Source organism: Mytilus edulis, chromosome 10 (genome assembly GCF_963676685.1).
Source record: "Mytilus edulis chromosome 10, xbMytEdul2.2, whole genome shotgun sequence".
Classification (NCBI taxonomy): Eukaryota; Metazoa; Mollusca; class Bivalvia; order Mytilida; family Mytilidae; genus Mytilus; species Mytilus edulis.
In genome coordinates, this window is record NC_092353.1 from 19,336,963 (window position 1) to 19,602,988 (window position 266,026).

Below are 266,026 nucleotides of genomic sequence, written 5' to 3' on the forward strand. Positions count from 1 at the left end.
TTCAACAAGGGTTGTTGAAAAAGAGGAGCAAAGAATGCAAATGTCCAGATGACAGAAAGACGAAGTGACGACTGGCTAAACAGAACAGAAAAAGTGAGGGTACTAAAATGTAAATAATAGGACATATTCATTATTACGTACTATAATATTTTGGAACAACCAAATATAAAAAAAAGTACCTTCGTTATTCTGAGTTTTAAAATATGGCTGAAATTTTTTCCAATAAAGACAAAGCCCTTGGGTCTGTATCTCGTAACACTAATTTGCGTCTTTATAGATTGACTTGAGTCGCACAGAACAAATATATATATATTTTTTTCATTTCTAAGCTTACAAATGTACCGTTTTCAGATAGAAATATTACAAAAGTTTACTTAGACTTTGTCGTGGTAAAGAATGAAAAACAAAACAAAATTTATAAATTTAATGGAACTGCTTGGCCAATCTATAAATAAAACTGGAAAGTTGGTCAAGCGAGAAAAATATGTCTTCCTATTTGAAGATTAAGAGATATTGTAACTGAATAATGGATCTTGTCTTTTCTTGTCACTAAATATAAATGTTTAACAAAAACCTAGTAATCAAATTACGTTCTTTTTTTAAATTCAATAAAAAAAAATGCATTGCGGGGGATTTAAATTGAAACGGATTGAGTGCCCTTGTTTAAAACGATTGTCACGGAGCAAATTAAAAATAATAACAATAATAACAACAACAGTTATTCAGTCGTAATTAATATGCCTCAAATTTACCAATATTTTGATATATTATTGGACTACTACTAAATAGGTTGAGTAACTTTTGACAAAAGAATTGCTCTAAATTTGGAACTTGTGTCATTTTTTTTAAGTACAAGTGCAAAGTCATGTTTCCTTTTCATATTGAAAGTACCAAATTCAATCGTGTTTGTTTATCAAGGTAAATAACTGTTGCCTGGCAACATTTTACAAATCCAGTAGGATTTGTCTCCCTTATGCTGTGCATAGACATACCGATGGAAGTTCACTTAACAAATAATGAAAATTCATTGTAAATGGACTCTTTTGCGTACATCTAACATATTAATGTATGTTATATCTCTAAATTCTATTCAAAAACGTAACAAAAATGTAAATTTCTAATGATGTTTGAGTATGTAAAGGTAATAAGGATGAAATCACAAGTAGAGAATATATGAAATAGGAAAACTTATTTTCAGTTGTGATAAATGACAACAAAAAGAGACTGATGAATATATTTAGGAGTATTAAAAGTTGGTTATACAAAATAAAGAAGCTTCATATTTAAATCAATTGAGTAGAATTTAAACTATGTTTTGTTTACCCTTGACATTCTAAAGAAGATGCTGCTATTCTACATGGTAGGTTAACCGTCGGTCTATTCTTGGTATTTTTTCCAATCAAGAATTCAAAAATTGAAATGATTAAACTATCTATCATCTCTATGCGGGTATTTTCGTAACTGTCTAATGGTTCAACACAACTTTGATTAATAAAGGTATTCGGTAATTTATAATTTTTTTCTTTTGATTTTTTTTTAGTGTTCATCGTAGTTTTTTCTTTTTTTTCTCTTGCACTTCAATTATCACTTATCACATTTCTATTATTAATTATTGAAACGCATTTTATCATTTCTATTATGCTGTTTATACGGGATTCAATTATATTTGCATACGACCAATTAATTAATTTCTTAACAGTTGATCTATCCTAAGGCTTATGTAAAAGGAAAAACAGATAATATCATTATACTGTCAATTTCTTCTAATCTTGCATAATCGTAAGTAGTAAAAAAATAATACCGGCACGCGAATGCGGGAGGGCGTGACAAGTTGATCTGGACACCCAATAAAATATCGTCAAGAATTCAGGTAGCTTTCTTCGTTTTCTGTATGGAATTTATAGGTGTATTGATTTTTTTTCGACCTAATCTAGTTTCTAATAATAGAAATTTAGCTAGGTAACCTTATATTTTTTAATTTTCATTTAATTTTATTTCTTCAATATTAAATGTTTTCTGTCCTATCCTTCAATTAATTTATTAATTGTAATTTTTTTCTAAATATTAATATTTATTTTCAATAAATAAATGTATAAATTTATACTTTCTTATCAGTCTTAACTTCATCTATGCCTCTACCATGTTTTTTTCATTTTTTTTCCTGCTATATTTGTCAACAAATAATAAACTTTTGGAAGGCTTTTAGGTTTATTTATCTCTTTTTTGTTCAAAAGAATCGAGTCTGTCATATCCACGATGCCTATAATCTCAAACTGACTTACATTTTCTTTGTTCCAAAGGTATCTGTCAATCACGAGATTGGCCTACCCACTTCTGAATATGCATGTCAAGTAAGAAAGTTTAATTTTGCTTTATTTACGTCTAATAATTGTATTGTATTAATTCTTAATTGTCAAAAGCTTAATTAAAATTTTGATGCAATATGAATTGTCTCATAATTTTACAAAACTGATGCAAAGTCAGACTAATTGTAATTCTTTGTGTTAAAATCTCCCAAGGTATCAATTTCACGCATGCGTATATGAGTGACAAGTGCTACATAGTTGAGTAAATGAATAGGATTTCACAGTGTGACCGGGGGTGGTATATAATCACAGCTCCCTAGACTATCAGATTGTTGGCCGTTGAGCACCTTGGAGCATATAAGAGAGAAGGACACACCAACTCATTCATTCATTGTTGGAAGTTCAAAGATAACAGTCAGTGCAGCATTCGGCCAAACGAAAGTCATATAAATACATTGTGTCACTTGTTCATTTCATCCGGAGGATATTATTTATTTACTTATTTATTTATCTGTGCGTTTGTGTTCGATATCATTATTAATTGTAACTTACAAAATTTATTTGCAATAATAATGGATTTGATGTGTTGTGAGGCTGAATCTTTAAAAAGAGCGTACGAAGATCCAGTACTGTTAAAAGATGACAGAGTTTTGCACAATTTACTTGCTACAGAAGATAAATATCAGCCATCAGCAAGTTATTTTAAATGTGTTCAATCAGACATTAAACCATACATGAGGAAAATGGTTGCAGAATGGATGTTAGAGGTAATTATCTACTTGTTTACAATATTTTTAAAATCATTTATAATAAAGTTCATTCATTGTTCATTATGCAACACGAGGTGTGCAGCTGACACGTCGTCAAAAAAATGGTCAAAAATGCATGCAAAGCAATAATTGAAATTTACATTATTGTTTAATTAACGTTCATATCACACTAAATGTTCCTTAAAGTAAATAAATTCTAATATAATGTCTTTATTTAACGCTGGGAAAGCCGGTTTTCAGGAATGTCGGTAACAAAATGGCGGTTTTCAATATTTTTTATACACCCCTTCCATTCTTCACCCAATAACTCTGCATCTACTGGTCTTTGGTAAACAAAAATCCTTCCATAACCTGGCGTTAAGATTCCTGAACAGATTGGTACAAAATTCGAGTGAATTGGATGTAACAATAACTTTACATATAAATTTTCTGTGTCAACTTTTATAGGTTACTTTATGAGCCTTGTATATGCAATATTGTCGTTTGAAGTCGGATTTCTTTTGATTTTAATTCATTCAAAATTGCAATTTTATACCTATCACTTGCACCGGTCACTTTTCAATACGTTTCCGCTGAAAAAGTTATGTTTTTCTATTTTATTTGATTTTTTTCAATATTTTCTGCATGCATGTAAGTTGTTCTAAATCGGTGACAAAGGTTTAGATATTTGATTCTGCGCAGTGTATAAGTTACGCATATGGGTCGACTTCATCCAATCTGAATTTTTCTTGAATTATTTTATCATTTTTATTTTATTTCACTCATTGAATCATACATATCCAGGAAGAAGCGTATTCAATCGTCGGCAACCTTGATCAACTCTGGGTCTGTTCCAAAAATGAAACTGTAATCAGCCGCCCTTTACTTATTACTAATAATATAAATAACATTGTGAAAACTAAAATAGTAAAAGAGCATCTTATTTTATATATTATTCATTACTAATATCATAACATTTGATATAAGTTAATATTTTTCGATCTTGATGTTAAATCAGATATTGAGAACCTTAAACAGTGTAATGTTGTTCACTGGACATGCTTGTTAACCACTTTTGAAACTAAAGCTACACAATTGAACGATATCTTTTTAGTTTTGAAAAAAAAATGGAAAGCTTATTGATTTTTTTTTTAAATTTTGCTTCAGGTATGTGAAGAACAACAGTGTGAAGAAGAAGTATTTCCTTTAGCAATGAACTATATAGATCGTTTTATGTCAGTGGTAGATATTCCAAGAACAAGACTTCAACTTTTAGGAGCAGTTTCAATGTTTCTGGCATCAAAATTAAAAGAGACAAATCCATTAACGGCTGAGAAATTGGTTGTGTATACAGATAATTCTGTCACACTAGAAGATTTAATGGTATGTATAGGTTCTATAATTCATTTATCTTATTACCAACATTTATCAGAGATCGATACGACTTTTGAGATCTGGTTTACGAGTATATTTCACCTGATTGGTACCCCAGTAAGAAAATTAAAGGTTTTCACAAAAATGTCAATACAGCAATTTCGATCATTTAAAAATATTCAAGTGGAATTTTTATGATTCAAATTCGTTACCCCCCCCCCCCCCCCCCCTTTTCACAACAAAAAAATCAACTTTAGATAGTAGTTGTACGATTTTTAGAATAAAGTTAAAATAATTGACGTCATAAAAATTCATTGTCGAAGATAGATAAGCGAAGTTAAATAGTTTTGTGTAGTTTATTAAAATGAAATTCTGACGAATGAAAGAATTACGTGATTTTCACCTTAGATTAACTATCATTTGGCCTCAAGGTAATATGTATATTACAGACAACTAAACAACATTCCACAGACATAACACGCATACCGAATTATTTTTATTGTTTAGTGATGAAGTTTCCTTATTATATTTCTCTTTTTTTCAGACAATGGAATTATTAGTATTGAACAAATTGAAATGGGACTTGTCAGCCATCACACCTCACGACTTCTTGGAACAAATTTTAAGTCGGATACCAATGGAAACGGACCTCCGAAATTCAATAAAAAGACATGCACAGATATTTATTGCCTTATGTTCAAAAGGTAACTATCATTATATATCAGCATTGAGTTTATCTCAGTTTTAGGAATTCAATGACACGTTTTAAACGCTTATATAATTTTAGTACTAGAGCAGTAATTGCAATCGAATCATGTAAAATAATGAAGTTTGTTCATCAGTAAAAGTTTAAATCTCGGCAACTGTTTTCTAAATAAAACAAAACTGTTTGCAGAGTAGATTTAGAATCCGATTTCATTTCCTATACTATATACCAGCTGCCTTCCAAATATTTATGATTTTTATTCTCTTTCAGACTGTAAGTTTATGATGTATCCTCCATCAATGATAGCCGCCGGAAGTCTTGGAGCAGCAGCACATGGACTGTTAAAATCTTCAAGTCATAAATTATTGGGAAACCTGCATCAAATTTTAGGAATAGATATTGTAAGCATTTTACCTATTTTAGGTTTATAATTTATTAAGTAAATTTAGGATTATCGGATATCTGGGGATTAGCCGTAACGTGTTTTATGATCGGCTTGGGTCAGTGGACACGGCTTGGAATTTATTTGTAGCAAATATTAGTCTTTACAATATACTATTTAACACCTGTACAATATAAAGCCTCTTTCTAAATTACTTGATTAATTAAATTGTATTGGACAATAGGTGTGATAAAGGTATTTTGTTTTACGGAGTGTGCCCCCTATTGCTTCTTATCTAGAGCGGATTTAATCAAATTTGGATTCCCATGACATTGTCTGAGTGACACTGGGATGATAAAATCGGGTGGTAGTTCTAAAACAACATGAAGTCGCCTCTAATTAAAACTTTGAATAATTATTTATACTTTTATTAGTGTCAGCGTAATTCAATTTGTTGAATTTTTGTTCTCTTATTTTTTCAGGACTGTTTACGATCGTGTCAAGAGCAGATAGAACAAACATTAGCATCAAATTTATCGAACGTTGACAACAACATGCAAGAAACAAATTCATCAAAAACAGACTATCATTCAAATAGAGACCATATAGAAGGCCAACCAACAACACCCACAGATGTTCAGGATATTGTTTTCTGAGAGTTCGGACTCTAAAATTTATTAATCCAAACGCTGCCAAGTCTGCTGCATTTAAACTTTTTATGAGAGATTTTTATGTATAGTGTTTCGGTCCCCCTTTGCCATATCCGACAGAGTGTTGCTGTTCAAAGAATTCAGGTGTTAGTTAGCAAAGGACGATATACCCGCTGAAATTAGAGTCATATGTGTTCAAAACTTTAATATATTTCGGTTTCAGTCGGTGAATTGTCAACTTTCTCTGATATGTAGGAAAGGGTGTAATTGTTGATGTTTTTATTGTTAATGCTGTTTATTATTTGTTAAACCCATTTATTATGTTGAAGATATGTACAAGTGTTTGTCACAATCCACTTAAATGTTCAAAATGCATCCTCATCAGACATAAACACTCCATGTTCATTTAAACGAAATGGTGCTGAGTTTTCAAAATATGCACAAAATGAAAAGAAAATTTTTATATATATTTTTTCACATGAATTGTAGTGATTGATGTTTAAGTTTTATTCCAAATTGTAATAGTGCTATCAAATTATTGGTTTGAATTTGGAATAAATAACTGATGCATGTCATTGCTGGATTGTGGTAAAAGACCAAGGGGTTATCTGCCCCTAGTAAGCAAAACAAAGAAAGAGGGTTAAAATAATACCTTAAATAACGAATGTAGAGTAGAAAGTATCATTATTTATTATAAAATCATCTTTTAGTGTGCTTTAGTCACAAATTACTAATGTGTTCAAAAATCATATATTAAGTTAAAAATATTTCAACCAAGTTGAAATGATATTTTTTATTTATTTATTCTTTCTAAAATGAATATGTCTCTGGAATAAATTCTCAAATTGCATTCAGTGCCATTGTTATAAAAATGTAACAGTCATTTATGAAGGGTATTCATATTTCTTTATGTTTTAAGGAGATATAATGTCTTTTTTGTCACTTTTATTCATGTTATTTTAAAAGAAAACAGGGACCATATTTTTTCTAGTTTGAACAGTTTGTGGTAGATTAATAGAATATCTACCTCTGAATAGAGTACTTCTCTGAAAATAAATAAGTTGTGTTAAAATAATGCTTTTTCTACCTCTGTCAGAGATAAACTTTCAAGGATACTTAATTTATTTTGCATGTGATAACAATTTGTACAAAATGTATGATTTTAATTTGTCTGAATATCTTATTTTTTTTTATTTTTGCAAACTTCTGATTCAAGAGATTGTCAGATAAAATGTCATATTTTGTGATTTTAAATAGGGCAGTGTGGGTACTTTTTTGTACCTATAGGCATCTCATAAATTGGACAAGATCTGATAATCTTAAAGGTTAGGGCAGTATTAGAACCTAAACAAAGGCAATAGGAGATAGTCTTTCATTAAGTAAAATAAAATAACTGTGATAAATGTACCAAACTACTTTATGAATCATGTGTAAAACTGATGAATGAAATTTGTTATTTAATAAAATGAGAAAATGAGTTATAATCCAGCGTGGCTTATTTATAGACTATAACTAGTGACTTGTGAGAGAAAATTAGAGTGCCCTTATACACTATAATTTGGTCCAAGATTACACATAAAATTTTGAGAAAACAAAATAAAATGTTGAAATCATGTAAAAGGACCAAATTTTTGTAAAGTGCAAAAAGTTTAAATTTCAAACTTTAAATTTTTCGGGACCATTGTTTCTTCATAACATGGTCTATTTTCGTTTGTTTAAGTCACTGTTTGTGTAATAATGTACTATACTGGAGTGTAAAAATAGAATGTTGAGTACTTATGTACTTATTAGGTTGTTAGTACCAGTGATGGAGGGGTGATAGGTAACACAGAATGAATGAATGGAATGGTCACGGGATTGAGATGAATGTTGTTTCTTTCTGCCGTGAATTTTTACAATTCTGATTTAGTACAGAGATGTAATAAAATCAGATTGAACATTGATTACTTGTTTTTGTTTATTTATAAACATGAATATTACAAAAAGAGAATGTGGTATTGATTTCTAATGAGACGACCCTCCACTCAAGAACTAGAAATTAATAACTCCTTCACAACAGTTATTTTGTCTTGCACCATACCAGATTACAACTTTGACTCCAAGTTCAATCCAATCATGCCAATGATAATGCTTCTTTCGTCAAACCACATAAACATGATCAGAACGTCTTGTCTGTCACATGATTTTGTTAGTAGTAATTTGAAATACTTCACAGGATAGTTCTAATGTAGAACAATGGCTCCTCTTGAAGAATTGAAGAAGTATGAAATACTGACCACTGGACATTACAACAATTAATCTGTCAACCAGTCACACGAACTCGTTCTTCCGTCACTGTGATAGTTTTTGAATGAATCACATTATCCCAACGCAATTTGTCTGAATCACATTATCCCAACGCAATTTGTCTGAATCACATTATCCCAACGCAATATGTCTGAAGTTGGTTGACTTGCTATAGTGATATTTGTTTGGTGGCTTCTTTTGATTATCATATATTTTGAAGTTGAACAACAGGAGAACTGACTATTCTTGATATTCGTACACTATTCAACTTTTCAACATAAATAAAAATACCCTGTAGAGAATACACCCACATGTCTCTTGAGTGTGGTAAACAAATGATAGGAAAATAAGAAACTGTAGATATTTATCCGCCCAACTTCAAATGGCGTGGATATAGGCAACTATATTATGTCACTATACAGACTTCATCTATAAGCTAGTTCTTACAATTATATATCGCAAAGTCTGTTACAAACTTGAGGGTTCTACTTGACCTCTTGTTGCACATGTATCTGTGTCAAATAAAATCTTAAAACAAAAGAAAAACCGGAACAGAAAGAAAGCTGAAAACTTTACAATGACATAAAGAATGGAGCTTCATCTTGGCACCAAGACTAAACGTACAAAAATCTAAATGTATGCTGTAAATCGGAGATATATCGCCAATACACCAACCAATGTCTGAATAAAACCTTATAGATTATTGTTCAGATTGAATTGAATGTCAAATATACTGCACTTGTGGTGCATGTTTTTAGTATATTGAGACGTCTACAGGTTAAGGGTAGATTATTTTATAACTGACTCGTAGTAAAGTGTTTTGTTATCTAAAATATACATACTAGTGTCAATCTTATAAATTAAGATCGGTGATTTTACTATACTCATAACTTTAACGACTGCATCGCGAGTATTTGCGAACTGAATAACAGCTATTTTAAGTACTAAAATTTGTGCAACACACTCTTTTGCCTATTATCATTATCGAAATGCTGCAGACATGTATTAAAACACATTCAAACAGAAATGACTAAATGATTGATTGATTTTACTTTACGTTACCTAGATGACAAATCCAACTTAAGTCAAATGGAAGGATAAGAATAAAGGTAATGATGTTTTCGTGTGGTTAAAAATGGATTCATATTTATAGATGTTCTATGAAAATAATCAGTACATTTGCAAGGATGTTGAATTCTTGCTTCTATAGTATTTTTTAAAAACGATAACTTACATATCTTAAACTTTAATTTGCAGTGCATACAATGCAGTAAGCAAATAATATATATATTTCACTGTAAAAAGAATTTCGTAGTTTATTATGCATCATATCAAATTTTCCAAGTGCACGTGCCTGTCATATCGAAATTCAAAATATTCAAATAATGCATGTACAAATTTGTGTTTCAAAATGTTATTCCTTTCGGTCTTATGTTTGACCATGGTAGTATTATATTGTCAATATAATACTTCCATGGTTTTACATACTGATCCCTCAGTCCTCATTTTCGATCGCAAATGGTTACGATCCGGCATCCGATCTGCATGAAAGCGAAGATGGGTTTGATGCTACCTCCCGTTTCCAACCGGACTAAAACAATTGAGCGATTGAAAACCTAAGACCTTGTCTATCAAGTCAAAGGCTTATCAACCGGCGAAGAAATGTTCAAGCATGCATATACCCTTAAGAGTCCATGGTCCTTTGGAACAATTTGGATTCCGATAACAATCGTTTATGATGGATTGTTAGAAAATTTGTCAAGATATTTAGTCCATCTTTATCATGTTTTATCAAATGACTTATTTTTCTTCGATATACTTAGAGTTGTACTTGAATCGTAATGACCGTTTCCGGTCATCTTCCTCATCAGCCATCTGGTTGGTCATTAGTACAATTTTGTTATAAATTAAAATTTCAAGCCCGAAACGGACCGAATATATTTTCTTTTAATTTTGTCTTGATTGATGTATACAAATTTTATGGTTTCGGAAAAAAAGGTTGTCGAAGTTCTTGTATAACCATTTTGCTTTTCGTCCATACGTTGGCATTTTGATTTACAATTTCCTCAATTAACTTTCCTCTTAAAGATTACTTCAAAGGCTGAAATTCAGAGCGACCGGATTCGGTGTCCATTGATACCTCTTTCTGAACAGCAGTACGAAGTCGTGAAAACAATGCTACTAAAAGAACTAGAGGAAAGAATTATATTGCAAGATTGGGACAAAAATGCAAGTGTCACCATTATTAACCCCTCTTTTTCGCCATCAGTGCATACATGAAGTTACGATTTTTTCAAAGACTAAAGCAGCTGAAGAAATGTTCAACAGACTCTCATTACCATACGTGTATGTGTTTTATATAAATATTCGTTCTAGTGCTTGTTAACTACGTGGTATACTAGTAGTTAGTTTTCTATACGATAATGGGGGAGGTGGTAGTTTCTTTACCATTAGGTGAATAGTTTTAGAGAGGATAAGTTTGTAGTAGATAAGTATACTCCTGTCCAAAAGTCAGGACAACCTGTAGAGATACTTACTTGTATTGTTCATCGTGACAAATAAAGCAATTCTTATATTTTAAATACAATATTTAAACCTAAATTTTTCATATCACTGAACATTAACATTCTACAAACCCGAACGTCATATTTTTATTTTTTTATGCTGAAGGACAAATGGCTTTGGAAATATTTGTTAACTATTTGCCTTTTGACTCATAGAAAAGTTCAGATATTTCGGGATTAGTGTTTAGGCTTGGCAAGGTGGTAAAAGGTCCTTGATCGTCTACGTTTTGCTGACCGTTGTAAAAACATTACATACAAAATCGTACACACCTATATGTACTTAATGTAGGCTGCTTATTGTAGTCTGTACACCATTTCAAGGCGGTTGTAAAACATTTCACTTAACATCTTAATCCGGGAAATCTGTAAGCCTCTAATGTTAAGCCGATTTTAAGTTAATTACTGTAATAACTAATGATTTTGATGAATGACTGGTTCATTACAATCTCTGGGAACGATTATGTAAAATTCACATTTCTATCAAGTTTCGCAATAATCTGATTTACCACTTAAAGATTATACTTAAGTCGCAAAGAGTAACGAATTGGAGAGGTTTTTAAGGAATCGAGTACAATTGTCAAAGCTATAGAAAAAGTAGAATTATATTAGAATTAGTTTGTCTTTATTAAGTGGTGACATTTTTGAGGGAAAGATTGCATAATTTTTAAAACTACAGAAAAATGTGGTTAATTAACTGTCTTAAGCAATCTTGTGAATGTTTAAAAAATGCTTACGTTATAGAAAATAAGATGATATTAGAACGTTTAATAATTTCACTATTTGGCCTTTTCAAGTTTTATTTATTAGAGATCACTGATGATTTTTTTAATCGAAACGCGCGTCTGGCGTACAAAATTTCAATCCGGCTATCTATATGATGATGTGTTTTTTTTCAGAGACTGAAATTTGACCAAGTAATGTAATGTCCAAGACCAATTACCTCTTAATTCATCGTTTCAATCCACTAAAACTCACAATGTTACAGGTAATTGATGTAACAACTCGAATGCGTATTTTTGAACGCGTGGCCAAATGATAAATGCATTAAGACGAATTAAAGTTGCATGCACGACAGGTTTGCCTCATTTTTTGTATCTGTTCAAAATATGAAGATGGACATTCTTACACTTACCACAATAATATTGAAAATAATGTTAAGTGAAGTATTGAGGTAAAACAAATAATACTCTTTGCTTTAGTTAACATGTCTTTCGATGCAATATTTCATAAACTTTTCTGTATAACTTTACAAATAAAAGGGGGGTCCGGGGTTTGAACCCCCTTTTTTTTGCGATCAATGCATTTGAATGGGAACAATAAGAGGAACCCCTTTTTATCCTGGGTTGGGACCCCCTCCTTTTGATAGATCCTCCCCTGAACTGCGTAGTTTTTGGATCTACGTTATAATCGTTTGACAGTAAACTTATACAGGACAAAGAAGCAATGTATCCAAATACCAACACAGCATGGCTTTTGAGAATATGAAAGAATTTAAGTAAATATCAGTAAAAATAACAAATGAAGTTAATGACCACTCTCAGATTGTAAATATAACGGTACATTTGGTCATTGTCCGGACTATACAGATGTCCTCTATTTACTATTGTGTCATTGGACTATTGAAACCCTAGCAGGCCAAACTATCAACAGATCAAAAGCTTAATTATATTCTCTATAAATATTAACAATGAACGCATATTAAAATTCTTTTTAACAAGATTTTAAATGTGCACACGACCGTCGTGCGAGGGGCAGCTGCGACGCGTAAACAAAAGCTTCAGCTGTCCTGTACAACTCCATAGCGATACATTTTGGGATATAGAATGGCGATACATCAACCGTGTTTCAGAATGTTTGTTGATTAAAATAACAACTGGCACGCGAACGTCCATATCTTATTTGAGAACAATAGGGAACCAGGGCGGGGCTAACGGTATTCTTTTTATTTTCATCATAATTTTCTACGGATGAGGTCAACCGGGTGAGAGTGCGCGTGGTCGGTATCTTTGTAGCTATGTAAGGGCATGCGAGAGCAAATATCTATTTATGGTTTTAATGCCACAGTAGTCAAAGGACAGACGTATTTTTTTGTAATGGTATTACTCCCCTAGGCAGGTGTCGGCACGCGTCTCTTTATTGTTTCTGATGAATTAGTAGCAGAATTAATTTCAATATGATTTTAATACAGCTGTATTTAAAAGAAGTTGTATAGGTTTTCAGACAGGTGGTTTTTCGTTAAATTTACATACTTTCCTTGTATGATCATTATGTTTACTCAAGTGAGAATTACATTACATTACACGCGTCCATATATGAACTTTTGAAAAGAGATACCATCAGTTGTTTAAAATTCCGGAACAAAGCCTTCCATTCCGACAGAGCTCTTTCATTTTTTTAGTAAAGAGAAAGTTAATGAATAGATATTTTTTCTGTTTGATCTTCTTAACTAGTAAAACGGATTAATTAAAATTCAGTTTATACCGCTTGTCCACGTGTCTTGATTTTTAATCGTTTTAGCGATAAGGGCTCTGCGATCAGGCAGTATAATGCTAATCTAAAATGGAATAAAGAATCATGGTATTCTTTTTAGAAAATGCAGAAAATGACCCGAAAAGATTTGAACATTTTATAAAATACTACAAATGCAGAAAATTAGAAAAATAAATCGACCTGTTTTGTATCTTTATTGAGTCTCTGAAGAATGGAGCTACTACAACGATTGCAACTCTACTTAGTTCTTGCTTCCAAAGATTGACACTGAACCAGCAATTAAAAATGTTTGTATATAAATTTCTGTCGTATATACTTTACAAAAAGGTGTTTGTTGGGAATCAACCCATACCCAAATTGTTCTTCCATTAGATATTTATAGATAGATATTTTATTTTAAAGTATAACTTGGTACATATACATCAAATACAATATATTACAATTTTAAACATTAAGCAGTCAATAGATTTGCAGTCCATTTGCTCTCCTATTTTTACAAAAATGGAAGATGGCATCATCTAGGCATTTAAAGCTGTTATTTGTTAATCCTAAGATAAGAACAAGAAGTCGTTACTAATAAGTTACTAACCATTAATACAAGCATACATGTTTATGTACTTGTTATTATGTCTCTTTGACACATTCACCATTTCCATTCTCAATTTTATTGTTATTATTATGTATTGCCATGGAAGTAATCATGGTAATATTGAAATATTACTTCCATGTTATAGCCTAGCTGTCCGTGTGTTTTTAGTGCGCTTGACGCAGCGCAGGCGGTGTTGCCACAGAGTAATCACACAGAGGAGAGAGCAAAGAAAATGCTAATGCATATTTGCATGTTTAACTTTCTTGAGCAATATTTCAGACTAAATTAAAAATATATCTATATAAAAATGCATAAACATGAGTGTTATACTTGCCCAAAGAGTCTGTGGATTAGCTTTGGACTGAGTTACTCAACTATAGGATGACATTAATGTAGACGAAATATAGTTAAAACAAAGATATGCAAGTGAATGTACATCTGAGGGTGTTGCATGCATGAATATAACACATCTCGGTTTTTATATGATAATGAAAGTAATTATGTATAGTTTGTCTTGTAAATATAAATATAATTTCAATTGCTTTTAGTTCTTATCCTAAAAGTGGTGTTCGTTTTGATACAGATAAGCGGCAGTCCATCAGGATTTCAAGGGCCATACAACTTGCTCCTTTTAGACCACCAGATATCACCCCCGGATTTTTATGTTGGGTTCTGGTTGCTCGGTCATAAATTTAGTTTTGTCTTGTGAAATGTATACGTTTGTCTGTTTTTTAGTTTTTTTTTCTGATTTAGCCTTTGCGATGTCATCAACTTGAATGTGAGTTTCGGAACATTCCTTTTATCTTTTTCGTCTATCTTTAAGGACCATTTTTCTTATGGTTCTTTTTATTTAAGCAAGTTTATGGTTCTTTCTATTTACGGAAGTTTATGGTTCTTTCCATTTACGGAAGTTTGAATATCCCTTTGGTATCTCTCGCCTATCTTTATGGACAAATGTGACGTCTTTGGTGTCGCAATTGCGGCTGTGTATATAAAAAAGATGTGGTATGATTGCCAATGAGACAGCTGTCCACAAAAGACCAAAATGACACAGACATTAACAATAGGTCGCCGTACGGCCTTCAACAATGAGCAAAGCCCATACCGCATAGTAAGCTATAAGAGGCCCCGATATGACAATGTAAAACAATTCAAACGAGAAAACTAACGGCCTTATTTACATTAAAAAAAATAACGAAAAACAAATATTTAACACATAAACAAACGACAACTACTGAATTACAGGCTCCTGACTTGGGACAGGCACATACATAAATAATGTGGCGGGGTTAAACATGTTAGCGGGATCCCAACCCTCCCCTAACCTGGGAAAGTGGTATTACAGTACAACATAAGAACTCTTTAACGTCTTTGACTGAAAGCAACATCAATATAAATTTACAATTTTTTGTGGCTATTTTTTAGTCTTGGCAATTATGTCCTAAATGAAGGTGGAGGTTACTTTTGTTTAATCGACATGAAATGTTATACTTTGATATATTCGATGGAAATGATATGTGGTCCTATAAATAACTCTTTGGTTGCAGACAGTTGAGTGAATTTGGGATTGTGAGTAAGAAAATCATATGAAAAATTTCTACTTAAACATTTAAAATGAGTTATTAATTGAAGTTTGAAGGATTTTCAAGAATATCTACTTCCATAAATAGAAAGAACCATAAAAGAAATCAATTTAATGCATAGAAATTCGAACATGTGGATGCCAGAACATTCACTGTCACGTGACCACATGTGGTTCTCCGGTAAATACGGAATACTAAAAGGCATATGTCATCTGCGGAACAGGGCACCTGTCGAATTAATTATTTCTGATCATCAGTAGGCAGCTGCTTTTAAACCAATACACCATGAAAGCGACAATAAATTTGATAATAATACATTATCGTAAAATCGACAAAATACATTTTAGTAAAGAAATGTATTAAATATTTAATGGACAACTAACGTATGACTGTGCGGTTAACTTATAGAATATGAACAAATCACAGAAATTAAAATGTGAATAAATTGCACAAGACCATTTAGGGCTAATTTGTTTGGAAAATCTTTGAAGCAAAGAACTTCATTTTCTCTTTTGATAAAACATTTATATTAATCATAGAAAATTATTAATGAAACCGCAATAGTTTTTTTTACAAATCAAGATTTTCCTAACTAATTCCTCGATAGTTTTCCTGATTTGAAACAAAGGCAGCTCTTTGCGTTAACTGTGTTGAACGGTAATACCATTTTTTAAACACAAATTTATATGCGAATAGCGTCAATTAAATGTGTATTTGAAATCTACACAGACAATGCTTCACTTCAGCAATTATCCAGTTTTAATTATGTTTGTCCTTAAGGGTTTATTCACATTGGCGTTTCTATTCCAATTAAGCTCCTGACAACTTGCGAAATTTGACAATTTTTGTGATGACAGACCCTTAGTTAAGTTGGAACATCCTGTCCTGTGGCATTTAATTCACGGTTTGTCCATAGCCGACTATTTATACATATTGAATGTATTCGAACTTATTATCGTATGAGACTAAAGGGAGGGAATATATTAACGGATTTCATGATTTATGCTATAACTATTTAATTGGGGAAAATGCTTCGTTTCGAAGCTTAAATTCGAATTTTATGAAAAATTGATCTTGAATCTTTGAAAACATAAGCATAAATAGACATTAATTAGCGACTATATCTATTACATTTATCTACCGAAACAAGCTTAAAGCAAGAACAAAAGTATAACCAACGTTGAAACAAACAAAAAATGACCAAGTAAACGGGAGTAATGTCATATTCCATAGAACAAATCTTTAAAAAAAATCATTGAATTGATTTTGATACATGTAATATAAACTGATTACAGAGAAACGTATTTTTTTCCACTCCCTTTATATATATTTTTTAGTTATAAAATCATGTAATTTTTTAATTAACTTGATTATTGAAATATGTTTATCTTATTACTTGGAGTAATTTACGTGTTTGTGTCAACCTATTTTCTCAAGAAAAAAAGAACCCCGAAGGTCGATACCCGTGGTGTGACCAGAGAGACTATAAGAACACTGGGGCGAGTATGATCGGATAATATAGCCTTATTCAACGGGTGGCCTCAATTGCTGGTGTTATTTATTAGGTTAGCTATGTACTTTTTTCCATTTTTTAAAAGAACATTTCATTATGAACTGGAAACAAAACTAAAATATGAATATGATTCCATAAAAAATGTGAACATTTTACATTATGATTTAATGCAAACAGGGAAGTTATAGAGGCCCTGATTTACAATGCATTGTGGGAAACACTTGCTAACTTCCCAAACTTAATCATATGATTAAAAATTAATCGCATGATTACAATGATTAAAATAAGTTGAACAACGAAATTTAATCATTGCATGTACTAATCATCCGATTAACTTTTAACGACTGATATTGAAATTAATCATATGATTAGTTTAATCACAAGTTGAACAACAGACCCCAGCTGTTTAACTTATTTAATTATAGCTTTTCATTTAATATTTCGTATGCAATATTAAGTCCATTTTAATTTGTAACAAGGGCCCTCTTAGTGAAACACTTTGTAAACTTTGAGAAGAGGATGAACATCATTTATTTCACACGAGTTCACAGAGATGAGGGAGAAATTTCAGATATTGTTCCCGTCTTTCACTTTATAAAGGGGAAAGGCACGAAATTACTGATATGAGAATTAGTGTTAAACATAAAGACTGAATGATACATGATTATTCTTTTTATTTTTCTACTTTTTTTCCACATAAATATGTGTGCTTTAGTATACTACAGTATAGCTATAAATTTTACTAGTAACAATCATTTTCAAAATCATGTTTTGGAAAAGCCAATGTGTACTTGTATGTACAACTAGTATAATATATATCAAGGAATTGTATATTTATATTCCTTGTATATATCAACTTTGTTTAATTATTTTAAACATTTATGAATGTCCATCATGCTAATAACAGCCATCCTTAAAATGGATTTTTAAGAAATTTAAATGGAGAATTTCAATTACATTTTTCTTTTCCTGTCCTTTTTTCTATTGATAGAGTTACATACGTCGGTAAAAGAATAATTGTATGTATATAATGGAAAGTAAAGGACAGAAAACGGCTACTTAAAACTTTTATATCATTTTAATTAAGATTATATCATTATCCCTTATGTATATACGAATCAAAAGAGTGATTATTAAGGTATCTTCATTAAGAAAACGGGTGATGTTTGAATAGTTAGTTCAATACTAGATTTCCTAGGGCAGTTTATTTTTTATCATAAAGGCATTATCTATCCATGTTACAAATAACCTGCGTAATAAACGCCATAAAACTGGTAGATCCTGCACGATAGCAGTGATAAGACAATACAACACTCCTTCCCTGAAGATAAGTTGTAAATTTTGTTTTTGACCATTTAATCTATTAATTGAATTATTTTCAAGATCATGCTAATGATAATGTTCCAATGATTAATCAGACCCGGAAGATTAAAACGATTAACAAACCAGTTTGATTTTCACGGCAGTACTCCTCCGTTCTTTCCTTTGTATCTTTTACCCAATATATTAAAAGGATTTCCTGTTTCGGTTCTTGGTCAAGCATTTCTTTGCGGGACATGTTTTTGATCTCTGTATACAGCACTTAAATTTTCGTTACTTGTTTTCTTTCGTTCATAATGATAGCATAAAGCAAACAATGCTACATAGATATATGAAGAAGTGGTATGAGTGCCAATGAAATAACTCTCCATCCAAGTCACAATTTACATAAGAAAACCATTAAAGGTCAAGGTACGGTCTTTAACTCGGCCTTGGCTCACACCGAGCAGCAAGCTATAAAGGACCCCAAAAAAATACTAGTGTACAACCATTCAAACATACAGTTCATTTTTCTAGATTGAATTTTGCATTAGGGAAACGATTATATTTCATAACTAGTGATAATTTTGCAAAAATTTCACATTACGAAAACCAATCTTACACCTGATTATAAATTAAGGATATACTGCTGGTCTTCTAATCATTTTCATGGATGATTCCTTTGAAGTTTGGGTAAGAACACCTGACCCCACAGGTAATCTATGACCTTCTATTGATAAGGGAAAGATAACTCAGTGGGGTGTAAGTTTCAGCCTAGAATCTTGATCCTCGTTATGTTTTACCTTCCATACAGATAGGTTTTTGAAATACCGATATAGTTTAAAATGTTGAATAACGAAATACACTTGATAATAGATGTACTATTCAACAATGAAAGGACAGGTGGTGTGTCGCGTGGTTAAAAGTTTACCACTTTTTATCGCTGCTTTTGATCAGTGCTTGGGGATATATGTTTCTATATATCATGTTCTTGTATCTTTTAATGAATCCAAGAATTTGGACACGCGTAGTTGTAACCGTACGATAAAAAAGGGAATAAAGAGAAGATTAATAATCGAAAGTGAGGAAAAGGTTTTATATCAAGGTTATTAGACTTTCTGGTTTTTTTTTATTTTACACATTCATCCTTACCCGGACTAGTTACAGCCTTTTTTAAAACTAATATATTTATTTTCATTGTCTTTTTTTTTTAATTCTATTATCAACTAAACACTATATTATTCAATATATAATACATTCTTTCTAAATTGATATTTCTTTTGACTTGCATCACGGTAGCACGTTCAAAGAAAATTTGATTCTGACGAAAAAATCTTAGAATATCGTTGTATTTCATGTTCAACCCACCATTTTTTTTCTTAAAATGTCCTGTACCAAGTCGGCAAAATTACTATTGTTATATTATAGTTGGTTTCTGTGTGTGTTACATTTTAATGTTGTGTTTCTGTGTGTGTTACATTTTAATGTTGTGTTTCTGTGTGTGTTACATTTTAAATGTTTCTGTGTGTGTTACATTTTAATATTGTGTTTCTGTGTGTGTTACATTTTAATGTTGTGTTTCTGTGTGTGTTACATTTTAATGTTGTGTTTCTGTGTGTGTTACATTTTAATGTTGTGTTTCTGTGTGTGTTACATTTTAATGTTGTGTTTCTGTGTGTGTTACAATTTAATATTGTGTTTCTGTGTGTGTTACATTTTAATATTGTGTTTCTGTGTGTGTTACATTTTAATGTTGTGTTTCTGTTGTGTCGTTGTTTTCCTCTTATATTTGATGCCGGTTTTCCTTAGTTTTAGTTTGTAACCCGGATTTTTTTTCTCAATCGATTTATGAGTTTCGAACAGCAGTAAACTATACTGTTGCCTTTATTTACTCATAGAGCATGTGTGTTTTTATTTCATTCTTGAAACGACATGGGCTCTGTTAGATGGGTTAATCTATTCAGCCCCTAATTTTAAAGCCGCAGAAAAGTTAATTGTTTCAAAACAAGAGATGCATTTGGGGGAAATTGAAATTCATTTTGTTAAAAATTAGCGTACGTTGATACAAAAATTGATACGTTGGCACAACAAGCCAAGAGAAATACGGATTACATAAACAAAACATGCATTTATGATATGGTTATAAATTCTTGTGGGAAACATCTAATCCTGGGTTCACATACGTTGGTATCCCGGCATGACCTGTTAGGAAAGGGAGAGTGTCGATCCTACACGAGATAGGTGTTTATTTTGTATATCAGCATAGACAGTGAAATTGACACATTATCAGAGGATATAACCAGGTTTTACAATGGCTAGGTAAACAGGAAGCTTTATGATAAGTCAAGATTTACTTAAGGGTGATATAACCTTTATATGACGGTTGGGAGGGGGTAAACAAAAGGATAGAACTGAATATTAACAATAACAAAAAGGGGGTTTAGTGTCACACGTTTCCCTTATCGGAAAGGTAAGACGGGAAATGTGTATTCATTGCATTGAGAACCTGAAGTCTTATAAATTAGTCGTATCCAGATTAAAAGTTTAAGCAAACTCCCAAGATATTCTGTAAATAAAAAAGGCTTAATATTTTGTTTAAATACACAAAATCCAAATAATAAATAAACGAAATATATATAATTTTGTTAAAAGAAAGATTGAAACATTATTTATTCTATTCTACGATAACGTTATTAGTTTTATAGTGAGAAAATCATTTTAGCATTTTTTTTTAGTTTTTTTTGCAATACGAATGAAAATGTTTCTCATCTTCAACTGTATTGAAATGTTTAGGTGTCATCTTTTTTCATTCAATAAATTATCAAAAAGTAATTTAACTTTGATGATTTATAAATGAATTAAGGATACAAACAATAAATGTATTGTCATAATTATATAAATCTCTGGAAACTATAATGTAATCTGATATATTATCAATATATATGTCAATACATGATTTTCGCTGAGGGGTGTAGAAATGCTGTTGAAAATCTGGAGACTGACAAGTTTTACGTAAGGTATGGCAGCACACACACACATAAGAAATCACATTTCATATACAATTACACACTGACATGACGGTCAGAATAATGGGGGACAGAAACCAGACCACAGGACCATCACCAATCGAAACCCCATTAGTTGTAATCGATAATTGATAGATGATGGCAGAGCTGGTCAATACAACTGTATGACATCAGATATTGTTATGACATTGAATCTGTTCCACGTTGTAAGAAATATTGGTACGTTGCTGTAATTAGCTCATTGACAGATCATGTCAAAATTAATTAGACTGGTGGCCTTAAGGACAAAATAAAACTAGTTATGAAATATAGATGTAATAAAAACATCAGTTTGAAATTAACTAGAAATTTAGAAAAACAGCGTGAAATTTGGTAAAGTTGATAACCTTCGAACCAAGTAACTATGAAATTGAACGTAATAAATATTTTGTCTGCTTTCGGTGACATGTTGTTGTCTCTTCAATGACCAGAAAGTATATAAAGTCAATAAATTATATAATATAATTCAAAGTTAGACGTCATCATAAACATAATATATTCACTGAACAATAAGTATATAAGTAAATAAAATAAAGGACAAACAACCTTAAAACTGATTTGCCACATAGGATATAGAACTCTAGCGGAATTTTTACTGCTCGTGTGGCAAATACTATTTTCATAAAACCGGACACGTATGCTTTTGAGGATGGATCTTTGATACCGTGTTTTTTTTTCAAAATAAATAAATAAATAAATAAATAAATCAGTTATGAAGCCAACTGCAAATAGCCACCAGAATTACGAATTGACTTATTTCTTAATGTGGAGTTTATTCTCCTAAAACTTGAATGTATTTGGGTTTGTATCAAACTCTGGGCTATTGTTAACTGAAATAGATGATGATGATAAAACGATAGCTTTAAATCTTAACTCTGCATAAGATTTTTGACGGTGACCTCTTCTTTGTGAAACATGGCTGAACGGACAATGTACTGGTCAACTGGTTAAAATATTCAAGTAATGTGACTTAGTTCATTTTTACGGTATCCGACCCTATTGATACGACAAAATACACATTTTGGAATGACTTTTAAATTCCCGTAATACTTGACACAGCGACTTTAAACTGAACTTTCATTCTTTTCATTTATATCCATGGATACTTGAAATTGAAAAGAAGAAATTCTCAAATCAGTTTAAAAATAACAATAATTACTCCGGACAAATGATGTCCAACCCCCTACAACCATGTTACTTCACTGAAGAATGGACCGTGGTCAGTTCAGACAAGTTAACTCGAGGTTATCAACATTGACCCTGAATAGCATCCCAGGCAGTCTGACCGGATGCACCTACAATAGAAGAATGTCCAGTAGTAGGTTAACTCAATACACTATAGACACATTAGTGCCAGTAAAAGGAGATTTTCATCACTTTGTTGCTTTGCACCAGAAATTGGTCAATGTTACCTGGGAACACTATGTCAGTAGTATTTTAACTGACAAATTACACCCATATGGGTAGCCTAGAGTCTCGGTATCAATCTACCTTCGCATCGCTGACAAGTCCAGCATGGTATATCCACCAAGGCTACGATATTGGTCAAGGAAAACACGCAAAATATTAAACAATATAACGTAAAATATAACACAAAATATTACTCTATATTAAATCATAAGTCAATCGTTCTGAACATGCATGAAATATTTGCCACTGTACGTTAAACAACCAACAATCAATCAATCAATCACAGCATCAAGCATTACAAGTTCTAACTAATAATGTTAATGCAACTTTTGGTTGACATGGTCACCAGGAATTATATTTTTTCTTACAACTTTCTAAGATATATATTGAAGCGGTTTCTTGAATTGCACTAACATCAGATGCTTCAAACTTTTACTTTTTTGCCTTAGAAAGACATCTTTTTACACCATTAAATAAAGTAGGAACCTAAATCAAATACAAGAGTTCACAGAAAGACCAGGTCAGCAGGTATCTTGTCTTGTCTCAAGGCAACACATTTTGGAATGTCAGAAATTATCATAATTATTATGATAACATTATAATAAATCATAATGACTGACAGACCTGTCGCTGGCTTCGGGGTGTCCTCAGTATAAACAAACACAAAATACCTGATCGGGCACTTTTACAGGTAACAACAACCTTTTTTTGTTTTAAATACATTTGTGAATTTGTTGTGTTCCTTTTGTTTGTGTTTTTTTTGCAATAAAAATGTTAAAAGATTTAAAATATTCAACAAGCTATTAAATATTGTTGACGGATGAACCTGGGAACAGTATATTTTATAATATATATGTTCCTGGAAGAACGAAAGACAATATTATTACAACAGAACCTTATCCACGATACACTTTATTTTAGTTTTATTGAAAAAGGATGGCATCAATTTGTACGTCTTATCACTAGTTAAGTTGGTAATTCGGTGGGGTGAGATCTCACACAAGTTGACCCCCCCCCTTTCCGCAAAAAGGTTGCACGTGCTTTGTGCTTAACTTAACACAAAAGTTGACATTTTCACGCGAGTTTGATGCGTTTATACTGATTAGACTGGTTTATAAGTTGACGATCGACAACAACTTGTCTTTAATGGTTTAAAAAGTTTATGATCTGGTACAGTTGACGATAGGTCGAATCAACACTGTAATAAATATTGAATTATATCGATTATAAATTAATTAAGATGATCTGAGTGTCAAATTTTCTGACCGTTTATGAAGAAAGGAAACCTGGAATATATACATAAAATTGTTGGCACTTCAATTATGTTCAGTAGACAGAACTGTACTATAACCAGTTATCATAATTGAAGAAATCTAGGAACTGTTATGAATATCGAGCAATTTAAAAGTTTTAACAGCTAAAACAGTGTTTTTTTTTTATTTATTTTTTTATTATCAATGATTTTGATGGTAAAACTTTTGAGCAATGCAAGTTAGTGAATTGACTCAACTTCAACTAGGTTAGTTTAAATAAGTTAAGTAAGACCAAATGTTGAAATAAGGACAATTAACAGGTCAAGAATTTATAAACTAATTTTACTCTTCGTTCCGTCTTTAGACACTTGTTTTTTTCTTCAATATTTGGACAATTAGCTTTAAATAGCTGACAAAACAGATAAATGAATTAACTGCATAATTTTGCTTCTAACTTATTAATTATTATAATGTTATCAGCAGGATTTCGATAGTTATGTAAAATACGCTAAGTGAGTGCTGCATGTCATTATCCAATTAAATCGTTACACATTTTTATTGACACTTAAATAAGTTATAATTGTAATTTCATGCCTAATGTAACCAAAGCACCTGGGATTTAGCGGGGAGTAAACCTGCAGTTACTATCAACCTGACATGACACACTGGTGTGTAACAAATTAATTTGTCCCCCAATTTGCCATAATTGAATACTTAAGTGAAAGAAGGGTAATAATTGTGATTTTTTATTATCCACATTACATCAACAGATCAGATTTATTGCCTAATCAATTTCGATTCTTTACGTCACAGTACTTACGATTTATTTGATAAAATATTGACACAACAATTTGTTTACCTTCATAATTGATCAAATTGTAATCTAAGGGAGTTAACTCTAACAAGTTTATGTAATAGCGTGGTTAATATCACGATTGCCATTTAAAAAAAAAGTTTTACATCTTTTCTTAATTCCAGAGAATTGCAACTTAAATAGTGTATCATTGATTGTTTTACAATATAACTGAACGATGTTATTTTAGACATTTAACCAAATATACGTCCAATGATGGCTCAAAACGGCAATTTTGAATTTTTTTACTGACCTAAAATTAATAAAAATTAACATCATTAACCAAATCTAGAATTAATTGTCTTTCAAGTACACATACTTTCATATTTACAGTAACCTTTAAAACAGAATTTAAGAAGAAGACGTAAGATATGCAATATCGGTTCAAAATTTCTGTCCATTTTATGAATGTACATGTCATTTTCAGAAATCGTTGTGGTTTATTGTTTCTGCCCTGAAATACTTCAATTCCCGAACGTTTCCAACACTATGTGGGGAAACTTAACAGGAAATAATTGACCTTTCATTCCTTTCTTTCTTCCGTACAAATCTAGGTAGTAATTGGCAAATTCAAATGAAAACTCTTCTCTCTTCTCTTTCTCCTCTAACAAGCTGATAATTTTAGACAACCTCGATCTTAAACGTTTTAAATAATCTGATGCTAATCTGAGCGGATGAAAATCATCCCGGATCCAACCGTTTATACTACGTTGCAAATATCATTAACCTAATGCAGGAACATATATGACTGTTCCCACCTTAATGTTATACATTGTATTACGATATTGTAATGATAATTTTAGTTTATTGGAATAATTTTAACTGTTATACACAAATGGGGTTGATGGAAAATACACATTACAGAAATAATAAAATACAAGACACAAATTTGTGTATGAACATATCGTGCAGTTGTTGAATCCACTCTCCTCAGTAACCCTGACATGATGATTTGCGGATTGGTGTTTCATATCCACATTTTAAGTACATTAATTATACAAAGTCTTATAAGATAGAAAAATCTTTAATATTAAGAATTGGTCATTTCCAATTACAAAAAATAATACCACAAAATCGATTAAATTGAGAAAAAAAATTAGTAAAAATGTTTCATTATTTATCCAAAATAATGGTAAGTGCAATCCAAAAAGGAAACATCTTTAATGAATCGTGGAAAGTATTTGAGTAAGTCCCCGATTTATTATACAATTTGTCGAATCTCCGAGAGCATCATTGAAATAATATGTAAAAATTGATTGCAGATTGAGATCGCTGTGACCTAATGAAATCGCATTAAAAAGTAACTTTTAAAATTGAATTCCTAAAATAAAAAAAACAGCTTATTTTTCTTATTTCCGCCTATGATGAACGACCATTCTTGTAATTACAATTATAGATATTACACCGCTCAAGTGTAATAAGTATATTGTTTTCTTTTTGGCTATTGATATCTATAGAAAATAAATCCCAACAAAAGATAGCTAACAACTTTCCCACACTTTGTAGATAAAGAATGAAAGATTTATATAGCGGATTTGACAGTCATTTTCTAAATATTTAAACTGTGACCTTAAAAAAATAATAACTAATCTAAAAGTGATAGTCAGCACAATTCCTAATGTACTCGTCTCTTACTGATACATATTATGATAAAGCATGAAAGGTAACGGTCACAAATACAGGTATTCAAAATGAGAATTTTAAATTCCTTACGTGAAGAATTTTGATGTATATTTGTATTTATATTTTCCCGAACAGGTAAAGTGTTATAAATGAGACGATAAGCTTGAAGAACATATAGAAAAACAAGATAAGCAGAATTATATATACGAAAGTACAGACTTTTGGTAGACTATAGGATTTATAGGTCACAGTGACCAAGGGCAAGTAATGGTCATTATGTTTCTCGACCCCTTGTACATAGTGACGTATACTTATAAAGATTGTCTGTTCTGTATATGTATCAATGTTCAAGTAGCACTTGACCGGAACCTTGATATTAATCTGCTAGCTAATAAAAAAAAAAATCCCCCATCAATCAAAAAATCATTTAAGGCTATAAATACGTATCAATATTTAAGACATACAAATTAAGCATGCATAATGCCAGTCAAAATCTAGCTGTTCAGTAAAACAGCATTATATTTCTTCCGATAAGTTATCAATTCGTGTATGCTTCTTGTAACCGTCATTGGTCTACATAAAATTAGGAAAATCGTATAAATTATACCACATTTTATAAATATATATTATATTCTTCATATACGTCATCAACGATCAAAAGGGGAAAAAGTCAATTACAAAAACTTATATTTACATATCAACACATAAACTCACGAAGTCCGGTAGGAAATATATATAAGGTGACGGCAATCCTTCCGGCTTGACGTTCAAATAGAAAAGATGGATATAAAAAGGAAGATGTGGTATGATTGCCAATGAAACAACTGTCCACAAGAGACCAAAATGACAAAGACATTAACAACTATAGGTCACCGTACGGCCTTCAACAATGAGGCAATCATACCACATCTTCTTGTTCATATAGACAAGAACGTCAAATAGTCATAAATGGTTTTAAAGACATAAAGACATTTCAATAAAAAAAAATAGTGGGACGGAAAACAGAGACATCACAACATTATAATAGTATATGTGTTCTCTAAGCTATCTTAGGATTAGGACTTGTCCTAAGACCATCTATTATAAGTCGTGTTCATGAAGCTCTCTTAACTTAGGATATATCACATGTTTCGTCCTAACTTAAGGACACCTAATTAGGTGTCTTAAGATCATCATATCTTCATCCTAACTTTTTGCATACGTTTTTCTCAATTTTTTACGTGAAGATGAACATGAAATGAAACGCACCATCGGTTATTATTATTAACTCGTATACAGAAATTGTGCATAGTTTTAAACTTTGAACTTCGTGTTTCACGATACGATGACACTACGAATTCATTATTCTCATTTCAAAACAAATTGTTTTCCAGTTTAAATCACGATCCTTTTTGATATTATTTTATAATTACATTTGAAATCATGCATTTTATTAAATACATGTTAATACAAAATTTCGTAAACAATTTTATCATATGGTTTCGTTTTATCAAACAATTACTTTAACTATTTAGAATTTCGCACATAAGATATGTTTAGGACGTCTTAACATAAGATGTGTCTGAGATAGCTTCGAGACACAACTTAAGAGTGTCCTAAGTCGATCCTAAGTCCATCCTAAAATTGGTCTTATCTATGATTTAGGACGAATCTTAAAATTGAGAATGGAAATGGGGAATGTGCCAAAGAGACAACAACCCGACCATAGAAAAAAACAACAGTAGAAGGTCACCAACAGGTCTTCAATGTAGCGAGAAATTCCTTAGAATACTTTCGAGAACACCACCCCAGCAAACTAGTGATGAGTACGCATAACATAGGCTCAGTTTTACCAAAGTATCTACTTTTGTCATCTAAAGCAATTGCACTATCTGATATCTTCAGCACTCCCGGAAAATAATGCTTTAAATGTATACCATGGGCCACAATGATAAGTGAAAATATGCGCGTTAATTAACATAAGTATATCTTAAATTTAGTTGATATGAAGTAACCCGTCTTTGAATCTGAATGTATATCAGTAAATCTATTGTTTATAATGAAGTGTTGTACTTAGTGTGAAGAGGTGATATACGTCACAACTGATATTAATATGGTATTTTTACGGAAATGAATGAAATCGCATTTTGGCAGTTGACCAGTATACATTTTAATTTTTGTCTGAATTAAATTTTACGGAAAACCACTATAACTGTGTTAACATTTTTGTGCGCAACAAATAGCTACAAGAGTACATTTAGTAGTTTGTTTTTTCGTCTTATGTACTAACTTCATTTTGTATTTCCAGAATGGTGCCGCTCTGACAGCCCTTTTCATCTAAATTACTCAGATCATGACCATTGCACGAACTCTTTGTGCTTGCACTATTCGTCGTTTACAAATGCTTTTACATTCCAATCTCGGCTACATTTTCTTCTTCAAATTTAACTTTTTTTTTTAAATAAGCGTAATAGTATATATTTATATATGGAGGAGACAAGAATATCAATATATAGACTATAAAGCTATCAGTAGCTCTACGATAAATTGTACTATGTTGTAAAAATCAAATGCTTTAAGGTAGATCATAGGTATATGTTTTCTTATATTTTGCCATTATGAAGTCTTTACTATGCTCTTTTAAAAAATAAAATAAAAAGAATGTGTCACAGTGCTATAGTTATCAAATGTACCAGGATTATAATTTAGTAAGCCAGACGCGCGTTGCTATTTTTCAAGCTATGAGTCTTTGGAAATTGCCTAAATTTGCTCAGAATGAACAAATTTTTGTGCATAAAAAGAAATCTATGAGATAGAATTTTGAAATAAATTGTGAGAACATATGTTTTATGATATGTTTTATGATATGTTTTAAGATAATAAAAAGAAAAAAATGATATCACCGAACTTGTTTTCTTGATACAAGTAAAAATTAAAAAAAAATTCCTGTCATTCCAGTATTTTTTTTACTAAAAGAGTTATCTACCCTTAAATGGCTTAGTCGGAAAAAAATTATTCTAAAACACAAATGTTTTGTATTTGTTTAAATATTTTGATTTATGCAATAAATCAGCAAGTTTTCTTCATATATATAAAAGACTAACCAATAAAACTGCAGATTTGTCTAAGTTTTGCAGATTTGGGCCAATAACTAGACTTGTTGTGTACTGCGATAGTATAATCCAAGCCGTCGGTTTACCACGAATCAACCTTAACTAATTTCATACAAATCCAGAGCTCTAATACAAATCCGTTGCAGGCCGTAACCTTGCAGACCATTGTAGCCTTTAAAACCAATATGCAAATCATAGATACAAAGATATCGCAAAATTGATCTTAAATTCTTTTCGGAGCTTAGTCATTTTGTTCTGGTTTTTTTTTGTTACTGTTTCGTCATAAAAAAAACATGAATGAGAGTATAGCATATGGTGTGCAACCCCTCCCTTCGCCGAGATGTTTGACATAATAGATTTATTCTTTTTCACAGTTTCGTCCTAAACAAATTGAACGAGAGTTTAGCCTATGGTGCATGTGTATCCCGTACCCCCTCCCTCTTTAATTGTTTGACATAAAATATTTATTAAATAAGTTTAAATATAGAGTACAATACTTTTTCTGCTTCAAACATTAATAGAATTCATTTTGATATAGTTTATGTACGGTTCTTGCGTCCAAATTGAAATATAAGCAACGGTATTTTTCACCCTAAGCAACCTCGACATTTTTCAATGAAATTATAAGACGTTTTAAGAAAGTTTGATTTCCTGTGTATTGTATTATTTTATAAGTCATCTATTTATTTTCATAAGCTACCTGGAACGGCGACAGATGGAACGAAATAATGTTGACTTGACAAAAATTTGCTGAAAACTGATTTTTAAATGACCGCTTTTATTTGATTATGCAAATCTGAATACACTTTAAAAATCAAAATAATAACAAGCAAATATTTCAACAGTAAAGATTATTAAAATTTCAATACCCGACCCTGTTGACAGTGAAACAGCTGTGGCTCGCTGTTCTAGTTCTTATGTCTATTTGTTACGTCTGCATGTCTATCACGTCTGGTAGATATAATTTCAACTGCAGAAAAAGTACTTTTCATTAAATAGATGCACAAAATGGCAATTAAATCAAAATGATAACGAGCATATATTTCGACAATAAAGATTATCAATATCCTGGTGAAAGTGAAACAACTGTGACTCGCCAGTTCTAGTTCCTTCGATTATTCTTTATGTCTTGCTATCACGTCTAGTAATTTAATTTCAACAGAAGAATAAGTACTATTCATTAGATAGATGCACAAATGGCAAATAATATCAAAATGATAACAGCAAAGATTATTAGCATTTTAATATACACGGTGAAATGTGAACCAGCTGATGAATCGCATTTTCTATTGCCTAGGATTGATCTGTATGTCTGGCCATCACATATAAATAAATGCACAAAATTGCAAATAAAAATAGTAACAAGCAAATATTTTTACAGTAAGGATTATTAAAAATTTAGTACACGACCCTGTTGAAAGCGAAACATCTGTTGACTCGCCCATTCTAGTTCTTAAAGGATTATTCTTTATGTCTGGCTAACACGTCTGGTACAGATTTAATTTCAACTGCATGTGGAATAAGTTCTTCTCATTATGTAGATGCACCACACTGAGTAAAACTGTAAATTTAATGTTTCAACAGTATGCAATGCATTGGACGTTATAATCTGAAGCATACATGCATGTTAATTCACTACAATATTTTAAGAAGATTAGACTGACATGAATTTAGTGTCGGACAATGTCTCGTGTAAACATATATATATACATTTATTATAGTCAAATATATGTATGACACGCATATGTCGTAGGGTTGCTGTCTAGTTGATGGATACCCATAATCTCCTCGCATGCAGTCACGCATTGCACGTCTCTCTTAGAAATTCTATTATGAACAGTATGTCAAATTTTCAAAGATTGTCTGTTTTTATGCCGAATTGTCTCCCGGTTGTAGTAGTGCTGAAACTGGCAATAAAAATCAAACAAACAATCAATCCATTAATCAATCAATCAATTAATCAATCAATCAATCAATCAATCAATAAGTCAACTAACCAACAAACCAATCAATCAATACACGACCCTGGTGAAATTTGCCTTTTTTCAAAATCTATCCTAGCCCCTCCCCCTACAAATCAAATGGTCGCTCCCTTCTAAGAAAAGCTCGTCAAAAGTAACGTCAAGACAGATACTGCAAAAAATAAAAAAATAATTATTTTTTTGTATAACATCACTTTGTTTGCAACACATCCTGAAATTTTAAAAAAACTAACTTTGCAACTAAAAAATCTCGCCTTTCAATCCACTTTACAGAACATATTTCCCCTAATATGCATGGGATATTTGCCACTGTACGTTAAGCAAGCAACAATCAATCAACCAAGGTTTTTTTAATAGCTTGAACCTTGTGAATTTTTATACAAGGATTACATTTCACTGATAAACTTTATTTAACTTAAGGTCGATACAATTCTTTTAAATGGTTGACCTCGTGACTTTTGTATGTAAAGCGACGAATAAAGACATGACCTTCTTTTTTCAATGACGTTATTCTCTCTCTCTTATTTGTGGGTAGGCGGTGTGGTCCAATAAACTGTAACGCTAGTCTTTATTGGTGATTTTCAATAAACCACACAAATATTTACCTAGTAGTCGCGGCAATGTTTTCAGCAATAACTTTTGATAAATATGATTTCCATTCTAGCATTTTTGAATATAATCGTTTAAAACAATCACCTTCAAATATATAACCATTGCTGTCCGTATTTTGGGGGGAAAGTTATAAATGTTTATATTTGTCATTCTACGAAATTTCATGTGCTTGCATGATCTTGCGACGTGCATTTTTGATATTTTTTGACACATGTACATTTGTGTACGTAAATTCTTGTATGTCTCTGTTGCAACTGAATAAATCACTAAAGTTCGTTGGCGACCTTAAACTTTAAAACACAATATCTTGCAAATTAATGGACAAAATGTAAAATTGAGGACTGGAGTCTAAACTAGAGTCAGGATTCACAAATCAACAAAAGCATGAAAAAAACTTCTTTGTGAGGGGAACCGTATATTTTGTCCTCGTTAATTGTGATTTACTTTGCTGCGTGCTTAGCGAAGAAGCAGCATATAACAATGTTAAGTCTTTGGTTTGACCCGACCAGGCTTCGAACACACGACATCCCTCACTCCTGACGAACAAATGACGTAGAACCCACGACATCCCTCACTCCTGACGAACAAATGACGTAGAACCCACGACATCCCTCACTCCTGACGAACAAATGACGTAGAACCCACGACATCCCTCACTCCTGACGAACAAATGACGTAGAACCCACGACATCCCTCACTCCTGACGAACAAATGACGTAGAACCCACGACATCCCTCACTCCTGACGAACAAATGACGTAGAACCCACGACATCCCTCACTCCTGACGAACAAATGACGTAGAACCCACGACATCCCTCACTCCTGACGAACAAATGACGTAGAACCCACGACATCCCTCACTCCTGACGAACAAATGACGTAGAACCCACGACATCCCTCACTCCTGACGAACAAATGACGTAGAACCCACGACATCCCTCACTCCTGACGAACAAATGACGTAGAACCCACGACATCCCTCACTCCTGACGAACAAATGACGTAGAAATCTATAGGTTTCGGTACGGCCTTCGATAATGAGCCAAATTCATACCATATAGTTATAGATATAAAAGACCCCGAAATAACAAATGTAATACGCTTCAAACAAGAAAAATAACGCCCTGGTGTGTGTACAAAACAAAGAAAAAGCAAATATGATACTAGTATACCACAACAAACGACTACCATGCACTGAAAAGAGGTCGAGTTGCGATGTCCTATCCTGCATCTGGACTTGCGAGGTCCTATCCAGCAACTGGACTTGCGAGGTCCTATCCTGCAACTGGACTTTCATTATTACAGCCTTCAAATTCTTAAGGCAGCAACCATTTGATTTTCTGGGGGGGGGGCTATGGTTTTTTTTGGAAAAAAAAGTTTGTTTCCAGTTTTTGGAGAAAAAAATAATTTGTTTTTGATTCTGAGAAAAAAAAATTGTTTGTTTCACCCTCAGCTGCCACTATATGTAATGCTAAAATTGAAAGAAAAAAATTGTTTTTGACTTGTCGCGAAAAAAATAGATTGTTTTTCGCCGCAGGCGAAAAAAAAAGTTTGCACAGAAAAAAAAACCATAGCCCCCCCCAGAAAATCAAATGGTTGCTGCCTAAGTAGCAAATTGATATTCGATCGCATTGAAGGTAATGTACGTAGTAAGAAAAGGGAGAACAATAAAAGTAAAACAGATACATTGTAGATGTTTTAAATACTTATATAACGTTTAACTCAAGCTAAGTGCAAACATAAATGAAAAAGGTGAAAACGATGTATTAAATTAGAATTGCAAATCTCTTGAGGGACGGAAATACCGGATTGACCTTTAAAACAGCAATAGGTGATATCGAAACAATTTTGAAATTCATTATTCAACAAAAACTATTGTTGTAGTATTTAAAATTTACTCCGAAAGTAAAGATCGTCACCATCTGCCGTCTAATTGATGATCTAAAGGTAAATAATCATAGGTATAACCATCTGCTCCGTAAAGGAAGTCGAGAATTAATCAACTTCATTTCCATACAGGTGCTTCTCTCACCTGTATCTGTAGCCAATACACACGAGACATCAGGTAATTACATGATATTTGACAATGTCCACGTGCCAGGAGGCAACCAAGTAATTTATGTTATTTTGATGAATAACCCTTTAAATAAGTTTTTATTATATCGAGTGTGGAGGCATGCTGCTATGTGGTTAACACCTTTGTAAGGAAATAGTTACTTTAATTGGTAAAGGAACAATGATAAAAATATTTGCTGAATTAAGTGATTGTAAGATTAGTGAACACTATTACTTACGACTATGGATTAAAATCAGACAATGCAGTTAGGCACCGATCATTCGTCTTTTGGGAGGGGGTGCTACGGTTCTTTGGGGACACATTTTAATAATAAAAAAAAAAAACAAACAGGAACATTAATTATTTTTTTTGCCTTTTATAAAATTAATAAATGATAAACTGGTTTTGCCACTATAAAAATAAGGAGATGTATTATTGCCAATATGTTTTTAACCTTACACGTGGTTCGCTTAATTCGTTTTAAGCATTTGCTATTCCAACATTCCGAACATCGTCATTCTAGATATCCGCATTTGACATCAGACTAAAGTTATGGATATATGGCCGCATTGACATTATGCTAGTTATGGATATCCACATTAGACATAAGGCCAATATTGCGGATATCTGCTTTTGACATCAGACATCAGTTATTGATATCCGCATTGACATTATCATCCACATTTATTGATATCCATATTTGACATTATGCCAATACTATGGATATCAGCTTTTGGCATCATGCTAATGTTATGGAAATCTACATTTGACATACATGTATAGGCCACATCTGTGTTTTCCCTGTATGCTTTTGATGTTCGGAGGTACACGCCAACACAAATTAAAAATATATAGAAAATAAAAAAAATATTTTGATTGAAAAAAGAAAGATTTTTGAAGTTATATTTGAACTTCTGTTCAGTGTCAACAATTGTTCTTGTTTATTATGAAGTTAAAAATAGAATATTGAAAACATGCATTGTATACTGATATTTAGTTTTCCGGATAAATTTTGGAATACCTTGTAGAAAAATATCGGCATCAAACTGACGGTTTGCATGTTTTGTTTATTATTGGATTTTTTTTCTTCCAGTTTGGCTGAAAAAAAAACCGCAACCAGACACGGCTTTTCGAATGTTACAAAGAACAATCGACTCGTCTTTACATTTTCGCGCCGCTGTTGAGCACGTGATGGTAATGCAACTGTTTTGTATTTGACGTGCGAACACATAACATTTTAGGCCAGCTTCTTGAGGTAAGAATTTACTTTTACTATAAACCAACTGTACCTGCATATGGGATAATTATTTCCTAACTTATTCTGTTTCCAAGAGCTTGCAGGTGATACCCATGCATTGTAGAACGTCACCAGTGTCTACGCAGAACGTTCATGAACCAGGTGTTTGTCAAAAAACGTCTCATCCTTGGTCTAAAACAGTTCATAGACAGGCGCCTAGACCTTGTTAATAATTTCACAATTAATACACGATGGTCTTGAGTTGATGTGTATATGATGGGTACTGACGTTGTGTTTTTGACCAATGGTAAAAATATTGCATTCTTGTCTTTCGCTTTTGCTAGTGTACTTTGTCGATATACTTTTTTGTGTTTCTTTGATACATATGATGTGGCTCTGTACTTGTGTTATTATGATATGGTCAATTTTTGTATTCTTGTCTTTCATTTTTGGTAATGTGCTTTATCTATATGCCGTTCTGTGCTTCTTTGTTAAATATTTGCTTGTTTTCATAGTGATTAAGATTATTCCACAATGTTTACTGCAGTGCCCCTGTTTTTAACATTTTGACCTATTATGTCCTTTTCTTTAGTTCATAGATCGTTGTCAATATAAAGTAATTTTATGCGACTGTTATTCAAGTAAGAGGTTTAGCTAGCTATAAAACCAGGTTTTATCCACCATTTTCTACTTAAGAAAATGCCTGTACCAAGTCAGTAATATGACAGTTATTATCCATTCGTTTGATTTGTTTGAGCTTTTGATTTTGCAATTTGAATTTAAAGGACTTTACGTTTTGAATTTTCCTCGGAGTTCAGTATTTTTGTGATATTACTGTTATATCTATTTTCTACTTTAAGCAGTAATTACAGGTTATTGAACAATTATTGACTTGATATTTATAAGAGGGATAAATATATATTGTACTTTTTCACTATTTTGACATATTGACTCTACTTCACTTCTAGAAATGACATTGCCGCCATGTGACTAAACATAGTTACGTAGCGTCATTATCATTTCCAAATATAGTAATCATAGCGTCAATATCATTTCAGAATATAGTATTCGTAGCGTCAATATCATTTCCAAAAAGTAGTAACATTGGTCAATAATACACATTGAAAATTTGACAAATAATGAACAGATTTTTGTTTTTTCCACTTATAGGTATATGTCTTACGTTCAGAGAACATATAAGTAGGTAACTATTACATTTGATCTGCATTTAACCTTATAACTAGTTATAGTTCTCAACTTCCTCATATTACGCTGATATTTACCATACAAGTGTGTAAGAGTAGTGCAGTACAGATGAATGACAATTTTGACTGAAAACTATACATGATAGATATACGCTGTGGTGACAAAATTTATCAGCATGCCAAGACCTACATATTAGTTTCTGTTGTTTGTCAACAATTATCTATTGTCCTCAAATGACGGTTTTTATGCAATGGTGTTGTGTTTTGGCCATAATCATTAAAACTTTGATAGTAGGAAACAAACTTAACACAGCAAAATGTATCAGTAAGGAATGATCTAGAAAAGTAAAATACATAAAATACCTAACTCTAGGGAAAATTCTAAACGGAAAGTCTCCAAACAAACAAATGGATAACAACCGTCATATTCCTGACGTGGGACAGATATTTTCTTGTGTGGATAATGGCAGAGTAAACTTTGTTTTAAAGTTATCCCAGTGGCTAGAATTAATAGGTGGTCCCTTATAAGAGATAAATGTGTACATGGAATGATAATTTTTATATGATTTGAAGATTTGATGCAAAAAGTAAAAGCACAAAAATACCGAACTCCGAGGAAAATTCTAAATGAAAAAGGTCCCTAATCAAATGGAAAAATCAATAGCTTAAACACACCAAACGAATGGACTAGGTACAGGCATTTTCTTATGTAGAAAATGGTGGAAAAAAACTGTTTAAAGCTAGCTAAACCTCTCACTTGTATGACAGTCGCATCAAATTTAAACCACTACTAAATAAGATTTAGCTAAAATTAAAATGATATTACAAATCGTATTCACGTATTCAAAGTCATGACAAATCATATGTTCGTTTTTTCTTCTTCATCAAAACCATGTTTTATCTATATATTATATCATATAAATAAAAACAGTCGCATCAAATTTAAACCACTACTAAATAAGATTTAGCTAAAATTAAAATGATATAACAAATCGTATTCACGTATTTAAAGGCATGACAAATCATATGTTAAATTTTTCTTCTTCATCAAAACCATGTTTTATCTATATATTATATCGTATAAATAAAAACTGAACGTTTTTGTATGTTTTTTATCTTTAAATGTAACACCTATTGACAGGTGTGTTTGTGAATATTCTTTGACACCGATTTCCAAAATACTATGGATATACCTCATACATAGATTAGTTTAGCTGCATGTGTTGGTACTCATTGCTCTTCATCTTCTCACCTTATTTGGTCTTTTAAACTGTAAAGATTCGAGCGGCACCGATGAGTATTTTGTAAACGAAATGCGCACAATTATAAGACTGGTGTTTTGATGAGTTTATTCCTTTCATGTAGAGTTATGTCTTACTTGATAAAGACATTTTGAAGTGCAGTTTTTCAGTCTAAAAAGATGTACTTCATTTCCTTGATCGCAACACGATTTCGGAAATAATTTTCATCAAGTACGACCAAAATCAAGAATGAGGAATGCCAAAACAAGACGTTTGAAAGCTCGAATATCAAAAGTGCATAACAGAAAAACAGAAATTAAATATCGCAAAAAGTCCGCCTGTTCGCTCGAGACAAATTTCTAGTATTTCAAATCATAATCGTTTCTCCTGAATATCAATAAAATGTTTGCCAATGAACATTAAGCAAGCAATCAACAACCAATAATTTTATGGTCGATTGCAGTGTTTGGAAGAACTGTGTCTGCTCTTACTGATGCAACCACCCACTGTTTACATGTTTGGTTATTATGTAACTGCAGAATTGTACACGTTTGTCAGATCATACAACTTCACAAGTGTACTCAATACCTTACAATGTATTCGTGTTTATTTCATACCTTCAATAAACATTGTTTTACATGACGAAGAAATATGTAAATAACAACAACGAACATTGTCATTCACAGGATGAAATAAAGAATATAATAAGGTGACAGCCCTTTCCGCATTGCTTGGTACATGTCTTTTTCTGATCCATATCAGTGATTTATAATCCAAGGACCTTGCGCTAAGTTCATGTAAGAATCATATCATTTTGATTACAGTATGGAAAGTTTTTCCAGGCATAAACATGGTGGTCCATTTAGTATATTTTCAAATATTTCGATTTAGAATAAACGAAACGTTCCTTTTCCTATTTTTTTTGTGCTAGGATTTTCTGATTTTTTTAAAACTTATTTTCTATTTTTTGTGTTCTTGCTAAATTCTATCTACTCCATCTTACCATGACAACTTTAGTGTATATTGATGGCTGCACCTCTGATGACGATGAATTAGTGTGTAGAGTATATTGGCAGTTAATTTATGTACCCCAGAATGAAAACATTTCGGTGACTGCACATTTCACTAAACCAGTTCACACTTTACAAATTTAAATGCAACCAAACGAGTATTCAAAAGTCTGCTTTACAGATTTGATATACAAAGTTGGTTATGATCTAAACTCTTAAGAGAAACGATTCTAGAGTAGTCCGTCGAGGGTATATTTTAAGTGAAGTATACATATAACAAATAAATAGTGACATTAAAAGTTCCTTAGAGACATTTTGTCACCAAAACATCCGACCAAAAATGCGGGCGGTCATCAGCCTACCGCATTGTCCATAGTTGTGGTCAACCAAAGCTGTCAAATACTTTCATATTTAATATATTAGATTGACCTGTAATATAAAGTTATTTTGAATATCTTAGAAACTGCAAACTCCAAAGACGATAGGTAAAAAGAACTATATGTAATCTCTTTAATAAAAATTAGAACGGAGTAAAAATATTATAATTACAGATAAAATAAGAAATTGTACAGTAACTTTTCAGGTATGGACTAGGTTTGAAATTCAAGGTAATATGCCACGACGAATGAAACGACGAGACAGCTGCAATCTGAAAAAAGACCTTATTTCTGTTAGAACAGTTCTTCAAATAAAGAGACATTTAAAAAATTGGTTGGAGCATCCTTGTAAAAATTCGCATTATTCTGTTTACTGTTCCACATATATTTTCACGTATGTAATTTTCATTTCTAAGGGTAAGACTGATCTTATTTTTAATATTATAAGACATTACTTTCAAAGCAGCATATATTTCAAATAATATTTACAAAGTGATTTTGACAGATGACCTAGTAAAGCTGAATTGTTTTCATATATAGTTCACTCGATTGGTCTTACATGACCATTTTGTTGTCGCCTTTGGTTAAAAACTACATCAAAGCAGGAATTTTGTTTTTGGTTTACATTACACATGTATTGTCTGACTAAATAAATATTTCATGACAACAGCCCTAAACATACAAGAGAAGTCCATCTCATAAACTATTATCAAAGACGTAGAGTAAACCTACACCAATCTATTAGAATTTTATGTTATTTTTAACAACAACGTCCAAAAAGTAATTTTTTATCAATGCGAATAGAGCGTTATCCATATCAAATGGTCAATAGTCATAGAATATTTAATGATATTTTTGTTGTGGGAACTGAACATTTTTAAGAAATAAAATGAAATATTTTATATAGTCAAATGTATTATTAAATTAAAATGAATACAAATACAGTAGTGACTTATATTATAGGACAGAACGTTGTAAGAAATCAAGAACAGTATAACAAGCTACCATATGTAACTGCTGTAGAGGGTTGGCTCCACCTATATCACTGTCTTTTATTGGACACCTACAGGAAAGAAAAATATAGAAAGAACAAAGAAAACTTGTGAGTCGAATGGTTGATAAAAATGACTTTGGTCGAAGTAAATGGGACAAAGTAGCGATTGCAGCATAGAGATCCAGGTGGAAGGCTTGTGTTCGGGACCTATGCGAAACATGGCGCCAACAAAAGATTTAATTTTTGAAAGTCAATTAACTCATCATAGATATCAGGCTTAAACGTTTGTACAAAAGATAAGTATCTTACCTACACAATACTTATAAGTGACGCGAGTTTAAAAAAGTTGAATATACCAAATAAAGTACAGAGCAAAAATTCCAAAATACTTTGCTAAATGCAGCTTGGCTAATCTATTCCTACGATGATGAATCCTTAGTATTTTGAAAAAATGAAAGCCTGAAAATATACTGTAAATCATTACAGCTTCATGTTAGTACTTGAAAGTTCGAATACTTATATAACCTAATGCCGAAAGATTTTCCAATACTGCATTTTAAAAAGATTTTCGAAAATTTCAATTAGTAAAATTCATATCAGTTGAATATTTCTTGTAGTGAAAATGTTAGCCTTTTATTTGATAACTGTAACAGTAACATCACAAAAAAAAACTCAACTCCGAGGAAAATTCAAAAAGGAAAGTCCGTAATCAAAAGGCAAATTCAAAAGCTGAAACACATCAAACGAATGGGTAACAACTTTTCTGCATCAGCTATACATTTTGACAATATATGTCCCTACAGTGTGGATCGAGGCCAACATATTTGAAAATCAAAAACTTCCAAAAGCGGCTAAGGGATAAAAAACACTTAATGTTTTAAATAATCCAACATTAATAAACAGTATTGATTTACTGGTATGGAAATATGCAAATGGTGTTTTTAAATAAAGGCAACAGTAGTATACCGCTGTTCAAAACTCACAAATTCATGGACAAAAAACAAAATCGGGGTAACAAACTAAAACTGAGGGAAACGCAGTAAATATAAGAGGAGAACAACGACACAACACTGAAATGTAACACACACAGAAACGGACCAAGCATCAGACAAAATCCAACGAGAATAACAAATAAAACATTAATACAAAAAAACTGGTACCTTTGATACTATCAAAACCAAATACATGAATTTGGGATAGACAAGTACCGTGACACGTCTGATCGTAATGTGAAATAACACTCAAAAATAAGAGAAAACAAATGACGCAACGTTAAAATGTAACACACACAGAAACGAACAATAATATAACAATGGCCATATTCCTGAATTAGTACAGGACATTTTTAAAGGAATAAATGGTGGGTTGAACCTGGTTTTGTGGCATGCAAAACTTCGCACTTTAATGGCAATGTTAAATATAACATTGAAATGACAACATAATATTACAGGACTACAATATAAATAAATAGGAGAACGTATTAGACAAAGAAACACACGATTAACATTTGCTTTAACAATATTAAGGAAATTTAATTAAATGAAGGAATATGTTTCTTCTAAAGTTCTGATTCCTTGTCTGGCTTTGATTATATTTTTTGTCCATTTTGGTTTATTTGCTCTTCCTAAGAAGAGTTTTGTGGCTTTTTATTTGAGCGCTACCAACAAGTCTTGTCCAAACAAAACGCGTTTTTACGAAACTTATTATAAGCTTGTGTTTTCCCTTGAAATATGTGAAATTCGCTTATTTTTTCAAATTGATTACTTCAACCCACCATTTTGTTTCTTCAAAAATGTCCTGTACGAAGTCACGAAAATTGTTATCGTATAGTTTGTTTCTGTGAATTGCATTGTCGTTGGGCGTTTTCTTTTTATTCATTTCAGTGTTTCTGTTTTGTTTCGTTTTCGAAATGTACTATATTGTATTGTTCATATGCGTAATTCTCTGTCCTGAATGTTCTTGTATTTGTAATGTATTCATGTCATCTTATGACGTCTTTTAGTGTTATATTTAACATTGCCATGAAAGTGCGAGGTTTGGCTAACCACAAAATCAGGTCCAACCAACCATTTTATTCTTACAATGTCCTGTACCAAGTCAGGAAAATGGCCATTGTTATATTATAGTTCGTTTTTGTGTGTGTTACATTTTAGTGTTGTGTTTCAGTTGTGTTGTCTTATATTTGATGTGTTTTCTTCAGTTTTAGTTTGTAACCCCGGATTTGTATACTACTGTTGCCTTTTCTTACATCAGTGTAACGTTTTGATTTCATCAACAGACGGGGAATTGTTTAAAAATATCTTTAAAGTATATCGTTCAATTAGACAATATTAAAATTTCAGAAGGTTTATCTAGCAACTTTCTCAGTTAAGACCCTTGAGAGAAAAATAAACACATGTACAATGTTTTCCTTTCCATTCAGAAATGCTGCATCCCGTGCTATTATTACAAATTTGTATATCCAGCTGTATTGAGTGCGTATGACGCAATGTCCATTAGGGCAACCGATTTCAATTTCCTTTCATGTATAATGATCCTGACTTCAATTTTGAAGGCAGTTCTGCATTTGACCAAAGTAGAATTATGCGACACATTTTATTCTGAATCTTTTTATCAATTAGAAATAAGTTGACCAAATGATTCGTTTTAAAGACGTAGCTGTATATTTTAATAAACTGCAATATATGTGGATTCAAGCAAATGTTTCTCATATTCGATTCTATAATAGGGAGATATAAGTTGTTGAACTATCGTTAATGGAAAGGTTTTAATTTTGAAATTTAGTAACTGTGGTTAGTCTGATGTATCTTAAGATTTATAATGCCTTGAAATATTTTACAACCCCATACACTAAAGAAGGCACAACAGGATTGTTCCTATTCATAACTGCTTCATCGGCTATCTTCATATAGTACCAATATATGACAAAGGATGGTTATTTATCGGGGTCATATTGTAAGTTTTTGAAATAAAATGTATCTTCAGAGATGTTTAATTAGAAGTAATCGTAGTTAACCGATGTTCAAATCTTGTTTAAGAATATAAACAGAACACAGATATGTGGATGCAAAGTATAACACTGGTACAATGCCTATTGCCATCGCATTGCTTTTCTGTTATTTTTTATTATCATATAGAAAATGAGGCTTCACTCCATCTATATTTTCACGGGTATGATTTTATTTTCCATCACGCCAGTTTTGTTAAAGTATCATTTCCAGGATTTTCAGGGTATAACAAAATCATAAAAAACATGACTGCTGCAAGCAGTGGGTAACCTACTTTTTTCTTTGTGTTACCTGTTTAAGTTTTTACACCTATATATCCAACTGTTTTCTTTTGAGTCATTGACGGAATTAGGACATGTTACCTAGTCTACTACACATCAGTAATGTTTAACGGAATGTTTTTTTCATACAATAGAGATGTTACTTAGTACAAGTGATCTATATAATCCACCTCTCTTTGTTGTTAAAAACCACGGTCGATTTAAGATTTCTACCCTTGACATCACCCCAAACACGAAATATCTTTACAAAAGGACGATAAAATAAATGATAAGTCGATAAAATCAGATGATTCGTCAGATCTGTGAATGAATTACAAAGATACAAGATGATGTGTCAACTGATTGCTTTTTACTGTTTGACATTCGTCAATTCTTTTAATTCAGAACAAATTACAGAAAATTCAAATTGAAGCAAAACTTCAATGCTCAAAATGTCGTGTGAAAATGTGATTTTTAACATTTTTTGTCAAATTTAGATTTGTAAACAGTTTTATCAGATACCCGATTTTCATATCTTTTTCCACCTGATCATATACAAAGAGATCGCGGAAGTTAAGGATTACAACAGAATAAGGCTAAAAAAAGTGTTAATGGCTGTATGTTGTATATGTGTCTGTTAACATGTTGCATATAAAAAATAAGACTGAATTTATATTTAAATACTCATAGCGTACACAGACTATTTATGATTTGAGAGATACCATTAGTAAAAATTGAACTTTTCTTAAAAATCAGGCTTAAAATGTGTACGCCAGACTAGCCTACGTCAATAAATCAATGAAATTCGAATAAAAAAGTTCAGGTACTATTCGGGCCCGAATCACATTGTTTGGGACCTGAAAAAAAGGCTAAATGAAGTTGTTCATTATTTAATGTTGACAATAGTTGTTAATTTCTGTGTCATTTGGTCTCTTGGAAAGTGTTTTCTTATTGGCAATCATACAACATTTTCTGTTTTATATTAAAGATCATTGAGGACCAAACATTCCAAAAGAATTTTGCCAAATACAGCTACGGTCTATTACTTGGTAGAAAAGTGTGTGGAGCTAAACCGGAAGAAAGATCGTAGTTTAAACGAGCTATTTCAACTTCATTATCTGCGACATCTTTATTTTACTACAAGCTTCCCTCCCTAATAATGTTCTGATTATCTCACCCATCTGGTGTTTTAATGAATGGAAACCTGTATATTCAAAATAAAAATTCTATCCTTGTGACCCGAATCATATTGGGGAAAGGGTAACACGTTTGAATACCTGAAAAAGTTGGGATTTTACGAATATTCGAACTCGCCTAAGAGGGTTGATGAATATAACCGTTATGAAAGTTTTAAAAGAATTTAAAAAATAAAATGAAATAGCTATCCTGGCGACGACAAAGTGATGACTATTGGAACGACTAAAGGACGAGTAAAAACTAGATAACCTTCCACAACTCAGTAAATATGTCAAATATACCAGTATTTAAACTTAAGAAAGCGCTGAATTCCTTTTTATTTGGAATACATGTATAGAGAAAGTAACAATCATTTTAGACGTATCATAGTATTTGTGATGAATTAACATTTCCCCCTACAATTGAATGCCCGAATCGTACAATTGTCTACGATTGAATTTATTACTTTAATACATTAGGCATGTAACAATATTTATAATACGATACTTCTTCATATATAAAACCAAGCAATGCATTTTTTATTATCAGTGTAAAATCAAATTGATTTGGTTTTATCAATAAATCATAAGTTCGAAGTCAAAATATCTTTTAATTGTAAATCGGAAATATCCGGCGTCTTTTTCAAAATGAGCGTGCATTTTGTTCGAAATTAAAATAATTTAGAGCATTTCAAAAACTCATTTTCGAACCTATCCGTCCGTTTAATGAAATAAATATATGGGAAAATAATCTAGCCAAAGAAGCAATATATATACATGACATTTCCTGTGTCCACAACAATTAGTCCCAAGTACTTAGATGCTTCATTAAGTGGTCCCTACATCAGTGTATTTAGAGAAACATTAGATCAATTTTATCAGTATACGGACTAGTACGATTCAATTTTACCATGCATTGACACACCATAAATATATAAAATAGTAGCAAAATATATATCGGATTTGATCATGATCAAATGTTGATCTTCCTCACCAAAAAAAAGTTGGTTCTCTTCATCTTTCATGTTTTGCTCATAGTTTCCCTACCTTTGTCCTATCCAGTAGCTTTGTTAGCCAACTTAACAATCGTATTGCTCAGTTTATCTGTTGTTATAACTATTTATATCACTCTCTCTACATATATAACAGCCAGTTGTACATTTCATCATCTTGATGCATAGTTCAATTGTTCACAACAGAGAGTGAATCTGTAATTATATCTGGTTAAACTGCTTTGGACTTATCTTGAACTTTTTGGATATCAGTCTGCATACCTGTCCCAGGTAACTGACACACTAAATAGTTATTTTCTTCCAACACATTTTACTCGTTTCTGCTTAACATGCAGATAAAGCAAAATTATGGGAATTGGCATTGTCTTAATTATAGTTCCCGCGATGTTTATAGGAACCAAAAATCGACGTATCTTTACATTTACAGGTTATCTTGATCATTTATTGTCCACTGGATTTTCGGCATTTATATATTTTTTTTATCCTTCTCATCTATTTAAACTCAGGAATAATAGTCATTTTGTTCGATCTTCAAAGAAAGTAAGAATGTGCAAGGCCTTATTAGGCTGAGATTGGTCTTATATGTGTGTTTTAGTTTATGTAGCTCATTTGATTTGATTTAGTTCGTCTGAAATAAAGTCTCAAATGAAAAGAAACCATATAAAAATCAACATGTCAAGTACTGAATGCATATGTTTCTCCTGCCAAACTAGAATAGAAATGTTAAACTTTTCTGCGAACAACGCTTTAACAGCAGTATGTAGATTTCTGAAATTTCCTATGTATTTACTTTATTTCTTTTTTATTATGTCAGAAAATATTTATCATATTTTTTTATTATATGGTTATGCTTAGACTTTAGAAAGCTGAACACTTTTCAATACACTGATGTGACCCTCCTGCCTAAATCATTTGATGTGTTATTCAAACTAAGACCTGAAGTGTTGCATATACTGAACTAGCTATATTATATGTTTTTAGAACCTAACAGTGCAATACTGCAAGTACCAAAAAAATAGGCGTATTCTTTCATGGCGGATTTCGACCTTGCTCCACATAATCATGTATTTGGATTCCACAAATAAGGTGCAAGACCCTTGCTATACATATTTTGTATTTTTTATCTTTAAAAGGCGTGAAATCTTGCATTGCTCATTCATTCATCCTATGGAAACCGATCGGTGGTTAAATATGTCATGGGCAACATAGGATGAAGAAAAACAAAGACGAGGAAAAGATTAAACAAAAAAGTAAAAGCCACGACAATGCTTTACGGAACCACTGACACTCGATAGATGCTTCGAGAAAATACTGAAACACGATAACTAGATATACCTTTCTTCTTTGTGTCCTTTGTTATTTAAATTGCTTGAAAAACTTGAATGCAAAGGAAATGAAGATCGATGTCTTTTTTTATATTTAATCAATGAATAGAAATGTAGGTCAGCAATACTGAAAGCATGAAGAGAAAGTAATGTAAAAGGGAATTTGACAACTCGCATGATAAGATGAATAGAGAAATACCAGAACTAGGAACAGTGAAAAACAGTAGTTGTCAATATCGGGTAACGTATAGTGCAAACAATAGATGATAGTGCTGACAACGTGGTTATATGACACATCAAACGGTATTTGATCGGACCGTCCAATGAACATATACATTCAGATGAAGCAGATCAGTGTCGATTGAAATCTCGTATCAAAAAGAAAACCAAATCCTGACAACTACTTCCCATCACTTTAAAAACAATTACTTTTGTAAGATCTTTTGTTGTTCAATTGTTGTTGATTACGTATCTGAAATTATCAGCTGTTTGTGACACAAGTCAAAACGGTAAGATAACATTGTAAGGTAACTATCCTTTTAAAGACGAGGATCGACTCAAAACATCTGAATGGAGGAGATCATTATTAGTTCTATTCCAGGTTAGATCCATCTTTACGTAAATTCGTTTTATTTACCAGCAAACGTTGCAGATTTTTGAAAAATTTTGAAAAATCAATAAAGAAGCAGAATTTGTTTTCATTTAGTAAAACTTTGATATCAGTTACAAAATTTGTAAAGCTTATAATTCAATATGTCACACTCGTGTTTCGTCTAGATGAGATTTGTTAGTGGCGCTTGAATAAAATAACTAGGAATATACAGATTATGACCATCAACACATTAGCGAATTAAAAAAAGGGCAGACGATACTTAAACATAAATGACAAAGATACCGAACTCAATAATCCAAAACAGAATGTCCGTCATTAAATGTCAAAATCAAAAGATAAAACACTTCACCGGCAAGAATGGATATGAACAGTGAACTGTCATATTTCTGACTTGGTACAGGCATTTTCTTTTGTATAAAATGATGGAAAAAACATGGTTTTATAGCTACACCTCTCACTTGTATGACAGCATAAAATTACATTACGAAAACATTCAAAATCGTCATTCTATGAAAATTACCACAAACAACAAAAGACAAAACAACATCCCACAGAACACTACAAAGAACTGAAATCAGTGCAACATGGACACAACAATTACACATTGGATTAGGAATCAAACTATGACAAATGTATTCAACTTGGTTCGCCTTATTGATTGTTAACTTTATATTTGAACATTCATCGGAAGAAAAACATTTCAAAGGAGAATGTTTTACATGTCTGCTTGTATTAAGCGTAATCCTGACACTAAAAAAACCTTTTACTATGATCATATTTTAATATCATTCATATCATATTTCACAAGTCTCCATTCAATAAATTAAAGTTTTCATACAAATCTTTATAAATTAATAAAACAGTTTATAAAAAATATAGATCCATTTGCTCTCTCATAATTAAGGAAACTCCTCTATGTATTTGGATTTACGACCCCGATGAAAATAATATAAGATGTAAATGATCAGTCTCTCATGCATCTTGCTTATTCAATGTACGGGTACAGATGGACATGGTTTTCCTTTCCGCTTGAAATTACATACACAGAACAAGTAGATGAGTATCACTATTGTACCATGAGCATCACTTTTGTAAAATTTAATAATATGTAACTGTTTTCAAGTCAAAGACATCGATAAACCATCATCCATATCTTCTTCCATGTGTATAACCGATTGTTCTTCATCGTCTCCCATCTCAACCTGACAAGCTTCAATCACCTGTGCCTCTGATATTGTTCCATTCTGTAAACTTTCTCTTAATTCGTCCTCTGTTAGAGAAATATCTTCTTCTGAAAAATAATAAAATAAAATAAATTCTAAAGCCTTTTCCAAAGAACCAGCACAAATGATATTTTTTTCCTAAACATAGTCATTCTATGCACTCATCCCATGAGCATATCATTGGTTAGGAAAAATTTAGCTCATATTTGATATTGCAAATTGAATACGTACACGATATGCCAAACAGACAGATCAATTTCAATGATTCCAGGCTCACAGTATGATATCCATATTGATAAAATTGTATTTCATAGAAGATACAATATTTTCAAAACTGAGCTCAGACAATTTCGCTTTATGTGTTGTGTTCCTTTCAGATATCCGGTTCCTAATGTGGCTTAACATCTATGTTTTCGGTTATGATTTGGCCTTCCGTTTGGTTTGATTTGAGAGCCACTGATTACTCTTATTTGGACTAAACGCGTGTCTGTAGTACCAAAAATAACAAAAGTCTAGTACCTTTGATGAGTTTGTATTTACCTCTTGGCTTGAATAAATTAGTGAAGGTAGAAACGAATTTTAAAAACAACAACATCACGTACATCTTTGCTTATCAATCACCCTTTGAGGTATATCAACAAGACATTATTACGCTCTACAATATGACAGTAAACAAGAGTTATATTTTATCATCATAATAACATAAATCAAAAGCAGTAGATTGTTATAAGAATTGAAAATTATAGATTGATAAAGACAACTATCTTAATCAGATTGTATCAATTGAAATATTGTATATATTTTGAATACCTCATATATATTTAGGTGAAGACTACAAAGGATAAAGAAAATCTTAAGCTCAGTATGCCACCAAGGATTATACAAATTGCATGACTTGATTTGATGACCATTTAGAACGGATTATCTCCCTTGGCCTTAAAGGCATAATGTCATATAATGTAAAGCACTTAAATTTCTTTAACGGAGATCGGTCACAAGCGATATCATTCCAGGTATTTATACCGAAAGATGAACTTTCTTTGTGTTTAATATCCTGTGTGGATGATTGTCAGTAATTTTTACAGTATCACAAACAAATCATATTCATATATATGACCTTGTTTTTTACCGGACAATAATAATCAGTTATATATATATATATATAAAAAAAATAACCGACAGGGACGTATAGTATAACAAACAATAGCCCTCAATGAAGATCTTTTAGGGTTAGACTTGTATTGGAAGATTATTGAGGAAATTTATTATAAAATAAGCAATATATCTTCATAATGCAAAACTACTCCTTGTCCGGCGTCAGCTATAATTTTTTCTTCAATTTTAAAATAAGTTTAAGTGCAATCACTGAAGATATATTTATTGTCGAAATACGCTTCTGGTGCCAAAAAATATGGTATCGTTCAAATACGTTTTTTGATTTTTAGCGTGCAAACATGATGGTTCATATAATGCGCATTTCATAATCTAAAAAAAAAATATTTAAAAATTTAAAAAATAATTAAAATGAAAAATGTTGTCCTTTGAATTTTTTTGATTAAAAGAAAAAATGTAAGATTCTTTGGGTTCTAGTTTTTTCAAAGGATAATCACATTTTTAAATGCAGAACTTTAGAAATACTAGGTGCTACGCGATCGTGGTGTGCTCCCTTCTCTGCTCATTTGCGATTTAAAATTCGTCAAATAAGCATAAAGCACAAACGGTCTCTTTGCAATTATACCGGTCCATAAGTGGTTTTATATGTAAATTACAATTTAAAGTGGTATGTACTAGAGACGGGCTGGATTTATTTGCTGATCATTTTGTACTATTTACTCAGAATGTTTAAACTCCTCTCAAGAAACTGTCCTCGTTTAAAGACTCATTGAATCGTCAAGGTTATAAGAATTAAAACTTCTGTTACATATTAATCAAAAAGAACATATAAAATCGCATATCTAATCGTAGGCATCCAAAGACTATATAAAGCATACCATTACTTTGAGGTAGGTTTGGAGCGGGGGTTGTATATTCCATTTTTTTAAAGGAAGGAAACGTTTATATATATATCTATCTTGATAAAGTACTTGAATTAAAAATGAAAAGCTGATGTCTACTAGAAAATGACAATAAACAACTATTTTTTCTAGTGTATATATGACAAAAACATGAGAAAAATTGTTAAAAAAAATCCTCCACATCATATTCATGAATCACTGTAACCTGATGAGACAAACAAGTGCACCTCTTGTGTCGGGTGAAGGATTATCTTTTGTCACATTGTTTCACATCAATATATACCCGTTTCTGAACCGATAATCACAACAAAACCTAACTACATGATTAACGAGCCGGGTAAAGTCAGTTAGGATTGCATTACAGGGACAACTTTACCACCCAGCCTAAGTTAGAAAGCTAGAAGACAATGAAATGGAACCTAATGACTTATTGTATATAATGTCAAGGAGAGCTTTTGGTTTCCCTATCAACAGTTTCACTCAAAATTAGTGGTTTGGATAACTATTGTCCTTGTTAAAGGGGTGTTCTATTGTTCCCAAGTCAATTGTTGATGTTAATATACATGCAATTGAACGTTTAATAACAATATAAAGAAAGGAATTTCATGGATTTGTATAACAACTTAGTAGTCCGTGTAAGGGACAATAAATATCATATCTGAAGGATGAGTCGAAAAATAGAGAAACGCAAAAAAAATAAATACTTCAAATTATTTTCAAATTCGTTAGGTTCACATAATGCCAACTCCATGATCCATTGTGTTTAAATCAGCTTTATCTATGTTCATTGGAATACAAGGATATACAGTTCAATGCATCTTTCAGATGCTTTTAATTAACAAAAAACGAAATTACACTAGCAGACTACAATACATATAAACATAAAAATGTATATTTTCATCTTTTTTTGTGTCTTAATTAGGCCACGTTGTAAAGTCTTGAGTCATCATTTCGTAAGTTGGTCAAATTAAAAGCACGAGTTTTAGGTTCACACCTTGTTCCCATCGTTTTAAAGAATCATTAATACTACGTGGTTTTACCTACATGGTCTTTACCTGGGGACAAATGACTTTAACTAGTCAATGTTTGCATTTCTCCGGATACTTTGTCAAATGATGGAGCTGTTTAGTTACAAAATATTTGTCGTTAAGAAATCACATATGTAGCTATATAAAGAGGTATAATTGGATGTCATTGTGCAGTATGAATGAAATAATAAACATCAGACATTCTTGCTGAAAGAACGTTAGGTAATTGGCCGGTGCAAATGCTTGAGTTTGGTGAGAACATTAGTAGATGATATACATACATTTCAATAAGATTATAACAGTTCCCTCAAATATTTTTGCTATCAAATTACTCATTCAATCTATGGATTTACATATTTTCATATACAATTTGAAACCAAAGGAAAAACTATAAACCTAAAAGACAACTTAAATATTCACTGCATAGACAGAATTTACACTGGAAAGGAACATTTCTTTTGAAATAAAGAATGTAAATTATAAGACAAAAATAAAACTCAAAAGATACAAAATAATAAAGGAAATTGGCAAAATAATTAATATAAAACAAACAATATAAATTTTGAGAAACTGACTTTTTTTAATATATCTCCTTAAAAAGTAATTTATATATAGATTTTGGGTGATATATTAAAAGAATTCTAAAATTGGCCTAGTGATGACATTAAATCTCTCTATTTTCAGATAGGTTTCGGGTTTAACTATGGATCTGCCGATTCAGCAAAGTAACCACAGGTATGTCAATCGGTGGGAGGGTCTAATGTCACTGTTGACAATCTACTAACCAATTTATAATCTTCCTTTGATGTGTTAGCAGTTTTACCTGGGGTTATCGCATCTAAATCCGTTTCTTAATTTCACCTTAAAATGCAACCGAAAGAAAGTTGCACATTTTACTTAAAAGTGCATTTTTGTAAGCTTGGTAAAATGTGCACATTACAGGTAGACTAATGCTAGTTGAATTATACATCAAAGTAAAGATTGCACAGATAACCTAACCTTGTTGTGCCTCGCATCAATTTACCTGTTATCAGTCAAGTAAAGGTATTTCATTCATAAAATATCAGCTGTTTTCCCAGGTACTAGTATTTACACTTTAAATTCATTCATACCCTGAAAATTAAGTCTCCGTCTGACTGACTTTTATATATAGATAACCTTGCAAGTTTGTAGTGTTTACTTAATATAACTTATATTTAAACAAATTGGTATACGTCAAAAGAGCTGAACATTGGCTTTACGGGGCTCTGCAGAAAAATTAGCTTTATATGCAATAACATATCATTAATTTCAGCACTAGTATATTTACATAAAAGACTGCTATCATAATTCAGAGGTACCATGATACCAAACATATGAACCAACAACTGTTGCATAATATGTTCTAAACATTACTTGTTACAAAAAATAAAAATAATTTCAAAGCATCGTTAAAATTCAGTTTCAAAATCCTTACATCAACGAATATAAATTTTAAGGTAAATGATATATGATAAGTTGTGCTTAACGGGTGACTGAACATAAATGATACAAAATCAGCTTTCTATACATGACACGTAGATGGCAAAAGTTACTAGTTAAAAAAGGAGTCGATTGACTCTTGATTTCTAAACGTAAAGTGGCAATTATTTCATGCATATTCAAAAATATATAAATAAGATTTACTTATTTCACGAAGTCTACAATTCACATTTAGAGACTCTTGGTTATAGAGCTCTAGATCTAAACAAATTTCAATTCATTATTTAAGAAGGAACTTACTGATGCCAGGGGCTCGATATTTTATCTAACGATCTTTGATCATCAGCGGAAGTTTTGAAATATAAAGGTTATCGTAGGATATAAAGCAGAATCTTCAACGAAAGAAACATTATACGACAGTATTAAAATGCCCAAGAATTCATGAATTTCGATATATGGAGATATTCAAATCAAACTGAGAATATCCACAAATACTGTGCGTTGTTAAGTGAAGGAATGTTCCATGCCTTAAAATCAATACACTTTGCTAGAAAAAAACCCAAGTAAAAATAGCAGCAAAGAAATCTTTCATTTGAAGCCAATTCTAAACAACTTTACATACATTTCAAAACGCTTAAATTGTGTGTAGCGAAATTTGTCCTGGTTATATAGAATGTATCTAAAGACAAACAAAATATATATTTTTTTCAATTTTTGATCTTTTTGGAAAATGTTGTTTGTGTTATATTAACTCCGCTACCAAGAATTGTTTTTTGCATGCAAACGTATAAAAATTGAGGTTTTTCGATTTTTATCCAACGCAATCATAGGTTTGAACGTTGTTTTCAATTTATACTTGTTAAAAGGCTTGTACATTGAATAAAGTTGCAAATATATATTTCTCACACATTTTCTAACTTGTCTTTTTTAACATTCCACAAGAAAATTTTAATGTTAACCTGTTATTTTTGTAAATGCATTAAATGAAGGGCGGAATTATGCACAATGATACTGCAAATTGATAAATATACATGTATATATAATGGGATGTGTTGTGCTTGTCAATGATAACGACAAGGATGCAGACAAGTACAGCTAGGTCAAAGTATGCGTACATTAGCAATCTCGTTTTGCCCACATTTTCGCTCAATGATGTAAGAGCCCGAATTCCAGTCGACAACAGTTACGTAATACAAGTTTAATATTATCGTCCCCTAGTATAATGCTTTATAAACGCCTACTCGAGAGCAATACCTACAAGGATAAAGGAACAGTAAATTACACCGTGGTAACATAGTAATTTGTGGTTTTAGTTGCTCATAGCGAGGAGGTGTTCTATTCTGTTTTGAAGTTTGTTGAGTATTGTACAATATGCCACCAAGTGGATGAACGTTATGGAATAGATGATTAACATTTTTTTCCAATATAAAGAATGACATAACCTCGTTTTTAACAGTGGTGATTTCTTTTCACTTCAAGTGTCATCTATAGAACTCACATAGTCGATACATACAGTATTATAATTTAAAGAAATATTTATATACAATGTATAGATTTATTCATCCATTCGTAAGGTTCTTTTACTTTCCGCTTTCTATGATTGCAACACATTCACTATGCTATCATTGCAACAAAGAAGTCTGCTATGATTAAAAAACACCTCAGCTCAAGAGGAGTAAAAAAGATAGTGTTTCATTCATTTTTTCTGCGATATCTGTAATTTCGTTAACTGACAGACATTCATTAAAATTGCAAAAGGTCAAAAAGTTCCGGTTTGTATAAAACACCAATTCTTATGATTAGCATCACAAAAATACTGAACTCTGAGGAAAAAAGGAAAGTCCCTAATCAAAAGGCAAAATCAAAAGCTCAAACACATCAAACAAATTGATAACAACTGTCAAATTCCTGACTTGGTAGTCATGAATGGTGAATTAAACCTGGTTTTACAGCTAGCTAAACCTCTCACTTGTATAACAGTCGCATAAAACTCCATTATATTGAAAACGATGTGTAGTATATAGCTACTTCGTTGTACGGTATTGCATTACTTGTTTATAAGTGCAAGCATTGTACAAAAGTCGTCTTGCACAAACTAGAACTATATGGCTTGCACAGAATAAAGCACCTGCACAGAAAAATGTGCTTTATATTTTGACTTATTAAATACAATTAAAATGTTGCGAAATTCAGAGAATTCGTACACACTGACTGAATTCATTTGAAAGTAATTTTTCGGACCACACTGAAGTTTTAGTATTTTCTTTCGATGCAGGTATTTATCTGCTATCCATTGTTAAATTAATAATGTTAAAAATAATGTTAATCTAAGTAATTAAGCAGTTACATATCAACTAATAATAATCAATATAACAGATTATGAATCACAGCTACATATACTTGTTTTATAAATTTGTGTTTGATTGTAATTCAACTTATGTTTTATTTCAGCGTTACCCTCTTGGCCCCTTTACCTGTACTATTCTAGCCTGAATCAATTATACAAAAATAAACACGAATAAAGTCATAAATCTTAAAAACAACAGATGGTCAAGAGCAAAATAAGGACATTTTGGTGACCCAGATGTCTCTCCTGGGTAGTTTACACCCTATACTGACACATAAACCCTTCATTTGTAACAAAATTACACTTCCGGTCTTTTGAAATACGTGCATTAACATTCTTCGGGGCTTCTAAGTTGACAACAGTTATTAGTACCGTATAAAGTACTGGCAAGACGTTCAGTCGTAGGGAGAATGAGCTCAATACAAAATTTTGAGACTAATTAATTTAACAGAACGGCTCAGCAATTATTCACTTTCGCTTTATTTTTCAAAAAGGAAATAAAATTATAAAAACCAAACTGCATGTTTTATTCTCTAGGAAGTCAAATTTGAACTCAGTTAATATCAAGTATAAAACACAACATTATAAGTTTTTGCTTAGAAAAGAATGTTTGAAAGTTGAGACATCACATCAATTTCAAACACGTATATCACTAATTATTGCAAATTTCATCAATACCAACGTGTTATATATGCATGGGTCACAATGAAAAAAGAGAGCACCTGAAAATTGAGGCTAAAGTCAATTTTACTTACTTTAACAATATAGTGTTTGCATTACAATTTTAATAGAAATGCAGTCACTATACATGTATATGAATATATGTATTACATTTGTTCCAATGAAAAACCGTGATTTCCGAGTAAAATAAAACCCGATAATGTTACTCCGATTGCCGTCATTACTCATATTTAATGCTTCCTCAACAAATGTACTTATATGTAATGTAATGTAAACTAATGTGTTTTTCTGTATACCTTTGTCCAACTTAGGTGATACCAGAATAAATGATATATAATTACCTTATAAATTTGTGAAGTAAGTATCAAATTTGTATTAAAAATTTAGATATGACACAAACGCAAATAAATGAAGTATTAAAATATATTTGGAGTGAAATATAAAGGTAAATATTGTTGTGCTATTTTGAAATACCAAACAAATAAAGAAGTAACAATAAACTTCATACAGACGATACAATAGTCCGTCTATAATTCGTCAATTGGTCCCCTGGTCATCAGCGGTCAGCAATGTATTTCTGACAAGTAAAAATAACGTGTAATAAACAATAACAAGTATGCTGAAGTTTAATATGACTCCACTTATAAGGGATTGAACTGACTTTGCCTTGCATGTCATCTTGCTCCGCAGCTTCACGTGGTTGGTCAACTGCGGTCAAGTAGAAGTCAGTAGGTTCATACATTGTGCAATACCGATCAAAACGTGACAATACCTTTATTAGGACATTTTCTCACAGACTTCTCGAAAGGCCTGACACTTTCATAAATACCTAGGAAAGGTTATAAGCGGGACAGTGAAAGGTATTACAGATTTGACTAATAGACAATTACAAAGCTAAATACGGCTTGTTCAACCCCCTAATGAGTGGCACAAAGAGTCCGAAAGATGTGTATTTGGTAGATTTGTTTCGGAATGACACGTTAAGGTGACAAGATAATGTAGGAGTAGAGAAGAAATGACCAACACCTGTCTCAAGGAATGTCAGTACATACAACTGTCACTATGACATTCTCTCTAATAATAATTGTCCAAGCATGTAATTATCACAAAGACTTTTATTATGTCCAAGGGTTCATTGGTCTTGTCTCATTGTTTTGATTGAGAAAATCGAGAAAGTAATCGACACGGAATTTTCTAAAGAGAGCATCCCTTTGATCAAATAGAGGAAATTTACTTTTTGCAATTCGGACCTTTTTGAAAACGATATGCGATTCTTCATACTTCTGGAAAGTCTTTATCGAATAAAACACACAAAAAAAAGCCGTTCTGCATGTAAACTTTATAAAAACAAGACTGTTGGACCTACTGAAGTTGATATGTTTCAACCAATATGTTTATACGCTACGCTTGGCTATATTTTGGAACCGATCAAAATTTGAACCCTATTAGACATATAGTGATATACTAATTTTAAATAGTTATTAAAGATAAATAGTTTTCTACAATATTGAATAAATTTAATTATTAAAACATTTACCAATATCTATATTATCCTTCTCCAACGAAGCTGACCAATATATTTGTAAGAGCAACATAAACAATTTTAATTCTGTTTTCTAATTACTATCATTTTATCTTTTCAACTTTGTACAAAAACCTTTTTTTGCTGTCGTAAGCATATATTCGTTGTTTACTATTGTCCAAAATTTAATGGATGGAAGGACAACAAACTTGTATTGTTAACTAAAGATTATACGGACACGTCGCAATATTAATGTTTTCCAGTAAATCAATTAGAATTTTTTATTTATTGTAACGTTCGCATTAAATAATATGATTTTCGTTATTGTTTTTTTTTAATTATTTACTACAGGAAATGAACATCATTGTTACTTACGTATGTCAATAAGAAACTTTTGTTAATGAAATTAAGAGTAGTTTCGTTTGATCTCGTGAGTTGACCCTGAACAGAAAAAAATTATATGCATTTTGACAAGAAAAATAATTCATTTATTACAAGACAAAAATTAAATAATCATGCTTTAATGCAATTGGATACTACAGTATCAGCAGCTATAACATGAAATTCACAGTATTAAAAATAAAATAAAGACGTCACAGATTTCGAAATTCGAAAATTCAATAACCTTACAGTTATTTCAAAATTATTTCAAGAATTGCGTATAAATCGGTTACTGTGTGATCACCCAACTCGTCTTGGAAAATAAAAAGAACAATGCTTTATTTTCTAACAAGGCCTAGTGCACATATGACACAAGATATAAAGAAGCCTGATATCATACTGATTGACGATACTTCTTCATTTGAAGACTTAACTTAATGGACGACAAATTCTTTGTGTATTCTTCTTCACTTAAGGACAAATGAATTGTTAACCTCGTGTGACAATGGATTGTTGTGAAGGGTATAATTTGAGTAAGGAGAGATAAGTAATTACATCATTAGGTTTCAAAAGAAGTGATATAGGAGATGAAGTTGATTGGTTTTTATTGTCCAAATAAATAGAAACATTTGTCACCGAATACCCAACTTCAAACGAAATATAGCCACCTATATGGAGATTTGCGTCTTCAACATTTTTCTGATTAACCCTCAAATTGTGTTACATATATTAAATAAACCACTTATTTAATAAAATGTTTTTCAGACGGGTATCCAAAGGGCATTTTCCCAATTTGTATTTCCGGTGATAATTAAATCGTTTAGTCTTATATGAATTTGTCAGGTTTTATTACAGTCTTCTTGTGTTTTATTCAAATTGTCATCAGAGCTTCATTACTAGCATTGAGTTTCACCTGGAAGTCAGCACTAGAATACTGGCTTGAATTCCAATAAATCCTAAGAATATATATTTATTCCATAACTAAAGTATAGTTACACAGCTAAGATGGTGTGTATTATACACCGTTACAGTATCATATCAGTTTTGATACCATTTCGTGTATAATTGCACTAACTAATATCGAAGGAATTGAATCGGATTTCCATACCTTCAGACAACGCCCGGATCTGACATTTTACCGTGGATATTGCACATTATTTGTTTTCACCACATGACTTTACCGCGGGTTTAGCGTGCGTAGAAGTATATGCGTAGAAGTATATGTCTGCAATTCCAAACCCCTATACACAGATTCGTAAAACCGAAGTTTGTACAACAATACCTTAGTACATCACTCTGATGTATCATGGTTTTTTGTTGTTGTACTAGCTTTGCATTTTCTTATCATACTTTTGTGACAACTAGTAAAAGTGTATGCTAGTTTTTATTTTAATTTGAGATGTTTCGTACACAAATGGTGTATGAAACATCGTGAATTCAAGCTCAGTCGTTTCGATAACTCTTTTAAAAAAAATTAAATGCATCTTTCTTCATCTCATAGAGAACCTAAGAAATTTCAAAATTTGGATGGCATTTGTTTATCCATTTGAGTTTATATAGACACCGTTTGATGAAGCAACGTTATGAAGTGGTTTTACAGGAGTGACACACAGATCGCACTCCAGATTATGCTGCTGCTACCTTTAAACGGCACTACAAACGATGCACACGTTTAGTGTTCAATTCAATTCTATAACCTGTAAGACAGAACAGGACAGGAACAGTGACACGTTTCAAACTGCCAAAAAGTCACGGTACCTGTTTTACATCTGACTTTTTGGTGTTGTTTAGGGTATTCACTCGGCTTGGTTGAGTAAGAGGTTGGATGAAGACTAATAAATGAATGAATGAATACCAGTACTTTATGCAAAAAGCATGTATATGCTATATCAACGGGAAAATATGTTTAAAGCAACATGAGAAATGATATAAAACAGCAGAGACCAATACTAAGGTAAACGCAGATACCAAGTTACTTTGTACTTTATTTGATCACTACAAAAAGACTAAGTTGGGTAACTATAGTCTTCGATTAGGGTTAATGCAAGACAGATATTTAAAATAAACCAAAAAAGCTTGATTGCTTAGTATTACAATATCTAAAAAAAAAGACAATAAAAAAAGTATCAAGGAATACATCTTATAATATATGGTTGTTAGTGCCCTGTAGAATTAAACCTGGTTTAAATGTGCTTTTATAGATAAACAGTGTCAAAAAGTCACAAATAAATGTCCACAGTAATATAATACTGTTGAACTTGGTGTAGAAAGAGATCTAACCTGGTCTTATCAGGGTCATAGATCAGGGTATAAATATGGTCCTGTGTTAAATTTATTATTAACAATATTGATATCTGCAATAAAATGAAATACTCACTGTACTTTCTTGATTTATCGAAAGATGACCAAAGGGCATTTGACAAAACATTTTAATTCAAGGAGATCGAAATATCTCGCATATTTTATGATCACACTAGCTGAACTCTATAAAGTTTAAGACCTCTATTTTTTATATGTATAATTATCTTGACACTAAACGTGATAATTTCAAAAAACTTTCCGAAACAATTTTTGAGACCTTGTCGAATTTGTTTGGACCATTGAAGGTATTGTCAAAATAAGCGGACATTGGCCTCAGGTTCACGGAAACTTCAGATGATATCATTCGTATTCAACACTGCAGACGCAACTCATAGACAGAGCAATGTGAGAAAACGTATTCAGTTGAGCCGACAAACAAATACTTCCGTTGTTAAAGATGAAAGCTTTGAGTGTATATTCTGTTCGAGCAAGAACACATGTTGGTTGATCGTCAATGACACATAAACCCCGCAATGTGCAAACATATACCCCTAGAATCGCACATTTATCAATAAATGCAAAACAGGGGGATCATGTGTGGCCTATCTTACTTTTTTCCGAGTAAGATGTTTTTAGCAGAAATAAACAAAAGGTTTATCGGTAAATTCACACGTGTAACAAATATTTTTTTCTAAAATCCAAAATGGCATATATGGAAGCAATGTTTCCATGAGGGATGACTATATGATTCGGATTTTTCTCTCTGGGAATTTGAAAAGTTCAGATATCTCAAAATTACTATTACTTTCCCCAGAACCATAAAATACAAACACAAAACCGTCTTGGAAAATCCTTTTACAAGATTTCGTCCATGATTACATAATCGTAGATTTGATCAAGTAAGGAAAACTCAACACGTCAACCGATTATTTTTTAGATGGGATCCACGGACGTATAGACACAGCAACGATTTTTTTTTTGGAGAACATAAAAAAACATCTTTTAGATAAACAAATAAAAATGTTTGCTTTATCTCTTGGATATATATGTAAAGTCTTTAAAATATTAAAACTGCTGAGTCCAGTAAGTACGTCAGCACATACAGCAAACAAGCCATTGCGTCAATAAAACGATGGACGGACGAAATGACGTAACAAAATCTGTTCAAACAATTTGAATCGAATTAGAAACGTTTTGCATTTTAAAGATGTTTCACTTTAAATTTAGAATGATATTTTTTTAATCATAGACATATCAAAATGAAAATACAATAGGTATCATGTGAAACTAATTTTATATCAAATAATATGGACAACAGAGTTCATGGGAACGTCACGGTCTCATAAGACTTCTAAAGTATCTGTGTGAAAAAAATAACACTTTTCTGATAACTTAAAAAATAATCATAATTCGGACACGGTCTCATCATAGATGACCAGGTAATACCCTGACCACACACAACTTCCTTGTCATGAAGAGGTTCAATAAGGAAAACCGAAAGTAGCTGAGGTGTATTAATGCTTATTTTTGCTGACGTGATAAAATATAACGTTACACCGATTATGTACAAATTACTAATACCACTTTTCATATTTTAAGTATTCGGATAAGATCAAAAGTTGACAAAAGATAGAAGCAGACGGCATTTTCCCAGTCCCCTCACGTGACTTTAAATAAATCGCTTGTCACACCGTTATCATGAATGAAAAAATAGTTTTTCAGCACAAAAGAGAAAGAATTTCATTCATAAAGATCAGTTATCTAGAAGGTCACTGAACATCCTTGTTCTCAACACTGAGAGAGTCAATACTTTTATTTAAATATTACCAATAAAAAGAATACGTTAGGGAGATTGGTAAATAATAAACACAAGTAAAAATTGAGTTAAGGACAAAGTAAATAAAATGCAACAACTTGAGATTGTGAAAACTTAAAAGTGTATGTTTTATATCTCTGGTCAGAAATTTTTTCTTTCGAAATTATATGGAAATACTTTTGACATTTCTATATATAGATAAATTCCAACTAATATTATAATGATTAGTCAAACCAATAGCTAGAACAGCTTAAACTCAATTTCCGCATCAATATTCTTGTGTGCATATTTTTCTCTTTTTCTCTCTCTCGAAAAAGTGGAACCATAATGATAGTGATTTTTTTGCACATGTACCTTGTCCGTCGGAGATTTTAAAGATAAAGCAATGCAAATCGTGAAGTTCTAGTAACCTTCTTTAAATTAAATTGTTCGCATTCCATCAAATATAAAATTGTATTATATGTCTCTCATTCCATATATTTATTAACTTCAAGTTATGTTAAATATTGTCCGAAAATTGAGAATTATGGTCGATACTCGTGTTCAGTAATAATGTTGTCTCAGTGATGCATCAGTGCATATAATGCAATAAGATCTATGTGTAATAACTTGGTGCAAATAAACTCTGCTGTCATGTACTTCAATTAAAAATTAAATTTGCTTTCTTCATATAAGGTTTTCACCAGCAATGAACAGTCGATGAAAAAGTACATATATAGCTAACACGGTTTTAGGTGTCTTGGATTTTTTTCTTTGTTACTTGAAACAGTCAGAGATTGATAAACCTCGGCTTTAATACATTACATGGAAGATTCCAAGGGGCAACCAAAAACCATCTGTTCAAGAAAAAATTAGAGAACACCACGGTCAAATTGAAAGCCACACAGATATGTGAACAATAGTCTACAAAAACTCACTACACCTAATACTAAAACTTGAGTTACATGACCCTAACAACAAAGAGAGATAACAAAACAAAAAAGAATTCTGCATGCTTATTAGTGTCTCTTACGCCTTTTGTAATGAATATGATAGTTTTTAGTATTGGGTAATTTGTAACATGTTTCAGTTATATGTATCAAAATACACAACACAATCCCTGCATTGTGTGACATCTGACATAGTACCGATTTGTAAGGAAGTGGGTGCTAAATTCAACAACAGCCAAATAAAGTGACTATCTTCTCATCATGATAAGTATACCCTACATCTAACATAGAATTAACAACCATACAAGGAGTGGCTTCTTTATTTTCAAAATGAACCGTTAGAGCAGTAGTGGTGAAAGTTCAAAGAACACATTTGCAAAGACAATACATTTTTATTGTATATTTTCATATTTGATATCGTGCGAAGATTTTTTTAAGTCTGTTTGAAAAAAAATATTTGCGATTCCCATATCTGCATAACTAGCAGATTCTTAAACTGGCCCCCTTTGTTGTGTTCACCTGTCGCTACACTTTCGGTGTGGAGATGAAGTTGGATTGGCGGACCAGTTTAGCAGATTTTGTGCACCAACATCGATCTCGGACTACTCGAATAGCATCTGCCTCGGTCATATTGGTTGTAATTTGTGATGACGATCTAGGAGTCTTCCTGGTTTACCTTCAAAAGTCAGTACGCAAGATGTATATTTAAAAGGGCAAAGCGGTAAGACAGAGACAAGTATAACTATATATATGATCCTAAGAAAAGAGTCCATAATTATTTTGAAGAGAAAAAAAAGTTACTACTGTATTAATTGTTCTTACGACCGTGTAAGCTGATTGGCATGTAGATCAGTACTAAATGGTGTGAATGTATTGAGCACAAAGATATAATCTAACCATGGAAGTATTGCATAACATCCATATTGCAAATAACGAAGAAAAAAAACTTGATAAAAATAACCGAATCCAAAGAATTGTATGGACACCAAAGACTTTATTAACATATAAATAAGATATAGAAGATACGGGAATTGTTCTTTTATATTATCACATTCCACACATGCAACACATTGTGCAGATCTGTTGCATGTCCAATTGTGAACTAAGCTTCATCTGCAGGTTTTATAACTGTAAAACCAACAAAGCTATTGTTGAACATTACACATGGAATGTGCGGTATTTGAATTAACTGTTGCAAATTCAATAAAAACTTTATTAGACAGATTGGGTGACAAAAACGGGATATTTGGTGACACTATATCGAGACGGAGGCTGTGTAAGTGTTAATGAATAATTGATGAATAGCTGTCTGACATAGGGCCACAAAAATGTAACACTTTATAGGATGCTGTTAATTATCACTTGTCATTAGGTCCATCAATTCATACCTTAAACTGTAATACCTAACAGGACCGCTCATTCCAGATCAGTACTATGTGAGCATAATTGGATAGTTATTAAACTCACTTCCGAATATACGAAACTGAGACCGGATTCTCTAAGTTGTATAAAGTTATATACAGTTGTACTTCCATTAAACCTTTGAGGCCTACAACTTTTTCTTAGACATTGTCTTTGGTTTTACGTATGTAACTACTAGCTGCAACCACTAAAATTGATAAATAAAGGCAAAATATCTTTTAACTGTCACATTTTTATCATTTGTTCTAGGTTTCCGGCAAAAGAAAAACATATGGGTCAATAAAAAAAAGTTTTTGAAAATGACATTGGATTGCAATTTGTTATTCATAAAATATTATAAACTTTAAAATAGAACATAAAGAAAGATAAAACAGTTTAACTGTTAAAATCTTACACATAACAAACTGAATGTCTGTTTGAATTGTTGGCCTACCTGATGATACTTCAAAGCAGGGGAGGGGTTAGTAAGAACAATTATGTCGGGTCACGGCAGTCAAACCAAAATAATGCAGCCTTGTTTTCCATAGCAAAACAAGTTCCTTAAACACCTCTTTATAATTGTTCAAAATCGTACAAATATCTGATAAATCGGAGGTCAATTCCCTTCTATTGTATCTGCTCCTTTGTGTTTTCATGGTAACTGATTTGCAAATAACAAAACCAACAAGTTTTAGTCAAAAAAATGCGAAGAAATATAATTATTGTTTGCAATACTTCCTTCCAAATACCAACCAATAATTTTTTCACAACAATGGTATGAATTAAAAAACTTTATTGACTTTTTGACAAAGGTAATAATTTTAGCCATAACTATACCCCATATTTAGCATTTTTATTGCCTGAGGAATAAAACCTGTTTTCCACTAATTTAATGGTTATTTCTGAAAATAAAACATTTGTCTAAAATAATGACTATTTATGAGTGGGAAATACTTTTTTCTCTATTATAAGGGTTATTTATCAACATCTCACTTGAGCATTAGGAAAAGTTCACCAGGTTATAACAGTAAAATGATAACCTCTGAGACCAAGAGATCATGGATTAAACAGAGGTGGCAACCTTTCTCACACATATTCAATGCATGTTTAATGCATTAGTTTATATGGAATGATACAGAGGCAGTCTTGCAACTAAGCCCGAGAAATCACATCAAAATGATGTTGGGCTTATCATCTGCACCACTTAAAAAAACACCATAATTTCAAATTAAACTGTCACTCCAATTAAAATTTGTTAGATGACAGGAAGCACATGTTATTTTATCCTGATCCACAAGTGGTAATTGTTGCATAAATGGATTAATAGTAAATACACAGCACTGCCTCCCCCTTTTTGAGAGGTTTTATATAAAAATGACCCTCCTTTTTATAACATACTGTATAAAAATGCATTTATGTTTGATAACTATATATTGATTTGGGGTATGTATGATCTTCATTTCATATATGAATATGCTATTCAGAATCTTAAATTATAAATAGTCAATGTTATTATACTAAATTATTAAAACTAATATATGAATTAATATGAAAGTTCACCTTCAAAATAAGTTCCAAATGCCTCCCCCCTTTTCTCAGGGGAAAAATTTGGTTGATTATTTAGGGAATCACTGATGACTAGAGCGGCCCCCTATTAGGTCAGTCAGCCCCTCCCTTTACAAAAAGTTCTGGATCTGCTCCTGACTATAGGTGCTGAATGTTATGTTACATGTATATTAAAATTGGTACATTTTTTAGGCCAGAATGGCACACAGCTACCATAAAAATATTGAGGTATCATTTAGTATCAATGGGATCTATCCCCTAGATGAGAAAAGACCTAATTGTTCTTCTTATATTCTTTTCTTTTTTTCTTCTTCTTAACATCTTTTGACAATCTATCAATACATGCAATAAGAGGGTGTGGTTGAGCTCTCATAGTATTTTAGTAACAACAAATTAATGTATATGTAATGAACTTAATTAAGCTGTTGAAGTTTACCATATTAAAGATTCAAAGCTTAAATATAACATATAAAACTATGAAAAATAATACATTATTCAAAACTCGTGCTTCTTCTTTTTAATATCTGATGAGGTAATGTGTAGATGTAAAACTAAATCAGAATATTTACTTTCTACTTTTGTAATTTCTTAACTTGAGGGTTTATCAAAAATTTACACACTCAGTTTTTGTTTTAAACATCTGTTTTATGTAATATCATCTGTCCCCTAATCAGTAGTGGATGACATATTTATATCTCTACTTAACCATTTTATAATTGAGAGAAGATATGAAATTTTCACTCTGAAGGGCTTAGTTGGAAGACTGAGAGGTATAATTCAAGACAATCATGTATTCCTAATGGATTGTGTCTTACACAGGTCCTTCAAACTGTTGACCCCAAGTTACCTCTTTTCCAGAATGTTTTTATACTCTTACAGAACAAATTTGTTTTATACAATGCTTTACTACAGAATCTTCAAAGTTTTATAATTCTCTGTGTTTTATTTTGTTAACTAATAATTTGTTTTTGGAAATGCAATACAATTTTTACACTAATTTAGTAGTAAGCCATATCACAGACATATTGGAACATGTTGATCAACAAATGTTTGCTGTTGGTCTTTGAAGAATCATGAGTCAAAATCTGTTCTACTAAAACTTTAAAATTTCATAAATATCATTGTTCAAAATTTTGGAAATATGTGTATTGATAGCTATTTATTAAATTGAGTGAGAGTAAAAAGCTGGTTTTACCTCAGTACATTTTGGACCTCTGAGTGAATCTGCTGAACAGTTTCTAGTCTACATCAACTTTTTTTTTAGAAGTTGGGTGTTAGTGGTTTGCGTGGTAGGTTGTATGGTCCAATATTTTTGGTAATATTTGTTATCCATTTTATATCTTTTCGTAGAAGTAGTGTGTAGGAGTAATGTGGTTTGCATGGTTGTACGGTCCAATATTTTTGGTAGTACTGGTACTAATGTTATCAAATTTATACCATTTCTTAGAAGAAAGAGTTCATGGTTTGCGACGCAAAAATATTAGAAACTACCACCTACCACGCAAACTTTGTGTGGTAGGTGGTAGTTTCTAATATTTTTGGTAATACTTGATATCCATTTTATATCCTTTCGTAGAAGTGGAATGTTGGTGGTTTGCGTGGTAGGTTTGAATGTCCTATACTTTTGTTAATTCCTGTGATCTTTTAGACTTTTTAATGAATTATGCAAATATAAGCAAACAAAATAACATTCAACAGAAGGATATATTTTCCTATAGACATTTTCCACAAATTTAATTTGATTCATATGTTACTGATGAAATCACAGATCTGCTGATACTGCAGAAAGGTTTTCAATTTTATTGACTCAACAATAAAAGCTAACAATCTGTAACACTTCAAGGGGTTATTCAAATATATATATTTATGATAATTCATTCATCAGGCTCTAAACTTTCCTTTGAAGTTGAAATTTTTATACAATTTTCATCTTAAAATTTATGTAAATGTTTTTAAAAAGTGTGACTACTGGGTGAAATATTCCTATGACAACTCATCTGTTTAATAAATAATTTCATTTTTTTCACTTTAATTTAACTTTAATTTATATTTAGCTAAACTTTATCATGGCCAATTTACGGGAGAATCTGCTTAATTAGGCATAAAGCCTAAAACCCAAGGGGCAGAAAACTTGTTGACATTATTATGACTGAATTTGGGTAAGTAATCTGTTGATACAACAGAAGCCAATTTAACACTTGTCAAGCTGTACCCTTGGGTGGGTTTCTCCTTTTCTGTTGAAACAAATATTGACTTATTTTGTTTAATGAAACCACAAACTGTTACACAATTCATACCGTAACTGAATTAACTTAAAATTATCACAAGGTCAAAAATTTAATCTGTCAAAATCAAAAGTATATAATTTTGATAAGCAATAAGTCATATTAGTTTTGACATTTTCCATATAATTTTTGTTTTCTAATCAGGAGTCAGCCTTGAATTATATTTTTGTACTTTTCTATAAACAAATATTTTAATAAATTGTGAAACAAAAGCATTGCTGAATTTATTATACATTCCAATGTAAAATTGATGTGCGCCTTTAATTTCTTGTGTTATTAGGTCACTGAGGAATTTAACAGGATTTTAATTGCCTAGAAATCAACCTAACAATAGTAGAGTAGATCGGCTCTTTGCTTTCTCACCAATCGAGGCTGGAACCTGTACTTTTACTTTTAGCTTGTAAGGACAACACAGCCTTGTATAAATATATATTGGTAAATGATAAATGAGTACTGTTTTGTGGTAGTACATATGCCCTTTCAACAGAAATATATATAATGCTCTGATATTTGAATAATTCAAAAAATCAAATGCAGAATAAATGGATTAATAAATTCTAAATAAATACTAAGTCTAATATCTTAAATTGCTTTGTCAGCAAAACAATATAGACACAAAATGCTATGTACTTTTAAAGTGCTAGAGGTATTTGATCAAACCATGAGAGAGAATGATAAATTAAATTAAAATTTTTAATACAAAAAGCCAATGATTTTAAATTTCACCTATATATAGCTATGTAATAGAAAAATTCTATTTGCTTAATTTTAACAAAATAAAACATTATGAACAAATTATTTAAACTACCAATATCAAGATCTGAACTTCAAATATCCTTATTTTTTTAATGTAATAAGTAATTAATTTGAAAATTCTATTTGCTTAATTTTAACAAAATAAAACATTATGAACAAATTATTTAAACTACCAATATCAAGATCTGAACTTCAAATATCCTTATTTTTTTAATGTAATAAGTAATTAATTTGAAAATTCTATTTGCTTAATTTTAACAAAATAAAACATTATGAACAAATTATTTAAACTACCAATATCAAGATCTGAACTTCAAATATCCTTATTTTTTTAATGTAATAAGTAATTAATTTGAAAATTCTATTGAAACTTTATAATCATCAACTACATTATCAATAAACATAATTTCATTTTAGAAATAATTACATTTTCCTATTCTAACTAACCAGAATATTTGACCCACAGGCGAAGATGACAATAATAGATCAGAATGACAACCTTCAATTTGTAATTTTTATGAAAACTAAATCATTAGTAGCCCCTGACAGCCTTACAACCCCCTGTGGTACAATTACAATGTAGCATGGATAATACAACCACCCTATTTTGTCACCAGACTGTATTGACTTACAGTGTCCGGGTATTATTTCCTAGTATTTATTAGAATATACCCAATGGTTATCTAAATAGTAATTGAGGAAATGTAAAATAACACAACATGAGGTGATAGGCTACTGATGGCATCAGACAAGGTGCTACTTTGTCCCCTCCCCTATAGAATTCTCTCACACCAACCTGTTACGGATGTTTTGATGCCTTTGAGGGTATACATAAAACCAGCAAATAGACATAGACAGTGAGAAAATCCTACACCCAGAGAGTCGTGCTTCAGCTGGCTCCTAAACAAAAATGTGTGCTAGTTCAGTGAAAATGGATGTCATACTAAACTCCAAATGTCTTAATAAACCTATTTTTAGCTGCAATATGTAGATATCAATATCTCGATCTATAGCCATTTGATTAGGGACCATCCGTTTTTCATCAGAGTTCAGTATTTTTGTTATTTTACTTTTTGTAGTACTGAAAGAAGAATCGACTGAATCACATTTAAGTATGAAAGAAGTTCTGCTGTTGATTTTCTATAATCAAGTACTAACAATTTTGGTATGATCATGCAAAATTTCGTCACCTTATTTCACCTGTGCATTAAATTCTTTTAATAACTTTTACCACATATCATACAATATATATCTCGTAAATTATTATTTTATTTGATGAGTAAATAAATAAATATAATTGGATGGTTATTTAATTGCACAGGGGTTATGACATAATGTTTGCCATCAACTGTTTTATGACTTTTTCTACCTATTGTTATATAATTACACATAAAACGACAATTTGATTTGTTTAATTTGTATTTGAGTGTTGAATTATTTGTAATTATATGTCAGAGTAAATAGTTGATGTTCAATTAAAAGGTATCATAAATAAGATCAGTTGATGGCTATAATTTGTACCTGTTCAGGTATGGAGGGACAACATCTGTTGTGGGTAGATAGGTATCAATAATCACATGGGTTTTTTGTTTGGGGGTGTTCAGGGGGTTGTAAGGTACTTTTCTATTTTTAGAATTCATAAGAATTAAATAAAGAATATTGACTTGCATAGTTTTATTGGGTTTAAATCAAGCGTTGGCTGTATTACTGTTTTATACATGTTAATATTGCACATTTTCTATCGTTAGTCATAATATGCTGGCAGCCATTTTTGTATGCTGTTGGTGACAGTACAATATTAAAATCATTATGTCTTTTTATCAAACGAAAGTTTCAAAAGTTTGGCAGCAACTGGCTCAAATGATAAATATTTTAGAATTTCCATCTGGAACTATTTTGGCAATTTTTTTAGAGTGTGAAAAAGATTGGGGATATATCCGACATAATTCTTGGAAAAGAGGATAAATTCATAATTGATCATAATTATATATACATTTATTTTACAAAAAGTTGATAGCATAACTCTGCACAGTACACGATAATTTTAAAATTAATATTGCGACCTGGATAAAACTGAAGAAATACAAATTTTGGTTCAGATATGCTTCACATTATAAATAATCTGCCCTAGCCCCAAAAAAATAAAAATGCCGGAAAAAAACCCTCCTCAGCCCACTGAGGAAATCATATTGTCTCTCTGTTCAATCTTAAGTAATACCGGTTATAACAATAATGTTTTTGGTGCTACTCAATAGGACTGAAAATTGTGATAATAGATACAAAAATGTTACCCCTCTTGACTGAAGGACAAAGCCTAAGATATTGTTTGTTCAGCAACTTTAAATCGCAGATCGAATCAGATAAAGTTACTAGATAAATGCATTTGTAACATAACAATGCTTCCTCATTAGGATTTAAAGTATTCCTAGAAATGAAGATATATCTGATGTGGTGAACTGGTTTCCTGAAAAATGATATCCAGTCTAGTGACCCATCTACAACTTGTTAAACACCAAAAGTATAAAAGTCGTTAGTTGTTGTAACCTAAAGTATTTGTTTGTGTTACATATAGACTAACTTTTAGCCCTATCTTTATTCATTGACTAGACATCAAAGACCATAAAAGTTTAATCTGTTTAACTAATTAATTCCAATACACAACTAGCCACTATAGTACCAGCTGTTTTTGTTTTCAGTCAATATTCAATTTGACTGGTATGGGCCAATAAACTGTAGGGGTGATGATATAATGGCAGGGGATCATGTGAGTGTCAGAGGGCACGAGGGGACAGTATATAAATGTTATAATGAGATTTAATGCCTAACTGGACATAGGTGCTGTAAGAGGACACAGGGGGACACTAAAATATACTACTATTGGTGATGACAGTTAACAGTTCTGGCTAAGCTGTCAAAGGGCACTGGGGAAAGGAAAGTTATATTATAATGAGGGATTGTAATTGGAGAAATGCCAGTGTAGTATAACAGTTTGTGAACTGAGACCAGACAATTAGCTAGACTATGGAACAGGAAGTAACTATACCTTCAGAATTAGTAAAACTATCCACAAGATTTTATCAATTTAGAAAATTATGTTGTTTTTACCTCTATGTTCTATTTTCATTACCAACAGCCAAACTTATTGATTGAATAAAATTACGGAATTATATGTATAAATTAAAATAAATACATATGATTTCTACTTTAGTCTTTTTTCAATTTGCCCAATGATAGTTTCAAATAAAACGATTTATAAAAAAATGAATAATTTATACTTGATATAGTGTCGATTGGCAAATGATTCGTGCATTATTCAGGTTGAGAACAAATAAAAGATTAAAGAGGGATGAAAGATACCAGAAGGGTCTTGTGGAAGCATTCTTGCCTAGAGTGTTGGATGTTATTCTATGAACTCTATTGACATGCTGAGCCAGATTTATAAAATGGTCATTCATAACGTAATAGTCTTCAGTGAGACTAATGTCATCAATCCATACTCATAGATTGAAAATAAAGTGACAACGCCATGGTTAAAAATAAGAATACACACAGACAAATAATAGTACAGAAGACACAACCTAGAAAACTAAAAACTAAGCAACACGAACAACACCACAAGACCACAGAGATTGTTGCCATAAAAGATTAACCTAACTTTCTCTTATTGTAATCCAAATCTATTATAATTTGTATGATAATTAAAGGTAGACAACTCCTTCCAAGGGAAGATAACTTTTGATGTAATACTGTGTCACAGGGGGCAATAGCTGTCAATACAATTTTCCCATTAAAGTACTGTTACAAAGGTCATCTTAGGTAAAAAGAAGTACCTAAGTTAATTATGCCAAAGCCTTAACCCAGTTAATACACCATTGCCGAATAACCAAGTTGACTAATGAATAAAACATTTGTAAACATTAGGTTTCAGCTGGTATATCTGACAATGAGACAATCGAAGATACATTAAGAATGAGAACATTGTGTAAAATACAAAGATGTCATAGTTAACAGCTGATCATTACAATATCAATGGAAATGAATTCAAATTACAAATTAAGGAAAAAACATTTGGATTTAGCTTTTGTAATCGAGTGGCAACTGACTTGAACACTTAAACTTTATTTGACCTTCAATATTTAGGTGGCAGTCATCCTTTTTTAAGTATTTAAATTTACATAAATTTCTACTAAATTTTTCCACTTTTTGACCCAGTTTTACGCCATTGACAAACAAATATAATACCGTAAGTGCTACTGTTATTTTTTTTTTCAATTGAAGACAACAAATGTCTTTGACATTCAGATAGAAATTAATATGACTCTGTTATTTTGTAATTTGCTATTCCTTTCATCAAAAGAACCAAGATGCTAATCAGACATATTATTTTGAGCAGATTGATAAATCTGCAATAAAACTAGATTATTTTGGAATTATTTCTCCATTAATGAGCTGCAGCATTATTCTGAAGATTCCAAAGCTGTGACAGAGCTCATTACAAATGAAGAAACGTTCTGTCTTTGATCATACAGGTATAATCAGAAATGGTCAGTACTGGTCACTTCAATTCATCAATACCGAGATATTAAGTCTTAATTCTAAAGAAGTGAATGAGCATGGCACTTCTATATTGGTCAAACAATTTGCCATGCTAACTACTATGAGGTTCCAATTGCACCTGTGTTATAATCTTGCCTTTAATTATCTGCAAAATCTTACTGTTGTAAAATTTATCTATTTTCAGGTTTTAATTTATAATTAGAGAGATGACTTATGAACCCTTATGAAATGGACAGTCTGTTGTAACTGTTTATGATAAACTGGCACACTGGACTCTGTCAAAATTCAACATTATGATAATGGCATTGAATGGTACATTCACCAAATGACAATAAGTTCTATAAAGTGTTCAAGAAATTAGCTATGCTCCAAATGCACTGTCATAATTAACTAAAATTAAATAGACTGGTCAAGTGTACCCTATCATTGGTCAGTCAAATGTAGTTTGACCAGAGAAGCATTTAATTATACCCCACTGATAAGGTAATAAGATTGACCATGCAATACACAGGTCAGGCAGACAGCAGGGAATTACAGTAATTGTTGTCTATGGCCACATCAATCAGCACTGGTCACTAGTGGTCAGCTCCAATGAACCTGAAACATCTTAAGCCTCTAAAATTGAAAACAATTTAATAAGGTTCTCAGGAAGTTAACAGTAAACAAAATAACATTTTTGATACAACAATGGTTTGACATTTAGAGGATGAAAACTGATGGATTTTCAATATAAATTGGCAAAACATACCAACTTAAAAAGTCAATAGTTTGTTCTGCAGTTCAAATAACATGTTAAATTTCAGCAATAATGTTAAAGAATTTAATAGTTGTAACATGTCAGGTTGCAGGGTGCAATAATACAATAGTTAGGTATTGAGCACTGCAATGGTCTATCCAAAAGTCCTTGTGTACTATAACATCATAAAGAGATTAACAGAACAAATAAGGAAAACACTGTCTCACCAAGCTTAAAACACAAAAATCTTTACACCTTTTTATTTATTTGATCAGATTTGTTTTTTCCCTGAACAACTAATGTTGAGAGGACATGATAATTTACCCATCAGCTATCTAATAAAAAATCATCGAATTAAACAGGTTGGATTCTATAAGCCTAAAAATGTGGATTGATCAAGTTTTGACTGCCAAAATGTTTGCGGAAATACATCTATCCAAATATTTCCAGAAAAATAAAAAATAGAAATCGTATTACATCTCCTTTATTAATGATAGAGAAGATACAAAAAGTATCAAAAGATGTTGAAGCTTTTGTTTAATAAAAATTTTGTGAATTCAAACTTCTCAAAGAGGACATTGTAAAAAGGGAGATAACTCTAATTTAGAGAAAATAGCAGCTTAAGTCATAACTGATAAAATGTACACTGCTTTTATCTTAAATATTTTTTTTAATAGTACAGCATCATTAAAATATCAGATACAAACAGTAAAAGGAAAATAGAATTCAATTTTCATCTTATTTAAGACATGCAACCAATTTATATTGACTTTTACTGCACAATAAACATATACTTCAAACGAAAAGTTCTAAATTATTTTTATATTATCAATAAAAGACAAACAAAAGATCAAAGGGAAGAAATCAGTTTTATTCCTTTTTTTTTATCAATATTTTGTTCCTCTTTACAATGCTCATAAATAACTGACCATTCAATGACACATGTAATTATTTAACAAATCTAAAAACAGGTTTAAAACTATTATTTTTTAGATGTTTCATTGAAATGTTATTGTTGGTTATTACATCTTTTACAATATATGATAATTTATTATGTTTCTTATTTCAATTACCTCTTTTCATCAGAGTTATTATCTTGTCATAAAAACAAATTCAATATATCAAAATCATGTAAAAATTGACACAAAAAATCAATACCCATAAATAATATTGATTGTTGATTATACAAGGTAAGAAAATGACCTCCCAGATTTATTAACTTAGGCAACACCAAACTGTTTCCTGGTTCACTGGTTTGCGTAAACACATTTTTGTGGTTCTTTATTTACATCAAATAAAGTAACAGGTACCACTTAGGCACTTACATCTTATTTGTAACAGATTTTTTCCCTTAAATAATATCAATTCTATCTTATTTTCCTCTTGGATAACTTTGGATTTATCTTGATACCTAAAAGAATAGTTTTTTTAAAAGGTTCTTGAATATTAATTCTACTACCAAAATTTATATGATTTTCCCATATTTTCTGAGCCATGATCAAACAACTAAACAGACTTGAATGTGGCAAAGTTTATACATGAAATACTTGCCACTGATCATAAAGTTAATATTCATTGAGTTCTTATTTGCAATAAAAACTCCCCAAAAATATGTTTTCTCATTCCTCTGAAAAATATTAAAGTAAACTCAAGTCATTTGATTCTTTTAATTGAAAATAAGTAGCTTTCACTTTCATATGCAAAATATTTATATGTGATAATAGAATGGACTATTTCAAACTAAATAAGAAGTGAAAACTTTAAGGCCAGTCAACAAAAAAAACATTAGCATGGTCTACAAAACAAAATTAATGAGATGATGACTGATTACTTGTTAAAACTGGAGGAAAAAGTGGACATATGTGCCCCCTTAAGATTACATGTTGTCAACAAGTGTCCAAGGGGGATCAAATAAATCCTATTGTACTTTGACATGTCTATTGTGGCCTCCAGTACCTTGTGTAACGATGAGAGAGCAACTCTATACACCTTCCTGTGCAGAACTAATGAAGCAAAGTCAAACAATTTGGTTAAAGTGAGACAGTCAACACGACCTTGCACAATGAGATTATCATGCTGAATTTTTTATTAGCTTTTGTTATTTGAGTTTTAAACATGTTCAGAAACACCCATGACTGACCAAATACATTATCATCTGAATAAGCAGCAAAAAAAAAACCATGTCAACAAGTGGAAACAACAAGTGGCCATTTGCACATTTTTTTCTAAGGTTCAATTTATCCTGCATGTCAAAGATTATGTTCTAAGAAATACTATTTTTATTAAAATGTTTTATTTTTGGTAGATTTAATCAAACTCCAAAGTAGATTATATAAAGATTTGTGATTAATTGATATACAAGTCACATTATAGAGTGGGGAGTTCTACTAGTGTAGTGGGAAATTATTTGATATCTGTAAAGGAAGACTGTTAAACAATAGAACAGCTTGTACTAACATAAGATATCGCAGCAGGAGTTTGGTCATAGTCAAGGAACCATATCATGCTTAATATGCGTTGTAAGATAATTTGAAGGTAAAGGTAAAATGGAAATATTTTTTTACTTCCTTACTTGGAAATAATTATAACTTTTAGTGCATTAATTTGTGGAAAAATGAATGTTTACATCAGACTAAATGTTCTACATTCACTCTGTATCAATGATACTGATTTCAGTTTTTTAGAGATGGCAGTAATTTTTTGGCAGAACTTCTAAGATCTTTCATCATTTCATCAAATCTGAGAGATCAACTGGAATCATGGTAAACTTTTCAGGCACCAGTTGTCCTTAGAGGCTGACAAGGTGTCCTTGGTCTAGACTTAATTAGGTGACCTTTGTGTGGGCACATGCCAGGTCAACCTGCCTCTGTTTTTACTACAAATTCTCATTAGAACTATAAATAATTAGATGACCACTATCTAATTTCATGCTTTTATCAGCTTATAAATTCCAGATTTTTCTATACTTTGTGCCAACTCAAATTCTAAATGGATCAAATTTATGTGACATTTATTTGTCTATGCAGTCATGAGAATAAGAGCAACATCTAAAACTGAAGTCTGGCAAGAAGACTAAAGAATGTCATATGACCTTAGCACTATAACTGTTAACTGTTTAAAGTCAAGAAATCCTCTATTAAATGCTTCTTTGAAATGGAAAAAATGTTGTACTTGCTCTAGTAATCTTTTGCAAAAATTTAATGCTACAAAACATCAGCAACTTTTTGAGTCACTTCCAAATGATGAAGAACATTATAATTCTTCAGAAGAGGAAGTGTAAAATGGCAACACCAAATGACTGGAAACTTTATATTTTCTTTAAAATTAAAAATGTAGAAAAAACTAAACTCCTTCTTGTAATAATTTCACACTGTTTGAGTTTTCAATTTAGACTATAGTGATTTCAAGGGCAGTCCCTGTCATATAGCCTTGCAGGCTCTAGAAAATACGGCCTGTAAGTCTAATGATATGGTAATTGGTTTGGTATGCCAAACACTTCCTCAATTCTGACTAATTAATATGAGATTGTTTGTTTACTCTACAAGGATTTATTTACTTTCCTTTAGGAATACATGCCTTAAAGAAAACAAAGTGCCAATGAATACACTAATTTATAGAAAACAAACAAGAAAATAAATCAAATGAGAAAAGGGATTACAGAGAGATTTTACAGGAAACTTATAATACATTTAGATGAATGAGGAATTTTTAGTCTTTAAAATATGTCAGCTTTGGGCGTAAAAATAATAATACTAAAACACCAAAACTTGAAATGATTACTAATTTCCACAGATTTTTTTTTATACAAATTGTGGCATAAGCTTGCTTTTATCTTGTAGCATTAGGAAACTGATCTGATGCAATTGTCGAGTAGAATAAATTATCTCAGCTCAGCAACAGAAAATCATGGTTTTCTTTACATAAAATTGAGAATGGAAATGGGGAATGTGTCAGAGAGACAACAACCCGACCATAGAGCAGACAACAGCCGAAGGCCATCAATGGGTCTTCAATGCAGCGAGAAACTCCCGCACCTGAAAGCGTCCTTTAGCTGGCTTCTAAACAAATATGTATACTAGTTCAGTGATAATGGATATCATACTAAACTCCAAATTATACACAAGAAGCTAAAATTAAAAATCATACAAGACTAACAAAGACCAGAGGGTCCTGACTTGGGACAGGCGCAAAATTGCGGCGGGGTTAAACATGATTTTTGAGATCTCCAACCTCATCTTTGTTTTAATATTAAACCATCTGCCACTCTTTTCACAAAATCTTACACTAAAATACACTACAGTTTTTTTTTTCGGTGAAAAGAGCCACTGTAAAGTTTCTGCTGAAGAAAAAATTACAAGTATGCCAAGATAAAAAGCAGCAATATATTACTGTAGTATTATTTCCATTCATTTAATTGAAGATTGAAGAGTCAGATGAGTAATATAACTTTTACATTGATGCAACCAACACGGTGCATTCCCTCTTGAGGATAAATTTCCTTCCCTATTCCTTCAATCATCAAGTGAGACTCTTGTCATGTTTTAATTCACACTTGAAATCAATTACAAAAATATACCTCAAAGGTCATAGGTCCCTTATGTCAAGGTCAAGTATCCAGTAATGTGTATCTGATACTGGTCCTCAAAAAATTAATAGTATATCAATAATCACATACCTTTATGATACCAAAAGAGGGTTTTATAAAGGGAAGTAATTTGGTCCAATAGAAAACTTCAAGCATGCACAGAAATTTGATAATCAGGAATAAATTACTCAATAAAGAAAGATGGAAGAATCTTAGGTTTCTCTTTTACTGCTACTTTTCTATAATTAAAATCAGATAAAAGATTAATATTATAAAATTTACCTGTTGGAACCTTAGCTATGCCACCCAAGAAAGATTATCACAGGAAAAACATATCATAGGAAAAACATAACAAATTTCTATCTGATAAAAATAAATTTGATAGCCTTAATGAGTACTGTTAAAACATAACAATGGACAATACTATCCAGATGATTTTAAATGTTGTGAAAACATGCAAGGATGTCATCCAATACACATTCACTATAAACAATGACAATAGACATACAAAAGTGTAAATATGTCTAGTGTAAGGGGAATAACTCTAACTAATTTCAAGGGAAATTACTCTTCACCCTGAGAAGAAAAATTGGTACCAAAGAGATGTGAATAGATAAATTAAAACCCAATAAAACATATAAACTGAAGATAATTGTTTAAAGGGGTGACTTAGATTTGTCAATGTAATTACTGAAGATTGAAACTACAAAGAATATTTCATGAATTATTGTCCCTTCCAATTTTCTAAAATATATTTTATATGTTCAAAGGAAATTAAATGTACTATACTATTAACATCAAATCTATATGTTAATCAGATCCAATACTTCACCTTTCAATAAAAAGAACATCCAAATGAAAAGAAAACACTCATAAAACATAATTTTGTAAAAGAAACATATTAAAGGTGACAAAGAGAGTAAAAGATCAAAGAAGTTGTAATTAACAGGTGCATGTTAAAGCATGTATTGATATGAGCGAATACACACAGTGGTCACTGATGGGACAGATACTAGAGGTAAAGTTTTGGTTCAGGTGTGATAAACAAGTCTGCTTTATCTGTAAATTGATTTCCTGTTAATTTACATACAATATAACCATGACCATGATAGACAGACTTTCCCATGAGATCTATTCTATAAATCAAAATCTAGAAAGGTTTCAAAAACAAACTATTAAAACTTTGGCCCATTATATGAATTATTTTTTTTATCATATATATTTGCAAAATCATTATATGCATTGTTTGACATATTGAATAATTGAAGTTTTTTTAACACATCTAACCATGTTCTTGACTGTTTGACATTATGAATAATGTTTTATAAACTTATAAAACATGAACTTCAAAAGATATTACCTCAAATTTCAACTTCAAAAGACATTTCCTCAAACTATCAGGGTATCAGTAATTATTTTTTGCCTTTGAATGATATGTCTATAAAGTATAATTCTAATTGCTTAGGCTTATAAAGTAAGTAATATAATAGATGAGAAAATAGTAAAGGACATTAAGCTTGACAATGCTGGAGTAATAATGTTATGTCTTATGAAATTCCATTGTAATACTGAGTCACACAATTTTCTGTATCATAGCGACAGGGTACTCTAAATTATTCCGAAAAATGTGACAGAGTTAATATTGAAATAATTTAAACTCGCATTTTGAAATTTTTCATACAAATTATATAAGATTTTTCAAAAGATACCATTGCATTTTCATCTAAAATGACAAAATCACAATAACAAATGCATGCAATAACAATTAGGAATTTACAGTCCTCATTAATAAATCTTACATTGGAGTTCAATACTCCCAAAAGAGAGCAGTGGTTCATCAAAAGTTCATAGATCTTTCATCAAGACCAATTAAAGGGCAAGAAGTTTATAACTTTTACATCTTTACAAATTAGTTAAAATTTATCATTTCAAAAGAGATCTTATCATTTATCAGCATTTCACTGATCCAAAACTGATGTAGCCTGACTTCCCTTGTGTATTGCCTGTCTGAACAATGCAGGACAACAATGACCAATGGTCAAACTGTGCAGCTAGTCACTCTGTAAAACATGGACTGCACTAAACTTGTAAACATGAAGCAGGGTAAAAGAGATGGAAGAAACTGTAACGAAACTGCATTCAGTGATCAGATATTCTTTAATCAGTTCATATTATGAAAAGAAAAAAAAAAAGACTTGAGGTTTATTGAAAAAGGGTTAAAATACTACAAAATTAACTGATCTAAGTATAAGAAATAATTTTCAAAAATGCCTGTGTACTAGCTTTCAAAGTTAACTATACAGCAACTCAAGAGTTTGAATTTTTGTTTAGAATACACTAAAAGAGCATTGTGAAAAAAGTTCCCAATTTGTAACCAGGTCAACATGGTCTGTAGAATTTTAGTTGTGCTTTTGTTGAAATAGTTTCTTCAAAATGACGAGAGAGTCTTGGAAATCTTCTTGGATCCATGTAATAACAATCATTTACTCCTTTTTTACCATTTTACATCAGCAATGTCAAAAGAACACTGTTGGCAAAAACAAAATGGCCAGACCACTACTAGCAGATATATCAGTCTACATTTTGACAATAACCCCTGGAGACTACCGGACAAGTGCATTCCATTTTTGATTGATGATAAAATGCTAGGGAATTCTTTAATCAACTACAGAAATTAATACACATTTCTGTTGCCTTTGATAAATGTGAATGTTTATTTGTCAGATGTCTAATACCCCTCCATGGTGCTCATTAAACCAATTAATTGGCAGTAAAACCATTTATAAGCATGATGTCACAGGTGATTTCAATGCTAGATCATTATTTTCACATTTTAGTTAATATTTCCTGTTGCAAAATTGATCACCTCTTGGTAAATAAAAATTTTATTTGTTTAAAGAGACAGTAACTAAAGATCTATCAAAGACTATGGATCACAAGATCAAAATAAACAGTTTAAACTCATTAGTACTAAAGCAAAACAAATAGTTTAACATTCTTACATAATGGTAGGGTCATAAACATTGAATCAAATCAGCCAGCTGACACATCAACATTATATTAATATTATAGCAAAAAGTTGGTATAAAATAGGAAAAACCAAAAATGAAGGTGGCAATAAAATCTGAACTTGATACAGATGTTTTAAATGTACTAAATGTACCTAACACAGTCTTTGTTAAATATTTTGTATTTATTCCAAAACAAAACAAAAATGTCTTTGAAATTGCTGCCCGTGCAACTGAAGATTTACTATGAAAAATTGAAATAAATAAGTGGTAAGCTAAGCAGGGTCTTTGCAAATTATTTCCTAGACTATACAACAACTGTAAACTTTTGGAGATCATACTTTAATTTTTTCTGAACCTTATTTAGCAATCAAAGACGCAAAAACCTGCAGAAAAGGCAACAATTCATTAAATCTGAATGGCAAAAGTGTCAAAATTGGTTGGCTAATAATGCTCTCACCCTTAAAAACAGAGAAGCTGATCGAATAAGTCTAAATATTTAAAAAAAAAAAAATCAAACCCTGAATCCGCCTATGATATCTACCACTCTCAATCTATCTGCTATACTTTTTAAAATTTAATCTTTTACAATTACAAACTACCAATCAAAATCTATTTACTTTAAAGTGTCCAAACATCTGCAATTACAAATCAGTATTTGACCTTTTCTACATGAGGTCTATAATTTTCCAAGTTCTTGAAGAATCTGTGATACTGTTAACTTTAAATGAATAATTCTCCAGGACATTTGAAAATTGCCAAAATTTATTGAACTGACGTAATTAATACTTCACAAACACTTCATTTACACATAAATTTTAATTTCAAATGTATTGTTGAATCAGAGAGTGTTAAGAACTGAATAATTTATAGAAGTCTGATTCATACCCATTTCCCCTACTGGCTAAGAACCTGGCAATACAGAGGGGCACCTGCAAAGTTAAAACAAATCTGTCTTGTTTTGAGAGTGCACTGTTCAGTTAGAAGTACTTGTCACAGACAAATGATGACATCTGTCATCAAAACAATTAAATATTTTATTTTTATGCATTTCATATGGAGCATCTTTTTATCTGCCATAAAAATTATTTCAAATTGAAAGTTTATTTTAGATTTCACATGGTGAGGTTTAGATTCCATAGTACTAAAATCTAGCTTTATAGTTTCTTGCACTTGAGGAGTTATTTCCTATTCAAGGCCATTTGTCATGTCTATCCAAAACCTGTCCTAAAATCCTCCAGCCAAGTTTCATGAAAATCACTAAAGCTTTTATTTTTGTCTAATAATGTGTAAGAAAACTACTCAAATACTACAAAATTCTCATGATTGATGTGCAGTTTAGTGAAAGAAATCAGAAGTAAAAATATGTAAAATACATTTCATTTCACACCCTAGAAATTTTTGAAAAAGGTTCTTTTGTCCTTAAAGGAGTAAACAGTACAAGTGAAATCTCAGAGAACTATAAAAGAACAAAAGAACTGTATTATGATAATAGAGATGAGCTTGATTTATTTACCATTGGTTGACATTAAATTGTGTATTGAAGAGGCTTATGTATCTATATAACTGTCAATAACTGCAGGTGCCCCTTTTGATCAGAGACAATTATGTCTTGAACTGTGATAAAGTTATTTATATTATATCAATACTAGAGAGGTCTCCTCCTGATACCCTCTGCTGGGACGAGGTATACTCTAGCAGTTATTGCCTACAATAAAGTCTTAATGACTGTAAACAATCAGGCCAATTCAATCACAAGTTAGGTTGGTGAGAATTAAATAGTATCATGTCGCCCTCCATCAAGTCAAGTATACTCTGTAACAGTACCTAAAAACTTTAAAATGTTAATTACCTTTAAAATGGAGGCCAAGGTAAAAGTAGGAACAAAGCTTTGGACTGTAAATATCAAGGCCACATTAAACAATATGATGAAGTGAATTTTTATGGAAATATTGAATAATCTGTTAATGAAATGGCTTTATAGGGCCACAACATAATATGTCCTTTTATAAGAAAAGTCAAAAAGACATAAATAATGAGTGGTGCAAGAGTCAGCTTGAACACATATGAGGAGTACATACAAACAACAGCATCCCCTAGTCATGTATCTACATGTTTGTGATTACGACTGCAAAACTTCTCTCTTTATATAGAGGGGGGATAGGACCTTTATCGGGACTCCGGGATCGGGTGTTTTTAAGCTCGGGATTTCGGGATTGACCCTTTCGGGATTCCTTTTTTTCAGATTTCGGGATGTCGGGATTTGCTTTATTTAAATTCGGGACCTCAGGATTTCGTTTTTTAAGTCCGGGATTTCGGGATCAAGACCCCTCCTATCCCCCCTCTTTATACCTTATACGAGAATTAAATGAAGGTTGAACAAAGTTTTTGATATCATTAAACAAAAGAACAGAGTTCCAATGTACCCCCATGTTGGGAATATTTCATGTTTCCAAGGGCAATAATTTTTATGCACTTGATGCTTTTCAAATGGCAATACATCTCGACACTGCTAGACAATATCTTCAATTCATAAATCATATAACTTTAAAACTTCACTAAAATGTGTTTATTTTTTAAATATGATATTTAAATTATTTTTACACAATATTTGAAACATTTCATGAACATCGATAGGACTTTTAAACCCACCTTAAACTGAGTGAGTCAGTTAGTCTACATACAACTGGCTTGATCATTCTTTTACATAGTGACTATTTCATGTGCATTTTAACATACTTCTGATGAATAATTTACTCAAAAATATATTGTGACTTTTTTTCCTGTGACTTTTTTTCTTGTGACTTTTTTTCCTAGGTATTTTGTGACTTTTTTCCGTTTACCGAAATAATGTCTTAAAAAAACCCAAATTGATTGGGAAGACAACAAGTCTTAGTTCCGGTTTAATGCTATGGAACAGATATTTTATTTTCCTTTTAAGAAAAAAAATGTGTATCACTATGTAGATTAAGTCAACTTGAAAAACTGAAAGGATTTTACCTGGGTCTACTTAAGGGTGTGGTGGGTTTCTTCACTTTCTTGTATAATGCTCAATCAGTACTGTTTAATTTTCTTAGTTTTGTTCAACATAATGAGCAAACAATAATTATGTGTTCCTCCCATAAAAATAACCCCTCTCCTGACATAACATGTTACAATGTAAGTAGGGGATTTAAACTCAGAATAAAGCTGTCATGGCCTATATCTAAATCATCTACAGATTTAACCAAGTAATAAATATTTATGTGAATTAATATTATTATACATTTCCTCCCATTTTATTGTCCCTTTTTGTTTGTGATTATACTTCACAAATATTTTACATAATATTTTTATTCATTGCCAGAGTTCCATGAGGTGAAAATATCTCAAGAGTTTAGATGTTGAGTAACTTACAAGTCCTTAAACACCAATATAACTGTAAAATTTCTATTTGAAGGAGTTCCAAAATACTTTTCATGCAATTCTGGAAAATCTAGTATTTCAACTATTTCTTATAATACAAAAAGGAGAATTTTGGTATCTATTATTTATTTCTAAAGAAAAAGATCAAAAGCTTTTTAAAAATGTAGTACTTGGTATTCAATAAAATGCACAAAAAATGCATGAAGTACTATCTATGTTGTGAATTATCATAGTGCTCTTATAATGTTAACAATTTTACGTGCTCTCCTTTGCATTCAAGGAATTCTATCTATGTTGTTTTCTTATTTACTGTAATTAGCATAACAAAATTTCATCTGAAATGTGTATAAATGGTAATGTTAAAGGGGTAGTGATGCTTGCTAAACTCTATAAATTCTAATCTTTATTAAATTTTGAAATGAAATAAAATAACTATAGCATCAGGGGCGGATCCAGAGGGGGGGTTCCGGGGGTTGGAACCCCCCTTTTTTTTGGCAGATCAATGCATTTGAATGGGAGCATATAGCTGGAACCCCCCCTTTACTCTGGGTTGGGAACCACCCTTTTTAAAATGGCTGGATCCGCCCCTGAGCATATATTATGTACATATTATCTAAAATATAAAAATATTGTGACAGTTTCCCCCTCAAATCATTATAAATAGACATAATAAGATATGGTATGATTGCCAATGAGGCAATTTTTATACCAAAAACCAAAGGACAGGGCGGTGTAATGTAAATTTATAAACCAGCAAATCTTTCATATATTTTTAAACATACAACATCATTTATCAGGACAAATTATGTTTTTGAGCAACAAGTAAACTTCTGTGTTTATAACACTTCCTTAACAATAGAGAATTTTATTTTATTTCCAATATGAAATGTAATTAAAATCCTTTATTCTTTAAGCAATGCCCTAAGGAATGTTACAGCACCATCAGTCTATCAGTGACCTACACTTATCTAACTACCAGTGATTAAGAATGAGATTTGCCACTGTCTCCCTATTATTTTATCACATCTGTATCCAGTGTCCTGACCAGCTTATCTCTCCATCATTATTGACCCCTAAACTTTGTAATTAGCGGAAATTAAAATGTTGTTATGACTGATGTAACTTCTAATTGCCTCATTACCTGACATCAGGGTCCATTAACTGGTACCCCAAGGTGAAATAGTAGAGGACATACCAGGTTACCTTGCCAAACCCCCAGATGGTCTTGTAATTAAATCTCATAATCCTTCTAATGGCCTTTCAAAATTTATCAGTTTGATTGGAAATTTTACAAATCTTTATCAAATTAGCTTCATCCTAGGTGATAAAATGACTGGAAAGTTTACATAACCTGTATTAATATATTATTAGTGGCAATAATTAATTTGCAATTTTTCAACACTTTTCATAAAGAATTGTGATAAATTGTTTATTTAATGGATATTAGGCATGTTATTATCTACTTGTGAGATAAATATTTGTCAGTGTTTTTGTGGAAGGTATATACATAAACTAGGAAATGAAAATTGTTATGTAATACCATATAATTAATGGTAGGAAATGTGTAGGTGTGTAACTTCACATCTAAGATATACAATAATAGAATTAAATCCTTGTTTACTTACTAAAGAAATGATAGAAACAGTGTGAAGTAATAAATCAAGCAGATTGCTTTTAATCAAACATTACATAAGAACAAAAATTCTTATGACCTTTCTTTTTTGAAATATTAACCCCAAAACATAAGCATTTGTATCTTTTAAGAAAGTTAATAATGTTGACATGATATTCCTTTGCCGGGAGCATCACAAGCAGTTAAGCTTCAACCTGTATGATGCTGAAGCATGTACCTATTAGTGATGGCGTTTATAAATTGGAAACAAGTAAATAAATTGGAAACTGAATACTGTTATTTATTTATTAATTTCAACACATAAGCAAACAATTCTGTTTTACAGGTGTAATCACAAATTATTTTAAAATTTTTCTAGTTGTTAATGGAATATTAGTCTTAAACTCAATATTTATACTTTTTGGTGACACTTGGTAGGTCTATCCAATTACCAGACATTAGGACACAGAAAATTACATGCCTGTGATCCTCAACCAATTTTTCTGGAATGACAACTAAAATATTTTGAACCAAAGGAACAAAAAAAAAACCCAATCTTAAAGCAAAGCAAGATGGCAAGTTAGATCCATTTGACTAATTTAAGAAGGATGATTTTATGTTTCGTCTTTGAATTTATGGTTTGAAGTCATTCTTCTGTCCCATAGAAAGTGAATGATGTGGATCAACATGTCAGAAAATCAATCTTAATTGAGATAAAATAGCATCACTTTTAATTGCAAAACCTTATTATTTAAGAAATAATGATCTCAGCCACCATAACATGATGATCACTGTAATTTGTTCATCTTTAAAAAAAAAGAAAAATAATAATAATGATATAAAAATAATGGCCATCAGCACATATCACATATAAAAATAAGAGGATGTGGTATGATAGTCAATGAGACAATTCCCCACCAGAGACCAGATGACGTAGATAACAACTATAGGTCACCATATATACACATGCATGTTCAGGATAGTAACATGTTTATCACCTATTACTTTGTATGTAATGAATAAATGGACCACCTTTATACTAGAACCCCCAACAAGCCTAATTATTAACACCCTAGCTCACAAGAAACATGTGCAATTCTACCTTCAAATGTTACATCTATATGGGTAGAATCTTTTTCCGTTTATGATAAAGAATAGCCTCATGAACTTTGGGCAATCAGACATTCAAATGACATCAGATTGTTCTTACAAGAGAAATTTATAATTTGTTTTTTGATAGTTTTAACTTTCAATTTTTGTCCTAAAAAGTTCAAACACTTCTGAGGCACAAATATGTTATGAAAATGATAATAGCCATCTAATCATTGAAATATATCAAATAATATCAAGTTATTTAAATGAGAAATATATGAGTGACCATTACTTTCAAATTCACACAAAAAGTTACAAATCAATTGTACTTGAAAATAATTCCAAACATCTTTTTATCTTTATATCTTTACTTTTCATCGGTGGATTTAACAATAAAATTGTACTGAGAAAGTATGAGAGGTATAATCCCTTGAGAATGTTCACTACCTTTCATTATCTCTCACTGACCTCCATATTTTAATATCGTGGAATACACAAGTATGCTATTACAATAACTTGATATCATTTCTTTAGATCAGATAGGGTCAACAAATTTTAATGTCTTGTGGTTTTTTTAAAGAAATCAGTGAAGTAGTTTAACCATTAAAATATGATTTGTTCAATTGCTGGTCAACAAAAGGCAGGAAATTTGTGATTGCTGACACTCCTTAAACACCTAAATAATCGAAATGTAGTTGACAAGTTGTCTCCTAAAACAATTGAACAATTGAATAAGGTACTTTTTTTATCTATTAAAAATATTTTAAAATGTGGCATTTCATTATGTCTCTGTCTATATCTGCTTCTTTTTTTTTTAATCTAAATAAGTTTCGAAAACCTAATTACATATTTCATTCACTGGTCAAAGCAGAATAAAACACACTTAATTTCTGATCATGAAAGAATTTATGTTTCAATTCTTTAAGATAAAGACTTTGCTATATTACACTTAACATTTGTCATTAATCCATGTTAATAAGGTGATCATAGTCAAATGGCTCAGCTGCCTGAGGATAGGAGCCTATATGCAGTTGCTGAACCATGAAAATGAGGTCAAGGACAATGCACATATGACAGACACAAACTTGGTAACAGTTAAGGCCATTGCCTTTCCTAGAAATAAGAAGTAAGGAATAATTGCTAGCGAGACATTTTTTAATTCACCAAAGAACAAACATGAACAGTCACCTGCATACAACTCTTCAATAAAGAATTAAAACCCATACTCTATAGTTCAAGCTTTGAAAAAAACCAGTTTGAAAAATGTGAACCAATTCAAAGACAATGCCCCAGTTAACAGAAAAAGAACAATATCGGTGTTCTAATATAACATGCATGAATATGAATGCAGGAAATACACTCTGGCAATCTTAGCTGCTGAACAGAGTAGGGGTAGTTTAAAATCACCATTGCTACTGAGGGCTTGATTTTAATAATAATCAAATCATGTTGTGCACTTATAATTCATTAATATTTTCAAACTGCTAAAAGAAAATGAAAAACTAATTCCAATTTTCACAGGGCTACTCATACAATATTAAAAGGTCAAGGAATTCCTTGGTTCGAGAACCTGATGATGGCCTACACATAAACTGGTATTAATCTAAACTTTATAATTAGTAATTTACCACATTCCTTCTATCATATCCAAATAATTGTAGTAATAAAAACACCTTTTTCTTCTCTATGAAAAAAATAATATCAAAGCAGTACAATCTTAACAACAAAGGAATGAATGAACATGACAATATTGGAAAAGTGGTGAACTGGTACAAGGTCTCAATGGCAACAGTTAGTCTTTATAGTTTAAATACTTCTGACAATAAAAACCTGTGAAAAGTAGCATAAAAATGTTGTTAAAAGGGTATATGTCATGGTATCATACAGCAATTCAGATATAGGATAAAAGAAATAGTTAAGATGTAATCATAGATTGTGTATATTGGTATATGATATAGGTATATTAAGTATTTTTTATGACTATTACTTTTTTAAACAATGAAATATGATTGACATCTTCAAACAAAGAAGAATAAACTGCAATTGTTGTAAAATTTTAAAAAAAGAAAAGAAGAGAGAGCATTATCATCATGATACCAAACTTTCTTTTCTGATGCAAATAATCTTTAAAAGAGAACACAAAAGTCATTGTGTCTTGTTGTAATCTGATAGTTTTGCTGTTTTTAAGGGGTTCTATTGTAGAGAAGAGAGAGCTGCCATACAATTTATAGAATTTTATGTGACTGTCATATAAGTGAGAGGTTAAGCTAGCTATAAAACCAGGTTTAATCCACCATTTTCTAGTTGTGGTTCCATATTTTTGAGATTTTACTTTTTATACTTTTTTTATGAAGATATCAATACAATTGTGATACATGTAGTACGTTTGAATAAGTCGAGTTGCATCATTGTCCACCAATATTTCCAACTTCCAGTCTTAAGTCCTTAATCTATCTTGACAAAACTTGGGTATACCAATTTTCTTCAGACTCGGTTTTTAATGTTTCACAAAAATTGTTTTTTTTTATGTTTGTTGATCAAGATTTGGTTTCTGACTTATGATGTTGACGATGGTTTTGTTAGATTGCTGTCTCATTGATACATACCACTCCTTTATTCATTATTGAATCATGGTCATCATTTTCAAGCAAATACTACCACTGAATCTTAATAGGATGTAGCATTTCAAAACTCTACCTTATTTAATTTACAAATTACTTTAACCACAAATTACAATGTCCATCTAGGAATTGATCATAGAGACATGATTATAGCTTACTTTCTCATTTCTTGTCAAAACAAAAATACTGATGACTTCACAATATATATAAGTATATTTTTACTGATCAAGGACAACTAAGAAACCACAATAATTTTGTCCCAGAAGGCAAATTGTAGGTATCTAAAGAATGTCTTCCATTTCAAGGCAATCAGAAAAAGGGATAATTAAAGAATCAATTACACAATAGTTTATCAATCTTAAAAGCCCACCTTTGGTGATATCGCTGTACAAATTTTTACTAGTGTATAAGGGAGTCATATGACATTGTTACAAGGTTAATTCATACAGTACATCAAGATTGTTGTGGATTTTCTGTAAAAAAAGACTAATCTTTATAATTGACAAACAATATCCAGGTTACCATGAGACATAAAATACAAGTTTCTTGAAGCAAGTAATTGCTCACTATCAAAAGCACACTATTGAAGAATTAAATCCCAAATCTGGTTATAAAACTTATCTGATATATAAAATCTGCAAACTAACAATAAAGGCTGTTAACTCATTTAATATAAAAAATAAGGAGTTGTTGCAAGACTGCCAAAGGGACATAATCCACTCAAAATCTGTATGACATGAATGTAAGCATCTACACGTCACTATGCAGCCTTCAACAATGACTAAAACCCATACCATTTAGTCAACTATGAACTAACTTCTGATGTGATGTTCATAAATCATAAGATATTACATGTATATTATGCAAAAATTTAAAAGCTTTATCAACTTCAAGATTTGTGTATTATTGGAAGCTTCTCATTATGAAAGGCATATATATATATATATATATCAAATTTAAAGGGAAATAACTCTATGCGAAATAATGACAAGATTCAAAGGACTATCATAACAAAACATAATATCGTAATATTTCAAAGACATCTTTTGGGCTTCAATGTACTTTGAGGCTTATATGAAATTAGGAAAATCCTACAAATATCACAGCCAGTGGATGTGTTAAAACATTTAGCAGGTGGACTATGGACACTAGATATACTGTTGAACCAGTATCATTGCTTTGGCTCTTAATGAGTTATACATTTTAAATAAATACAGGTATCCGTTCCCATACCTTATGGAATGAAACTCTCAACTTTCTTTTCTTTACTTCAGTGATTTTCAAAATGTTGGCTACAAGAACTGTGAATGAGATAAATCCGAAAAAAAATAAAACAAAAACAAAGACTGATTATAGTAAATGGAGGACCTTTGAAAAATGAAAACAGACATCAGATTCAAAAGATATAAAAGTGCATAATGAAAAAGGCTGGTTTCAAAGAACAATACGAGAATAAAACAAATGAAAATAATTTCTTGAAGCAGTATGACAAATTGTCAATGAGTACACAGTACAGACATTCCATTCTGTTGTTAGTCAAGTCAACAGTCTCCCGAGTGGGTGACATTTATGAACCTAGTTTCTGGACACAAAAGAATGTTACCATATATATATCCGTCATTACTTACATAATGCCCATGTAAGCAAATAAAACAAACGGATCAGCATTAATTAAAATTGATACCTGAGAAATGTACAGGTGAATTTATAATAAGTAGTTTTTTGTCATTCCATCTCCTAAGTGTCGTATGTCAGGAGTCATTAAGATCACATGGTAACCATGTGACTATCGTACTGATGTAACTATTATGTTTAAATTGCATTTTCATGATTATACAGAACACAAAGGGTAATCGTTAATTGTATTACACTAAAAGTGACCCGTCCCTTGGTACATACGTGCACATGAAAGATCAAAGATTTCAGGAAATGTTGGTTTCTTGCTGAGGATTCTTCTATACAAGACCAAAACAAAAATGATGAATTTAACTTATCATTCTTGAAACTTGAGAAAAATATTCAGGGGTTGTAAAGTTGTTGGAGATAGTTTTAAAGATACACATACATTTTGCAAAAAGCAAATATAGTCACATCGATAGGACCATTAACAGAGGAAATAAATGGGGAATGTGTCTATGGGACACAAATGATGCCCTGCTTGCATATCATATGAAGTTATAAAGGGACGTAACTGAAGAAAATTAATCAAAGTGCTTGTAAGCACCGAAGGGTAAAGATTGTTTGAATTTTTTCAGAACATTACATTGTATAAAGCATTGGTTGAAGTTGATTCAACTACAATTAAGGACAAAGGAAGATAACTCCATCTTAAAAAAGTATTTTTACAATTACATCATTGGTACTTTTAGAACAGATGTTAGATTCCTATTTTTCTATTTGCAAAGGGCATAACTCTAGAAAGGTTGTAGTGACACCACCAAAATTCAAATTTTATCTGTATTTTGAGGTAGTAAGCATTGTGTATAAGTTTAATAACATGTGGTTGAGGCAAACTAAAGTTAGAAAACGGAAACAAAAAATTCAACAATTTTTTCTTTTATAAAGATGCATAACTCTAGAACGGTAAAAGTGTTGCCACCAAAATTCAAACTTGATCTGTGTTTTGTTATAATAAGCAATTTTTAAAAGATTCATAACATTTGGTTGAAGCAAACTAAAGTAACAGAACGGAAACCAACTTTGGGATGTACATACATACATACATACAGACGGATAAGGGTAAAACTTAATGCCCTCTCCTCTACGGCAGGGGCATAAAAATAATAATGACAATACAATAAAGCTATCCTACAAATTGAAAAATGGAAATTATAGCGCAACAATTTCATCAATGTAGCTATTCTATCTACAAGAGAATTTTCTAGAAACTTGTCACAAAGCCTGAATTAAATTTTAAATTAGCAATTAAATATGAATTATTTCCCTTTATAAAAGTACCGGTATACTGGTATAAATACTGGTTCATTGCAGTGAAGAGCAACAGTGATACATGAAATAGAAAATACTTTCCAGCTTTGTTTATTATTGAGTTTGATTACAAGTATGTTGGTTTTTGATTTTGCCATTTGATTTTGGACTTTCCATTTTTTATTTTCCTCGCAGTTCTGTATTTTTTGGAAGACTGTTATCTATATAGGTAAAATATTTTCTTTAAATCAGCAGAGTTAAAAACTGTCAATCGCTAACTCTTTATTGAGTTTCATGCCATGAAGCACTCACCCTCGCTAAGTTATAATTCCAGAAAAGGAGATAATCATGCCATGAAACCGTTCTAATTTCAGAAAAGGGGAGATAATCAACTTCAAATTATAATATTCATGATAACTGAAATGAGTTTCTGGAAAGGGCTAAAGAAATGTCACATAAAACTTGTCTTGGTATCAAATGTTACTAAGGTAAATGTTTGCTAGTTAAAATCAAATTTGACATATATATATATATCAGGTTTTGATTTTTTTGTGTGTTTGAGGTTTTTTTGTTAGCTTTTTTTTTTAGAGGGTTTACACTTTTGACAGCCTTAGCTTGTACATTTGAATTTTGTGTTAAATTTTTTAAATCTTTTTATTTTTTATCCCAATATTTCACATATACGTCTACACATTTAATTTCAACAAGAAAGAAGACAAGAAATTTCTTCTGGTTACATGACAGTTAATATTAAACCTGACAAACAATTATTCTAAGTATCATGACCTTTGAACTATTGAATGGGTTCCAAATCATTCTACTGATATTACTAATTTTCTACGATGCTATGCAATACTTTCCAATAAGTCAATGTAAACAATATTTAAATTCATAGATTAATCTATATTTGGTTCATCTATTGTTTGCCAATGACCTTTATAGAATAGTAGGGCAGAAAGGTGTATTAGTTTTTCAGGTAAAAATCATTAAGTCAGCACATTTTTTTTTGTTACCTTAAACCTTCACAGAACTGTATTGACAATATAAAACTTCCATGCTAAAATACTTATCACTTCTTTTCTTGAATGAAATTATATAATAAAATCTAGAAGCAGTTCAGAATAATTCTGACATACTATTATAATTACAATAGGTTACCGTTAGGCCAATTAAAATTAATTGATAGATTTTCATCCCCGCCCGCCCCTCTGAAATCGTCCTGCCCCGATTTTTTTTATTTTATAAAATTTACGATTTACGGATTTTGTTCGTTTCCGTTACCGATAAACGTTAAAATTTCGTTTCATTTATGACTTCCTGTTTCAAATTTCGGTTTTGTACCTCGAGTAAATTTAACCAAAATGATTGTCAACATATTCTGCTGCTCTATGATGACAACATCATCTTCGACACAGAAATTTGTGAAATACCGTGATTTGTGGTTTAGGACACACCGTTTTTCTTGTACATTGTAACACGAATATTTCACGTCATTCTCGTTATCAATCTTTACTCTCGGAAAATGGTTTCATATGAATAAAATTTTAAAAATAAAATCCTCCCACCCGCCCCATTTTTTTCAAAAACTTGGATGAAAATCTACTAATTAATTTTAGTTGGCCTTATTTGGATGTTATGACTGTCACATCAATAATTAATAATAACTCAATTGTAATAGACTTTTCCTGTAACAGAAAACATTCTTTAAACTTCTTGAAACATAGTACCTAGACAAAGAATTTCTTAACCTGCACATTTTTTTGGTGGTAAACAAATTCATACTCTGATTTAATAATAGTATCATGTGATTTTTTCTATTTTATGAATGAAAATTAAATATGAGAATATCCTGTTTTTTTGTGTTTTTTTGTTTGTTTTTATCTTTACCAAGGTTGAAAGGTAAAAAAAAGAACGAATTATAGGCTTTAAAAAAATATGGATTTTCCACTTGAAAAGAGCCACCTCCTACGTAACTCTAACCAATCAGTATTATATTTTATCAGTGTAACATACTTGTAAATACTGTGACCGACAATTTACTTCTCAGAATGATATTAAAACTTTCTGAAAATGTTTGAATTTCCTTTTATTGTTTACAAACTACCTCATCAAGTCTGGAGGAAAGGGTCACAAGTTAAAAATACCAAAATCAGCAAAAATTTAGAGCACACAGGAAATGTGATGAAATCTTATCACTGTTTATATTGTTGTTACACTTGAACTAGCACCTCACATGAATAAATATACAGGCTCATAAAAATCATAAAATAGATAGTGTACCAAAGAAAATGAACAATGAAAATAAACCTAAAAAAAAATTGCAGGACCATGGGAACACTGGTTTACCTTTCACAAATAAACGTAAAGATTTCCAAACTACAGATTTTGCCCAAGAACAATGAACATTTGCGTTTTGCATAAATTATTAATAATATGGGGACGAAGTCCCCCATTATGGTAGAAAAATCAATAAAAAAAAAAAAAAAAAAAAAATCGGGAAAATTTTCCCGAATTTTTGATTCTACTAATGAACTCAAAATCGTTAACTTTTTTTTTCAGATCTACTTCCTGTTCCGGTTGTGTTGCTTCCTGTTCCCGTCTTGTTTGCATGAGACTTTGAATAAAATGTATATTTATCAACATATCAACAAATATAGGAAGGAGTTCAACACCAAATCATTTTCAATAATTGTTTGATATGAAAAAAATGTTACCTGATAACAGCGTTTCTTTGTTTACATTGAATATGACGTCATAACTTAAATAACGTCACAACTAAATCCCTAACAACAGAACCAATATCGGAAACGTTACGGTATTTCCGTTTCTTTTATCAACATGTTTGAATAGAAAAAAAATTAATACAGACTTCGTCCCCATTCACAGGTAATCCCTGCCTCATATTAAATGAAAATTCATAAGGTTTTTTTGGAAACCCTGTGTCTTGCCTGAAATTGCTGCTGTCATTCAAAAGTGCAATGATGACTCATTTAAACTATGCTCAGTAAAATATGTTTGACTGTGATATTTTTCCATAATGGTGTATATACCTCCTTGATAGGTGTACACTCCCATGAAATGTAATTGTATACCACCATGACTAGCGTATTCTCCATGGCTAGTGTTTACCATCCCAACTAGTGTATGACCCCATGACTTAGTGTATATCCTATGACTGTTGTATACCACCATGACTTAGTGTATATCCTATGACTGTTTTATACCACATTGACTCAGTGTATACCCCATGACTAGTGTTTACCATCATGACTAGTGTATACCCTATGACTAATGTTTATCCCATGAATAGTGTATACCCTATGACTGTTGTATACCACATTGACTCAGTGTATACCAACATGATTAGTGTATACCATAACTTTTATACACCACCATGACTAGTGTATAACATCATGACTAGTGTTAACCCTGAGACTGTTAAACACCACCTTGTCTAAGTGTTTACTCCCATGACTAGTGTATACCATAACTGTTATACACCACCATGACTAAGTGTTTATCATCATGACTAGTATTTACCATGAGACTGTTAAACACCGCCTTGTCTAAGTGTTTAACCCTATGACTAGTGTATACAATCATGACTAGTGTATACCATAACTGTTATACACCACCATGACTAAGTGTTTATCATCATGACTAGTGTTTACCCGAAGACTGTAAAACACCACCTTGTCTAAGTGTTTACCCCCATGACTAGTGTATACAATCATGACTAGTGTATACCATAACTGTTATACACCACCATGACTAAGTGTTTATCATCATGACTAGTGTTTACCCTAAGACTGTTAAACACCGCCTTGTCTAAGTGTTTACCCCCATGACTAGTGTATACAATCATGACTAGTGTATACCATAACTGTTATACACCACCATGACTAAGTGTTTACCACAAGGACTAATGTATACCCTGAGACTGTTATACACTGCCTTGATTAAGTGTTTACCCCCATTACTAGTGTATACAATCATGACTAGTGTATACGATCATGACCTGTGCATACAATCATGACTAGTGTATACATTCATGACTAGTGTATACCATAAGACTTATACACCACCATGACTAGTGTATATCCCATGACTAAGTGTATATCATCATGACTAATTGTATACCATCATGAATAGTGTATACCACCATGTAAAGTGTATATTTTTGCATATTTGAGAACATTTCCAAGGTCCAATAATTCTTTTAAACAGCATAATTCATTTACAAAACTCAAATTTGGACACAAGAAAAATAAATTCAGATGAAAAGATGGCAAAAATGAAATAAAATGAAAACGAATTTGTACACTTGCAGATTTGAATCAATCAATAACTTTAAAATCTCTCAATTGATAAACATTGCCATGACTTTCTAAAATCATTTAGTCACATCTATTATATAATAATATTTCTACTAATTTGCATATTCAGTACAGCTAATTATTAATGCAAGGAATGTTGACATGCTTTGAAGTTTTCCCTAAACAAAGACGTAAGTCCATCAATCAATGTTAAAATATATATAACAATAAAAATATGAAGAGTAAGCACAAAACTGCATTTTTTAATAGATTATAAGTTCATAAATGTGTCCATTTTGGGAAATTATTCACAAAATTACAAACCATATTCTGAAAAAGGTCATATTTTGAGGCAATACACATAATTTGTATATACAGTTCAATTTCCTATCTTATTTTTGTTTTATTAATTAATATATAATATTAAGACACATGATATGTCAAAACCTTGTTTATTTGTCTACATTTTGAACAGAAAGTGACTAAGTACATAACAACATTTTGAATTCTAGAAACACCTACATTGACCTATCGTTTTACCAAATCAAAAGTTATAGTTCTACGATTTATGAAATAAATAATTGTGTGTGTGTGTTCTTGAATTGATCACTACTTCTAAAATGTGTTCAAAGTAACCATTACTCTATCTAGACAGGATTGACAGGAATCACACATTCAAACTAGTATATAAGGGGTACAGTGACCTATATTGGTTTACTGTTACATCCTCATCATTTGGTCTCTCCATACTTTTATATAGACAAGACTAATCACAAAATAAAACTTGACAAGAGAAAATATTCAAATAATCATTCTAAAAATGAGACACAGATATAGTTCAAATTAAACTAGACTTTTGAAAAAGTAAAAATAATAACTTTATTGATCTAGATTTGAGGACAAAATAATCACATTATTGAACTAAGCATATGGAGAAGTAATCAAATAATCACACTCAACATTCCACACAAAGGAATCAGATAATCACACTCAACATTCCACACAAAGGAATCAGATAGTCAAACTAAACATGTGGACATAGAAATTACACTATAAAACCAAAATCTTTAACCTGAAGAGGGACAGACAGACAGACGCACAGACTGAAAAACATAATGCCCATAAATGGGGCATAAAAATAAAATTCATTTTAAGGCATAACATTTGAACCAGATTGGGTAGGTTACTTAAGGCACTTGGGTAGGTTCCTAACATGCTTAACTAGCTTTCAATTTTTTGGGATTTGAGCTTTCAACTGAAGTTGAGTGAGGACAATGTAAGTTTTAGACTCTAATGCTGACGTCAACTGCTTTCTGATATACTTCTAAGTAATTGATTGTTATCTGAAGCACTTAATTTTCAAGGTGGGATGTCAGGGCCTCTGAGGTCAGGGCAAAGACCGACTAAATTATCATAAATTTGATTTAAAAAAAAAAGACTGAACAAGCTAGGTAAGACTTTTGTTGAAACAGTTTTTTCCCCTATTTGTAAGAGAAAGTCACCTAGTAAACAAAACTCCAATAAATGTCCTTGATAAGTTATTAAACGTATTCAAATCAATGTTTTTTCTCCAAGAGTATGATATTTTAGGTTAATTAAATTAATGTAATTAACAAGAAGAAAACTTTGAGGAAAATTAGTACGGACATTTATTATTAAATGGTTAAAGTTAATTTTACATCTATTCATGTAATAATGACAATATGACAAGAGTTTAATGATTTAGGATGTACGTTTTGGGAATGGTATTTTTCACTTGTGAAGGAAATTGCTTCAATTGATATGAACGTGCTTCCTCTGACAGCCTAAAGCAACATGTTTGGGTGAATCACAGCTTGAACTGAACCTGCAAAGTGTTTATATGCCTTTATATTAATGTTTTAAAAAATGAAGAAAAATAACTTTTTCCTAAAAATTCTGAGTTAACAGAAAGTGAGAAATTCATAGAAAACCAATGGAAACATTCTAATTGTTATCAATTTCTTAATACTGACAGACTAAAATAATACTGTCATGACTATATTTCTGGACCAGCTAACATTCAGAGTAATATAGAAAGCTGGTTTTATTAAATCCCTGAACAGCATTTTTATTATATCCCACCCAACAAAGAATTGTTATTATATCCATTGACAAAGAGCATTTATATCATATCCCTTGACAAAAAGCATTTTTATTATATCCCTTGACAAAAAGCATTTTAAATGCTCTTTGTCAAGGGATATAATAAAAATGCTCTTTATCCCTTGACAAAGAGCATTTTTATTTAACCCTTGACAAAGAGCATTTATATCATATCCCTTGACAAAGAGCATTTATATTATATCCCTTGACAAAGAGCATTTTTATCAAATCTCTTGACAAAGAGCATTTATATTATATCCCTTGACAAAGAGCATTTTTATTATATCCCTTGACAAAGAGCATTTATATCATATCCCTTGACGAAGAACATTTATATCATATCCCTTGACAAAGAGCATTTTTATTATATCCCTTGACAAAGAGCATTTTTATTATATCCCTTGACAAAGAGCATTTATATCATATCCCTTGACAAAGAGCATTTATATCATATCCCTTGACAAAGAACATTTATATCATATCCCTTGACAAAGAGCATTTTTATTATATCCCTTGACAAAAAGCATTTATATCATATCCCTTGACAAAGAGCATATCTATTATATCCCTTGACAAAAAGCATTTTTATCATATCCCTTGACAAAGAGCATTTTTTATTATATCCCTTGACAAAGAGCATTTATATCATATCCCTTGACAAAGAGCATTTATATTATATCCCTTGACAAAGAGCATTTTTATTATATCCCTTGACAAAGAGCATTTATATTATATCCCTTGACACAGAGCATTTATATTATATCCCTTGACAAAGAGCATTTTTATTATATCCCTTGACAAAGAGCATTTTTATTATATCCCTCGACAAAGAGCATTTTTATCAAATCCCTTGACAAAGAGCATTTTTAATATATCCCCCCCCTCCCCCCAACAAAGAGAATTTTTATTATATCCCTAATGACAAAGAGAATTTTTATTATATCCTTTGACAAAGAGCATTTTGGTAAATATTATTGCAATACAAATATGCCTATTATCAGTGATTGCTTAGTGTGTCTATGCTTGGGTTATTTTATTTCTGACTTTCAGTTTTGATATCCATTGCCTTAGTGTTTCATTCTCTGTCCATCTACACAAAAACAAGTAGAAAGCATAGATTCCTTTATAAAGCAGTCATAAGAAATAAGGGTAGGGGACATATAATTCAATTGTTAAATATTCTACTTTATAATTTAATAATTATATGTATTAATTAGTTTGTTTATTACAATTAAACATGCTTTCCTCCTGTCATTTATATAATATTATGTTTTTGCTTATTGTAGTCACAAATCATTTATGTTGATTTAAATGACAATAAAGTTAGAATTGAATTGAATTGAATTATTTTTTAATTCATTTCTTTTTATAGCTAAGCATCATGTGTTTCTATATCTTGCTCTGTACAATGAGATAAATCTTCAGTTTAACCCATTAAACTGACATTTCATCTGCAGCTGACAGAGCTTTCTCACCCACATGTAAAACCCACTAACTAGTACATAATATTCAAAAGTAAAACCACAGATCTTCGTGATTAATTGGAAATACATTCCAAGTACATGTAAACTGTTTTGGCAATAAAAAGTATAACTCAATTAATGTAAATATGACATTCACATCATGATCAAAACTATTCGAAAATTCCATACGAGCCGACATGATTTTTAATTCATAATGCAGTTCAATATTGTCTTCAGAAACAATCCAAGGAAAGATAACTCTAATTTATGATTAAGTCATTTTTCACAACTTCAACCACACTAATTTAATCACAATTTTCTTGAACAAGATTCAAATATTTCCATCTGTTTCAATCAAATTGACTGAATAGATTGAATAGAATGATTTTACTTTTTTCTATGACCAACAAAGTTTTAGACTTTGAACGTTATACAGCAAAATCAGAATTCATTGAATGCATTATTTATCCTTGACCTCTGACAAAAATGTGAAATCATATAAATATGATTTGAAAATTTTACGAAGGAAAATCACAACTGAAAATTATGAATGAGAGTTTTTCTTATACATGCATCAACTGATGCTGTCATATTTTTAACAATAGTTTCTAAATTTACAGTATTTATAACATAAATGTGTCCTTCAAAATCATTATCTAACATTTTATGCAATATTTGATTTTTGGTGTTTTAACGCCACTATTAAGCATGGCATATAAGCTATTTTGTGGCAACCAGTTTTTATTGGTGGAGAAAGCAGGAGGGCATTGGGAAAACCATGACCTTTGATAGGAAAACTGACAATCCTAGTCAATTAAGATTGGAGTCGAGTGCACCCACATGAGCGGGATTCGAACTCACAACCTCAGTGGGTTTTTTATGCAATAGGATATATTTTGTTAAAATCAATTCATCTCAAGGAAACTGATTTGCCAGACTGATGGATGGATGGATGGACAGACAGACAGACGGACAAAGTGCAAACCTAAAGTCTGCTTCAAAGTTGGTAGGGGACTAAAAATTAATCCAGCTGAACAACAGCCTTCGTAAAGCTAGCTTAATCATTAATTGTTCTATAAAGAACTTGTAGACTAACAAATGGTCTATCAGCTAAAACTTGCACAACAAAAAATTATGTACTGTAACTTTATAATTTACGCAAGGTTTTTATAAATGTGAATAATGCGTCTTGGCGAGTGTTTCAAAATTAAAAACTTGCATGCTGATATCTGATACACATAAATGTATGCACATAAGTGTATGCAGCCTTTCATCAAATCACAATAGCTAATGTCCCATTTTTGCTAATACTTCAAAAATTGCAATAATAAATGAACACAATAATTTCTGAATTCACAATACATGTATTTATACAATTTAATACTAATTTTGAATTTTAATCATTGCAAAAATTGCATGCTACTAATATTTGCTGGAAATTAAACTGCAAACATGGCCTGTCAAATACTTGTCATGAATATTTAAATTCTGTTTTGTTTTTTACAATATTTGAGTTACACCTACATGTAACCACAAAACTTGTTTCAAGGCTGAGAAATTTAATGTCAACCAAATTTTTGTTTCCTAGTAATGCATACATTAAATTTGGAGGTTTAAATATCTAATTACTATGGAAACTATAAATTTAAGTCACAAACAGGGAAAGGATTAAGATATATATCTGTATATATATATATAATAAAAGTACATTTCAATTCACACATCAAATTACGCAGCAAATTTTAGAACAAAAAAATTGACGGGATAAGCAATGATTTTTGGAAGGAAAAGACATGAATGTTATAGTGTATATCCAATTACAAGGTAACATAGATAGAAATCTCAAGTCATGTTACACTTTGCAATTGTTGCTGCACAAAGAAGTGCAGGTCCTAGATGTGAGAAAGATGCACGTTATTTCATATTTTAAGCATCTCTATATCATATAATTTAGAAACATATGTAGACATTAGAAATACTAGTGTACAATGAAGTGTATCATTGATCTTTTTCTAATACAATGCTCATTTTCTTAAAAAGAACTAAATTAGTCTGTTTAGGACTATACAAGCAAAAACAAATAATTATATAATACTATCTTAAAGAAGCGACAAAATGCATTAATAACTTGATGCTAAACAAGATAATTTTTCTCTTGACAGAAAGGAATAAAACACAGTTCTTCACTTCAGACCACAACCCCTCCCACTTGAACAAATAAAAAGAAGATTCACACACTTTTAAATATGACAAATTCAGCAATTTTTACAATTTATAAAATTACATAACTCAAGAAGGTAAAAGTGATGCTATCAAAACTCAAATTTGATCTGTGTTTGGTTATATTAATACCGTATTTATTCTATTTAAAGCCCCCCTACCGAAAATATTGCGTTCAGAACTTAGACTTCTAATAAACGCCCCCATTTTGTAGTTAAAAAAATAAAATTGAAACTAACCCATTACAATATTGCAGACATCAACCCGGTCACTCAGAAACATGAAACGAAAAATCAATAACGCCCATGTTTTAATCCACTCCGATAATCCAACACAGCGTGTACAAGTTCCAAAAATAGATCTGTCAGTTACACAGTACGCTGTTGAAATTATGTTCCATTGATGTGCATGCTTGTTCAATCGAAAATTTTAACAAATTATTTGATGAGGTCACATTACCGATAAACGCTATTTATAGATTATGGAAACACGTGTATGTTACTATAGTCTGTTTCAACAAAATTCAGGTAAAGGTCAATGAAGTAAGGTACGAAATTCGTTTCTCTAATTGACGCCCCCCTTTCGGAAATTGTCTTCGCCTCCGGGGCGTTTATTAGGATAAATACGGTAAGCATTGTTTATAGGTTTCATAAAATTTGATTGTAACAATCTAAATTTAGAGAACAGAAATAGTTTTGAGCTGTAATGAAGCACAAAGGTGAACCTTAATCTGGCAGCCACTACCTAGCATAAGCGAAAAATTTTAAATGTTTTGAATCAGATACACAAAATTGAACCTGGTTTAATTTTCCTGTCTCTTCTGCCAGTTTATGTAGAAATTTCTTGACTTTGATTAAACTATTGCTATTTTCAACTCTTTGGATCAGACATCATGTTTCTCTGTATGAATACCCAAAACTGGTTCAGACTGACAGATTTTACTATAAATTATCTACAACAAACCTGGTATGACTTGTTCTACTGTAATCTGTTGGCCATCAATTGTGATCTGTTGTCCCTCTGAGGACAGGGAGGATGGAATCTGTATAGTAGCTTGACTGGTCCCACCATTAGAGGTAGCAATTGAGAATCCCTGCTCTATCATGAATACTTCACACTGTTGTTTTTGGTGTTCCTGGGAAAGAAATCAGATATAAAAAATGTAATAAAATGTCCTATGATACAATAGTATCAAGAGGTTTCTGAACCTTTGGGTATATACCAATTACAAACATTCATAAAATAAACTTGAGAATGGAAATGGGGAATCATATATGTGTCAAAGAGCATGGACCTTCCTTAGATAATATAGTGTTATAAAGGGACACAACTCAAGAACAGTAAATGTGACAGTACCCGATTTGTACTTCATCTAAGTTTTGTGGTAAAAAGCTTAATCAGCAGCAATTTTTCCATTTGAAAAGGGACATAACTCTAGAACAGTAAAAGTGAGGCCAGCAATATTCAAACTTGATCTGTGTCTTGTGATAACTAGCATTGTGTATAAGTTTCATAACATTTGGTTGAGGCAACCTAAAAACAAATGGACAGAAACCATTTTTTGGATGTATGGATGTATAAAATTACATGTACAGAAGTACAATGGTAAACCTTGATGCCCCTCCACTATGGCGTGCGCATACGAATATTTATAAGGTAAAATAATGTAGTTTTTTTGTTGAAGCAGCCACCTTACATCACTTACAAAAGATAAGTCTTAAATGACTAGAATACATTTAACAAGTTTCTGCTGTTGGCAGGAAAGTTACACCACTTGGTTTATTTAAGAACATGGTATTTGCCTTAACATTAATTGTGTTGACTATACCTACCCTGAGAAGTGCCTTAACATTAAGTGTGTTGACTATACCTACCCTGAGAAGTGCCTTAACATTAAGTGTGTTGACTATACCTACCCTGAGAAGTGCCTTAACATTAAGTGTGTTGACTATACCTACCCTGAGAAGTGCCTTAACATTAAGCGTGTTGACTATACCTACCTTGAGAAGTGCCTTAACATTAAGTGTGTTGACTATACCTACCCTGAGAAGTGCCTTAACATTAAGTGTGTTGACTATACCTACCCTGAGAAGTGCCTTAACATTAAGCGTGTTGACTATACCTACCTTGAGAAGTGCCTTAACATTAAGTGTGTTGACTATACCTACCTTGAGAAGTGCCTTAACATTAATTGTGTTGACTATACCTACCCTGAGAAGTGCCTTAACATTAAGCGTGTTGACTATACCTACCCTGAGAAGTGCCTTAACATTAAGCGTGTTGACTATACCTACCCTGAGAAGTGCCTTAATATTAAGTGTGTTGACTGTACCTACCCTGAGAAGTGCCTTAATATTAAGTGTGTTGACTATACCTACCCTGAGAAGTGCCTTAACATTAAGCGTGTTGACTATACCTACCCTGAGAAGTGCCTTAACATTAAGTGTGTTGACTATACCTACCCTGAGAAGTGCCTTAACATTAAGTGTGCTGACTATACCTACCCTGAGAAGTGCCTTAACATTAAGTGTGTTGACTATACCTACCCTGAGAAGTGCCTTAACATTAAGTGTGTTGACTATACCTACCCTGAGAAGTGCCTTAACATTAAGTGTGTTGACTATACCTACCCTGAGAAGTGCCTTAACATTAAGTGTGTTGACTATACCTACCCTGAGAAGTGCCTCTGTTTTGAATGCAGAGCCACATTTATCACAGACTAAAGTTTTAATATCAGCATGTCTTCTTTCTATATGTTTCCTTATATCAGTAAAAGTGTAACCATAGAAATCACATACACCACATTTATAATCCTTTTGTCCATTGTGTCTAAAATAGAAAGAAAGTAGTAATCCATCATAAAACAATTCTAAATCTCAAGCATAAATTTATTAACAATAATTAAATGACTTGGGTTTTTAGTAATGTATTTTCTTTAAGCTTGTAAATGTTCAACAGTTTATTTGTTCTTCACTGGTATGGTAGAATCCACGTTTAAATTAAAATTCATGATTTGATTAAGCAGAATTAAAAACTTTTGGACAGATATCCCTTTTGTACAATGCAGCATAAAAAGTTCTGCCTAAGCATTTACAAAGAAAATATTAAACCAACTACTAAGTAAAGAGCCTGTGCAGTTCATGCATTTCTATGTAAGATTTTTTTGTTCCTTGTTACTTTGTTGCTATGCAATTGCAGTTTTCATATACTGTGGATTCATTTATTTTCGTGGGTATCAATTTTCGTGGATTGACGAAAAATTGCATTTTCGTGGATATTTGATTTCGTGGTTATGCCAATATCTGCATACAAAGCATATATAAAATGTACGTTTCGTTGAACATTTAAATTCGTGGTTATCATGTACCCACGAAATCCACGAAAATTGGTATCCAACGAATATTAACGAATCCACAGTAGACATTTTCATTTTTTTTCAAACATCACAATTTCTCAGTATTTGATACACCCATGAGAGCCCTAGCCCTGTGTATTTAATTGACTCCATGAAATTATGATTATAATGCAAAATGATAGATTTTAACAATTTTAGAAGGAGGAGAAATAAACATGGCATTTCCACCTGTTTCTCAGTCCTTTTTACCTATTTTCAGCTTGCTTTTTGCAAACATTGATGTTTTACAATGCAAAACTTAATGAAATTTACATTATGGTGAAAATATCCTTTTAAAGTCTGTTGCTATGAAAAACTTACCTTTTTAAATGCAGTTCCTTATTTTTGATATGCCTGAAAGCTTTACCACAAACTTTACAAACATGCTTTGGCTCTTCATGGATAAGTAAATGTTTTGATATATCTGATCTCTCACAACCTCTACAAAATAAAACAAATAAAACATTGAAAATAAATTCAGGCAAATATTGGGCTTATCAGGAACATTTTGGCTAACGAAAAATGTTAGCACATGCATTGGCCCAGAACCCCTCCTAATAAATGAACACAAGTACAGATTCTCTGTGAATATCTTTCAGGGGATAATTGTGCTTTATATCATTTCTCAACACTAGTGAGTCAAAATAATATTTGTGACAGAAGAGCAATAAAGGGGTAGGACTATAACGGGGTATGAAGGAAAAAAAAAAACCTGTTGGTGAAATGAAGTACATTTGTACTTCATTGAAAACTGAAGCTAGACAGGAATCAAATCTGAATCACTGCTGAGTAATACCAATAATTGGTCCACAATTAAACTGTAACTTTTTTTTTAAAATGTCGATAAATACATGTACATGTATTATTATGGAATGCAAATGACATAAAGTAGAGAAATAAGCAGGAGATCTGCATCAGCAAATTTATGACCGATTTAACCGTATTTATTGACGTTGTTATTTCAAAATATAGACTACATCAGCAGTGTCAAGTTTTAATAAAATGATTTACTCTGTTCTTATATGTAATATTACTACAACAAGTATTTCACTCCTAACTAACCGCAAATGTAAAATACCAAGATAAAAACCTTGTTCAGCAATTCATGTTACTGATGCATGAAACCACAAAATAGCTTACAGTAAAATATATCATTGAGACTGACTTATTTTCTTATTCAAATTTTGTTCTTTCATTCATGCAGTTATGAATAAAAATAGATTCTGTGGTTGGATTTTATTATACAGATATCGCGGATAAAAGAAAGGGAACTGCGCAGAATTTCAAGTGCATATTTAAGCTATTGAAAAGAAAATGAGACTTTCAAAACTACATAATTATGCAGGTTATTTTAGCATTGTTTTTTTCAAGGACATCTGTTGAACTTGAGTGTAAAGCAAATCAACCTCTCTACACATAAAATAGTTACGAACAATAGGCAGTAATCCCTTACATCAATGAAGTATGAAATGTAGGTCATAGTGATCAAACACTTCATTATGTCCCTTTAATCTCTAAGCTGTCTCAAAAGGAAAGATTGTATCTGATTAACTTACACAATGTCCAAATCAAAATCTGATTAACTATAAATGAGGGCCAACTGATCTAATTTTACTTCATCCTTTATAAAAATAAATGGATAGATATTGAAAGTCTTGTAGCAAATATTACATGCATATTATTCATTTCATGTGGTATGAAAATGAATCCTACGTTGTACCTGGTTGACATGCTGAGCCAGATTTTCAGCATTTTAGTACCAAAGATGTTCACTATCTGCAGGAAGACTTATAACACTACCTAGACACATGCTATTAACATCAACCCAACCAGTCTGTGTTCTTATTCCTCAATGCTGCAATGCTTAACAGAAAAGCTGCAACTGATATTTTTTAAGTTCTTCAGGTTTGATCTATTTAGTAAAAGAACCCATGGCTTAAGTGTCAACGTATATTTGCTCCACCTTACAGAAGTTCCAGTGGAAACTTTGTTATAAACAATGTCATAATACCTGTACCTGATGGAACAAATATTCTATACTATTCATTCTGTTATGAACATCTACTGTAATATTTATTCCTGTGGAAATAATATTCCAGAATATTTTTTTTTCCATTTGGAACTTATATTATGAAGGAACTTCTATTCTGTGACAGCTTGACCCCCACTTCCCCAAGACATTTTTTTTTTAAATACTGCAAGTTACAGTGTTAAATTAGATTTTTACATCGAACAACAACAGATATGATCATTGTGCACTTTCGTATATAGGCATCAAAGTTGCAAGCATAAATTCATCATAAACTTAAGGTTTTCTGTAACTTTCCTATTTGAAAGGCTTTAGATACAAACTTTACAACAGAGCTACAAGAGGAGAATGGCATTAGTCTTGAGCACAGCTTAAAAAAACATTTAACAATTTTTTACAAAGCCTGCAAAGAGAATGCAGACTTTTGAAGACAAAGTGGCAATTTCAACTCTTGTGTTTTTGCGTTTATTTCACAATAAAATTGAGAATGGAAATGGGGAATGTGTCAAAGAGACAACAACCCGCCCAAATAAAAAACAACAGCAGAGGGTCACCAACAGGTCTTTAATGTAGCGAGAAATTCCCGCACCCGGAGGCGTCCTTCAGTTGGCCCCTAAATGCCTTTTTATCCATATTCTTAGTAGTGGACACTCTATTTCTGTGGTTAGAGAGTTCAACACCCTATAGCCTTTAGTCCAGATGTAATAAACAGGATATGGAATGGTATTATTTATCAAAATTTATTAGATCAATAACCCTAAAAAATTGAGAGTTCCTTGGGAAGTAGTTACGAAAAAATTTCAAAATTCATGAAGAAAAAAAGGTAAATAACCTCTCAAGTGTTTGTTTACATTTGTAAAATATAAAAACAGAGGAAGTATGCTGACAGGACAACAACCTTTATGGAATAGTATAATCTTTAATTTTAATTTCTATAAATTTTCACCAGCACTCAAGACATAATGGCCACACAAACAGAAGTACAACCTGTTCCTAATCTTTTCATAGCCACTTGTTTTAATGGGGATTCAATAAAATATTTATTGTATATATCCTGTATTACTTAGGTGGTCATCATTAACATCTATTCTGTTTCATCATTCAATATAATGTAAACATTAAACATATCTTACTTTCATCTGTCAGTAAGATATATGTAAAACATAGCTCATTTTATGTTCTGTGGTGAAATACATACTAAATGAGAACTGTTTTGAAGATACAGGATTTCCAAACAGGAGGTTTTGTCCAATTTATTAACCTGCTATTTATACAAGTCATGTGCGATGGAGAGACCCATACACTAACCCATACCCATCTTTTGAGAGGGAATATACAGGATTTCCTAACAGAAGGTTTTGCACCATTTTTGATCCAGTTATGTAGGTATACATTTGCAAGTCACAAGCTTATTAATGCATGGAGAGAGTGACCTGAGAGACCCATAATACCTGTACAGGCTTTCCATACAGGAGGTTTTGACCCATTTTTTAACCAGTTATTTATACATTTGGAAGTGACAAACTATGGAGAAATCCTTACCATAGATGTATACATCTATTCTTGTATGATTTTAAATTGTAGTTCATTTAATGTTTCAGAGTTTAGTATGTTGTCCATTATTACTGAACTAGTACACATTTTTGTTTAGGGGCCAGTTGATTAGAACACCTCCTGGCGCAGGATTTTCTTGCTGTGTTGAAGACCCATTGGTGTTTTTCTTGTCAGGTTGTTGTCTCTTTGACACATTCCACATTTTCATTCTCAATTTTATCTATACCCATATCCACCTTTTGAGAGGTAATAGAACAAAAGCATACCATCCTAGATACTAAATTTATTTTGAAATTAACCAAATGATTGGAGTCATTAAATCAGTTAGGTCACAGAGACCGAGATAATGAAATATAAACAGGTAAATCCTAATGAAATACCAGGCAAAGAGGGAAGGGTTATAATGTTGTGGTTTAGTTCAATCTACAACACATGTTTGCTGAATACTAAAATTCACTATTTTCACTAAGATTATTTTAGAATGAATTCTATTTGTAGAATACTAGCCAGAACAACCCTTTGATTGTATGGTGACAAAATATTTCATATTGAAATTAACCAAAAGTTTGTGTGCAATGATAGAGTATATTGCACTAGTGCAAATAATTAAAGCATCAAATTATTGACAGAATTTTTTTTTAAACGAAGTGAAAGGATTGCCAATGAGATGACTATCTACAAAAATTCAAATTAAGTTGATGTAAGCAACAATACAGCCTTCAACAATGTAAAACAAAGAAAAATATGAACTAATTCAATGGAGAAAACTACACATCTAATTCATAACATAACGACTTAAGAATTATAAATATGACTGACATGAACCCCACAATTTTAAATCACTAAACTACAGGATCCTGACTAGGGACAGAGGCACATATTAAAAGAAAAAAAATGGTTGAAACAGCATTTCAAACTTTGCAATACAACAAAAGGGTTACTTTGCATGAATATCACCACACATGGAATATATGTTGCACTAGCAAGCTCTTGCAATATATAAATAAGGCACTTTTTTTTTTTTAATTGCTGTTAATTAAAACCTAGATTATTTAGAGAAGCAGGTTTAATATTACATGTACTTATATTGTTATACTGGACCCATAAGATTCTCAATGAAAGCTACCCAATGCCCTACCAAAATAAGTTTAAGAATGAAACAATAATGGATAATTCCCATCTAACAATATATTTTCCATCTCATTAAAGAAATCTGATACTTAATATCATAAAAAGGAAGTGTAAAAATGAGAGAAATTTGACAGAAATGAGAAGATTGGCCTGATTACTGGTACATGAAAGGTCAGTACTGGTCAGTGAAGAACAGTGGTCACTAACAGGAAGTTTATAAATGCTAACTTACATTTATTGATATCACATATGTAAGGAATAAAGTATTAATCAAATAGTTCCTGTTGAAAACTGGACATTGATTTCAATATCTTATTCTCATAGAACAAAAGAATAATAAAACAAGGTGTTCATGTTTATAATCTAGTATGAATTTGTTTTAATTATTAATATTTTTTCATTAATTTTGTAAATGTTCATAGGTCAAATCAATCTCGATCCAAAAACAATAAATATCTACCATAGAAGTTCTGATTATGCAAAAGATATTCTGACTTAGTCATTATTTTCTACAATTCTTACATTATAATCATTACTATTCTTTGGAGACCAAAACATTTCAGATTTGTGGGTAACGGTGTTCAATGAATAACAAATTTTATAAATACTGCTAGGCAGACATATAACATGTTTAACCCCGCCGCATTTTTGCGCCTGTCCCAAGTCAGGAGCCTCTGGCCTTTGTTGGTCTTGTATTATTTTAATTTTAGTTTCTTGTGTACAATTTGGAAATTAGTATGGCGTTCATTATCATTGGACTAGTATATATTTGTTTAGGGGCCAGCTGAAGGACGCCACCGGGTGCGGGAATTTCTCGCTACATTGAAGACCTGTTGGTGACCCTCTGCTGTTGTTTTTTATTTGGTCGGGTTGTTGTCTCTTTGACACATTCCCCATTTCCATTCTCAATTTTATTGACAAAGCCATGACATTACACATCCACGAAGTTCAAGTTCCTGAATCCACTAAAATTGGGACCCCCGAAAATGAATGAATCAACAGTACTTGAAGGATATAAATATAATCTATTGTCACAAGAAGGGAATCAATACTAAATTGAGGGTTTACAAATTTTATTATGGGACCTTTTGGAGCTAATATGAAGGGCTTAACAAAATGCAGACTCGATCTAATATATGATATATATATATTAGACCAGGTTCTCCGCAGGGTGCAGCTTTATACGACCGCAGTGGGTGAACCCTGAACAGTTGGGGCAAATATGGTCACAATATTCAAGCTTGATACTGTCTGAATTTGGATTGTGATCAAATTTTTGACATAATATAGGATTTTGTCACAAAATAAATGTGGTCAAGATCTAACAAATCTATTGCACAATACTGTGCGATTGAAGAGATTTTCTTGAAACTTTTCAAATTCAAATTTTGAAAAAAAAAAGAAATCCCTTAAAAAAATTGTAAACCAAAAATCCCCCCCTCCACAAAAAAAATAAAACACTTATTACACCCCCCCCCCCCTTGGAGCAATAACCCTTAAACTCAATCCCATCCTTTCCTTCATAGTATGGAACCTTGCAGTACAATTTCAGAGAAATTCATACACTTTAACATAAGTTTTTGTCTGGAAACTAGAAACATGCTTCTTGTTGGCCCCTAATTCCTAAATATTTTGGGCAATTAACACAAAACTTAATCCTAGCCTCCCCTTTGTTATATGGAACATTGTGGTACAATTTCAGAGAGATCCATACAATTACACACAAGTTATTGTCTTGAAACTAGAACCAGATGCTCCGCAGGGCGTAGCTTTATACGACCGCAGAGGTTGAACCCTGAACGGTTGGGGCAAGTATGGACACAACATTCAAGCTGGATTCAGCTCTAAATTTGGATTGTGATTAAATAGTTGACACAGCATAGGTTTCTGACACAGAATGAATGTGTTCTAATGAACTTAAAATTTTTGTTTTCTCTTAGAGCAATTCACTATGCTGTTGAATATTAATCCTCTCAAAAAAATGTTGGAAGAAATTTTCTTTTTTATTTATGAAATTTCAAATGAGAAAAATTGAACCCAATTTTTTTAATCACATCCCCCTTTCCCTTATTCCAAAACTAATCTCAATTAAAATTTCTAATGGAGTTTGCAACAATAACTACTCATTTAAATACATCATAAAATATTAAGATGTAAAAAAAACTGCTTGTTATCACTGAATGGTAAAGATTATTTTAATTTATCAGTTGGTAGTAAAAAGTGAATATACATTGTATATTGTATATAACAAAGATTTAAGTTGATTCTGGACAAAGAAAGATAACTCCAATTAAAAAAAAATCTTGCTATTGCACAATATTTTGCAATTAGATATTTCTTGCTTACTATTCTGGACAAAGAAAGATAACTCTAATTAAAAAAAAATTGCTATTTCACAATATTGTGCAATTAGATATTTCTTGCCATTGCGCAATACTGTGCAATTGAAAAGACTTGCTATTGCACAATACTTAATATAATAATTTTAGATCCTGATTTGGACCAACTTGAAAACTGGGCCCATAATAAAAAATCTAAGTACATTTTTGGATTCAGCATATCAAAGAACCCCAAGATTTCAATTTTTGTTAAAATCAGACAAAGTTTAATTTTGGACCCTTTGGACTTTAGTGTAGACCAATTTGAAAACAGGACCAAAAATGAAGAATCTACATACACAGTTAGATTTGGTATATCAAAGAACCCCATTTATTCAATTTTTGATGAAATCAAACAAGGTTTAATTTTGGACCCCGATTTGGACCAACTTGAAAACTGGGCCAATAATCAAGAATCTAAGTACATTTTTAGATTCAGCATATCAAAGAACCTAACTGATTCATTTTTTGTCAAAATCAAACTAAGTTTAATTTTGGACCCTTTGGACCTTAATGTAGACCAATTTGAAAACGGGACCAAAAGTTAAGAATCTACATACACAGTCATGACAGTTAGATTCAGCATATCAAAGAACCCCAATTATTCAATTTGGATGAAATCAAACAAAGTTTAATTTTGGACCCTTTGGGCCCCTTATTCTGTTGGGACCAAAACTCCCAAAATCAATACCAACCTTCCTTTTATGGTCATAAACCTTGTGTTTAAATTTCATAGATTTCTATTTACTTATACTAACGTTATGGTGCGAAAACCAAGAAAAATGCTTATTTGGGTCCCTTTTTGGCCCCTAATTCCTAAACTGTTGGGACCTAAACTCCCAAAATCAATACCAACCTTCCTTTTGTGGTCATAAACCTTGTGTTAAAATTTCATAGATTTCCATTCACTTTTACTAAAGTTAGAGTGCGAAAACTAAAAGTATTCGGCCGACGCCGCCGACGACGCAGAAGACGACAACGCTAACGTGATAGCAATATACGACGAAATTTTTTTCAAATTTTGCGGTCGTATAAAAATGCTTGTTTTTGGCCCCTTTTTGGCCCTTAATTCCTAAACTTTGGCCCAATAACCCCTTAAATGAATCCAAACCTTCTACTTGTGGTTTTAAACATTGTGGTACAATTTCAGAGTAATTGAAATACGTTATACACAAGTTATTATCCTAAAACTAGAAAAATGCTTGTTTTGGGCCCCTTTTTCCTAAATGGTTTGAACCATCATCCCCAAAATTGATCCCAACCTTCCTTTTGTGGTATTGAAAAAATTTCATAAAGATCTATTTACTTAAACTTAAGTTATTGTCTGGCATCATACCATTATACGATAGCAAAATTTTTTTTGAAGTCATATAAAAATTAAAAAAAGTATGACAAAAAAAAAAAGACAAGAAAGATATGGTGTACAAATTCTAGTCTGATTAAAATCAAACCATTTCTCTATATGCCACACACATGACTGTACACATATTCATGACAAAAAGTCACTAAACATTTTAATCAGACCAAAAGCAAAGGAGCAGTGCTTAAATTGTTGTTCTTCATCTTAAAATCAAAACATTACATAGTACAATATCAAAATTAAAATTCTACAAATCATGAAAATATTCCGTGTGGTCAGTGTTTACTTGTTATATATCTGTCTCTAACATAACCAAATCCCAACAGAAAATATTATCATAGCTTAATATTATTTCTGACCTATTAAGTGGTGATTTTTGTTTGAAGAATCCCTTTGTTTGCAGACAGTTTAAGTTTGTTTACATCTTCTTAACCTGAGAATAACCTTTAATATATTTGTACCGTTCTTGACTAAAAGGAAACCTGTTTTAATTTCACTGGAATTATAATTAATAAAGTATTTTCATGTGAAGTTGTAATTTTCCCATCATTGTGGAGAGGTTTTGTGCCTGTTGATGATAATGTCCAAACTAACGAGTTTACATGGAAGGTGGTAATTAGATTGTGGTCAGTGTGGTAACTTGAGACCTATTTTCCTGTATTTAGGGAAGGGCAAGTGTGACCTGAAATACCCCTTGCATTCTTTCAAAACCAAAGGTAATGATTTCTTTGTCAAAAATCACATCTAAATTGATAATAAGTTCATTCACCTTTACAATACACCAACTATTCAATGAAAACTTGTCCATTCTGTTGTAGTGGTTTGCAAGGTGTCCAACCCTTGATAATATCCTTTGTAGGAAATCATGTCTTAAATAGATAATGAGTACATTAAACCATACAATTTTAGGGGAAGATACAAGTACAGTTCTCAACCTTGTATATAACCATCTTATATTGACAAAAACCCATTGACACCCTGTTGAAGAAAATGTAAATATATAATCTCAAAAAAGCATAAAAAAGATTAAAAAATTTATTATTAAATTTAAATAAAATCAAACTTCATTATTTTGTGTGGTTAAGGTGCATGGCATTTATTAACTTTACATAAGCAGAAAAGATATCCATCAATCAGACATTTATATACCTATTTACAGCAATGAAAAACGAATACACAAAACTGCTTTTAACTTCTTTTTTTCCCAAACCAAATATACATTTTCTATTCAAAATTTAATTTTGACGACATGAAAAGAAATATGGAATTTAAAATTTTGAAATGGACAAATTAAATTTCAATTGAAGCAATTTTTCATCCAATTTCAACTGAACTGAAGATTTCTTTTTGATCTATACTGCATACATTTCTTAGTACAATGGAGGTGAAAGGACTGAAAAGGTATCTCACCGTCACTTTCTCTCAGCAAATTCTATGGCATTTCCAAAGTCTTTACAAAATAAAATGATATACATCTTATACCTTTACAAATTAAATGAACTTTTACATTTTTTTGAAAATAACATGGACTATAAAAACTGCAAGACAGCAGTTTTAGGACTAATTAGAACACTTTTTCTCACATCAAAAGCAAATGTTTTATCAATTTCATGTATGTATAACAGCCAAAGATGAAGACAAATTACTTTACATGCATATAGTTTATCCAAATATGCTAATTTATTAAAAATAAAATAAAAAATACTTGAAATAAAAAATACTGTTTTCATAAGAATTGCACTAGTGCAAGTTGCAATAACCTGCAGGTCACCAACCCTATATTTAGAATCTTTTTCAGTAACTTCTCTTAAATCTACATTTAGACAATTTTCATTTCAATCATACTGCATTAAACAAACATTTACATCAGGTAAATTTCATCAGACTTTCTGCTAATTCAAAAACAAAAGCTCATTCATTTTCTATTGCATATTTTTTATTAACAAATAAAGGTAGCTATAATGTACCGTATGTCAAATTTCACTTTTCTCTCCACCAGTGAAATATCTGACAGACCTGGTATAAGGGAGGTAATTCATATTGACTAAACAGATTAATCCCACTTGAGGACAGTGTCGCCACAACTACTTGACATGTCAAATGTTCAAACATTAGAAATTGCTGAATGGACTGAATATATTTCCTGGATCAGATGGACTTACGTGTGGCCCAGATATGAACTGCTTGGGTCATGCCACTAATCTACTACACTATTTCTACGTAATACACTTGTTTTAGATTTAGCATTCAGAGTAAAGGTTTAACATCAGTTTTATAAAAAGAACTCATATCTAGGGGGAATTGATATATTATCTACAGAGGAAAAACTTAATATTGTATCAAGATTTTCTATAACCATGTAAAAACAATTGGGGTCTGATTGTGGGGCTAAAAATTAGAAAAAAGAATAGAAAGCAACAGAAACAAATTCCCATCATATAAAACATCATATTATTATTAAAGAAATTTTCTGGCAAAATATGAAATGTATTGCCACTTCAATTACTATAATTCCAAAAATACTAGTAAAAATATTAAGGTATTGCAAGATTTTTCTTTTACATCACTTAGTTACGAACTACAAACATTCCTTCATTTTTGTATGGAAAAGAAATAAAGAATGTCCAAGTTTGGGGAGGGTTGAGAGCTCACATACATGTTTAGCTCTGCCATGATTTTTTATGTTTGTCCCAAGTCAGGAGCCTGTAGTTCAATGGTTGTTATTGGTTTATGTCTGTCATATTTGTTTTTTTTTATATTGTTTTGGTTTTTAATTAGGTCTTTAGTCTACTCAATATTTCATGTCAGGGCCTTTTATAGGTGACTATACGGTATGGGTTTTTCTCATTGTTAAAGATCTTATGGTGGCGTATACTTTATAAGTTACTACCACTTCATTTATACTTAGGTGGATACTTGCCTCATTTGCAATCATACCACATCTGCTTAAATATATATCAGAAACCATTAGCTGATGTTAAACAGACAACACTACCATGGCTAAAGAGAAAAACTAGGAATAGACCAAATGCAGTCCACAAAACGCCAAAAAAAATTTGAAACATCAGAAAATGTTAGAAGCAAATTCATCCTCAACTATGATAACAAAACAGATGAACTTTAATACACTCACCATAAAAAAGCTGGTCACAAGGTCAATAATTTGTGTCAAGGAAACATAAAGTTTTTGTTTACTTTTATATTATTAACATTTTTCATCAATTAATCTATTTGCTATTTGCGTTTATACTTGTACTTTTAATCATGAATGTCGGTTAGACATTTTAATATTTTCTTCTATTCTCAACCTTATATAAAACAGATTTTTTTATTAGGCTTCTTTACCTATAGTAGGCCTTATTCTGCAATTTTTTTCATTAAAATTGATATCTATTTATGTCTATTTAAAAGATGAGAAAACAGGTAGCTAAAAATCCATTACATCATAATCAATTCTGTTAAACATCATGTATAAGGTCCTTCAACATGAACAATGTAGGTTGAAATTATCATAAGTCAAAGTAAAAATAAGTTGCCAAGACAATGTTGTATGAGCAAAAGAAGAAATAGATGGTATTGTGAGCAAAAGTCAACTAAACACCTCAGGTATTTTGAGTAAAACAGAATTTGAGATGTACAATGTGATGAAAGATAATGAGAATGCTTCAGTAAGTTCTGATTTTGGATAAGAAAGAGTTGTGGATACAAAATAGGTACCTCCCCAAAATAACTTTGGTTTAAAAACACCAACAGGAGGTGAACAATGATGTCACATGATCAAAAAGAAATGAGTTGATTCTTGAGATCATTCTGATGAGGGGTTTAGAAGGAGAAGTGGACACAAATATGTACTGTAGTGTTCAGATATGTTAAATGCCTAGGTTAGCCAAAGTAAATCTGCAAAAAAAAACATGATGATGAAGAAATGAAATAAGAGCTAGAAAAGTTCACCATGCAACTTAAAGATTTTGTAAAAGATTCACAAAATCCTGCCAAGTAGTTCCGGATATGAATATGGGAAGGAAAAATGAATAGAAAGATGGACAAGGAATGGACTCTGTCACTATATTTACCGTCTGCTACAGTATATTAGGGGTATAAAAGCAGGCTATTTACATGAATATCTTGTGATACCTACATCGTATAATATATATACTAATATGTGAAAACTGTTGTCTCTTTAATATTTGTGTTTGTGACTATGTATACTGTATTGTTTATTATATTTGTAAAAGAATAATATTACAATGATATTATTTTATGCTCCTTGTGATTCCATTTTATGGAAATAAAGCATCTTCTTCTTCTTCTTCTTCTATAATAATCACTTCATATGGATCAACAAAACCTTATAAGTAATACATCACAGTTACGTCATTACTTACATCATAATGACATCAAGTAGATTTATATCAAGTGTACTATCCTGTTCAAAGTTTCTACTGTAATAAACTCTGTATCAACAAATTTCGATTCTGTTTATTTTTTAAATGAAAATATTTTTTTATTTTTTATTTTCTACATCTAAATTCTAATACAAAGCTAGTTTTGAAGGCATCAAATATGTATACATATCTAGATTTTGTTACTTTCTGCAGTACTTTGCACACAACTACACATCAACAGCATACAAGTCTTAAGTACTTCTGCACAATCTTTGTTTTCACTTTTATTTTTGAGAACACTGATCTTTCTCAGTTATCTATGGATGACCTGACCAGAGGCTTCGAAATTTCATCATTTATATACATTGCAGCAACAATTTAATATCTCTATATAAAGACAATGAACTACTCCAAAACTATGATCAGTTTTATAAGCCTACTTTTCAATCATGTTTTAGGCCACCAATTTATCTTACAATACTGTAAACCTACTCATTTTTAGAGAGCAGAAAAAAGGCAATAATTAATGCACATTTATAAAAGTTTGGCCTACCATTTTCTGAACTACAATATTTTTTCAAAAAGAGAAAATAAATTGCCTTAAACTCTTCAAAAAACAGTGAAAAACGAAATTAAGTGTTGGTAAAATAAGTTGGTTAACATAAATAAAGACCCATTGGTGGCCTTCGGCTGTTGTCTGCTCCTTGGTCGGGTTGTTGTTTCTTTCAATTCTCAATTTTACTGTTCATTTACTCTGAATGCTCTTATAACTGGAATGGTTAAAAGAAGACTTAACATACCTATATTCACAGTGAGGACATTTGTAGGGTTTTTCAGTAGACTTATAACATACCTATATTCACAGTGAGGACATTTGTAGGGTTTTTCAGTAGACTTATAACATACCTATATTCACAGTGAGGACATTTGTAAGGTTTTTCAGTAGACTTATACCATACCTATATTCACAGTGAGGACATTTGTAAGGTTTTTCAGTAGACTTATAACATACCTATATTCACAGTGAGGACATTTGTAAGGTTTTTCAGTAGACTTATAACATACCTATATTCACAGTGAGGACATTTGTAAGGTTTTTTAGTAGACTTATAACATACCTATATTCACAGTGAGGACATTTGTAAGGTTTTTCAGCTTCATGTATTCTGAGATGACGTTTTAGATGTGCCTTCCTTGTGAACTTTTTATAACATATTGTACACTCAAACAACACATCAGCTGGCATGTGAACCATCTTTATATGCATCTTTAAAATGTATTGATCCTGAAATCACAAAAGACAATACATCAAATAATAAATTGATTAAACGTACATTTCAGTATGTACTATCATGAAAAGTGTGACTGTATGAAAAACATACTCCGTTTGTAGTTTTAAGTAAGAATGGTGTGTAAAAGGACTAAACACAAATATAAAGTGTCAATTTAAATTCCAGTAAATTAGTTTACAACAAGAATGTGTCCATAGTACATGGATGCCCCCCTTGCACTATCATTTTTCTTTGTTCAATAGACCATGAAATTGGGGTAAAAACTCTAATTTGGCATTTAAATTAAAAAGATCATTACATAGGGAACATGTGTACTAACATTCAAGTTAATTAGACTTCAAATTCATCAAAAACTACCTTGATCAAAAACTTTAACCTGAAGTGGGACAGACAGACAGATAAACAGATAGACGAGCGAAAGGATGGACAAACAAACGAACAGACGCACAGACCGAAAAAACATAATGCCCATAAATGGGGTATAAAAAAACTCAATTGAAGATCAACCTGACATACTTATATGCTTGGAGCTAGTACAAATAGAGAATGTTTTATTCTCGTGAGTTCTACTCTTGTTTCTCACTTTTGTAAATGAATCTTGTAGTGTATCCCAAGCACAACATAAATAATCCATGACCTCATCACATTAACTATTCAAAACAAGATGATCATGCTTTATAAGAAGCCAAGTTAATACTACAAATACTTTACAAAACAAATTTCACTATTGAGTAATGATACCTTTGTTACGATTCATTGCTAAAGGTTGCAACAGAGCACACCTTTATGGCCAGGTAAGAGATTGTATAATTAGTTACATAGAGGTGGTATAATTCACCAGAAACCTTTGGAATTCTCCTAATTACAGCACTGTATTACCTTGAAATCTCTGTACTAGTCACCTAAATGCACTGTACACATTTTAAACCAAAACTTATATTATACACATATGCAAAGGCAGGAAACCTTCTTTTACAAAAATTCCTAAAGGTTGACTGGTTATCTATAAAGGGTTACCCCCAGGACAATACTATCCAGTACTAAGACCCATCATGAGGAGATTTCCATTTAGCAGTATAGGTTTACACTTCAGGTTGGGATGTTAAAGTTGGTGTGAAAAGAGTGCAATACTCTCTGCAAATTATAATAGAAACCTTGTTACAACTACTGAACAGGTCCTGTTAATTTTAGGCAAAACTTAGGGGCCCTTTCCAACTACACTTTTTCTAGTGGCAGTTATAATTTCCCTGCCCTTTATCCTCATCAAAGGTCAACCCTCTTGCAGAGCCTACCTATTTCTTTTAATTTGTTTAACTTGTTCTTGTCCAGGATACACATGAAATAATTACAACTAAGCTATAGAAAAATCAATCAATCCTAATTAAAAGAAAGGTTTCACCAACAGTAAATTGACAAAAAGCATTTTATGAATTGCATATCATTCCTATAATGATTTTTTGAATTCTTGTATATAATAAAAAAAAAAATCATTATATTTGGAAATATGTCACAGAAAATGTATGAACCACAAATTGATCTATCTCCATGAAAATTTACCAACCACTCCTTGACAAAGCTTTTATTTCTTTTATACTGTTGTCAAAGACCATTATACTGTGTTCACAAACTAATGAAGGTTTTTCTTACAACAAGAAAAATCTAAACAAAGGAAATTCTGTTTGATCTGCATACAATGTTACAAAAAACAGTGAAAAAAACTGTTAACACAGGACAACTTTCTGAGGCAAATAGAAATACTGATTGCAGAAAATTCTATCACAATATATAAGAGGAATATATGAAATCAGTTTAATTTTCATTCTGATAATTGAAAATCATATAAAAATATTTTGTTTCCTAAAACAAACAAGATATTTCCCCCTTAAATTTGAGAAAAACTTGAGACTAGTCTTTCATGGACTATCTTTTACTCAGAAGTAGTCCAAGGTCATACAGGCAACAGAAAATAGAGACCTTCATTCAAGGAAGAAAAATCCCAAATGAACATTGAAAACCACATTCATATTTAAGTAGGAACCAATTCAAGATCATACTTCAAGTCTTCAAGTGATATAACTGTTTTAATAAAAAAAAAAGGTTTAGTTGATTTATGTTACGGTTTTGAATGTCCAGGGTTAACTTCCCCTTAGGGAAACAGTTTTATTTGTGAAGTGTTTCCTAAATCTAGACCAGAAACAACGATTTTTTAAAGTTATATTTGAACTAACAATTGATAGGAATATCCCTTTTTCTATATATATACCAAAATTTATGACAAACGCGATGATTTAAATTTTCCTATAGTCAACTTTCCATTTCTGTGTAGCAAGATCCCAGCAGCATCAGCATATGGAGTATATATGTGTCTCAATTAATACGTTAATCTAGAGCTAGCTCAAAGTACGTTGATTTTGTTGAACGAGGAATACTGCTTTCTCAAAAGTTGCTAAGACAGGGCTATGAATCAATTAAATTAAGGTCATCACTCAAGAAATTTTATGGTCGCCATCATGAGCTGATTGGCCATTATGACAAAAGTGTGTCAGAAATCCTATCTGATATTCTTCCTCAGTCATAATAACCTTCCATTATTACCGAACTGAACAAAGAAATAACACGACAGGTGCCGTATACGGTGCAGGAAATGCTTACCCTTCCGGAGCACCTGATTTCACTCCCGTTTTTTAGTAGAGTTCGTGTTGTTTCTTATTCGTTATTTTTAACTGTTGATGTAAATGACCTTTGGTTTTTTTAGTCTTTGTTTACTCCTTGGTTTTGATTGTTATTGTCTTATTTCTATGTGTTTGTTTTATTTTTATTTAAGGAATTTGAAAGTATAATCTTGAAACCATTTTTTCCAATGTAAAATCTAATTCAAGTTATAGTAACATTAAACTTTGACCCCAAAATCATTAGGCTTCATTCCCTTTCTTATATCTTCCATCAGCATATATCTTTTAATCTGTAAAGCAAGGGTTTCGAGATTTTTTTTGGTTAAATTAGCATTTTTTTAAAAGAAATCACTTTTGTTAGTATTAAAGTGACCTTGAACGTTGACCTATATACCAATCAGTATAAGTCATTTTGATAAAAACATAACATCAACAGATTTTAAACAAAAAGCATTTGTTTTGGACTGATAGACCAATGGATGGTTGAACAAAGCAATGAGTGTATGCCTACTATTTTATTTTTTGGGGGTGGGGGAGCATAGTTACTTGAAACACAGACTAGACCTTAATCTAGATGAGGCTGACATAATCTGAAATTGTTTGCTCTTGCCTTCCATATTTTCATCACAGGTAAGACAAATGTTTTATTTAGGAGTCCAATATCAAACAAAGATTCAAAACAATCCACTGAAGTCAAATATTGATATTTTGGATTGTATGGCGACACATAAGAGACATAATTATGAAGAATTGAGTACATGTATAGTACATGGTGGTTATGAGGGTACTGTTCTGTACAAGGACCAAAGTACAGCAGTAATGATTTACATGTCAAATCAGCATTAATTAATAACGTCGCTGTATAATAAGTCCTTGGTTAATACTTTTATATCCTGAGTATTTCCTACTACATTAACAATGATTAAGTGCCTTCTTCCAACAACATTTATGTTATTATTGTTTATATCTTATTAATAGGTCAATGTTAAACAAAATCCAGGAAAATACCCTGACATAGATTTCAAAGACATATCTTTGTCACTTGTTGCTTCAAATAAGTAAATATATTTTCAGTTTTAGGCCTTTTTATGACTTGAAAATCAGTACATAACATTATAAACTGCCCTATCAAAACTCTTGCCTTCATTTGATCCCCAATATTAAAAGCTACTTGAGCCAAAATAAAAAGTGCTCCAAATGATTAAAAGACATGGTATTTTAGTAAAAATTTACAAAACTGTATGGATTTCAACCACATTTAGACATAGGAAACGAAACGTAGGGTGCAAGATTTCACTTAACTCAAGATTCAAGTCAAATATGTTACTTGTAACTGTGGATTCATTATTATTTGTTGGAAATCAATTTTCATGGGTTTTGCTGGTACTGTGAACCACAAATTTAAATGTTCAACAAATAGCATGTTTTCAGTAGGCTTTCTGTAAAGAAATCAGAACAACAAATAACATGTTTTTAGTAGGCTTTCTATAAAGAAATCGCAAAAACTAGGAAATCAAATATCCAGTAAAATGCAAGTTTTCAGCAATCCACTAAAATTGAAAATGAAAATAAATGAATCCACAGTTTTAAAAACAGAAAATTTGAAGATCTTTTTTGTTATCTAGATGTATGAGCTGTTATTTCTGGTCAAAATAAACAATGAAAATTGACCCTTTTCTCATTAAATTTCTTGGAAACCAAAATTTGTGAAGTCTGAAAAATGTAAGCTAATTGGTTGATTTTGAACAAAGAGACCTATTTCCTATTTAGTAATTGTTTTAGCTAAGATTCATTGTTCTATTGGTCAATAAATCCTTTTTTGAAATTTTGACAAAAAAAATGTGGCTGTTTTGAGGCTTTTTATTCAACCCACTTCTTTTATTGTCTAAGATAAGCAATGTCTGTCCTAAAATTTGTCATCTTAATGCAAATCTAATTGGCATAATTTGAACATATAAAATATCTTTTAACAAGCACGAACCAATATACACATGGTTTTATTATTCAAACTACCAAATCATATATTACTCTGATTTATATTTATGCAGTTTAGTTTCTAAAACCCAGTGTAAAACTATAAAATGTTAAAAATATATAAAAGTGGATGGTCAACAAAAATAAAATTTCTAAAATCCAGTGTAAAACTATAAAATTTTGAGAGTCTACAAAAGTGGATGGTCAACAAAAATTGTAGACACTACAAATGTGAAATTAGAAGTAAATTAATACCAAAGTCACCTTTCAAAATGAAATATATACATGTAGATAAAAGTACAAACATTAATCTTTCATCTCATTCAATTTTAAATATTGATACATCATAATGAAAGAAAACACATGGCATAAAATTAACAATTATGTGATCAAGGGTCCTACACATCCAATTGGTATGACAGCTTTCTAGCAGATTTTCAATTAATTGATAGATTTTATCCTACATGAATTGAAAAGTTGTGAAATTACAATCGTAACTTCTAGTACTGGTTTTCACTCATCTAAAAGGAGAAATTATAATTTCAAGTTAATAAGTACAAGTTGAGGACTCGAAACATTAAAAGAACCAAATTCTATTTTTCAAACCATGCAGGTCTTCAGTTTTAAGCCATGTGTATAGTTAATGTTTCTTCATTTCAGAGTGAAGGGGTAGGTGCAAGTCTACCATCAATATTTTAACAAGCCCAGGCTATTATAGATGGCATTTAGTGGATATTTAAAGTCATATGAAACGAGCGACTGGTAAAAAATAATGTTTATCCAATTCTTGAACCAATGCATGTATATATATCATAAACTTAGTCCTCGTGCACGATTTTATAATTTTTACGCAAATATATCGTATAATCGTCAATTTTTTTTCACCCTGTCTGTTATGAATTAACAAATATGGCTGCTCATTAGATGCCATGTTTTGAAGCCGAATTTTACCGATTGTCACCTTATAGTAAACAATCAACAAAAGCATGGGTATTGAGCACATGTTTAACATGTACAATCATATAATTGTTTATTTCAATGACAGATTCATGTGTATTGCCATCACTGGATTTTTACGAGGAGGGTCACCCTAAGGTTATTATGCATATGGAAAATATGAGGGTGAATTGCTTCCTGGAAGCAAGCAATTAAAAATAAGTAAACTTCTTCTAAATGAGGACAAATTAAAGAATTTTCCTCAGAAAAAAACATGTACATAAGTTTTATAATGAAAACTATCCATTTAGTTATAAAAAAACATATGCATATTTTTATTTAATTTGAGGTTTCATTTGACTTTAATTACTAAAAGATTTTTTTTTAACTTTGAAGTTTTTCAGATTTGGATTTTGCTATTTGATAAGGGACTTTCGTTTTGAATTTTCCTCGGAATTTAGTATTTTTGTTATTCTACTTGTTATAGAATTATTAAATGCAGCAAAGACTATTTTCATTCAATAATTGTACCAAAGTTGACAGGTTATTCACCAAGGATCATTCTCTATGTGGTACACATTTTTATTTTCGTTTAAAAAAAAAAAAATTATAACAATAAGGATGTTCACCAAAATCACTTAAAAAATCAAAATATTAAGTGATCCTTGTAATTTTATAACACTTTTTTATTGATTAATTATATCAAGGATGTTACTTTCTATATGCAGATATGCAAAAAGATCTTATGATCACACTTAGCTTATACTTAAGGGTCAGGGTTATGTTTAGGAATATTAGAGGTTGAATATCAAATAAAGAAATCATTTGATATGAATGGTACAGATTTAGTTTGACTCTACAGGATGCACACAAATACACAGAAACCCACATCCCATTACTCAATTGACTCCAATACACACCATAAGTACTCTTTATTTACTCATTTTGAAAGGTACTTGAATTCCTGGTATCCTGATTGCTATTTCCTAGCTTAACTTCCAATGGAAAATAATTTCCTGCTTTTTCATTATTTCCTCATATCAAAGTAGCTTCAAATTTCTATTTTGTTGAGTATTTAAATGTATCCGTTCCCTTTCCCACCATGAGGTAACAGTTTTAAATCAAAGTGCTTGTAAGCACTGGAGGGTAAATTATTTTATCAGTGGGAAGTAAATTTAAATCTTGCATTGTATGGATAAAGCAAGGGTTGTAGGTGATTCAAAGACAATTCTAAACAATGGGAGATAACTCCAATTTTTAAAGATGACTTTTACAATGACATCATTGATATTTTTAGAACAGATATTAGATTCCTGCAACAGGTGAAACATCATTTCTTGACTTCAATATCTGAGCATTTATTGCATTGATAATTTTTTATGCCACTTTTATGTACACAGATGGTAATGTGTGTACAGTATATTTTTAGGTACAGCTCTTGCTCATATATATATTTTCTGACCTAAAGCTCCGAGAAAAATTGCTATTTTAAGCTAAATTGTAAATTTCAACATGTTTAAGGTGCCAAAGTGACATCAGTGGCCTTTCTGCAAAAAAATGATTTCCAGATTAAAGCAACAATTCGTTTAAAACTTTCATATTTTTGAAAGGCTTGTGAAGAGTTGTCTCATTGGCAATAATACCACATCTTCTTTTTAAACTTTTCTGTTGTTTTTTTTTTTATTCCAGGGACAAAATAATGGATTTCATTTTACCTCAAACTTTAGCCGGTATATATCATTGACACTGATTTTCTTTATAATATACCTTAGATATAAATAAAAGGAGATTTGATATATTCCTAAATTAAGTGTTATCACATACAAAAAAGGCTAAATATATCTACAGGATTTTAGTACGTATCTTATTCTCCAAACTCTTTGTGGAGTCATGATCCTTAGGTACCCTTAGTCGAAAGATTAGTCACAATATTAAACCTTTTGTCGAATACACATTCAGAATAGTCAGAATTAAATCAAATTGGCATAAACTGCCTGATTGAAAGTCTGAAAGTCTAAACTTTCTTATTTCACAAATCAGTCATAAAGGCCAATTTGGAATGTCACAGCAAAATAGGCCAACCTATAGTATTCAGATTCCCTCAAAAATAATATGTCTATGAACCAAAGAGAGTACAAATGAATGAGGATCAAGTTGTGATAATCTCCATGTACAAGTACATGTATGTACAAGGTCAACTTCATCGTGTGTCAATTGACAAAGATTAGTCACCAGGCTTTTGACAAGTGTTCTGAAGTAAAAAAAAATCATGCAAAGCTCATTCATTAGACAACTGTCTTTTATCATTTTTTAAATTTCCTTTGTAGTATCGGAAGTCACTTGATCTATAAGAGGAGAATTTACAGATCTTTGAGGTTAATTGTATTATTTCTGGACATCTTCCATGTACATATATAGATATCTCTGGTTAACCCAAGAGATAATCATCTGTTTCATATAAGCTCTACATCAAAGAAATTTACTGACAGGTGTAAATATATTCACAGTTTTTGCAAATATAAAGTTTTGAGGCCATCTGATCACAATCGCAAAATGGGCAAACTTCTTTACAAAGTTCTTTTTTAACACACAAGGCTGTACTGAAAACTGGTCAAACATTTCAGCAGACTTTGATGGAACAAGAAGTTACCTTCTATTGGTAATTTGAAGTATTAAAAGCAGGTAGTAGTTATATGTGTAGAAAGAGGGGGGGATTATAATAAGCCCTTAAATTTGTCTTGCCTCACCTTGTATGTTTTACCACACATTTCACATGTACAACCATCTCCTGTATGTCTCATCATGTGTCTCTTTATCACATAGGCGTGCTCAGCCATGAAATCACAGATTGCACATATACATCGTGGATGGGTGTCCTGAAACAAACAATCATTAACTTAACACAAAGTGGTAAATTCAAATCTTACATTGGTAACATAAAGTTTATCTATACTATTAAATTAAGATACTGGTTTTTCTCACCCACATCTCCTCTGAAACTACTAAATAATACAAAGGTATGAAATGTACTATTTGCAAGTAACATTGTGTAACTCATTAAATTTGTATTTAGAATTAATTCATTTGTCTTATCTTCATGACTACTCACTAGTATTTATGGAATTGAAGAATCCTGATTTCTTATTTGACTCTAATTACAATTTTCTCACATGAAAACTTACTTTTTAAATCCCTAAAAGAATAACCAGGGAAAAAAACTTTCAAAATTCAGTACAAACTACTGCAGTAAAATAAAATTGGAGATAAAACCAACAATAAGTGTTAAACAAATAAATAAAACTCATTTAAATCCACTAAACAAACTACAGAATTAGAAAGGTTTTGTGAAGACTCTTATCGTTAGTGGTCAAGCAGGTGGTCCTTAAGTGAGATAATAAGCATCTTTGACCCAAAGCACAAAAAAAAATTGCACTTGACACAATAAGGACTTGCTGCAAAATGAAATTTCAGTTAAAACATGATCTAAATGGCGAAAAAAGATGGTTTCAAGGTTTTTTCTCTAGATGCTAACAGGCTCCTAAGTCCTGATCAAGAAACGTTTCCAAAACTCAATGAAAGTTTAACAATGTATTATTGTCTAATATAACTTTAACCACAAACCGAACCCTAATGTTGATGGTATTAGAACAGAAAGCAGTATGCAGAGAAGTTATTCTTGTCTATATGACTTTCGTCACAGCTAAGACAAAAATATCTAAAATACTTGAAGTTGATCTATAATAGATTAATATGTTTTTTATGTAAATTTATGAAAACTATAATGTATGATTACTTTGAATTAACAAAATTGTGATATTAAATCATGTGCATGTACTGGAACAGTTGGAAGGTATAGAAGAAATGTCAGTTTCAAATTGAGAATATTCTGAAAATACATCAAGTTGAAAATTACACATTAAAAATGTTTGAAAATAATAATTCTTTCAAGAAAGTATGATTTTTTTTTTTGAAAATTACCCATTAAAAGTATTTGAAAATAATAATTCTTGAACAAAGAAAATATGAATCTTTTTATCTGAGTTCAAATGACAAGTGCAATAGACAGCTAACCTCAAAGGACATATAAAAAACAAATGATGCTCATCAAAACTTCATTTTCACACAAATTGGCTAAAATATTTTTAGCACTTTAACATGTTGAGAAAATGTGTTTTAGTGTTAATCTATGTTTAAGTGCAGTGGATTCCCAGACATAACTGAGAATTAAGAGCTCTATCAAGGCCACCTTGTAACAAGTGTTTAAATCTGCTAGGATTATCAGCCAATGGCACCAAACCATGAAAGTGAAAGATTAAACCATGTTTTTTTCTGTAAATAAACTGCAAAAAGTATCTGTTTTATGAATGGATTCAGGCTGTATTAATAACACCACAGGAAATGCCTGCACTATAAATATTCTCTTACTGATGTAAAAATCTGATACTGTTGACACCATTTCTTTTTTCTTATAAGAATGACAGTAACAGATATAGCATAAAATCACTTCTCGTTCTAAATTCCATTGGTTCGTTAGAACTTAGAAGTAAAGTATAAAGGGATAAAAAAGCATAATGAAACTTATATCTTATACATGTTTAGAAAAAACAATTAAATTTGTTACACAACAAATATACTGACTGATAAAAAAACATTCACAAATTGTTAGGTGAATTTAATTCTATGCATCATACAATGGTTTTGCAATAAAATGAGGTCAATTCCTTTTCAAGACTAAATGTGTTCATTTGACAAGAGTGCACCTTCCTGCTGACAGATTCAGTGGACCATAATTACAAAGTATGTCATCCAGAACAAAACACAAATTCAATCTTTGACTTACTTCTATATGACCCAATGAACCATAATACAGGTATATATCTACAGGGAGGGGGAAAAAACAACTGTTGGTCACCTAAGATGACCCCTGTTTTGGACAGGTTCATGTTGTTCAGTCTTTAGTTTCTATTTTGTGTTTTGAGTATTGTTGTTTGTCTGTTTGTCTGTTTGACTTTTTCTTTTTAGCCATGGTGTTGTCAGTTTATTTCAACTTAGGAGCTTGAATGTCCCTTTGATATCTTAAGCATCTCCTTCACACATGGGTAGCATAGTGTGGCCATTTACCCAAAATTTGAATGTTGTTAAATATTTGTTCTTTGTCATTGAAATGTTTTATTTTGTAATAAACATTTTTCCTTGTTTTCAAAATTCCAACAGGGAACATACTTTTTATAATTGTATAAATAAACCAATTTTTCAAGACGTTTCGGCCATTGGCCTTCTTCAATTCTTTATTTTTCCTGTCAACTACATGACTGACATTTCTTTTAAAAAAAAAAAAGAAATTGAAAAAGAAAAAGAAATGTCAGCTATGTAGTTGAGAGGAAAAATAAAGAACTGAAGAAGGCCAATGGCCAAAACATCTTGAAAAATTGGTTTATTTATACAATTATAAACATTTTTTTCATACAAAATGATGATTTTTTAAAGTCTTTTTTTTTTTTTTTTTTATTAAGCTTATTTTTTTTTCATCAACAGCGTTTCTCTCCTAAAACTGTCACTTTTCAGCCTTTCCTTAATTTAGAAATATACTTAAGATATGGATGTTTTTGTCTGTTATTTCTGCAATTCCATCCAATTCTATCTTCTTACTTTCACTGATATAGCTTTACCAACATTGACCTAAAAAATTCCACTCTAGTCTGCGCTAGGGATCTTGAACTTGTAGTGAAATGTTAGTTTTTGGTGCATACAGAAGGCCTAGTCGTCTTGAGATGAAGAACAGCAATCAAAGTATTATTAATTGATAAGTGTCTAATATATTAAATTACTGTGAATTCAGAAATTATTGCGAAAAATACAATAGAATTATAATTGCAATAATTTAAACTTGCTTTTTATATGATTTAAACAGGATTTTTTTCATTATCGCAAATATTAACAAGAATGTGTCCTCAGTACACGAATGCCCCACTCGCACTATCATTTTCCATGTTCAGTGGACCGTGAAATTTGGTAAAAACTCTAATTTGGCATTAAAATTAGAAAGATCATATCATAGGGAACATGTGTACAAAGTTTGAAGTCGATTGGACTTCAACTTCATCAAAAACTACCTTGACCAAAAACTTTAACCTGGAGCGGGACAGACGGCGGACGGACGAACGGACGCACAGACCAGAAAACATAATGCCCCTCTACTATCGTAGGTGGGGCATAATAAAAACGCATTTTAGACTAAAATGACAAAATCCCAATAACAAATGCAAGCAATAATTTCTGAATTTACAGTTCTTCTTTTCCATTAGTGATGAGTTTTTTTCAAGAAGAAAATATATCAAAAGAACGCACCTTAAAATGCTGTAGTAATGAGTCTCTATCAAAGCTGACAAAATGACAACATTTACATTTTTGTACATCGTCAGAATGGATAGCTATATGGGACTGGTATTGTTGTAGATAGAAGGCCTGAAAATCACATTTGGGACATTTCAACTTCTCCAACTCTCTTTCTGAAGCCTTCAGTCCTAAAATTAAAAAAAAGAGATAAAAAATTCAATCAACAAGTGATCAAATGTTTACATTTTATTGTTTATGACTTTTTATATATTTTGGAAGTAAAATGTGTACCATATAAATAAGGAGATGTGGTAATTGAGTGCCCATGATACAACTATCTATCAGAGATCAAAGATTGAGGAAGTAAAAACTATAAGTAACTTTACGGATAAAAACAATCCAGTAAACTGTTAACTCATTAAAACTTGATAAGGTAGCAAAAAAAATATATCCTCCCATTTACCTCTTAATTTCCCCCTCACATGAGATGATTTCCATTGGCAGATAGAGGACAGGTTTTTTTCTACATAGTTTAAACTCATATTTTGCAAAAGCCAAAAAAAAAATGGACCCATTTTTCTGAATAACTTTTAAATTTGCCACAGTCTAGTATTAAAAATGATAAACTTGTATTTTGTCATCACTTTCTTTTTGTAATACCTTTTTTTATAGTTTCAATTTTGAGATAAAAGTTTTTTTATCCAGGACTAAGGAGAGTGGGTTTCTTTAAACTGTGTGTACCAAGTCCTTGGAGACAGTTGGAGATGAATACTGTGCTTGTCACATGAATACATGCATCAAAATGATCAAAATTCAATTTAAAACACCTATAAGTTACAACATCCTCACACCTTTCACCTTGAGTCTTTTTAATATGCAAATTTACACATGATATAATATGCACAATTGATTTTTCACTGTTTAATATTCTTCTACACACAACAGCTTATACCCATATCAATCTTAGTACAACAAAACTTTTCTCCCAACACACCCACTTGTATCACTTTATTACATAATCACATGGAAAATATTCATACACATTCATTCATAAAACATCATGGGATACAAGACTGCTGATAAAGCATTTTTAGCAGGCACCATGTTAACATTAATTATGTTGATGCAACAAAGAGACATTTTGAGCTGTGATGAAAAGTAAATCCATTTATTTTAGAAAAAAACATTATTTCTCATTTTTGTTATATCTCAAAGAAATCCAAGAGAGTTAATTTGAAGTTAATTTTTACCCAATAATTAGTAGAAATTAAATTAGCATTAACTTTTGATGATTTGAACACCTCACAGTTGGAATGTAATAAAACACATGTCTTATATCAACATTTTTTAAGGAACTTATGTGACCTTTACATGTTATAGTCTGTTTCCTGGACAAAAAGCTGTTTTTAGACCAGTTGTTGTCAGGGACTATCACAAAAATAACTTATCATACAGTAAACTATAACTGAATGAAATTCTTAGTATCATGAGTATGAATAACCCAATGGATTTAAATTTTTACTGGAATATTTAATTGTATAAAAACAGAGCAGTATCAATGCTCCTGACAAACAGATTTTTATTAAAGTCAAAGTGAAAGATTATCTGACCGCATGACACTGAGATCAGTCACCATTGGTTCCACAGTTATACCATTTATGTAGGTTAGGGTGAAGGTTGGCGCTGATTAAAACGTTTAAACCTTTCAGTCCTAAGTCAGGAACCCGATGTTCAGTGGTTGTCATTTGTTGATGTGGTTCATAGGAGTTTTCTCGTTTTTTATATAGATTAGAATGTTGGTTTTCCTGTTTAAATGGTTATCATAGTCATTTTTTGAGGCCCTTAAAAGCTTGCTGTTTTTGGTGTGAACCAAGGAACCATGTTGAAGGACGTACTTTGAACTATATTGGTTCACTTTTACAAATTTGGACTTAGGATGGAGAGTTGTCTCATTGGCACTCATACCAAATCTTCTTAGATCTATAAATAGATCAAACTTTGATAAATCTGTTACATCTATATTGACTTATATGAAAGTCCAAAATGTTTCACTTCATAAAAGTAAAGTGAAACTAAATAAGAATCAAAATGGGTATGAATCCTCACAAGGAAGTTATTGCCTACAAAGTAAACTAGAAATAAGAAACAGACTATACATATATTTGCTGACTTGCGATAACCTAGATACAGTACCACCCACACTTTCCCATGGAATCAAATCTCGTTTCATTCACGGTTGCACCAGTCGGCACAACTAACATTCCATTCTCAAGGCCGATTATGATATAATGACCATATGATTTCCTCTCTGAAATTACTTACATGAATAAAAATTACAAGTTATTTTCCATTGTTTAGAATTCAATTACTGGCAGTATCAAGTGCTCTTCAAAAGAGAATATTAATAATTGTCAAATTTTAATAGGTAAATTGTTGGTATGAGTCAAAATATTGTAACTATTAGTGTTATAGATAGAACTTGTTTAGAGGATGTCATTTACTGTGTCATATGTCTGGAATGTGATAATACTTAAAAAAAAATATCCAGCATCCCTCATTATTGATACATGTACATGCAGTAGCAAAATATTAAAGAGAAAATGAAAGGTTGCATTATAAAGTGTTAGACAAAAATAGGAAATTTTCCTCCTGCTCAGAACTGACTTGTTTCCTATTAAATGTTTTGCAAAAAGATAAAAAAGATAATTATCTATCTTGAATTCAAAAGTGTAAGCAAGACCAAGAGAAAAAAGAAAAACAATCAGCAAAAATGTGAAAATACAAAAGTTCTTTTCTAAGTAAGTGTATCCATTTTTTATAAATGAAAAAAATCTAATTAAACATAAAATGCCAAAAAAAATTCACCAAAAAAATAAAAAAATAAAACCCCAACATCTGAAAATGATATTCACTACCCTTCAGAAATATTATATAGATGAAGCATTTTACAAAGCACTTCTTATCCCCCTTGTCAGTGGAGTAAGAACAAAGAAAATGAGGAATCTTGATAAAAAAAAAAAAAATAAAATGTAATAATAAAATTTGATGTAAATGTGTTGATAGAATGGCAGTTGTAATTAGATGGTTGCCCTAAGTGTGATGTCTTTAAATGTTTAGTAACAGATTGGAAATGACTTTTTATGATTCAATGAATTGTATGAACTGTTCACTTAATGAATAATTTATAAAATTAAATTTTCTGATGGTTCCCCTGCACCCAGAAAATTCTTGGAGTAATATTGTAGAAACATGTATTTTCGTGGGGTTAAAATTTTTGTTTTTACAGTAATTAATCCACAATTTGAAATTTATTGCCAAAATTATGGAAAAGAGATACAGCAACTATAGTATAAAAATTCTTATTATGAGGTCATAATGATAAAGAAGTAATAACATGATACTTTGACTAAAGAGTGTAATTTTTTAAAGAATAAAAAAAACCAAGAGTGCACACACTGAAATGTCTCGCCTTCTTTACTAATCATTGATATTATGTTGATAGTCCTAAATATAAAGCTTTATTACAACTGTCACATTTGCTTAACATTAACCAAGAAAACTAAACATTGATCAATGAACCATGAATATGAGGTCAAGGTCAGATGAACCATGCCAGGCAGACATGTACAGCTAAAAATTCTTCTATACAACAAATATAGTTGATCTAATTGCTTATAGTTTAAGAAAAAGATGACCAAAACACAAAGACTTAACATTGAGCAATGAACCATGAAAATGAGGTCAAGGTCAAATAAAACCTGCGTAACTGACATAAAGATCATAAAATATTTCTATACATCAAATATAGTTGACAGTAAATGACTTATTGCATAAAGTATTAGAAAAAAAAAACCAAAACTCAAAAACTGTGACCACTGAACCATGAAAATGAGGTCAAGGTCAGATGACACCTGCCAGCTAAACATGTACACCTAACAATCATTCCTTACACCAAATATAGTAGACATATTGCATACAGTATAAGAAATACAGACCAAAACACAAAAACTTAACTATAACCAATGAACCATGAAAATGAGGTCAAGGTCAGATGACACCTGCCAGTTGGACATGTACACCTTACAGTCCTTCAATGCAATGAATATACTAAACTTATTGCTTATAGTATCTGAGATATGGACTTGTTTGAATTGTTTTACATTGTCTTATCGGGGCCTTTTATAGCTGACTATGCGGTATGGGCTTTGCTCATTGTTGAAGGCCGTACGGTGACCTATAGTTGTTAATGTCTGTGTCATTTTGGTCTTTTGTGGATAGTTGTCTCATTGGCAATCATATCACATCTTCTTTTTTATATTGACCACCAAAACTTAACCTTGTTCACTGATCCATGAAATGAAGTGGAGATCAAGTGAAAACTGTCTGATGGGTATGAGGACCTTGTAAGGTACACAGATACCAAATATAGTTATCCTATTACTTATAATAAGAGAGAATTTAACATTACAAAAAATCTCAACTTTTTTCCAAGTAGTCACTGAACCATAAAAATGAGGTCAAGGACATTGGACATATGTGACTGACGGAAAATTATTAACATGAGGCATTTTATTACAAAGTATGAAGCATCCAGGTCTTCCATCTTCTAAAATATAAAGTTTTTAAGAAGTTAGCTAACGCCGCGGCCGCCGGATCACTAACCCTATGTTGAGCTGTCTGCGACAAATGATGCAGGCTCGACAAAAAATTTATACATTTGAACTTAAAAAGACATGCATATGTCTTTGTAGATGACATTTTAAAATAAAATATCTTTTTGGTTACTAATTAGTTATTTCTAAAGTTAAACCACAATGCACACTTTTCCCTGCTATAGTATACATATTCCCACATGTAATTCAATGTATCTGAAAACAGAAAGTACATGTATCACAGATGATCGGAAAACAGAAAGTAGTTGTCTGACACTGTGATCGTAATAAAAATAGCAGCTGTTGGTCCTTGAATAAAACAATCCTTAAAATATTTCTCTTGCTCTTTTGACCATGGCAAACTAGTTTACATTTTTCTATAATTAACATTCATGTCAACACTCATTCACTGATAACTATAATGTCACAGCACTCATTTATAAATAATGTTTTTGGCTGAATTACATAACTGTCTAATCAGTTTATTTTGCAGATGCCTTTATGATTATAACCCTCATGTCATGTATATATATATGAATGAAACCATTTCTCATAGAAAACCAGATTCATTTGGATAGCAATGTCAATCCTCTGTCAACCAAATATAATATTGTTAACCTTGCACATTTCATTTATAGTGTTATGGGCGGAGATTTTTTATATATCATTGAAAACTAACAGATTATTTATATTCTTTGACCTGATGAATATCATATCCACACAAATTTGATCAGTGCCATTCAAAGACTGCTCTCAAGGAGCCCAAATTGCCCGAAAAGAAAACCTTGATGAATATGTCTAGGTTAAATTTATTTTCCTCAAATTAGTTGTGACATGCAAAACATTCCCTTTTATCTTTTTCCAATCATTTCATGCTCAGAATAAGTTTAGATTTATTTTCTTTTAAATATTTTCAAAGGATTATATAGGTGACCAGGAAACTTGACAAACATGAAGTAACCATCTAACTTCTGGATTTTAGGCTTAAAACGAATAGATTGCACCCTATTGCAGTTGGACAGAGACTGATTTAGAGGGGACCAGGGTGCCGGCTCCCTTTTTGAGAAAAAAATTTGGTTAATTATATAGGAAATCATGACATGAGCAAGCCCTTTCATAGGCAGTCTAGTGCCATCAAGTTGCAGATGAGACAAATATCCAAAGTTGTAATGAAAGCAGGAGACATGTGTGAATAATATCAATCAATCAATCAAAAGATGGTTGTAAATACATTTTTACCTCATTTCCTTGGTTAAGTAGGAATTTATAGAAGATTATTTCTGGTTTCTCCAAAAAATCTTGATTTTTAAATACAAATTTTCTTGTCTTGTGTCATAATATCATGCACAAAGGAAAATGAAAAACATGTGAGATAATTGACAACTACTTGCTTCAATCTTACTTTAACACACCTCCTGGTGAGGAAATGTGCAAAAAATAGAAAGGTCTATAATCTTTGTAAATCAGACTTCAAATGAGGAAAAATTGGCACTTGAAAACATTATAAAAGTGTGCTCTTCATAGGCAAACTCTCAGTTCTTTATGAGCCAAATAATAGGTATGCTTTTTATCTAAACTATAAAATTTCACAGTGAACTGAAATCTTCAAAGGGTTTCATAGAATGGATTCGTGCAACAAATTATGTGTTGCATTTGATAATTAAGACCTATTTCATTATCTGTAAAGACTACTACAACCTAAGGCACCAAGTTTTTCTTTACTGAAATTAAAGGCTGAGAAAAAAGGACATATAAGATTATCCAAGCCTATCCATAACATTTACCACTCTTGTCATTCTATTTGTCAAAATTATTGGATATAGTTTTATATACCAAAATATCAATGTAAAGGGCATGCTTGGTTTAATTATTTTACACAGTTACTGGTAATTCAGAAAATTTTATGTTTCAGATGAAATTATATCTGCTGTGGTTTCCATATCATTTCAGTTGTCAAGTATGTTCAGATGTACTCAGCTTGGTAGGTTAGTCAAGCAAGGTCAACTGAAACAATTATATACATAGATATAGGAAGATGTGGTGTGAGTGACAATGAGACAACTCTCCAGCCAAAGAACAATTTATAAAAGTTAACCATTATAGGTCAATGTATATATAAGTTCTCTCTGGACCAGTTAAACAGAATATATATTTGGCTTGGAATAAAAAAGATAAAGTGCAATTTTCATTTACAACAAAAATTTCATTCAATATTAATAAAGGACCTAACTTTATATGGGACATCACTTTGACAGCTAATTTAGTCTTGACAGTTGCTGGATGTCTTCACAGTGAAATACAAGATCTTAAGCCTCAAGACATCTTTTAATATAGACTTAGGTACAATTTGATATTCATGATTTTAAGGTAGAAGTAATTAGTAAATTGTTTGTATAACTGCTGAAAACTGAAACAAATTTATCTATGTATCAATTTCTGAAATCTGATCTTGTCCTAGCTAATGTTACAAGTGCCTATTTGAAATGTAGCCTTCTCAGGCTTCTGTTTAATGGCCATGGTTTTTTTTAACATGAGAACATCTTCAAACTATTAAAATATTTGATGCTAACATTTCTTGCCAGGAACTCACAGAGTCCTTGACACTGACCAGGAAATCATTAATTAGTATCATACCAATAGTATACAGTTCAGATGGTAGGGATTAATACCACAAAGTATGGCAAGTGGTCAGTACCGAAACATGGCTTACTAGAACAAGTGTCAAATCACCACATCAAACATATCAATCACTGCCCCCTGCAGATAGGCACCAGCCACTAAATTGCTAATTTTGTGGGTGAATAAAACTGTCCTTACTCAGGACAAATAAAACACTAATTCATATTCCAAAAAAATATTTCATTTTGACATCTTGGCTACTCCCACTAAGCTACATGAAGATTAATAGGTTTCTGTAATGTTTATACCTAGCAGAAAATGGCAGTAAGCAGGAGTTAGTAATTACAAGTTATGTCTGAGGAATTCTGTCAGTAACACAAGTCTCCATATATTCTGGAATCAAGTGTTTCAATATGAGGAGGAATGATTAGGTTGTGTTATGAATGGAAGTGCCTGTGAGAGACTCATGACAGTGATAGGCTCAAATTCCATTCTTTGTAACACTACCAAAGATTCCATTCATAAAACTCAATATGCATGGTGCATGTCAATTAATTTATGAATGGTACTGAAGTATGGAAACCTTTTTCTGTCACAAGAAAGCTCTTTCTTTTGAGATATTATTGCAAAAACATATGACTTTGTGCTATAAACTTGAAAAGGCATTATATCATATGTTGAATAAGTGTGTTACATAAGGGGTTGCATTTTATGCACACAAAAAGTCTTAATTAACACTGATAAAAATCCTGAGCATACTCAGGTACCAAAAAAACCCAACTACTTCAGGACATATAATTAAAAGTTAAAACACAATTAAAAAGTGATATATGAAGGAAAATATATAAATTTCAAGATTGTTACCTAACATTTAAGAAGGTTTTCATTTTTTTTGTCATACTTAATAGAAATGTTTTGCCTGACAAATCTCCATACTTGGACTTTTTTTCTTCAAGACAATAGGCAAAAAACACAAAATACGTAAAAAATATCATTTACATTTAATGACTACTTGTTGACTTATTTGCAGATCTTGCTTTGCTAATCATTTAATATAATGTTTCTCTTTAACTCAATACCTATTATTATCATAAACAGGGCATATCAGTTTTCATGTTGAATACAGAGGTGGATTTAGGATGAGCCCCCCCCCCCCCCCCCCATTTTAGTGGGAAAAAATTGTTTGATTATATAAGGAATCACTGAAGCATGACTGGAGTGGGCCCCACTTATGAAAATTTCTGGATGAGAGTATCAAAATCCAATAAGACAGTTATAAGTGACAAATCTACATGCAGGTTTCAATGACTTCAAATGGCAGATGGGAGAGTGATCTTTATTGTAAATGTCTACTAAACAGTTCTGTAGATATAAAGATATAGATCTGTATAATGTCTAGTCATGTTTTACTCTTATATCCAAGATATCTTAAAGTGCTTATCTTGACTGAAGACTGACAAAAAGATAACTACCATTAAAAATATAAATCTATGGTTCTTATTAAAATTCCCCATATTGTAGATAATCTATATGGATGATAAGGGTGCTTCCTTTCTATAAATTTCTGCACATTTAGCACAAATCATTTCCCCAATATACAGGTGGATTCATTTACTATAAATTCAAATATCTAATGCCAAGGTTTTTTTTATAAGTGTGAGAAATGTGACTTGGATCAAACTGCATAATTAAAACCTCCCAATTCATTCTAAACATAAATATCTCTTTGGATTATATTTCTGATAAAACTTAATAAATTTGTGCATTTCAGTCAATTTTTGACAATGCACATGATAATTAATAGATTTACAGTGTAAATGGTATGTATAAGTCATCGGATAATTTGATTTCATAGACTTTACTAGTAGACACAAAAATTTAGTGCTTCAGAAAATAACTATATAACAGTATTGGAACTAATAATATAAGACACCACATAAAGCATAAAGGTATATCCTAAAAACGATCAACTACATTTATATTGAACTTCAGTATGCTATGAGAATTAAAACAATGCATCTGTGCTTTGATGTATGATGATATGTTAAGGATTTGAACCACGCAACAGTGAGCAGATGCATCACATAATCATCTTGTTTACGATTTCCAAACCAATATAATGTCACTTTTCTATAGATCTGTGATTATGCAGTCCACCTTTAAAAGTACAGTTTAAGTTCAGTGGGGGATCCAGGCATTATCAAAAGTGGGGGTCCGCTCCAGTCATGCTTCTGTCATTTCCAAAATAATTAACCAAATTTTTACCCCCCAATAAGGGAGGGGCACTGGCCCCTGCCCCCTTAAATTGCCTCTGCACCTATTACTTTTTCTGAACAATCAAATAAGTACATGTATAAATATAAGAAATTCAAATTTCATATACTATCCTGTATCAAAAGGCTAATGAATGCACTTGTGCGTTGGTTTTTTTTTACACACTAATAAATTCAAATTTCATATAAAAACCTATCCTGTTGAATGCACTTGCGTATTAGGATTTTCCCTTTACACACTGATACATGTTCATGTCCAATATATAGTCCGCAATACATCATGTACTCAACAAGAATGCAATGCTTTATTTCAAATTATCTTTTCCTTATCATGATTGAAGACTGACAGACAGATAAACTTCCATAAAAATCTACAAATTTATGTCTGTAATTAAATGTAAATGTGTGCAACCAGATGAATCTCTATATAACTTATAGGGTTCAAATTATCCATTCATAAAAAAGCCAACTTTAGTAATTACAAGTAAAACCTGGGAACACATAGATAAGTATAAGTTATACCCCTGAGGTCTATCCCATTGTCAGTGTTCTCCCCTGCTCGTTTTAGCGGTACCGCGACGCTATATTTTTTTCTGTGATGCTATAATAATTTCCGCGACTTTATAATTATATTGAAGATGCTATTTTTCTTGTTTCAATATTGCAAATCCATGTCCTCAATTTTGAACTTTCATCTAATTACGGCTTATCTATAATACTAAAATAACGAGGTTCAATTTGTCAGCTGTCAACGGGTAAAAACGACAAATCAAAGAATTCAACTTTATATATATATAGCTAATATAGGACAATGGTGTAAATTGAAAACTACTACACTCCATGGCCAGACCCTTTTGTTTTCCACATAATTAATATTGCCAATAATTAACAAGTTCAGGGTCGAATCCGATACCGATACCAATAGTATATTCACCTGTTACCTATTACCTTATCTGTACGTTCCGCATCTGACAGGCGCACCACCACCAAACAGTGTATTTAGGATTTTGCTGTATACATAGGTCATAATCACAGGGTTGACACTACTAAATTCAATCATTGTCAAATTTTTCCCTATTGTAGTATTTTAATCAGTAAGACTTTCTAAGATAATAATATGAATACTAAAATTCTGGACTTAAAATAAGGCGTATAAGTACAGTTTTCAATTTGTTAGCGGGTATGACGTAAAACAGTGAATCAAAGAATTCAACTTTATTTATAACTAATATAGGACAATGCTGTTGATTAAAAAATACTCCATTCCAGGACCTTTTGTTTTCCAAATAATTAATATTACCAATAGCAGGAAAACTGTGTATCTTATAATCAGCATGACCTTTATCAGATGACAATACCAATACTAAAATTAGGCTTACGCATAGTTATATACTTTAAGTCAGTCACGGACCTGCGATATCATGAGTGTGTTCTAGTGATCATAAAAATTATATCACCAGTAATTGTAATCCCTTCAAGTTGGACAATAGAGGACATTAAGAGTGATTAAATAGGTGTTAATTGCCGTTCGGGTGATAACTGTTTGGACGTGAATACCCCACACTTGTGACATGACTAATACCACGTGGTCTGCAATCGCAACTTTCGACATGGAGAAAATGCAATCACAAAATCATTAAAAAATTCAAAATCTACGTTTTGTATTATGAAATTTCAAAGATTGAAACGATTTTTCTCTTTAAAAAAGACGTTTGGTCGTTTATTTTTTGCAACTTCCAGGAAATACTTTCTTTCTCTTCTGGTACTACTTAATTTGTCTATCGAGAGCGAAATTTTTTATTTTGAGCTAAATAAGTTTTATACTTCTTTAGAAAGTTATCATAATTGGCTTTAGTTTATGTTTAATCCATTTAATGATTTAAAAGCATCATATTCATTCCCAATCTCTTGTCACACACTGTTTATTTTGGGACTCATTTTCGTTAATTTTTCTTCAGCCGCCATTGCATATTTTTGTGTAAACTATGGGTCGGAACCGGACCAGATATGACAAAAATCCACATTTTCACGATAATAACTATAGATGCACTAATGGCACAATAGACAGTAAAAATTATACCAATAGAGAAAACTACGCATTAACAGACTATTTATTAGATAACTTTGTTAAAAATATATATCATTTTGATTTAAAGATTATAAACAACTTGGACTAATTCATTATTATAAAAACATGTAAAAAGTTTTTAATTTGAAATTTTATTGCTATTTATGATACTTTCTCTTCACTTTTAATTAACAGTTCTTTTTTGTACTAGATATTTAGTATTGTATATATATACAGGTTGCACTTTATTCATTCATTTTACTAAGAAGGGTTACTGAAACCACATATATTTTATAAATGTGATGTATTCTCAGTTATGATTGAACAATATAAATATATATATAACATAAAAGAAAAATAGAACATCGCTGTGACGTGACAAATGACATGAAAAAATACAGTTATTTGTTTTTATGCAAAATGTGATGCTATCCAAAATTTCGGGGGAGAACACTGCATTGTGGTATATCTCATTTGCACCATGACATTTTGGCTTAAACGTATAAATAGAATTCAATGATTAAAAAGAATAAGGGGGGGGGGGGGGGGGGGGGGGGGGGGGGGGCGTAACATGTCAATCTTAAATAGAAACCTTTACTTTTTTAGACCTGTACATAACCAAGTTTTGTTGTCAGTCTAAAAGATGAGAGATGTAGGTCAAGGTTTACCTTTCTTTCAAATTAAAAAAAAAAGATCTTGTAATTTAATTTTTCAAATAATGTTCAGAAAATAAATTGCATATTTAAAAAATAAATATCAGGGGAAAAAATACAGTCATGTGCAGCTAGGAAAAGATTACCAATGAATATATAGGCTAAAAATATGAAAATATTGTGTCAAATATCTTTTATCATATCCTATACATGTACTATGAAACTAATGCATGCATTAATCTTTGCAATTCAGTCAATAATGGTTAAAATGCATGATCTAATTAATGCGATTGCAAACAATTTGAGATGGAAAATCAGTACTGAACTTATGTATGCTGGCTTTTATTATTGCCAAACTGATATTGTTGCATTCTTTGCATTAATTTCTGAATTTAAAGTATGTGTATTATTTAAGAATTAAATGCTTCCTTTTGTAACTTCATTGGGGTGTAAAAGCGTCAACCGAAGTAAATTTTGTATGAAGCAAGGAAGCGCTTCATTCTAAAAATGTGCACACGGTCAACCCTTTTACAACACTATGAAGTTACAAAAAGAAGAATTCAATACTTATAACATTTTTTAGCTAGGATCATGAAAACACGATTTTTATAAAAAAAAAATTAATTTACCTGTGCACTTTATTGTGGGACCTTGTTTCATCATGAATGATGTTAATAAAGTTGATTAAGGAATAATTGCAGTGTAGCCAATCAGAATAACATATTATAATGAAACAAACATCTAATGTTATCATTCTATTTTAAATGTTAACTTACAATGTATATATTCCAGACTTTTTGTGCAATATGCAAGCAAACACATACCATTTTCTACATTCAACTGGAGCACATAGGTCTGTTTGAGATGCACCAATATACAGTCATCAATGTTCTTATGGGTCGTTGTATGATGTGACACGTAGAAATAAAAACAGTACATTAACTTACCCAATTTGATAGGGTCTTTCTTTGGCATAAATATGGGTAAGAGATCTTCTGGAATTTGTAGAATGGTCTGACCTTCACTTGTTGTTCCAACTTCAGTCTTTAATCCTTCACTGCTACCTTATAAAATGGAAAAAATATTTTTCCTTGTTTCATAAAAATCATAAAAATAAACTACTTAAGTAAAGATTAGAGATAACAAAAATAAAACAGTTTGGCTGGTTTGTTAATTGAAATTTTTATGCAGGCCATCTGATTTATTTTCCCTATTCTTACATTTATTCCTACCAAGTCATCTAAAAAAATATTGATGTGCCCATGGCCAGTTGTTGTATTTTTCCTGAAATTTGTAGTGAGAATTGTTTCTATATTTAGGGGTTAGTTTGTTAGACAATTTGTGAGAGTAGTTGCTAGATTTCTCTTAAGTCTATAATATGTTGATATAACAACACTGTCACAGCTGGGTTTTTCACTGCATGGAGACATTTGTGTCATGGTAATTATTACTTTGAAACTTTGAAATGAAAAGAGGTACTTCAATCAAAATTGAGTGGGGAAGCAGTCATTGAAGGTATGATTTATACAGGTTGTTCCAGTGATAAAATATAAATATAAAGCTTGTCGAACCAAATTAATACTTCCAACTCATTACCAATACAGAAATCTGACAAAGTTGAAACCTGTATCATTGACAAATACCACATCACCATTGAAGACCTTAGATTGATTTCATCTTGTATGGTTACTCATTAATTTAACAAATTTCTAGTCTAAGGGAGATAACTCAATAACTCCTGCAACTGTTATTCATAGATTATTTACTGATTTTTATTGCTACAGAAAAATTTACAGAACCTAGCTTAAAGTCCACATGAACTGTATATACTGTTTCCCTAAACAAAATTAATTGTTTTTATGTTTTTTATTAATATTATCAAAATAAAACTAATAAGAACAATTCTAGATAAAATATAACAGTAGCTATATATAGACAACCAAAAAATGCCTGCTGAATTTATAAATATCTGTTTTTTTTCTCTCATGAGATTAACCGCCATTGCCAAAACATGAAAGCTAAGACGATGGGGCAATATATAGGAGACTTTTTACAGAAGAGTTCAGAAGAAAATTATCTAAACATAATTCAAGTCATTTGATCTTCAAACTTTCAACACAATGTTGCATTCCATTATCAGTCTGAAGATACACATACCTTTCCTGAATAATTTTGAACAATATTAACATAATGCAGTATTATCAAATGTTTGTTTTATACCTGGATTTATGATGGAGGAAACCATTGATTGTGCTGATACTGCTTCTTCTTCTAAGTCATCAGTATCCTCTGTAAAATGACAAAATTATTTTTCTGCTAGAATAAACATGTAAAATTAACTTGAACTTTATAACTTATTTTAAAAGTTGATGCACACTATCAAAATCTTCCATTTATCTTTCATGTAGGGAAAAACACAAACATAGGTATTTTAACACAGATTTCAATATACATTCAATACTTTTACAAATGTTCGATGTGTTTGCAGTTGTAAAGTATGGGTTTTGCTCATTGTTGGAGGCTGTACAGTGACATATATGTTGATTATATCCATGTAACGTGGATTTTGTTTTGTACACAGTGGTCTCTGTGTCAATCATACCACTTTTCCTTAATTTTGTATTGCATGTAATTTACTTTAAAATTTACAATCATCAGAAGTACACTCTGACTCATAGTGAAAAAGACTTCAGTTCCTTACCGTTAACATCATCATTTTCTAACTCAGATATTTCCATTCCCTCATCATCCTCCTCAGCCTGTGGATTGGTTGAGGGCTCTTCAGGAATGGTATCCTCAGTTCCTGTTACATTAGCATTCACATTATCTATTGTTCCTGTTTCTATAAGATAATTATCCTCCCCACTAATCACAGATTGTTGAACACTAGGGGTAATAATACTACTGTTATCACATGACACAATTTGACCTTCACTTGTCGATATAAGCTGACCTTCATCAGTTGATATTATTTGGCCATCACCAGCTGATATAAGTGAATGTTCACCAGTGGATAATATTTGTCCTTCACCACTATGTGATATGAGTGACCCTTCACTAGTGGATAATATCTGTGCACCACTGGTTGATATTATCTGTCCATCACTAGTAGATATAATCTGCTGACCCTCAGCTGATGTCACAATCTGACCGGCAGTTGTAGAAATAATCTGACCATTGCTGGTAGAAATAATTTGGGCGTTAATTGTTGTTACACCTTGCGATGTTTTAGTTAATAGTGATGGTAAAGACTTGACTTGTTCTTGAAAGGCCTGGAAATTTTGTAGCCCCTGCAAAGAAATAATACATCTTCAATTATTTACATATAATATAAAGAAGAAAAAATAAGGAAAGAAGTTAAATTAAAACATTTACCTAAACAATTTATTTTGTTTTATATGTGAAATTCAGTTTCTCGTACAAAAAGACTACTTAAACATTATCACATTATATTACTGCTAAATTCAAGGAAGATACTATAAATTCAGAAAGATTTTAATTAATGAGATGTATGCGACTGAGTGAGTACCCCAAAAACTATAAAAAGTAGAACTCACATTTTGATATCAAATGCATGTACATATGTCTGTTTGCAGCTTTTCTTAAAATCATAATTTTCAATCATGCTTTTAACAGTCTTAAAAAAAATCACAATAATAAATGCAAGCAAGAATTTCTCAGTCGACAGTAATAAAGACTATATATAAGTCAGAATAGTTTCAACATTCACATCCAACAATCAAAATAGGCTGTGAACACATAGATATGTCTTCTCTGTGTGTTTTAATCACAAATGAAAATAATCACTGATGCTGCAGACAGCAAACCTTTGTCTAAGAGCTGCAATGAGAGTCACAGGAGAGAGAAAATCATTCAAAATACAGTTTACTTCAATGATGTTTGTAAACAGATAATAAACAGGCTGTTGTTCACAGAGAAGGAAGTTTGCATGCTCCAACAACCAAAAAACCATCAAAATAAGTGTTCTACTTAATGGTGGTCTAATCATTGAGGTCTTGGTAGAGAAGAAATTACTGTACAGCATCTAAAAATCTTAATAAATTAAAATAAAGATGTTAAATAAATTAAAGTTGTGGTGTTTATTATGCTAGAGAAGAGGCCGAGATGCCAAAGTTTTTGGCAGAAAACAAAATGAGTGCATTGGTACATATAGTGCAATAGGACACAATGCTTTACTTTTATTTTCTTGAGTAACCTGGCCTTACTATTATGTAACATAATTTTTTTTTAATCATTGATAAAAGCTTCTTCAATGTCTGACCGACATAGTTTATTTTTCTGTACCTTTAAATTAAATCAGTCTTTTTTTAAAGGTTGACTTATCTATTTTTTTTCATTTTCTGCATCAAAATATCCAAAATCTGGATCAGCATGCAAGTTGGAGTACTTTTCAAGTTGTAAATCAATATGCCCTAATTGTTTCTTACACTACAGTTCAATATATAAGTAGCATCAAGTAAAAAACACCTTGACCTTTGAGAATCCTTGTAATGTTATTCAGTTCTTGGGAAAATTATTAAAACAATCGTAGGTTATCAACCATTGTTACATAATCTACTTGACAATACATCTAATAAGAATACCATCTTTTCCTGCAGGTATGCTTACTAATAGGGAATACTTATGTATATCTAAACACTGATAGATTGTACAATACTCTTTAAATTTTAAAATAATAATATTACAGTCTGTGCCAAATACTTTTTCATCTACTAGTCCAGAAACTAAATTTTAAAACTTGTCCCTATATATAGAACTATATACATTTTTTGTAAAATTTTTAAATTTTCACTAGTCCGAATCAATATTTACTAGTCTGGGGCATCGGACTAGTGGCTAATGGTGCAGACTATTTTAAAAGAGAACAAGACCTATCTAACCTTAAAACCTATGACAATTTACTTTTGTTTGCTTTATGTCCAGTGGCAAATATTCTATTCATATTTGTAACTAGATCAAATCATATGATAAATAAACATGGAGAGTTGTCTCATTGGCATTCATACCACATCTTCTTATATCTATAAGGTAGGTTCTCCTGTTATAAAAGCATATTAGAAATGAATTAAGATGTACTAACAAAACTACTGAATAAAGAGGGCACCTTGAGTACTGCAACAATTTTGGCTTGCAATTTAATAGTTGGATTACTATAACAAACACTAATTTAAATGGTGTTCTGCTTAGTTAATGAGTGTACAGCATCACCAGCCACCTATTATATATAGCCTCAGGCATTTGTTAGTCTTGAAAGATTTTTAATTTTATTTCATTTATAAATTTTGGGAAGCACAGTTGCTGGATTTTCTCCCTGTATTGAAGACCCATAGGTGGCCTTCAGCTGTTTTCTGCTCTTTTGTCAGGTTAATGTCTCTTTGACACATTCCCCATTTTCATTCTCAATTTTATTATTATCATGACGCAATAATGTGTCTTCATGTTTAGTCTTTACATTTTCCCACATTGTAAAGATTAACTACAGATTCATTCATTTTTGTGAGTAACAAATTTTGTGGATTGAGGACCAATTGTACATTGTATTTCCATGGATATTTTAATGGTATTACTAAATTAAAGAAAATTTACACTAAGTTGAACAGTTAAATTTGTGGTTCATCTTTACCATGTTTACCCACAAAATCAATGAAAATTACTTTCCCAAGAATAATAATATAATGAATCTCCAGTTTAAATGTTCATTAGGTGAAGTGTGCTAAAAGAAAAGTTTTTTCTGGAGAAATCAACAGAGTAAAAATATGAAGTGAGGACACTACATGGAGTTTAAGTGTTGTGCTTGTTAGAAAAGTGGTTTAAAGACTAATTTCTACTGATTTTGATCAATTTGAAATTGGAAAGTGTAGGACTGCAAATTATAATATCTTAAGCAGTTTGGTAAGTATAAATTTATTTCTAATCAGTCAGAATTTTAGTAGTAAGTTTTGAAATGAACTGCTAGATTAATAAATGTTGCTTATTTCTTCTTTTATAAACAGTGAATTCATTCTTAATCCTTTTGTATTATTATTAAGGCATTTTTTGGATAGGAGAAGCAGAGCCTTAACAATATAGAAAATCATTAATTTCTAATTGTTAAATGCTGCATCCTGTTTGTGTAGCATGAAGTGGTAGGCCAGTTATTGAGTTGTGCAATGAAGAAACAATACTTATTAAGGATGTTTGTTCCTCTTGTTTTTGAATTTTTGCCAGATATTCGGAATCCTTTTGTTTTATACATATAGTGCCATTTAAAAAGATTTCCAGCTAACCCCTGCTTTTCTTTTCATAATCTTATTACCTATAGTTTAAAAAGCCATATTCGAAAATCCTATAAAATCCTTGTTATTTTTTCAAAAAAGAAAAGGGTGCCAATGTTAAATGTATGAAAAGTCTAGAGAGAGTTATTTCTCACCAAATTTTCAATGGATGTTATCTCAAAAACAAGCTCATTGACCTTTGATTTTTTTGTTCTTTTATTCATAAACTATCAATTATAACAGTCTTTTAAAAAGCTTGTTATTTTGAAACAGAGTTTAGCAAACACTTCATAATTTAAAGAAACAGTATCCCCCTTTTGAATAATACAATTGCACAGGATACTGTAAATTCAGAAATTATTGAGTGCATTTATTATTGAGATTTTGTCATTGTAGACTTAAACGCAATTTAAATTTTTTACGATTTGAGAAAAATCCTGTTTAACCCTTTCAACCCTATACACGGCATATGCCGCGATGACATACGCCTTTCGCCACTGCTATTCGCCGCATATGCCGCGATGACAACAGATTTTTCACAAGGACTCTTAAACCATTCAGTTTTCATTCGGGTCCTCTCTAATTTTTCCTTGTATGAATCAAGGATATGCAAGGTCTCATTTGCGCTTGAAATCCCGGCAATTTTTATTGTAAAATCATGCAGTAGAAGGAAAATTGAAAGTAAATAAAAAAAAATATTTTGACAAATGCAAATGGCGGAAATCGGAAACGAAGCTGTAAATATGGAAATATTTCAGCATTTCTATGGCAAACTGATGACGAGGATTAGTTAAAAGGTTTCTTGTTATCTCAATGTGTTTATTACATTCAATTCGTATGGGAAATATGATTTGATCGATCATTACGAGACGTAGAAAAAGGGGGGAAAACGGAGGTTGACTGAAAATTTTGAGGACGGAGCCACTGATTTGTGCCATGATTACATAATACGTTGTGTATGGTGCAATACGCTACGGAATTGAGCAATTTGTGTCTTCTTTATTATATGGCAGATAAAAAAACAAAATAGATGAAGACGAAAAGTAGTTTTTATTCAAAATTCAACACAAATGTAACAAATTACACCTTTTACCTGTTAATTACCTGAAAATGCAGGTAACCTAATAAAAATTTTACTGAAATAACTGCCTAACATTACAGTTCATACTCTCCTGAGCATTTTTCATGCAATAACTTTTTCTGTATCTCTTATAATAAAAAAGATACAGCAGTCTGAAAAGGAATATACTGTTCTAATGAATGAACACAAAAAAAATGCAGCAGCAGCAGCCATTTTTCTATTTTTTTGTGTAGCGTTGAAAGGGTTAATACAATATCATATAAAATATTTCAAAATGCGCGTTTAAATTATTGCGTTTACAAGTCTGTCGCATTTTTCGCAATAATAAAAACCTTGCAATAATTTCTAAATTTACAGTACTTTTAAGGTAAAGTATGGAATTAATAAAACCACCTGTATAGGGGCCATCATCAATGTTTGTCCATTAGCTCCTGGTATTAAGACTGCTGGGATGGATGACGTACTAGCCTGTCCTGGAGGAGGGTATCGTCTTGGTCGTCCTCGACCTCTCTTTGAACCTATAAAATATACAAATATGCAAAGAAATTATACAAAATTTGAAACATATTGTACTAAAAAGATATTCAAATAAAATTAAGAATGTATGACAATTGCAAGGAAACATGCTTAAGTAAACAACCAATTTCATGAGAGAAGATGGCAATCTTGAACATTTCATACAATGTAAAATCAGATTGTTTATGAACAATATACTCTGTTAAAAGATTTAACAAAAGTGTTTATTACCATAATGTTAATTTTGACAGCTCTAAATTAATGTATAATGCATTTCCATTGATTTAAGGTGACTTGAATTAAGAAGTAAATCTTCTGGGTTAGAAAAAAATATCACAATTTATCATTTCTCCTTATGCTGTGCAACGAAACAAAAACAGAACATAAAAGATCAAATAACACACTAATCTTCATACCAGATTTTTTCATATTTGATTAGGATTTTTATTTGACACTGCAACCAAAGGATGCAATAGTATTTTCAATAATGGTCTTTTTTCTTTATCTCACGAGAATTAAGTTCAGTCTTTCTTTTTGTGTAAACATTCAATACCTGTATTTGGAGATGCAAAGGTGTAAGATGGTGGTACATAATCTTTCTCATCTGTCACACTTGACTGATTTTGGTCCTGATTTTCTTCATCGCTATCTTCTAATTCATAATCTGTAAATACGTAAATATATTGATATCTCATCTCAGCTTTTAAATCTAGTATTACTCTCACAAAATCTTTATTTTTTTTATCTTTAAAACATTTTTCCATATAACATCTTCTTATATCCATATAATCTGAATGATTGTAAAAAAAAACACCTTTTTCGTCTATAGAAAAAAGTTTACACCATTTGCAGAAAAATTCAATATGACAAAGTTTTCAAATCTCAACAACTGGGAAAAGTGCCTTCATTTGTATAAATTGATGTGGTTCAACTAAAACATTTATCTGTTTTAGTAAACATATTTATTTACATTAGATTGGGAAACAAGTTATTGTAACGTATAGTAATCTCTTTCCACTTTGCGGCTGTGAGTGCTGCCTTGTAGCAGCATTATTAGTCTGCTCTTTTTCAAATCTACAAGGTTGACTTTTACATCTTTTAATTGTTGATAATGACCTTATCAGCAAGAATATTATGTAAGCCTGTTAAGACAAGCTGATGAAGCCAATATTAAAAAATAAAATGCCATTTATATCTGACAGCAATTTGTATAAACTGTACATTTATTAAAAAATAAAATAGTTTATAGTAAAACTACTTGTATGTGTACAAGACGTTATGATAGTTGTTTGGTTGTATGAATGAAGTATTTCATTGATAAATTAATGTGGATAGACTTGAGCATGTGACATTGCTGCACTGATACAAAACATCATTGTCTAATATTTTTGAGTATCGAGTCCTTTTAAAGGAAAAATAAACAAATTGCCAAGAGGCAAGAGGTTCTTCTTTTGCCTTGGAAACAAAGCCATGTTCTGATTCTAAAAGAATATATATCTTCATTATATTTGTCAACATTTTACACCTCATCAACAGTCGGTTTGGAAAATTATTCCTAAAACATTTTAAAATGAAAGGACTTACAGGATGAATGAAACTACTTTCCAGCATCTATTTTCAAACTAAAGCATAACCAAAGTTTTAATGATTGTTGGCACATGACATAAAATTTGTTTTCTTTCATTCAACCCTTTCTCTGATAGCTGCCCTGACAGAAGCTACTCTGTGATGATGGCTTCAGATGACACAAGTGAGAGAACTTCATAATAAATATCAACAAGAGGCTCTCACAACGACAGCAAACCGGATTTATTAATATTTATTTGTGTCCTGGCAATATCACCATTACTAATGAACCATTACTAATGAATGGTGAAAGTGAAAATTGTCAATATCAAATTTGACCTCCATTTTGTCATCAGTATCAACATATTAAAATTTGAAAAGCTTAGATTGAATGGTTCATGAGTAAATGCAACAACGTGAATGGAAACGCCATTTTACAATCTTTCAAGAACCATAACGCCTGAACCGTAAAAGTCAAAATCGTCATTATTGAACTTGACCTCTATTTTGTCATCAGTAACAACATATAAAAATTTCAAAAGCTTTGGTTGAATGGTTCATGAGAAAATGCATGGACACAACTGGAAACACCATTTTTCAATCTTTCAAGAACCATAACTCCTGAACCGTAAAAGTCAAAATCGTCATTATTTAACTTGACCTCTATTTTGTCATCAGTAACAACATATTAAAATTTGGGAAGCTTTGGTAGAACAGTTCATGCGTAAATGCACGGACACAACTGGAAACTCCATTTTTCAATCTTTCAAGAACCATAACTCCTGAACGGTAAAAGTCAAAATCGTCATTATTAAACTTGACCTCTATTTTGTCATCAGTAACAACATATTAAAATTTGGGAAGCTTTGGTAGAACAGTTCATGCGTAAATGCACGGACACGACTGGAAACTCCATTTTTCAATCTTTCAAGAACCATAACTCCTGAACAGTAAAAGTCAAAATCGCCATTATTGAACTTGACCTTCATTTAGTTGTCAGTAACAACATATTAAAATTTTAAAAGCTTTGGTTGAATGGTTCATGAGTTAATGCACGGACAACATTTGATTGCCGCCTGCCCGACCACCTGACTGCCCAACCGCCCGGCCGCCCACCGTACATCCCCAAATCAATAACCGACATTTTTGTCACAAAAATCAGGTTAATAACTAGTTTTCTCTAGTTATTTATTTCTTTATTTTGTTCACTTACACCATAGATATAATGATACAGTTTTAATCATGTTTTGATAAAATTTGTCATAAAAAAAAGTTTCCATTTTTTGGCCAATAAAACGTAAGAAATTCCTGAAATTCGACTTTTAGACCAAAAATCATAATTTTCAATCCCAAAACGGCAAAAGTTTGAAAATTTTAACAATGTTGTACAAATTCATTAAACTGACGATTTCCTTTTCAAGTATTTTGTACATAAAACAGCATTTTATGTCTAAAAAGTATACTAGTCTGGCTTCAATTCTTCCTAATTCTATCAAAAATTTGTTCCCTAATTTCAAATTCAAGTAAAATCCGTAAATTTCATCTGATTTTGACACAGTTTTCAACAAACCGAAGTGCCATGTTTACACTTACATTTGGGTATTCAATAAAGAACGATAACTTGTGTTTGCAATGTTTTCAGAGGGAAACATAATAGATGTAATCTGATCCCTGTAAAACGGTAAACTGGGATTCGTTGGCAAAAGGGTAAATAACTAATATATTTATTTTTATACCTTCTAATGCCTTCTTCTTCCTAGCCCTGCCACTCCGTCTTATTCCATCAGGTCCTTAAAAAGATAAATAAAATTTATATAAAATATTTTTTAGAATATATATCTAATTTAAAAAAATACACAATCAGTCTGTTTCCTGCTATAAAGTAATGTAGCTGATTACATAATGACAATAAAGGTCAAGTAATAGAAATCATTTATTCTTTTAACTTCATTATGTACAATGTATGCATTGCATTTTATATAAAAGATTTATCCCAGTCTTTTTTATTACATGTAGAGCCAAAAAATGTTGTCAGATAAAAAAATAAAATGCTTTGCTGAGCGCAGCCTGAGACGACCGCAGTGGTCAAACCCTGAACAAATTTGGTCACAATATTCTAGCTTGATACTCTCTGAATTTGGATTGTGATCAAATTTTTGACATAATATAGGTTTTTGACACAAAATAAATGTAGTCAAAGATCTAACAAATTTATTACGCGATACTGTGCAATTGAAGATTTCTTCTTGAAACTTTTCAAAAATCAAAATTTGAAAAATTTATAATTTTTTTTATAAAACCCTTAAAAATATGGTAAACAACAAGAATGTGTCCTCAGTACACGAATGCCCCACTCGCACTATCATTTTCCATGTTCAGTGGACCGTGAAATTGGGGTAAAAACTCTAATTTGGCATTAAAATTAGAAAGATCATATCATAGGGAACATGTGTACTAAGTTTGAAGTCGATTAACGGATTGGACTTCAACTTCATCAAAAACTACCTTGACCAAAAACTTTAACCTGGAGCGGGACAGACGGACCAACGGACAGATGGACGGACAAATGGACGCACAGACCAGAAAACATAATGCCCCTCTACTATCGTAGGTGGGGCATAAAAATCCTCCCCCACTTATTGAACCCCCCCTTGGAGCAATAACCCCAAAACTCAATCCCAGCCTTTCCTTTGTAGTATGGAACCTTGTAGTACAATTTCAGAGAGATACATACACTTAAAGACAAGTTATTGTCTGGAAACTAGAAACATGCTTCTTTTTGGCCCTTTTTTGACCCCTAATAACTACTTGTTTTTGGCAATTAACCAAAAACTCAATCCCAGCCTCCCCTTTGTTATATGGAACATTGTGGTACAATTTCAGACAGATCCATATAGTTACACACAAGTTGTTGTCTGGAAACGAAGAATTTTGTTTTTGGCCCCTTTTTGGTCCTGAATTCCGAACTTGTTGGCCCCTTAACCCCTAAAATGAATCACAATCTTCTACTTGTGGTTTTAAAAATTGTGGTACAATTTCAGAGCAATTGAAATACTAATACACAAGTTATTATCCTGAAAGTAGAAAAAATGCTTGTTTTGGGCCCCTTTTGGACCCCTAATTCCTAAAGGGTTGGGACCATCATCCCCAAAATCAATCCCAACCTTTCTTTTGTGGTATTGAACCTTCTGAAAACATTTCATAAAGATCTTTTCGCTTAAGGGGGTTCACGGGTCTAAATCATTTATATAGGATTTCTCTATATTTTTCTATAAATGAACTTTATCTTATAGTTAATAGAAAAATAAAATAAAAAAATCGGGTCACCGTTCATTTGCGCTCACAATCTGCCTTCGAAAGAAGCATACATCTTTGTAAAAGTGTTAATTTTCTGTTGAACTAATAGGAGAAATAAAGGTAATATCGAAATAAAAAAAGAAATTTATTACAGAAATCGCTCAAATTTTACAATAATTTAGTTAAGTACAGCATATATCGAAATTATATTAAAAAATATAGGTCACCCATGAGTTAAAAGAGATATTTCAATTTTAAAGCCAAAAAATGGCATTTATCCACCAAAGGGAGATAATTTGGAACTTTTTCAATGATGTTTACATTTTAAAAGTCATCTGGGGCCAACACGAATTAATGGTCTTGAATGTTTTTTGTACCATATGATAAAGTTACAACTACAAAAGGTAATAAATAAAAATTGTAATGAAAAACAAATGTTTAATTTTTTTCTGAAATTTTTATACCCTCGAGCCTCCTTAAACTAAAGTTATTGTTCGGAAACCAATGTGTCTTCGGATGACAACAACGACATCATACCATTATCATTATCATACGATCCCAAAAATTTTTTTGCAGTTGTATTAAAATAACTGAAGCCATAAAAATTTAAAGGTATTTTGTGACAGAAGGATTTTCAGTCTTGAAAAATAAAATGTTTTTACATGAAGAATAATCTATCTCTGCAATTTCTTCCTGACAAATTGAATTCCCTTGTGACTAATCATGCAATACAATTTATGATTTATAACAAAATAAATTCTGCAAGTAGACAAACACTTTTAGCGATAATAAAACTACATAATTGAGCTGTAACAGTCCAATGCATACTTTTCATGAACTGCTTTGATTGAAACACATTACAGATAATCAAATAGACTGTATATCTGGAAATTATGGCATTTGTCTAATCTTTTTTTTGCTATATATTTACAGTACATTTTTACTGTAAAATGTGTCTTATGCGACGTTTTCATTGTTCAGAAAAAATCATTGCACATGGCATAGACACATGAATAATAGACACAGCATAGATTTGACTACCCAAATTAAGGCCCAACTAACAAAAAGCCTGATAAGTATAAATGTACAAATTTGAAACCTGTATTTGATAATTCCAGTAAGCCCTCTACAGCATTAGCTTGGTCTATTTTATTAACCACTCGTTTGACAGGTTTTCCTTTAACTACTTCCTCGTTCTGACCAGCTGGTGGTAGATAATCTTGGTCAGTTGGTTTCTTTGGACGACCTCGCTTCTTTTTAGCTAAAATTTTTAAACAAAAGAATGAATACAAACATATGATAATCACAAAACAGAAATAGGTGATACTATCAAATCAATTACATTTTGGTTCTCAATTTTGTTAAACAATTCATGTGAATTTTAAAAGGTGTTTGCAAAAACTTTCAAAGGTTCCATGGACATTCAGACAATATAATTATTTACTGGTACATTCTGACCACTAGACAATCGTTTTTTACTGATGTGACAATAAATTTACTATACAAAACAATACGAAATATCTTGACAAGTATTTATTATTCAACAGTGTTGAACTAGATGGGCTCGTCTTTAATATATATATATGTTTTTTTTTTCTTTACAGATGTAAGGATATGTTTGTTCTGTATCAGGCAAAACACTTACATTGAGGAGGAACAACTGGATAAGCACAGAGTTGTCCTGTATCCGGATTAGGCATTAAGACACATTTCTTTCCTTTAATGATTATCTCTGTAGTATCGGTGACAGCTATTGGTTTAGACAGATCAATCGTCTTGACATCCTCTGTAACTAAGGGTTCTTGTTTGACAGCTTCTCCTATGTACTTCTCTGTAACAACTTGGCTTTCTGTCTCTTCATTTATATTTTCTTTACCTTAAAAAAAAAGTAAATTAAATATATACAGTGTACATTGGGACAAAGTCATAAAAATCACCACAAAAACATATATCACTTCTATATATTCTCAGCTTCCTAAATATTCCTCTAAGAATGTCAGATTATATACTGCTACATCAACTTATAATGTAATTTTTACCAAAACTCTAACAAAATAAAAATAGAGAAAAAGACAATCTGATTAACAGCAACATGCATGGCTTATCAATTCAAAGTCACTGAACTGTAAAATTAGGGACAGGACCTCGATATGGTTGACAAACTGAAATTTACTGATAGTAGTGCAACATTTTAGAAAATATCATTGATTTACATGTATCACAAGAAGTTCCTTTCAAACTGACTTACAAAAAAACTTAACAATTGTTTACACTGCTGGAAAAGCAACACCTATGTCGCGTGTTCCACAACTTTCTTCACAGGCAAGAAAAAAAACCAGGTATTTTGATGCATTTTGTAACTGTTTTGACTAGAAAGGTGAAAGAGGAGTTTTTTGGTCAATGATGTAACACCTTACCATTTGTTGTATCTGTTGAATTCTCTACAATTGAAGCAACATTTTGATTTATTATTGAATCCTGTGAGGTCTGTTCATCTGTAGGTACGTCCTCTCCCATGTTTATAACATTTACATGTAAAGTTTTACAACTCTCTAAATCACACTTTTCCTCATTCGGCTCCGACACCAAATCACAATTATCTTCAACTTTAACCTCAGAATTATCAGCCTCCATGATATTAGACTCCTCCTCAATTGGTGCTGATTGACAGGTCTGTCTTTGAGCTGATTCTAACTCCCCTGGTGTGATATAGATAGTATTGTATTCACCCCTCTCTTCCCCTTGTTCTTCAATGTCTTGTGTCAGGTATAAGGAACCATCACTCATTTGAATAGCACCAGAGTTTATCATATCTGGTGTGATGTACATTGTTTCTCCTGTTTGCTCTAAATTACCATCAAAAACTGAAATGGGAATATTAGGATTATTAAAATAGATATACATGTATATATATATATATATATATATGTAAATGCCATTGATTGAAATGACCGAATAATTTATGAAGTGATTTTAACATTCGGATCTCAGATGTACTTGTAACGACAATGTATTTAAAACATTAAATTTCAGTTTTTTGGTTGGTACTAAATGATCTTTTGATATTTATTTGAAGAGGAACAAATTTGAATCAAGGTACCGGTAATAAAAACATGCAAACTCACTGGTTAAGTACAAAATGTAACAAGAATGTGTCCACAGTACACGAATGCCCCACTCGCACTATCATTTTCTATGTTCAGTGGACCGTGAAATTGGGGTAAACCCTCTAATTTGGCATTAAAATTAAAAAGATCATATCATAGGGAACATGTATACTAAGTTTGAAGTGTACAAAGTATGAAGTACATGTATCGTAGGTGGGGAATAAAAATAAATTAATTGACAAGGACAAAAATATGGAAATCATAAATATAAACATACTGTAGATTAATTTATTTTCACTGACACAATGTATCAATTTTTCATGGATTGAGGAAAACTTGCATTTTTGTGGATATTTGATTTTGTGGTTTTGCTAATCTCTGCATACAAATTAAAGCCTTAGTATAGAAAATATGCAATTCGTTGGAACATGTGAATTTGTTGTTCATCTGTACATGTATCCAGGAAACCCATGGAAATTGGTATACAAGGAATGATAATGAACCCACAGTATAGAAAATTATCAATTTCAATACCTGTATACATATAAAAAAAAAGAAGATGTGGTACATGTATGATCGCCAATGAGACAACTCTCCACAAGAGACCAAATTGACACAGAAATTAAAGATTATAGGTCACTGTATGGCCTTCAACAATGAGCAAAGCCCATACCGCATAGTCAGCTATAAAAAGCCCCAAAATGACAATGTAAAACAATTCAAACAAGAAAACAAAAGGCCTAATTTATGTATGCATTTTAAACATGAAAATGTTCTTGTACATGTTCTTCTCATCTAGACATATTCGGATACAAATTACATGTACCTGTTATTTTATTTTGCATGTAATAATTGTATATACATGTACATGTACCATTGTCGTTTGATGAAATTCCTGAAAACATGTTTAATTTGGTAAATGATAAAAAAAAACATTAAAAGAATGTGTGTTGTAAAAAAAATACTTTAAGATCTGTTAACTGCTTACAATTAAAATTCTTAACTTTGGTGGTTATTTGTAGCACTATCTTCCATTTCTCCTTATAAATGTTAAAAAAAAAAAAGCAACCATGAACGCAAATTAAGTTAAAAATTTAAATTTTGAGTTTTGTGTGTAAATTACTGGTACATGTACATGTATTTTTACAAAATAATGATCTACCGATTGAGTTACCTCCCATGTCATTATCAGTTCCTTCCTGCACAACAGTCACACAGGCCTGTCCATCAGATACGGGAACATCAGGTATATCCTGAGTCAGAATCTGATAATGTCCTGGTGTTTCTTGTTCTTGTAGAATTATCTTTGCAGCATCCTCCAGACTTAAACCAGTAATAGTAATGGTACGATCTTTATTGTCCAAGTCTAGTCCAACAGACTCTTCAGCTGGAACCTCATCTTCCATGATACCAGACCCTGTTTTTATCAGAAAAAAATGTTTTGTAGACACATGTGTATATGATGTAGCAATGACAGAACAGATATGCATGTCGGTAGCCTATTGCATGTGCTTTTCTGCCCTTAAATCCTAAGTAATACTGTTAATTCAGAAATGATTATGATGTTTTTAATTATTGCGGAAAATTGCAGCAGGATTATAATCACAATAGTTTAAACTCACGTTTTGAAATTTTGAAAAAAAATAAGAATTAAACACGATTTCACTCATTATCGCGAAAATTAAAATCAATTTAGTCTAAAATGGCAAAATAGCAATAATAAATGCACACATTGACAATAATTTCTGAATTTACAGCAGCTAGAAGGTAGTTCTTTAATTCACTAGTCCAAGTCTATTAACCTTTACATTGTAGGGACAGTGAATTATTTTTGTTTTAATGAATTATGGGAAAAACTGATTTTCCAGGCAGCATGGCCAGTAAGCATTAAAATTTCTTCTGAAAACATGTTCAATGTTGTATGGTGACAAAAGGTTGTGTTTCTAGCTGGGGTCAGAATATCAAATTGTAATAATATCTATATTACTGGTTGGATAATGATGGCATGTCCCCACATGCAATGTAGGTAAAATGTACATTGTACCTTCACATGTCAGGTTAAAATACTTTGTTAATCTTCTTAATTTAATTGGATAATAAAAGGGGAATGTGTCCCTGTGTCCATGGAACACAGATGATGCCCCAACTTGCTTATCATCAGTGGCGGATCCAGAAATTTTCATAAGTGGGGGCCCACTGACTGACATAAGAGGGGGCCCGCTCCAGTCACGCTTCAGTGATTCCCTATATAAGCAACCAAATTATTTCCCAAAAAGGGGGGGCCCGGGCCCCCTGGCCCCCCCCCCCCCTAAATCCACCTATGATCATATATATACAATTTAGTAATAAAGGGCCATAACAGAAGAATGGTAAAACTTTAAGGTGATGCTAACCAAATTTGTACTTCATCTGAGTTTTGAGGTAACAAGTTTCATAATTGATTGTGACAAACATAAGTTAGAGAATGTAAATGAAAAAAAATCAGCATTTTTTTCCATTTGTAAAGGGGCATAACTTTGGAACATTAAAAAGACACTACCAAAATTAATAGACTTTTAGAAATTAGAATCTGTTAATTTAAAGGTAGTTATAGATGTATCCATTTTGTCACAAAATATGAACTTTTTATGATTTCAAGCGAAGAAGTTTGCAAAAATAGACTAAATACAGCTTGAATAGGGAGGGTTCTGAGGTCACTACAAAACTTCAAATGGCATTAGATGATTAGTGGGTGAATAATTTGCTGCTTGAAAAATTATCAATTCAGACAAGATATCAGATAAGTTTTTAAAATTCCATTAAAAATTAGGAATTTTTTTTCAACTTATGACATGTATGAGATTAAGAACAAAAAACTTTTTTAAACTAAATAAAAATTAGTTTGAACAGTTCTCAAGTTGTTAAATTAATTGATCCAAGAAATAAATTGTGCACATAAAATTTGAATGATAAGTGTATAACAATTTACTTAGCATTAAAATATTTTTTTTTTACTTTAGTGAAAGCAAAAATATATGTGTGTGTAGTCCAAATAATGATGACGTCTGGCAATGCTATTTTTTTTTTTTTCTGGGATGCCTTCCTAGAGTTGGCGTCCCAGAAAAAAAATAAAATAGCCTTGCCAGATGTCATAATTATTTGGACTAATGTGTGTGTACTGTAACTTAACAAAAGTATTTTGAGACAGTCCCTAATGCCAGTCTGGAGATCTGACCAATAACCCATAAGGCCTTCATAAAATGTTTATTTCGCTGTATTCATATAGATTTCAACAAAATACTCTTTGTTACAAGACCGAAAACACTTAATCAAATAGACTGGTTGTGTGAATGATTTGCAAAAAGTGTAGAATATTGAAGTCGGTTAACTTATTTTGCTCAAAATTCGTTTTAAAAAATGGCGGCCATTTCATTTAATCTTCGAGACTGTCATTTATTATTATTATATTTTTGCAATTATCTTCAGAACTTTAAACTCCACAATCTTGGTTTATTTATGTTTCATTATGCGATGTTTAAGTAAGAAGAGTCTTCCAATCGACTATTTGGATGAAAATAGTTGTATGCAAATGACCCTTCAACGCGGAGCGGTTTTCGGGCAAAATATATCAAGGAGGTGAATGGATATTAATTGATGTGATTGTTTGTTTGTTAATACACAAACTTTTCATTTAAATACTTACAAATACAATAAAAATATCACAATTCAAGATAAACAAACGAAAGACAACTGTTCTTTTGATGTTTTCGACAGGAAACCATTTGCAAAATAGTGACGTCACTAAAATGAAGAAAACGGCTAATACCACTAAGTTAATTGGTAAATTGTACACAACAACGTACTTTTAATTTTTTTTTAAATCAAATCAGAAGTAGATTACTAGACTACTAGTAAGAACAATGGACGTATTGTAACACTTTTATTTGTATTGTTCCTAAATTCAAAAAGTAGGAAATTTCTCAAGATTTGCTATATCCTTTTCAATTTTTGTAACTACTGTAAACTCATCAGTTCCATTTGTCTGTTGAATGAAAATATTTTCTGTTATTCTCTACTGTAAGTCTTTGTTGTCAGTGATGTAGAGTATCCGTGAACAAAATTGTTGAAGATAATCACTTATTGTATGGGGTCATTAAATAATTTCAGCATTCTCTAAATGGTAAGGATCGGTAAGAACATATTAAAAAAATCTTTACCTTTAAAAATAAATATTCTGCACAGTGTTTTTTAAAACAATTTTAGATAATTTTACTCCTCAGTTTTTCCGCATGAACGTTTTTTTTTTATTTTTTTATTCCGTACACCGTTCATTTCTGCAATATAATTGCATATATTTAATTATTTTATTTTCCACTAATATTCTATTATACTTTTGCACCCCAATATTCTCTATTCGTTATATCAAGTTTCATTATTTTCCTCTATACATTATTTCTCTGTTCTAAAAACTCCTTCCAGACTCTCGACGATTTTTTTTTAATGTGGTGAACTATGATACATGTAGGTCAAAGTACGGCCTTCAACACAGAGCCCTGGATAACACCGAACAGCAAGCTAAAAAGGGTCCCAAAATGATTAGCGTAAAACCATTTAAACAGGGAAACAAATGTTCTTATCTATACAAAAATACGAGAAACATCTTTGAACTATATCAACAAACGACAACCATGGAACATCAGGTTCCTGAGTTAGGACAAATGCAAACAAATGCAACGGGTTGATACGTTTCATCCTAACCTGAAACGATAGTGTTACATCAGGACATAGAAAGACACTGAACGAATAAATTTAAACTATGACACAATGTTAGTACAAAATTAATTTAATAACAAGAATGTGTCCAAAGTACACGGACACCCCACTTGCACTATCCTTTTTTAATGTTCCATGGACTGTAAAAATTGGGTAATAATCTAATTTTGCATTAAAATTAGAAAGATTATACTATAGGGAACATAATTATGTACTAAGTTTCAAGTTGATTGGACTTCAATTTCATCAAAAACTACCTTGACCAAAAACTTTAACCTGAAACTCCCCCTTTCATTTTCTATGTTCAGTGGACCGTGAAATTGGGGTCAAAAGTCTAATTTGGCTTTAAAATTAGAAAGATCATATCATAAGCAACAAGTGTACTAAGTTTCAAGTTGATTGGACTTCAGCTTCATCAAAAACTACCTTGACCAAAAACTTTAACCTGAACGGACGCACAGACGAATGAACGAACGGACGAACGGAAGCACAGACCAGAAAACATAATGCCCCTCTACTATCGTAGGTGGGGTATAAAAAAAGGGGGGGGTGAGATGTAAAACAATATCAGAATAAAACCATGACCTGGTACAAAATTAAGCCAATAAAATAACGTAAACGGGTAAATATAAATAATTTTGTTATAAGGTATATATATGGAGTATGGAAATATTTTTTATGCCCCACCTACGATAGTAGGGGGGCATTATGTTTTCTGGTCTGTGTCTCCGTTCGTCCGTCCGTCTGTGCGTCCGTTCGTTCGTCCGTCTGTGCGTCCGTTCGCTTCAGGTTAAAGTTTTTGGTCAAGGTAGTTTTTGAAGAAGTTGAAGTCTAATCAACTTGAAACTTAGTACACATGTTCCCTATGATATGATCTTTCTAATTTTAATTCCAAATTAAAGTTTTGACCCTAATTTCACGGTCCACTGAACATAGAAAATGATAGTGTGAGTGGGGCATCCGTGTACTTGGGACACATTCTTGTTTGTTCATATTTCGAGAACAGAAGTTAAAATTTATCGTCATACACAAAGTGGTATGTATAAAAAATAGTGAGACGAGATATTACTCATTGAATAAACATTGAATAACAAAAATGCATTACAAATTGTTTAAACAACCAAATTAACACGAAAATACGTTTTGAGAGTACTCGCATGCAGTTACTGAAAGCTAGTTAAAAGCCAAAAGCAATTATTATATGTTCTTTTCTGTATCCTTTCTTGATGCACTGATATAAAAAAAAAATAGACGAGGAATGAAACATATGTCACAATTTGGAGAACTTTATCGTAATTTGCATAGCTGATACATCAAATTTATTAACGACATTCATTTCAATAGGAGAATGCATGCCTGAAAATTAAAAAAAAAACGAAATTTACAAATACTAACGTTCAATCAACAATTTGTCTGTATGTAGCTTATTTTGTACGTTTAATTTTCCTTCTGCATGTGTTTAATGGAACATAACCATGAACAGTTTCAGTCTTATATTTTAGTGCTATAAACCAAACCATAACGGTACTGTAGTATTTTAAGGTAGAATCATGGTATACATAAAGGCAACAGTAGTATACCGCTGTTCAAAACTCATAAATCCATGGACAAAAAACAAAATAGGGGTAACAAACTAAAACTGAGGGAAACGCATTAAATATAAGAGAAGAACAACAACACAACATTAAAATGTAACACACACACACACACACACACACACACACACACACACACACACACACACACACACACACACACACACACACACACACACACACACACACACACACACACACACACACACACACACACACACACACAGAGAAACGGACTAAGCATTCATTAGACAAAATCCTATGAGAATAACAAATATAACATCAAAACCAAATACATGAAATTGGGATAGATAAGTACCGTGACACGTCTTATAGTAATGTGAATTCACACTCAAAAATAAGAGAAAACAAACGACACAACGGAAACACAACGTTAAAATGTAACACACACAGAAACGAACTATAATATAACAATGGCCATATTCCTGACTTGGTATAGGACATTTTTAAAGGAAAAAATGGTGGATTGAACCTGGTTTTGTGGCATGCCAAACCTCCCTCTTTTATGGCCATGTGAAATATAAAATTAAAATGACAACACAACATTACAGGACTACAATATAAATAAATAGGAGAACACAATTGACAAAGAAACACACGAATAATAGCTAACAGAAGGCAACAAGTTTAAAAATTTTAATACGCCAGAAGTGCATTTGACCGCCGTCTTGGATTGTACTATCACAGTACACAATCAGTTTAGTTATTTGCCCAAATCTGAAAATTTGTAGACAGATGTGAACTTTTATTGGTTAGACTGTCTTTTATATGAAGAAAACTTGCTGATTTATTGCATTTTCCAAAATATCAAAACAACATAGCAAACATTTGTGTTTTAGCATCATTTTTTTCAAGTCAGCCATTTAAGGGAGATAACTCTTTTGGTGAAAAATGAATCCTGTACTGATATAAAGAAAAAAGTTCGGTGACACAATTTTTTCTTTTTATTTTCTTAAAACATATTATAAAACCTATCTTCTTACAATTTATTTCGAAATTCTAAATCATAGATTTCTTCATATGCACAAAAATGTTCATGATAATTCTATGCAAATTTAGGCAATTTTCAATCACCCATAGCTTAACAAATAGAACGTTGACCCATCCTTTTTATTATATTTTTGAAAACAGCATAGTAAAATCTTCATTGTGGCAAAGTATATCAAAATTCTGTCTGGGGAAACTTATACCTATGGTGTACCTTAAAATACTATATAAAATTCCCAAATTCTTGAAAAATACATTTAAAATACAATTACAGGTCTTTATTAGAGAAGATTACATAAAAGATTGATATTTCGGCCAGAATCCCTTGAATACTAACGATTTTTTGTTTCCAATTGAGTCCACATCTACATTTTTGAAGCATTTTCCCCAAGTTATACACCAGAATCCACCAAAGAAATTTTTCAAGGGCAAGTTAGTTACTAGTATATGTTAGTTTCGGTGTGTGTTACATTTTAATGTTGTGTTTCTGTTGTTCTCCTCTTATATTTGATGCGTTTCCCTCAGTTTTAGTTTGTAACCCGAATTTGTTCTTTTCTCAATCGATTTATGAGTTTCGAACAGCGGTATACTACTGTTGCCGTTATTTATACGAACAAAAGTACCTGGTTATCCGAAATTTCATATAATTCATATTCTTTTATTTACAATGCATAACTTTTAAGAAATCGGACGACTTGGGATCATTTAGAGCTTGTTACAGAAAGGTCTTTTAGTCGGTTGTGTAGTTTGGTTCGCATAGAGCATTGTCCTGTTTTATAAAACGTGATCCAACTTTGATGGAAAAAAGGTTATTCCAAAGATTTGTTTTGGTATGCTTTACATATCAATGTTGAAATTTGGCACATATTTAAACTCCTATTTCTTGTTGAAACAAAGATGGAAGAAGAAAGTAAAAAAAAAAAGCAGAGAAAAAAAAGAAAAATTGTTTCGAAAACTTTATACTTCAAAGATAGTATGGGAGGTAAAAACTTTTAAAAAAGGTAGCACACAGTGTGATATGTTCAAAAATGTTATAGAATTTTGATAGGTCACCGAGCTTGTTTCTGAGCTACAGGCTGTACAAAAATGACTCCAGCCTAGTAGTCAGCACTTTTGTGTTGACATGAATTATAATTGATATGGTCATAGTTATAAATTAACTGTTTACACAACTTATGTTTTTTTTTTATATAAAAAGGCTTTTCTACCTCAGGAAAAGATTAACTTAGCTGTATTTAGAAAAACTTTTAGAAATGATTGGTTCTCGATACTCTTCAACTTTGTACTTTATTTGGCTCTTATAAAAGAGGGACGAAAGATACCAGAGGGACAGTCAAACTCATAAATCGAAAATAAACTGACAACGCCATGGCTAAAAATAAAAAGGACAAACAGACAAACAATAGTACACATGACACAACATAGAAAACAAAAAGAATAAGCAACACGAACCCCACCAAAAACTAGGGGTGATCTCAGGTGCTCCGGAAGGGTAAGCAGATCCTGCTCCACATGTGGCACCCATCGGATTGTAGTTACGAAGTAAGGAACATATCCGATATCATTTGTGATACGGCTATTCCATAACGGTCAACCAACTCGTGATGGAGTCCGTTAAATTTAAGAAGGGATGATTTCAACTTCACCATTTGGAACTCTTGGTTTAATAGCTTCCTTGTGAGCTGCAACCCTCTATCAAGAATATCATGATAGGAAATGCAAGCACGGGAATATCGTATTAATTGGGAGATATATATCCTGTATGCAGGTGCTGCTTGAATGTTGCTACTTAGAAATGGAAAGTTCACAATTGGAAAGCTGAAATCATCTCTTTTGTCGTAAAGTTTTGTTTTCAACGGACCCTCATTGTCAATTTCTAGATGTAAGTCAAGCTATGAGGCCGACTTAACAGTATCTGTTGTATCCTTTATCTCTAGTTCGATGGAATAGATGCGTTCAACATAGTCACCAAATTTTGAATTATTTAGTAAAAGAACATCATCTATATAGTTGAAAGTAGAGTTAAAGGATATTGCTAACTCCTTATCTTTCTTCCTAAGAAGTTTCTGTATGAAGTCAGCCTTATAATAATAAAAAAATAAGTCGACAAGAAAAGGGGCACACTTGGTTCCCACTGGAATGCCGACAGTCTGTTGAAAAACACGTCCTCCGAACGTAACAAATATGTTGTCAATCAAGAAATCAAGCATCTTGTGGCACCCGTCGAGACGTTAGAATGGAAAACAATTAAAGAAGGCCAAATAAAGTACGAAGTTGAAGCGCATTGAGAAACCAAAATTTCAAAAGGTTTTGTCAAATACAGTTAAAGGTAAAACATTCTCAGTATTTTAAAAATCAAATTTATAAACGGGTAAATTATGATTATTATAACCATATCAAAAAGGAATAACAAAGTTCAAACATGAAAGGGAAATTGACCAATTACAAAGAATTGAACCTGATTAAAAACTAGTTCTTTTTCTTTATTCAACATTATAAGTAAACGTATCATAGATACCAGGACTGAAATTTTGTATAAAAACTGGACACGCGTTTCGTCTACAAAAATCAGTGACATTCAAATAAAAAATAAAATAAAAAAACCTAATAAAGTACTAAGTTAAAGAGCATTGAGGACCATCAATTCCTAATAAAAAATTGACAATGTAAATTTAAAAAATAAACTCGATTTTGCAATAATCCAAAACCATAACTATTTCAACAATAATTTAAATGTGAATTTATCTGAATTCCTAGACTAAGGCTAAACAAGTTTTGGTTTCAGCAATTTCCACTTGAAAAAAATCTTACAACATTCTAAGTAAAACTATTTATATCTAACCTGCATGATTAACGTGGAAAATAGATGATACATTATTTTACTTTTTATAACGTTTAAAGAGATACAAACGATACATCACAAATATCCATTGTAACTTCTTCAAAACACAATAAACACAAAATAGGTCGTATCATTTTTTTCAAATTCCCTTATATCATACTAAATAGTTAGGTATTTAAATGTAATACTAGAATAGCAGTTGTTATTGAGAGACGTCTCATTGGCAATCATACCACACCTAGGAAGTAAATTCCAGTTTATTGGTGCATGCTATCAAATAACTCAGAGTAGATATTTTAAACACACCATTAATTGTGCGCAGCAATAAACTGTTATAATAAAATCTAGAAGCACAGTGACATTCATATAGGCTGCCGCTCAGACAAGTATGGAAATGTTCTGGATTGGTATACTCCTTTTTGTTTGCATTGATTCAAAATGCATCATCAAACAGAAAAATCATGGATATAAAGAAGCCCTCTGTATGAATCAAGGCTTAACATCGGTTCCTGCAGATCTTCCACAAGATATAACGACACTTGATTTAAGTTATAATAGCATTTCTAATATAACAGGAGGTGAATTCAGCATGTACATATATTTACAAGATTTGATCATAAACAGAAATGTGTTAGAATATTTAGATTCTTCAGCGTTCAGCGGATTACGTTTGTTGCGCCGTTTATCAATGTCCAGGAACAACTTACAATTGGATACATCATATCCTTTAGGAGTGTTTAAGCCTCTGTCTAATCTTTTGGAGCTAGATATTAGTAGAAATATAAAATATGACAGTAAAAGTAACATTTCGTACACAATTCCGGTGAATGAACTCGTAAATATTGAAGAGCTTTCCATAGACCTTGTAGCCCAACCACATTTCGGTAACCATTTTCGTGATATGAAAAATTTACAAAAACTACGATTTGAATTTTGTCATGTGCGGTATTTGCATAATCATAGCTTCAGTGATATGCCTGAAAATATAACGGAATTGCACATGTCAGCATGTTACAGGTTTGTTGTTATGGAAACTAATGTCCTTGGCCCATTTTCGAATTTGAAAACTTTGAATCTTACAAACAGTAATATACATTTGACTCGGGGCTTAAACATATTATATCCTCTACAAAACAAAAACATGGATAATATACTTTTCAGAGGAATAACTAATAGCGTTGCGGAACTCGATCTTGGAGCTGTGACTCTTACTACAGACGACATGAAATATATATCTACAATCTGCGTGAAAACTTTGGATTTATCAAATAATGACATTGTTTCCATTAAAAATCAATCCCTGCTATCTTTTAAATTTCCAGAATGTTTTGAGAACATACTGCTATCTGGAAATAGATTTGCTATGAACAACTTTGCAATAAACTTTTTCATATTCTTTGGAAAAATGAAAAACTTGAAGCTTTTCGATTATTCATATATGCCAATACAATTCCATAATCCAGTGTATCTGAATGTGTATACAAAGGGTAATAACCAAAGTCTGATTGAAGAGAGAGAAGATGGCGGCGGCGTTAATATCATACCAGTGATCATACCTCCATCTCAAATAGAATATTTCAGAATTACACACATAATGGGTGTAAACGGAATTAAAAAAATAATACTGTTTAAAAGTCGTTTGAGGCATTTCGAAATATCCTATGTGGATACATACATATTTCCGGAAATATCCATAGTTGGAAATAACCATATTCAATATCTTGATATCTCGGGCATTAATTCTGTGATAACTATAGGTAAATTTCCAGTTTTGAAACACCTTAGATCCCTAATTATGAAAGAATCAAAAATGTATGACGTCCTGCGAACAAACAAGACTATACTCAAATGGTTTCCTAACATAAGAACCTTGGACATTTCATACAATTTTATTTGGAATATACCAAGTGATGGTTTAGGAGAGTTACGTTTACTAAATCATTTGAATCTATCCCATAACATGTTGGAAAGTGTTCCAGAGGTCCTATTATCATTTGAAAGCATTACTGAGCTAGATGTATCGTACAATTTGTTAACAACTTTAAAAAGAAGTATTCGTAATTGGATAGATAAACAGTACGAAAAACATGGACAGTTTCGATTATACCTGAATAAAAATTCGTTCATTTGTTCTTGTGACACAAAAGATTTTATCTTATGGATTTCCAAGAATAAGGCCATATTGGATCAAAACGGAAACTATACATGCTTGGTGCCAAAAGACAATGGAAGAACTAATTATACTGAGAATATAGTGAACAGTTATCAGGAATATTTTGTTGAATGTGATGATAAAATTTGGCTAAAAGTAGGAAGTTCGTTACTTGCATCTTTAATATTCATTATTATCTGTGCCACTTTATGTTACAATTTACGACGGAGAATAATATTCTGGTTTTATAGAACACTTCGAAGAATGCAGGAAGAGGCAATAAATGTAAACTTTGAGTACGATGTATACGTTTCTTATTCAGATGATGGGACGCAATTTGTGAAAGAACTAACAGACACGATGGAAAATTGTGGACTGAAAATATGTTGTGAAGACAGAGATTTTGAAGCAGGGGTGCCAATTGCAGATGAAAAAGCGCGATCTATTCACCTAAGCAGGCATATAATATTTCTTGTCACGCCTTCAATTGTCCAGAACAAGTGGAGTCGTTTTGAAATCGAGAGAGCAAAGTTCGAAAAATTGTCAAAAGAACTCCAGAAAATCATTGTCATTACACAGGGTATATCTCTTGATGAAATACCAGTTGAATTTGCAACTATCTGGAACAAAGTAAATCTTATAGTTTGGCCCAATGAGGAGGACGAAATTGCTGTAGCATGGAAAAAACTTCTGCTTTGGTTATTTTAGCTTTCATGGTTACACTAATTTCTAACATTTATTCTGAATAAGAAAACACCTCCGACATTAACATGAACAAAATTTGCATGTTTGAATGCGTTAATATGGGTTTACAAAATAAGAATAATTCACAAAAATAGAAAAAAAATGATTTTTTTTTTAAAAGAACAGAATAATGATGTAGCAAAATACAAAGATAAGAGAATGGTTTAAAGTAAAAACAAAATAAGAAATAAAAAAAAAGGAGAAAAATGGCAAAAAATGAGGGAATACAGAAATTAAGCATCATATCCAACCCTCCTACTTGACTATATATTTGTTTATAATCGTTCACTAGAACTATGTCATTAACTTAATTGTTCTACTCTTATTGGTTCACATTGCCCTTCAATACATATTATATTTATTTTTAATAATAGCGAAAAGGTACTGAAGGTAGCTGTGGTGTCTAAATATCAGACAATAGAATTTACTGAAACTCCTTTTTTTCATTATTTTTACTGAAACTTAAAAAAAAACATATGGGTAAAATAAATGTTCTTTTAAATTTTAGTATAAAACGAAGAAGGGGCAAAAACCTTTTGTGTTTCATTAAAATAGATTGAAAGTGATTTAACTCACAATTTTATATTTTATATGGTTTATATGGATATAAGAAGATGTGGTACGAGTGCCAATGAGACAACTCTCCATTTAAGTCACAATTTATAAACAATTATATATTAAAGTACGGTCATCAACACAGAGTCTTGGTTCACAAAGTATACGCGGAAACCTAATTTTAGATTCTTGAGGAAACAATGGTAATAGAATTGGATAAACTTTAATGAAAACAAAAGTGAAAACAACACGGATTTACCTTCATCAGAAACGCTCAAAGCCGAATACATGAAAGCCAAGGATGTAAAAGAAAAAAGAAATTATAAAAGAGCTTTATAGTCAAAAGGGAATAAAGTTTATAACCGGATAATTTTAGAAAGGTTGGTATTAAATCATGCCAAGATCGAAGTACTGACAACCGAGCTAATTATGCTCTTGGGATGCAGACCCACTGCTGAAAAAAAAATTAAAAACAACACGTTATAAATGTCATGTGTTCGGGGCGCTTTTCTAGTTTACCTCTTATCGGAACGCTAAAAGTTGAATATATGTGAAACAAATGTTATTCAAAATAACATTAGAAATAGCAAACAAAAATAAGGGTCACACGGGCCAAAAGACGGAACATGTAGTATGTTACTTCATAAAAACGAAAAGTTGACAAATGAAGTTTAAGAATCATCAAGTTTATTATAGGTTCTAAATTGAAGTCGTTCTTCGAGGAAGATATAAAGCAGAACTTCTATTTTCTGTAGTAACCCTAATTTCAAGCTAATTGGGATATTAATGTTGCAAGAACTCTCTGAAATATGGGTTTTGAGACAGAACATGATCAATATATTTAAAGGTGAAACTAATGAAGTTTGCAAGATGTTTTTTTTTCGTTTTGTGTGTAGGTGTTGTGTGACACAAGTAGTGTAGCCCCAAAACCCAACAACTTTACATTAAACATTACTTATCAATCTAAAGTCACTGAACCAATTTTGTTTAAATCAAATACAGGGACAAAACAAACATAAGGAAAACTTCAAAACGTGACTGAATTTATAACCAAACACAAATAAATATTCAAATTAACATGGATATAATTTTATTCGAAAATTTAGGTAAAAACATAAAATAATAGAATAACAAATTTAATAATACTTTTATCAAAATTCTTTATCTGAAGAACAAAACTGTGTGAAAATCAAGTAAATTTTGCAGGGCTGACAAACTATCTAAAAGAAACGCGAATACTAGAAAAGAATATATTTTTAAAACAAAGTCTCTACACGTTGCCAACCTTTACTGGGATCCCGAGCTTCCATTACTAGAATAATGTACACTTACGCAACTTAGCATTACCGTATGTAATGTTATTGTGTTTATTGATTAAGACTTCTCCACACCATCATATATGTTTTATATAATATACTGTTATATGTTGTTTATTGTTTTATGTTCTTGTTTTGTGCCTAAAATAGCATGTACATTCTTTAATATCTGTTTTGTGTTTGTATGAATTATTTACAATGGAAAACCAACTTTGCCAAATTTATTTAATGTTGTATCTTTAGACAAAAATACTGCTGCAAAAAACCCAAATTTGAGGGATTTTTCTTTTTCTTTTTTTTTTTTATAGTTTTTCTTTTTCTTTTTTTTCTTTTTGTTTTTTGTTTGATTTATTACATTCTTTTCTCTTCTCTTCTCTTCTCTCTTTCTCTCTTAAATAAAACTATCTCTTTATTGAACAATATGGAAATAATGGTTACATAATAATGTTTTGTATATATTTATCAATTTTGAATACTAACAATTACTAACTCAGGTTTTCTATATAAATATACAATCTAATATTTAACGAGGCCGGGATAAGATATCGTTACTTTCTGTATCAAACTTACAAATGTGAAAGTTTTCAATAAAGTGTGTATACCATGTTTAACCCTGCCACATTATTTATGTATGTGCCTGTCCCAAGTCAGGAGCCTGTAATACAGTGGTTGTCGTTTGTTTATGTGTTACTTATTTGTTTTTCGTTCATCTTTTTAAATTTGTTAAATTTGTTAGTCGAAGTTTGTAGCTTACACGTAAAACCAAAGAATCATTACAGAGCGGATTGGTATATCTTACATTGATCAAATTGTGTGTTGATAAAAGTTTCTATATATTCATCTAGGACTCTGAATCGCAATAGTAATTCGTACAGCGACGGTCATATTGAGGATTGATGTGCCTTGATTTGACGTTTTTTACGTTCTGAAGCCTTCAGTGAAGGAAATGTACTTCTTTTGTCATTACTTGGCGTCCGTCGTCGTCGTACGTCTTTGTCGTTGTCGGCCGTCCAGTGTGAACTATTTAAAAAATCTTCTCATTTGAAACTACTGAACTAATTGTAACCAAATTTGAGCTTAATGATACTTAGTGTATTTAGAATAAAGGATAGGTTTTATTTTCTGTTTTGTCAAAAAACATGGCAGCCATGGCTTAAAATAGAACACATAGGGAAAAATGCAGTGTTTGACTTATATATAAAAAAACTAAAGCATTTAGAGCAAAACTGAGGAAAGAATGTCCAATAGGTCAGGTTCTATCAGCCCTGACATTTTCAGATGAATGAGACAACCCATTGTTGTGTTGCTGCCACGTAATTGGTAATTTAAGGGAAATTTTGCAGTTTTTGGTTATTATCTTAAATATTATTATAGATGAAGATAAAAAAAAACTATTGAAGTCTTTTAAATGCAAGACCATATCAACCTTTTATAAGTTAAGTGAACAAACGATATTCTAGTATATTTGAAGCATTACAAACCAGGAGATGGACATGATATGAAAAAAGAGGAAGACCCAGGGACAAAACACCATTCAAAGAAATAGATATAACACCATTACAAAAAGAAAAAGACAACAAACGATAGTTAAAAAAAACCCTATACAGAAAAGCAAAGTATCAACAACATGCAGTTAGAACAGCTGCGTCAATCGTGTCCAAGTCATAATTTAATGAAAATTATTATTACATTTATTGTGACATTCACAGACGCGTTCTCAGTCATGTATTGTCCGCGCACCCTTTCAACCAAAATAAACAAGTAAGGATATGTCGCAACTAACAATTTATAAAAAAAATATTTGTCGATATGTCATAAGGTACATGTATTTGAATCATTCTCTATCATTAATGGTTTACAAGTAGAAATTAATATCACTTGAATCAAATGAAAAGGGGGTATAACTCTCATATGGAGTCTCCGTATAGCTTCGGTTCAAATGAGTAGTCTTATCCTGAAGATGTAACGAGCAATTTGGTAAATAAATTTGTCGTAATCTTTTACGGTTGCAAAGGAGTAGTGGCCACAAGGAAAACAGTGTTTGGAGAGATAACTCTTACAACGTAAAGTATTTTGTTACGCGGTTGTAATTTTTTAAAGCGAATAAACTATGTGATCTTATATTCCAAATATGTAAGCGACATCTTATGAAACAACAATACTACGCAAGAAAAAAAATTAGGCCGAAGAAAAAAAAAATAATAATCAGAACAAAACCTATAGGTCTTTCCACGGAAAGGTGGAAAGACATAAAAATGTACCATAGAATAATATAACAATTACCGGAAACACGGTATTCAACCATAAGCAAGCTTGAACGGCTTAACAAGCTTTAAAAGACCCCGAAATGACAAATATAAAAAAAATCAAAATTAGAAAAAAACTAATCACTCAATTACGTGATTTTGACTTTAGACAGACACACACAGAATATGGCAGATTAACATCAACAAAAGTCTTTTTTCTGAAATGGATAAAATGTTAAAAGTCCATTTCCCCAGTCACATTTTTAGCTTGCAGAATGATTCCGAAATAGAAATTCTTAACTATTAAATTATGGATCCTTTCGAATTCAAAATTAAAAACAGTCATTGCGTATACACGAGGAAAAAGGTAAATCGGCTTTAGATAATTATTAATACTGTATTCATTACTTCCCTTTGTACAGTGTCTAATTCATTATGAAGTCTTTGGTTGTTTAGATAAAAAGTAACCCAAAACCTGCTTAATCCCTAGATTGAATAATCAACACATAACTAAACAATATTTATGTTTATATTCTGCAAATAGAAAGACCTTCATTATTACCTTGACAATTTCAGACATGCAAATTATTATTTCCAGAAGCATAATCACACACATGTATAAATGCATATTCCGTTATAAATAAGAAGTAAGTTGATTTTCTGTTATTCTGTTATTTTTTTTTAAATATTTAAAATTCAGACAATTAGCCATCAATAGTCTTTCTGGATTTCAAGTTAAAACTCGACGTAAGAAAGCAAATTAAAAAAAAGTAATGTCTCACCTTTAATGGGCAATAACCAAAGCTTCACCTTCAATTGGCAATAACCATTATATTTTTGGTATAAACAGTTTAAATTTAACTCCAACCTCATCTTCAATGTCACTATTAGAACAGAATTTACAAATTCTATCCCTGTCCATCCCCACCCACTCATTTGAACTTTATTTAATCACACCTGAAATTAGCTTACAGAAAAAAGTAAAGTCGCAAAAATACTGAACTCCGAGTAAAACTTAAAAAGGATTTTACTATTTATATGATCAAACCCCTTTTTCTGAGATATGTATTGAGAATGGAAATGGAGAATGTTACAAAGAGACAGCAACCCGACCAAAGAACAGAAAACAGCCGGAGGCCATCAATAGGACTGAAACACCGTTAGAAATTCACGCTCTCGGAGGCGGGCTTCAGCTGGACCCCATACACTAATGTGTATTAGTTAAATAAAATAAGATTTTCAAAATCTGTCCATATTTTAGATAGAAATGTCATCAAATCAATTCATTTTTTAAAAATATTCTAATAAACTTTAAATGGTTTATATGAGCAAAATATAAAACATGCAAAATGAGATAACAGAAATAACGGAATTTGTTAACTACATAACGATAGCATTCGTGTTGATATCTAAATGTTTAGTACTAATAAATAAACACCTCATAAATGATGACCTTTTCCAAAAATATGTTATAAGATAAAATGATTTTTTTCTAATTACTTTGGTTAATACAGTGTTCCATGTACCAAGTAAAATCACAAAAATACTGAACTTAGAGGAAAATCTAATCGGAAAGTCCATAATCACATGTCAAAATCAAATAACAAAACACATCAAAAACGAATGGAAAAGAACTGTCATATTCCGGACTTGGTACAGGCATTTTCAAATGTAGAAAATGGTGGATTAAACCTGGTTTTATAGCGCTAACCCTCTCACTTTGATGAAAGTCTCATCAAATTCCGTTACATTTACAATGATTCGTGAACTAAACAGACATTATAAATAAAATAGTCAAAATATGGGTACAGAAAATTTTATACGTCACATATATTTGTCGTTCAATGTATATACAAACAATTTTAAAATTGCACATAGACAATGTTAGCAAACAGGGTTAAACAAATCAAAAGTATGTAAGAATTGATTTCAAAAATAGACCGAGATTTAAAATAGTCCAAAAGTTATATAGAATTTATGAGAATCCACAAATAGTTCATTCCACTACGCGATTGAATAATTTTGACGTTTGTGGTTCAACGTATTTTGTAATTCATAATAGAAATATATCATAATAAAATAAAATAGAACAATATTATACTGATTTTAAAGTAAAGAGTCACGTTATAAGAACCAAAGAAATACAAAAGGTCGCATATACAAAACACACCAGAAAAAAATGAAAGACAATACAAACACCGAGCCACGTTAAAGGGATATTACATAAAACAATCCAACAATAAAAGTAATATTAATAATAGAACAAAGACAAATGAAAGAACAATAAAACACGTTGTTAAGATGATAAACAACATCAGTACGCATAATCTATACATCAAGACCATGTATTATTTGTGAACTTGATACGGAATATTTATCAACAAGGTCTGATTTTACTTCTTTTTTGGTACCTTCCGATGAACTTAGAAAAAGGACGAGACGTTCTTTGACATACCCCTGGTTCATCAACTTTCTACTCAGACACTGATGACGTTTTACAAAGTCTGAGTAGGAGCTGCAAGCTCTTGAATATCGAATAAGTAGGGAAATATATATCCCATATGCAGGTGAAGTTGGTATATTGCTACTAAGGTGGGGAAATTTATAATTTCAAAATTAAAATCGTCTCGTTTGTCATAAATTCTGGTACTGAGATGACCGTGTAAGTCAAATTCGAGATTTAAGTCTAAAAATGAGGCGGAGGAAGCCGTGTCTGTTGTTTCTTTAATTTCTAGTTCTGGGGATATATTAATGGAACCCAATCAGAAATGTTCGGATTGTTTATGGAAAGAACATCATCAATATATCTAAAAGTGAAATTAAATAATCTGGCTTCTTTGATCCTCTTGTTTTTGACAAGTGTCTGAAGGAACTCCTTTTCATATGAAAATAAGAAGAGGTCGGCAGGAAGAGTCGCACAGTTTATTCCCATAGGAATGCCGACAATTTGTTGGAAAAGTCAATTTTGTTGTTGCTTTTTTGTCACTTTCATTTCTAATATGTCCAATACAAAACAGGTCAATGCTTATATAGTAGACGTGTTCACACTTATAGGAATTTCTTAATACCATTTGTACTTTGACATTGCAAACACTGCAGTTTTTTTATTATAGAATACAGAACGTTGATTATAATGATATACTGATATAGATACGGACGTGATGTTCCATTGTTTATATCTTGAAAAATAATCCTGTTACAGGGAGGATAAGTTAAAAATTACGTGACTACCTCTACTTATTTAAATGCCAATAACTATTTACATAATTTGATTTCTATGTTTCCATTACTATAATGATATTGTTGTTAGTGCTGAGGCACTTTATAGGTAAAAAAAAAGGGTTGTCAGAAACTGTATTATAGCAAGCAAAACCGTTTTCATTATGAAGTTGACAAAATTGAAATTTGAAATGTACTATAAAAAATTTAGATAAAGATGAAATCATAACCAACTACCATCTAAATCTTTATAATATCAATCTGATTGTATTTTATAACTTCAATCAGAAACTGTAAGATATATTTAATTATAAGGATGTCTGTTATGATACGATATTTGTTACTTTTTTGAGAAGGGGACATGGAACTTTGGGTCATTTAAGAGCTTTTGGTAGGATTTCCAAGAAAATCCACGGACCTTTACCTTATTTTACTGTATGTAGTAGAACTTATGTTGCAAAGAGTAATCACATGTATGCAAGGAGTAATCACATGTATGCAAGGAGTAATCACATTTTTGCAAGGAGTAATCACATGTATGAAAGGAGTAATCACATGTAATCCAAAGGAAGGTAAATCAAGACAGTTTTTTTAAAAATTGGCGTCCAATTACTCTTTTAAACTTAACTTATAATAGTTATCAAAGGTACCAGGATTATAATTTAGTACGCCAGACGCGCGTTTCGTCTACATAAGACTCATCAGTGACACTCATATCAAAATATTTATCAAGCCAAACAAGTACGAAATTGAAGAGCATTGAGGATCCAAAATTCCAAAAAGTTGTGCCAAATACGGCTGAGGTAATCTATTCCAGGGACAAGAAAATCCTTAGTTTAAAAAAAAAAAAATTGAAGTTTTGTTAACAGGAAATTTATAAAAATGACCACATAATTGATATTCATGTCAACATCAAAGTGTTGACTATTGGGCTGGTGATACCCTCGAATTAGCATCTAGCTGTATAGCAGAGAGAATAAAGTCAGTTCTTAAAAAGCTAATTAATTCTGACCAAACAGGCTTTATTCCGGGGAGATTTATTGGGGAGAACTGTAGACCTATATACGATATTTTACATTTCACGGAGGAAAATGACATCCCTGATATATTACTCTTGATTGATTTTGAAGAAAGCATTCGACTCTATCTCCTAGTCATTTTTATTTGAGACACTTAAATATTTTAATTTTTGAGAATCCATCATGAACTGGATAAAAACATTTTATAATAATATTTCTTCAACAATAACTCAAAATTGCTGTCTGTCAGATTTGTTTCGCGTGGAAAGAGGCTGTAGACAAGGTGACCTTTTGTCTCCTCACCTTTTCATGCTATTTGCAGAAATACTTGACACTTTAGTCATAAATAGTAATGATATCTAAGGTATTACGATAGATGATACAGAATTTATATTGTCTCAATATGCCGATGACACATCACTTATATTAGATGGATCTCCTTCCTCTTTGGATGCATCCCTTCGTATTTTACAATTCTATGCTGAGATATCTGGACTGAAAATTAACTTAGATAAAACAAATGCTATATGGATTGGAAGTAAAAAACATAGTCAAGATAAAATATGCGTTAAGTGTCCTTGGTCCAAAAAAAAAATGAAAATTAGGTCAAGGTCATATTCTAATTTTTGAATTTGGCTTATTTTCACTTATTCCCCAAAACCATAAAAGATATCAACAATTTATTTTTACTGGATTGTTAGTTGCGAAATTTCGTAACACTTAAAGTTTGATTGCAAGGGTACGTTGAACGTAAAAGGGCGTTTTCTCCCCTCTTGTATTGATTTTTTGTACATTTTTCAAAACGAAAGTATTAAATTATCTCCCTTATTCAAAAAAAATATTGTATAGAAACCATATATTTTTGGAATTAGCGTACAATAAGCTATCATTTGATAGCAATGACATTTTAAACTTAATTTGACAACTTTCATATTAAAACACATTGTTTTTTTGTGGAAAGACCTACAATTGTTCTCTGAACAATAGGTTTTTAATTGTTACTATTTTTGTTTACTCTTATTTGCTTGATTATGCTTATTTTCCTTGCTTGCTTTATAATGTGCCAATATAGATAATTTATGTAAATGCCTGTAAATCCATGATGAATAAAAAAAAAATATATAAAAAAAAGAAATTATGGTGCACTATGCAGAACACCAAAATTCAAATGATGCCTGATTTTCCTCACAGGTTAGCCGTATCAGTATATGGACGGATTTTGACAATGACAAATATGTCTTTCTGTTATATCAAGAACTTTTTTAAAAGCTGCATAACAAAGGCGGTCGTTGTCTATCGATGATAAAAGCTCATAAAACTGAGGGAATTTAGTGACCTGCAAAAGTAGCGAGATTAAGTGCGTGACAGGTCAAGTGTTTTCTGGTGTTAATGCATCACCTACCAGGCGAATTAAAAACACTAAAAAAAATTAAAATTAACATTAAAAATTAAGAATAGTTAACAAACGGTAAAATGATAGACAAGACAACCATAATAGTTTTTGTAAAGATGAAAGATTCTGAAAACATGTCACTAGTTAGCTGAAACACATACATATCGTATTGATGAACTCATTGGTAATGGTGACCGTAAAACTTATGACTAGATTAATTTCGGATTTTCTTCTTTATTACACTGTTGGCTCGATAAATATAGGAAGATGTAGTGTGAGTGCCAATGAGACAACTCTCCATCCAAATAACAATTTTAAAAAAGTAAACCGTTATAGGTCAATGTTTGTTTAAATAGCGTATCCTTGTTTTCCGTGTAGTGTTGACATGCACGAGCAAAACGCACCAATTGAGATATTTTAACGTCAAAAGACGGACCAAGTATTATGTTACTTCTCAGAAATGGAAAGTTGACAATCTGAAAGTTGAAATCATCACATCTATCAAAGGTTCTAGTCAATATTGTAAATACTATCAAATGACAACATCGATCAAATCAGAAGTTAGAAAAGATCAAACTTTGGTTGCTCGAATTTGTTTTAATGCTGTTACACATGTTTAGGTATTAAAGAGTTTGCATTCGGCAAAAGTTTTCAAATTGTTTGGCTTTCAACGCATTCCATTTCGTGTTTTTACGTTAGTTTTTACAAGCGCCAAATATGTGCTCACTTAACAGATACAAAATTCTAACCCTAAACAAAATTAGCTCTTGCGCCATCGACTCTGGTAGTCAATTAGAAAAATATTTAATTTGCAATCTAATTTCTTATCAAAACATGTTTGCTCCATTTGATGGATAAAGGAATTTAAAATTAATATGTGGACTGAAGACAGTCCTTAGTTATTTAAAACACGACCATAACAATATTTTAACCTAATTTATATATAATTTAGCAACAAAATATTAAAAACACCTTATGACCCTGTCAAGAAATAGAGTGATAATATTTGCCAAACAATTGTAAAGTAATGTAATATCATTTAATATGTTTATCAATTTGATTAAATCGGGTTATTTTTCTCTGCTCTGTTAGTTTTTTTGATGTCTCATTGTGTATATCACACGTCCCGACAAAGAAGCTAAACGAAGTAAATAAAACATCTGATTTTAGTCAGATTGTGTGTTAATACAAGTTTCTATGTATATGCATAGACCTCCTTTTACTTTAGGGGTCCCAACTCATGAAGAGCTATACTAAACTATTCTTAACCCCAAACCTTACACTAACCCATACATAAACCTTACACTAACCCTAACCTTAAAACCTAACTATAACCTTAAACATCCCCATATCAACCATAACTATGAATGAACCGTAACTGTTAAGTATAGGGACCCATAAAGTAAAAGACTTATATCAAAACAAAGTGACGTACAAATAGCTGGATACTCCTTATATTGAAAACCATTTTATTCATAGAACTGTTTTTACACCTCGACTAAACAAAAAGGCTAACTTAGTTGTGCAGGGTCGCCTTAAGATTTTTACTTTGTTAGTACATCATCAATCATATCACAAGAATATGCTTACTATAAATAAAGAGAACAAACGATATGCGACTGTCGTACAAGTGAGAGGTTAAGCGCCATAAAACTAGGTTCAATCCACCATTTTCTACATTTGAAAACGCATGTGCCAATTTAGAAGTATGACAGTTGTTGTCCATTTGTTTGATGTGTTTTATCATTTAATTTTGCAATTTGATTAAGGACTTTCCGTTTTGAATTTTCCTCGGAGTTCAGTATTTTTGTGATTTTACTTTTTTCTAGTTTGTATGATTACCAATCAGGAAATAAACTTGATATGAAAAGAAAGGAAGACAAAAGAACAATCATCAATCGAAGAGAAACATTTTCAGAACGAACACACGACCAGTTGTTTCAGACAAACGATGGACAAGACCTTGACCGACAGGGACAATTCAAATACAAACAATATACAGTATTATTACTCAGATATTAACATGCAAACTAATAAAGGTATGCATATTTTATTCTAAGTTTTCATAATTTATATTATACAAAATCACTGATATCAAACAGGAAGAAAATTCCAGTTTACTGGTGCATGTTATCGTCTTAGTGGTATAAATTATAAAAAGAATTGATCGGTCTGAACAAAGCTCTTATAATAGTAGTTTAATATTTAAACTGATAATTTCATAGAAGCTTGATAATGTTTTGGATTATGTTTTTTCATTTGTTTGTTGTCGTTTTTACCAATTGCATTATAAAACACAATCAACATGGATATAAAGAAGCCCTGTGTATTAATCAAGGTTTAACATCAGTTCCTACAAATCTTCCGCCAGATATTAGAAAACTCGACTTAACATATAATAATATATCTATTATCAGAGGATTTGAACTCAACAAATACAGATACCTAAAAGATTTGAACATGAATAGAAATGTATTAGAATATTTAGAACCTTCATCGTTCAATGGATTATATTTGTTGCGCCGTTTATCAATGTCCAGGAACAATTTACATTTGGTTACATCATATCCTTCGGAAGTGTTTAAGCCGCTGTCGAATCTTTCAGAGCTGGATATAAGTAGAAATATGAAAGATGACAGTAAAAGTAACATTTCGTACAAGCTTCCGGTGAATGAACTTGTACACATTCAAGAACTTTCCATTGACCTTGTAGCCCAACCACATTTTGGTAAACATTTTCGTGAGTTGAAATATTTACAGAAAATACGATTTGAATTTTGTCATGTTCGGTATTTGCATAACAACAGTTTCATTGATATGCCAGATACTATAACGGAATTACACATGTCAACATGTAACAGCTTTCTTGTTATGGAAACTGATGTCCTTCGACCATTTTTGAATATAAAAACATTAAATCTTACAAACAGTAATATCCATTTAACTCAGGGTTTAAGAATATTATATCCTCTACAACACAAAAGCATGGATAATATACTTTTCAGAAAAATAACTCATTTCGTAGCTGCACGTGATCTTGGATCTGTAACGCTCACTTCAAATGACATGAAATATATATCTACAATCTGCATTAAAACTTTAGATTTATCAAATAATGAAATTGTTTCCATCGAAAATCAATCACTGATTACTTTCAAATATCCAGAATGCTTTGAAAATTTACTGATGTCTGGAAATAGATTTGCTATGAACAACTTTGCAAGTAACTTTTTTATACTAGTTTTAAAAATGAAAAACCTTAAGCTTTTCGATTATTCCTACATACCACTAAGATTTTCTGATCCTGTCTATCTGAATGTGTATACAAAGGATAATAACCAAAGTTTGGTTGAGGAAAGAGAGGAGGGTGGAGTTGTTGATGTTATCGATGTAATTATGCTTCCAAGTCAAATAGAATATTTCAGAACTACACACATAATGGGTATAAATGGAATTAAAAAAATTGTACTGTTTATGAGTCGTCTGAGGCATTTGGAAATATCCTATATTGATACATTCATTTTTCCAGAAATATCAGTAGTAGGCAATAACAATATTCAATATCTGGATATATCGGGCATAAGTTCGGTGATAACTGTAGGAAAATTCCCGGTTTTGATACATCTTAAAACCCTTATCATGAAAGAATCAACACTTTATGAGGTCCTACGCACAACCAAGACTATATTTAAATGGTTTCCTAACATACGAACCTTGGATATTTCATACAATTTTATTTTGAACATACCGAATGATGGATTAGGAGAGTTACGTTTACTAAAGCATTTGAATTTATCTCATAACATGTTGAAAAGTGTTCCAGAAGTCCTGATATCGTTCGAGAGCCTGATTGAGCTAGATTTATCATACAATTTGTTAACAACATTACAAAAAAGTATTCGTGATTGGATAGACAAACAGTATAAAAAACATGGCACGTTTCAGGTATATCTGGATAAAAATTCTTTCATTTGTTCTTGTGATACAAAGGATTTTATATTGTGGCTTTCGGAGCATGAGGTAATTTTGGATCAAAACGGAAACTATACCTGCTGGACCCCGATATCAAATGGGAGAACTAATTACACTGGAAATATTATTGACGAATTTCAGGATTATTTTGTGAAATGTGGTGATACTCTTTGGCTTAAAATTGGAAGTTCGTTGCTTGGGTCGTTAATATTCATTATAATATGTGTCACTTTTGTTTACAATTTACGACGGAGAATAATATTCTGGTTTTATAGAACACTTCGAAGAATGCAGGAAAAGGCAATAAATGTAAACTTTGAGTACGATGTATACGTTTCTTATTCAGATGATGGGACGCAATTTGTGAAAAAACTAACAGACACGATGGAAAATTGTGGATTGAAGATCTGTTGTGAAGATCGAGACTTTTTAGCAGGGGAGTCAATTGCAGATGAAAGAGCGCGATCTATTCATCTAAGTAGGAATATAATATTTCTTGTCACGCCTTCAATTGTCTTGAACGAGTGGAGTCGGTTTGAAATTGAAAGAGCAAAGTTTGAAAAATTGTCAAAAGAACTCCAGAAAATCATTGTCATTACAAAGGATATCTCCCTGGATGAAATACCAGTTGAATTTGCAACAATCTGGAACCAAGTAAATTTAATCGTTTGGCCTAATGAGGAGGAAGAAATTGCGATATCCTGGAAAAAACTTTTGATTTGGTTATTTTAATACTGATCAGTATATTCTGCGAACAGAAATTAACGTGTATGTATTATATATAAAAAAAAAGAAGAAAAGAAGAGTTCCACTGGTTTATTCAGTTTAGCCAGTACTAGGTTAGCTTTGTTCTGTAGTTTATGAAACTCTTATACTGTACGATGTCATTAAAATTTATTTAATAAAATATGTTTTTTATTCTGTATCCGAATAAACTATGATAAATCAAACCTTGAAATATGACCAAGTCCTACATAAATGGAAAAATGGAAAGTAAAAAAACAAAACTTCCTTGATCTTTGGTTTAATTTGGAAATTTATTTAGCAATATTACCTAGAACATTTTAGATCAGGCATTCAACTATGCACCCACTCTATAATGAATGCCGTAGCATTGATTTTAATACGGATTTACGTTTTTATTCATGTGTTGCCAAGTTTCAAACATGGCTCTAATCAGAATACACATTAAAAAATGCTTTAAAACCTTTGTATTCCTTAACCATACATATTAAACAGTTATAACTATTGCATTGTAATTGGGATTTAAATTTGATTAAACTGCTTTTTTAACCCCGGTATTGATATTATTTATTTACAATTGAACATATATTTGTTAGTATTCATATGTGCTTGAAAAATAAATTGATTGATAGCGTCGAAAAACAACATAAAATTTCGCGCTTTGCCTGAAAAAAAAAAAACCCCCAAACCCCTCTTTTTAAAGTTAAATGGTTGCTCCATAGCTATTTTCTAAACATGGAATTTTTCAAATGAATAAAGATTTTAAACCATAGTTATATTTCAAATTCACTGTATTTGGCCAATCTTTTCGGAGTTTTGGGTCCTAAATACTTCCAACTTTGTACTTTATTTGGGCTGTTTGACATTTCTTATTAAAGCGTCACTGGTGAGTCTTGGTAGACAAAACGGGCATCTGGTATACCAAATTTTATTGATGAGTTAATCACAGCTGATATATTATAAGTCTTACAATAACTAGTTGTTTCCGCTATTTTTATGTGTGTTATCGAAATAGAAATTCGCTTGTAAGCCAAGTGTTAAATAATCGTGAACCACCAGGAGGAAGTCACAACGAAATATGATGCTTAGTGTAATATATATATATATGTCGATCATAGAAAAGAATGAAAACTCGGAATAAGACGAAAAAGTTGTACTGTACGATAATAACAATATTTTATTTGTGAATTCTTATCTTTATTGTAAAATGTTCGCTTACGACGCCAGAACATGGAAATCAATATAAAAACTGCAGCATACGCTTTCAATACTTTGTGATATCAAACGCATATTTTATAAGGAGTGAACAAAAAGGTAAAAATGTTCACCTGCATATGGGATATACATTTCCCAACTAATTCGGTATTCAAGAGATTGCAGCTGCTACTCAGACTGTGTAAAACGTCACCAGTATCTGAAGGGAAATTTGATGAACCAGTGTATGTCAAAGAACGTCTCTCGTCATTCTTCTAAAAATAAAGGGCCATCGGAAGATACAAACACCTTGTTGGTTAATTCCTTTTCATAAATAATACACGATGATCTTGAAGTTTTGATTCTAGCTAGGTACCGACCGGTATTAATCTTAATAACGTTTTAAAGTATTCTTTTATTTGTTTTTGTAAATAATTACTTTTACTGTTTAGTCTAAAAATGGAATTAAACCTTTATAGCTATTGTTGAATGTATCAACCAAATATAAGAATGATGGGTCTTTACTGAGTTTGGTAATAAACTGAGATTCATAGCAATACAGGAATATATCTGCAATTTATTATTATTTGGTTATATCAATTTCACGTGGCTCGGTAATTCTACATCCCGTCATTGTGTTATTGTGCTATGGTAAATTTTTGTATTGTCTATATGTCTTTGTGTGTTCTTTGTAATTATAGTGATTAAAATTGAAACACAATGTTGACTGCTGTACCCTTAATACCTATTATTTCTGATTGTTTTATTCACACATGTTTTTATTCGACTGTCATACAAATGAGAGGTTTATCTAGCCATAGCACCAGGTTTAATCCACAATTGCTACATAAGAAATCCTGTTATAAATCAGAAATATGACAGTTCGTATGACGTGTTTGAACTTTTGATTTTGCAATTTGGTTTTTGATGTCCGTAGAAAAAAGAGGACTACTGGATTAGACAATTGGGAACTGCGACACCATATGGTTGCAATGACAAAATTGATGGTATAGGTATTGTATCTAGTCTATCGTGTAGCTTGGTGAATGTGATAAATATTTTCAACTCTACTCCTCGACGTAGACGCAGTCATGATCATCGTCATTATACATCACCTACTCTGCATGATGTCTCTATCAATGACTTGCTGCAATGTATACAAAATTCGTTGATATTCATCACATTCGCACGAAACTTTGTTCATTACCCCTTTCAAAACTTCATTCTCGTGTCCTAAATGTCTAGATATTACTGCCAGGTTCCTACTGGAAAATAAAATTGTACTTGTTATCAACCGTATAATGAAAATTTACAAACGGAACTGGTGCAAATATAATGATAATCCATTAGTTAAAAAGTTTATAAAAATCTTTTTCGTTTGTATTCATTCATTCATAACTACATGTGCCAAAATGTAATCCAAAACTATTATTTTGTACCACATGGTTTTCTTTTAGACCGTTTTTCAATTGTCATGTAGTCTGGTGATGCAAAAAATGTTATAATTGAATTTTTTATATAATTTGTTTCAGAGAAGGACCGAGATTTAAAATTTTCGAGGCATTCCTTAGATTGCCTTTATATCAACCTATGGTTAATGCAACTTCTCGAGTAACATTATTATAATATTTCTGATATCCCTCTTTCACTGCCGACAATATTGGTCAATATAACGGACAATTCCTTGGTAGAATATGCGGACGAGCCGGTAATGCACCGTTGTTAATACCGAGTTTTGTTTTCTGATGCAAACATGGTCCTCCGATTTCTTTGCTCTATGGAATATTAAATGAGGCCATGAAAAACTTGTGATTTTCAAAAATTTCATCTTCTAAGTAGTTTTTGTACTTGTGTTTCCGGAATGTTTATGGACTTAATTGTTAAATAGACACTCGTGGTAAATAAACTCATCAAAGATATCAGGATTAATTTTGTATTTACGCCAGTCTACAAAAGACTGGTCAATGAAGCTCGAATCCAAACAAAATTAAAAAAGCCAAATAAAAATAAGAAGTTGAAGAGCATTGAGAACAAAAAATCCTAAAAGTTTTGTCAAACACAGCCCAAGTAATCTATGCCTGAGGTAGAAAAACTTTAGTAGGTCAAAAATTCGAAAAGTTTTGTGAACAGTTAATTCATAAATATGACCATATCATTGATAATTCATGTGAGCACTTCTGTGCTGACTACTGGGCTATAGTACCATATGCGTAATTCCATGTCCGATTGTCAATCGTATAATATATTATTTTACCACGATGTTTAGGGTCAATTGTATTCACTTTGATGTAAATTTGTCAATTCTTCGCATGTACATATATATCATCATCACGCATTGCTCGATTTGCTTTTCATTCATTCGATTGGCCAATTCTTTGTGTATTGTGTTTTGATATCACGGTTAGTAGTTATTACTTATAAGGAAAATTGTCATATTCTAAAAAAATATATTATATTTTGACAAAGGCTTTATCAAGATGCACTTATATCACTTAAGGAACTATAATGATAAGTAAACACAAAACAGCTCAGTGAAAAAAATAACAACCACTTCCAAACACGCTGTCAGCAGGTAAATACAGTTCGTACACATCATACATAAGGTGGTAAAATGTTTTTGATTGTCATTCTTGTGCAAATTCTAATGTGCAATGCACATACATGTGTTTTAAACAGAACGAAAGCTGTATGTCGACATCAAGAACTAACCAGAGTTCCACATGATCTACCACGTATTATAATCTTTTTAGATATTAGTTACAACAATTTAACAGTGATCAATTCTTCCGAACTTTCAGAATATAAAAGTTTGCAGACTTTATTGATGAATGACAACATTTTAGAATTTTTACATTTTGATGCCTTCTGTGGATTATCATTATTGATTGAATTATCTCTAGCAAGGAACAATTTACATGTGGATAGAGCTTATCCAAATGGTTTATTCAAACCATTGATAAACCTTTTTGAATTGGATATAAGTCAGAATATGAAGAAAAACACCAACGATTCGACTAAGTACACAATTCCTGTAAATGAATTAAAACATTTAAACAAACTTACGATCGATCTTGTTCATCAGCCTCACTTTGGTGAACATTTTCGGAAGATGAGAGAACTAGAAGTTTTGATTTTTGACTTCTGTTTTGTGGAATTACTAACAAATAAAACGTTTATGAATATGCCAAATAATGTTTCTGAATTATTTTTGAATACCTGCAGACACTTTGTGGTTATCGAAACTAACGCACTGTTTTATTTTAATAATTTAAACACTTTAGATTTTTCGGGAAGCAACATTCATTTATCACGTGCGCTGAATGCACTATATCCGTTTCAAAATAGAAAAATTGATAATGTACTTTTCCGAGGAATAACATATCAAGAATTAGGACAGGATGTGGATATTGTTCTGACAAACGACATGATCAAGTATATCAAATCAATGTGTGTTCAAACTTTAGATCTTTCGAACAACCTTATTGTAAAAATAGTTAACGAATCATTGCTTTCACTTGACCATCCCGAATGCCTTCAAAATCTCCTGCTGTCTGCCAATCGATTTAGCTTAGATAATTTTGCAACTGATTTTTTCAAGTTTCTTCACAGAGCAAAACAATTGAAACTTGTGGATTATTCATATATACCCATCGCTTACAACGAACCTCTTTTTCTTGACATAAACGGGAACAACTATAGAAAAGTGTTAGGAGTGGACAGATACTATGGGTCAAAAATAATTCCATTTGTGAGACTTCCTAGTCACTTAGAATATGTACGTTTTTCACATATAATGGCGGCAACAGGAATGAAAGAAATCGTACTAGCTAATTGTTCCTTAAGACATCTTGAAATATCAAATTTTAAAACATATGTCTTCCCTAAATTTACATTTGAAGGTACAAACAATCTGACATATCTCGATATATCAGGAATAAGTGCGGAGACTACCATTGGCAAATTTCCAGTATTGCAACATTTGGAATTCCTTGTAATGAAAAATGCCCAACTGTACAAACTTCTTTGGAATAATACAAATATTTTTAAATGGGCCCCAAATCTTCAGAGTTTGGATCTGAGTTATAATTACATATGGCGAATACAAGATGCAACACTTGGTAATCTGCCTTATCTCAGAAATCTGAATCTCTCCCATAACATGTTTAATGTCATACCAAAGGTTTTAATGACTTTCAAATTCCTTGCTTATTTAGATTTATCAATTAACCAACTCACAAATATCCCAAAATATATTCGTGATTGGGTAGATTTGCAGCAAGAAAGGAGACAATTTAATTTCTTTTTGAATAAAAATCCGTACATTTGCTCTTGTGACACTATTGATTTTTTGTTTTGGACTTCCAAAACTAAAGTTAAATTAGATAGAAATGGGAACTACCTGTGCTGGATTCCAATTAAAAATGGCAAATCAAGATATATGCATAATATACTTAAATTTTTTCGTGATTATTTTGGTGAGTGCAAAGCCAAGATGTGGTTACAAATTGGAACTGGTTTACTATCATTTACGATTTGTGCTTTACTTATCAGTACACTAGTTTATAATTTCCGATGGCGAATAATATTCTTCTTTTATCGTACTTTCCGAAGATTCGTCGAGAGGCGTCTTGATGTTATGTTCAAGTATGACGTGTATGTTTCGTATTCCGATGATTGTGAAGCGTTTCTGAAACTATTGTCTGGAGTGATAGAAAAAGATTGGGGATTCAAAATGTGCTGTCAAGACCGAGATTTTACTGTTGGTGCTCCGAGTGCTGATGAAAGAGTAAAACATATTCATTGTAGTAGAGATATTATTTTTCTAGTAACACCGTCATTTAACGATAATGAATGGATTCATTTCGAAATTGAGAGAGCTAAGTATGAAAAAATTACCAAATATCTTCAAAAGATTGTAGTTATTACAAAAGGTATTTCATTAGCTGACATTCAATCTGAATTTGCCACAATTTGGCAAGAAGTTCTTTTCATTGAATGGCCAACAGAAGAAGAAGAGAAGGCAAAAGCATGGCAAAAATTAAAACTCTGGTTATTTTAAAAATATAATGAATTAATGTATTTATAAATTCATTCTGGTAGCATTCAAATATTTTAAAGATAAATACATAATGTTTATCTTAACAACAACATTTCGTGATAAGTCGTTAGACTGACATATGATCAATTAAACTCAAATTCTAGCGCCTTTTAACAAATGTCTGTGGTGACAAGAAGTGAAAAGTAATAGTATATGGTTTTAGATAAAAAAAAATATAAATAGTTCTAAAAAGTTATCTGCACAAATACGATTACAATAGTCAACTAAGAAGCTACACATACATCAGAAAAGTACATCAATCATTCAGACGACTCGATATCATACTCAATTTTTTTTTATATAACATTAATGTACCCGTATATAAATAATTGTATGTTTGATCAGCAACCTTTTCATACTAAAAACTTTTCGGTTACCTTTTCTTTCTTTTTTTTTAAAACAAAATAAACCCTAAGTGTATGTTATTTGTTTGTATCAAAGGTACTTATAGTCTCTGAAATAAAATAAATTGAAAAAATGATGATTGTTATACCTTTTCTGCCTTCAAAATTGGAATGCAACGTGTTTCGATGAATTGAATATCAATAAGCTGTATTGTGTTTGCGTTTGTGGCATTTATTTCAATATCTCGGATATAAAGGATACTTTATGCATGGATTTAAATAAAGGGTGGTCCGAGCTTAATATAGTTTGCATGAATTTCAATAAGCTTTTTTTTGTTCATATTGTACACCGACATATAAAGCATAGTCATGTTGGGTGATATTAGAACATCAATTTCTAGTTACTTCCAACAACAAATGATGGCAATGTGAGTACTTGTGTACCTTATGACTGGTACAAAAACAAAATCCTACTAATGTGTAGTAGATATATAACAGCTACTTGTGTAGAAAAGGTGATGGATGCGTCTTCAAATGTTCACCCAATTTTAATAAATAAAAAAAAACATTTTGAATCATACACATTCTCAGTAAGACATCTTTAATTCATCTTCTGTGGGGGCATAGGTTTTTCAAAGCAAACGCAGTTTTTTTTTTATTTAATAAAAAAAAATAAAAAAAAAAACTATAACATACATGCTATTCTTGTGGAAATTTAAAGTCTGCTTTATTTTATTCTTCTTATTTCAAATGGAAACAAACGAAATTTTTAACATTTTTGTTCAACCTGTCCAACAAACATAAAAATGTTCTGACAGTTTGAATGCAGGTATTTCAAGATTATTAAATCGAGCATTTCGTTAATTTCAGAGTAGAAATAAACAAAAACAAAAAACGAGAATGATTGACTGAAGGGTAAACAAACTCATTCTTCACTAATGGCACAAGTTGGCAATTTCAATGCAAGTAAATATTCGATGAAAATCGAGGTAAGAAAAGAGGATGAGATTGTGACTTGGGCATCTGTGGTAATTAAAGTACCAAATAGATTTCCAATAAAATATTCTGCACCTTGATGATGTCAGTTTCAGATAACTATTTGTTAGAACGATGTCATTTTTTAAAACTTGTGTATTTGGTTATTTTCTTTTTTGGTAGGAAACATAGAGCCTGACACGGCTATATTGGAGTAAAACGTCTTTGTATCATTGCAAGAGGGAGGGGAGCGGCTTTGATAGATTGTATTATAACAGATTTTTGGGATATTTTTATCCACAACTAATTTGCAACGGCTATACGGAAGGTAGTTGCACAATTACTCTAAAAAAATATTATTTCTCATACACTATATTCTAATGATTTAGATTAAGGCTTGTCAATAATGATGATGTATCTTTCTGAGAATTTCTGTTTGAACAATTAGGAGTGTGTTTTTTTCTAAATTCAGGCTATTCATTCCTAAAACAACTTTTTTTTTAATCTGTGTTGTGAAGCAAAATTTGAATTAAACTTTCAATTTGTATTTACATACCTTATGAAGTTTACAATGCAACTTGTGTAAAATGTACATCATCCAACTATCTAAGACATCCACGATGAATGTTCTAAATGTGCTCTGAATTATATTTGGATTTTTTTTTTCAGATTCTACATCTGTTTTTGCATTGCCTCTATAGTATGGTAATGAATTTCACGATAAACCCAAAACTTGATTTTGATTACTGATAAAACAAACGTTAATGTTTTGGATACAGGCTTGTGGAAGTTTGAGTAGACCCACAAATATAATGTTAAAAGTGACTTTGTGTGTTATAGAAGAGAAATGCCCTGAACTATGAATGTCTTTATGTATACTTCAAAACGTGGTATTTTCCGGAGAATCCACTGTTTTCTACATAAGAAATTTATGTTCCAAGTCAGGAATATGTCAGCTTTCTTTCGTTATATGTGTTTGAGCTTTAGATTTTGCCATTTGATAAGGGACTTTCTGTTTACAATTTTGCTTGGAGACCGCTTTTTATTTGTTTGTTATTTTACCTCTTAAATACGTAGCACACAAAACAATACAAAAAAGAAGATGTGGTATGATTGCCAATGAGACAACTATCCACAAAAGACCAAAATGACACAGACATTAATAACTATAGGTTTCCGTACGGCCTTCAACAATGAGCAACGCCCATACCGCATAGTCAGCTATAAAATGTAAAACAATTCGAACGAGAAAACTAACGGCCTTATTTATGTAAAAAAAAATTGAACAAAAAACAAATATATAACACATAAACAAACGACAACCACTGAAGTACAGGCTCCTGACTTGGGACAGGCACATACATAAATAAAGTGACGGGGTTAAACATGTTAGCGGGATCCCAACCCTCCTCCTAACTTGGGACAGTAGTATAACAGTACAACATAAGAACGAACTATAAAAATCAGTTGAAAAAGGCTTAACTCGTCAGATGGACAAAAATACAAGTGGACGTGGCCCGGTACTTATACATCCCGACACAAAAATACACAATGAACACATCTGAGAGTACTCGCAGTTATCTGACAGCTAGTTCAAAGCCATTATCAACTAATAAAAAAATCATGCATCTAAGACTAAACTATCAATCCGTACAAACCTAGTTTCTAATGATTTTCTTAATAAGATATACAAGTCTTTTGACAATTTTAAGAACCCATTTGCCATATGCATATCTGATGTCATGACAGCCATCCTCCGAAATTAGGACGTTCTGGAAGTTGTTATTAAACTTGGAATCGGTTTTGAACAATCTTATTGTCCGTGGGGCTGTTCGTTATTATTTAGGTCAAGTTTTTTTCCGCAAGCAATCTCTTCCGTGTTCTTAATTGTCAAATAGTTATTCGTACTGCACTGAAATCGGCGATTTGTATTAACATTTTTGTTTTTTGTTTTTCTTTTATATATATTGTTTATATGAATAAACAAAACAATTTTTATCATTGTAAGTATCATTGTAATATATAAGTATATAAATAAGGAATATTTGGTGCATTAACCGATTACACAACTTGGGTTATATCAGGTCCAGTATCAAATCTCGAAATTACAGTTTTTTTCCTTCTTCCTTATCCTTTTTTCAATGTTAGCTTTGTTAGCTTTATGAATAGATTTAACATTTTCAATATTCAGTTGCTGGGTGCTGTTTATATGCTGTGTGACGTTTTTAAATTTATAAAGGTATTTTATTTTACTTTTCAAACAAATTTGTATACTTCAATGGAAATCACACAGGGAAATAATAGTCGAATCGCATTTATATATGTACTGTGTTCAGGTTTTCCTTAGATTGTTTATTTTCCTTCTGGACAATTTCTGTAACAAGACCAACTTCCCATGATAATTTATAAAGGGAGGGCAATATATTATGTCAAATACTTTTTTAGGACATGTAGGTTAAGAAAAAACGGTGATTTTAATTTTTTTTTAGAAAAGATGAAAGATCACGTCCTGCTTGCTAGATAAAAAAGTAGACGAACGATTCTACGATCACCTCCATATTTTGGTGAGGCTCGTGTTTTGTTTAGTCTTTTGTTTTTCATTGTTGTGTTATGTGTACTATTGTTTGTCTGTTTGTCCTTTAAGCCATGGCGTTGTCAGTTTATTTTCAATTTATGAGTTTCAATGTCCCTCTGGTATCTTTTCTCGAATGAAGGTGATTTATAACATTTTAACTAAACTTGAAAATGACAATTGTTTTAACAAGACAATATGTTTTATTAATGATGGGGATTAGGATTCAGAAAAAAAAATAAAACTTATTTGATAAAATTATCAAATTTTAAATGATTTGTTTATTACAATACACAACAACGTCCGATTATCAAATAATTTGTATAATGGTATAAATTTGCTTTCTTGCTAATTTTTAGACGATGTTACATTATCATGGCAAATATAAAACAAGAAAATATGCGGCGGATATGCATGCTAAACCTCCAGACAATGCATACCTATATATTATTGTGTTGTATTTTCCTCATGTAATCGCGCATTAAGCTTAATTTTACTGAAGTATGCGAATGACAAAACGAAAGAATGTCTTTGTAATATGGTCAAGCTATCGTATTTGTTGTAATTAATTCATCACTAATCAAGGCCAACGGATAAGTTCCAAGTCAGAAAACTCAACAGAGGCTATCTTTAGAATCACATTACATAACACTCTATGCTGATGACAGATCTGTAGTTATCTTTGTTAAGATTAGCACGTCATATCCTATATATTATCTGTTAGGTACAAACTAAAGTTTTAATTTTTGATACTTGGTGGTCTGAAGTTAGAACCTCTATTTGCAGCAATTATTTTTTAGTTATCACAGCCTACTTTTGTGTCTTGTCAGAATTTGGCTGCAAGGTCTACAGATGCAAACTTTACAGAGAAGATATTCATCTTATAAAACCCACTACTCACCTAATGTATTGTAACTCATAATACTGCTCAAGTTTTATATTTAAGCTTGAATCAGTTGATGGTACTCGAGGGATGAAGACAATTTCGAAGTACATGTGAACTAATAGTTGCTCCATTTGGCTGATTTGGGTGAGCTGGTTTTGATATATATATATATATATATATATTCATGAACATTTATGATAGCCTCTATGATAACCAGAGGCTCGTGAGTCAACCTCTAGTTACCAGGGTACAGACATGTGACTTAAGTAGTTTGTCAAAACATGTTAAGTTACATCAATATATGAATACAGAAATGTATTAATATATTTCAAATCATAGTTTGACAATTAAATATAAATATGTATGAAATATAAAGTATAAAACTGTGACCAAATACTTCAAAACCTGCATTAATAATGTTTGTTATCTGTTTTGCCTCAAGGATAACTCTTATAGTAAATTGAAATATGTAGAAAAACGCAGTTTAGTTTATATGTTTTATAGATGTTTTTTCGTTGACGGATTTGTTGTGTACTTTGCCACATTCAATGTTGTTAGAAAAGTCGATCTTAAATCTGTGATTAAAAGTAAAAAATGAACCCCTTTTTTTAAGTTGTTCCAAGTCAGAAACCTCATCAGATGCTATCTATAGAATATCATTACATAACACTCTATTTTGATGGCATATCTGTTGTAGTCTCTGCTAAGATCAGCACTTCATATCCTGTATGTTATATCCGTTTAATACAAACTAAAGATTCAATTTTTGATAGTTGATAGTCTGTTATTGAATAATTAGTACATGTATTTACAGTAATTAGTTATCACAGTCTTCTTTGTGTCTTTTTAAAAATTTAAAAATTTCATAAATTCAAATGTGACGTAATTTTTGTGCCTTTTCACCATTGATGGTATGTGACGTCATTTTTATGATTTATTGCGTTAAGGCCTGGACTGAGTCGGGTGTGTCTATTCTGGGTTGGTCTTTGCATTGTGAATTTGTTTTCTGTAATTAGTTAATACTTCAGTTTCATTATGTATATCTTTTATATTCATTTGATGGGATTTACTGTTTGCAATAGCATTAATTGTTCTGGATGATGGGGATGTTCTTGTCCCGAGCATAAAAACATGGCCGTATTTGACACGACCTTTTTCGGATTTTAATTTTCAGTGCTGTACAGCTTTGTACTTTTTTTAACTTTCGATCATTTGTGTCTGGGCGTCACTGGTGAGTCTTGTGTGGACGAGGCGCGTTTTTGGCGAATTGAATTTTAAACCTGATGCTTTTTGTTATCTATTAATATGTGTTTCTTTGTCTAATACGTTCTCCTATTTTTTTATACTGTAGTCCTGTAATATTATGTTGTCATTTCAATGTTATATTTAACATTGCCATTAAAGTGCGAGGTTTGGCATGCCACAAAACCAGGTTCAATCCACCATTTGTTCCTTTAAAAATGTCCTGTACCAAGTCAGGAATATGGTCATTGTTATATTATTGTTCGTTTCTGTGTGTGTTACATTTTAACGTTGCGTCATTTGTTTTCTCTTATTTTTGAGTGTTATTTCACATTGCGATTAGACGTGTACTTGTCTTTCCCCAATTCATGTATTTGGTTTTGATGTTATATTTGTTATTCTCGTGGGATTTTGTCTGATGCTTGGTCCGTTTCTGTGTGTATTACATTTTAGTGTTGTGTCGTTGTTCTCCTGTTATATTTAATGCGTTTCCCTCGGTTTTAGTTTGTTACCCCGATTTTGTTTTTTGTCCATGGATTTATGAGTTTTGAACAGCGGTATACTACTGTTGCTTTTATTTACCCTGTCTACAGATGCAAAACTTAACAGAGAAGATAACCATCTTAATAAACCCACTACTAACCCAATGTATTGCATAAGTTGTATATTTCAGCCTCAGTTAATAGTACTCGAGGGATGATACTCAGAGTCAATCATAACTTATTTCGAGCTCAAAGGTCTGAAGACGAATTTTGCAGTACATGTGAACGAAACGTTGCCATATTTTGCAGGTTTTGCTGTTCTAGATTTTATCTACATACCTTCAGCGAACATTCATAATAGCCTCTGGTAACCATTGGCCCGAGAGCCAACCTCAAGTTACAAGGGTACAGTCATATGAGTAAAGTATACAAGTGGTTTGCCAGAACATTATAAGATACAATAATATATAAATACAGACATGTATTAATATATTTCAGCTCATAGATTGACAATTAAATATAAATATGTATGTAATATGTAATATAAAGCTGTGTCGAATACTTCAAACCTTCATTATTAATTTCTGTTACTTGTTGTGCCTCAAGGATCATACGTTTTTTAAATTGTTATATGTACGAAAACACAGTTTTGTTTTTCAATGTTTTTACAGATGCTCTTTTACTGATTGATTGGTGTTGTTTATTGCCACTTTCAATGTTATTAGAAAGTGTTGCTGCGTTCAACGTTATTCGAATTCGATTCGCATAAACTAATTCGAATTAGTTTAATTCGCACTCAAAACGTATGGCGTCCTAACTTAAATTCTAAAATGAATTGCGGTGCGCGTCAAATTCGCTTTACTGTCCGAACGACGCTTACTTTTAATTCGCACTATCAATGAATTAATTATAATTTAATTCGAATTACAATTTAGAAACTGTCCATACCACAGTTCAACTCAAATAAATGCCAATTAACTTATTGGTACTAACGAATACACATTTCTAATGCGAATTGGAGAATACGATTTAGCGGATTCGAATTTAAAAAAGAAGTGTGTGCGTGAATGTGATTAGCGGATTCGATTCAAACTCAGTTAGAATAACATCTACGTGTGAACGAAGCATGATTCAAAGTTAAAAGTGAAAGCCTTTTTTAGCCTACTTGACCAAAAAGGTCCTGTCGTTTGTCCTCCGTTAACTTTTACAAATATATTCTTCTCTGAACCTATTGGGCCAAATAAAACAAAACTTATCCTAAATCATCATTTAGGGTGTTAAGTTTAAAAATTGTATACGATCACTCCGCCCACCAGCCAAGATGGCCACCATGGCTAAAAATAGAACTTGGGGGTAAATGCAATGTTTGGCTTATATCTCTGAATTTAAGCATTAATAGCAGATCTAACAGAAATAGAAATGTTTATAAGGTCAAGATCTATCTGCCCTGAAATTTTCAAATGCATCAGACAACCCGTTGTTGGGTTGCTGTCCCTGAAGTGGAAATTTTAAGGAAATTTTGCAGTTTTAAGTATTTATCTTGAATAGTAATAAACTGTTTACAGCAAAAAATTTCAGTAAAGTGAGCTCTACAGAGAGGTCAGCATGACCAAATTTGTCAATTGATCCCATAAGGAGTTATTGCCCATTAGAGTCAATTTTTGTAATCATTTACAAAAGCTTTTCCTCTTACACTACTAGGCTAAATAAAACAAAACTTAGCCTAAATCATCCTTGGGGTATCTTGTTCCAAAACTGTATCAGACGACTCCGCCCATCAACCAAAATGGTGGCCAAGGCTAAAAATAGAACATGGGAAGCAAAATGCCGTTTGACTTATATCTTTGAAACATCTAGAGCAAATCTGACATGAAATAAAAATCAGGTCGAGATCTATCTGCCTGAAATTTAAGACGCATTACACAACCCGTTGTTGAGATGCTGCCCCTAAATTGGTAATTTTAAGGAAACTGTGCAGTTTTGGTTATCAATTTGAATATTATAATAGATAGAGAAGTAAGATCTATAAATAAGTCAAATGATCAAAATAGTCAATTGACCCCTTCAATAGTAATTGCCCTCTAAAGTAAATTTTTAATCATTTTTTTTTTTAATCTTTTACAAAAATCTTCTGCACTAAATTAATCTACTAGGCAAAATAGAATTCAACTAAGCCAGAATTTTCAATAAGGTATCTTAATTGAAAAATGTATCTAATGACCATGTCGATCAACCAACATGCCCTTCAAGGTTAAAATTAGAACATAGGAGGTAACTATATATTCGATGGGAAAATTGTAAAAAAAAAAATTAAAATGCTCCCAACTAATGTAAGACTACACTAGGATGGCCTGCTTTAAATTTAATACTGGGTCAAATCAAACCATACTTGGCCTGAAGTACTATACTAGGATATCTTATACTATCTATTATGATGTTAACTTTATTTTACATAATTTCTAAAACCACATAGACACATATGAGCGACTCAGGCTCTTGTGAACCTCTAGTTTAAGTTTACTCTAGACAGTTGTTACATTTAGAGTATTCAATTCTATTTAGTATTTTTTAAATAAAGAAAATGTATCAGTAACTTATATCGAGCTAAGAGCTTGGAGACGAATTTCTCAGTGTAAACTTAAAGTTGTGTCATTCAGCAGATTTTGATGTGCTAGATTTAATAAACATATTTTCAGTGATCATTAATGATAGCCTCTGATAACCAGAGAGTCCAAAGTCGACCTCTAGTTAACAGGATACAGACATATGAGTTAAGAATACAAGTGGTTTGCCATAACATTATAAATTAATACACGGTGTAGAACGGAAACGGACTTATCGGGGGTTTTTTTTCGGCGTTTCCGCACTAATCGGGTTCAGCAACGGACTTATCGGGTTTTCAGGTGACAACATTTGGCGTAAGTGGTTCTTTCTTTCAATTTGTATTAAAGCAGAATTGATATTTCCAAATAAGCTTGATGTCACGGAATGGGGAAATTATTTATTTTGCTGGATATCTAGTCATATATTCATGGGAAGCTACGATTTATTTTAAATTGTTTCCACCAATGTGGTACCCCGACTTGAAAACAAACATTTTTCATGGAAAGATGTCCAATTGAAGCGTGTTTTAAATTTGTTGTTTTCTTCTCCAAGTAAATATTTGGTTATTATTCATTAAATGTAGACATTTTCCCTTTCGGAACTGTTTCATGCACTATTAAGGTCTTAAATGATGGTTAATTTGGAAACTCTGTGGCACCAGACTCTTTGTGTTTTTGGCACCGGACTTTTTGTGCGATATGGAAACTCATATCTTCTAGCCTCAGTCTATGTGTTTACTCCGCCTGCATGGTTGTTCAACACTTCTTACTTTATACATTCACGGATCACACATCACACAATGATACACTTTATTAATCCACAAGCAAATGTGTGGAATTCTATCAGTATATCGGCCGCATAGCAGTGAGGGTTCTAGTCCAAATAATTATGACGTCTGGGAAGGCTATTCTAAATCAAATTGAGAGTGGAAATGGGAATGTGTCAAAGAGACAACAACCCGACTATAGAGAAGACAACAGCAGAAGGTCACCAACAGGTCTTCAATGCAGCGAGAAATTCCTGCACCCGGAGGCGTCCTTCAGCTGGCCCTAAACAAATATATATACTAGTTCAGTGATAATGAACGCCATTCTAAACTCCAAATTGTACACAAGAAACTAAAATTAAAAATAATTCAAGACTAACAAAGGCCAGAGGCTCCTGACTTGGGACAGGCGCAAAATGCGGCGGGGTTAAACATGTTTATGATATCTCAACCCTCCTCATATACCTCTAGCCAATGCAGAAAAGTAAACGCATAACAATACGCACATTAAAATTCAGTTCAAGAGAAGTCCGAGACTGATGTAAGAAGATGTAACCAAAGAAAATAAACAAAATGACAATAATACATAAATAACATCAGACTACTAGCAGTTAAGTGACATGCCAGCTCCAGACTTCAATTAAACTGATGGAAAGATTATGTCTTCATCATATGAATATCAGGTATAATCCTACCCGTGAGGGGTTTAGTATGTTTAGTATCATACCATCATAACATATATGAGAAGAAAATAACCCGTGTCATTTTTGAGACAGTAATTATCAATTATAGGTCACCGTACGGCCTTCAACAATGAGCAATTGGTCCATACCGCATAGTCAGCTATAAAAGGCCCCGAAATGACAATGTAAAACAATTTAAACGAGAAAACAAACGGCCTTATTTATATAAAATAAATTAACGAAAAACAAATGTGTGACACATAAACAAAAGACAACAACTGAATTACAGGCTCCTGACTTGGGACAGGCCGCGTGACATACATACATAATGTGGCGGGGTTAAACATGTTAGTTGGGACAGTGATATAATAGTACACTCTAAGAACGAACTATCAAATTCAGTTGAAAAAGGTTTAACTCAACAGATGGATAAAAATACAAGTGGACGTGGCTGGGTACTTGTAACTCCCAACAACAAAAAGACACAAGGAACAGTTTTGCGAGTACTCGCAGTTATTCCCCGGCTCCATCAACAATCGTGTTTCACGACTGACACTTAAAGCTTCACTCATACATGCATCATCAGAATATTTCTATTACGCCGGAATGCACGTGTCTTTTCGGAACATCTGTCAAAAGACCTTCACATGTTAATCTGGGATAGAGCAGAAATAGACCATTTGTGTTTTGTTTGGCATTGCATGTGATGTTGCCCCATACCGATGTATTTTTTAACTCAAAGAAAAAAAAAATCAAGATCGAAAACACATGTCCGTGAGAAGTTCCAGACTTGTATATTCTAGCACACGATGTCAAATACATGGGGTCATTAAAATCTTTTATATTTCATTTCAAAACATCATTTTTTACCCTGGTAAAACAATAAAAACACAATAAGTCCTGTGCTAAATAAACCTCAACAGTTCGGTGCCAAAAAAAAGGTCAGTTTAGGGAAACCCGATTAGTCCGCTGCCAAGCAATTTTGATAAAGCTTTAATTTACGATATTTTAAGTATTTGAATGCACACAAGTAGTTCTAATATGTATTTTGCATGAAATAAAGGAGCACAAAAAGTCCACGTTCTAATATATTGTGTATTTGAACGAAAAACACAACATTAGTAGTTGTGTTCGGCCTGTTGTCCTGTTTAGTGTGGAGCTTTTTGAAAAAGCCAAGAGTGGTACCGAAGCAAAATGAAAATTTTGCAAAGTTAGACCATCGGTGCCTTCCGTCATCATATAAACATAAACACTAACGACTTCTTTTCCTCTATTTGGCTCATTTTGTGTCACACTGTCTGAAAACAAAACGCGATAATTCCGTTGCCGAACCCGATTAGGGCGGAAACGCCGACAAAAAACCCGATAAGTCCGTTACCATTCTACACCGTGTAATATAAAAATACAGAAATTTATTAATATATTTCAGATCATAATTTCTAATATAAGTATGTATGTAATATAAAGTATAAAGCTGTGACCCAATACTTCAAAACCTTCATTATTCATTTTTGTTACTTGTTGTGTCTCAAGGATAGTACTTATTGTAAATATGTTATAAATATGTAGGAAAACACAGTTTAGTTATTTCATGTTTTTATATTTTCTCTTTTATTGATTGATTGGTGGTACAAAAGTTGATCTTAAATCAGTCATTTAAAGTTAAAAATGAATGCTCTGTTTTCATTTTCTTTTTTAAAGTTTACTGTTGATAGTGGTTACATTTACAGTATACAATGTAAATTCGATTTATTATTTCGTAAATCAAGAAAATATATCAAGTGTGACTGAATATTCTGATATGTTGTCATTTACATTCATATTTATGATGGTGAGGGAGAATTGAGTGGATTATTTTATATCTGTAGATTTTGATTCCTCGTCCCTTGTATTTTGTCACCAACCCCCGATCTCTAAACAGTTAAACACACTACGCAATAATAAATGGAGACCATAGCAGCAGAAGTTAGGATAGTTACATCTTGAACTTACCCGTTCAACAAACAGTACGATGAGCTGCAAAAATGTAGACGATCTTGATAGGGAAATGGCCATTGTTATATTATAATTCGTTTCTGTGTGTGTTACATTTTAGTGCTGTGTTTCTGTTTTGTCGTAGTTCTCATCTTATATTTGATGCGCTTCTCTCAGTTTTAGTTTATCACCCGGATTTGTTTTTTTTTCTTAATCGATTTATGAATTTCGAAGAGCGGTATACTACTGTTGCCTTTATTTTGCTAATATATACAATAGAGTACCTATATCAAGCTTTGAGGAGTTATTTCCCATTAAGGTTGATTAGTATATTCTTCTATGATTAGCAGGTTCTATTTAATTTCAAAATTTTGTATATGTTATCTTTCAATATCTTAATTGGCTTACTTACTTATTCTGACTGAAAGTCAATTGAGGCATGTGCTTTTTTGTATTTTCTTTAAGGAGAACCACCTTCCTTGTCCTCTACCCATATTGGCTATTCTGCCTGCCACTGGACAAAAGCAACCAATAATCAATCAATTAATAAATTATATATTTGCAGCTTTTGTTCGAGCGTTAAACTGAAGGATAATGATAATGTCGCACTTGTAAACATAGATAACTGGTGCTGAACACAGTTAAATCATTAAAATGTTAATTAATGTGTTCTCGTGTACGCACTGGGATGACATTTTGTGATTGCACAACAAATATCAATGATGGCTGTTTTGCACATTTAATAGTTCGTTTGTCTTTTGTCTTTATTGTTTATGTAATGTTACAGTCGCCTAACAAATAAATGTCTCTGTACAGCATCATGTAAATTGATTTAGCAACACACTGTAGACAAAAATCAATATGGAATGTACCACTACACTTGGAATATTTTTATTAACAAGACATGTAACGTCACACATTATTGATGAAGATGGCACATAAATAGATGCTAGTCCCTACGTCACGTTGCCGTACCAACCGTTTTCCATGACGAATCATATTGGACCAACACTAATTTCTAATGTTTAAACGCAGACTTGATATGGATTAACATACGCACTGCCGACAAGGAAATTTATATTGATTTGTGTGTGAAACTGTCGTTTATTTGTTATACAAAGAAAATATGCATTTTCAGTGATGCAGAAATACTAATTGATGGCAAGCATGACAATGACAAAATGGTAATATCGAATGTCGCCTTAGCTGAATGGTCTATCGGTATTGTATGGCGGACGTCTATGAAGCCATGGAACCAGATGATAATGACTTGAGGCTAATTCTTGTTTACCATGAATAACTGTACACAACGGGAACTATCTACGGAGATAAATAGATGTTCAGAACGGAGTTCCATATTTCACAATAGCAGTAGTGAAAGCGGTAACACTACACATGATGGAAGTAAAGGCTCTGGAGGTTCACGAAGGGATAACGGAATGAAACCACAACTTAAAAAGGACGTTGGTTTGGATAATGACCCGAAGGTTACAACTCGCATAGACTTCGGGGACTACTTCCCAGAAGGAGGTTGGGGATGGGTTGTTACGGGAGCTTGTACTTTGGTTTATATTCTCTGTAATGGGTTCCATTTTGCATTCGGAACATTATATATTTGTATTCTCGAGGATAAAACTGGTTTCACAGCAAATGAAGATGAAGCAGGTAAATTCTTCATTATATTAAATTTATTAGTATACTAGTACACGATACAAACAAATACATTTCAAAATAACGATGAGGTTTAGTGCGTTCATGTCATATATAGTCATGGTCGGTAAATAATCTTGACAACACTCTCGATACCTCCCAAGACGTTTAAACATATTGTATTCCGACGTCGCGTTCTTATTGGTATTGAGCATATATCATAGTATAAACGTACGTAAAAACAAAAGGACGATTTTCCGGGCTTGCTTGACCATTATTGGAAATCTGAATCTCACGGGTCGAAGTAACAATCCGTTTCTCCTTTCGTGACCTTTAATCTCATACGAATTATCACTGGAAATTTCTTGTCATGAGCAACAAGTGAAGCAGGCGTTCTGGAGCAAATAATTTCACCATCGAATATGGTTGATTTCGAGCTATGCAATCTCTAGCTATACTGGTTAGTTTTTGTGAACTTGCTTGTCTTTTTTTTAACTCATGACCAGGATATTGTTTCTTCAATTTATATATCATGTTCTGAATCACACTCGGTCTTTTAATAAAAGACAAAATGTAATCCCCAAAATCACCTTTGCTTTAACACAATACATGTCATTCTCTAAATCGTGCTCAGTTTCTATACAATTTGTTTTCTCCATAAGGCACGGTTTCTAAAACAATATAATGCTCTCAATTGATCTGGTCTCTTCACAAACATGCATGCTCTTTATCTTTCTTCAATTAGTCATATGTACAATTATATTACTGAAATAAACGTACCAATTCTGAATGCGCATTTCGGCATTAAATGTCTCTTCGATGATGCACGTGACCAAAGTCATGCTCAAAATCACTGTGGTTCTGAAAACTGCAGTCCATGCTTTGAATCGCCCTTGGTTCAAAACAATAAACCGCCTCTGTGACCTCGTGGAAGTATGTTCGCCTCTAGTGCAGGAGATCGTGGATTCAAACTCTGGCCCGGTCAAACCAAAGGCTTTAAAATTGGTGTTTTCTGATTCTCGTTTAAGCACGCGGCATTAAGGAGTAAGAGTCGGGCGAATGAGTCCATGTAGGGTTATGTCTGCGTGCGAACTTTTATATTGTTAACTGTAAAGTTAAAAATCAGGCTCAACCTGTTGGTCTTGTATAAAACAGGTTATTATGCATATTACAAGAACATGTTTTCGTCCTGAATATGCATTTTATTTGCCGCTGGCTTTAAACAGTCGTCATCACCACCATCATCATCATCATCATATAAAAACAATATATCGCCTTGGGCTTAGAAGCAGTATATGATTCTCCAAATCGTGATTTGTTTCTATGCCAAATGCAATCCACCAATTATTCCTTGGTTTGTAAACAATATGTTATTCTTTAACTCTTGGAACCTTGATATCTATACAATCTGTCTTGCTTTGAATGATCCGTCTCCTAAATAAAATCACGACTAGATTCTAAAGATACTATCAAGGCAAATAGAAACGTATATAAGGAAAAACTGAGAAACATATTAGGATATGACCAAAGATTACCAATGACAAATTTCCTGGATAAATACACTAAAAGTGAAACAAAGCAAACCAAAAGTACAAAAAATAACGGATACATAAAAGTAACTAAGAAAATAATAGTTAAAACAGTTTGAATCGCTATTTTTCCGTTTATATTATAAATAGAATATCAAAAGTTAGGCTAAATATACCAAAGGGATATTCAAACGCTCAAATCGAAAACCAATTGACAATGCCATTACAAAAAACGAAAAAGACGAAAAAAGAACACAAAACACAACGTAACTATCGACTGAGCAACACGAACCCCACAAAAATAACTGGAGGTTATCTTACTTGACCCGGAACGGTTATCAGAGTAAATGAATAACACCGTGACTGAGAAATCTACATATTTTTTTTTAAAAGATAAAATAAATAGAAATGAGAGGATAACATAATACTACATTTTTTTAACATCACTGTCCTCTGTATATGAAGGTGTATATGATTAGATGTAATTGATTTCTGTTGTATGTGATTGTTGTCATATTCTATAATTCTCTTGCTAAATAACATATAACCATACTTATGTTTGTAATTGTATCAGTTGACTATTAAATCGATAGCCTCGATTAAACCTTAGATATTGACGTCAGTTATCTATACTGCAGCTGACCTATTATCCTTTTTATAGAATATCGATATTTCGAAGAAAACATAATTATTTTGTGTATTTAAACGTATTAATTACATGTTCAAATTCAGATGTTAAGCTATAATTGGAATTGTTACAACGAACACAATTTTCTTCATATCTGACCGAATTACAGTTTCTTTCAAGTCTACTTGCTGTACTAGATTTATATTTTTACTGTAAAAATGTCACAGACGTTTTATGTCTGTAAGCTGTACATACGATCGATGAAATTACAATACAAACAACAATAGTACAGAAAGATTCATCAAATCTGTAGAAATCCTGCCAAATACTTGTTTACATCATACATTTTTCACTCTACAAAAGTGTGAAGATGCTGATTATTACGTTATAACTTAATTTATGACTTTTTTGATTGGCCATGGTTTATGACAATGTTTTATCTCTCTGTCTAGTGACGTAATCCATGTACATTTGTTGTAAATATTTATAAACGTTCCAATGTTGGCGCATACTAGTATCAGTGAAAATACAAAGAGAAAAGCTTGTTTTAATAATGAAATAATAATATTGTATAAGTATTTTGTGTATGTGTGCAGAAGCATATTTATTTTGGCAAAACATACAAAATTTGAAGGATTAGATCCAAAAGGTTTGACAAAATATCCTATTTAACGCAACACGTACGTATTTCACTTATAGTTGTATTTACTAACCTTTGCTACTCCTATATAAACAATCATTTTTTCCCAGAAAAGGGGGGTCGGGCACCCTATCCCCTAAATCGAACACAGATTTCCTCTATAGAACAAACGACAATGAAAAAAACTGGTAAACGTATATAACAATATCAGTCACATAGTAAGCAAAAGAAAATGTCCAGGCAAATTGGCATAAGCAGTCAAATTCGTGGTCACCTATGTTACTCAATTCTCATAATTTGTTTATAACATAGTTAAACATATATCTAAAAGACATTAGTGAAAAAGAAACAACAAATAATGCATGGACTCGTTACAATAATACTAGACGCCATCTACTAAACATTTGAGGTGACCCTCCAAAAAGTCGATTGTTCTTATAAACATGAATCGGTAGCCAATCACGTGCAATCGTAGAATAGCGATTTTTCTAGGTCTGTTCGATGTCATATCCTAGATTAAAAAATATATAAATAATTGTTTAGCTATATAAGATATTTTTTTCTCGAGTCGAATTAGTCAACGAAATAGTTTTCACCGGTTGCTCTCTTTTCAATATTGACATGTTTTGTTTTTATCAATAACTGAACATGTTTAGCACATGAGTAATCCATATACAGCCAAGTTAAAAATAAAGGTCGCATGACTAAAGATTGAAACAAAGTTGGATTATTGACTCACTAGCCAATAATGCATCAGCGATGTTATTTCTCCTATTTAAATAAAAATTAAATCAATCTGACTGTTAAAATGTAAATCTTATTTGAGAATCCTGAATCCTGATTTTATAAATGCTCAAACAAAAGTAATCATATTTTAAATCGTTGCAAACAAATAATTTACTACCCCGTTTAAAAAGAAAAAACAATGGCCTGATTTAAGCTTTGAAAAAATTACGAAAAAAATATTATTACTGTCAGTAACAAACATCACCCATTCGACATTCGACTGTAGACGCAGAAAGAATGTTGCATTGTCAGTGGTACGCATTAGCGCCTAACTCTTCCCAATCTGGGGCAGTGATTTAAGGTTTAACATGATAACATAAGAACATAAGAACATAAGAACAATTTGTATAAAACTGCGACTTATCACATCGGTATATGTATTCAGCAAAAATGTAACTGACAAAATAACATATATAAAATATATCATATACTTTACTTTGAATGATTACCCATCACTCATGTGTTAAGCTGAGAAGCAGCAAATGCCCATTTTAGATTTTGTTTTTGTTTTCATTGTTGGTCTCCTGCACTCGGACCAATCACGATACCACAAGACACCACCGAGACAGTTCAGGATGTAGAACCAAAAGTGTTCCGGAGTGTTTGATCGTACATACTAAGCTATCATGTTTAAATTATTAAAACAAAATTAAAGTTAGTACCGATGAAGACATTATACTAAAAATATTTTTCTGCAGTTTTTAAATGATAACATTAAAGGATAAGTTTATTCACATGATCAATCAGTGTAAATAGATTGTATCCTAATTTACAGGCTCTATGAATAACATTACAGAAGATGTCATTTTTCTAATTAGATTTCTACAGGAAGAGCCAAACTGCCATAGCAAATCTGTCTAATATATAAAAAAAACCAAGGTCTTGTAATCTTGTATGATTTTATTTTAGTTTCTTGTGTATAATTCGGAGTTTAGTATGACGTCCATTATCACTGTACTATTATGCATATTTTAGGGGCCAGCTGAAGGACACCTACGGGTGCGGGAATTCTCGCTACATTGAAGACCCATTGGTTGCCTTCGGCTGTTGTTTGCTCTATGGTCGGGTGGTTGTCGCTTTGACATATTCACCATTTCCTTTCTCAATTGTATCTTAATTTATTTCATTTGCGGTAGCAAAATCCCGAACTAAAAAAGTTAACAGTTATATAAAGATTTCTTCATTGAAAATTAAGACATTACTCCAGAGAAGGGCATAGCGGACGAGTTGTGAAATATACACATTATAAGCAGGGATCATAGAAACGCACCGTTAAAACACAAAGTAAAATACCAATTGGTTACGATAAATCGTCCATATATAGTCGTAAATTCTATAATAAAGTTTCCAATGTGAAAATAAAATATTCAAATCCAGAGAAGGACAACTTTGTGTTTACTGGTTTATCAAATCGTTAGTTCCTGTATGTTGCCACATGATCTATATATGTAACCTATGTAAGACAAGGGGTTGTCTTTGTCAACTAAATTCACATAACTAATGTCAAATTCTTTTAAAATAAAATAATGAACACGAATCTGTTTGGAATCACTTTCTATGGTCTATGTCTATTCACCGGAGGTCTATTTTCATTTTAATCAATTTACATTTTTGTTACCATCTTCTCGACTATTCATTAATGTTATTTTCTTTTTTAGCATGGCTTGGTAGCGTTGGAATTAGCATTACATTATTTTTGTCGCCCATTATTTCTACAATTTGTCAACGAAAAAGTGCTAGGATTTACGCCGTCATTGGTGGCCTTATTTGTGCATTGGGGTGCCTATTCTTGGCTTTTTCAAATCAAATGGAGCAGGTTTTCATCAGCCATTGTGTTGTTTTGTCTCCCGGAAGTGGAATTACTCTCAACACAGCAAACATCATTATTGGCCGTTACTTCCGGAAGAAGCGAGAATTAGCTGAGATGATAATGTTATCTGGAACAGGACTCGGAGCGGCTTTATTAGCAGTTCTTTTTAGAGAGCTATATTGGTACGTACAAAAAAACAAAACAAAATACTCAAACATTTTACTTGCTCGATTACATTTTTTTAAACGCTTAATAATTAGTATAGCTCTTACTGTTTATATGTGGTTGAGTTCAGAAATAAACATCGTGTTATTTCTGATTAATTTTTCGAATTACTTTATTAAGGTGTTGAAAACCTTTGGTGACCCCATAGCTTAAGTGTCTTTAAAAAGTACATAGTGAGCAGTGGTCGTTACATACAAACGTTCACCTAAATTGTCCCAGTCAATGGATGAATTTAATGTGTCAATCAATGGCCACAGCCACACTGTTTTGAATTTCATTCTAATTAGTATAGCTCTTACTGTCTTTATGTGGTTGAGTTCAGAAATCAGTACCAATGTATTTGGAAGACAAGTATCTCAAAGTTCTCTTCATAAAAAAATCAATCTGTTAACTCAAAATTGGAACCTCATTTTGAAATTCTTGTATACAAATAATATGATTTGGCAGGATATTTGTTATTTTAGGAAATTAGAATGGAGATATGCATTACAGTGTATTGCTGGCCTTCTAGTGTTGACAATATTGGCAGGATCCCTCTACAGATCAGCTTCAATGTATCACCCAAGACGGAAGGTCATAATGCACATCAAAAGTCAGAAAAAGAATCGTCATGAAGGAGAAGATGACAGTCCTCCATATTTTGATTTCAGTGCATTACACATGCGTGGACTGCAAGCTTTAATGGTGATTTCCGGCATTGTTGGCCTCGGGATTTATGTACCATTTGTTGCGATAGTAAGTTTGTTTCTGTTTCAAAAATATTAAAACTACATGTATCTATTGAAATATGAACTTGCAAGCAAAAACTAAATTCCTATATATACATTCAAGCATGATCAATTTAACATAATCGGAAAATGGTCTAATTGAAAAAAGGCAAATAGGAATGTTTTTGATAATTTTTGTAACACTGTTTTAAGATTAACACTTGTAAGACATTTTTTTCAAAAACAATGTATATTGAAATAGCTTTTGAAATTGTCCACATATGAGTATATGTATAAATTACGTTCTGAGGAAAAAATATTTAATAATCATGCTATTTCAAAAGCGGTTGTTAGCAACGTCTACATCATACGGTTGCTATGATTTGTCAGGAATAAAATAAGCCAAAACCGTTATTTATCTTTATTTCAGTTTTCAGTGAGTGGTCTTAAGAAAAAAAATGTTCTTTGTACAAGCACTAGTACCGTGATAAATGTTTTCATAATGTGACAATAATTTTGGATAATATTGCATTGGTCAACTTTTTAACTGTTTTGAACAGTTGTTCTTTGAAAGTATGAATCCATTGCTTTCCTTTAGAAATAGATGACTATCGTAGGAAAGAGCTTGGTGCGAATATTTATTTAAGTTTTTCTAAACCGCAAAATACTTAACAACAATCTATCGATGTGTATAAAAAAGGACATCGATTTTACTGATTGTTCTTCATCCTTTGTATGAAACAAGATAACACTTTTTGGTAGGGAACGTTAATGAAAGTAAAAGTTATATAAAATATCTGCTAAGGTTAATCACAAATATGTGTTTCTCTATCTTTCAGATCAAGACTGGTAAAGATTTGAAACTGGAAAAAGATAGGCTTCTTCTATTAAACATATATCTTGGATTAGGCTTTTTGATTGGTGTCTACGCACAGGGGTATATTATCATCCGTGATAGCAAGCAATGTTCTATTTGTCGGCGTCACCTATGTCAGTCATGCTGCATAGCATGTGGTGTATTAACATTTTTATTGCTCTTGGCCAAAGACTTCAATTCCCTTGCACTATATGCTTGGGGATTTGGCATATTTTGTGGCGGATACTTTTATACATTAAAGATGTACGCGTATGAACTTGTGAAATATAAACTCATGGAGAGAGCATGGGGATTTATTTGTGCTGCTCATTTCATTCCTGTTCTTATTGGATCCCCAATCTCATGTAAGTATTGTTAACGCCACATCACATTTCATAGTCAACTAAACACATTTCAGGCTTTTACGAAACATATTGATGTTGAACTGATTTTCATAAAAAAAATCTCCAATTTACATCACTTTATTCCTTCCATATAAGTAAAACACAAAAACAAGCAAGGCCTACGTCCATAATAACCTCTTCTCTTCAAAGGGGTAAGATTTTGCGTAGGATGTCTTACGTATTGGAAAACATTGTCTTTAGTTGTATTACATGAACCAGAAATAAAAGACATAAAAGCGAGACAACTTTTTCTTGTTGTTGGCAATCGAATAAAAGCACCATCCACTTGTCTCTGTGTGTATTAATCTGTCTACATTTAGATATTGAGTACACGTCCATAAGATAGCAACCCAACAGCAAGCATGAACATATCTTGTACACATGACAACCTCTAAATCGTTCATTTAACAGTTTGAAATATACAACTATTATCTACAAAATGATGAGATTTCGTGCTTTGGGAAAAATCATAATCATATGTCGGTATTAAACTAGTTTATAAGTCATTAGTTAAATCATTAGTTAAGTCATTAGATACAAGTGCTAAGTAGATCAATTGTAGTAGTGTTTGATTATAGTAAAGCACATGTTTTTACACTGGTTTTCGTCAAAATTACTAATTGTTCTGCATTAGTACATCACATAGTCTAAATTAGTCTTTGACACAAAAAAAAACCAGACAGTTTTAAAAGTCTTGTGCATGCATGTTCTCAGATACATTCTCCCATATTAAAATGACATCATGCAGGTTTTCCTCCCCTAGCTATCCAAAACCAAAGATGGTAATCAAATAAATGCAATTAATTATTCCTTTAATTCCTTTATGACAGTCTTGTAAATAAGCTCAATATTGAATAAACAATACTGCATATCTTCAGTGTTTGGTTCGAGTTGGCTGTCATTATTCAACACAGTTTAATACATTGGAAAAAACAGAGAAACACTCTTGTCCCGAAAACACTGTCAAACATCCAAATATACTATCCACACTAATCTGTGTCCACACTTGTACCTATATCAACATACATTTACAAATGGTATCACTTATAATAATAGTATATCGATAGTATTTATAATACTAGTAGTATCTAGTCCTATAATAATCGTTGATTGAATGAGTGTTGGTTGTTCAACGTCCAGTGGCTGTAATAATTGTGTGTGTACAATTTTCTTTTATTACAGTATACCTCAACCAGGTACACGGCGAGCTTCACAATTTACAGGCAGGGTATATTTTTGCGGGATCGGCGATGGTTCTGGGAGGACTGTTGTTCTTTTTTATGCCACCATTAGAAAAACACAAATCTAACCAGGAAGTGATTCAGATCTCTAAACAGTTGTGCAGTAAAAATACAGCGGAAGCTACCGCTCTCCTTGACCTTGACCTTTCCGATGCTATGGTTACAAAACCGGTAAATAACGTTCAGTTTATTGTATCACCATCACGACTTAAACACAAAGGAAAAGATGGCGGAAAGATTCAAATGCAGTGTTTTATACACCATAGAGAGCGTGAGAAACCTAAACAGATTATTCTTTCAAAAATTACAGAAGAAAAAGAAGGATTAAGACTAGATTTCAACGAAGTTTCACAAGTATCGCTCATTTCTAAAAACAATGATAGCACGTTGCCAACCAGACTAATCAAACCTGAAAAGGAACATTCTGTAAGTTGCGGACATGCGACCGATTGTCCGTCAGACAGTACAAATTCTCACCATACCGGGAAATTTAGCTCAGATGGTTGTTCCTCGAAATCTTTTGAAGGTCGAAAGTTTAAAAAGAGCACAGATAATGTCAAGGTTGAATTATTTGACCCGCCAAGTCAGGAGAAGGAATCAACAGCAACCATCTCCTATGACAGTGACTTGTATATAAATCTTTGTGAGGCACAAGTGTAAAATGCGTCGTTGTCTTTTATTTTTCGTCCAATTAAATCGCTCAATTTGGAACCAAATAAAAAGGAAAAGGGAATAGTACAATATAATTGAATACCTTCTACAAATGTATTTAATTGTGTTGAAGTACTGTTGGTTAAGACATTCCACTATACCAATTTATCTGAAAATGTCAAATACGAGTTACACATAAAAAAAAATGTATTGCAGATGATATAATTGAGGTATGGAGATCCCACAGAGGAAATTCAGACGATTAGATTATATGTAATTGAATTCGGTCTACAATGCAGACTTTATGAATGGACTTGGTAAGGTATTACATTATCTGCGCATTCTAAACGGCAACTAGTGAAATACCGTAAGCTGAATGTGAAAAATACACAATGAAATGTCATGTTTGCTCTGTCTTCTAATAGGAAGATTTTTTTTAATGAAATTATTGTATTAATAACTCAAGAATGTTTAGGTCATTTATTGAAAATGTAAAGGACAATTGTGACTTATTTCTTGTGAATTAAAAGTATTTTCCTCCGTTTTTATCAACAACCAGACGTGCTAAAACAGTATAAATATACTCTTAGCTTATTGATGGTACTTTAAATACACACGATGAAGAAACAAATCATTCAAATGTTTCGCTGATCAATTTTGTCTTGAATCATTTATTGTATAAACACGTCTTTTACACTTGAAAGTTCAAATATTCTTGTTATATTTTAAAGGGGCATTAGCTATGAGATATATATATATATATATATATATATATATATATATATATATATATATATATATATATATATATATTCCAATCATTAATTAAAATGAAATAGTAAAATGATAATCCCTCCCAGAAGCGAGTTTGGTTCAATTTTGCCGAAATAGGCTAAGAAACATCACTCATCTGATGAATTATTCACTTGCAAGTGATCAAGCCCATGCATCGTAAATTGTTTATTTTATACTTTTTATAATTTGGCTATATTGTTAATATGTTATAAAATATCAAATATGAGAATTTGATGCAAATCGGTGGTCATGAATTTAAAGCTAATGTTCCTTTAAAATGACAAATCTATCCCAAATTTGATATTATAAACCAGAAAGAACAGATTCGATTAAATGTATCTTGAAACAAATCAGTACTAAAAAGTCACATGACATTTTTCATATTGACAACCATAGTCCAAACATTAATTCTTCCGCTAAAATTTATTTTTATACTTTTTCGATTTCTTTAGAGCCTCGTTTTTTTCATTTATTTATTGTTCTAAAGATTTTAGTATTTTGGGATTCAGCAACTTTGAGAAATAATAGAAAGAAATAAATATCGTTTCTGTTACACATGTAGTTTCCGTGAGGAGAAACTTTGGACAGATCACACATAACAGCATGTCACCACTTTTAGTCACGTGTTTGGTTTTTTTATTGTGTAAGTGAAAAAAGGTGGTTTTGTTGACGTCAATCTTGCCAACCATTACTTCAGAAGCGGATCAATTTATTTTTAACAGTATTGGATTAATTATGTTTTGAAACATGTATTATTTATAACGCTGAGTGAAGTGATTATTGACGAATTCAGAATTTGCGAATAAATTATTGGTGTTTTGCTATCAAAATGAACCAGTCATTAGTGGTTACGTCAATTGTTTATAATATGTACCTTACTTCATTGTTGCTGTTATTTTAAACTGCATATAAAAATGCATCGTTGTGTGTCATTGGGCTTTACAAGTGTGCTTGCTTCACGGTATACAAGCATACATTAGAAGTTTCTGAACTGTACGACAGCTAATGACTGGTTGAATGAACATGTTAATTTATTCTATTTTAGTTTCTAAGATTACAATTTTAACAATGAGCATGACAGTATGTGTCATTCCATTGTGTTTTATTACCATGAATATTACAAAAGAAAAGAGTTTATTCGGTTATGTTTTTAAATTATCAGAATAATTTGTTATTGCGTTCGTGATTGAAATTGATGTATAACAATTATGCTTCTTTTATCTTATTATTTTGTATTGTGCTCTTGATTTGTTAAATTAATTCAATGTTTATTCTCAAACCTAACCGTTTTAGACCGTCATCAAAATACACACTACGGGTTTTGGTCAGTCAACCGTTGCCGGTACATTTTAGGAACTTCTTTATTTGTATTGTTGCCATTCTGTCTTTGTGTATACTGTAATTATAACATATGTAAATATTCAGTTCCGTTGCATATTGTACGAAGTTGTCTTTACACATTTAGTGTTACTTTGTCTAAATTGTTATTGTTATTGTTAAAATGGAATACGCTAAGGTAAAGGTAACAAGGTTGTCTCAGGATTACCTCCCCTTGATATTCCATTGGCTTTGTGATATTTATTGTGATTATGTAAAACAAAAATTGACCAAAGAGGTTATGATTGTATTGCTGAATAAGGCTTACGGATAACTAAAAATCAATTTCTCAGATTGTTTTTGTGTTAAATCAGAAATATTAATAGGGTCAGACTTAATCAAACATTATTATTGTTATACTGTTAATAAGTGTTTAATGAAACTTATTAATGTTGTGAATTACAAAGTTTTTGGCAAAATTTCTTGGGTGAAAAAACTGTAAGACTATATAAGATCACACAGCTCTGTGGTTTTGATGAAAATGTACTTTAAACCATACGAAAGAATGATACATGTTTAGTGATACAATCCAGCTCTGTGATAGCGTTGAATAACGGGTCTAGACAGAATGTTATCTTATACTTTGTTTGCGTCGGCATTGTTTTATTGTTTGTCATTCAATGTTTCGAGAAATATGTGCCAAGGTAGATGACGGGTCCTTAATACAGGCAAGACGATGTCAGGTACTCAAAGGGGACAAGACGCGGTCAGGGTAGAAGACGGGTCCTACATACGGATGAGACGTTATCAGGGTCGATGATGGGTCCTTAATACTGACAAGGCGTGGTCAGGGTAGAAGACGGGTCCTACATACTGACAAGACGTGGTCATGGTAGAAGACGGGTCCTACATACTGACAAGACATGGCCATGGTAGAAGACGGGTTCTACATACTGACAAGACGTGGTCATGGTAGAAGACGGGTCCTACATACTGACAAGACATGGTCATGGTAGAAGACGGGTTCTACATACTGAGAAGACGTGGTCAGGGTAGAAGACGGGTCCTACATACTGACAAGACGTGGTCATGGTAGAAGACGGGTCCTACATACTGACAAGACATGGTCATGGTAGAAGACGGGTTCTACATACTGAGAAGACGTGGTCAGGGTAGATGACGGGTCCTACATACTGACAAGACGTGGTCAGGGTAGAAGACGGGTCCTACATACTGACAAGACGTGGTCAGGGTAGAAGACGGGTCCTACATACTGACCAGACGTTGTCAGGGTAAAAGACGGGTCCTACATACTGACAAGACGTGGTCAGGGTAGATGATGGGTCCTTAATACGAGGAAGACGTTTTCAGGGTAGAAAACGGGTATGCGATGGTAATTTTTTCAGGGTTTATGTCGGTTTTAAATGGTGTGTAGATGTTTGTTAAAAGATGTTTACAGATTGTTTGGGCTTGGACAATAAAAGTCTTTATAGACTAGCATATTCATACTAGCAAAATGCTGTCAGGGAAAGAGACGAACATTGAACTGTGAATTGGTCAGGGCTTTTGACTGTTTATAAAGTGTGTGTATAAATTTTTAGTGAATTGTTTTAAGTTGAAGGCAGGGAAAATAAAGTCATATGATAAAGTGTATGTCAATGATTGTGAATGCATTATGTAAGGGTGTTTGAATCATGTCTACTTACGGGTATTGAACGATTGGTCAATATTTATAATTGATATTATGTATTATATATTATAAGTGCAAAAAGTGTGGAAATTCACGACAGGGATAGAAGGTACCATGAAGAAAGGAAAAAAAGAAACAATATCATTAAAGGGTTCTAAACTGGCTTAATATTTTTTTTAAACAAAAGCTAGGTTTTCACATAGGAATTATAACTGTCAAGATTTGGTATGTAGTGCAGAGATGAGGTCGAAAGTATGGTGTGTTATGGACAATATATGTCTTGTTAATGAAAAACGGTTAGGGCTAGTGAGATTAGATATGATTGATTATGAATAGTAATTTACATTTGTAAACATGTACTTGTGAGCATTCCAACTTGACAAGTTTTAATTGCTATTCTAGCAATAGTATGGAAAATGTGTGTCGAGAAAGGACAGAGTTAGAAGCGTATGGCAGTATATTTACTGTGATGGTCAATGTAATTTTGTGGTTAATCATCTCGATAACCAAGGATATATCCCTCTAAAAGTCATATGTGAACTGCACGAGAGTATTGACATGTGAGCTTGAGTGTTCTATTGCCTGCTTTTTTCGATTGATTTCGCTTTGATTAAGTAAATATTCGTATGAACATAACTTTTTAAAAACTGTTGACTTCCTGAATAGATAAATGATACATTGTATGTTTTCTTTCAAAGGAATAAGTGAATTATTAAGACTGTCAGCTACCTGTAACAATGACAAATTAGGTTTTGGATAATCATGTGTTTTTTACTTACTTATCCCTATGTATCGACTTTAAATAATCATCGAAAGTGATCAATACATAATCAGTTGAACGATATTGTGATATTTTTTATCATTTAAAGCACTATAAATATTCTATATATATACATATATATGCTTGTGATAACAATGTTATTTTTTGACGATTTGAATCACGTGATATCAGTATGTGATTACACTGTATTTGAATCACGTGATATCAGTATGTGATGACACTTTATTTGAATAACGTGATATCAATATGTGATGACACTGTATTTGAACAGAGACATATATATGTGTATATATGTCTCTGATTTGAATCACGTGATCTCAGTATGTGATTACACTGTGCTGCTGGCGATGTGATAAAGCTTCATGTTGTGATAATAATATTTAAACAAAAAAAGGTATAATTTTAAAGTTCAGGGTATATACTGTTAGCATAATTATTTTTTCTGTACTGCAAGTACAAACTTAGCCAGATCATTTTAACATTTATATTCTATGTGTGCTTCGTTGTGATGTATAGACAAAGTAACACTTATTGTATTGCAAACTGTTTGTATTGTCAGTTCATTTATATTACTGTAAACAGTTGGATGTTTTATACCTTTTGATATACCATTCAATATGAAATATTTAATAAAGACATTCGGAGAAGCGACACAAAATATACATAAGCAACATTGTATACTCAAATTAAGATTTTGACTATTATTTCATTTGAAGCGGATGGTGAAACATTTTTCAAATTGAGTTATCTTCCGTTTATAAGAAAACGCTCAACCAAGAAGATAAATGCATTATGATTATAAATAATTTAGGACAGCGAGTATTTAAAATCGTCAGATCATCGACAGAAATAATCAAAAATATTACAATAATGTGCAGGCATATTTTGACAATTTAGATATTAATAAAATTCATGGTTTTTATAAGAATAACTGAATGAATGCTCCTAAATTTTAGTTTTACAAGGTTGTTACAGTAACAGAAACGCTTCCGCGCTAAATACAAAATGTGTTTATCGATCAACGCTTTTATTTAAATACATACCAATAAGAATTTAAAAATAAACCATTCATTTTCGAATTCCATATCAAATAAAATTCAGAATGAAAGCTGTCTTATGTTAAATCCCAACTGTTTACAGCTTGTTAATGGGCAACACTTTTTAATGCGATGTTGAACTATGTTTACTAATATGTTAAAAAATGTTTAAAATAAAATTTGTACAGTTATGTGGGTTAGCTTTATTTAATATTGAGTAAATGAACAGGTGCTTTTCATTTCAACACAATGCAGTCATTGAAAATTACCCACTATATAAATACATAGTGTCTTCATGATGTATCAAAGAAACACAAAACTTTTTAAGGTCATATAGACGAAGCACATTATTTTATAAAAAGAACAATAACGGGATGTATAAGTACAGAGCCACGTCATAATGTATATAAAAAAAAACGACAAAAAGGCATATAGATAAAGCACATTAGCTGAAATGAAAGACCAGAATACCAAAGTTATCATAGAACAATAACGGGATGTATAAGTAGAGAGCCACGGCATATGTATAAAAAAAATCGACAAAAAGGCATATTATATACAAATAGACATGGAGACTAGGCCCAAACCGAACAGCAAGCTATAAAGGGCCCCAAAAATTACTAGAGTAAAACCATTCAAACAGGAAAACCAACAGTCTAATCTATATAAAAATAAAAGAGAAACGAAACAGCTATGAATCACATAAACAAACGACAACCACTGAGCATCAGATAACTGACTTAGGACAGGTGCAAACAATTGCAGCGGGATTACACGTTTTAATGGTACCAAAACCTTCTACCTTTTCTGAAACAGTAGTATAACATCACAACATAGAAAGCCACACTATAAAATATCAATTGGAATGACTTAACTCAATAAAAACACATAGTAACATGAAAGCCGAGAATACAAAAATTATCATAGAACAATAACACTATGACGAGATTTATAAGTACAGAGTCACGTCAAATGAATAAAGATGACAAACAACGTCAGTACCCCGGGAGAATCTAAACTTTAAGACCATAGTGTATTATTTGTGAAGTTGATACGGAATATACATCAACAAGGTCTTGGTACGTTCCAATGAACTTTTTTAGAAAAAAGGACAAGGCGTTTTTTGACATACCCCTAGTTCATCAACTTTCTGCTCAAGACACTGATAACGTTTTACAAAGTCGGAGTAGGATCTGCAAGCTCTCGAATACCGATTAAGTTGGAAAATGTATATCACATATGCAGGTGAAAGTAGTAAATTGCTACTAAAGTGGGGGAAATTGATAATTACAAAATTAAAATCGTCCCGTTTGTCATAGATTCTGGTACTGAGATGACTGTGTATGTCAAAAATGATCACGCTTGAATATCCTAATGAATGATAGTGGATTTAATTCCAACGGATACTTATCATGCATCTCTGCAAATGTTGTTTTCTTTATAAAATTATAAAAAGCAGTGTACACGAATTAGCTTCTTACGATAAAAAGAAAAATATGTCCTTTGTCTCGGTTGTTCCTTCCAACAAATATCTGATCGAATGTTCTATAGTATGCCAAGTTATTTGAAGTTAGGGGTAATAATTTAGAGATAAGAAGAACTATTGCATATGCTTGATTGTTTGCTTTTTGAGTTGTTGGACACAATGAAACTGTAACTACTGACAAAATCAGCGACTTCCTTTTCCTATTGTTGACTTCTCATCTTGAACAGTTGCATACACTATGATTAAACATATTTTAGTCATCTATATCAGTTATTACCATAACAATCTATCAAAGCATTTCGTCTTTATAAGACTCTTTAGTGGCGCTCGAATCAAAACAGTGGAAAAGCATATCAAATACGAAGATGGAGAGAATAAAAATCTAAAATTCAGAAACGTTGTACCAAATGCGAATAATGAAATCTACGCCTGGGAGTAGCAAAAATCTTAATGTTTGGAAAAATTTAGTATATTATAAATAGTTTATTTACAGAAAATAATTTATCAAATTGAAGGATATTTCATTGTAACCCAAGTATGTTAAATCTTGGGCTGGAAAAGTAACAAAATCCGGATGAAAATAAATAATGAATATAATGGACGAAACTAAATGGCCTATTGAATGCGCCATGTAGGTTACATTTTGTATTGTTGCATGTCACATGATTGAAGATGGCCTTCAAATAACAAGCGTAAGGTGAGTGTCTGATGTAAACTAATCTCATTGACACTCTTGAACTCTTTTTTACCAGTGAAATAAGTAATGAATACCGATTCAACATTTTTCATATCTGTGGGAAAATATAATAAGGCAATTCGGTATATTTTCATAGACCAGCAGGTAACATTAGTTGACCATGATCTCCCACCTATTTGCTCAATATCAAATTTCCTCATATAAAACAATTTTAAAATGAAATAGTACAAAGCTACGTTTTTCGTGAATTAGATAAGTTAATTTTTAAAGGCGTGCTATTTATATAAGATACCCGGTATCTTAAGCTAGGGTAAAAAATTCACAATTTTTACTGCCGTCTTTGACAGGACCATTCCCGATTAAAATTTGTCAAAAGTATGTTAAGATTCCATGAATCGTGGCTGGAAGTTGCTTAACTAAATTGAAATTTGTAAAAACATTCATCGAATCACGACAATCATATATAGTTCAGGAAGCATCCAAATTCAGCCGTTACCAACCGAATTTGTTCCGATTCTACCGTTCTTTCCCCGATTCTAATCCTGTTTTTCCTTTGCATTGTACAAAACGACCAAATCTGTCCCGACTGTGTGCCGATTCTACCGTATGTGATCCATCAGAGATCAGACAGTGAACCGATGCTGACTGAAGATATCAGTTGGAAAACTGTCACCATATTCGGGATGATAAGGTGCTGTCGGAAGGCAATCCTTTAACAGTCTGCTGTACCGCATCGCTCACGGTTTTGTATGGGCTCAGTCGTAAATTGTGTTCTGTTATTGTCGCCGGTGTTATATAGCCATTCTCCCCCCATGGCAGTTTTTTTCCCCGGCCAGTTTTTCCCCGGGGGAAAAACTGGCATGAGCCAATCTTTCCGCCGGGGAAATTTTGGATCATTGCCATTCTTCCCCCGCGGAAATTTGGCAATACGTATACATATAGTCACTTTTCCCCCATGCCAATCTTTCCCCCATAGTATAGATTTCACTATATTTATACAAGTCTGAAAATTAAACTCAACAGAGTTTGTATTATATTTTTACGCTGACAAATATTGTTTGTCAATTGACATTAACACAAGTCTGTCTATACATGTTCATCATTCTGTCTATGTGTCAACTAGTTTGCTTTTATTTCCACCAGTCTTTTGTAATAGTCTGTCTACATTCTCAACAGTTTGGATATGTTTCCACAAGTCTGTCTTCGGTCCACTAGTCCGTCTACATTTTCATCGGTATGTCTATGTGTCCACCAGTCTGTATGCATTTTCAATAGTCTTCATATTCACCAGTCCGTCTTTGTGACTACTATTCTGTTTACATGTCCACTAGTATGTCTCCGTGTTCAATAGTCTATCTACATGTTTACCAGTCAGTTTACGTATCCATTAATCTGCCTACTATACCAGTCTGTGTATGTGTCCACCAGTCGGTCTATACATGTCTACCAGTCGTTCTATATGTCTACCATATTATACTGTGTCAATGTGTCCATCGTCTGTCTACATGTTCATTCGTCCGTCTGTAAATTCATTTTGTTGTGAAATTTTGTCTAATATTCCAAATCTTCATTAAGCTGACATTTACATGCATTCTTTTGACCTGAAAACTTACTATAGGTGTATACTCCTTACTAATACCCTTATGTTTTGAATTGCCAAACGTTTTCGTTTGGATTTATCATAAGCCAAGAAACATTTCTAATATGTATTGCCACAACAAGTTACTTTACAGGTTTAGTTTTTCTGACAACAGGCTAGTATGACAAGTAAAGCTTAAAATTAAGATATAGTATACACCTATTGACTGGGTGTGAGGATAATAGCAAGTTTTTTGTTTTTTTATGCGAAGGGGACAACAAACTTGCTATTACCCGCACAACCAGTCATTAGGTGTTTCATTATACTGAACAACACAGTCATTTAGTGTTTTTAAATACCAAATTAACTAATTTTCTATAAGTGTACATATATCATCTGACAGAAAGAAAAGAAAAAAAAATGTCACATAACTTGACATGCACAAGATGAACTATACGGGTTTTTTTTATAGTTCTTCTTGTATTTGTAAATATTTCCTTAATTGCAATCAAGACTAGAAATACTTGTGTTAAATTTTCCGTGCATATGATAAATTTAAGCTAAAGTACACCAAACGCAAATTCACTTTCAGAATAGGACGATCGAACCCATATTATGAATAAGGTACTATATTTTAGATCTTTAAAAAATGCACACGAAGATTTTCTCTCTTTTATAATTGCTTCTTGTAAGTGAAATCACAATCGACACAAACAGATTACCGTTTACAGTATTAGAGTTTGACGTTGCCAAGGAAAATAGTCAATGACATCATTATTGTCCAATCAAAACTAAGCATGAAAAAGTACGGGAAATATGATTATGAAACTATTAACCGGGGTAATAGTCTTTGAAACTATTGACTGGCAAATAGTCCGTGGAATGAAAAAACACAACTTTTTCATTATTTTTTATATAGAAAAAACATAGGTTTTGCAGTTTATGTCTGTCTCTGCATGATTATTATGCCCCACCTACGATAGTAGAGGGGCATTATGTTTTCTGGTCTGTGTGTCCGTTCCGTCCGTCCGTTCATTGTACCGTACTCTTAAAGGTGCTAAGTGATTATTGTGCACCATACCAACATTTTTAGTGAAGCCAATTGCAACTGATATTTAACATTTTTTTCTTATGGTGTGCTGTCCAAGGCTGGATAATTGGGGGAGAGGGGTGAATGTTTAAAGCCGCCACCTTCTGTATGTGCCATTCCGAAGCCAAGAGCATGTAGTACAATTATGTTGTTGGTTAATATTAGTTAATTATCAATTTAATACCAAACAGACAACAATAAAATATAAACATGTATATATTACACATGTATATTTTAATACATAGAAGGTTTCGTACCTCTAAAATAATTTAAAAAAAAGGTTGCTATAATTTTCTTTTTAGATAAAAAAAAAATTGGAACTGACGTCGGCGACGTTATAATAAGGGGGAAACATTAGCTTCTCGTGCTATTAAGGGGGAAATTGGCTTGATCCTGGTTTCCCCCCTATAACACTGAGGGGGAAAAGTTGGATCGTGCCAAATTTTCCGGGGGGAATAATTGGATCGATCCAGTTTCCCCCCCGGAAAAATTGGCATGGGGGAAGAATGGCTATAGGACACCGGGACTCTGAAGTGGGAATTATTGCACAGTTTCGTATTAATAACGGGACAATTCCGGAACGTTTTAGGCAAAGACTTTTTTGTATTTTTTGGACTTGCTTTTGATAGTTAATATTTGATTCATGTATTGACAAAGATATTTCTAGCAGCATACTCATAAAGAATTGAAAACTCATATAGTAGCAAACTATGCTAGCTGCAATGATATTGAAAGCAAACCAGTCACGAGGAAGCGTCAGCAAAGGTATTACTAATATTAAATCATAAATGACACGCGTGGTGTTGCTACCATCATGCCATTTATTGTATTGTGTTTATAATTGTTTACTTTCATAAATTTCAAGATTCAAGTTTGAAAACGTGCTTTGTTGATTTACCACGGATTTAGCGTTTTATTCGGTTCACAATAGACGATGCGTGATGTTCTTGATCATAAATATTCATAAATAACAACCATGCGTATACGGTATTTTTCGGTTATTTTTATTGGCCAAGATTTTTAAGTGTCAAAATAAAGAGATTATTGTTCATCCAACTACGAGTATTTTTTATAAATATATACCTACAATATTTTTTCATATAGTGAAATAGCATCATTTTGTCTAACTATTCAAACTGAGTTCCTTTTAGAATTCCAGGTAAGTTTTGACTTTTTAGCATCATGTTTTAATCACTTTCTTCCTGAAATATAAAAATAATAGTTTTGGTATGATTGTCAATGGGACAACCCTACCAGAGACCAAACGACATTTGCAGTTAACTGGTGGCACAATTCATTTCAATTCTTTAAGTATGGCTATAAAAGGAGTTTATAAAGTATTATTATTATTAATAAAGGGAAAAGTATGCCAAGAAGAATCCGATTCGAATGTTGATTGATTAGTTGATTGTTTATTGGGCAACACGTGCTTTTAAGACCTTTTACATGGATTTGTACGTTAATTTTCATTTATCATTTTGTAAATATATTTTGGGAATACGAAAAAATGCATCAAATTCAGCAGTAAGAAAAGAATTAAATCGCTATCCATTATAATTAAAAATAAAGGTAAAGTTTACTATATTTAACAAGACTTCTAAAAAATTGTATAAATCCCTTATTGTATGAGGCTTTCACTTTATCAAAGAATCTAGACTTAGCAGGATGTTGTACATGGTTTACGTATGTAAAAAACATTGCAAAGGGGCAAATGTAGATTTTAAGCATATTGAGGGGTGTAAGAATCTAAACCAAATAAAAACACTTAAAACTGAATTAAAAGTTTAAAAACTCCTCAATCACTATGAAAAATTATATAAACACAAATTTGAGAAAACAGTATACTTCTATTATATAAAGCATTAAAACAAAGTAATACATTAGAAACATATCTGAATTCTAATATTTTTGAAAATAGAAGTAATATCACTAAATTAAGATTAAGTGATCACAATTTAGTAATAGAAAAGGGGAGACACAAAACAATTCCCTAGGGAAAACCGGTTGTGTCAGTCCTGCAATACAATTGAGGATGAAAAACATGTTCTTTTGTATTGCAGGAAAAACGGTTCCATTAGATCAGTTTTTATTGAAAATCAACAGACAAAAAGTATCAAAAAAAAATTAACAGCCTCAATGAAAATGTAAAAATGATAAATATGCTTTGCCCATCAACACAAAATCAGGTATAAAGCATAGGTTCCTTTATAAAAAAAAAAGGGCACACTACGTTTGCGCGCATTTAGGGATTAAAATGTTTTACGTTTGCGCGCAGCTTTTGATTACATTTGCGCGCATTCATTTTACAGGTAATCTCAGGTAAAAATATAGATAAAAATTATATTCAATAATTATAAATGACGGATATGACTATCAATTATTAATTTTGAAAATAGTTTGTTAATTAAAACTATATATTGTTCATATTGAATTTTAATATCAAGTATAACATTATTCCGTTATAGCTGAAGGTAGCACAATACAAAGATTTTATAACTCCAACTCCCAAGTTTTAAAATGCTGTAACTTTCTTAATAATGCTTGAAAATTGATAAAAGTGGTAGTTATGAATAGCTAACAGATTACTCTAACTTTTAAATAAATGCAATGTTAGTATGATGCAATAATTATGTAACCAACTATAATGTTAACTGTGTCTAAAACATTTTTCCTCAAATTTCCACTTTCAATTGAAATTAGCTTCCTCATAGGTATTCCTAGAGGATTGATTTTATTATATGTTGTTCCTATGGCCATTATCTACAAAAGGGTGTCTCAGATTTCAGATAGAATGTATAGAACAAATTTTACACCTAATTAAACATTATCTTTTTTATGTGGTTAGGATGGTCACACTAATTAGAGATTTATGAGAGAATGAAATACCATAGGGACCATTTGAGACACCCTTTTGAAGCCTATGATGTGTTGATTTAGATTTCGTTAAAATTTTCTGTATACGGTTAAAGAGATGAAAGAGCTAAATTCATTCAAGTGAACTGACCGAGATTTTGCCATTAATTACATAATAATTGATTACATAATGATTGCATGATAAAAATAGTGCATTCATTTAAAAGTTTAATCTATATATACCTCTTTTATTATTTTGTATGCATTCATAAGAAAGTTACAGCATTTTAAAGGTTAGTGATTGGAAGTAAAAAAAATCTTTGTATTGTGCTACCTTTAGGTCAAGTTACAATAAATGGGCTTTGTCACACATTTTCTTAAAATTTTGCATACACCTTTGAATTGTTGAATTGTATCTGAAAATCGAAAAAAAAAAAATTGCGGCTTCATCTCTTTTTTCCCCTGCCTTATGAGAAGTTTACTAACGGAAGGGGTACTGATACATGTAAATAATTGAACAAATTAATAAATAAAAAAGTATTATTACCTGTATTTTACCTGAGTTTACCTAAGTTTAAAATGCGCGCAAATGTAATCAAAAGCTGCGCGCAAACGTAATGATATTTGCGCGCAAATCTAATGGTAATGCGCGCAAACGTAAAGCACCGATAAAAAAAAGTCATTGGCACTAAGGATAGGGGACTCATAATTGAATTTTGAACTATTTTTATTAGTTTGTTTAATTAGATTATATATGCTTTTTTTCTAGTCATTAGGTTAATGTTGTTTTTGTCACAAATCGTATAAGTTGGTTTATATGGCTATACAAGTTTGATTTGATTTGATTTGTTAATAAAGTCATTAGAGAGAGAGGCGCACAGGGAAGCTGTCCCTATCCCAGTCAAATGGACGCTCATATTTGGCAAGGGTGTTGCTGTCGGATGGCTATATATTCGATTCCTCACTGAAAATAAACCCTTTGGTTTCTTCGAGTTTGAGAGCTTATTCGTGTATATCGTATTGATCACGGTGGTTTGATTTAAATCATGTTGCTCGATTAATGGTTTTCGATGTAGTTTTTATGGGATAACTTTGACTGCGTGCAGTGGCGTAGCCAGGGTTTAAATGATGTGGATGCCTTTGCCGCTAGGAGCGAGGCGAAATTTTTTTTTGGACTATTTTATGCAGAAAATTATATTTTTTTTCAGACATTGTTCCTGTAAGCACATGTACTCCCCTTGAATCCGACACTGGTTAGATTTTTGTTTAATTTCAAAATACTCACCAATTCATATAATTATATTTCAAACAAAATTTTAATGTTTTCTCGAAATTGAATGCAATTCATAATTTATTTATTTGATGTAAATGTTTCCCACCAATCTTATATTTGACATCTCATAAACGGTCGTCCCATCACAGCGGCACTTCTGTAAAGGAACTGAAGGGATCCCCTTTCCTAGCGTTTCTCAAAAAACGGCCCCATCACAAGGGCACTTCGGAATTTAGGAACTGAAGTGATCCCATAAACGCGTCGCAGGGGACATCATCGAAATTCCTGGTGTCCGTCCATCCGGTCTTGTTTGCACTCTCACGTGTACAATTCTTGCCAGATTATTATATCATTAGCAATAACAATTTCGAAAATAAGTCCCAAGCTTTGACCTTTGGAAATATAAATTATAACGGAAATCCCATTGCATTTTCTCTGAAGCTTTTATTTCTCCATTTAAAAGGAAAACTTTATTTTTTATTAGTTATTGCCCTTGTTCCTTGGTTACATAAAATATGTGCAATGCAGGGGACAAAGGAACTTTGTTCTTTTATTGAAAATAAAATTAATATGTGGACCTAGATAGAAACTGGAATTTACTGATAAGCCTAGGAATGATCACACTCTATTATAGATTTTTTTTTCTCACGTTGTCTTTCATGTCACAGGAAACGATATCAGGATATGGGGGTTTAGTTGACTTGTCAGTTATAAGAGGCGGATTTAGGGGGGACAGGGGGCTCGGGCCCCCCTTTCTGGGAAAAAATTTGGTTGCTTATATAGGGAATCACTGAAGTGTGACTGGAGCGGGCCCCTCTTATGTCAGTCAGTGGGCCCCCACTTATCAAAATTTATGGATCCGCCAAGGGTTATGTTGTTAGTCAGTTGTAGAAGCCATCGCTCCGCTAGGCTCAATTTCAGATGAAACATGTCCGAGGATCTGACTGTGCATCGTCCTCTGCACTTGCCGTAGCCGACGACGTAATCTTTTTACGAAAAAAATCGAGAACACTTTTCTGCGATTTATCCATCTTGTTTAATTACATAAACTAAATTATCCTTAATAAAAGACCATGCATACTTCATCGGAAATAATTGGATGTTAATATCCTCATATTCTAACCCTTGTTTATATACCTCCGAGTTTAACTGCTGCGAACATATCTTTATAATTTTTTTCCTGTCAAAATGATGTGGATGCATGAGCATCTGAGCATACATGCAAGCTACGCCACTGGCGTGCATGCACAAAGATGACGGCAACTGTAAAATGCGCTTTAAAAATAGTTTTATACAAATGTGTTTAAAATGTCTTTTGAAAAAAAATAAATATGAAAGTATGAAACGAGCATAGAGAAAACGGCAAAAAAAAATTCCCGTATTTTCATATAATATAATTTTTCGGATTGGGACTATGACGTCATACAAAATTCACCGCAAAGTTTAAAAAAAAACCGGCCATTGTGGATGAGTTTGGACTGTAGTTCGTTATATGTAAGAAATGTCATTTGGAAGGATAAATATTCGAAAATGTAAGAATGTGTATAATTGCTATTTATTTTTTTCATTTAATATAACCTGATGTTACAAATCTGCTCAAGAAGAGGTTTAAAAAAATCTGCATAATCTGCATGATTCGATAGTCCGGGCTGAACCGACATGAATTTTTCAGTGTCCAACTATTATGATACAATTTAAAGAAATGACATTTTTTAAAAAGGTCCACGACATAGTCCATTAGTATTTCCATTACACTGCTCTTCGCATATATTTATTTATATTACCTGAATGTGCATTTGCTGCACTGTGTTATTAAATAAAACATGTTGAAATTTTATGTTTAATAATGAATAAGTGAGAAATATCTGGTTGCATGCAGTATGATTGATTTTAAAGACTAATTTGAACTGTGTGTATGAATGAATGACTGTACTTCTCATTTTAGAAAACAATATGTTAAAAATGGGAAAGTCAGTCCTCCGAGTTAATGTCATTGTTATGTTCACACCTGCATAGAATTATTGTACATTATAGATCTGTATCGACATATGTTATCTACAAATATGTACATGCATGTAACTGTTTTCTAATTTGACAATATGTTAATGGTGTTATACATTTAACAGAAAAGTCAAGTTTCATAGTGATCACCTTTTTGACGGAGATTTGCCTTCTATGATAAAAGGTATGATTTTGTTTTCAAACTCTAAAAATAAAAAGCAGATAGAACACTAAGTGATTTTTAAAGGGACAGTTTTTTTTTATTTTATTTTATTGTAGAGGAAATATGAAAGGTTTTGCTAAACACATAAAACGGAGGATTGTTTTGGCATCCCTTCGCTTAAAGGTACTTTCTACCAGAGATGACTTTCTTCATCATGTTTTCTATACGTCCGTTTATAAATACGTCCGTCCGTCGTCCACATGTCGGAAAATGACTCAGAAACGCTTTCACCAATTTGCATGAAACTTTGGTGAAGCGTTGATAATTCTTATATGATTTGCAAAAGATTCCTGAAAAAAGGCGTTTAATCCTATAATATCTATAAACGTGAGCTCCCTTTCGATTTTCATTAATTCTAGATTTTACGTTTCTAAGTTATAGGGTTTTATTCGTTAAAGGAGTAGGTTCAGTAAGACCCCTTTTTGGCCCCAAAATATAGCAGTTTTACAAAATTGTTAAAATGTAAACCTTTAGTTATTTATTGGACAGTAGAATGCTTCTGCTACATAAATATGGGCTGATTTTGACAATACAATGCACATATATACGGTACTAGCACCATTAAGTCATGCTAAATTACTGAAATCCTCATAATTCTAGCATTTTAGTTAAACTTTAGACGGTTTTCGTGTAAAACTAAAGTGGCCGCATTCGTGTTCATCCTTAATATTGAAATGTAAGTTGTATTTTATGATAATACATAACATATATAAAGGTTGAGGATGAACACGGATGCGGCCACTTTCATTTTTACCAAAAACCATCTGAAAAGTGACATTTTTCGGCATATTAGGTAGATTTTTCATATTTGAGCTTGAATCGGATCGTTTTTAATGACTAAATCTGTTAAAATCTTTCGCATACACTAATTAATTCAAATAAAATAGACACTTAAGTGTTTAAAAAGTGGTCAAAATTTTTCGTCAGATGAACATGAAATTTGAGGCCAAAATCGGTCCTTACCGGACCTACTCCTTCCCCGCCCCCCCCCCCCCCCCCCCCCCTTTTCCCATTTTCGGTCAATAACGCCAAAATGCTTTCTCTAAATCTCTGAGTTGTTTGCTTTTATACATTCAATAAGGTGGATTTCCCAATATTCAAATAATAACTCAAAAAAGGCTTTTCAGGAAACTTTTGTGAATTTTATATATCTATTGACGTACGCTCCTTTTCGAGTTCTATAAATTCAAGAATTTATGTTTCCGAGTTATGAAATTTACTTCATTAAAAGGGTGGATTTTTCAGTTTTTAGACAATAACTCAAAAGTGCTTTTAGAATTTTCATGAACTTTGGTGACCGGTTTAAATCTATCAGAATAACCTCCCATTAGTTTTATTCTCATAAATTTCTGAAATGACATTGAGGAGTTGTGTAATTCTTTGAAAAAGCGACGGGTGTATCATGGACTAATGGCGCAGCTAATTATTCTTTTTAAAAAATCGACATAATTACAACATAAATAATGTTCATGGTTATTAGTTTATCTAAAAAAAATAGTTCTACTTCAAATTTCCAAACTGACCACAATTCACTGATACTTTTGGTATCATTGCTATTATGAATTCATTTATTAGTAATTTAAAACCAATCCAACTAGAAAGCAGCCTACAAAAAACAATTTGTAAAATATGTTGGCTTGTTGCAACGTTCAATTTCATCTCTATATACAACATGCAAATTCCCCCCTCCCCCCCCCCAATGGTCAGTTATTTTTATCCTTTACCTTTAGTGCTAGACAAAACATTGCAGTTGTATACCGAACAACCGTCATTTGGAAACGCACAAAGACTCATTTATTTACTTCAGTTTTAGCATTTATATAAGTTTGTTCCCTCTGTAAAATGGTCAGTATGCATTCGATATGGTCAAGAATTTCATTACGTCGGGGTACCAGTCTAGCATGTATACTGTTCCAAATACAAAAAGGGAGGTATAAAATGCAATAAATCACCGGGCTGGATGTTTATTATTTATATCTGTTGACTTCGATATAATGTCATAAAGTTGAAATTTTTGTACGGAAAACGAAACACAAACAAAAGAACTATTTTTCCACAGCCAGTACGAATAGAAAACAGAATATTTACCAAATGCCGCCAAATTTTTTTCCGCGAAAGACGCACAGCGTTACATTGGCGGGTTTATGTTTGTGATGCATTGATGCTTGCTTTTAGAAGGTAACAATGACAGACGATTCTTAGGGTTTCTGCTTGCAAACTGGCAAATGAAGATTCGACTTGACCAAATCATCTATTGTAGAATATCTTTTCTGTATGGTGAAGTAAAAAGTGTTTAATTTGCTATGTAAGTTGCGTTTAAATTTCAATTACTGATTAAGAATATAGAAACTTCAGTATGAGTAAATTTGGTAAGTGTACAGACTTCTATAATAAGCTACATCAGAGCCATACGATACAATTATAAACAATGTATTATATGTATCTGGCTACATTAAGTACGTTGCAAAATATGTCATAAATATTTTATTGTTTAGTGTGTGAAACCATGGTAAACTGAGGACAGGGAAAAGGATAAAAGGCACATGTGAAGTAGACATGGAGACGGATAGAAGTAAAAGAACCGTCGACTTTCTCTCTAATCAGATACTTCTTACTGTTAATTGAAACATTTCAAATAATATTTGAAAACCAAGAAAATATTTGACTTTCGTTTTCAAATTACAATTTGGTTAACACATTGACCATGTTAATTAACACTACGTTTGAAAAGTACGACCTGCTTGTTTTAATTTAATGACACATTATAGTATTTGACAATCTGAAACTGATTTTAAGACTGGCATTGTAATGATGCCAGATTATCACATAGATATTTTTAAGTTATATATTTTTATATAATATTTATCCAATTTTATTTCATCTGATAAGCGTCAGGTATGTTAAAGTATAGATAAATAGATAAGTATAAATCTGTCAAAAAGTCAGGAACAAGTTAATTCTTGTTTGATAATCATATTTAAAACATATATCTAAGGAATTAAAATTTAAAACAAACTTAACCAACATGCGCAGTGGTAGAATAAAGAATATGTATAGCACTAAAGAAATCCTTGGTTTCTAGAATGCATTAACAGTAAAAATTAAAAATAATATGTATGATTTGATGGAAGAGTTAAGAAAGTTTTGTGAGTATTACTGTTCTAAAGATTTAAACTATTTTCTTTATTTCTTGTTTCTTTCGAAGATCAACAGGTACCAACATTTACAAATTTTAAATTAAATACACTCCAACTACGTTAAAGTACTTAAAAGTAGTCGATCTTTACACGAAGCTTTATATTTCCAGTATAACAGAAAGATCACTGATGGCGCACATATTAGACGAATTTATCTCGCAACCAGAATCGGAACCTGTGTTTTACAAACGTACACTGCCAGATTCATGCGTTTCATTTTCATCGAGAGAGGGAAAAACAATTTTTGAGGAAGCATTGTTATCTGGTCATATGGAATGTTATTTCAAACTAGCCTCACAGTTCCGTACTCAAGACGAGCCAGCTTTTTGTGGACTCAGTACACTAGTTATGGTGTTAAACGCTCTTGAAATAGACCCGGGAAAAGTATGGAAACGACCATGGCGATGGTATCATGAAAGCATGTTGAATTGTTGTGTTCCCATTGCTGTTATGGAAAAAGAGGGTATTACTATGGACCAATTTATATCAATGGCTGAAAACAATTGCCTTGAAACAAGGTTGACATATGTGGATGAAACTGCTTCTCTAGAAGCTTTCCGAAAGATTATTCACAACTATACAAAACAAGATGAATCTGTGATCACATTGTCGTATTCCCGGAGTGTGCTTTCTCAAACAGGAGATGGCCATTTTTCTCCAGTCGGTGGTTATCATCCAAGTCGAGATCTTGTTTTAATATTGGATACAGCTAGATTTAAATACCCGCCGTATTGGGTTCCTGTCTCTTTACTCTTTGAAGCTATGCAGGCCAAAGACAATTCAACAGGTAAATATTATAAATTTTATCTTTATGACAAGAAATATGTGGTGCTATGTTTAAATGATGACTCATAATCACAAAACGGACGTCACATGACGTAACTCCGAAATATATTGACCAGCACGACCTTTTATACATAGCAATCCCTTTACACTATTATGGTCATCTGACCTACGTTTTCTAACCTTGCACAATATCTGTGATGATTTAAAGTTTTATGTTTTTTTTTCAGTATTCACTAAAGTTAGTTCCAATAATGTCGAATATCATTATCGCAAATTAAGAGGTATTTTTTTGCGCCTATTTTTATTAGATCTTATTTTTTTTTATTTAAAAATGACTAATAAAAGCGATATGAGCGCCGTAATAATACATACATTACATTGACAATTATTATAGCTATACAAAGCTACTTATCATCATAACTTCTCTGTAGATATGTTGTCACTTAGATTGCTTATTTTTTATTCGTTACTTATTCCTTATTCGTTACCTATTCCTTATTCGTTACCTATTCGTTACGTATTCCCTATTCCTAATTCGTTCCCTTTTCGTTACCTACTCCTTATTCGTTACTTATTCCTTATTCGTTACCTATTTGTTACTTATTCCTTATTCGTTAACTTTTCGTTACTTATTCCTTGTTCGTTACTTATTTATTACGTTTTTTTTCCGTATTCGTTCCCTATCCGTTGCTTATTCGATCCTTATTCGTTCCCTATTCGTTACTTATTCCTTATTCGTTCCCTATTCGTTTCTTATTCCTTATTCGTTCCCTATTCGTTACTTATTCGTTACGTTTTCCTTTTCCGTATTCGTTCCCTATCCGTTACGTATTCCTTATTCGTTCCCTATTCGTTACTTATTCCTTATTCGTTCCCTATTCGTTACTTATTCCTTGTTCGTCACTTATTCCTTATTCGTTACATATTCGTTACTTATTCCTTATTCCTTATTCGTTACATATTCGTAACTCATTCCTTGTTAATTATATGCTACAGATTCGTTACTTATTCCATATTCCTTATTCGTTACATATTCTTTACTGACTCCTTATCCTTATTCGTTACCTATTCGTAACTTATTCCATATTCCTAATTCGATTGTTTTTTATCACATTTTTTTCTTTTTATAAGTTGCATCTTTTTATTGCTTTCTTTTCTTTTCTTTACTTGTCTCTAGTGGCAGCTGTGTGTTTATAGAGATGAAATTATCCTTATAGCGCGTTTGAGCGCTCGACTGATACTCTGTTAATTTTTCGGTCCTTACTCTTTTTGAATACGTTGCACCTTTTAAATGCTTTTTTTATTTAAATATGTTTGTCTATAATGTAAGCTGTGTGTTTGTAGATGGGAAATAACTCTATTAGCGCATATGTACCCATTCCAGCGCTCGACTGATACCCTAATACTTATTCGTTCATTATGTGTGTAATACCTTGCATATTTAGAAATAAGTAATTTCATTTTCTTTGTCTCTAGTGTTAGGTGAGGGTTCTTAGAGCTGGTGTTATGCGAGGGTTCTTAGAGGTGAAATAACCATATTAGCGCGTATGTTCCCGTTTAAGAGCTTGACTGGTACCCTGTAACTTATTCGTTCCTTACTCTTTAATAATACGTTTGTTAAATGTTGTGAATTGAAAAAAAATCTTTTTCATTTTTTTCATGTCTATGGTTTTATCTATGGGCTTTTAGAGTTGAAATAACCATAATAGCGAGTAAGTACTCGTTTCAGCGCTCGATTGATACCCGGTTACCTATTAGCTACTTATTCGTTCCTTATTCACATTTTATACATTTCATCTTTTTAATGTTTATTTTTTTTTTTTTTTTTTTGTCTCTAGTGTAAGCTATGGGTTCATAGATTGGAAATAACCATATAAGCGCCTATGTGCACGTTTCAGCGATCGACTGATACTCTGTTACTAATTCGTTCCTTAAAGGGATAATTCGCGATTTTTCACTTTTCATCTTATTATGTTCATAATACCATAAAAAACATATTCACCAAGTTTTATTTTGATATGAAATCTAATAAAGAAGAAAATTGGGAATTATTAATTTTATTTTTTGAAACTTCCTGACTTATGTGACGTAGTTTAAGTCTATGATGCATGCCGGGAGTGAAAATATCTCATTTAAGTCTTGTTCGTTAACCATCTAATAACGCGATTTAAAGCGCATCGACGACTTTTGGTGTAGCTATTAACCAACGAAAAATAAGTGATAGCCATGCAACTTTTAAAATAAGATCGTGTGGATTTTTTAAAACGAATTTTAATTAAAAAAAAAGTAAATCATACAATAGAACATTTTTATGATTTTTTTTCTAAAAATACTATAAACAAACATACGAAACTGACATGATCGATAGTGTATTAAAAATACATGTTTGTATTCTGACCTTTTTGCTTCATTCCAGCAATCATTTTCACTTGCTTGTACGGTGGAAACAATAAAATGTGTATTGTTCTGTGACACCTAAAGAATGTGGAATGTGTAGTTTAACTCAAGGTAATTAAAAGATTAGCATTATGTAATTTAATCTTTTGATCCTCATTCAGTGAATTCTAGGCGTCACGGTTCACTGGCATTTCAGGTGTGAACAACATTTCGTATCAATTGTAAACGGGAGTCAGACAAAGTTTCAGACACATGAATGTAAAAAAAAATAAAAAAAAAAAAATTAATTAACGGGAATAATAAGATCGCACAATAACTGGATAGCTGTATATTTTTATATTTTGCATAAGATCACTTTTAATGAATTATGACTTTTGATTACTTTAGTAACGATAAAATACTGAATTATTTTAATTGAAGAATTTATGAATAAAAATAGCCTAAATTTAAAATCGATGGTGATCTCTTATCTAGCAGAATAAAACTTTAATATCTATGAATTTGAGCATTTTTATACAGAATAAACATAATATCAATTTTTGATTTTTATGCGAAGTTTCCCTTTAAACACTTTTTAGACGTTGTATCTTATTTTTAATGCTTTCTTTTCTTTTCTTTTCCTATTTCTGGTTTAAGCTGCGGATTTGTGAATAGGAAAAAACCTTTTATCGCGTATGTACACATTTCAGCGTGTAACGTATTCAAGCAGCGAATAAGTAACAGGGTATCAGTCGACCACTGAAACAGGTACATACGCGCTAATATGGTTACTTCCCATCTTCAAACCCAAGCTTATACCAGAGACAATAAAATAAAATAAAAGAAAGCATTGAAATGAATAATGGATTGTAATTGTCTCAAGTTCATATTTAAATCATTCAAATGACAAGTTGAGCCATTGAAATGCCTATATTTAATTTCAAATACCAACATTTATTGAAAATATGAAAAAATCAACATGCTTAATACTCAGGTGAGTCTGAATCCAGACAAATTTGCTTCATTGACAAATCGCCACATAAAAACTCGCTCAGCTTACAAAAAAGTGTAAAATCAAACTCATGAAGCTTTTAGGAAGTTCGCTGCTCAGTTTCAAAATAAATAGCTTTCCATAACTCTAGTATATATTAATATGGGATTAGTTGAAGAATAAAAAAAGCAAAAAAAGTATAGGGTCAATGTGCTAGTTTTCGAGATATTAGCCATTTGAAATTTGGCGGGAAAATGTTCTCTCTTGATTTTTCATGGCTTTATCATTGACCAGTTAAAGTTCTCAAAAACTATTAAAACATAAATAAGATATAATAAGACTTTTACAAATGGCATATACTTATACATGTAGAAGATTAATAAAAAGGAAAATGGGGGTCCATGTGCAAAATCTTTTAAGGCATTCAAATGGATAAAACAGAGGAATTCGAAAATCTGACAAATATTTCAAAACATGACAAGCAAACATCCTTAACAGGATAATTTTACCTCTTAGAACACAAAAATAACACCAGAAACAAGATAATAAATGAAAAGAAATCAAATAAGGAACGTATAAGTAGCTAATAAGAAGTAGGGTCGAGCGCTGAAACGTGAACATACGCGTTAATACGATTATGTCACTTCTAATAATCTATCGCTTACATCAGAGACAAACAAATAAAAAAAGAGAAAGCATTAAAAAGATGCAACATACATGTATAAAAAGTGAAAAAAGGAACGAAAGAGTAGCGAATAAGCAACAGGGTATTAGTCGACCACTGAAAAGGGAACATACGCGCTAATATGGTTATGTCCAATCTACAAACTAACAGTTAACACCAGGGACAAGAAAAATGAAAGAAAGGAAAGCATTTAAAAGATGCAACGTATATAAGAACCCCATAGCTCACGGCAAAGTCAAGACAAATATTAAAAATAACCTTTTTTAATGTGCAACGTATAACAAACGTAATTTAAAAGGAACGAATAAGTAACAGGGTAACGGTCGAGCGCTTAAAATATTACATACGCGCTAATAGGGTAAATTTCCATCTAAAAACCCACAGCTAACACCAGAGACAAGAACATAAGGGAAGAGAAAGCATTCAAAATGCAAAACATATAAAAAGTGAATAAGGCACGAAAAAGTAGCGATTACGTAACAATGTATATTCGACCGCTGAAACGCGTACATACGTGCTAATAGAGATATTTCCAAACTACAAGGCCACAGTTAACACCAGAGACGGGTAAATAAAAGAAAAGACAGCATCAAAAAGATGCAACGTATAAAAAGTTAATAAGGAACAAATAAGTATCTAGTAAGTAACAGGCTACCAGCCGTGCACTTATATGGTTATTTCACCTCTAAGAACCCATAGCTTAGACCATATACAAGAACAATGAATTTTTTTTTAAAATGTGCAACATATAACAAACGCATTACAAACAAATAAGGAGCACATACGTAAAAGGGTATCTGTCGAGCGCAGAAACGGTATTCACTCGTTAATGGTGTAATTTCACCTCTTCGAACCAAGAATCATCACCAGAGACACAAAATCAAGCAATTCAAAGGTGCAACGTATAAAGATCGAACAAGGAACAAATAAGTAACGAACAAGTAACAGGGGTTTAGTTGAGGGGTAATTACAACTCGGTAAACCAAGAACTGTAACCACAGGTAAATAAAAAAGCATCAAAAAGGGGAAGCATATTTAAATCGAATACATAACAAATAAGGAATAAGAAACTAATAGGTTACGAACAAGGAATAAGAAACGAATATGTTACGAATAAGGAATTAGGAATAAATTAGGAATAAGTAACCAACTTGAAGACCCTTGGATAAAAATCCAGTGATTACATTTTGTCATTGTTTGTCATAAAGAAACATGTCCCATCAAAAAATGTAATGACAAAATCACTATACTAATTTAAAAACTTACGATACGACGACATTATCAAACGTGACCAGGCATCGTTATTAATTAAACAAAAGAAACTAATGCATCATCAGTCTATGGAAGAAGCGAATCGATAAAAACGTTTCTTATATCAAATAGCGATATTGTCTAATATGAATTGTAAATATGCAGACACTACATGCGGGAAAAATTGTTTTCGGTAACGCAAAATTAAGAAAATACCAACTTTTCAAACATATTCCTCAAATACATACAACCATTAAGTAAAAAAAAATTATATCCAATAGTTAGCTAAAAGCAAGTCTTAGAGTTTATGTCTTTGTAAAATTTGAAGTGCTGTGTTTTTCCTATTACATACATAAACAAATGCTAAAAATTCTAATATGTTATTATAAAATCACTGACATGATACTTTACCTACAAGCTTGTTCATTATAAAGGATATATAAATGTGTTTTATGTTGTTATCTTTTTTTTAATTTATAATAAAACCTTTAAATTGGGCGGGAAATATAATGCCTTATAGATTAGAAAACTGCAACACTTTTTATTTTTCAGGAAAGCCAAGAGGATATGTCTTACTGACTAAACAGTCAAATTGCTGAACACCTTTTCGGTATTCAACTTTTAGAATATCTAATTGACTTGAGTAAAATCATACCATGCATACGTAGAGAATGCTTGGAATATTTAATAAGGTTTAAACGCAAGGAAACCTAAACTATGCACCTTGCTTGAGATATGTAGTTGATAGGGAAAACGTCACAATGGTGGTGTCAATGGTTATGTGAGAAACTACAGACAAACAAATTCAGAGCTACATAATTGCAAATAAAGTGAATGGTGGGAAGCATATTATTATTGTAATAAAATCAGTATCAGATAATGCAAGTCCTACACACTGATTGAAAATACTTTTTTAATATGTCGTTCATTTACCTAGGGATTGAGCCGCTGTATTAAATGTCCGAAATCAACTTTTTCTACTACTAGTAAGCACATCTGGACCTAAAGGGGCTTTTGTCATTAAATAAGTCAATAAATAGTGTTGCTCGGTCACATTAGATGAACATTTTGGGATGTTTGAATGATTGGGTTAGTTAATCTTTTTAATACATTGAATTTTAAATGAAAAAGAGAGTAAAAATGTAAGGAATAAAGGCAATAGTAGTATACCGCTGTTCAAAAGTAATAAATCGATTGAGAGAAAACAAATTCGGGTTACAGACTTAAACCGAGGAAAACAACGAAACAGCAGAAACACTGATGTGCAACAAAAACAAACGACAATGCAACATACAAAGAAACCAAATACTAGATAACAACTGCCATATTCCAGACTTTATACATGACAAATTAAGCAAACATGCTGAGTTGAACCTGGTTTTGTGGCTAGCTAAACCTCGCGCTTTATGGCAACGTTAAAGATACCGCAAAATCACAACATTACATTAATGGAATACAGTACAAATAAATGCTACACTCAGGACAGAGAAATACATCAATAAATGATATAAAAGTACATTCGATATGTTAGCCATAGAATAACAACAAATACCTAAAATAATTGAGGACAGTACACAGAAACAGCATAATACAATTACACTCTGTGCGTCACACAAAATTATCAACGCCACAAAAAGTTACGTCACAGGTAAATTAAAAAAATATATATATGTATTTATTAAAGTTGAGCATACACGTGTTTTCTATTATGTAAACAATCACACGTGATTGTGTGTCCGCATAGTGGTCATCTATTGGTGTTTATGTTAGATAAACAGGTTTGTGTTTTAAATATATGATATTTCGGATTGGTCAATATTTGTCGCATTGCGTAAATATATTGAGTATGATATTTGTTATGTAAATAGCACGGGATTTTTAAAGCGCGAATAGTTGTCTTGTTTAAGTAATTTAAGATATATGGTCATTCGAAGCTCGTATACCGTTCAGTAAGGCAGCTTAGTTTAGGTAAAGATATGTCCGAACCAGTGCTCGATCTGAATGAAGAAGATTTGTTAAGGGACCCCTTACATGGTCAACCCGAACGTCTTAATGCTTCAAATTCACAAGCTAATCAAAACCGTGACTTAGTAGACACTTTTGGCCTTTTAAAGACTATTTGGATAAGAAACTTGTTGATTTGAAGTCCGACATTCTGTCAGAACAAGACAATCTATCTAAGAAATTCAGAGATGAGGCTAATATTAAGTTCAAATCAGAAGGGAACCGTATTCAGTTTCGATTTAATGAGAACATTTTGGATGGCCTTAACAAAATCCACAAGGATCTCGTATCTGTTGCTTCTCCCCTTTCTTCTATTACTGGTGATTTGGTATGTAAACTTAAAGAAAGAAACAAACTCATCAGGATCGCTGATAACTCCACTGGGGGATGGGCTACGGTTAGAGAATATGAAAGTAACGATATCGCTGAAAATGATGAGGACGAGAAAAAGATTCGCCAGGCTGAGACTAGAGCCCTCAAAACTATTAAGGAGAAAAAGACCCGCCCTCAGCCGTATTCAGCTAGACCTTCTCCAGCAGTTGGGAGTATCGCTACTGCCACTGCTCCTCCTCCAGCTTACGACTTCAGTCGATATCAACAGCCCTTTCGTAGCAGCACTGCACGGCGTGAGCCGTGCCCCATGGACATCTGTCACTACTGCAAGCAGTATGGTCACTGGAAAAGAAACTGCCCACTCAACTTCAAGTCAGCCACAGCTTCTGCACCCAGTTACCAGCCATCCAAACAGCAATGATACAGTTACTGTTAATGATAAGTATCTAGATATAAGTTTATTATCTTCTAGCTATGAATGCAATAACGATGAACTTGATGAATTTATGTCACAAGTTCAATTTCTTGAAAAATTAGAGTTTTCTGCTAGTCATAACTTTAAAGGTGTTAAAGGCAGGCTTGCAAAACATTACGATTTTTGGGTTAAGATTGGAGCTAATGATTTTGTTTTAGATACAATTAAAAACGGTTATGTAATCCCTTTTTTAGTGCCTCCCCCTAGTATGCACATGAAAAACAATAAATCTGCTGTTACTAACTCAGAATTTGTGGAAAAAGCCGTTTTAGAATTAGTTGATTCTGGATGTGCATATGAAGTTCCCTTTACGCCTTATATTGTTAATCCTTTATCAGTTGCCTCCAATAAGTCCGGAAAAAAGAGGTTAATATTGGATCTTTCAATTTTAAATAAATCCGTCAAAAAAGAGAGATTTAAATTTGAAGACTGGAAAACAGCTATTCAATTTTTCAAAAAAGGTTCTTATTTGTTTAAGTTCGATTTAAAGTCTGGTTATCATCATTACGACATTTGTCCTCAGCAACAAACGTTTCTTGGTTTTTCCTGGAATAACAAGTATTACTGTTTTTCAGTTTTAGTTTTTGGTCTAGCTTCTAGCCCTTACTTATTTACGAAATGTTTGAGATCTATGGTCAAATATTGGAGACAAAATTCGATTGATATTGTTTTGTATTTAGATGATGGTTTTGGAATGGCTTCGGATTACGAATTATGTCGGAAAGATTCCGATTTTGTCAAAAAATCACTAGAAGAGGCTGGTTTTTTAGTCAATGTAGAAAAATCTGTTTTTGAACCTACCCAAAAGTTAGAATGGTTAGGAATCACTTGGGATTCTGCTCAATTCTGCATTTCTATTCCCGAAAGAAGATTAAATGATTTGTTACAGTCTATAGATGAAATTTTAGACAGATTTTTGTTTTTCTCTGCTAGGCAATTAGCTCAAGTGACTGGTAAGATCATTTCTTTATCACCAGTTCTCGGAAATTTGACTAGATTGATGACAAGATATTGTTACTTGTGCATCGTGCAAAGATTGAGCTGGGATAAATTATTACAAATAGTTTATCCAGCTGAGATTTTGAATGAGCTTAAGTTCTGGAAATCCAATGTGGTTACTTTGAATAAAAAGAAATTGGCTATGTACAGCCCTTCTTCAATAGTAATTTTTTCAGATGCTAGTAATGTAGCCTGTGGGGCTTATACTGTAGAATTGGAAAATAAGATTTTTCACAAAATGTGGAACGAATTAGAAAGATGTAAAAGCTCCACCTGGAGAGAGATGAGAGCAATCGAACAGGCCCTTTTGTCGTTTAGTACTCTATTTATGGGCAAAAGTTTAAAATGGTTTACTGATAACCAAAATTGTGTACGTATAGTACAAGCTGGAAGTATGAAGGAAGATTTACAAAATCTTGCCTATTCTATTTTTTGTATTTGTAAAGAGCATAATATATTAATTGAATTACAATGGATTCCCCGCACATTGAATTCAAAGGCAGATTACATTAGCAAAATGAGTGATCATGAGGATTGGCAAATTTCAAATGAATTTTTTGAATTTTTAGAAAGTTTATGGGGACCTTTTACTGTTGACAGGTTTGCTAGCGTGATGAATAACAAGACAAAAAGGTTTAACTCACTTTTCTGGAATCCGAACGCAGAAGCTGTAGATGCGTTTACACAAAATTGGAATGGAGAAAATAATTGGCTTGTCCCCCCTATTTATTCAGTTATACGCACAATTAAACATCTGATTTACTGTAAGGCTAAAGGGTCTTTAATTGTTCCAAGATGGGTATCTTCGCCATATATTTTTAATAAAAACTTGACTTACAAAGCTTATGTTAAAGATGTGCTAGAATTTAAAGAAACGAATAGAATCTATTCAAAAGGAAGTAGTCCGAAGTGTATCTTTGGAACTGAAAATTTTTTATCAACTGTTCTCGCAGTTAGATTAGACGCTAGTCTGTGATATTTCACATGGTCCTGATATCAATTTTGGTATTGCAGAGACATGGTGAATGAGATTTTACGTTGTACATATTACTCAGTGGAGAATGTAAAGATGAAGTATTTTTAGCGACATGGCCCTAGTATCATATGTTGTAGTATGATATTGTAGTAGGCATGGTTGATTGTTTAATGTCATATGCATTTTATTATAATAATTTATATGAATACTTGTTTAATTTTCCTTTATTGGGTAACACATTTTTCAGAAGTTTTCAAAACCAGAAGATGGAATGATATTGATTCTTTTCGTCAGTCTCAATCTCCAGCCATGCAGCTCCTGGTAGACCAGATACCTTCCTTTTGTTTGTCATCTAGAGCAGCTAACACTCAACGACAGTATAGATATGTTTTCAACGCTTTTTGTAAGTGGTGTTTATCTATTAATTTTTCAAACACGTTACCTGCTTCAGTTATTTCTGTCGCATCGTATTTAGTTTATTTGACTAATATTGGTAAATCTACTAGCAGTATAAATGAAGCTTTTTATGCTATAAGTTGGGCTCATAGATTAGCCGGAGTTGAAAATCCGTGTAAATCGGATTTGGTTATTTCTGTGAAGGAAGGATCTTTGAGATCTGTTGGACACATTGTGGTTAAGAAAGAACCTATAACACCAGAAATTTTGTATCAAATCGTTATGCTTTATGGTAACGATAAATCTAATCTGAAAGATGTTAGAATAGCATGTATGTGCCTTATAAGTTTTGCTGGATTTTTGAGGTATTCAGAATTAGCAAATCTGACAAGAAATAATATTGTTTTTCATGATTCGTACATAAGTTTACTGATAGAGAGTAGTAAAACTGATATTTACCGTGAGGGTAGAGATGTACTCATTTCAAAAACGGACAAAATTACATGTCCCGTTAAAATGTTGATGAAATATTTAGATTTAGCAAACATCAAGTCGGACAGTAATGATTTGATTTTTCGTCCTTTATCTTTTTGTAAATCTGTAAATGGTTACAAATTAAGAAATGGTAAGCTTTCTTATACTACTGCAAGAGACATTCTGTTATCTACTTTAACATCTATTGGTTTAGACAAAAAGTATTTTGGTTTGCATAGTTTGAGGTCCGGAGGCGCCACTGCTGCTGCAAATGCGCACGTGGAAGATAGAATCTTCAAAAAACATGGTCGCTGGAAATCAGACCGGGCTAAGGACGGATATGTCAAAGAGAACATCAGTGAACGTCTAACAGTAACTAAAAATTTAGGAATTTAAAAAGCACACAATTGCGCCTTTCTTTGTTTAGTCGAAAATAGCTGCACATGCTGGCGAGCTATTCCTATGTAACAAGTGTTTGTTTTTATTTTATAAATACTTTATATGCGTTTGAGGTGACGAATTAGAATATAAATGTATTTATTAAAGTTGAGCATACACGTGTTTTCTATTATGTAAACAATCACACGTGATTGTGTGTCCGCATAGTGGTCATCTATTGGTGTTTATGTTAGATAAACAGGTTTGTGTTTTAAATATATGATATTTCGGATTGGTCAATATTTGTCGCATTGCGTAAATATCTTGAGTATGATATTTGTTATGTAAATAGCACGGGATTTTTAAAGCGCGAATAGTTGTCTTGTTTAAGTAATTTAAGATATATGGTCATTCGAAGCTCGTATACCGTTCAGTAAGGCAGCTTAGTTTAGGTAAAGACCCCCCACCCCCCCCCCCTCCCGGATTAAGATGCTTGTACATTTGAAATGTTTTCGCGCATAGATAGAAAGATATTTATTCTATCAGTAGGACATTGTTTGTTCGATTATTAAGATTTATATGTATATATGATTTCTGATTTTGTTTTTCTATTTTGTAGGCTGTCGTGTACTACGCAGCGGTGTGACCGATATCATGACATCGGGACTCAATATTTTGATTTAATAAAATTTAACAGTAAGCTGCACATGCTGGCGAGCTATTCCTATGTAACAAGTGTTTGTTTTTATTTTATAAATACTTTATATGCGTTTGAGGTGACGAATTAGAATATAAATAAAAATAGAGATTAGGTTTGTAATTAAGTTATTTGATGTATTTTATAACAATTACAAGAATATTGATATAGAATTGTGTTATTAATTGTGCAAATAATTGTTTAATTTAACTATGTTGGTTATTTTTCTTAATCAAACTGTAAATCAAATAAATCCTGTACTGGAGCTAGATATTTTTCCATGCATTTTGATGCACCGTGATTGACAATGTCATGACAACGGCAATTGACTGGCATATTTTAACAATTTGTTCTAGAAAAATGATTCATAGAAACCGCGCACAGCATAAATTGTCAACAATAGAAAATGAAGAAATAAATTATTGAAATTGTGAACACGCCTTACAAGAGCATTTAACTCTAAATCAAGATTTTCGAATAATATGCTACCAGGATAAGATTGCTACCATCCAAACTGGCCTTAATTTATTATTGACTAATCTCCAAGACTACCATCAACCGCCTGCACGTGCTTTACATCAAGGAACCACTTAGATACGTCAGATTATTTTGGTTTAAATAATCCCTTAAGTATCTTCTCAAAATCATTCGCCCAATCCTTATGATATGAAATTTACAATACTGGAAATAAGCAATTACTAGTAATAAATTTATATTTAGCATGTATGTATGTACGAAGAGCTACCAGTTTTATCGGAGAATTTCTCGGTAGCTTCAATGTTACATGACGACAAGGAAAGGCAAAATATAAAAAAGGGATATTCGAACTCATAAGTCGAAAACAAACTGACAATATCATTCCAAAAAACAAAACACAATCAAAAGACTAAAAACAGAACGCAAACTCAAACATAGAAAACTTTTAAAGACCTAGCAAAGGAATTCCACCAAAACCCGGAGATGATAACATGTGCTTGGGAGGGGCTAGCCGAACCAGCTCCACGTATGGCACCCGTCGTGTTGCTCATGTAAGTACAAAATTAATAGGTCTAATTTGGTAGGTCATGTTCGAGGAAAAGAGGACGAGTTTATTACGGGCAACCAACTAGTGTTTGTGTTTGTAAAATTTTCGATGGAGCATGTCAACTGCACCACTTGGAACTCTTGGTTTAATTGCTTCCTTGTGAGCATCAAGTTGTTAATTTCTGTGTCATTTTGGTCTCTTGTGGAGAGTTGTCTCATTAGCAATCAATCACATCTTCTTTTTTTATATATCTATCAAGGAAATCAAAATTAGAATGGTAAGCTCTGAAATATCGTATCAAATGGGAAATATATATTAGTACTATCTATGCAGTCGTTGCTGGAATATTGCAACATTTAGAATCGGAAAAAAGGTGAAAAATTGGGAAGCTGCAATAATCATTTGTCGTTAAGTTATGTTCTCAACCGACTGCCATTGATAATTACCAGCAACAAGTGAAAATATATGGCAGCCTCAACTGTATCTGTTGTGTTGACTGATTGAAGTTCAATAAGGTAGATGCGTTCAACATAGTGACAGAACTTTGAAATATTTAGTGAGATGACGTCATTAGTATCGCAGACGTGTAAAATGCGTATACAATCTAGCTTCTTTTCATTCTTTCTTAAAAAAAAGCGCCTGTAAGAAGTTAACTTTGGAATTCCGTACATAGACTACAACAGTATCTCGGATTTCGTTGAGTTATACTGTTGACATGAGAAAGTCATGAAGCGGTGTTGTTCATATCAGGTTGCCCTTATGAAACCTTTACATAGGGGAAATGAAGAACGCAACCAAAATATCATATCTTTGTCGGAAACATCGACGAATGGCTTGATCTGGGTTCCTCAATCCGATAATTGATTTGCAATGTAATATCGTTTCTGTGTTGTTTTGTTTATAAAAATTTGAATTTATGTTGCTTTCTTTTCAACATGACTGAAACAAATATCGTTTCTGTGTTGTTTTGTTTATAAAAAGTTGAATTTATGTTGCTTTTTTTCAACATGACTGAAACATTTATCACAAAAAAATGTATTTAACAACTCATGGGAACACATAGATTCTTCTATATCATTAACAGATAACGCTATACTTGTTGATCAAATGATTACAATTTTCAAATTCATTCAACATGTTAAAATACATAAACAATCCTCAAACGCATTAATCATATTATATGAGTTACATTGGGCGGACTTGTGAATTTTGAAATTCTTAGAACTTATATAATCTTAGAGCATGATTTGACTTAATAATAACCGAACCAGTCGGGATTCGATCACGGGACTTCTGCCACAGTAGGCTACAGTACCACCCTACCAACTGAGCTAAAGAAGTACTTAGCTAGAACAGCTTATGTTGGGCTGTTGTTGATCTATTAATTATGGGAAAGCACCACTACAAATCCAAACCACAAGAGTTAGAACCGTAGGAAAAAGATAAAAGAGAGTATCCAAAGAAAAACTTTGAAAAAAATGAAATTGTCCGTATTTATCTAATCATTACCTACCTACCTACCTAGTCCTTATTATGCCCGGGGGCACATAGGGCAAGGACTAGTTCTTTCCACTCATCTCTGTTCGGTGCTTTCTTTTCTATTACACCCCAGCTGATTCCATGTTCTTTCATTTCAGCTTCAACTGTTCTTCTCCAAGTTGTTTTGGGGCGTCCTTTCTTCTTTTTCCCCTCAGGTGTCCATCTTAGGCTACTCTGGTCAAGTCCTCTGCTGGTCTTCTAAGAACATGGCCAATCCATCTCCATCTTTTCTGCTTCAATAAAGTCTCCATGTTGTTGGATCCTGTTGTTTCATGGAGGTCTTTGTTTGTGATCTTACGCGGCCAGAATATCCTTTTAAATAAGGCAACCGTTGTGAAAACTGGAGAGCTTGTTGATGTCTTTTTCTGTCATTCTCCAGCATTCCGCCCCATATAGTAGCACTGCTAGTACACAACTGTTATATAATCTAATTTTGGTGTTCTTACTGATGTTGCTTGTCTTCCAGGTGTGTCTTAGTTTTAAAAATGCAGTTCTTGCTTTTCCTATTCTGGCTCTGATGTCTTTGTCTGCTCCTCCTTCAGATGTTACGATGCTGCCCAAGTAGGTAATAGATGAAGTGCAAACTAGGGGTGTCCCATTTAAATCTATTAAAGGAGGCTCTGAGGTGTTAAGAGGCATGACTTCTGATTTCTTGATGTTGATATTCAATCCAATCAAACTTGCATTCTTTTGTAACTTAGTGGTTTTGTCTTGCATGTTTGTTTCTAGATGCGACAATAAGGCCAGATCATCTGCATAGTCCAGATCTTGTAGGTAGCTAAAAAGAGTCCACCTAATGCCTGTGTTGTTACTGTTACTGATGGTGGAATTCATTACCCAATCGACATCTATTATGAATAGAAGGGAAGACATAACACAGCCTTGTCTAACTCCAGATTTTACTAGAAAGCTGATGTCTGATGAAGTTCCCACAGTGCATCTGAATTCTGTATAGAACATTTCGATAAGTTGTACTATTTTTGCTGGTATTCCATAGCATCGTAAAATCTTCCATAAGCTATCTCTGTGTATGCTGTCAAAGGCTTTTTCAAAGTCTATAAAGTTGATTATCAATTGTGTCTGCCATTCTGTGCACTGTTCAATGATATTTCGTAGCACAAATATGTGATCACAACAACTCTTTCCTTTTCTAAAGCCTGCCTGTTCTTTTCTGAGTTTGTTGTCAATTGCTGTTTTAATTCTGCCTCTAGAGCCAATCCCTCGATGAAATCTTTTTTATCTTTTCTGGTGGCTTTCTTAACGTCCTTGTTACAGTTGGAGTATTGACCCATTAGTCTATCTTTTACTATCAGAGTGAGTGTTGCAGATCTTTTTCTTTAGCTCTTTCCTGTTGTCAATCAGTGTCCATGTCTCTTGTTTGATCCATTCTTTGTGCTTTTGGCGTTTGAAACCCAATATTTTTTCACTGGTCTTTTTAAACAGGTCTTCCACTTCTTGCCATTGTTCATCTACTGTTTCACTGTCTTCAGTGTTGTTACTTTTGAGTTGTTCTAAGAGTTGAAAGCGGTTCTTCAGTTCTAATTTGAAGTCATGGTTGGTTTTCATGTGTCTGAGTTTCCCTGTGTCGAATCTCTGTACTCTGCAAGGTTCTGATGCTCTCATAAGTTTAAGTTTGATGTTTGCTGTGACAAGATGATGGTCACTTCCAACATCAGCGCCTCGCCTTACTCTCACATCTTGTAAGGATCTCCTCCATTTGCCGTTAATTGCTATGTGATCGATCTGGTTTTTATCTCTGCCTCCAGGTGATACCCAAGTCAGCTTATGGACATCCTTGTGTCGGAACAATGTTCCACCTATTACAAGATTGTTCAGTCCACAAGAGCTACTAGATGTTCTCCATTTTCGTTCATGATCCCACAGCCATGTTTCCCCATTATTCTCTCAAAACCACTGTTATTTTGCCCCACTTTAGCATTAAAATCTCCCATGATGATTGTAAGGTCTTTTTTCGGGATTTTCTCTATCTCAGCTTGGAGCATTTCATAAAATTCTATCTTAATTTCTTTATCAGCTTCATTTGTTGGAGAATAGACTTTGATTATTGATGTCTTTATAGGTTTTGTATTTAGTCTTGCTGTTATTATTCTTTCATTGACAGGCTTATACTCAATGAGTGATTTAGAGGCTGATTTGTTGAGGATAATGGCAACTCCCCCCTGGTGTTTGTCATCTTTTCTACCAGAATATATGATTGTATCTCCTGTATTTGTCAAGTTTTTGCCAAACCCTGTCCATCTACATTCACTTATACCTAATATGTGCAGCTTGTTTTCCTTCATTTCTCTTACCACTTGGGCTTGTTTTCCTGTCTCATACATGGTACGGACATTCCAAAAACCCAATTTAAGTTTGGTTCTCGCATTCAGGATACTTATCGTGTGACTAGCTTCCTGTTGGCTTTCACTAGTCCCATTCATATGCGCAGAATTCTGTTGGTATTCTGATGTTACGAGACGAGTTAAATTTTTTCTAATCCTTGTTTCAGTAATCAGATGCTGTTTTATGAGTAGGGGAGATTACCCCCTAGCTCAACCTCCAACCTGGTGGACCAGGGTTATTTGTTTATGGTTTTCCTTCCAATAGATAGATACCTTCCTTGGCTTACGAGTCTGATCTACCCGTTGATTTTGATGTTAGAGTTCTCTTCTCTTAGGAAAGTTGCCGTAACCAGGCTGCGACCCTCTCCTGGCCGACTATTTTACCCATAGTTGGGGCAAGGTTAATGAGTGCTAGGGCATGTCCACATACCAGTGGGCCTACACATTGCATTTCTGGGGCCCTTGCTGCTCCGAGATCCCCAACAGATTCGCCTGATTTATTGCAATCAGTTACCGTGTGCTACCACGGGGAGGCTACTGCTGAAGTCTTGATAATGTAGAGGCTATGTACTGGCAGGAAAGACTTACTCACTCGGCTTTCTTTTCGCAAAATAAAATTGCTAGCCAGCGGCATAAGACATCCATAGGACAGTCCCATACACTAGACGCATAACATTACCCAGTGATGCACTACCATCACCAACACACTAATGAAGTACTGAGCTAGAACAGCTTATGTTGGGCTGTTGTTGATCTATTAATTATGGGAAAGCACCACTACAAATCCAAACCACAAGAGTTAGAACCGTAGGAAAAAGATAAAAGAGAGTATCCAAAGAAAAACTTTGAAAAAAATGAAATTGTCCGTATTTATCTAATCATTAGACTGATATAAAAGATACAGCCAAAGTTTTTCAGACGCACACCTTTATCATTACTTCATGAGTATTTTAATAGATTAACCTCATTTTGAACCAATGCTTCTGTTCATCAAGATCAAACGACAGTAGCCAGAGCAAAATTATGAGAAAAAAATTGAATGTTCAGGTTTACAGTTTTTTACTGATAAATGTTTTTTTCGTCGTTTGCAGGTAACATTTAGAAAAGATAATGTTAAAGTTTTCCAGACATCAATAGGAAGCACTATCGTCGTCAAACTTTCATGAACAAGACTTGCATCTGAAGAAAAAAAGTCGATTGTTTTATTTTTCTGAACTTTTCACTGACAAAAGCAAATGACGAAATAGGAAAAAAATATAATCACGGATACAGGCTTCTATTTTTGGTACAAAACAAGTATAACTAAAGTAACGACATAGACAAACTTAAATAGGTGAAGTCTATAAAAACTATATAAAACGCTATCAATAAACGGTAAAAGTTATAAACAACGGTCAGACGTGTTGTCATGTTTGAAAATCAATTTAATACGAGGACTGATGACATTTGAGCTGTTAACAAAAGTAAAATGACTATGCAAAAAAAAGAAGATAAATATCATACCGTCTATGACATGGATCATGACCGATACAACTGTTTTTATCTTATTCATGATAATGATACAGTACTAACACCTGGATACAGATATTCCATAATCTACGGAATTATTTAATGTTGAGACTTGTGTACTAACTTGATATTAAAACTTTATATTTACTTTACTGCTGATGTACAGACGCTTTGTGTCCTCATTCGGTTGAATTGATCGAAGTGGTAAGTTTATATTAACTTGTTTTATTTGGCTTTGATCGCGTATTTAATCATACTAGCGTATTTGTCCATGAATATACAGTCATGTATTTCGTTTTTGATGCATATTAAGACTTATCAACGGGTTTTACTAACACAAGCAACACAACGGATGCTATATGTGCAGCAGGATCTGCTTACACTTCCACAGCATATGAGATCATCCATAGATTTTAGTAGGGTTTGTTTTTCTCAGTCTTTAACTTTATATTATGCGTTGTGCGTAATTTTGTTTGTCTGAAATTGTCAATTGACTACTTACGGGCGTGGTTTCCGTTAAATACTGGAATATTGGGACTGCATTTAACACTTAGTATTTTATGTTGTGTTTTATGTACTTTTATTTGTCTGTTTGTCGTTTCTTTTTCGCGTTTTCTTGACTTTCGCGTGTACCTCTGTGTTAACGCGAAAATGGCGCGTCTTCTTGTTTTGTAAAAAGTTAACGTGCGTTTCCTTTTGCGTTTACTTCCGCGTTTAAAACGTGCAAAAGGCGCGTATTCAATTTTTATAAAAAGCTGACGCACGTTTACTGTTCGCGATAACGCAGATTGTCGTCGTATCCTAGATACACTGACCTAATATAACATATCACATGATAAGGTACATCAAAATGTCCAACTGTACATTTACGTTTGATATATGATATTGACGATTACAATTAATGATAGTACATCCATAGATGTATATTACATTTATGGTACATCTCTTTAATTAATTGAAAATGTTCATACTATATAAGCACACAATGGATAATTGTATAACCTACAATACTTTCATTTTACATTTGTGAGATAATGTAAGAAGATCTGGCAAACACATATAAACACATAACTGAAGTTAGAGATGAGTTGATACGATCAAATAATATTCATGTTTTTGTACACCAGACGCGCGTTTCGCCACATAAAGGGGAGGGGAGGGGGTCGGCGAACATTAATTTAATGTATTTCTTTTCAGCTCATCTGACCTGAACCTGGGCGAGTGAGCTTTTCTAAGCCCTTGTCGTCCGTTGTCCGTCGTCTGCTGTCCGTCTTCCGTAAAAATAAAAAAAATAAAATCTCGCCTGAAATTACTGAGACAACTGAAACTAAGATTGTTCGTACATTAATCTTGTTTAAAAAAATGTTTAAAAAAACACTACGGTCGACTAACATTGCCGCCATGTATAGAAATAGAACATGGGGTAAAATACAAAATACTTGTATTATATCTTGAACACTATTAAGGTAGCACAATACAAAGATTTTTTTACTTCCAATCACTAACCTTAAAAATGCTGTAACTTTGTTATGAATGCATAAACAATAATAAAAGAGGTATATATAGATAGACAAAAGATTAATATTTTATATGAATGAAATATTTTTATTATGCAATCATTATGTAATCAATTATTATGTAATTAGTGGCAACATTTCGGTCAGTTTACTTGAATGAATTTAACACTATCATCTCTTTAACTATACAGAAAATTTTAACGAAATCTTAATCAACACGGCATGGGCTTCAAAAGTGTGTCTCAAATTGTCCCTATGGGATTCCATTCTCTCATAAATCTGTAACTAGTGTAAACATCCTAACCACACAAAAGAAGATAATGTTTAATTAGGTGTGAAATTTTGCCATAGGAACAACATATAATAAAATCAACCCTCTAGGAATACCTATGCAGAAGCTAATTTCATTTGAAAGTGGAAATTTGGTGAAAAATATTTTAGACACAGTTAACATTATAATTGGTTACATAATTGTTGCATAATACTAACATTGCATTAATTTGAAAGAGTAATCTGTTAGCTATTCATAACTACCATTTTATAAATTTTCGAGCATTATTAAGAAAGTTACAGTATTTTAAAACTTGGGAGTTGGAGTTATGAAATCTTTGTATTGTGCTACTTTAAAGGAAGGGCAAAGGATAAGTGGCAAAAAATTATGTATGTGAAAAAAATTTGTCAAACGACTTCTTATAGACGTTGTTGACCATGTTGATATTAACTATTGACACTTACTTTTCTTTTGCATTTTGGGCTATTATCTTGAAAATTGTAATTGATAGAAATTAACTTTAATTGCAAAAATCATCAACAGAAATATGTATACAAGATGTATACAAGATGATATCGACGAAACTGTTATAGGAACTAGTATTGTTTAGTTTTACTTATGTTTGTTTTTGTAACGAAAAAGATTGTCGTAGAGGAGGAAAAAAACTATTTTTAATAAACAGTAAAAATGTTCAGCAACATAATTATTATAAATCATTCGACTCTCCGCGAAGTTATAACTTATTCGATATTTTACTATCATAAGTAGATAGTTCACATAATTAGGACAGCTTGAAAGGCTATTTTATTTTTTTTTAGCTTTGACGCCTTAAATCGACGCAGGAAGGCGTCAAAGCCAAAAAATCAAATAGCCTTTCAAGACGTCACAACTACTTGGACTAAAGTAGATTTGGCAACACTGAAAACGGTTAATGAACATGTAGTATAGATGACAAACAAATTAAGATCAAGATCTACAAATAAGTATGCCATGACTATGATGACTGAATTTGTCAATGAACTTCTTACAGACGTTGTTTCTGTTAAATATTAGATTATTGGAACTGCATTTACCACTTAGAATTTATGTTTTGTGTATTGTAGTTTGTCTGGTGGTCCTTTTTATTTTTAGCAATGCAACCGTGACTGATATCGATAACGTGACGTTATACAGATAAGGGGTTTGATAACATCTTTCCAACAGTGACTGATATCGATATCATTACGGTTGACTGACACAGCACGATTTTTTTACACATACAGTTTACCTTTATTAACTACGAAGTTTAATGATAGTAAAATTTACATATCAGATTCTAAATGTGAATGAATTCATGATTCAAAAATAAGACAAATACAATCACCAATTATTAAGCTAGAAGGTTAATAATTGTATAAACACCAACACGCAAAGAGCAGGATGTAAAATCGTTGAAACTATATAAATAGAAACATTCTACCAAGACTAATTTAGTTGTGTGTACTCCTGATCGCACACAAGCAGGTTCGATAATTTTTATTGTTTACAACTATATGTGTAGCTACAACACGGTCATCTTCAGTACAGGTAAAAACTATTTATTAAGAATATATGTCGATATGTATTGTACATAAAATATCATCAAAGAAACCAAGCTTGAAATGTATACGCCATATGCGGCGCAACATACGACTCGAGCTCGAATAATTAAAACAATGACAAATCAAACACGAAGTTTAAAATCTTTAAAACCGATACGTTTTGCAAGTACTGCGTGTGTTTGTAATACATTCGATAACTGTGTACAATATAGTAGTAATACTTCGGCATAAACAAATGTCCCGCACACTGATTTGTCCAATTTTGATTCATATACGGTATCTTTCGGATTTGTAAACGAAATAAACGAAGATAAGGTGGAGCGATATTAACAAAAAATTGTGTAGAAAAAGTATGTGTTAAATTTTAATAGTCATAATTGAAATGTAATTATTCTGACCTACGGGCATTGTGATTGGTTTAATAAAATTATTTGTGATTGTTTGCTAAACAGTATCTTAACTGCATCAACTGTAAAATCCCACAGTAAATATTTTTTCCGTTCAACAATCCTTTAGATTAAAATTTTGTTGGTTTTATTATTAAAGAGGTAACCATGATTTAGGTTATACAGGACCATTAAGTTGAATACATCAAACAATATGTCACATGTTTGTACTTGTGAATAAATGACATTGGCTTGTCCATTCATAATTGAAATCATATCGTTAATTGTTTCTCCACAGGGCTATCTGTTTTGGTTCTGCCATATAGCAAATTTAACTGCTATTAATGGTGTATACAATGCATAAATATTATAATTGAACAAGTGTGGACACAGATGAGTGTGGATAGTATGTATGGATGTTTGACAGTGTCTTATGACAAAATGAGTTCTATGTTTTTTCTATATAGTGTTATTAACTATGTTGCACGATGACAACCAATCTGAGCATTATGAGTGTTATTTATTAAATTTTTTATGCCCCCACCTACAATAGTAGATAGGCATTATGTTTTCTGGTCTGTGGGTCCGTTCGTTCGTTTGTCCCGCTTTAGGTTAAAGTTTTTGGTCAAGGTAGTTTTTGATGAAGCTGAAGTCCAATCAACTCGAAACTTAGTACACATGTTCATTATGATATGATCTTTCTAATTTTAAAGCCAAATTAGACTTTTGACCCCAATTTCACGGTCCATTGAACATAGAAAATGGAAGTGGGAGTTTCAGGTTAAAGTTTTTGGTCAAAGTAGTTTTTGATGAAGCTGAATTCCAATCAACTTGAAACTTACTACACTTGTTGCATATGATATGATCTTTCTAATTTCAAAACTCATAACTGCTCCAAAAGTAATCTGATAGAATTTCAAGCATTTTAAGCCAATATTATCAACATCTACTAATGAGTCTTAATATGTCTACATATCTAAAAAGTCATAGTATTCAAAAGGTAATGCAAAATTATTCCTTTTCATTTTTTTTGTTATATGGATACACATTTGAGTGATACATGTACCAATACAATATATGTTGTGGTATGAAAGTGCAGTAATTAGCATTTACTGTAACTATGTTAATTCACACAAATTGAAAAATAAACAAATGAATGGAGCAGATGCTCCGCAGAGCCCAGCTTTATACGACTGCAGAGGTCGAAGCCTGAACAGTTGGGGCTAGTATTGACACAACATTCAAGCTGGAAACAGCTCTGAGTTTGAATTGTGATTAAATAGATGACACAGCTTAGGTTTCTGACACAGAATGAATGTGGTCTAATGAACTTAAATATTTGTTTTGCTTTTGTGTTAGGAGCAATTCACTATGCTGCTGAATATTAATCCTTTCAAACAAAAATATCTAAAGAAATTTTCTTTTTAATTTCTGAAATGAGAAACATTTAGAGGAGACAAACTTCAGTTAAGAGATCAGAAACTAAAAAAATGTATAATTTTTCCATTTGTAAAAGGGCATACCCTAGAAAGTGCTTGCAATCACTGAATGGTTATTAATGACTGCTTTAATTTATCAGTTGGTAATAAAGTGAATTTTGCATTGTATATTGTATAATTGATTTAAGTTGACTGAACAAAGAAAGGTAACTCCAATTTTCAAAGAAGATTTCATAAAGCATTGGTATTAGGTAATTCAAGAACCATTCTGGACAAACTCCAATTAAGGGTCTTGAATTTACAAAAATGTTTGTTTTTGGTCCGTAATTATTAGACTGTTTGTCCCATAACCCACACAATATATCCGAACCTTCTACTTATGGTATTGAACATTGTGGTACAATTTCAGAACAATTGAAATACTTATACACAACTTTTTAAACCGACACTAGAATAAAGCTTGTTTTGGGCACCTTTGTACCCCTTATTCCTAAACCTTAGGGACCATAACCCCCAAAATCAACCCCAAGCTTCCTTTTGTGGTTATAAACGTTGTGTTATAATTTTGTTGATTTCTGTTGACTTATAATAAAGTTATTATCCAGAAACCATCTTTCGGACAGGATACCAATTTACGACCCAAAATTTTTTGTGGTTGTATAAAAATGTTGAACATGTGCAATGAAGTATAGTTTTAGAAATCGATTAGGGAGCTACCATTTGATTTATATGGGGGGGGGGGGGGGGGGGGGGTAGGATGAAAAATTTTGTCCTGCCTTTTATTTTAGTTGTAATCTCTGTCCTGCCTTTTTATTTTTCAGTCTATTCGGTCCTGCCTCTTTTTTTCTTAGCTTATCCTGACTTTTTTACAACAATTGTCATCCTGCCTTTTTTTTTTTTTGCCAAGTTACTCATCCTGCCTTTATTTTTTACTCAAAATCCTGTCCTGCCTTTTTTTTCAAATTTCATCCTAGCTCCCCCCATAAAAATCAAATGGTAGCTCCCTTAGACTGGATAGGCCTTATAATTTTTTTCCCTCCTAATTGAAGGACCGTTTACACTCAGGGCCGAGTCATCAGCAGGCAATACAGATGTATTAAAACAACCTAGCATCATATTGCTAGTAGTGGGAGTAGCATTGTCCGGTAAATTTGTTCCCACTTTTTTTTTATAAAATGTATGGTTCAAATCAAAATAGAATGCTTTTATCTCCTGAATACTTACATTGTACATAGAGATGATACTACTTTGACAAATCCTTGTCCATTAGAGTTGTCTGTCAAATCTTAATTTCACAAAGAATGAATTGCATAACAATGAACTGAGCTCAAAGCAAAGTACTTTAATAATACACTTAGACAAAGAGCTAAATCCAGTGATATACTTTGTACTACAGGTCCTTCATGACCATCCATCCACCCAAACCATATCTCAATAACATTCCATACTACATGATTGGATTCAGAAGTCCTGAAAAAGACATGACTTTTTTAATCTTGTTTTAAGTATATATGCACAGGTTAAACCTTTATTGTGGATATAATCATTCAGTATCTAGCAACTATCAATTTGCTTCATGCACATATTGATATAGGTTGATTGCTCCTCTGTTGGAAATTAGAACACACCTCCATCTAATTTTAGTCAACTAACGAAGAAAAATTCAAAACTATATAAAATGTTATCTAAGACTTGTCAGTGTCTATTTCCTTTGCCACTGAATAAGATTCCATATTTACAACCAATGAAAATCAAATATCCCTCTAATAGACTTAGCATTGAAATCGTTTTCTAAAATGGTAGTTATGTGGAACCTAGAACTAAAAAAATTGAAACAATATATCTTAAATATTTCAAATGCATGTACATTTAATAATTCTCCAAAATTCACTTTATTTTTCCTTTTTTGGTTTTCTGTTGGAGACTGTATATTGACCTCTATGTAGCCTTTTCAACTTATAAAAGGGGGGATACATTTCCATAGAATTAAACTTTTCTGAAAGAATTGATTCCATTTATTTTCAATAAACAATAAATATTGAAGTCTATAACAGGCATCTAGGAACAGGCTCAACATTATTTCTAAACATGTATTAATATATACCAAAATGTGGACAAACCTACATTAAATATTCTACTTCAACGACTTTAATTAGTGGAGTAGATCAAATTAAAAAGTCACAATGGTTAAAAACTCCAATGGCAGTCTTTCCTGCTAAAATCTTGATGTGTAGAATGTGATATACCATTTT

At 31.9% G+C, this 266,026-nt stretch overlaps 7 protein-coding genes across 10 annotated transcripts; 4 read left to right on the plus strand and 3 right to left on the minus strand.

Annotated features, from left to right (window-relative positions):
* Positions 1-2,529: 2,529 nt before the first annotated feature.
* LOC139490564 (G1/S-specific cyclin-D2-like) lies at positions 2,530-8,110 on the plus strand. Its single transcript, XM_071277410.1, has 5 exons — positions 2,530-3,073; positions 4,223-4,438; positions 4,974-5,133; positions 5,406-5,536; positions 6,000-8,110. Exons 1-5 carry the CDS (start codon positions 2,879-2,881, stop codon positions 6,171-6,173), a joined length of 876 nt encoding a protein of 291 aa, XP_071133511.1. The 5' UTR covers positions 2,530-2,878; the 3' UTR covers positions 6,174-8,110.
* Positions 8,111-48,657: 40,547 nt separating this feature from the next.
* On the minus strand, positions 48,658-165,629 carry LOC139490592 (uncharacterized). 2 transcript variants are annotated; one of them, XM_071277468.1, is made up of 18 exons: positions 165,506-165,629; positions 162,998-163,240; positions 161,134-161,580; positions 160,362-160,592; positions 159,816-159,977; positions 157,156-157,209; positions 154,407-154,517; positions 153,731-153,855; positions 148,683-149,271; positions 148,202-148,270; positions 146,929-147,045; positions 133,729-133,904; positions 130,128-130,256; positions 121,625-121,791; positions 107,991-108,110; positions 106,948-107,104; positions 105,239-105,410; positions 48,658-49,187 (listed from the first exon to the last, which is right to left on the minus strand). In XM_071277468.1, exons 2-18 carry the CDS (start codon positions 163,227-163,229, stop codon positions 49,015-49,017), a joined length of 3,231 nt encoding a protein of 1,076 aa, XP_071133569.1. In that variant the 5' UTR covers positions 163,230-163,240; positions 165,506-165,629; the 3' UTR covers positions 48,658-49,014. The 2 variants fall into 2 exon arrangements, with proteins under 2 accessions (XP_071133569.1, XP_071133568.1); XM_071277467.1 differs by having other exon boundaries at positions 162,986-163,240; positions 165,506-165,623.
* Positions 165,630-208,966: 43,337 nt separating this feature from the next.
* LOC139490565 (monocarboxylate transporter 2-like) lies at positions 208,967-219,398 on the plus strand. Its single transcript, XM_071277411.1, has 5 exons — positions 208,967-209,865; positions 215,092-215,425; positions 215,933-216,203; positions 217,015-217,396; positions 218,618-219,398. Exons 1-5 carry the CDS (start codon positions 209,493-209,495, stop codon positions 219,334-219,336), a joined length of 2,079 nt encoding a protein of 692 aa, XP_071133512.1. The 5' UTR covers positions 208,967-209,492; the 3' UTR covers positions 219,337-219,398.
* Positions 219,399-235,993: 16,595 nt separating this feature from the next.
* LOC139490567 (glutathione gamma-glutamylcysteinyltransferase-like) lies at positions 235,994-246,284 on the plus strand. Of its 2 annotated transcripts, none has more exons than XM_071277415.1 (3): positions 235,994-236,110; positions 239,457-240,133; positions 245,988-246,284. In XM_071277415.1, exons 2-3 carry the CDS (start codon positions 239,476-239,478, stop codon positions 246,032-246,034), a joined length of 705 nt encoding a protein of 234 aa, XP_071133516.1. In that variant the 5' UTR covers positions 235,994-236,110; positions 239,457-239,475; the 3' UTR covers positions 246,035-246,284. The 2 variants fall into 2 exon arrangements, with proteins under 2 accessions (XP_071133516.1, XP_071133515.1); XM_071277414.1 differs by lacking the exon at positions 235,994-236,110 and adding an exon at positions 238,370-238,454.
* Positions 246,285-247,097: 813 nt separating this feature from the next.
* On the plus strand, positions 247,098-252,268 carry LOC139490566 (integrase/recombinase xerD homolog). Of its 2 annotated transcripts, XM_071277413.1 has the most exons (3): positions 248,224-249,228; positions 249,421-249,447; positions 250,453-252,268. In XM_071277413.1, the coding sequence occupies exons 1-3, from the start codon at positions 248,279-248,281 to the stop codon at positions 251,486-251,488; spliced, it is 2,013 nt and encodes a 670-aa protein (XP_071133514.1). In that variant the 5' UTR covers positions 248,224-248,278; the 3' UTR covers positions 251,489-252,268. The 2 variants fall into 2 exon arrangements, with proteins under 2 accessions (XP_071133513.1, XP_071133514.1); XM_071277412.1 differs by lacking the exons at positions 248,224-249,228; positions 249,421-249,447 and adding an exon at positions 247,098-248,210 and having other exon boundaries at positions 250,461-252,268.
* Positions 252,269-254,712: 2,444 nt separating this feature from the next.
* Positions 254,713-255,690, minus strand: LOC139492625 (uncharacterized). The gene is made up of 2 exons (XM_071280777.1): positions 255,229-255,690; positions 254,713-254,928 (listed from the first exon to the last, which is right to left on the minus strand). The coding sequence occupies exons 1-2, from the start codon at positions 255,688-255,690 to the stop codon at positions 254,713-254,715; spliced, it is 678 nt and encodes a 225-aa protein (XP_071136878.1).
* Positions 255,691-256,026: 336 nt separating this feature from the next.
* On the minus strand, positions 256,027-257,171 carry LOC139492626 (craniofacial development protein 2-like). The gene is made up of 2 exons (XM_071280778.1): positions 256,613-257,171; positions 256,027-256,547 (listed from the first exon to the last, which is right to left on the minus strand). The coding sequence occupies exons 1-2, from the start codon at positions 257,169-257,171 to the stop codon at positions 256,027-256,029; spliced, it is 1,080 nt and encodes a 359-aa protein (XP_071136879.1).
* Between the last annotated feature and the right edge of the window lie 8,855 nt (positions 257,172-266,026).

What these genes read in the sequence shown, in the direction of transcription:
- LOC139492625 (XM_071280777.1), bottom strand. Translation starts at nt 255,690, where the DNA reads ATGTTCTATACAGAATTCAGATGCACTGTGGGAACTTCATCAGACATC. An exon ending in TCAGAGCCAGAATAGGAAAA is followed by an intron (nt 254,929 to 255,228) that starts GCAAGAACTGCA and finishes CCATGTTCTTAG; the next exon opens with AAGACCAGCAGAGGACTTGA.
- LOC139490565 (XM_071277411.1), top strand. Translation starts at nt 209,493, where the DNA reads ATGAATAACTGTACACAACGGGAACTATCTACGGAGATAAATAGATGT. An exon ending in AGCAAATGAAGATGAAGCAG is followed by an intron (nt 209,866 to 215,091) that starts GTAAATTCTTCA and finishes TTTCTTTTTTAG; the next exon opens with CATGGCTTGGTAGCGTTGGA. An exon ending in TATTGGATCCCCAATCTCAT is followed by an intron (nt 217,397 to 218,617) that starts GTAAGTATTGTT and finishes CTTTTATTACAG; the next exon opens with TATACCTCAACCAGGTACAC.
- LOC139490564 (XM_071277410.1), top strand. Translation starts at nt 2,879, where the DNA reads ATGGATTTGATGTGTTGTGAGGCTGAATCTTTAAAAAGAGCGTACGAA. An exon ending in TCACACTAGAAGATTTAATG is followed by an intron (nt 4,439 to 4,973) that starts GTATGTATAGGT and finishes TCTTTTTTTCAG; the next exon opens with ACAATGGAATTATTAGTATT. An exon ending in TATTGCCTTATGTTCAAAAG is followed by an intron (nt 5,134 to 5,405) that starts GTAACTATCATT and finishes ATTCTCTTTCAG; the next exon opens with ACTGTAAGTTTATGATGTAT.
- LOC139490566 (XM_071277413.1), top strand. Translation starts at nt 248,279, where the DNA reads ATGTCACAAGTTCAATTTCTTGAAAAATTAGAGTTTTCTGCTAGTCAT. An exon ending in ATTTCTTTATCACCAGTTCT is followed by an intron (nt 249,229 to 249,420) that starts CGGAAATTTGAC and finishes AGTAATTTTTTC; the next exon opens with AGATGCTAGTAATGTAGCCT. An exon ending in AGTAATGTAGCCTGTGGGGC is followed by an intron (nt 249,448 to 250,452) that starts TTATACTGTAGA and finishes TTTCCTTTATTG; the next exon opens with GGTAACACATTTTTCAGAAG.
- LOC139492626 (XM_071280778.1), bottom strand. Translation starts at nt 257,171, where the DNA reads ATGAATGGGACTAGTGAAAGCCAACAGGAAGCTAGTCACACGATAAGT. An exon ending in AATAATGGGGAAACATGGCT is followed by an intron (nt 256,548 to 256,612) that starts GTGGGATCATGA and finishes ATCTTGTAATAG; the next exon opens with GTGGAACATTGTTCCGACAC.
- LOC139490592 (XM_071277467.1), bottom strand. Translation starts at nt 163,229, where the DNA reads ATGGAAGATGAGGTTCCAGCTGAAGAGTCTGTTGGACTAGACTTGGAC. An exon ending in TGATGATGGCCCCTATACAG is followed by an intron (nt 149,272 to 153,730) that starts GTGGTTTTATTA and finishes ATTTCTTTGCAG; the next exon opens with GGGCTACAAAATTTCCAGGC. An exon ending in AAGGAACTGCATTTAAAAAG is followed by an intron (nt 107,105 to 107,990) that starts GTAAGTTTTTCA and finishes TTTCTATTTTAG; the next exon opens with ACACAATGGACAAAAGGATT.
- LOC139490567 (XM_071277415.1), top strand. Translation starts at nt 239,476, where the DNA reads ATGGCGCACATATTAGACGAATTTATCTCGCAACCAGAATCGGAACCT. An exon ending in GGCCAAAGACAATTCAACAG is followed by an intron (nt 240,134 to 245,987) that starts GTAAATATTATA and finishes TTTATTTTTCAG; the next exon opens with GAAAGCCAAGAGGATATGTC.